The following is a 243793-nucleotide window of genomic DNA, read 5'->3' as shown; positions in this document are numbered from 1 at the left end:
CTCTTCTTTCCACCTTTGCAAATACATGGAATGCATCTGGACTGGGCTTCCAAATTGTATTTTTGAATAACGTCCATGCCTGATTTAGTGTCCTAACCTTTTCAGCCAATTCTTTTAGTTTCTTTTTAACCACTTTCCTCATTTTATTATAGTCACCCTTTCGAAAATTAAATGCAGTTACAGTAGATTTCCTTTGCGGGTTCATCCCATTTAGTAGCTGAAACTTGATCATGTTATGATCACTGTTTCCCAGGGGACCCAACACTGCCACCTCTCGCACTGTGTCCTGCACGCCACCAAGGCCCTCTTGTCAGTTCCTGGACCAGCTGCTCCAAGAAGCAGTCGTTTATTACATCTAGAAATTTTATCTCCCTTGCACTCTCTGAGGACTCGGTTAAGAATCTCTGTTATAGAAGAAAGATGAATAGTGGAGTGCCTCAAGGGTCAGTCCTAGAACCAATTCTGTTCAATGTCTTCAAGAGTGATATCACTGAAGGATTAGAAGGGAAATTTTGCCTTTTTGCAGATGACACAAAGATCTGAAACAGAATGGATACTCCAGAGGGATAGGCAAAAGGAGATGTGATCTATAAAAAAGACAACATGTTGAATTTTTGGCAGTGGAAAAATGCAGTGATACATTTGGGCCACAGAAACCCAAAGAAGCTGAAATCAATAGGAGGACAGAGGCTGATGCGTATTGGCCTTGGGGTGACAGTCTCTGAGGATTTCAATGTAGCAAACGAATCTGACAAGGCAGTAGCCAAAGCCAAAAGTATGCTAGGTTGCACAATATGTGGTATAAGCAGTAGAATGGAGGTGGTCATAAAATTCACATGTACAGGTTATTGTGAAGTTTCACTTGAATTATAGTATTCAGTTTTCAAGGCCAGATCTTACTAAGGACATAGAGAGGCTAGAGTTGAGCCATAGGAAAGTGACCAAAATAGTAACAGATCTCCACAAGATTACACTTAAATACATATATTCTATAAGAAAGGAGGAACACGGGAGATAAGGTATGATCATCATGAAACACGTGAAAGGTAGTACTGAATAATTTCGAAAAGGGGTGGGCATCCTTGGTCCTCAAGGGCCACAGGATTCCCCCAAAGAAGATACATGACATCTATTTGCATACAATGGAGGCTGTGCATGCAAACAGATCTCTTGCATATTCATTGGGGAAATGACTGTGTTGTAGCCCTCAAGAATCGAGGTTGCTCACATTGGCTCTAGAACTAGAAGACATGATATGAAGCTACGAGGAATAATCCAAAGGAATATCAAGGGGGAGGGGAAATATATATATATATATATTTTTTTTAAGAAAAAGGTGGTATATGCCTAGAATGCCCTCCTGAAAGAGGTGGTGGAAGTAAAACAATGCTAGAATTCAAATGAGTGGGATATACACACTGAATCCCTAAATGGTAAGCGGATGGAAACTAAGAATAAAATACTTTGGATCAAAACATATGAAATGATTTTTACATGTCTTCTAAGGTGGCATGGGGAACCCAACCTGCACTGTGCATCAAGTATAACCCTAACCACTTTACTGGGTAGACTGGATGGATTGTATCTACCATCATCTTCTGTGTTTCACTCATTTCATGGCCCACCTGGTTCATTTTAACTCTGTTTCACATACATGAATGGAACGATAGACTATGCAGTTTGCTATTATGTGTAACATCATGAGAAATTCAGAAGTCTGAATTCTCAGTGCTGCTTCCATCCTCAGTAGAGTGTTAATGTTCTTACTGCTGGCTTCTCCATGAACTCTGTGCTTCCTGACACCTGCCAGGAAGGAAGAAGAGCTTTCCAGAAGGAGGCAGAACTATGTAGAACAGAAGCTCCTGAAAAGTAGGAAGGGCGCTTATGATAATCAGCAGGAAGGTTCTGGTGGCAGCAGAGGCCCCTTCTCTGATTACATAATGCTATCCCTTTCATGTGAAAGTGTCTTAGGTTCCATCTTCCACACCTGACCCTCAGCTTCAAGAGAGACCCTTTATGCCAAGCCTGCAGCAGATACCCAGGGAACATTTTTGCCATGCTGTCCTCCAACGGGCTAGTATCTAAAGGCACTTGTGCTAGGAGCACGTTATTAAAAGGCCAGAAGGCAGACATCAAAACCTGCAGAAGGCTGCTGGCTTGTTTAGAGTGGAGAACAGGGAACCTCTATGCCTCTCTAATTAAGGGAAGGCGAAGGAGTCACCTGAAAGTATCTGTTACTGCAACCAGGCACTCGGCATCTAATCTCTAGGGGGCAGACAACATCCACAGCAGATGCCCTCTCTGGAATGAGAAGGAGTCACCTGAAAGTATCTGTTACTGTAATCAGGCACCCTGCACCTAATCTCTAAAGGGCAGGTATCATCCACAGCTGAAGGAGATTACCATCTTATCCAGGGTAAACATCCATCCTAAGTACCCTGAACAAATAGCAGGACTATTATTTTCAAGATAATACCTGTCAACAGAGCCATTGAGTCTACAACCAGCTGCCTGCAAATCTGTTAACATCTATGTGAATTGCTCTTGTAACTTTATCTACCTGCATACCGAATACAGCAGTGAAATAACTGTGTGTGACCCTTACCACTCCAGTGAGAAGATTAATGGAGAAGGGAGCAAAGAAATGTTTTTTTTTGTTTTTTAACAAATAGTGCTAGAGGAGAGAGGAGGATGACTGTGTCAATAGTTGGCCACCCTTTTATGAAGTGCAACTGTTACCTCATCAGTTGAAATAAATTCAGTAAAGAGTTTGGTTCAGACAAAGACTTTGGTGTGGACTGAGTCATTGGTGTGGCAGTGAAGTAAAGTCTGATGCCTATCTTGTTCAGCCTGCTGGTGTAAACCAGTCCTGGCCCGGACCCTCAATCAACAAATAAGAGCACGTGCCCCTTACCCCATCTGGGGCAGCACTGGCAACCCACCCCCACAAGGCCTGCCAAGGAGACGGCAGCACAAAACTAAGGAAAACTCATTCCACAGGACACTGAGACACAAAAAAGAAACAGCGAAGTGGACAATGGGTGGCAGAAGATCAGCCCTTTTGAATAAAGGATCTTCTGCTACCCATTGTCCACTTTGCCGTTTCTTGTTACTGCCATGGAAGCTACCACACAGATGTAGCAGCCCCCATATGTCATTCACAGCTTGGTGGTTGTGTGCAGGGGAACTATTGCACCATGGAAGGCATATCATAAGGAGGGGGGGGGGGGGGTTCAGCAAGCTTTCCATGAAAAGAAAAAAAATATATATATATATATCCATGTATCATATCAAACCAAGACTGCACTCTTCTCCCTTCCTGCAAGTCCCACTTAATTTGAATAACATTTGCAGAAATGAGGGTAGTTTTTCCTTCTTTAACACTTCATGTATCTACCTCATTTTCTACTACTTTACTCCTGCCCCAGTACAACAGTACTATTCGTGATTACACTTAGAATTGTTCCCTAACTGTAACACATGTTACAGAGCAGCTTGTTGGTATCGCTTATTAAAGAGTCAAATATTGGTAAGCTAACAAGGGACACATTTTGTAGAGGGAAGCTTTTGTCAGTCCTGGATTCTGAACATACATTACAGTGTACTGTGAGAGTTGTAGTATTTACAATTGAAATCATCCCCACAGTTACAAGTTTCTGAGGGGGGTGGGGAGGACAGTGGGGTGACAAAACATAAGAGTAACCAAAAGTGTTTTTCAAGAAACTGGATCAGTTGCCATCTCTGGGAATGATAAGGCATGGATGTAAGCTCTGTAAAATACAAAGAATATTTAGAATGAAGTCTGAGGAATCCCATCTCACCACGCTCAACCTGGAGGGAGTTGATCAAGTCCTAGGCTTTGTCCCACTGCATTTAGGAAGATGTAGTCCTGCTCCAAGAACTACCTGTCCATGCATGCAGTTGGGTAAAACCACGACTTTTATCAACCTCTTTGGGTTGTCCTGAATAATGTGGCAATCCTAGAACTTCTTTCCCCCTGCTGGGACCATGAGTATGCTTCAGATCATTTTGTTCAGAATACAGTATGAAAGTTACAGGAAAAACTTATTTCCCATTTGAGAAGGCAGCAAATACAGTAGCAACAGGTATCCCTGATAGGAATGGTCTTAAGCCCAGCCAGCTTATGCTTTATTGAGTATTCTGCTTCTCCTTTCATGAATGCAGCTGAAGAACATCTGATGGCTCCTACAGCCACCAAAGACCCAGTCTCCGGAAGGAGAATTTTGATCAATCCTGGTTTCACAACGTAAGTCCCACTGTACTGCAGGACTTTAGTTCTGACTCTTGGAAGATGTGTCAGAAAATCAGGATTTACTTGAAGTCTGCCCCCCCACCCTCCCCCCCCCCCAAAAAAAAAAAACTACAAAAACAGGCTTTCATGGCAGGTCTGGTTTGGTTTACTTCACCAGCAGAACCATTCCATCTACTAGACCTTGCAGGAAAGACTTGAAGAGAATCTTCTTCCTTAAACAGCAGAACAGACCAATAAAACAAATTCTCCAGCTGTAGGTGCTGCTGTGTGCAAAATAAGAGACTGCAAAGAAGATGCGTGTCAGTTAAAAACAAAATTGACTGGCTGACATGATGCTTGGAAAAAGGGAATCAGAGCCTTCTCAGGCAGTTAGGGTGAGAGGATCATTGGAGGGTGGTGCCATGACTGGCTTGCATAATCACAGCTGTCAAGTTTTTTTTTTTACATTTGTACCCCGCACTTTCCCACTAATAGCAGGTTCAATGCAGCTTACATATTATATACAGGTACTTATTTGTACCTGGGGCAATGGAGGGTTAAGTGACTTGCCCAGAGTCACGAGCTGTCTGTGCTTGCAGTGGGAATCGAACCCAGTTCCCCAGGACCAAAGTCCATTACTCTAACCACTAGGCCACTCCTCCACTCCTGTATTTGAAGCCAGATAGCACTCCTCAGCTTTGGTACAAATCTGCATGCTTATTTAAAGCTCATTAGAGGACAACTGCCTTTGGTTAGGGAATGAGTTCTGCTATGTGCAAATATGCCACCTAGCGCCGTTCTGCGCAACTGATACGTAAGCTGAAGGAACCGCTGGGGCAGTGCTATCTACGCTTTTTGTTCTGCCAAGGCACTGGCCAGCCCACCCTTGCTCCGGTTCCTAGGAAGCAGCTTCTTGTTGATGAAGCGGGTTAGTGTGGCTCCCTTTTGCCGTTGCTCCTCAGTTCCTGGTTGCTGCTGTAGGAAGATGAGGTCATTGTGGGACTGGCTCATGCCGGGTTCTTTCTGTTGGTGCCTCCGGCGGAAGAAGAGCTTTGCACTTTTCCTCAGAAATCCACCTGCAAGGGAGAAAAAATACAGTCAGATGGGGACCACACAATGGTGAAACCACTATTCCCTATTTTATTGTATGAGGGAGCGGGCGTGATGTTTTCACATCTTGAGACACAAGACAGAAGTGACCTCAAGGCAGAGGCAATGCTTATGGAGAAGGGTGGACACTTGCATTATTCAATACACCAAAGCACTCCTTTCTAGTGTACCAGCAATTAATTACATAGAATACAAAGAAGCAACCAATCATTGCAGAGATCTCTCCCACACCCTCAATTTAAATATAGGAAGGAGAACGTTTAATTCCTCTCTGCCAACAAATTCTCTGAAAATGCTACAGAATGATAAAAGGAATGAAGGGAAGAATCCAGAATGATCAGGATGGGGAAAAGGTGAGAGATCAGAAGGCAAAGTTGACTAGGCATGAAAGTGAAAGCAGATTTATATCTGAGCACAGGCTTTGAGTTATAAGCAAAGGATGTACCCTTGGTTGGGATTAAGAAGCTATACTTTATCCACTCCTATCCTAGCTGAAATAACATCTAATCATCTCTCTGACCTCATGTGCACCTTAATTAGTCACCTTATTTTCAAACTCCTCTCTCTCTTACCTATCTATAGGTTCTATCTTTGCTTATACCCTATGCTATTAAAATGTTCTATTACATATTGTGTTGACATTGTAAGTAGTATATTACGCCACACTTTGTATTGTTATTTGAATATTTTTACTGCTATAATTGTCTATTGCTTATGTTGATTTATTCTTCTGCACACTGCCTTGAGTGGATTCTTTCAAAAAGGCGGTAAATAAATCCTAAATAAATAAATAAAATACAATACAATATGGAAGAAGGCAGAATTAAATGTCCTACCACCCTCACAGTGTTCTTTAGGCCACTAAAGAAAGAAGGGTTAAACCTCTGCCCCCCCCCCCCCCCATCTCTCCCCAAAAGAAAATCCCTACTCTGAAGGGCTTAAAGCCAAAGAATTAAATGAACTAGTCAACAAGATCTGAATCTCAGGTCTTGAGCAAACCTTGGGTGTTAGTCAAAGTGTTTGGTTCGGTTTATAAAGTTACTAATCCTGAGGGAATTCTGCATTAAAAAAAAGTAAGAACTCTGCACATAATATTTTGAAATTCTGCATACTATTTATGAAAAAGTACAATAACTATTGTCTTTCAGTACTAATTAAACTTCAAAACAGAAAATTTCTCACTCAAAGATGCAAACTTTTAAAGATGTTGGTGCATTCCCCCAGGAGTACAGTAATGGTGCACCATAACTAAGGCTTCTGGGTTTTGGTAATTTTAGTTTAAAGGGTGGAGGTCTTTCTGCCTTTCTGTGGTACAACCAAAGTGGTTTACATGGGTCATATACAGGTACTTTCTCTGTCACCAGTGGGCTCACAATCTAAATTTTTGTACCTGGGGCAACGGAATCTAGAGATGTGCATTCTTGTAAAATGACATAAGAAATGTCAAACATTCCATGTCATTTCATACTGACAGGAAAAAACATGAAATGTCTTTGTGTGTGTGTATGTGGGGGGGGGGGGGGGCGGCATTAGTAGTGCGCATTCTTCCAAAGTTTGCACTCTGTTTGCAAAAAGGGCACACACATCATAAAGCACATACACTTCCAGAAGGGCATGTGCTCTTTCTGAAACAGTGCGCAATATTAACAACATTGCTCCAGTAATGAAAAAATGCTAAACCCTCCCAAAAAAAAAAAATCCTGAAAATTCCCATATATGACACAACATGAACATTTTGGGGCTTCTCCTCCACCAGCAGAATCCCAGGGGCTCTCTGCATTGCGAGCAGAGGACTTTATGCTGCTGCTAATACTTGTGGCTACAGATCTCAGTAGGTGAAAAAAGTCAGTGCTATTTGAACACCTCTTCGACTTTGTAGATTGCCAAATGAAAATCTCTAAAATCTAAATTCCTAAACATATGGCAATAGATTACTCTCTCCGTACACATGTTGAGGGGCATAATCGAACGGAAACGCCTATCTCCATGGGCGTTTATCTCTGATAACGAGTCCGTGAAGGGGCGGGCCAAACCGTATTTTCAAAAAAATGGACGTTTTTGAGCTGGGTGTTTGTTTTTTTTAGCGATAATGGAAACTAAAAACGCCCGGCTCAAAAACGTCCTAATCCGAGCCATTTGGTCGTGGGAGGGACCACGATTCGTAGTACACTCGCCCCCCTGATATGCCAGGACACCAACTGGGCACCCTAGGTCAGTGCGGTAGACTTCAGAAAAAGCTCCCACATGCATAGCTCCCTTACCATGGGTGCTGAACTCCCAACCCCCCTCCCCCAAAACCCACAAATGTACACTACTACCATAGCTCTTAGGGGTGAAGGGAGCACCTACATGTGGATACAGTGGATTTTGGAGGCCTCTCATTTACCAGCACAAGTGTTACAGGTAGGGGGGGGATGGGCCTGGGTCCACCTGGCTGAAGTGCACTGCGGTACCCACTAAAAGTGCTCCAGGGACCTGCATACATGCAGGCCTCTAGGACTTGTTACTGCTGTATAACATTGGCACACCAGTTTACACCTAAAGACTAATCTCTCTGAAAACGTCCTTTATTGGAATAAGCACGCTTACTCACAGTTAACTGCAGATCAGAGGTTGTGCCCCACCACTGGCAACGAGTCTCCCTGGTAGTGAGATTAGCAGGTCAGAGCTGGCAGAATGCTGTACAATGCCCTCTTTCAGCCACATTCAAGGTAAGAACTAAGTTCTCTAATGTGGCTAACACATGGAAGGGATCTAAAACTGGCTTACAAAAATGGCCACTACCACATGGACTACCGGAAACACAACAGGGCACACTCTGACCCAGTAGGCAGGGGGGAAAGCACTATGGGAGAAGAGCCTACCAACTACCAACATCATGAGACTGTAAAACAAGCTAATGAAATCACGGACCCCAATACCCTACACTCACCACAATGCAATGCTGATGTGACCCTGTAGTGCACCCAAGAGCCACATCTGACCCAGGGAAAGGCTGTGAGAGGATCGAACATATTCTGCTGTCATGGAGGTGGGTACTCCTCCTATACCTCCTCATTGATCAACCCAATGTTCTTCATTTTTTTTCTTTTTTTAAATCTTTTTTTGTTTTTTTTGTCTTATCTTTTAAATTCCATAAAATTCTCTCTTAACAGTTAAATAAGTATTGAATCATCTCACTTTTACTTATAAGTAATATAGTACTTAACTTCCTTTTAGCAGCAACAATTTTTGCAAACAAGCCAAACCTCCTTCTTACCTTCTGTCTCCTCCAGCTCATTTCTCTGAACACATGTCCCTTCACCCCCATCACCTCCTGCCACTATTCCTCCCCGCTCATTTCATAAATCCTGACCTCTACAGCCAGTCTCTTCCCCTGTCCCGCCTCTCCAGCTGCTCCCACAACTGTAAGCACTTCTGCCAGACAGATGACTCTTCTACCATATGACTCTCTGAAAGTGTGAGTCACTCAGGTACCTGTAATCCTGTGCTGTTCTCAAGGTCTCATAAGAACAACACAGGATTTCTGCACCATGTGGATGACATTCTGCTAGAGGCGCACATTGCAGGAAGACGATGGCACCTGCTGATTTACATTCATGGATCTACATCCTGTGGATTACTACACAGAAACAGATAAATTCTGCACCCATGGGGAATTTTAAGCTAATTCTGCCTTGCACAGTTATACAGAATTCCCCCAGGAGTAGAATAATGATTCTCTGTATTGTCTTATTGGGAAATGTTGTCTATTTGTATTAATTTTAATTATTTTTTTTGTTAATCACTTTGTAACTCCTAGGAATGACGGTATATAAATTTGACAGAGAAAAGTAAATATATAAAATGCCTCCCATGCAAGTAACTTTAAGACTGTGCTATGAAACAGGTCAAACTCTGCTCTTTGGCATTCTGCTTTCAGACATATCAAACATGTCAGGCTACTGAAACTTGATGAATACAGTAAGAAGTCCAGAGAAAGACCAAATGGTGGATCGGTAGTGCCCGAGAACACTCAGAACATGGCTTTACAGTCTGCAGGATGGGTCGAAACAGAAACAAAGCAGAATAATTTTAGCTGTGCTGTCCAGAGCTCAGCTCTTATTATTTATCTGGCAAATACAAATCTGTAAAGCCAAGCAGCAGCTTCCTTGTTGAGTTCTGTTAAAGTTATTAATCCATTTTTTCACTTCTTAGAGAGGAAACATCTCCCTTAGGGATGTGAACAGAATTTTGTTTTTTCTTAGACCGTTGTGAATTTTTTCAGCCAATTTCAAGATTTTTGGCTTTTTTCAGAAATTAATAAACAAAAAATTAAATTAAAGCACATAAAACAGTGTTCTTCATTAATTTTTAAGCCAGGTCTGCTTTGGGCCCAAAACCGATGAAAGAGAGTGGATGAGTATCTTACACATGATACCACAGCACCAGCTAATGTGTGCCAATGACATCAATCCCCATCAATCTTATCTGCGACCAGTCTCTCTCCCCTTTCCCCCCAAACAGGCCCAGCATATCTCCCTCCCCTAGCATCTCTCCTTCTCTCCACCCCCTCACAAGGTCTACATCTTTCCTTCTCCCTTCTCTCAACTCCCTCCCCCCACCAGGTCCAGCATATTTTGTTCTTCCTTCCCTCTCCTGCCCAGTCCAGCATCTCTCATTTTTCCTTTTCTCTGCCTCTCCTCTTCAGCCCACAATGTCCAGCACCTTTCCTTCTCCTTTCTCTCCCCTCCAATCAGGTTCACCAGCATCTCACCTTCTCCCTTCCTTTTCTGCCCCACTGGGTCCAGCATATCTCATTCTCTCTTCCCAGCTCCCCTATAGGACATCCCCCTGACACCGATTCAGACCTACTTCTAAAGGCAGGAGCAATGCCCAACTGAGTCCTGTCTCAGACCCTGCCATCTTTCAAAATGGCAGCATCTGACCCCTAGGAGTGTATCGGAACCAAGGAGGTTTGACAGAAGACGGTGGGAGCATGCTTGGCCCATTATCTGGCCTGAAGCCAGTAGGCAGAGCCTGCTGCCCTACTGAATCATCCAAAACAATAGCAAATGCTTATTAGAAATAAGAACTGCCTGTGTGTGACTTGGTGTGAACCAATAGTTTGTTTTGTCTTGAATGTATCAAGATGGCAGCTATGGCTTCAGCCTTGTCATGTGATGAGGCTCCTGTCAATTAAACCTCCTTGATTGGAGCACACTGTTAAGCATCAGGCAACACACCTACCTGTATTCCCACATTTTATTTCTGGCACTGTCCAGCCTGGGAATGGCTACCCTCCTTCCAGTCATCTAGAAGTTACACACATACTTCCCAGAAAGCTCTGGGGCATGGATAAAGTAATATACTGGATTACATGCAACCATATGTATAGACCCTATAAAGAGGGCGGCAACATCTAGGCATCAAGAACATGTATAATACTGGCATATATGTGTATATGTATGTTAAATGTCAAATTTCTAGCTATGCACTATTCTATAATATGGGGTCTAAAAGTGATGGTGTGTAGTTTGAAGGGAGGCAATACACATGGTCAGAGCACACAAGTTATGTGTTGAATTATAGATTATTATAATAATTTACTTTTTTTAAGGCAATCTAGGTGTGAGCATGTACACCAGCTTTATGGCTGATTCACTGTTATTGTATAAAAGGAATAAGGTGCCTGCTTTCCTTTATAGAATTGCCGTCTTTGAGATGTGATTAGTTCCAGAGTCTGTGGGACCTGCTTTTTGTCCATCATCACCTCTCAGTATTTTAGTTTCAACACTGGTGCAAGCAGAAGCAATGTTGACATTACTAACAATGTCTGACATTGCTGCCTGGATGTCTCAACGCCACCTGAAATTAAATATGACCAAAACCGAGCTTCTCATTTTCCCCCCCAAACCCACCTCCCCACTCCCCCCATTTTCTATTTCTGTTGATGGCTCTCTCATTCTCCCTGTCTCCTCAGCTCGAAACCTTGGGGTCATCTTTGACTCTTCTCTCTCCTTCTCTGCTCATATCCAGCAGACCGCCAAGACCTGTCGTTTCTTTCTTTACAACATCCGTAAAATCCGCCCCTTTCTTTTCGAGCACTCTACCAAAACCCTCATCCACACCCTTGTCACCTCTCGTTTAGACTACTGCAATCTGCTTCTTGCTGGCCTCCCACTTAGTCACCTCTCCCCTCTCCAGTCGGTTCAAAACTCTGCTGCCCGTCTCATCTTCCGCCAGGGTCGCTTTACTCATACTACCCCTCTCCTCAAGACCCTTCACTGGCTCCCTATCCGTTTTCGCATCCTGTTCAAACTTCTTCTACTAACCTATAAATGTATTCACTCTGCTGCTCCCCAGTATCTCTCCACACTCGTCCTTCCCTACACCCCTTCCCGTGCACTCCGCTCCATGGATAAATCCTTCTTATCTGTTCCCTTCTCCACTACTGCCAACTCCAGACTTCGTGCCTTCTGTCTCGCTGCACCCTACGCCTGGAATAAACTTCCTGAGCCCCTACGTCTTGCCCCATCCTTGGCCACCTTTAAATCTAGACTGAAAACCCACCTCTTTAACATTGCTTTTGACTCGTAACCACTTGCCTCCACCTACCCTCCTCTCTTCCTTGCCGTTCACATTAATTGATTTGATTTGCTTACTTTATTTATTTTTTATCTATTAGATTGTAAGCTCTTTGAGCAGGGACTGTCTTTCTTCTATGTTTGTGCAGCGCTGCGTATGCCTTGTAGCGCTATAGAAATGCTAAATAGTAGTAGTAGTTAAAAGGTAGAAATGGTGAGTACTTTCCACTTACACAGCCACCTGGATTACTAGCTAATATTCAAAAATATAATTAGTCTGTACAGTGTTGCATATGCCTAGTTAGACTATAGAAATACTAAGTTGTAGTCCTTGCTATTAGTTGTTTTATGTATGGTGTAATGGAAGATGTAAAGGATTGCTTTTCAACCCTGCTTTGATCGATAATGAACTCTGAAATCTTCTGTCTTTGACCGAAAGTAACTTTCCTTGTAAATACAAAAACAAGTTGGAATGTGTAAGATAAGACACAGCTCTAATTAATTTGGGAGGATGGTGCTTGTTTTCGGAAGTTCAGCCTGGCCACCTGGACTTGGAAAGCATGTGACCACGTCCCCACAGTATGGCTTGTTTACCTAAACAGAGAAGCATTCTGTAATTTTCCTTAGCTCTGAACATGACTTCTGGCCTAATAAAAAAGGGGAGTTTCTTTCAGTGAAATCGGGAGCTCATTTGTGAGTAACCTACGTTTTGCACAGAGGACTTGTCCTTGGTCTAAAAAGCTCCTGGCTTTTGCTGTAACGCCCCCCCCCCCCCAGCTGATGATAAGAGCCTGGATGATGTAAGGACCAGTGACGATTGTATGTATAGTGTATTATTGCTTCTTATCCTGGTCTTAGAACTCTTAGCATTGCTTAGATGTAGAGACCAGTGATGTAATGATTGATTATATAGCTAATCAGTGTGTGTACATAGCTAACCATTGTATATATCTTAATCATTGTAGATTTTAGCACTTCTAATAAAGGTTTCGTTTATCTAATACGAATCCAAAAGAATCCACGATAATTACTGAGTAGTCTGTGTCAGTGAGACAGGCTGTAAATCCATAGCAGTACATATGAACATAATTTGAACAGTTCAAATGTTCATAGAACAGTTCTATTTTCAGTAAAGAATGCCTCAGATTGTAAATTTGTATCCAGGAAAACATCTCAGAGCAGGTAAATCTTCATGGTAACTAGCATGAGTTATTTTGCTACTTGAACTAGCTACACTTTTTCAACTCAGGATGGTTGAAAAATGGCGGAACGCTTGCAAACAGGTGTAGGGAAATTAAAATGAGCACTCTGGTAAAGCGGGGTGAGAATCAAGAGCATTCAAATGTCTCAATGGTTTCAATAGAGTACCATCTGGCCGCATTTTTCATAGAAGCTCAAGGACACAGGGCCATAAGATGAATTGGGTAGGGATGGGGAGAAAGGCTCAGAGAAAATGTGAGGAAATACACTTTTACTAAGTCAGTGGTAAATGCCAGAAAATCACAGTAGCAGATGTGGTGGAAATTAATACTGTGAAAGTCTTCCGATCTGCTTGGGGAAAAGCGCAGAGACAGTGCTAGAGGAAACGGAGGGAAATAACCAGGACAGAGCAGAATGTTCAGCAACACAAGAACTGGACAAACCAAAAGGTTATTATGTGCCAACAAGAACTCTAATGACTAATGTTGCTATTAAGTGGAAGTAGTTTATTTGAAGTAGTGACTTTAATGCACTATACAACGAGGCAATTTTACATGCTGTAAAGGAAGAAGAAGATAAAATGATTACTTACTGTGCAGACAATTTATTCAGGACAGCAAAGCAATCCTCTTAAGGTTACAAAAGGAGAAGGGTAAGACACAAAACCAGAGAGGCAGCAAGAGGTAAAAGAGAGAGTAAAGGAGCAAAGGCAACATAAGATCCAATGGCAGGAATAACTCTGAGCAGATTACATTGGCTAAAGTTATTTACATTTTAATTTCAGAAATATTAACTTTACTATTAAGCAAAAAATAAATTTGTAATGCCTCCGTTTTTGCTGATTAAAAGTGGCCAGTGATAATGGGTGCATAGATAACAAAGTGTTAGCATAAGCTGTTAATATAAATCTTTACTCCCACCCTTGTTTTCCTTCATGTTTGTATATACAGAAACAGAATATCTGCTGGAAGGGAATGTGTGTGCTAGCTTCATCTTCATGGTACAACTCCAGCCGCCTTACTGGGCAAACTAGATGATGGACCATGCTGGTCTTTATCTGCTGTCTGTTACTATGTCACTTGCCTGCATCCCAGACATTAGGAATGAAACCCCACCCTCTCCTGTATGGTCACCACCACCACCAAAACCAACACTTTTTGGCAAGCCTCAGTTCTAGGACACTGCAGACAATGCAACTTACCCCAACCTCTCCCCCTCCCACCCCAAAAAAGAAGAACCAATTTTTCTCACAGGTGTGACCTTTACATTCAATATATGAAGGACTATTCTTCCACAAGGAAGGGCGGTGACATGAGACATTGAAGGATGAAGGGAAAGAGAAAAGGTACTGAAGCAATGGACGGACATGCGAATAATTAAGATACCTTTAGATTTCTTCATGGTTCCTACTTCAGAGACACTTTGGTTGCTTCCACACATCTCATCATAGGTTTGGTCCTGCTGACTGTGGTCCCACTCTTTAAAGAATTTGTGCTGGTCAGCCACCAGCCCCTCACCTGATGCGAGGACAGGCAATGTATTGGACGGTGCTAGTGGAAGCCTTACTTCTGTCGGGGCATTTACTGCAGGATCCTTGTGAGCATGCCATGTCTCATTTGAAGTCGTGCTGTCCATGGCTGCTGTATAATTCATCATAATAGAAGCCTCGTCTTGGTGACAGAGCACTGCCTGAGGTGAAACAAATGGACATATCAGCAAGGCCTTCATAAGATAGTGGTGATGGCTGTCACTGAATGCTCTTGAGGGATAGGGTAGGGCACAAGGTAACATTCACCTTCAGACCCCTAGGGGGACTCTGTTCTCTACAGCACCATGAAAAAAATGAGAGGAGCACCGATTTTTTTTTAATGACCAATGCTCAACACTAACAGTATGCAAATTATATGTAACCAAAGAGACTCATTAACTGGAAAACTTTAATGTCACTTAGTAAACATGCATTAACTGCAAAAGCTAACCTACGGGTAGCTGCAAAACTTCCACATTATCTGTTAGCAGTGTTCCCAGCACTTGGGTGAATAAACTACGCTCATTAAATATCATGGCAGCTAATGCAGAATGTAGTCAGCTACACCTCTAGAGGTGTAGTTAACCATTTAGCATTATCTGTCACCTTAGGAGATCTTAAAGTGTGTTAACTGCAAGGTGCACTCATTGCCTTTTAACCGTTTCCTAATATGAATTTCCACATTAGCTGTGGGGTTAAAAACTTGTTACGTGGCACAGCTTAGACTGATGTGTATCACTTTGTAACTCTTCAGATTGCTACATTTGTTGTACTGTGTTTGTCTAGGCTGCTGAGGAAGGCATGCCAGCCGAAATACGGCTGTGTTGAGCCGTTTAAAGAATATGCTTGTAGAACCTTGGAAGCAATAAAGACTTATTTATATCATCTAGCTTTGGCTTCCTCAACTTATGTTTCCTCGCTCCTCGTTGCTGGTTTTGTACTTATTCATGAGGATTACAGTTCTCCTTGATCTGTTTTTGTGACTTATTAACCACCTAAAGCAGTTTAATAAATAGGCCCCAAAGTTGTCCAGTTAACTTTTTGACTATGGACCTCTAAGAATGCCTCTTACCATACCTTTGAAACTCCAGATATTATAATGGTGCTCTTCTTTCTGGGTGACTTTGGTGTTTGTTTTGCAGATTCCCGTAATTGGCGAATAGCAGCTTCAGCAACGGGATCAGCACCATTCAGCATCAAAAGCTCTACAAAGAAAGGAGAGAATGACTGCTAAGACAAGTAGACAGAGCAGTCTATAGGAACAGATGAAGTAGGAGACTGCCATGGGGGTGAGGATGCGGGTGGCAATCCGCCTTATTAATGGGTAGAGTGCATGCACTCCATGCCACCGCTATTAACAGAAGAATTCCTGATCCTTCATACAGCTGCTAGCAGGTGACCACATCATAGGAGGCAGTCTCTGGCAGTCAGGTAGCACCCAACAGCCCATGGCATCAGCTGGACCAGCAACAGGAATGCAAGAAGATGACAACATTTCAGACTAACACGCAATCCCAAGCTCCTCTGTCTTGTATTGCTTAGAGTAGCCTTGTAGGAAATGTATCATGAATGAGATTAATCTGCTCTCCCTAGATTGGCTGTGCAATGCATGATGTCATTTGACATACCTTACCGTCATGGCTGTCCTCAGCTGAGATGGACACAGACATCACTATAGGGGTCTAAGGGGTGGAAAGTGCCATTCACAAAAATGTCTTGCCACCCTAGCTGAATTCTCCCTCTTTTTTGCAAGTCAAATGGGAGATACGGCTCACAACTTAAGCTTCCTATCTGCTTCCCTCTTTGCAGAAGCTGAAGTGTCTTCTTCCCATGCAGTTTAAATAATCAGATATTTGAATCACATACTCAGTACATCAACTGTGCACCACATGGTAGGAAGAGGCACCAGCGGCAGCAATGGAAGCAGCAAGTAGGTAGTATCAGTTTCCAGCTGTACTTTCTATTTGCAACACAGAGGAAGGAAATGCCCCAGGCTCTCTCCCAGAAAAAGGTTCTTTCCTCTGGGCTGCTCTATGGCACAAGCAAAGCCAGTCCCATAAAGCAGGACTGCAAGAAGGTGTCTGAAGATTTTGATGAGGATCCTGTCCTCAGATGCAAGCATGGACAACAAGACGAGCACCATGAGCTACTGTCAAACTTTTGATGTGGCTGCAGTGGAAAAGTCTAAACCAGAAATTGGGCAAACCCAGTAGGAGTTTGCCTGGAAAGACTGTGAAAAGGGTAGTGTGACAGGGAAGTTGCAGAACAAGAATTTTCTCCATTGTAGGGAAGGGAGCAATGGAAAGCAGCAGTGTGTGTATGTATTCTGAGTGGAATGAGAGATCCCTGGCACTTGGATGCAGGAAGAGTAACTTAAAATGTCTGGGAGGAGGTGGCAGAGACTCAGAGAATGTTAACTTGAGAACAGAAGGACCAATGGAGAAAACTGGGAGCAGAACTGAGCGGTTACCATGAGGTGCACGTGCAAGTTAATGGGTGCAGAACGCAGAAAGGGGTCTCAGTGCAGGAGTTAACTCACGAGATACACATGAGAGCATGATATATTAGCATGCATGGTAATGAGACAATTAGTCATTCCACTGCAATGCACAGAAGTAAATAGAGGATTTTAATGAATGCACATTGCAAGAATTTCATCGCCACGTCTGAGGCAGCGTAAAAGGGTTAGTCAAAAGAAATTAGTGCCAATTTTTGAAATTTACTGCCAGTTTTTTCTGCATACACCAAATTCCTGCAACTTTGAAAGACAGAAGTAACAGCGGCTTCATGTGCACATGTCCAAAGAAAACAAAAGTACTGGCACATATCTACGCATATTGCCTCTCGAACATTTTGTGTGCAAGAACGTTTTGTGAGGTTCCTATTTATGCATAAATATTATGGGCAGAAGTGTGTCAGCACTTTCATTTTCTTCAGACATGCGCACAATAAGGTTGCCCTTAACACAAAACCTTTGCGTGCATGTGTCTGGCAGGCTTCCCAATTAATGCACACATACTGTTCACTTTAAATTTATATCTCATTCGTTAATTGTGTTGCTATGGATTACATTCTCTTTAATCTCATGACAGAAGCTGTGCGCTCGGCTGTCGGCATGTGGTTCTACCATGTGACTTTTTGCATCGGCTCCAGAATGAGAATGAATTAGAGAACTGGAGCTTGGGGACTGGGCAGGAAAATGGGTAGTTAGAGATTGAAGGGGTCTTTCACTAAAACGCTAGAGATGCCCATCAGGCTTATTTTCGAATGAGAAGGGCGCCCATCTTTCGACATAAATCGGGAGATGGGCGTCCTTCTCCCAAGGTCATCCAAATTGGCATAATCGAAAGACGATTTTGGGCGTCCTCAACTGCTTTCCATCGCAGGGACAACCAATGTTCATGGGGGGGGTGTTGGAAGCGTAGCAAAGGCGGGACTGGGACATGCCTAACACATGGGCGTCCTCGACCGATAAGGAAAAAAAGAAGGGCGTCCCTGACGAGCACTTAGCCGACTTTACTTGGTCCATTTTTTCTTACGACCAAGCCTCAAAATGGTGCCCAAACTGACCAGATGACCACCGGAGGGAATCGGGGATGACCTCCCCTTATTCCCCCAGTGGTCACCAACCCCCTCCCACCCTAAAAAAAAAAAACTTCACAAATATTTTTTGCCAGCCTCTATGCCAGCCTCAAATGTCATACCCAGCTCCATCACAGCAGTATGCAGGTCCCTGGAGCAGTTTTAGTGGGTGCAGTGCACTTCAGGCAGGCAGACCCAGGCCCATCCTCCCCCTACCTGTTACACTTGTGGTGGTAAATGTGAGACCTTCAAAACCCACCAGAAACCCACTGTACCCACATGTAGGTGCCCCCTTCACCCCTTAGGGCTATGGTAGTGGTGTACAGTTGTGGGGAGTGAGTTTTTTATTTTTTTGGGGGGGGGGGCTCTGCACACAAGGGACGGGAGTTATGCACCTGGGAGCAATTTCTGAAGTCTACTGCAGTAACCCCTAGGGTGCCCAGTTGGTGTCCTGGCATGTCAGGGGGACCAGTGCACTACGAATGCTGGCTCCTCCCATGACCAAATGGCTTGAATTTGGTCATTTCTGAGATGGGCATCCTCGGTTTCCATTATTGCCGAAAATTGGGGAGGACAATCTCTAAGGACGACCTAAATTTCGCGATTTGGGCATCCCCGACCGTATTATCGAAACAAAAGATGGACGCCCATCTTGTTTCGATAATACGGGTTTCCCCGCCCCTTTGCCAGGACGTCCTGTGAGGACGTCCTCAGGAAAACTTGGGCACCCCTTTCGATTATGCCCCTCTATATATTCCTATGTGCGTCTCTAGCATTTAGCGTGTCCTAATCATTAGTGTACGCTAAAAACACTAGTGCGCCTTAGTAAAAGACTACCTCAGAGAACAGTGGGAATTTGTTTTGTGTGTGTTCAAATAATTTGCATTGATCAAAGTACATACGTACATCATTTAGTAGTACCTGCTGCACTGATCTTATTGGGCACAAATCAAAGCTGTTTACATCAAATACAAATTATCTGCAAGCACAGAAAACAACTCCAACATAAAAGGGGAAAGAAGAGCCATACATACATCATAACCTAAATATAAGGTAAAAGGGAAGCTTAGGAAGGGGTAATTGGGAAGCTAAGGGCGAGGGAGTTGATATCATGTTTCCATGATCAGCAGTGCACCTGCGCTGTAATCAAATTGCAGAAAAAGCAAGGTTAAACAAATTAGTTAAGCTCTGTAGGAAGTTTCTACTCGAAGAGTACGTGGAGAGAATTCCAAAGAGATGGAGACAGAACAAAATAAAAGCAAAACAGCAAAAGTAGAGGCTGACAAATGCGCAAACCAATAGGGAGATAATATCAAAAACCAGTTTATTCTGAATATTCATATCAAGGACCAGACACGGTCCGTGTTTCGGAACCAAAGCGCCTGCCTCAGGGGTCACAATCAACTTTCTCTGAGAAGAAGCTGATAGGCTTGAATAATTCCTTTATGTGTGCAAGTTAATCCACAGAGAGAACAAAAGAACAGCCAACCGATCAGCAAACATCATGTGACATGGTGCTTGCTGATCGGTTGGCTGTATGCCCACTTAAGTTGGCTGTATGCCCACTTAAGAATATAAGAACAGAAGCATAGCCATACTGGGTCAGATCAATGGTGCATCTAGCCAAGTATCCTGTTTCCAATCCAGGTCACAAATACCTGGCCGAAAACCAATTTGTAGCACCATTCCAAGGCAAGCAGTAGTTTCTCCTACGTCTGTCTCAATAGCAGACTATGGACTTTTCCTCCAGAAACTTATCCAAACCTTTTTTAAACTCAGATATGCTAACCAATGTTACCACATCCACTTGCAATGAGATCCAGGTGAAAAAATATTTCCTCCTCCATTTGTTTAAAAAAGTATTTCCATGTAACTTCACCTAGTCTTTGCATGTTTTCAAAAAGAGTAAAAAATTGATTCAGTTTTACCTGTTCTACACCATTCAGGATTTTGTAGACCTCAATCATATCTCCCCTACAGTCATCAAGTTTCCACCTCTTTAGCCTTTCCTCATATGAGAGGAGTTCCATCCCCTTTATCATTTTGGTAACTCTTCTTGGAACCTTTTCTAATTCCACTATCGGGCTCATTTTCGAAAGAGAAGGACGCCCATCTTTCGACATAAATCGGAAGATGGACGTCCTTCTCACTGGGTCGTCCAAATCAGTATAATCGAAAGCCGATTTTGGGCGTCCCTACCTGTTTTCCGTTGCAGGGACGGCCAAAGTTCAAGGGGGTGTGTCAGAGGCGTAGCGAAGGCGGGACATGGGCGTGCCTAACACTTGGACGTCCTCGACCCATAATCAAAAGAAACAAGGATGTCCCTGATGAACACTTGGACGACTTTACCTGGTCGTGTTTTTCTTACGACCAAGGCACAAAAAGGTGCCCAAAATGACCAGATGACCTCCCCTTACTCCCCCAGTGGTCACCAACCCCTCCCACCCTCAAAAAATATCTTAAAAAATATTTTGTGCCAGCCTCAGATGTCATACTCAGGTCCATGACAGCAGTTTGCAGGTCCCTGGAGCAGTTTTAGTGGGTACTGCAGTGGACTTCTGGCAGGCGGACCCAGGCCCATCTCCCCCCTACCTGTTGCATTTGTGGAGGAAACAGCGAGCCCTCCAAAGCCCACCACAAACCTACTGTACCCACATCTAGGTGCCCCCCCTTCACCCATAAGGGCTATGGTAGTGGTGTACAGTTGTGGGAAGTGGGTTTGGGGGGGGGGTTGGGGGGCTCAGCACACAAGGGAGCTATGTACCTGGGAGCATTTTATGAAGTCCACTGCAGTGCCCCCTAGGGTGCCCAAATGGTGTCCTGGCATGTCCGAGAGACCAGTGCACTACAAATGCTGGCTCCTCCCATGACCAAATGGCTTGCATTTGGCTGTTTCTGAGATGGACGTCCTTGGTTTTGATTATCACCGAAAATCAAACGACCAAGTCTAGGGACGACCAAATTTAAGGATTTGGACATTCTTGACGGTATTTTCGAAAATACAGGTTTCCCCGCCACTAGATCGGGACGTTTTGCGAGGACGTCCATATCAAAACATGGATGTCCCTTTCGAAAATGCCCCTCTATCTTTTTTGAGATACGGCAACCAGAATTGAATGCAGTACTCAAGGTGAGGTCACACCATCAATACACAGGCATTAAAGTATTCTTGGTCTTATTTACCATCCCTTTCCTAAGAATTCTTAGCATCCTGTTTGCTTTTTGGCTCAGTACGTCTTCCAGGTTCAGTGAGATTTCTTTTCGCTCCTCCGCATCGTCACCCTTGAAAACCATTTTTGGTACAGGTAGATCTCTTACATCTTCTTCTGTAAAGACTGAATCAAAGATTTCATTTAGTCTCTCTGTTATGGCCTTGTCCTCCCTGAGTGCCCTTTTTGCTCCTTCATGATCTAACAGTCCCACAGATTCCCTCCCAGGCTTTCTGCTTCTGATGTACCTGAAAAAGTTGTTACTGTGAGTTTTTGCCTCTGCAGCAAGTTTTTCTTCATGTTCTCTTTTAGCCTTCTTTATCAATGCTTTGCATCTAACGTGCCAGTGCTTATGTTGCCTCTTATTTTCTTCATTCAGGTCCTTTCTCCATTCTTTGAAGGATGTTCTTTTAGTTCTAATAGCTCTGTCACTTCACCTTTCAACCATGCTGGCTGTCGTTTGGGCTTCTTTCCACCTTTGTAAATATATGGAATTCATCTGGTTTGGGCTTCCAAGATGGTATTTTTAAACAACGCCCATGCATGATTTAAAGTCTTACCCTTTGCAGCCAATCCTTTTAGCTCATTTTATCATAGTCACCCTTTTGAAAATTAAATGCTACTACAATATATTTCCTTTGTGACTTTACTCTAGAAACTAGCTCAAATTTGATCTATGATCACTGTTTCCCAGTGGACCCAACACCATTACCTTTCGTACTATTCCCTGCATTTCACAAAGTACTAGATCTAAAATAGCTCCCCCTTAACCACTTAACTTATAGCCCACTTAACCATTCACATTGCTCAGGGTGGATAACAAGTCTAAAACAACAAAAATAATTACAAGTCTAGAACAATAAATTTAAAACTCAATAAAACACCACTACAGTTAAAAGCCATAGAGTAAATGTTTGGCAACAAGTTTACGTAATTTTGGCAATCCATAATATTTCTTAAACAATCTGATCAATATTCAAAGCAATTTAAGCAAACAGGAGAGGTTCTTGCCTGTTTAAATCATACTTTGTTAGCTGGCCGCCGATATTCAGTGGCACTTAACCGGGCAATGCTGATGAATATTGGCTCCGACCAAAAGCTGATGGAGACACTTATATGGGTCTCAGCCAGTATTCAGCTGAATATCATCCGGGACCTCCATAATTTGAGTGGCCAGGCTGGGACATTCAGTGTTAGTGCCCAGCATTGAATATTCAGGTCTAATTCGGCTGGCAATGGTCAGTTTTTTAAAAACTTTGAGTACTGCCAGCTGAATATTGACAGGTGTGGCCGGGGCGGCGTTTCCAGACTTTATCAAATATTATTGCTTCAAACTGCTCCCATACAATGCTACACAACTGTATGAGAGAATGATGTGGATAATACATATGGACTCGGTAGGTGGAAAGTATTTCAGCATCTCCTAAGTGTGTCTGTATCCAGTAACATGGTGGAGAATGGTTACAAAATTCTGAATAGATTTTCCAAGCTTAGTTGGGCATTACATGCATCAAACAGATGCCAGTGGTGAACCATCCTAAAGAGTGAGATTGAATGTCAAAAAGTGAGCTTTTTCTCAGGTGGTGTGTCTAGGGTATAAATCTAGAAATATTTAAGTGTCACATTGCTTTGCAAATGAAAAAAGCAGCATAAATGATACTTGCTTTTGTTTGGTGCCTCTGAAAGGATATAGACAGGAGGCAATGTGAGACAATTGTCAGGCAAATTTGCCCATGTAACCAACAGCCTTATTTTCGAAAGAAATCACCGGCAATCTTCCAACACAAATCGGGAGATCGCCAGCGATCTCCTGAAACCGGCCAAATCGGTATAATCAAAAGCCGATTTTGGCCGGCTTCAACTGCTTTCCGTCGCAGAGCTGGCAAAATTTAAAGGGGGCATGTCAGTAGGGTGGTGAAGGCAGGACGAGGGCGTGCTCACGAGATGGCCAGCTTCGCCCAATAATGGGAAAAAAAAGCCAGGCTTGACGAGCATTTCGCCGGCTTTACTTGGTCCCTTTTTTTCACGACCAAGCTTCAAAAAGGAGCCCCAACTGACCAAATGACCACTGGAGGGAATCGGGAATGACCTCCCCTTACTCCCCCAGTTGTCACCAATCCCCTCCCACCCCAAAAAAAAAATCGAAGTGCTCGTCAGGGACGTCCTAATCAAAATTATTTTTGCTTGGCTTTTTCAGTAGTACACAGCTAAATGCGCTGTGATTGGCTGAGAGAGACCTGAAGGGGCATAATCAAAAGGGAAGGACATCCAAGTGGAGCTGTGGCCAAGTGGTTAGTACACTTGTCTTGTAATCCAGAGGTGGCCGGTTCAAATCCCACTAGTACTACTGAAAAAGCCGTCCCTGATGAGCACTTCGATTTTTTCCCACTTTTTTTGAAGCCAGCCATCTGTAAACCCAATGATCTCAACATTTGACCTAAATGTTGAGATTTATCCGGCCCCAACCGTATTATTGAAAGAAAAGATGGCTGGCCATCTTTTTCGATAATACGGTTGGCACCGCCCCGAAGATGGCTGGTCATATAGATGGCCGGCACCGTTCGAATATGCCCCTCCAAGTAACCTCAGTCACCCTATGCCACCCCAACATCCCCCTCTATTATCCAACTTAGGTTCAATGGTTATGTTGAAATCTCCACTCACAATAAATGAACCTCACCCCCTCCTATTTACCTTCAACTTATTACCTAATTCATCAAAGAAAGGGTTTTTGCATGATATTTGGTGCAAGCAAATCAAATAAGGTTATTATCATCCCCTACATATTTACTTTCAAAATAATATAACGCCCCTTGACATCTCTTTCCACCTTCAATACCTCCACCTTCCTTTCTCTATATAGCAGAATTCCCACACCTCCTTTTCTGTATAATTAGCAACTTGATACCTGTAGGGAAAATTTTTTATTAATCAACAAATGCTCTTCAGCATTTTCTAAGTGTGTCTCTTGTGAGATCAGCATATCAGCCATCATTTAACTGCTTGTTTAGTTTGTCTGTTTATGTTTATTAGCATTTGCTATACTGCCTTTGCTAACTCGCAGATCAAAGTGGTTCACAATCCAGAACTAACAAGGAAATAGTAGGAAAAGGAACTACAAAATTGACAGGAAAGAATACTCAAGTACTCAAGACCAATACAAACAATAATGCCATTAGAACCAAGGGCAATGCTTTGCCTTTTACGTCTAGTTTTGAGACATTCATGGGCATAGCAACTATTGAGCAAGCCTGGCAAAATTAATAACCAGAGAATGTAGTAAAAGCAATTAGCTTAGCGGGGTTTAAAAAAGGTTTGGATGGCTTCTTAAAGGAAAAGTCCATAGACCATTATTAAAATGGACTTGGGGAAAATCCACTGCTTATTTCTAGGATAAGCAGCATAAAATGTGCTGTACTTTTTTGGGATCTTGCCAGGTACTTGTGACCTGGATTGGCCATTGTTAAAAACAGGATGCTGGGCTTGATGGACCTTCGGTCTGTCCCAGTATGGCAATATTTATGTAATTATGTAACCGAAGGTCCTTCTGCATACAGAGGGGGTACACTGTGAGAAAGGAATGAGAGCAGACCCTGAGCTCTTCTGTTGCCTATATAGGGGGGGGGGAGACAGCCCAACAAATAGGAGTCTATTCTCACAAATGAATTTGCAAAGTAATCTGGTGTAATAAGATCGTAGCCAGATAGTTTATCATGGAGAAAGGCGGAGGGATGACCCAGAGAGTGGTAGAGCTGAGGCCTAGCATAGAGAGGATTTCTTGCGATTTTACCAAAGCTGTAAGGAGAAGTCAGGAAGATGTATTCCATAACAGAACATTAGGAGCTGAATCAGTTTGGGCATACCTTTTCCTGCAGTCACAGAGGAAGAGGGAGTTGTGCCAGAATGTTTGAATGCCAGGAGGAGCAATTCCTATCAACTGGGATTACTGTGGGTGTGAGTACTAAAACACAGCAGCAGAACAGGAGATATTCACGGGGTATGTAATATTCTGCCAACATTCAGTAGGACTCTTAGCCCATTAAGCATTTTGTTATTCACAGATGTTTGCCTCCTAAGGCCTGTAAGAAGACGAGATCAATGTAAAGGTGCCTATTGGATGGTTGTACATAGCTTACTACTGATGACATTTTGAGCAAGTACACAAATCAGAATTGGAACCATAACCACTGTGTATCAAGAGCTTTTGGAATGAGTCAGAGCAGTCTGGTGTCACTGTGCAGCTAGACCAGAAGAAAAAGTAGGGACAGATGATGGTCTTCCAAAAACCCAACAGACTCTCGCCACATGAGATGTTTGCAGCACCCCTATCTACAATGAGGACATTGCTATCTGTGTAGGTTTGGATCCTGATTGATGTGGGTTTCTACAGTTTGGTGAAACATGTCTGCTATGACTGCTGCTTTCTTTTCTTGGTTGTCTGTAACATTTACTGACAGGATTTAATACGATTATATAACTCCTGATGCAGGGTTTCCAATGCCAAAACATGGCTCCATGAAGAGTCTATTACTCCAACGAATGTTGGGTCTTTTCACAGATTGTGCTTTGAATAAAAATTTTTGTTTACATCTGCAAGCCTCTTTTTGGGGTTTTGGAAGACCATTGTCCACCTTACCTTTTCTTCTGGTCACTATGAGGCACAACAGACTATTCTGTTCATTCAGGGAAAAACATGCATGAACTTGTGTTTTGTGTAGCCAGAAAATTATTCATGTTTACCTGTGTCCGAGGATGACAGTGTCTTGCTGACAGGAGCTCCATGAGGTAACATTGCTTGCATAGAAAAATTCCTCTCCATCGCCTTGACTTTGGTGGGAGTTGCCCTGGGAGAATCTGAGCAAAGTAGGACATCACAGTTATAAATCCGTGAGCCATGAACAGTGGTGAGTAAGTTCTAGTGCAAAATATCATGCTTTGAAACTGAAAAGATAAGCTCAAAAGTAACATCAAAAAAATATTTCTGCACAGAAAAGATAAGGTTATTTACTTTTAAAGAGGAATTCTTTGCAGACAAAAGGATAAATCACACACATACAAGGCATAGCTACAGGGGTCCCCGGTTTGGCTGGCAGGGGTCACCAACCCCCGCCAGCTGAAGCATTTGTCCTACACTGGTCTCGCCACATTGCCTACTCTGCTCTTCTCAGTCATGCCATGCACGCTCGTTTTAGTGAAACTGAGCACGTGATACTTCACACATGCTCAGTTTCATTAAAATGAGCATACATGGGGCGACAGAGAACAGAGCAGGGCAGGGCAGGCAATGTAAGACCAGCACAGGACAAACGCCAGCTGGCGGGGGTTGGGGACCCCTGCCAGCCAAGGTACCATAGTGCAACAGAAGCAGGGGGCGCCAGTGCCGGAAGGGGGCGGCGGCAGGGAGGCAGGCCAAAATGTGCCCCCCCCCACACTTTGGGCTCTAGCCCCCCCCCCCTCCAGTTGAGGTCTGGCTATGCCCCTGCTGAGAACACCCACCAAGGTGGAGTAGTTTCTTCGAGCTCAGAATGAACTAGAAAAGCTTTCTGAGCATGTGCAGGAGTTCTAGCATTTTTGTAATCTTGTTGTAGCACCTCAGTTAGTAAAAAGCTCAGCTTCAACTATAAGGGGTATAGAAAGAATTATGTTGCCAGTGTATCCTCTTGTCTAAAGAGGACCCCTGCTACAAGTAAACAACTTGGCTTTTTCCACTGACAAGATAATGAACTGACCACATAAATGGGGACTCCCAAGCTGAGAGTGGCTGGGAAACTGCATATAAAAAGAGGTCAGTGAGTAGCATTGCTTGTGAGATACAGAATTTAGGGCACAATTATCAGTGTGGGCTACCATTAAGATGTGTTATTTTACCACTAACGTGTGCTGTTTTAGCACAGGTTCCATTTTATGCAATAAAATCTAGTTACTAATAACTGACACCCCTGTTTACTAAGCTGTGCGGCAATGCAAACTGCCCAGAATGCTGCGGCTAGACTTGTCATGCATGTACCACGCTTTGAGAGGGCAACTCCTTTGCTGATACATTCGCATTGGCTTCCCATTAGGGCCAGGATTGTATTCAAATCCTGTGCTCTCATATTTCAGATTTTGTATAGTAAGAAAGAAGGGCATAATCGAAAGGGATGCCCAGGTTTTCCGCAGGACGTCCCGGTGAAGGGGCGGGGAAACCCATATTATTGAAACAAGATGGACATCCATCTTTCGTTTCGATAATACGGTCAGGGATGCCCAAATTGCGATGGTGGTCCTTAGAGATGGCCATCCCCTATTTTCGGCGATAATGGAAACAGAGGACGCCCGTCTCAGAAACGACCAAATCCAAGCCATTTGGTTGTGGGAGGAGCCAGCATTCATAGTGCACTGGTCCCCCTGACATGCCAGGACACCAACCGGGCACCCTAGGGGGCACTGCAGTGGACTTCACAAATTGCTCCCAGGTGCATAGCTCACTTACCTTGTGTGCTGAGCCCCACAAACCCCCCCCCCCCAGAAAACCCACTCCCCACAACTGTACACCACTACCATAGCCCTAAGGGGTGAAGTGGGGCAACTACGTATGGGTACAGTGGGTTTCTGGTGGGTTTTGAAGGGCTCACATTTACCACCACAAGTGTAACAGGTGGGGGGGGGGGGGGGGGGATGGGCCTGGGTCTGCTTGCCTGAAGTGCACTGCACTCACTAAAACTGTTCCAGGGACCTGCATACTGCTGTAATGGAACTGGGTATGATATGTCAGGCTGGCATAGATGCTGGCAAAAAATATATAAAAAGTTTTTTTTTAGGGTGGGAGGGGGTTGGTGACCACTGGGGGAGTAAGGGGAGGTCATCCCCGATTCCCTCCGGTGGTCATCTGGTCAGTTCGGGCACCTTTTTGAGGCTTGGTCATAAGAAAAAATGGACCAAGTAAAGTCGGCCAAGTACTCGTCAGGGACGGCCTTCTTTTTTCATTATCGATCGAGGACACCAATATGTTAGCCACGCCCCAGTCCCGCCTTCGCTACGCTTCCAACACGCCCCCTTGAACTTTGGTCGTCCCTGCGATGGAAAGCAGTTGACGCCCAAAATCGGCTTTTGATTATGCCGATTTGGGTGACCCTGGGAGAAGGACGCCCACCTTCCGATTTGTGTCGAAAGATGGGCGCCCTTCTCTTTCGAAAATAAGCCTGATAGTCTGCCTTTTCTAAAACAACTGGAGCAAAACAAACAAACAAATAAATATATTCCAAAAGCATGTAAAAATAAAATACATAAACATATCCATATGATACAATCAAACTCACATTCCAATACTGTCAAAATAAGGTATCAGCTTCTTGCATTTTGAAAGAAACCTCCTGGGACATTTTCTGAACCAGTTTTGGCTATGTTAGGTCTTCATTTAACGAGGTGTTTCTTGCCAAGAGGATAAGGGTCTGATGGAAGATCAGTGGAGCTTTCACTCTCCAAGACTGATAAATCACAAAAGTCTGGTTCACCCATGGATTCATTTTCTTGCAAAAACTGTGACTCAGACATCTGCTCAATTGATTGTAAACACTGGGTCCGATATTCAGATGTCGGCGATGAGTGTTTTGCTCACGCCGCTGGCTGAACTCTCAGATATTCGAAGCCAGGCCGTGGCCAGGCTTCAGCTTTGAATATCTAGTTATTTTTGAGCAGGTTAAAGCATAGCCATTTAAGTCAACATTCAGCACTTAAGCAGCCATGGGCTAGCGCATAAAAATAGGACAAACCTTTATGTGGTCCTATTTATGCATTAAACCTGGCCACTTACCCCTGGATTCTATATAGCGTGCCCAGAGATCCATGCTAATTCTACAACAACGCACGTAACTTAATTGGCTTAACAAGCTAATCAGTGTTGATAACAGCTCTGAACAAGCAATAATGAGCACCAATTGGCACAGATCAGAATTTACAACTCGCTAGGCATATTCTGCAATGAAGTGCGCTGAACTTCTAACGTGCACAGGAAAAAAGGGGTGTGGAAATAGGCATTTGGTGGGCATTCCGAAATATATGTGCATAGTTATAGAATATGGCCAAGTGCGCCTAATTTACGGCACGTTTTCGTTGGTGTAAATGGATGCGCGTAGTTTTAGGCACAGACATATATGACGTATACACTTAGTCGTGCAGATTTTTTAGGCGCCATATATAGCATCTTCTCCTTAAGGGCTGAATATCAACATTTAAGTGACCAAGTGCTGAATCTGCTCCTGGAACGCCCCCAACATACCTGGCTTTGAGTTTGGCACTAACTGCGAATTTAACCGGAAAACAGCCAGCTAAATTGCTTTAAATATTGGCCCCACTATTTTTCTGTGGATTCTGACAACGATAAAAGTGAAATCCTTGGGGTTTGCTGATGCTTTTCTCTTCTTTAAACTGGTTTCAACTGTGGCAAAGTACACTAACAATTATTTTAGTAGAGGCTTATTCTGATCCTGTGTAGAAGGCTCTGTCATCCTTCATGAAATCCTGACACACTCTCATTATAACAAGGGGGTTTTCTACTTATTTATTTATTTATTGCATTTGTATCCCACATTTTCCCACCTCTTTGCGGGCTCAGTGTGGCTTACAATAAGATATGAATAACGGAAATACATTTGTTACAACTTGGTTATGGGATACATTGTACAAGTTATGCGAGACCATCGAAGTGTCGGTAGGAGTATAACAATGGGACATCAACATTGAAACATTGGAAAGAGACAGTGGGGAGCTTAAAGGGCAGTGTTAAGACACTAAGACACATGGTGTACATATTTCTGTGAGTAAATGTATGATTGATGTGGTATTGCGAGGGATGAGGGTCAGAAGTTGATGTATGATGCATTGATGATCAGTGAGTGTAGACTCTATGTGTTTTGGCTCTTTCCATAAATTGTTTCAAACAGATGGGTCTTCAATAATTTGCGGAAGGAAGCTTGTTCGTAAATCGTTCTTATGTTGCGCGGCAGTGTATTCCAAAGCTGCGTGCTCATGTGAGAAAAGGTTGACGCGTGTAACGTCTTGTATTTCACGCCCTTGCAATTAGGGAAGTGGAGGTTGAGGTATGTTCGGGATGATCTTTTAGCATTTCTGGATGGTAGGTCTATCAACTCGGACATGTAGGCTGGGGCTTCACCGTGAATGATCTTGTGGACTATTGTGCATACCTTAAAAGTGACGCATACCTTAAGTGGAAGCCAGTGTAGATTCTTTAGTAGTGGTGTTGCCCTTTCATATTTTGGTTTTCCGAAGATGAGTCTGGCTGCTGTGTTCTGGGCTGTTTGAAGTTTCCTCAGTATTTGCTCTTTGGAGCCTGCGTATAGTGAGTTACAGTAATCCAGATGGCTGAGGACAAGGGATTGTACTAGGTTGCGAAAGACGAATCTTGGGAAGAATGGTCTTATCCTTCCTGTCCAAACTTGAGAAAGATGACAAGGAGTCTACCACCTTTGGTATAAGCATTGATTGGGGAAATGAAAACTGCTGATAATGCTTGCTTCAGAATTTTTTTTTAATTTAAGAGGAACTGATGTCTCTGCTTGACCACCTGAGGCAGGCCTGAGTAGCTGAAACACGATTTGTGTCAAGTCCAGTTTTTAGTAATAAACTTTTGATGTGAACTCTTGAGTCCATTAGACGTTTTTTTGTCATCATCCTTCTTGTCTCCTTCACTGTGTTTGTTTGCCTTGATTGACCTGTGCGGAGGCGCCTTGTTCTTCTGTACTTGTTGCGTCTGCTTGACCACCAACACCTAAATGTGTGTTCTCTTCTCTCATCAGTGCCAGCTGATCAACCACGTATTGTACATCTAGATCACACTGCTCTGCGCCAAGGTTTGTAAGCCAAGGTTTCTTTATTGGTCCTCTGTGAAATACTGTTGGGCATTAGTGCTCAGCACCGACACAATAGCTTGGAAGTTCCATGACAATATTGTGGCACACTTCTTTAGTGCCCATGTCTTTGTACCACTGAATCTGCACCAGCTCTGTGCTGATGCTCTGGTGCCTATGCCCCAAGCTCATTTAGAGCCAATGTATTTGTGCAAACCACAGGAGTGGAAGGAAAAAAACATCAAGATGATCCAAAGTAGTAATCAATCGTTTTATTGATGGATTGTAAATGCAAGTCTCAGACAAATGTACTCCACACAGGTTGTGTTTTGGCTTGATAGCCTTCATCAGGAGTAGACTGCTAAGATTTCTCAGAGAAAAACCTTCTTGTGAAAAAAATCTTTGCCCTGGTGGCACGGTGTCTATAGAAAATGCACAGTATATCAAAAGAGATATAAAATGTCTGTAATGTCCTCAAACCCCAAGGAGGTATAAAACATTCCACAGATATTTTTTCACAAGAAGGTTTTTCTCAGAGGTATCTCAGAAGTCTACTCCTGATGAAGGCTACCAAGCCGAAACATGGCCTGTGTTGAGTACGTTTGTCTGGGACTTGCATTTACAATCCATCAATAATACAACTGGTTACTACTTTGGATCATCCTGATGGTTTATTCCTTCCGCTCCTGTGGTTTGCCTGTGGTGTTTTGTGGAAGTGTTTGGTTTTCTCATTTTTCTTGGATGTCAATGTCTTTGTGCCAATGTGTTGTTGCATTTAACAAATGGTATACCTATTCTTTAATTAACTTGGAGTGCTGCTTTGGAGTATGTTCACTTGTAGATCTGTGCCTTGGAGGTTTACTTTAGGGCTGTTCATGAAGACCTCTTTGGATATCTCTTGCTCCTTATGCCTTTCTACAATCAATGTTGGACTTTGAATGCCACTATGCAATGGAATGAATTCTCCCTCACTAGAGGGAGGCTTCCTCCTTTCAGGCTGAGCCTCTTGATTTAGGCTGGCATCACTAGATAATCAGCTAGCCTGCTTCATTGGCTTCTAGCTGTAGGAGACATCTCACAACCATCATAGCAGTTGTCTTGATCACATGAAGGAACCAAGCAAATAAATACAATTAGCCACAAAGTCCATTTTTCTGTCACTAGACAGGCACTTTCTGAACCCAGATATTTCAACAGAATCTGTAAAAAGGAGGGAGGAAAAATTAAACTCAATGGTTAGGGACTTTTGTTTCTTTGCAGCAAAACTAAAAATACTAAAAATAGAAAACCCCCCACAATAAACCAAGGGGTAAAGAGAACTAGAACGTTCTATTGGTACATTGGAAATGAAAAAATAACTGGATACTAGCATAAGGGTACAAAAGTACAGGAACTTCTATGCACACTAAGAAAGCTTTTCTATTTATTTTTCCCAAGTTCAGAGAGAGCTATTCTGATTCAGCGTGATCAGGATGATATCACCTGCTTATGTAGCTAATTCATCCTGCTTGTCAACGAAGAATATAGAAGTACTGAAAAGCCTTCTGGAGAAGCAATGGTAAAAACTGTGACAACTCAACAAACCTGGGATCTGCACCCTCTATTCGCTGGAGATTATGCAGAGGCAACACTGACCACACGTAGGGAATGAGGGGCAGATGGGAAGACACTACTTCCTGCATTTATGGCCCATGATTGCTATATTTTGGAAGGAGCCCTGTATCATGGCCCCCAGCAGTGATGACACTAAATTGAGAGTGGGGTAGTGGGGAAGAAAGTGTTTGTAGAATCAAGAAATAAAAATCCATGAGTAATTGGCAAATGAAGGCTCATGGTGCCAGGATTCCAGTTCTGGTTTCAATTAAGCTGGAGGATCAGAGGACCAGGAAGAAACTGCAGGATCCACAAGAGGCAGCCTGAACACAGATGGCCCTCAGTGGTGGAAATTGGGCAGTGTTGCCCATAAAGCTGGCTGATTCATAGAGCTCAGTCTGCCCACAAATCGTGGTAACAACCAGCTAGTCAGATCGCTAAAGGCAACCTAGAACATTGTAAGTACCATCCACTGTAGTGCTGTTGTGAACACAGGTAAGGGTGATCTGTCCAGGCTGTGACCAGAATAAATCCTGCTGACCACCATGCAGCTCTACAAAAGGGGTGAGAATCAGCAGTGCAACAGGTTGATGTGAAAATGGAAACAAAGACAAATGACAGGGTTGTTAGAGAGGATAAACAGAGATAAATGTGAAAAACTAATGATTCAGGCAGGTGAGAAATAAGTAGACAGGAACCATACGAGGCTCCCCACAAACCAGCCCTGCATGATCTCTTCCCCTACCTCTTTGACCTCAATCTCTCCAATTTGAGTATTTATTTATTGCATTTGTATCCCACATTTTCCCACCTCTTTGCAGGCTCAATGTGGCTTACAATACATCATGAATAGTGGAAATATATGAGAAAATAGACATTTAGTATTGCAAAAAATCTTGGGTAAACATGATAATGATAAAGCATGATAGTAGTATAACAAGCAAGTATCGTAAGGCAGTACTGGATATATGTGTGGGAGTTCACATTTGTTGATCTTTGTGGTATGCCTTATTAAAGAGATGGGTCTTCAATAGTTTGCGGAAGTTAGTTAGTTCATAGATCATTTTTAAGTTGCGCGGCAGCGTGTTGCTGAATTGTGTGCTCAAGTAGGAAAAGGTTGATGCATGCGTTAGTTTATATTTTAGACCTTTGCAGTTGGGGAAGTGAAGATTAAGGAATGTGCGGGATGTTTTTTTAGCGTTCCTGGGTGGTAAGTCTATCAGGTCTGACATGTAGGCTGGGGCATCTCCATGAATGATTTTGTGAACTAGGGTACATATTTTGAACGTGATGCGTTCTTTGAGTGGGAGCCAGTGTAGCTTTTCTCGTAGGGGTTTAGCACTTTCATATTTTGTTTTGCCGAATATGAGTCTAGCTGCAGTGTTCTGGGCTGTCTGAAGTTTCTTGATTATTTGCTCTTTGCAGTCAGCATAGAGTGGGTTGCAATAGTCTAGATGGCTGAGTACCATTGATTGTACCAGGTTGCGGAAGACGGTCCTTGGGAAGAAAGGTCTTACTCTTTTTAATTTCCACATTGAGTGGAACATCATCTTGGTTGTGCTTTTCGCATGATTTTCAAGTGTTAAGTGACGATCAATGGTAACTCCAAGAATTTTTAGGGTGTCTGAAATTGGAAGATTCAGTTTTGGTGTGTGTTAATGGTGATGAATTTGTTTGTGTTATGCGACCTTTTCAATACTCCCATAAAACTTGTCCCTGACTTGACTCCAGCCCCATGTGCAGAATATCCCCAATGCTTTGGTGTTGCTTTGCCTGATCACAGTATCATATGTACTATCCCAGACTTCTGCCTCTAACCCTAAACTTGTATGTAGCATTCCCATGACCTCAACTACCTGAGTAGCATGTTTCTCACCTGAGCCCAGCGACACTTTCCCATTGGATCGAGGTTTTGATTTCACAGCTGTGACAGTGGTGACTACAGTCCCACATGGCATCACCGTCCGATCCATCTCCACTTTCCTGGCAGGCAACGGGGTGGAGATCTGTCGTAACCTCAAATCACTGGGTTCTACAAAAGAGAACTAAAGAGAGGACAAAGTCAAATCTGGGCTAAAACCCAACCCAACCTCCCACCCCAAGGCCCATCTGCAGCTCCTCAATTATGACCTACATAAATCTCTAAAGCAAATCAAAATCCAACCCCAGTCCAACAAACCCAACCCAGATGTAGCCCTAATTAAAGCTGAAATTAAAATCCAAACCCATACCCAGCTCCAATCCTTTTACTGCTGGCCTATGGAAATGCCAGAGGCAGCGTAACAATGTTTTGGCTGGAGGAACCAAACAAATTAAGCTTCGGTCCTGCCCCTAAACCCTTTAGTTGCTGCTATTGTTTGGGCAATATATTGTTGGGCCATGGCCTCTGTGGCCCACTCCATTCTAGTACCTATGCCAGGAACAAGCCTCAACTGTCAATCCCTAATACTGGGTAAATCAATAAAAGATTCCATACTCTCCAATGAAATGGTAATAATAACTTTGCACCACCGAAAATTCGATGTTTTAAATATTTTAAAGAAGGGAAAACAAGGAGAGTTCAGTATAGGCTGATCCTTCAGCCGAGCTGGTTTGTTAGTGAGACTAGCCATAAAAACGGCTCACTATCATGCTCTATACATCATTAATTCTCCTGGACCTTGAAACCCTTCAAATTTGTAGAGCTTATTATAATAACAAACAGCAGTTCTTTTTCAAATGTACTGGTGCCTGCCATTTTGAATTATATTTTGGCATGTCTTTTCTACAAACATTTTTGGACTGATTTGTTCTTAGAGTTCCCTTTGTTGTTTTTTGTAGTGACTTTCACTAAAATTTTCCACACTTTAATTTTTGATATATCACATATTTGTGTGTTATTATAATAAGCACTAAAAATTTGAAGGGTTTCAAAGTCCAGGAGAATTAATGATGTATAGAGCATGATAGGGAGCATGAAAGATCACCCTATACTGAACTCTCCTTGTGTTTCCCTTCTTTAAAATATTGAAAACATCACATTTTCGGTGGTACAAAGTCATTATTAGCATTTCATTGGAGAGTGTGGAATCTTTTATTGATATACCCAGTATTAGGGATTGACTGTTTATTCAGTTGTAGTTTCGGTTTGTCTCTCCCTTGAGGGATTTCTTTAGGATAGGGACAAGCCTCAGGCACAGGATACATCATCTCTGGGTTTTGATTTTTTTTTTTAACTTGCACATTATTGTTACCACTGATAAGCTCCTGTTCTCAGCTTTCTACAGTTTAATAAGACTAAGGCCACGTTTCCAAAGACTCTTAACCACATTCAGGGACCACCCAGAGGCTCAACAGAAAAGCATCAACAAATATCCACTAAGTTATCCTCACAGCATTCATTTTCTTTTCAGTTAGAACAGGATTGATACTACATACACCCCAAGGTCTAACCCTTTCCCTTGATATAGCACTCCAGTGTAGTATGCTACTATTGTCTCATGTTAGATATTTGCCAAGTTGCTTCCACTTCTGCTGGAGACTACAGTCCTGTCCTAGTTTTCCAGTCCTTATTTTCAACAAAGATTGTAGGGGCCAGAGTGGAAGTCAAGAAGCTCAGAGCTGGACTGTGGTCCCCAGCTGAAGGGGCACTGGGCTGAAGCACATTATTCTCACCACAGTACTCTACCTCTGCTGTGAGAGATCCAGGCGATGTGCCACTGTTGCTGCTGAGTGCAAAGCTCTGCTGCCCCGAAGGCTGCTTTCGAAATAAATCTATAGGCACAGTCGCACAAGCCAAAAACATATCTGCAGTAAAAAAAATTTTTTAAAGTCATGAAATCAGATACTAGGGTAACATTAAATAGTTTCACCTGAGCCAGCAATGGCAATGGGTCCCTTTTCTGCTGAAAGCTACCCTTTGGCTATGAGGGTTTTCTGAAGTGAGCTTTAACACAGTTGGACAGTCTATACGATGAAACAGAATTTGCCAGGTTTTAGAAATGTATCTAGGAAGATGATGAGTATTGTGGTGATGTGTGTGGAATCCATGTACTAGTTATCCTATATTATTGTATTTTAGCCCCATCTCAACGTCAGCTTTCCAGCTCCTGGAAACGTGCTTTACCCCAGAACTTCCACCACCAACATCCCTTCCCTGGAATATAACTTCTCTCTGCAAGTTCCCCTTCTTTCCTTAAGGGGCCCTTTTACGAAGTCGCGTAAGCGCCTACGTGTGCCCAACATGCGTCAATTCCGAGTTACCGCCCAGCTACTGCGTGGCCCAGGCAGTAATTTCATTTTTTACGCATGTCCACTACGCTTGTCAGAAAATATTTTTATTTTCTGGCGCGTGGGCGGTAACCGGCATTCGAACATGCGTTGACCATTACTGCCCGGTTAACATGTGAGACCTTACCGCTAAGTCAATGGCTGGCGGTAAGGTCTCAGACCCAAAATGGACGCGCGCCAATTTTCATTTTGCCGCACATCCATTTTTGGCCCCCCCCCCCAAAAGGCGTTTATTGCAGGTGAACTGAAAAATGATTCTGCATGCGGCCAAAACACGCGCCTACACTACCGCAGGCCATTTTTCAGCGCACCTTAGTAAAAGGACCCCTCAGTCTATCCTTAATGTACCCACATAGCTATACAGGCAGCAACTAAATCTTGTCAACTATCTAGATAATACTGGCACTCAATGCTGTAGATGTATATTTAGCACCTTTGCTTCTATGCACAGTGGCACTGAATACATGTTAAATACTGCAGCTGGAATTAAAAGAACACTGACCACAGTCTTTGTTTATTAACCTGTGAATGTCTATGAAAGATAGGAGAATGGCTGGGTCGCCAATGTTGTAACCCTGTCACAGTTGGCACCACTACTAATTCAGCCACTTTTTATACCTGCAGTGCCCATGAGGAAATGGGTTTATATTAAAGATGGAGAAATTACTGATGCTGGGATGGGAATGGATGTGTTGTAAATTCTAACAAGAGACTACAGCCAGTGAGTCTTCTGAATGCACAAGACTCATCAATTCCAGTTGTTCATGCTTACACTTACCCATGTAATTTTTACATGTAAGTTTTGAAATTAGTTAAAAACTGAATTATATATTCACACATTTACAAACATATTTGGTGAGGTTAGGGTGAGAAAACAATGATTAGAACTGCCCTGGCTAGCTACATAAGTACATACATGTTGCCATACTCCATCAAGCCCAGTATCATGTTTCCAACAGTGGTCTATCCAGGTTACAAGTACCTGGCAAGATCCAAAAACAGTACAATACATTTTATGCTGCTTATCCTAGAAATAAGCAGTGGATTTTCCCAAGTCCATTTTAATAATGGCTTACAGACTTTTCTTTTAGGAAGTCATCCTAAACTTTGTAAACCCCGCTAAGCTAACTGCTTTTACCACATTCTCTGGTAATGAATTCCAGAGTTTAATTACACATTGAGTGAAGAAATATTTTCTCTGATTTGTTTTAAATTTATTATTTTGTAGCTTCATTGCGTGCCCCCTAGTCCTAGTATTTTTGGAAAGAGTAAACAAGTGATTGACGTCTACCCGTTCCACTCCACTCAGTATTTTATATACCTCTATCATATCTACCCTCAGCCATCTTTTCTCCAAGCAGAAGAGACCAAGCCATTTCAGCCTTTCCTCATAGGGAAGTTGTCCCATCCCATTTATCATTTTCTTTGCCCTTCTCTGTTCTTTTTCTAATTCCACTATATCTTTTTTGAGATGCAGTGACCAGAATTGCACACAGTATTCAAGGTATGACAGATGCAGAGGGTTTTCTGTGCCTAATGTTTACATGAGAGACCCCTTGACCACATGGGTTGCACAGCGAACCAAATTGTTCCCTAGTAGGAAGTATCACCACCTCACTTCTATTATGTATACACAAGGTTTTATCCTGGGGCAGGAGTATCTGGCATTTGTTAGGTAGGCTTCTGCTTTGCTACCTAGAGGAAACAGATTTGGAGCAGGCACTGCGTACGGGAATGGGGAGAGGAGGGAAAAGTAGAATTTACACGGCCCTACTTGCCCAGCGAACACCAGTGAGTTTTTATATTGCTATATGGGAAATCAAGTTAGCAGAAACCTGGGAGTTTAAAGACTGGACTAACATGTTTACTTATTTGTTTAAAATTTTAGTGGCTAGAACCATGATTGAAAATGGATATACATTTTTTTTACCAATGGTACTACACTCTGGTTCGTCCCAAGTTCTATAAAAATAACATGGATAGATGTTGGCAAAATTGTGGGGAAAGGGGCACCTTATATCATATATGGAGGAATTGCCCCTTAGTGTAAAGATTTTGGTCAGCAGTACGTGGAATTTTGAACTCTATCTTGTGGGCATCATATCCCCTTAGCCCAGAGAGGTGTTTACGCCACCACAAAGTGGATGGAACGTCTAAGGAGGCTCATAAGCTGGCAAGTCATCTTTTCACAGTTGAAAGATTTTGGAAACAAATACAAACTCCACCATTGGAGATGGTTATCTTGAAATTGGACTATATCCCTGGGTTTCTATATAGTGCGACTTAAGTTGTGCGCACAAATCTAGTCATATTCTGTAAATTGAGCTGAAGAGTTGGGATGCATGGTGTTTATAATAGCAACGCACTGTAATTGGTTTCTTACTGAAAATTTCATAAATAAAGTTGGGGGAAAAAAAGAATGATTAGAACTTATAAGCAGCTCCACAGAAATAATTCTCTACATTCATATCTTCTTCAAGACCACTTCACCAGAGTAAATGAAAGGCTTATTTCTAGGGCTGCATTTCTATTAAAATTTTTAATCGCAATTGATCACGTGATTAAAAGCAGGGCATAGCCAGCAATCTATTGGGGGGGGGGGGGGGGTGAACTGGGGGGCACACATTTCCTCCCCCTCCTTTAGGTATCATACCTTTTCTGGTGGGGATGCTGAAGCCCCACCAGTTGAAGAAATCCACTGCCAAAGCGGCCCCCTTCCTCCTTGTACTACCTCAGGAATGAGGAAGTCAGTGATGTGCCTCCAGCAGCCACTCTCCGAGCATGCCTGGTTGATGCACGAACTTGGGAAGTGCAAGCATCGCGCATTCCCCTCCCACAGTACCTTTTTAAACAAAGTCTTCAGCCTCTCTCCTCTCCCTTTCACTCCCAGACCTGACTGCGGGTCTCCTTCCTTCCCCCCCACCACACCCGCACCCCCCTCAGTACCTTTTGAAACAGTAAGTCTTCGGCCCTGAAGGCCAGCAGCAGCCATACCGAAAGGCTGCCTACGGTCTACATCAAGCCTTTCCCTGTGACCTGGCCCACCCCTTCTGATGTAACTTCCTGTTTGCCGTTTTGGCGGTGGATGTCTTTAACTGATGGGGCTTTGGCATCCCCACCAGCAAAAGGTATGACACCTAATGGAGGGGGAGGAAATGTGTGCCCTCCTCAAGTCCACCCCTGTGCCCCCTCCCCCCCAGTGGCCTGCAGGGCCGAAAACATGATGTTGCAAAAGGTACTGCGGGGGGGGGGGGGGGGGCAGAGGGGAGCCGCAGTGTGAGGGAAAGCCGCAGCAAAGTTCAGGAGAGGAGGGAGGGAGTGATGCCAGACAGCACATGATTTAAAAAATGTAATCACGATTAATAATAATTACAATTCATAATTAATGTGTTAACCAAGATTAACGTGCATCTCTACTTATTTCCCAAACCCTTTAATATGGACATCAGGTTTTGGAACTAAGCCCTTCAACTGCTGGTCTTGTGATCTGCAAGCAGCCCTCTGGCCTCCCTTCAAGGTGACTCTCTTGATAATTTGCTTTCCATTAGCAGGTGGAGATAGAGAACTGAAAACAAGATGAGATATATCTCTTTGCATTCAGTCCAGCTCCTCAGTACTTATGTAAACAAGCAGTAAGAGGAAACTCAGAACAAACACAACAACCTTAAACAACTTGCTAACCTAACATTAGCCAGATGAGCAAGCATGTGTGGACCTCTCATATCTCTGGACAAAATGTAAAGAATAAGATATATATAGGAAGCACCATGCAAGGCGACAGTTGTTATTAGACACATTACTTCACACCGACAACATCTCAGAAACTTCGGGCGGGCCTCTGCAATAGTGGGAAGGACTAATGTAAAGAAAGTTATCAGGTAAGACCTAATTTCTCCTTCCATTATATAGCTTCCCACTATTCCAGAACCTGAAAGCAATCCCTAGAGTGGGTAGGATCCTCACGCTACTGCCCTGAGGACTGAAACCCCCAAATTGTCTTCCGAGTGTGCTGCAACATCCACCCTGAAGTGCTTGGGAAAGGTATGCAGCGTTGACCATGTTGCTGCCTTGCAAACATCCGCTAGAGATAGTAAGGTAGTCTCCACCCAGGATGTCTCTGTACGACTCATAGAATGAGCCAGCAAGGGCTGAGGAGCCTGCTTACCCACAAGCAAATAAGTTGACGCGATACTCTCCTTCAGCCATCTAGTAATTGTGGGCTTGGAAGCCATGAGACCAAGCCTTTGTTTACCAAAAAGCACAAACAGTTTGTCCGATTGCAAAATTCATTCACGATGTCCAGATATCTAATGAGGACACTATGCACATCAAGAAGATTCGAGGAAGAATACTGAGCCTCTTCGTCCTCTCTGCGCAAGGATGGAAGCATGCGCAGATTGGTTGAGATGACATGCTGATACCACTTTCAGAAGAAAGGAAAGAACCATGCACAGGGAGACTCCCGCCTCCAAAAAGCGGAGAGAGGGATCCCGACAAGAGAGAGCCTGAAGCTCTGAAACCCTATGTGCCAATGCAATAGCCACCAAGAATGTTGTCTTTAGTGTAAGATCTTTCAAGGAAACCTTCCGGAGTGGCTCAAAAGGCGACTTCTGAAGAACCCCAAGGGCTAAATTAAGGTTCCATATGAACAAGGCATATGAAAGGGAGGATGCAAGAATCGAATGATGTCCAGGTAAGCTGCAAGAGATGTCTTCTCTAGATGGCCCCTGAAACAATCTACTACTACTACTACTACTTATCATTTCTATAGCGCTACTAGACGTACGCAGCGCTGTACACTTGAACATGAAGAGACAGTCCCTGCTCGACAGAGCTTACAATCTAATTAGGACAGACAAACAAGAGATAAGGGAATATTAAAGTGAGGATGATAAAATAAGGGTTCTGAACAAGTGAATAAGGGTTAGGAGTTAAAAGCAGCATCAAAAAGGTGGGCTTTTACCTTAGATTTGAAGACGGCCATAGATGGAGCTTGACGTACCGGCTCAGGAAGTCTATTCCAGGCATATGGTGCAGCAAGATAAAAGGAACGGAGTCTGGAGTTAGAGGTGGAGGAGAAGGGTGCAGATAAGAGAGATTTACCTAGTGAACAGAGTTCCCGGGAAGGAATGTAGGGAGAGATGAGAGTGGAGAGGTATTGAGGAGCTGCAGAGTGAATTCACTTATAAGTCAATAAGAGGAGTTTGAACTGTATGCGGAAATGGATAGGAAGCCAGTGAAGTGACTTGAGGAGAGGGCTAATATGAGCATAACGACACTGGCGGAATATTAGTCGTGCAGCAGAATTTTGAACAGATTAAAGAGGAGAGAGATGGCTAAGTGGGAGACCTGTGAGAAGCAAGTTGCAATAGTTTAAGCGAGAGGTGATAAGGGTGTGGATGAGGGTACTGGTAGTGTGCTCAGAAAGGAAAGGGCGAATTTTGGTGATATTATAGAGAAAGAAATGACAGGTTTTTGCAGTCTGCTCAATATGTGCAGAGAAGGAGAGGGAGGAGTCGAAGATGACACCAAGGTTACGAGCTGATGAGACAGGAAGGATAAGAGTCATCCATAGAAACAGAGAATGGGGGAAGAGGAGAGGTTGGTTTAGGGGGAAAGATAAGAAGCTCAGTCATGGTCATGTTTAGTTTCAGATAGTGCTGAGACATCCAGGGAGCAATGTCAGACAGGCAAGCTGATACTTTGGTCTGGATTTCGGCGGAGATTTCTGGTGTGGAGAGGTAGATCTGGGAGTCATCAGCATAAAGATGATACTGAAAACCATGGGATGAGATCAGAGTACCAAGGGAAGAAGTAAAGATGGAGAAAAGAAGAGGTCCCAGGACAGATCCCTGAGGTACACCAACTGACAGTGGGATAGAAGTAGAGGAGGATCCAATAGATTATACACTAAAGGTACACTGGGAGAGATAAGAAGAAAACCAGGAAAGCAAAGAGCCCTGAAATCCAAGTGAGGACAACGTATTAAGGAGTAGGCTGTGATCAACAGTGTCAAAAGCAGCAGATAGATTGAGAAGGATAAGGATAGAATAGAGAGCTTTGGATCTGGCTAGGAACGATCATTGGAGACTTTAGCAAGCACTGTTTCAGTTGAATGAAGGAAGCAAAAGCCTGATTACAGTGGATCAAGAATAGCTTGAGATGAAAGAAAGTCGAGGCAACGGTGGTGAACAGCACGTTCAAGTATCTTGGACAGGAAAGGGAGGAGGGAGATGGGGCGATAGTTTGAAGGACAGGTAGGGTCCAATGAAGGTTTTTAAAGGAGTGGTGTGACTACGGCATGTTTGAAGGCATCAGGAACAGTCAAAGTGGAAAGTGAAAGATTGAGGATATGACAGATAAAAGGGATGATACTAGGAGAGATAGTGTTAAGTAGATGGGTGGGAAGAGGATCAGAGTAGCAGGTAGTTAGTTTCGAGGAGGAAAGAAGATGTGTAGTTTCCTCTTCAGTGATTTCAGAAAAGGAGGAAAGGAGGCAGGGGTTGGAGGGTTGAGAGAATGGACTAAGGGAAAGAGAGGTGGAGGTGACCTGGATGAGAATTCAAGTTTAATCTTGTGAACCTTATCATGAAAGTACTCAGCCAGAGTCTGGGGAGAAAGTGAAGGGGGAGTTGGAGGTGAAGGCACTTTGAGTAGAGAGTTCAGTGTGGCAAAGAGACGTTGAGGGTTTGAGCCAAGATAAATTGTCAACCGGATGTAATAGCCCTGTTTGGCAAGTAAAAGAGCAGACTGGAAGGAGGTCAGCAAGAATTTGAAATGTATGAAGTCAGCATGGGCACGGGATTTCAGCCAAAGGTGTTCGGCAGAGCAGGCACAGGAATGTACGTAGCGGATTCTAGACGTCAGGCAAGGCTGGGGTTTGGTACGTTTTACAGAACGGGGAATAGGAGGAGCGAGAGTATCCAGAGCAGAGGAGAGAATAGTATTATAGGAAGAGACAGCCTCATTGACAGACTTGGATAACATAGTGGTAGAGAAGAGATTTTAAACACTGGAGGACAGAGTAGAAGGGTCAATAGCCTGAAGATTCCTAAATGTATTGGTTAAGATTGGACGGGACTGGGGAGGAGGGTGTTTAAGTGTGAAAGTTATCAGATGATGGTCAGAGAGGGGAAGAGTTGAGGCACAGAAACTGGACAGTGAGTAGTTTGAGAAGAGGATAAGATCAAGACAGTTGCCATTCTGGTGAGTGAGGGCAGTGGAGCACAGTTGAAAACTGAAAAAGGATGTTAAAGCAAGAAACTGGGAAGCATAAGAGTCAGAGGGATCATTAGCATGAATGTTAAAGTCCCCAAGAATGAGTCCAAAGTCGCAACCTGAAACTTTAGAGAACCCAATGCCAATCCTTTCTGAAGACATGCCTGAGAAACACTAGGATGTGCATGATCTGAGCAAAGAAGGGAAAAAGTCCATGTTCAGAACACCTGCCCTCAAACGTTCTCCACATCCTTGCACGTGCCATGGATGTAGAATGTTTCTGAGCCTGAAGCAAAGTAACAATGACTGAATCGGAATAACCTTTTGTCTCAACTGAGCCCTTTCAATGGCCAAGCTGTAAAACCAAAGGGGCACTGATCCCCCATGAGCACCAAACCTTGCTTCATTAGGCCGTGTACCTGCAGAAGACAGGGTTAGGGTTAGGGCATCCGCAGCCAAACTAGGGCTACGAGAATTATTCGACCCTGGTTCAAAGGGATCCTTTTCAACATGAGGCCTACCAAGTGCAAAGGAAGGAAGACACAGTAGATGTGTATCCAGCCAGGGCTGCAGTAGGGCATCGATCCCCATTGAGCCAAGTTCTTTCCAATGGCTGAAGAACTTGGGCACTTTGGTATTTCTTTTCATCGCCATCAAGTCCAGAAGCGCAGAACCCTATCAGTTCAATATCAGCTGAAAACCCTGGATGGACAGTTCCCATTCTCCAGGTCCAAGGACTGCCTACTGAGAAAGTTCACCTCCAAATTCAAGGACCCAGCGATGTGAGCTGCCGACAAGCATAGGATCTTTCTTCACCCAACTCATGAGGGAGGTTGCCTCCACTGCCATCGGATGGCTGTGGTTCCTGTCCTGCTTGTTGATATAAGCCACTGCCATTGTATTGTCAGAGAGAACTCGGACCAGGGCCCCCGCCAGAAAGAGAGCAAAATCTCATAAGACATTCCTCACTGTCCTGATCTCCAAGCAAATTATCGAGCATAGACTTCTGTTCCGTTAAGGTGCTCTGTGCCAGATGGAAGCTGTAATGAGTTCCCCAACCCGATTTGCTGGTGTCCATTGTCACCATCTCCCACTGTGTTATCAGAAAGAGAGCTCTTGACGGTCAAATTTCTGGGTGAGGACCACCACTGCATACTTCGTCTGGCAACCAGTATCCAAGGAAGATGAAGGTCATATTTCTGTGACACTGGAGACCAGTGGCTGAGAAGACACTCCTGTAATGGTCGCATATAAGCTCTTACCCAAGGCACCACTTCCATCGCCGCTGTCACTGACCTGCAAAGCTGGAAGTAGTCCCAGACCCTAGGCCTGCCTTGACTGAGGAGAAGAGAATCTGTTGAACCAGCTTCAACCTCCTGCATTCCGTAAGGAAGATCCTCTCCCTTGCTGTGTCAAATAGAAAACCCAGATACTAAAGCATCCGTGATGGAGTTAGTCTGCTCTTCTTGAAACTGATCACTCAACCCAATGACTGCAGAAGATGGACAACTTTGTCGCGGCCACACTGTCTGAACAGGATGATGCATGAATGAACCAGACGTCGAGATACCGGTAAATTCTGATCCCCTGGTGCCGAAGGAAGGCCACTGCCACCACCATCATAACCTTAGTAAACGTTCTTGGTGCCATGATGAGACCAAAGGAAAAAGCCCTAAACTGGAAGTAATGGCCCAGCACTGCACATTGTAGAAACCTTTCCTGCTTGAACCGAGGCTATGACTGCTTTTAGTGTTTCCATGTGAACATGGGACACTTGGAGGCAGCGGTTTAGACCATTGAGCTCTTAGACCAAAAGACTTAGACCAAAAGACTTAGACCAAATGTGCCTTCCTTCTTTTGGACAATGAAGTAGATGGAGTATCTGCTTTGTGCCTGTTTGGCCTGGGGAACTGGAACAATGCCTGGAGAGCCAGCAATGAATCTACAGTGGCCTGACCCTCCACTGCCTTGGTTCCTTTTCAACAAGGAGACTTCAAGGAGCGACCAGGCAGGAGAACTCCAACTTGTAACCTTCTGTAAGAATATCCAGAACCCAATGATCTAAGTGATTTTGGCCCACACCTCCAAAAACTCCTGAAGACATCCTCCCACCAGAGGAAGAGTGGACCAGCATTACTGCAAAGCTCGGGAAGCATTGAGAGATCTGACTGAGAGGAAGACTTCCTATCTGTATGAAAGGAAGATTGGTCAGAAGTCCCATTTTCAGACAAGCCATATAGTTGATGACTAGGCCATTACTATCTGCTGTCTTGAAATTGAGATTGAGAGCCCCCTGAAGACAGAAGACCAGAGACTTTCCGCTTATCCTCCGGTAAAAGCTGTGGCTTAGTTTCTCTCAGTTCTTTCACCAAGTTACTGAGCTCCAAATAGCCATTTGCCCCAAAAGGGCAGTTTAACTAGATGATGACTTTGACGCTGCATCTGCTGCCCAATGCCAACGTGCCGTGACAGCCAAAGTCATAGTGTGGGCCGTAACCTGTCATAAATGGCATCCGCCAAGTAGGTCAACCCCGCTTGCAGATGAGCATTATGGTGCCCATCTTGTATTGCAGACTGCTGATGCCACTTCAGGCATGCTTTAGCTATGAATGAGCTGCATACTGTTGCTTGAAGGCCAAAAGAGGCCATTTAAAAGGCTTGTTTCAGCGAGCCTTCTAGCTTCCTATCCTGTAGGTCAATTAGGGCAATGCTCCCTTCAAACGGCAAGGTGGTCTTACATAAATACATAAGTGTTGCCATACTGGGACAGACCAAAGGTCCATCAAGCCCATAATCCTGTTTCCAACAGTGGCCAATCTAGGTCACAAATATCTGGCAAGATCCCAAAAAAGTACAAAACATTTTATACTGCTTATCCCAGAAATAGTGGATTTTCTCCAAGTCCATTTAATAATGGTTTATGGACTTTTCCTTTAGGAAGCTGGCCAAACCTTTTTAAAGCTCAGCTAATCTAACCGCCTTTACCACATTCTCTGGTAACGAATTCCAGAGTTTAATTACACGTTGAGTGAAGAAAGCTTTTCTCCGATTAATTTCAAATTTACTACACTGTAGCTTTATCGCATGCTCCCTAGTCCTAGTATTTTTGGAAAGTGTAAACAGACGCTTCACTTCTACCCATTCAACTCCACTCATTATTTTATAGACTTTTATCATATCTCCCCTCAGCCTCCTTTTCTCCAAGCTGAAGAACCCTAGCTGCTTTAGCCTTTCCTCATAGGAAAGCTGTCCCACCCCCCTTTATCATTTTCATCGCCCTTCTCTGCACGTTTTCTAATTCCACTACATAGTAACATAGTAGATGACGGCAGAAAAAAGACCTGCATGGTCCATCCAGTCTGCAGTATATCTTTTTTGAGATGTGGTGACCAGAACTGAACACAATATTCGAGGTGCGGTCGCAACATAGAGGTATACAAAGGCATTATAACATCTTCATTTTTGTTTTTCATTCCTTTCCTAATAATACCTAACATTCTATTTTCTTAGCCACAGCAGAACACTGGGCAGAAGGTTTCAACGTATCATCAATGACGACACCTAGATCCCTTTCTTGGTCTGTGACACCTAACTTGGAACCTTGCATGACGTAGCTATAATTCGGGCTCCTCTTTCCCACATGCATCACTTTGTACTTGCTCACATTAAACGTCATCTGCCATTTAGACACCCAGTCTCACAGTCTCGTAAGGTCCTCTTGTAATTTTTCACAATCCTCCCCCGATTTAACAACTCTGAATAAGCGATTTAACAACTCTGAATAACTTTGTGTCATCAGCAAATTTAATTACCTCACTAGATACTCCCATCTCTAGGTCATTTATAAATATGTTAAAAAGCAGCGGTCCCAGCACAGACCCCTGGGGAACCCCACTAATTACCCTTTTCCATTGAGAATACTGACTATTTAACCCTACTCTCTGTTTTCTATCTTTTAACCAGTTTTTAATCCACAATAGGACACTACCTGCTATCCCATGTCACTCCAATTTCCTCTGGAGTCTTTCATAAGGTACTTTGTCAAACGCCTTCTGAAAATCCAGATACACAATAACAACTGGTTCACCTTTATCCACGTTTGTTCACCCCTTCAAAGAAATGTAGTAGATTGGTGAGGCAAGATTTTTCTTCACTAAATCCATGTTGACTTTCTCTCATTAATCCATGCTTTTGAATATGCTCTGTAATTTTGTTCTTTATAATAGTCTCTACTATTTTACCCGTCACTGATGTCAGACTCACCGGTCTCTAATTTCCCACATTTCCTCTGGAACCTTTTTTAAAAATTGGTGTTACCTTGGCCACCCTCCAATCTTCCGGTACCATGCTTGATTTTAAGGATAAATTACATATTTTTTTTTTGTTACATTTGTACCCTGCACTTTCCCACTCATGGCAGGCTCTGTGCGGCAGGCAATGGAGGGTTAAGTGACTTGCCCAGAGTCACAAGGAGCTGCCTGTGCCAGGAATTGAACTCAGATCCTCAGTTCCCCAGGACCAAAGTCCACCACCCTAACCACTCCTCCACTATTACTAACAATAGCTCTGCAAGTTCATTTTTCAGTTCTTAGATACCGCTGTAACCAGGAAGTCCACCCAAGCTGCAGTTTCTCTTTCTTTTCCGGAATGAATGAGTAGAGGCAAGCCATGGCTCTTCCCACTCTTGGCCCCACGTCCGGTGAGACCCATTCTGCTGTAATCAGGTCTTGAATGTCTGGATGCATTGGGAAGGCCTTAGAAAGACTTGTAAGCCCACTCATGATTCATGAAGATGTAACTCTTGATGCCGAGAGCTCCACAGGAAATAGGGAAGAAGTGAAGGCAGGGAAGAAGTAAATTTGTAGGGCACCACAGACAGGGATTCTGAAAACCTCCAGATATGTCTGTGCAGACTCAAGCCACCCGCAAAGCTGAACTGAGGACCAATTGACCAAGAACAAATCATTTGAGCCAGAGGCTGAAAAGTGTGTCCAGTCACCTGATGGAGATAGAAATAAAGAGGAGCTGGACTGAATGCCAAGAGAGATACGTATCAGCTTAGTTTTCAGATATTTGAAAACTAAGCTGAGACATATCTCTGGTTGATGGACACAACTATCGCATAGGTTCTGGAATAGTGGGAAGCTACATAATGGAAAGGCAGTTACAAAAATCCCAATAAATGAAATAAAATATATAATTAGTGGCACTGCAGTCTATTAGCAGCTCCTAGACCAGTTCCCCTCTCCAGGAATCAGTGACCCTGTAGTCTATAAACTGCTGTCTATACTCTGACTCTGCAGTGTGAATACTTACTCTCAGAGATGTTTCCAGCTTCGACAATATGCAGTGTTAACTCCCTGGATTTGGCATTTAATTCACTGTGGAAGCAACAGATAGTCTTAGTATTGTCACATCTCTATCATAATCATCATCGTCTTAAGGGAGTAACCCCTCTGTGCAGTATTTCAAAACAGCCGCATTAATATGTCTTTTATATTCTTTCTAACCTAATGGAAGTTGGAATGAATTATGCAGAAGGGGTTCAAAATGTCTGTCTATTTGGGGACAAAATAACTCTGAAAATTTAACATAATGGGATGAAACTTGGCATGGGGTAAAAACAGTAAAAAGGCACATTACGTTTTAAAACAGGCAAGATCAGAGCAGGGGGCTTCCTGAGAATTAAGCCCTTCCAAAAATAGTCCAATGCATTTCTATGGGAGAAGTAGTTTCAGGTTCTGCAGCAGAGCAACTTACATGCAACTACAGCAAGCGTCAGCAGTAAATCCAAAAGACTGAGATCATACTCCATATACCTTGAGCTTAGGAGTGAGGTTCATTACTTTCATGAAACGTGTAAAAGATCTTTATTCTTCTCCATGTTATTTTAAATTTAAATTTTTATTTCTTATATTGTATGACTCCTTGTGTTCACTGCGGTGTGCAAAGATCACACACAATTATAAAATAAACATAATAAATACACGTTTGTTTAATACAGTGTTGGTGACTGACATACAGGAAGATAAGGAGATTGGCCCACAGTCACTTGGGATCCATGGCACAGCTGGGATTTACAGTGAATTGCAGGTAATAAACAGAAATATTAACAGAACAAAAAAAGACAATAAGATGGTACCTTTTTTACTGGACTAACTTAAAACATTTTTTGATTAGCTTTCAAGGGCAATACATTCTTCCTCAGGTCAGAAATGAGCAAATGACAAATATCATGAAACATAAAAGCATTCCAATTAGAGTCTCACAGGGAACGATGGGGGGGGGGGGGGGGGGAGGGTTTAGAAACAGGGAGTGATGGATGGGTGATTAGAGGTGACAAAGCAGTATAATGTTATGGTTTATAATGTGATTGGAAACTCAGATCTTTGTTAAGTCCTTTCAGATGGGCATAAAAATAGTTCAATTTAACTTCAAAGGCCTTACGCTCCTGGATTGTTTTAAAATTTCCTTTAGTATTCTCACCATAAAGTCATTGATGCAGTGCTCTGGTCTTGCAAAATGCTTCCCCACAGAAGTGTCACGCTGGTTAGTTTTGCAGTGTTTAATGTAGTGCTTGTGTAAGTTGATACTTGTCTTAAGCATCAGTCCCAACATAGCATTCTTGTTCACATTTTTTGTATTGAATGATACATACTGCATTTGAAAAATTCCAGGACCTTCTGACTAGCAGCTTACTTGTTATAACCATTAGACCTCCTGATGTGATAGCTCTGGGGACACTGGTAAAAAGCATTCTATGGCTTATCCCTCCTCACCACTATTGAACTGCCACGGAAATGCTGAAAACATTAGGAAATCACTTTAACTATGGACCATAGTTAAAGTGATTTCCTAATGTTTTCAGCATTTGGTCCACAATATCTTTATAGTGGGGGTAAGATCACAAATTAGAATGACCCAAAGTCATAAACAAGCACAAGAAATCCACAAAAGTGGAGGAACACCAGAATCTAACGAGAGAACACAGACAAACGGTAGGAGTGGGAGACTGATAATGGCTCTTCAAATTCAAAACAAGGGACATAAAGGGTTCGAAGAATCAATCTTTATTGATAATTGTGGAATATATCCAATGACTCAATGGATATATTCCTCACCTATCAATAAAGACTGTGATCCTTGATGTCCCTTATTTTGAATTTGAAGAGACATTATCTGTCTCCCACTCCTACCTTTCGTCCAACACCGTAATCAACTCATATAGCAACTGTTTGCAATACACAGACTGATGATAAATTAATTTTTAAGACTTCAGTAGTGACTTGTTTCACATAGGGTCAATTGCCCTATGATTCACCAACCTCGTCATCAGTCTGTAGTTTTTTTAGCATTTATATTTTAATTAACACTTGATAACTTGTCAATACTTTTTTTTTACAATTCTATTTTACAATTTGATTTTTTTTTAAATGTAGAATGGCAAAACTTCAAGTATCGAGATAAGTTTTGCCATTCTACATTTAAAAATATATAATTGCAAAACAGAATTGTAAAAAGAAATATTGGACAAGTTATCAAGAGTTAATTAAATATAAAATGCTTAAAAAACTACAGACTGATGACAAGGTTAGTGAATTATAGGGCAACTGACCCTATGTGAAACAAGTCACCACTGAGGTCTTAAAAATTAATTTATCAACAATATATATATATATTTTTTTTTTTGGGGGGGGGGGGTTGCTGGGTTCTTGAAGCCTGGATTGGCCGCTATCGGAGACAGGATGCTGGGCTTGATGGACCATTGGCCTTTTCCCAGTATGGCGGTGCTTATGTATTACATAAAAAACAGTTTCTTTTACAAAGCCATGCTAGTGATTCCTGTGCAGCAATTGCGAGGAAGCCTATAGGAACTGAATGGACTTCCTCTCATTTGTCACGCAGAAATCGCTGGCACAGCTTTGTGAAAGAAGCCCTTAGTTGCTAAATGAGTTGATTATGGTGTTGGGTCATTCTAACTTGAAAACATTACGAAAGGCAGTGCAGAAAACATCCAGAAATAATACTGACTACTTACAAGGAGAATTCCTCCTCCCAGGAGGGGGTCAGAGGGTTCTTCGCTGCTGTAGTGATGAATTTCTGGACAGGCTCATTAAGCTGGGCTACACACAGGGGACTAATGCTTCCTGGAAAGGAAAGGGAGGAGAGAAAACACAAAAGGAAAAGCTCATCTAACAGTCAAGCTCTGAAAGAGGGCTGGAGGAGGAAATCCACAGACCTTCATTTGCCTGAACCCCCTCCTCTCTGGACCAGCAGACTTCAAACCCTGGGTTTCAGCAAGTATCATCGAAGAACAGGGCTAACGGAAGTCCCAGGGACCACAAGCAGGCTGGATTTCAGGATAGCTTTACTGAGTATTCATGAGTCAGAAAACCAGATTTATTTACACCTGTTGGTTCATCTGAAAATCAAATTTGTTTGAGGGTATCTAAGAATGGATCTGAAAGTCACTGTTGTAGACTATTTGCTACTCCCTCCTAATCCAGAGGCTGAAAGTACTGACCCTGCAGCTCAGACCTCCGCAGCAGCAATTATTGCTCTGGATTCTTTATCCTTCATGGTTTTCTTGCCAAAATATCCCATGGACACAGATCTACAAAGCATGTAACATTGGTACATACAGACATTAAGAAAGAAAACCTGCCGTGTGCGCTTGTGCACGAGTTTGTGCTGTGGCAATTTTTTCAGAAATTGTAACATGGTTCTTTCACCTTTTGCAGAAGCAAAACACAGAATAGGGCGGTGGATGACAAACCCCAACCAGCCCTTCCTGCTATAATACTGCAGGACTTGTGTGTTTCTCTTGGGCTTTCTTGATTCATCTCCTGCATTACAGATTTCTCCATGCATCCACCAAACTTTCTTATGGTGAAATAACTTCCTTGTATCAGGCCTCATTTGCTTTGACTCTAGAAGCCAGCAGCTGAACGCCTTTGGCCTCCCCACAAACCCAGTTGTGCCCATCATAGTTTCAGAGAAGAGGCAAGGATGGAAGGGGAACTGTCTACTCTGAAGTCTGCCGCAGCTCCTTTACAACCTTTATGAATAAAACTGTTTTCCTGTTCTGTTTACAGGGAAGAAACAGTTTAGTAAATCAAGCTCTTGTACCACTGCAGTAGCACATGGTCAGTGCTATCTACCTTATATCCCCAGATCTCCTCACTCCGATTGGTGTGCCTGAGACAAATTACCTATTTTTATCTTCATATTTCATTGTAGTTGATGCTCGAAAAGAAAAGTTCTATGCTGGCTGGGTTCTGCACTGCATGGTTCTCAAGGAATATGAAACACATGGTACATGAAATTCCACACTGAACCTGTGCTTCAAAGCCCCACAATGGCACTGAATCCTCTTGCCTCTCTGGCAGTTGAAGAGGGAGAGTGGCAGTAACAGGAGGAATGGAAAAGGAGGAAGATGAGATGCTGCACTTCTGCTCTCTGTTACTGCCACTCCTAACTGATGCCACCCTAGGTGGATGACTGGTTGGCTAGGCCAGCCCAGCAGTCAGCCTTACCCTTCTCCCCAAGCCCCTACCTCTGCCGCAATAAGCCAGTCAGCATCACCATGCTGTCTGCAGAACTTCCTCCTTTCTACTGTGACTGCCATCAGAAGGGATGTAACAAGACATTGTTTCACTTGAGTGCAGGCCTGTGTTTCAAGCACTGTTTCCTCTAAGTTGAGCGGCAGTCCTCCAACTGCACTACTGCTGTGGGGGGCGGTGCTTCAATACTGTATTTTCAATCTCTAAAGACAGGAAGGTTCCCTGGATTCTTGAAGTGTTTGCCTGTCCCTCACTATTGAAAATGTAATGGGGTAAAACAGCACTACCCACTGGCAGAACTGTAGACGGAGGATTCCTGCTCAGCTTAGATGGAACACTAGTTTCAAGGCCCCATCCCAGTCTTTCGGCACCAAAGACGGAGGGCTGCAATGGCAGGTCTGGTAGGAGGAAGGGAAGGGGGGGAGGTGCTAGATGCTGTATATGGGGGTTGGAATGGGGGAAGGGGAAATGGGAGATGTTTGACTTTTGTGGGGTAGGGAAGAAGAGATTGGAAATGCTAGACTATGGAAAAGGGGAGAAGTGTGAGGCCCTGAGCTGCCCCTGGGATGGTGGTGGGGGAGACATGGCTAAAGGTTTGTCTAGGGCAGTGATGGCAAACCTTTCAGAGACCGAGTGCCCAAACAGCAACCCAAAATCTAATTATTTATCGCAAAGTGCCAACAGGGCAATTTAACCTGATCAAGAGAACTTTAAAAGCATTTGGCATGCTTTTGAATAATTAATGTGATTTTTGCTGTTGCATGCATGCTGATAACTCCCTTCCCCTCTATCCATGTGCATCTCCTTCCTGTCTTCCCTTCCCTTCCCTCCCCTCCATCTGTCCAACAATTGCCCTCCCCTCCATCCATCCATGTCCAGCAACCCTCCTCTCTCCTGCCCTCCCCTCCCATCCATGCCCTGCATGTAAATCTTTTTTATTACCTCAGTCGAAGCGGCTGCGTCTTTGAAAGCCCTGCCCGTCTCTAGCCTTCCCTTTGTGAGTTCGTTCCCTCAGAGTCAGTCCCGCCCTCGCAGAAATGATGTCAGAAGGTGGGACTGACTCTGAGGGAACGAACTCACAAAGGGAAGACTAGAGACGGGCAGGGCTTTCAAAGACGCGGTCGCTTCGACGGAGGTAATCAGCTCCGGCGGGGAGGACATGCGAGGGGATGTTGGTTGGGCGGGCCTGGAGGGAAAGTGGCTGGGTCTGGGCCTATCCAGGCCCGCCCCTGGCGACGGCACGCGTGCCAACAGAGAGGGCTCTGCGTGCCCTCTCTGGAACGCGTGCCATAGGTTCGCCATCACTGGCCTAGGGCTTTGGATACCCTTGGGCAGGCCCTGGCTGACTGGTTTGCAGGGGAGGTGGCTGACTGGCTTGCTGGGGCAGAGGGTAGCAGGTGGGGAGGTGGCTGACTAGCTTGCTGAATGGGTGGGGAGGGCTAGTTGATTTAAGAGAGGAAAGAGATGGTGGCATAGGGAAGGAAGACTGGATGGGGCAATGGGCTTAAAGAGAGACAGAGATTGGGTGAAGACAGGATGGGGGAGGGAGAGAGCACAAGACTGGGTAAGGACAGAGTGGTAGACAGAGAAAAAGCAAAATTTGGTGACCTCAGTGGAGGGGGAGAAAGCAAGACTGGATGACAAAAGGGTGGGGAGGGGGCTGCTGGCTGCCTATTTTTGCTGGCCTTCAGGGGTGCACTATGGGCCTGATTTACAAATCGTTCTTTTCCCATGGACAAAACAGCTTTAGTAAATCCGGCTCTAAAGGAGCTGTGGTAGGCCTCAGAAGAGATCTCCTTTACGCTTCCACTTCAGTGGAGAAAATAGGGAGGGGGGGGGGGGGGGAGAAAGTCTCGGCTTCTAAATACAAAGAAAATTTGTCAAGGCTTCTTCTAGAACATCCTTTCCACTAAAAGAGGCTTGTGTCTTGTGCATTATTTATCTTTCAGGTATTTAAATATTTTTATCCTATCTAGGAGTTGTTTACTAAAGCTTAGCTCAAGTTATCTCCAGCAGGGCCCATAAGAATAAAATGGGCCCTGGTGCAGATAACTCGAGCTAAGCTTTAGTAAACAATCCCCCTAGTGTTTAGGCAGAATATAAATTAATAAATAAAATAAATATCTCCCTTTTCCTCTCTTAGCTATACATATTTGAGTCTTTAAGATTTCTCATAAAGTTAACAGGGTAGATTTCTGTACCATCCTGCCCTTCTCTGGACTCTTACGTTATTTATTAATTCTCCGTCTTTTATGTTGTACACTGCCTTGAAGCCTTTTTGGGAAAGAGTTTATAACGTTGAGAAATAAATAAAGATGGAAGGCACAGTTTTCAGAATGAGACCAGTATTCTAGGGTGGTCATGATCAAAAGCCCCGTGCTGTTCCAAACAGCCCTCTAAAAGTAGCGCTGGAACAGCTTGGGGCTTTACTGCACTGGTGATCAGAGATAATGCATGCAAATTTAAGCAGCGCAATTATCTCTGATCATGGGGTAGAAGTGCGGGCAAATTGTGCACAGCGCCTCCCGCACTTATTTGACAGGTCGGGGCTGTCAAAAGCCCAAACTACTACTACTTAACATTTCTAGAGCGCTACTAGGGTTACGCAGCGCTGTACAATTTAACAAAGAGAGACAGTCCCTGCTCAAAGAGCTTACAATCTAATAGACAATTGAACGGTCGGTCCGATAGGGGCAGTCAAATTGGGGCAGTCTGGATTCACTGAACGGTAAGGGTTAGGTGCCGAACGCAGCATTGAAGAGGTGGGCTTTCATGATCAACAGGGCTGGAGGTCCATGGGACCACCAGGCCGTCTACCCCTGTCCCGAGCAACGGGGGCTGGAGGTCCAGTGGATCTCCGGTCCCCCCAATGATCCCACCCCCCCCAGGTTCAGGGAGGACTGGAGATCCGGTGCATCTCCAGCCCCCCCCAAACCCCCAGAAAATGTCAAGTGACTGCCGGCCAAACCCTCTCCCACCCAGCGAGCGACCCGGGGGGGGGGGGGGCTGGAGGTCCGGTGGACCTCCAGCCCACCCCAACTCCCCCCCCCAGCGTTGTCTGACCAATCCATGGTGGTCCAGCGTGAGGATAAGTAGTAGTAGCAGTAGTAGTAGTAGTGACAACCCCCCTCCCGGCCCCCCTACCTTTAGTTGGCGGAGGGACGCAGCCTCCCTCCCTCCTCTTCCTTCTGTTGACACCGCTGCAAAATGGCAGCGCCCAGCCCCACCCATTGCATCCTGGGATGCACTGGGCAGGGCTACAGACCATGTAATGGAGCGATTCCCTTACATGGTCTGTAGCCCCGCCCAGCGCATCCCAGGATGCAATGGGCGGGGCTGTGCGCCGCCATTTTGCAGCGTCGTCAACAGAAGGAAGAGGAGGGAGGCAGGCAGGCTGCATCCCTCCTTCAACCAAAGGTACGGGGGCCGGGAGGGGGGTTGTCCTTACTACTACTACCGCTACTACTACTTATCCTCACGCTGGACCACCAGGGATCGGTCGAACAACGCTGGGGGGGGGGGGAGTTGGGGTGGGCTGGAGGTCCACCGGACCTCCAGCCCCCCCCTGGGTCGCTCGCTGGGTGGGAGAGGGTTTGGCCGGCGGTCACTTGACATTTTCTGGGGGTTTGGGGGGGGGGGCTGGAGACCCACCAGATCTCCAGTCCTCCCTGAACCTGGGGGGGTGGGATCATTGGGGGGACCGGAGATCAGCTGGACCTCCAGCCCCCATTGCTCGGGGCAGGGGTAGACAGGGCCTGGTGGTCCCATGGACCTCCAGCCCTGTTGATCATGAGAGTTTGACAGGTTTGGGCTTTTGACAGCCCCGACCTGTCAAATAAATGCGGGAGGTGCTCTGCACAATTCGCCCGCACTTCTACCCCATGATCAGAGATAATTGCGCTGCTTAAATTTGAATGCATTATCTCTGATCACCAGTGCTCTATTCATGAAGCAGTAGCAAGCGCCGGCGTTTGCTTTTGATCATCTGGGCATAGATGAGATAAGATCTATACAGAGCTACAAAGTACGTGCAAATCAGAGGCATTCATCACCTTGCTTTTTCTACTGGTTCTCTATCCTCTTATGCATCCAAGCATCTCTTTGGCTTTCACTATTTTCTACTCCCCAAGTTTCTTTTCCATTTCATACAATGTATCTGAGGCACTGAGGCATAACATAGGATAAAGATATAGCTGCAGAAAGGTATCAAGTTAACTCTCATGTAACCTTAAGGCCAGTGCATTTTGTTCCTTCTTAACATGAGTTTGAGTTGAACAAATCTTTCTAATCAGGTTTCTAGCACTCAAGTCATGACTTCTATATGCATTTATACCTGGTGATGTAACTGTCACATATCCTTATCCTGAAACTTGATTTTAAACAGGTACATGAAAAATTACAGCGAATAAAATTTGTGGGTAAGGGGAAATATTGGAAGTAGAGTGGGATAGATTCCTACTGGATAACAGGAATTAAATGAACCTGGTTTATGACTAAGTGTTGTCTCCATGAAGTAATTTGTGACTGGAAGTTAAGAGTACTCATTTTTTCATGAACCTAGGAACCCTTTCGGTGCTAGTCTATCAATGGAAGAGAATTGATGTTTCTGTACCAGAAGTAAAATATGCCTATGTTTCTTCCTCCATCTATTATGCTTTATGCAATGGCGTACCAAGGGGGGGGCGGTGGGGGCGGTCCGCCCCGGGTGCACGCCACTGGGGGGGTGCCGCGGCACGTGCCTGCTGCGAGAGTTCGCTAACTTCTCTCGTTCGCTACAGCTCCCTCTGTCCCGGAACAGGTTACTTCCTGTTCCGGGGCAGAGGGAGCTGCAGCGAACGAGCAAAGTTAGTAAACTCGCAGCAGGCACGCGCTGCGGCATCCCCCCCCCCAGCGGCATGCACCCGGGGGGGGGGGCTCTTTCACGGGGGGGGGGGGGTCTTTTGCCGGGGGGGGGGGGGGGGCGCCGCCCTGGGTGTCCGCCCCCCTAGGAACGCCACTGGCTTTATGTACTACTGTTGTAATTTCTGATCCTATTTTAATTACTTTTATAACCCACCTAGAAGTATGACTCGTAAGTGTCATATCAGATTACTAAACAAGCATGCCTTATTTCCTATTTTTCTAAAAAGGTAGAAGGGTCATGACATTATCATCATGAAATTCTATGTTTAGCAATGTGACTGCTTAAAGTCCTGGCAGCCATTTTTAAGAAGCGGCGGCAGTTCTTTCCTGCCTTGAAGAGGCCAATAGACCAGCAGGGTGCGTTACAAAGGTTGAAGAACGCCAGCCCACCCGCCTGCCCAGAACTCCAGACAAACAGACAGGCTGGAAAAAAATTCCTGAACTCCTGACAGTCCCCTGAAAAGCAAGCAAAATTTCCCAAATCACCGGAAAATTCTGCATGGTGGGCACAGTGAATCCTAGACCCTCTTTGCTCCTTTCTATTAATCTGCCCCAGCCATACCAACCGCTCTGGTGCTGTTCCAAAAAATCATAAAAGCTGGCTTGCCCCAAAGTAAAGTCAAGGATATGGATTTTAACTTGCCAAGCCAATGTTTGATCCTGAATTACCTCCTTACTTGCAGAAAACTGCAATTTTTGTCAAGCCAAAGTTCTGTCAGTTTAAATAATGAATATTTCCGCAGATGTTGGAGGATGCAAAGAGCCACAAAGAGGTATCAGTGAGTTGAGGAGTTTGCCCAGCTCTGTTCCAGAAGAATCATACCTGAAGTGTCCTGGCTGGCTGGCAATTTGGTTGTGATGTTCTTCACCTGCAGCCTGAGTTCATGGATCCGCGGAGGCTTGGGCGGACTCATCCCTCGAGTAGTAGTACCTATGCTCTGCATGTTCTGGGGAAAAATGGAAAGAATGCTAGAGGCAGAAGAAGCCTGGAAGACACAGCAGATAGGTGCTAAAATATGGAATAACGGAGGAATCCGCAAATTCAAGCATTAGTATCATCAAAGCTTCCTGGGATTAAAAGAAAGTGGGGCGTTTATTTTAATTAATTAAAGAAAGGAAGACCTGTGGGGAAAATATATGCTGAAATTTAAAAGAAGCACCTAAAATAACTAAACAGAAGTCCTGCTTCTTGGCAACATGTGTTACCTGACCTTCGAAGTGGATTTTTAGTCAGCTCAAGACATCCGGAGAGCTTCAAGCCAGGAAAATCCTAGGAGTCCACAAGCTGAGCTTACCTGGACATTTTTTACACTGGTGGGTTTTGTGCTTAGTGCAACTGATGGGTGAACGGAGCTCAGAAGAGCCTGCACAGTATCTCTAAGTGTTGGCTCCACTTCACGTGTCCCAGCGATCTGATGGTAACCGAGAGAGAAAGAGAGGAGAAAAAATTGTGAAATTTCAGTCTGTGACCAAGAGATGGACTGCAAGGTGTGTGTCAGCTGTTGTCAAGCAGACAAGTTCACAGTTGCAGATAAAGAACTGTTAAGAGAATCTGAAACAGACATATCTTTAAAACAAATTTATATATAAAGTAAAAATCTGAATGCAAAAATGAGACCATTCATGTAGAAGCCTAGTGGGCAGCGCATAGACTGTGCTAGGATATTAGTTCAAAACTAAGATCTGCTTTTTGTTAAGTTAAATGCTTTGTGGCCTCTTTTCACAAATTATGCAAAGCTTGGAATTTTACAAGGGCTTTTTCATAAGTTATGATGTCTGGACAGCTATTTTGTTTTAACTTTTTAAGATGGTGTTTTATGCTTTTACTTTTTTATATCATGTTATTTCTCATTTTATGTTCTATCAAACACACACTGTAGCCTCTTTGGGAGGGGCAGTAAATAAATATTAGAAAGAAACAAAAATTAGAAAGAAAAATTAGAAAGAACCTCTACCACACAGGTTCTCTGTGTAACCCTTGGCAGCCCTTGTAATCTTCGTGGATCTAGAGGCTACTCCCAGCAATTGTAAGATACCAGAGTCCCCAAATGGATAAGATGGCATGCAGACGTACTAGGAAAGACAGCACCTTGTCTGTCTCTGTACAGGCCAACTGAATTTCAGTTTCAACACTGAAACCAAACCAAAATCCAGGTTTGCGTTTTGGCCAAAAATGGCTGTGAATTTTTGGCTGAAACCGAAACTCACTCTCCCCTTATCCCCCCCCCCCCCCCCGCCCCCGCCTAACTACCTGGGACTACTTTAGAAAGCCCTGGTAGTCATGTGGCCTCTTTGGGGGAAGGAACGAACCCCACTCGTTCCTGCCCTGTGCCACTGCTCCATTGCAATGGCTGCTCAGACTGCTGCGGGAGGTCCTGGCAGCCATTTTGCGATTAGAACCAGCACAGGCAAGAGACTCATTTGCTCAAGGTCACAAGGAGCATCAGTGGGATCTGAAGCTGGCTTCAATGATTCTGAACCATTGCTCTAAACAATAAGTTACTCCTTCACTTGGGAGATACTGATTTGTGTGCGAGAGTCTTGAAAGATACTGTTATGTGTGTGAGTCCCTGTGTGACATCCACATGGGGCTCTGATCAGGGCAGGCGTTAGGGGGTGACAAACACAGCAATTGCTCTGAGCCCCCATACCACGGGGACCCCAAACTTGCCTCAAGCTAAAGGAACCATAGGCTGAAGGCCAGCTTTTGGGCCCCCCACCCCGGTTTCTACCCTGGGCCCCTGACTGTCTAACACCAGCCCTGGCTCTGATGAAGATCTATTTTTCAGCTGTCTGTTTAATTTATACTTTAGGTGTATCAGTGTGGGGCCTGCATGGGACATCAATGAGTGTTAGCCCAACAGCCCTAAATTCACTTAGATAATAAAGCAGCCAAAATAACTAAATAGGAGGAACATTAAGAAAACAAAACCTTTACAGTATCTCTTCAGAAAGAAAAGGCAACATTTTAGGATATTTCTTATGACTGCCAAAGAGATGATCTCAAAAACATCTTTGCTGTTTCTGCTGCTTTTCATTTATTTATTTACTTACTTATAAAACGTATAGACTTTTGTTAAACGGTGGTAAAAATTGGCCTTAGTGTGCCTTTACCTCAGTCTTTCCCCTACACTAAGGCCATTTTTACCACAGCTGTAAAAATGCCTTTTTTCTATTTTCTCCATTAATAGCCATACACTAATGTTGCCATTGGCACACTGCCATTTTTTAAATTACCGCAGCAACACTTACAGCCACCTATTTTGAAGGTGGCATGAGCTCCTGCTTTATCTAACCAGTTAGCATGTGGAAATGTATACGCACTAACTGGTTAGTGCAGGAAAGCTCACTCTCTGTCCCTGACATGCCCCTCTCCAAAAAAGAATTTGGCATCCTGTAGTAGTCCATTTTTTGCTGTGTTAAGTGCTGGTTAGTAAAAGGACACAAATATATTTTAGTCAAAGTAATACAAAGCAGTTTACAAATTTGGGGTGTCTTTTACTAAGGCGAACTCTCGATTTTAATGCGCGCTAAAATTGTGGGTGCGCTAAACGTTATAAACGGCCATAGGAATGCATTGGTGTCTCTAATGTTTAGCGCACCCACAATTTTAGCGCGCACCAAAAACGTGAGCGTGTATTAGTAAAAGACCCTCTTAGGTCTCTGTTTACAAAGATGTTTTAGCGGCTGCTGCGCTAAATGAATGGACTGTGTAAGCATTACCTTACCAACAGTTGTTAACACTGCTTTGTAAACGGGGGGGGGGGGGGGGGGGGGGGGGGGGGATAAAATGAATACAATACAGGACAAATGTACCCACCTCCCCATTATATCCCTCCATGTACTTCAAGGGTGTAGCCACAGATGGGCATGGGCCAATCCACATTCGTCTCAGGCCCACCCAGCAGCCAGCACACCATTCTGTAGCTGGCAGTGATTGCCAAGCCCTACCAGCTGTAGAAATCCAGAGTTGGCCTCGAGCCCCTAAGTGCCACCACTAACACCGTGAGCATGCTCTATGCTTTAAGGGATTGGGCCTAGCTCCATATTTCTACAGGGGTTTGGCAATCTCCACCAACTTAGGTAATGTTATTTTTTTTTGGGTGGGGGGGGGGGGGGGGAAGAGGAATGGAGAGAGAAAAAAGCAGAGTGCTTAATGCTCACCCATGCCCACCGTAGGCCTCCCCAAAAATGGTATTCTGGCTATGTCGCCGATTTACTTATCCCTGAACTTAGCTTAGCATTCATGAGCCCAAATTACAATTTCAGTGAGTTATCAATAGAAATCAAACAAAATGAAACATGGAAAAGAAAATAAGATGATACCTTTTTTATTGGACATAACTTAACACATTAATTTATGTATTAAGTTATGTCCAATATAAAAGGTATCATCTTATTTTCTTTTCCATGTTTTATTTTGTTTGATTTCTATTGATAACCTTAAGAGTGGACTAACACGACTACCACACTCCTCTACATTTCAGTGAGCAAATCCTGATACTCCACATTACATTTTCAGGAAGAGAAAAGCTCTCAATTTTTTATCAATGCTAATAAATGCATTTCACCACTCAGCTCCAAAGGAAGTATATTCCACAGTACAGGTACAGGTACTGCTACTGCAAAAGCCTTGATTCTCCAGCACACTTTCCAAATCAAACATCCAAGTGGTATTAACATAACTTTCCCATGACTCAATCTTAATATAGTAGTTAGACAATACCACCAAATCTTGTTAAGAAGACAGTCTGGTTGATTTAAACGCAGAACCTTAAAATGCTAGGACTAACAGTTTGCATTAAACGCTGGCTCTGCAGTAATATAACACTCAACCCTTAATACAAAGATCTAAGGAAAGCAGGAGATTTAAACTTACTCACTGACCTCCTGCCCTGGCTTTGGTTGGATTTCAAGGTTCACATTTGGAATATTGATGAAGGACCACATGACCTGGATATCTTCTCCACCTTCCTTCACATGAAGCTCCAGCTGATGAAACAAAAGAATTTGCCTAAGCACAGACCTCAAGAGGAAAAGAACTTTTACTGATAGGGATACAAAAATATTACAGAGCCAATACAGCAGCATCACTGACCTGCAAGTTTCTCTAACCTTCCAGTAAGTGGGGAAAGGGGAAATGGGACTTGATATACCGCCTTACTGTGGTATTTTGCAACTACATTCAAAGCGGTTTATATATATACAGGTACTTATTTTGTACCTGGGGCAATGGAGGGTTAAGTGACTTGCCCACAGTCACAAAAAGCTATGAAGCCCCAAATATTTTGTTTTGTTTCATTTCCTATGTCCTTTGCAGCATCGTTCCTTTTGCTTTATTTTCGTTAGTCTTCTTTTTTTTTGTTTTTGTTTCGAGGCAATGTTATTGAGAGTGTGACCTATCTGCAAAGAGGCGCACTCTTTCCTGATAGTGTGTGCGCATGTGTGAGGGTTCACACTTGCACTATCAAGAAAGGGAGCACACTTTTCAATTTGAAAAAAAAAAGGCAGCAGCAGCATGCACACATGATAGTTTGCCCATGCGCTCACTATCAGGAGAGAGTGTGCCCTCTTTGTAAATACTGCACACTGGGGCCCTTTTAATAAGCTGCAGTAAGCACTAACACGTGCTTACCACACGTGAAAAAACACTATCATGGGGAGCGCTCAGGCACCTCACAGTAGTTTTGGGATCAGCGTGTGCTAATTATGCACTATAAAACAGAATTTATATTTTAGTGCTGGGGGCATGTCTGGTGGTAGAGAGTAGGTGTGATCTGTGCTAATCATTTAGGGGTCCTTTTAGAAAGGCGCGCAAGCGTTTTTAACATGTGCATTAAATAAGCATGCGCTAAACACTAGAGATGCCCATATATTCCTATGGGTGACTCTAGCGTTCAGCGAGCTAAAAACGCTAGCGTGCCTTTGTAAAAGACTCCCTTACTGCAGCTCCATTGACATGCACTAACTGATTAGCACGTGGTTACCACCCCAGCCCTTACTGTCTAGAAAACAGGTGTCAGTAAGTGCTAATGCGCTAATGGGGAAAATAGCATGAGACCATTAATGGGAATAATGGAAAATGGGGTTATTTTCCTGCCTCACTAAAAGTGGCTGCAGCGTGCGGGAAAGACCCACGCAGGGGATAGCGCTGGCCACTTTTTTTTTAATTTATAGAAGTCTTTATTGAATTTTGAGAGACAATACATAGGCACAGAAATCATATCCTTTAACATCAGCTAATACAATACACAAGCCAAGCCTCCTAGTGACTGATAAACAAACATCAAAAACAGAAAATCAGAGTAAACAACTCTCAAAAATAGTAAATTAGCTGACAAACTACTTCTACATTTTATAACTCGGTTTATCCATGCGCCCCCCCCAACCCATAACATAATAATTCAATAATTATATTATATACAACTCAGAATAATCTCTCTATATAAAACGCACCTCCAACGTTCTAATGAAGCCTCACTTTCCCAACGTTCTAAAAGTGAGGTGGCTGAGACCACTTTTTTGCTCCATGAGTGTCTGCCCCGCCCACGCATCAAACATGATGATGTCGGGGGAGGAGCAATGACACTCCAGTCGAGGGCGGAGCACTCGAAATGACGTCCCATTAGAAGGTTGGAGACGCACTATCTGCCCTTTGCAAAGCCCCCCCCCAAAGTCCCCACACTTCACACCTACACCCCCCCCAGGTTGCCACCGCTGCCACCCGGACCCCCCCCCCCCCCCAGCAAACACCGACACACCCAAGGGGAGGAGTACGGAAACACGAATAGCTCCACACTGCTGCCAACCTCTCCTGTACAGCTTTCTTTCGAACAGAAAGCCCACAAAAAAAAAACCTGCCCTGGCTGCCCTGAAGAAGGCTCTGGCGGCATCCGCTTACCACGTGCACAACAACAATACTCAATTGAAGCTGCCCGTCAACAGCCTGCTGAGTAGGACCAGCCGGAGACCAAGAACAAGACCGCTCCCAAATGAAAGAAACCAGCCGTTTTCTTTGCTTCATTCTCTGATCCCCTCCATGGCCACCATCTCCCTTCTTTCCTTTTCCATGGTTCACTAATCCTCCCCCCTCCCTCAGTCGCTCTCCACTCACTCTCACCACCGTCTACCTGCCTCTCTCGGCACTCCACAGTTCACTTTAACACTGCTGCTGCGCTGAAGGCATGCTGCTTTTCTCACTCACCCAAACACTCTCTCTCTCTCTCTAACATCGGACCCATGAACAGCACGTTATGTCAAAGGAGGAGAGAAACTAAACACAGATGCTTCACTACTCCTCCCCCTCCCTCAGTCGCTGTCCTCTCACTCTCAGCACCATCTACCTGCCTTTCTCAGCACTCCAAACTTCACTTTTTCACTTTAACACTGCTGCGCTGAAGGCATCCTGCTTTTCTCACTCACCCGATGCCTCTCTTTCTCTACCATCCAAATCATGAACAGGACCTTATGTCAAAGGAGGAGAGAAACTAAACACAGATGGTTCTGCCAGGTAAAGCAGAATTCCTTCATCACAGCATGCACAGTCACAGAATTTGGCCAGCATGTCGCCACAATTTTAACATATGTAACTAATTATGAAATAATATTTACTTCATTTAAATTTCTTATGTACTGCCTGCAAGCTCATGAAACACTATATGTCACTCTTTCGCTCTCATACACTCTCTCGGTCTCACAGAGAGTCTGTGTATCGCACACATACTCTCACACACTCTCTCACACACACTGTATCTGTGTAAAACACATTCTCTCTCTCACACTCACTGTGTCTCACATCCGCACTTGCACACATTCTCACACACACATTCTATCTTTCACAAACACACTCGCACCCACACTCACTCTCTCTGTCACACACGCACTCGCACATTCACTCTCTCTCTCTCTCACAGTCACTAGTCTCACACACACTCTCTCAAACATACACACTCCCAGGAAAACCTTGCTAGCGCCCATTTCATTTGTATCAGAAATGGGCCTTCTATACTAGTGTACAAATAAATTGCAAGAATAATTCCAAAAAGAATAAGATAAAAAAACACACAATAGTAACATGCCCACATCATGGAAAAGCTCATTAACAATCCAGCAAATGAAAAAGAAAAAAGTAAACAAATAAGAAAAAATTCAAAACAAGACAAAGAAAAGAGAGTGATTCATAGCCACAATCTAGATTTTCAGAAAGCTTTTGACAAAGTTCTTCATGAGAGATTCCTGAGAAAATTAAAACGTCATTGGATAGGAGGTAATGTCTTTCTGTAGATTAAGAATTGATTATTGGACACGAAACAGAGTATAGGGTTAAATGGCCATTTTTCTTAATGGAGAAAACACATGGCAGAGAGATTCTTTGATTGGAGAAACAGCTGAGAAGCGATCAGCGCCTTTATGGTAGAGCTCCCACAAATAACGACAAAACTCGGTTAATGGCTTCCCAGACAGCCCTGAATAAGCCCATCCACCAAGAGTTCATAGAAATAAGACGTACTATAAATTTCAACTATAAAAATTTAGTAGTAAAATGGGGAAAAATGTTAGCTCGACTGACCGGAAATTGAGGGGGGGGGGGTGGGGGGGTAGCAAAGTGCTCACCTTAAAGACCAGGGCTGGGGAGACAACCCATATTGACCAAGAAATTTGCAATGAGTTTAAAGAATATTTTTTTTGTTCACTATTTAAAAACAAGTTCTGATAAGTTGGACAGTGAGGTATTCCTGTCCAGCCTGGCTCTGCCCCATATATCAAGTGCAGACTGGGAGTTACTGAATGCCTCCATTACAGTGGATGACATTGATTGCGTAATCAAAAATAGCAACCTCACCTGGATCAGATGGGCTACGAGCCGAGTTCTATAAGATCTTGAGGGACAATATTGTGGGACCTCTGGCAGCCACGTTCAGTACCATAATAGCCTCCCAAGTGATGTTGGACACTTTAAAAGTGCTCAAATCATAGTCGCCCAAGCACAGCAAAGATTCAGGAGTTCTGGAATCTTAGCCCCCTATATACCTATTAAATTGTGAGGCCAATTTTATGGCAAAAATTGTACCAAATAAATTGGGTTAATTGCTCCCTTCCCTTGAAGCAAACCCACAAGAGGGCTTTTGTCTGTCAGTGATAGGCAATGAAAAATACTGGTGAAATGTTGGCATCCTTGGAGGTAGTAAAAAACCAGGAATATGACCTCCCTGCTTGTAATTTTTAATACTGAGGTAGCTTTTGATATGGAGAATTGGGATTTTTTTATATGGAGTACTGAACCACTATGGGATTCGTTTTTTTAGTTAGGACTAGATTCAATATATCATGCCAAAACAAATTGGCGCAGAAATGAAATACGCCTAGGCGTATTCTATAAAGTTTACTTAAATTTAGGCATACTTTACAGAACACAGCTATATTTCCACACGGTTTCTAGAATATGCTGAGCACCCATGCATGTGACTAAATTTAGTCACGGGCAGTTACGCCATGTTAACTAATTAAGTTGGGATTCTATATAGCACTTAAGTTGTGCTATATAGAATCCTAAGGATAGGGTCTTAAATCAAGATTCAAAAGTGGTGATATGGGATAATGGGGTGCTGTCTTCCAGTTTTAACATTCAACGGGGTACTCGTCAGGGATGCCCCTCCCTCCTCTTTTATTCATACTCACTTTGGACCCATTTATTAGGGAGGTTGCAGCTTTTGCAGAAGATTTACTTGTACAAATCATAGAGCCACATAGCTCTCTTCCGGTTCTGATGGAGAGTTTTAGAGAATAAGGAGAGTTTTCAGGATTTAAAATAAATTTACTTAAGTCTGATGCCATTGTTACTCTCAGAAGTGCTTTAGCTGGGTTGGAGGAGTCCCTTCTCTTTGAAATTTCAACTACAAAGTAACACTAGTTTGACTCCATATGTATAAGTACCAAGGCTTTCAGTGTCGTGGGCCCTAACTTATGGAATAGTCTGCCTCCCTAACTGTGCTTAGAAACATCTCACTCGATTTTTCGTTCCTACCTTAAAACTTTTCTCTTTCAAGATTCTTTTGGCTCTTAGACCTTTTTGAGCAATGGTTTTAAACCTCTGGCAGGGGACACGCTATACAACGCAGGAGACCACCGGCTTACTTTTTTTTTTGTCTTTCTGACTCTCCTATTCCTTCTTTTTTTTCTCCCTATACTTATTTCTATGGTTTTATATTTTCCTTCAATTATTTTAAGCTTGTAAACTGCACTGAGGGGGTCTTTTACTAAGGCACACTAGCGTTTTTAGCGTGCACTGATTAGGACATGCTAAACACTAGAGATGCCCATAGGAATACATGGGCATCTCTAGCGTTTAGCGTGTGCTAGTTATTAGCACGCGCTAAAAACACTAGCACGCTTTAGTAAAAGACCCCCTGAAAGAATTTTTCTCTAGTGCAATATAGAAAAGTTTTAATAAACCTGAAACCTCTAAGAAAAATGTTGAAAAACTCCATCACAGTTGGAAAAATAGAAGACTCTCCCATTATTTTTAAGTGGCTGAATATGCTTATTTAAAATGACGTTGTTCCCAAAATGGCTATATGCTCTACAACAACTTCCTATTCATCTGCTATTAAAGGATCTACTCATAGTAAATAGGGCAATTCCTAAGTTTTTCAGCGGTGGGGGTGGGGGTGGGGGAGTCAACATTAAAACTAGACTTTTTGCAGAGGGGCTGGAGGTTTGGAGGCTTAGGCCTCCCTGAATTACCTAAGTACAATTATGCATGATTATTGAGAAATGTCAGTGACTGGCTGTTTCGCCAAGAGGCTTTTATCCCCTTGCAAATGGAAAGAGAATTTTTCTACCCATGGCATTTTAATTATCCGTTCCACATCCCCAGTAATAGAATGCTTTCTCACTTGAGGAGTTTTGTCTTGCTCAAGCCACTGCGAGAGGCCTGGATGCTATTGGCTGGATTGTGGGCAAAAAAACCCCAATATGTAATGATATACTACCTCTTGAGTGCAATGGAGATTTTATGCTAGGGCTGGGAAATGCTGTTTTCTCAGGGTGGACGCCAACAGAATTCACGTTAACTGAACATTTTCTTAGGGATGATGGAACTCTAATATCATTTAATGAAACATAGCATCAGATTGCTGAAGGTCCAGGAGGCTCTTTTGTGCATATGCAACATAGTCATTACTTGCATTCCTTGGATAAGGGGTCTTACCAATCAGGTTAGAGCAAAACTTTCCAAATATATTTGAGGTAGAGGCCCCAAAGACTAGGTCAGTGCCTGTTCTTCTTTGTGAGTCGTGGGTATATGGCCCACCTAAAAATCATGGTACTCTTGTGGATAAATGGAATCAAGATTTGGGGAAGGGGGGGAGAATAACAAAACTTCTACTGCAACTTAAGGCTATTCTCTCCTTGATTCACAGTGCCAATTTGTGAGAATGTCAATTTAGAATACTGTATAAGGCGTTTTTCTCTCAAAATCAGGCATATAGATTTGGATGTACGGCTTCTCCTATTTGTGTTAAATGTGGGATAGTTTACTATCTGGAGCAACTGTCGAGTTACTCCATTAGGATTTTGCCAGTGAGCATTTTATTGGGGAATTTAGAATTAGGGGTCTTAAAGGATAAAGGAGCAAAAATTATTTTTGCTAAAGCACATTTGGAAGGAAAGAAAATGTATTTTGCAGACTTGGATAAGGGATGAAGCCCCCACACATTGGCTCTGGTTTAACAAACTTCATACCTTGCTACGTATGGAGGCTCAGGATGTTGGTCTTACTTTTAAATGCCAAAAGGCATTTTTGCTGATCTGAGATCCCTACCCTGCAGTCTCTGTCTCCAAGGACGCATAGTTTGATCCTGAACACAATAGAGGATGGGAAGTGATAGCTTAATAGATGGCAACCTAAATGAGAGGGTTATGGGGGAGTTAGGCGGGGGAGGAGATCATTTGATATCCTCTCCCTTTTATTTCTTTTGTATCGGTGTGGAGGGTCAAAACACATGCTTTCCATTTCCTTTGGTTAGGATGAATGTAGAGGGAGTTCGAAGTGGAGTAGAGAATACTAATACATAGGGAGAGAGGGGGAAAAGATGATCTACTGTTAGTTTAGATTTGCTATAAATTAGAAAATGTTGTTCTTCCATTTTTTATTCCTTATTTGACATGTTCATGCTTGTTTGTGTTTTTTGATGATCACCAATAAAAATGGTTTAACCCCCTATTACAAAAAAACTTCTAGTTTTGAGAATGTCATAAAAACCTCTAGAAGCATAAATGTACCAGTAAATGACAACACTGGATGGGCTCTGTGTCCTCACCATTGCAGTACAGCTAGTCTATCACATCTAGATCTTCTTCTCTTTCCTTCTTACCTGCAGGTGGAGTGGGGAGACGCATACATTGTATGTCTGCTGGCTTGCAGCAGGCGTAGCGCTGGCCACAGTGATGGAAAACCGCATGCACTGTCCCAAGACATTGCAGGACACAACCTGAACAAAGAGAAATGCAGGTACCCATGTCAGTCATTTCCTCTTCACCCCTTTGTGCAAAGGCTGGTTTGCTATTCTCAGAGGGTGCAATTTTCAAAACAAATTACCCTGGCAAGCAAGTGTTTAATTGGGTAACTTAAGCTTGTCCAGCCACTGCCCACCTGTTCCTGTCTAAAAGCATGAACAGGCTTCCATAGTGTATGTACTTGTAGCCAAGGTAAAAAGAGGCATTAAAGAGGGATATTTAGGTTAGGAGAGGAAAACAACACAAGAACATTCAGTTTTCAAATGCATTCATGCCATTTTGCCTCTGATCAGATATCCACACAAAGAGCAAATGTAAAGTACAGTGTCTTTTGTGCATACATATTTTGTATTAATTGAGTAGTTTCCCTTTGATAACTAGCTAAAAAAAGTATGTACAGATTTTGGCAAGTAAGTGGCTACTGAAAACTGTCCCTAGCATTGTCTGTTGACAATAAGCCACTGTTATCCAAACCTTAGCTTTATTATACTGCACAGCCCTGCCTTAGGCAAGAGTAGAAGAGCATAGGCCAGTGGTTCCCAAACCTGGCCAAGGAGGCACCCCAGCCAGTCAGGTTTTTAGTATATCCACAATGAATATTCATGAGATAGATCTGCAATGCAAATCTCTCTCATGAATATTCAGTGTGGATATCCTGAAAACCTGACTGGCTGGGGTGCCTCCAGGACCAGGTATGGGAACCACTTGCCTAGTCACTAAAAGGGGGGGCTATTGACAGGCACCTAAGTCCCAAGCTCTTAGAACAGTCTCCACACTACTGAGCAGTCCGGACCTCTCTCTCTCTCTCAGTGCAAAACTCCAGGTTTCCGAGCAGCTATTATGAGATAAATAATGCAGTTTTATTTATGTATTTTTAAAAATTTGCAAGCCACACCATCTACAATTCTCGATGGCATACATAAGAACATTCATACTAAAATTACAAACATATAATACATGTAAAAACAACAAAAGTATAATCCTTTATGATCTAGATTAGAGCCCAACCAGCTTATTTTCGAAGGAGATCGCCGGCCATCTTCCGACACAAATCGAGAGATGGCCAGCCATCTCCTGAAGCCAGCGAAATCGGTATAATGGAAAGCTGATTTTGGCCGGCTCCAACTGCTTTCTGTCGCAGAGCCGGCCAAAGTTAAAGGGGGCATTTCCGCAGGGTATGGAAGGCGGGATGGAGGTGGGACGGGGGCGTTGTTAAGACATGACCGGCTTCAGCTGATAATGGAAAAAAGAAGGCCGGCTCTGAGGAGCATTTCGCCGGCTTCACTTGGTCCATTTATTTGTAGGACCAAGTCTCCAAAAAGTGTCCCAATTGACCAGATGACCACCGGAGGGAATCGGGGATCACCTCCCCTTACTCCCCCAGTGGTCACCAACCCCCTCCCACCCAAAAAAAAACAAAAAACTTTTTTGCCAGCCTCTATGTCAGCCTGAAATGTCATACCCAGCTCCCTGACAGCAGTATGCAGGTCCCTGGAGCAGTTTTTAGTGGGTGCAGTGCACTTCAGGCAGGTGGGTCCAGGTCCATCCCCCCCTCTACCTGTTACACTTGTGGTGGTAAGTGTTGAGCCCTCCAACCCCCCCCCCCCCAAAACCCAATGTACCCACATGTAGGTGCCCCCCTTCACCCATAAGGGCTATGGTAGTGGTGTACAGTTGTGGGGAGTGGGTTTTGGGGGGCTCAGCACACAAGGGCAGGGAGGTATGCAACTGGGAGCAATTTTTGAAGTCCACTGCAGTGCCCCCTAGGGTGCCCGGTTGGTGTCCTGGCATGTCAGGGGGACCAGTGCACTACAAATGCTGGCCCCTCCCATGACCAAATGCCTTGGATTTGGCCGGGTTTGAGATCGCCGGCATCGATTTCCATTATCGGCGAAAACCGATGCCAACTATCTGAAACCAGGCCATCTCTGACATTGGGCCGGCCCCAACCGTATTATTGAAACAAAAGATTGCCGGCCATCTTTTTCGATAATACAGTTTGGGACTGCTCTTTGTGGCACCGGCCAAATAGATGGCCGGCGCCGTTCGATTATGCCCCTCCAAATCACTTAAAGGCCTGTTCAAAAAAGAAGGCTTTTAGCTGCTTTCCAAGAGGAGTACTGATTGAACTTGTCTCAGCTGTTGTGCTAGAGGGTTCCACAAATTTGGGGCTATCACCATAAATATAGTTTCTCTATATTCCTCTAGCCTTACCTGACTACAAGGCCTCCTACCACAAACATTAGTGATCTTGAAAAGCTTTACAGTCTGATCCATCGGGTACCTGGAGGAAATCTCTATTTTAACCTCCTGAAGCCAGCCCCACCCTTAGTACTGTGCTGTGGAGGCAAGTTGGGCATGATGTGAAGATACTCCATTCATGAGAACTTGTCATACTTCCCTTATGAGCTAGGTACATAATCCTGAAACTACCCTGGAACCCACACCTGGGGGCACCCTGTATTCTGCCTGAGCCAGGAACTGGACCTGGGCAGGTACAAGATAGCACTTTGCACAAACAATAAACCATAGCAATTACACAGGATTTTCACCCCTTAAAGCTTGGAAATAAAAGGATATCCTAGAACAAGACATTCAGTATTACCATCATGTACCCAAAACTCGCTGTAAAACCAAATGTACATTCTTTTCTATTTCCAGTATCCACGATGAATTGTAAGCCACATTGAGCCTGCAAAAAGGTGGGATAATGTGGGATACAAATGTAGTAATAATAATAATAATAGTAATAATTAGGGCTTCTGATGGACCAAGAAGGGGAAAACTGAATATGGACCTCCAGCAGCTCTCAAATGATTTTTCAGGTACCAGTTGATGGGGCTGCAACTTGCACAGAGACTGACGGAAGAATATAAAGGAGGCGCTGTGGCACATTTTCATAAGCACTTCAGCATTTTTAGTGGCAGACAAAGAATGCTGTATGAAAGCTTTGACAGAGACATTACTAGCGTAACAGGCTGCCAAATGCACTTTCTTCTGCAGTTCCAGGCAGAACCTTCTGGGCCTCTGCTCCAGAAAGATGCCAATCAAATCTGAATAGGAGGAGATCTATTTATTTATTTAAAATATTTATAGACCGCAACTATCCATAGTTCCAGGTGGTATACAGTGAAAACATACATAAAGCAAACATGCTAAGATATTTAAAACACACATAAGATAAAGCATATAGTTGCAGCAGTACAATATTCAAATTAAGCCTCATCAAGGTACAAGGAGGAAATGATCCAATAGAACTGAAGCTTAAGCTTTTGGAGAGAAGTATAAAACTCTGAGTTAAAGGAGGAGCCCTGACCCTTCCTCTCTGAAGATGGTCTAGTAAGGAGCATGTAGAAGTACAGCAGGTGAGTTACCCACTCCAGGGCCCACAGGAGTCTTGGCTCCCTACACTAGGGCAGTGGTTCCTAACCCAGTCCTCAGGGCACACTGGCCAGGCTGGGTTTTAGAACATCCACAAGGAATATGCATGAGATAGATATGCCTTGAGAAGAGACAGAGCATGCAATCTATCATGCATATTCCTTGTGGATATCCTGAAAACCTGACTGACTGGGATTGAGAACCACTGCTCTAGGAGCTGAGGAGGAGAAACAAGCACAGGGGTTGGCACTCTGGTCCACAGCTGTCCCGCTGGAGAAAAGAGGCCTGTTACAAAAGAGATTGAAAGGATCAAGGGTTGCTAGTCTGATTCACAGCTGTCCCCTGTGGCATAGAATGCCCTGAAGGAAAAGAGATTTAGTCATCAGGGAAACCTGTTCCTGATCCTCTGTCAGAGATAGCAAAGCTGCTGCCGTGGGATGGCTGAAAGCTGGATTAGTGGAGCTGGTGAGTTCCACTACCTTAAAGCATTAGGGGATAATCAATCCAGGGTCTTAGTCACTAATCTATTCAATATAGAGAGGCAGATACCGGGAACTGTAGAGTCACAAAAGAGTGACAGAGTGAACATCAAGGAACTTAGGCCCAGATGCACTAAACGTTTTTCATCATTAAATGAGCCCTTAAGGAAGAATTTCCTATCCTTTCCATTCACTAAAGCCTATTTTCCGACGACAGTAGCAGCTAACGAAAACTGAATGCAGATGAGCAATTCTTCTACAAATCCCATTGAAATGACATGCACTAACCTTTTCCGATTCGTTTAACGCAGGAAAACACCGTGAAATCTAACGAGAGTCTGTACCTCTCGTTAGGGCTGTTTGTCTGCTAGAAGTTTACAAAATCCATTAAAAACAAAATAACTGGGGGGGGGGGGGGGGGGGGGGCGAAAACGCGTCAGGGGCGTCCTTTATTGACACCCCAGGTCACCGCTACTCCCCTCTCCCTCAGCACCAAAAAAGAAAAAAAAAAAAAAGGATCGGGAGGGGGCAAGGTCGCTCGTCATGAGCGTCCTGTATGGACGCCTTGCCCCCCTCCCCTGCTCTCCACTTCCCCCCCCCCGCACGAAAAATCTCCAATTTTAGCAGCCCCGGGCCGGCCCTCCTCCCTTCCTGTGTATTCTCCCACACTAGCTCCGCCTCCTGCCATGCTCCGGTCCCGTGCCCCGCCCCCCCCTTTGGTCGTGGCTGCCACTCCCCCCTCCAACGACCCCCCCCCCCAGGAGGGTGATAGCAACACCTTCCATCCTCCTGCCTCATGGCCAGGCCTGCACAAAATGGCGGTGCCCAGCCCTGCCTGGTGCATCCTGGGATGCACTGGGTGGGGGTAAGCACCAAATAAGGAGTTTTTCTCCTTATATGGTGTTTAGCCATGCCCAGTGCATGCCCGAATGCACTGGGCAGGGGCTGAGCGCAACATTTAGGAAGAGGCGGCGCCGAAGCTGGAGGGAGGTGGTATTGCTCCTGCCCAACATTTTTTAAGGTACTGGAAAGGGGAGGGGAGGCTTATTAGACCACCAGGGTCAGTTGCTGGGGTGTGGGGGTGTGCGCGCGTGGTCCACTGAACCACCAGGGAATTTTGTCTGTGTGGGTGGGGAGGGGGATGCAGGTCCTGTGCATCGGAGCTGTCAATTGAAGGAGGGAATTATCACAAAAGGTTAGGCAGCCATTTGGACAGCAGAGCCAGCTTCAGCAAGATCAACTGGTGATCACTCCTACCCCGACTACACCCCTGGACCACCAGGGATTTAAGATGGAACTGAAGGAGGCATCTACAAGTAGGGTTATCATATGTCCGGTTTTACCTGGACATGTCCTCTTTTTGAGGTCACTGCTTGAAGTGGCGCTGGGAGCAAGAGGTCTGCGGCAGAACTGAAAAATGAGCTTGCGGAGCTATTGTTAGTAATATGTAATTTATCCTTAAAATCGAGCATGGTACCGGAAGATTGAAGGGTGGCCAATGTAACACCGATTTTTTAAGTATAAACGGTTTTTATTGATGGTCAAACTTCAATTCAAACATAGTAAATGCTTACAGTGTATAACTTATCAATATTTCTATAACAGCGACTTATCTGACAGCATGTCTATCCCATCACTTTTTTAACATTTACCCCTTCCCCTCCCCCCCCCCAAAAGAAAATGAAACATTACACTCTGGATTAAAGCTTCATACATCCTATTGACACTCTTGTACAACCTTGTCCAATCTTTATTCACTTACACGAGGGGCTCATAACTTCATTGTATCGGTCCTAATCTATTAAGTATAGCACTTCTGGCTCTGTGGGATATATTTTGCAAATAATGAGTCCAGACATTAAGAAATTTCTTTCTTTTCCTCAAATTATCATATGCATCCCTTGCCTCCCACAACATTAGCTCATGTAGCTTATTCCTCCACAGCCAAACAGAGGGTGGGTCTGCCTGCATCCAATGTCTCAGTATGCATTTTTTGCCCACTGCAAATGCTTTACATAAAAATCCCTCCAAGTTTTTATCCGATATCCCATATGCATTATTTTTGTTCAAGAGTACTCCTCTCCAAGAGGGGTGCACCCTTTGCCTCAATACTTGTTCTAGGTATTCCTGTATCGCTTTCCAAAATGTTTTAATTTTATCACACCTCCAAAATGCATGCAAAAATGTGCTCCTCTCTCTTTGACATTTAAGGCATTGGGGATCAGAGCTCCATCCCGCCCTTGCAGCCTGGGATTGTGTTATGTAGCCTCGATGAATAACCCTAAATTGACTCTCTTGTAATTCTGCTCCCCCCACCTGCCCCGGTATACCTTTGATTAGTTTTGCAAAATCTATTCCCTTCAACTCATATCCCAAGTCCTTGCTCCATGTGTCTTTAAGCTTCTCATATGTTCTGGGAGGACCTAGCGGGACCAGGGCCTTATGTAAGCTCGATATTGATACCTGTCCATGTGCATCCCCCTCCAGGAATTCACGTATCTTCTGACCCAATTTTGTGCCCAGGGCTGCCTGATCTAAACTATGCCAGTAATGATGCAATTGTCTGTATGTATAATAGTCCTTCTGGGCCAACACCTGTCTCTGCTGCAGGCTCTGAAAGCTATGCAGGTTTCCCTCTTCATTCATTAAGTGTTCAAATAAAGTGATGCCCATTTCCGACCATCTAGCCATTATCCCTTTCTCTAACCCGGGGGGGAAATCCCTATTCCCCTGTATTGGAAGTTGATCACTAACATTCGGGTCTTGTCTCCAGCTGTGCATTAGGAACTGCCAGACACGTCGCAGTGGTTGCAACAGTATACTTCTTCTACAAGTAGTTGGCAAATTCTTTGTTTTTGCCTGCAGAAGAAAGTTCAAATGCCAGGGGTCGAATAGCGCTCGCTCCCAGTTCGTCGGTGTGTGTTGATGTGTATTAAGTGTCCAATCCCTGATATGTCTCAAAAGGCACGCCTGATTATATCGCTTAATACAGGGGAAACCTAGCCCACCCTGAGCCCATCCATCATATAAATATTCAAATCGCATTTTAGACTTCTTCCCCCCCCACACAAATTGCCTAGACATCCTATTTAATTTCCGTAAATCTTTACCTAATATATGGATTGGCAACACCTGCATGATATAGAGCCATCTCGGAAATATGATCATTTTGTAGAGATTTATTCTGCCTATTAGTGATAAAGGCAAGTGGTTCCATCTCTCCAGAACCCTTTTGGTATCCTGTAACAGCTTGTCAACATTTATCCTATACAGAGTGGTAGTATCCATAGTTAATCGCACCCCTAAATATCGAAAGGATTCCTCTGCCCATCTCAATGGAAGCTGTCGGTGCCACTCTCCCACTTGGGCCTCCTTCCTGCATAAGGCTTCTGATTTTTCCAGGTTTAGCTTAAAGCCAGAGAAGTCCCCATACTCTGCCATACATTCTAATAGCGCCTTCAGTGATGTTTCAGGAGAAGTCACATGTGCCAACAAATCATCAGCGAAAGCCGCTATTTTAAAGTTTTTTGTACCCACCCTGATTCCCTGCACATCAGGGTTACATTGGATATCTCTAAGCAGTGGGTCTAGCGTTAACACAAACAATAAGGGTGACAGGGGGCAACCCTGCCTGGTCCCCCTATGGATAGGGAACGAAGGGGACAGAATTCCATTAACCCACACCTGAGCCTGTGGGAGGTAATATAATGCTCTAATTGCATCCTGGAATGGTCCTCTTATGCCATACGCGTCTAGCGTGCCAAATAAAAAATCCCAGACCACCCTGTCGAACGCCTTTTCGGCGTCAAAACTGACTAATATTGATGGTGTGGCCTTTGTAGATACCTCCTCCAATGTTACCAATATCTTCCTTACATTTTTAGTGATGGTTCTGCCCTGTACAAATCCTACCTGCGAGTCCTCTATAACATCTGGTAGTATTCGGGACAGGCGGTTTGCCAGGACTTTTGCAAACAATTTTGCTTCAAAATTTAATAACGAAATAGGTCTGTATGATTCAGGTTTTTGTACATCTCTCCCTGGCTTTGGAAGAACTATAATCTGCGCCGTTCGTAATGACATGGGCATTCGTTGTTCTTGCACTATCGTGTTAAACATTGCAGTAAGGGGTTCTACTACTTCCTCCTTCATCAATTTATATAATTCTCCCCTATATCCATCAGGGCCTGGGGCCTTTCCTAGGGGTGCTTGCTGTATTGCCCATAATACCTCCTCAACAGACATGGGAGCATTCAGCATGGTTAGGCTCTGTGCGTCTATCTGCGGAAGATCCTGCCCTGCTAGATATATCTCACTGTCCATTGGGGGCGGGTCAGGTGAAGCATAAAGCTTCTGATAATATTTTTGCATGATACGATTTATACAATCATCCTTATTTTCTAATACCCCTCTCGAAGAGTATAACGCGTTTATTTTGTAATTTCCTTGTCTTGGGTTTGCCATCCTGGCCATCATCCTACCACTTTTATTTGCAAATTTGTATAAGTGATACCTATAATACATATGATTCTTTTGTGTTTTATCATGTATTCTCTCATTTAGTGTTTGCTGCATTTCTAGAAGCTTAGCTTTCAGCAGAATATTATGGTGGTGTCCATACTCGCGTCTCAGTCGGGTAATATCTTTTTCCAACCTTTGTATGTCCCTCTCCCATATCTTTTTCTGGTGGCTTGTGTATGCAATAATCTCACCTCTTAATACCGCCTTTGCTGTGTCCCAGTATAATATGGGAGTTGTCCTATGCTCCTGATTAGTGTCTTGGAACTGTCTATATTTGGCTAGTATAAATTCCCGAAATTTCCTATCTTTATATAGCCTTGTAGGGAACTTCCATTGGTATGAACTAGATTTACTCTCTGTGGGCTCCCACATGGCCATTACCATTGCGTGGTCTGATATTTTTATGGGTCCTATTTCCGCCTTGCGGATTTTCGTAAATAGTGGACGGGAGATAAAAATGTAGTCAATCCTCGACATGGTGGCATGCGCCCGGGACAGGTGAGTGTAATCTCGCTCCAACGGATGTAGTGTTCTCCACACATCCACCAGGTCAAGAACCCCACTCAACAGTCCAATTCCTCTAGATTCTGCTCCCGCTCCCCTCCTTTTGTCCCCCTGTGACCTGTCTAGTTTGGGGTCTCCCACTTCGTTGAAATCTCCTCCTAACAACAATGGAACTCCTTCCAGACCTGTTAGGTGATGCAGAAGCTTTTTATAAAATGCTTTGTTGTAAGTGTTTGGAGCATATACATTGCACAAAACCATTGGTTGACGCTCTATTGTCAGGTGCGCCAACACATATCTTCCTTCCTTATCTGCTATGATCTTATGTGTAGTAATATGAATCCCTTTCTTGATTAGTATTATTACCCCTGCTTTTTTCCCCAGTGCTGGTGAATCATAATATGATCCTACCCACCATCGACATAATTTCTCGTGTTCTTTAGCTGTTAAGTGTGTTTCCTGAAGCATTGCTATTGATACCTGTTGCTTATGGAGTGCGTGAAGGATCTTCTGCCGTTTAATCGGCGATGAGATGCCTCCCACGTTCCATGTTACAACTTTAAGGACCATCACATATCCTCAAGCGTTTTTTAAATACCTGGTGAATATCTCTCTTTGTGCAGGGGGGACATCCCAGCCAGTGTCCCCCCCACCTCTGATACTGTGATTTTTCACTAGAGTGCTCTCCTCGTGAAGCTCTTTGTGTGTTTCTTATGTTACCCTTTTCCCTTGTTGCCCTGAAGCTCTTATTCTCCTCTATACCCTCCCTCCCCTCCTCCCCCCCTCCCCTCCCCCCTCCTCCCGTCTTCTCCCCTTCCCCCAAACTGAACAGCACCAAATGTGCTGTCTGCCTCCGTGCTCCGATCAGGGACCCCATTCTTACTGTTTGCATATGTTGCATATTGCCTCCCCCCCCCTTAATGTTCACAACCCCCCTTAGATAACATCAAATAACAGTATCAAGTCCAACATTGGCAACCACACAATTATAGTTACAGATCTTCTGTCTCTCGCTGCTCCCTGTCGTTCAGCAGTGTCTCTCCCACTGGTGAGCCTCGGATTCCTTACTCATGTGTCTCTTGATGCTTCCGAGCTGTCTCTCTCTAACCGGTCCACCAATGCTTGAGCGGCCTCTACCGTGTCACAGATTCTCACTGTCCCATTATGCTGAATCCTGAGTTTAGCCGGATACAATAAACTGAATTTTATCCGCATTTTGTGTAGCCGCCCACAAATGGGCGAAAATTGCTTACGTTGGAGGGACACTTTAGTTGAGTAGTCTTGAAAGCATAGTATCTTTTGTCCCTCCACCTCCAACGTTCCTCCTTTCCGGAGAGTTGCTAGGATCTCCATCTTGTGTTGATAATTAAGCAGTCTCAGTATGACTACACGTGGGCGGGTATTTGCCTCCTTCCTCGGCCCCAAACGATGCGCCCGTTCTATCTTCAGTTGCCCCACCGTGCTCTGATTTGGCAATAACTTAGTGAGCCTGGGTTCCAGAAAATCTCTCAGATCTGCATCTGGTACTGATTCAGGTATACCTATCAGTCTGAGGTTGTTTCTACGTGAGCGGTTCTCCAAATCATCCACTTTCTCTTCTAAGATTGTTACTGTTTTTTGGAGGTGTTCAATGGATTTAGAAGTTTCCTGTGAGGCATCTTCTACGTCTCCTAGTCGCTGTTGGACCTCCTGAAGTTCGTTAGCAAAAGTAGTAAACCTTTGGTCCATGCCATCAAGCTTATCAATTATTTGTTGTAACTTGTGGCTCATGGTTTCCTCCACCGCCATTCTTACCTCTGCTACTATTTCTGAGGCCCAAACCGAGCTCACTGGTGGCGATGGAGGCGGGTTTTTCTCCGTCATTTTTGGTCCTCCGCTCTTGGTTTTGTCCTTCTCCAGCTCTTTTTTTGTACTTCTGGTCGCCATACAAAATGCTTTTGGAGGGTAAGCACGACGTAATCTGTCTGCAGAGTGTAATGGCGTCTGTCCCTTTTCTTTGCCAGCTACTTTGGGGAGTCACGCGGCTTACTGCTGTAATAGTTTAAACATTGGCCCAAGCCCAGACTGCCAATTTTTTGTTTAGATTTACTGTTTTACTAGCTGAAACAGAGGCCCAAGTCCAGACTGCCGATTCTGCTGGCTATTGTGCCGGTTTGTAGAGCTGCCTGCGTCTCCTTTCATTTATATTTTTATATTCCCACCTACTTCGTGGCCGCCATTCGGGGGCTGCTCTCGATGTTTCCTCCGTGCCTTGCGGCTCGCCTTCCCTCTCCCCCTCCGTTCTGCCTTTGATATCGCCAAGCCCTTTTGCTTACTCTTATGCCTTGTAAGAAGAAGGCGGATTTCGGCGCTCTTTTCTCGGCGCGATTCCTCACGTGGGCGGGGATCCGCCGTCGATCTGTTCTCGCCGTTTTTCTCCCCCCCGAATCGGGGTTTACGGGTCTCAATCGCGCTGGTGTGCCTTCCGGAGGAGAGGGGAGGCTAAACCGCCGACTCTGGAAGCTATTTCATCGCGTTTTGGTGGGGTCCCCGATCGTTGCTAGCTGGAGCTCACTGTGCGGCGGCCATCTTGGCCGGCAGCTCCACCGGAAGTCGTAACACCGATTTTTTAAAAAGGTTCCAGAGGAAATGTGGGAAATTATAGACCGGTGAGTCTGACGTTGGTAGAGACTATTATTAAAAACAAAATTACAGAGCATATTCAAAAGCATGGATTAATGAGACTTAACATGGATTTAGTGAAGGGAAATCTTGCCTCACCAATCTACTACATTTCTTTGAAGGGGTGAACAAACATGTGGATAAAGGTGAGCCGGTTGATATTGTGTATCTGGATTTTCAGAAGGCGTTTGACAAAGTACCTCATGAAAGACTCCAGAGGAAATTGGAGAGTCATGGGATAGGAGGTAGTGTTTTATTGTTGATTAAAAACTGGTTAAAAGATAGAAAACAGAGAGTTAGTATTGGTTAGTATTCTCAATGGAGAAGGGTAGTTAGTGGGGTTCCCCAGGGGTCTGTGCTGGGGCCGCTGCTTTTTAACATATTTATAAATGGGGTGGAGTCCGTTGCGGTTGGACCTGGTGAAGCGGCTCCTCCACTGGAAGGTGAAACATCTGTTCCCCCCCCCCACCCCCGCCAATCTCCTCGATCCCTCAGTGTCCAGCGATCATAGCGAACTGAGAGGTTAACCCAACAGACTCCAGAAGTGTGTCTGTTGGTGGACCCAGCGGGGAGCCCGGCTTGATACAGGCGTCGCTGAGGCCCAAAGACCAAATGGCACCAGTGTCGGTGGGAAGAGAACCGGAGGTTAGTCTTGAAAAGATCTGGCTGAAATTACTCGATATGGATAAGACCTTGCAACAATCTTCAGGAGAGGGGCTTTGAACTCAAAATTTCAAGAATTGAAAGATTCAGTTGAATCGGTTAAACAAGACTTTTCCTTAAAGATTACGGATTTACAAAATGAAGTGGAACAAACACGCGAGTTTAAAGCAACTGTGGTGAAGGATACTATGGATATTTGAAGAAAAGTAGAACAAATAGAGAACTACAATAGGAGATTAACCTGCTTATAATCGAATGAGAAAAACGCCCAAGTTCCGACCTAAATCGGGAGATGGACGTTTATCTCACAAAAATGAATAAAGCGGTATAATCGAAAGCCGATTTTTGGACGTTTTCAACTGCAATCCGTCGCGGATGCGGACAAAGTTGATGGGGGCGTGTCAGAGGTGTGGCGAAGGCGGAACTGGGGCGTGGTTATCTGCCGAACAAAGATGGGCGCATTTCACCGATAATGGGAAAAAAGTATGCGTTTTTAGCTAGAATTTAGGACACTTTTCCTGGACCCTGTTTTTTCAAGAATAAGGCCCCAAAAAGTACCCTAAATGACCAGATGACCACTGGAGGGAATCGGGGATGACCTCCCCTGACTCCCCCAGTGGTCACTAACCCCCTCCCACTACAAAAAATGAAGTTTCTCAACTTTTTATTTTCACCCTCAAATGTCATACCCAGCTCCCTGACAGCAGTATGCAGGTCACTGGAGGAGTTGTTAGGGGGTGCAGTGGACTTCAGGCAGGTGGACCCAGGCCCATCCCCCCTACCTGTTACAATTGTGCTGCTTAATGCTTATTAGTCGTCCAACCCCCCCAAATCCACTGTACCCACATGTAGGTGCCCCCCTTCACCTCTTAGGGCTATAGTAATGGTGTAGACTTGTGGGCAGTGGGTTTTGAGGGGGAGTTGGGGGGCTCAACACACAAGGGAAGGGTGCTATGCACCTGGGAGCTCTTTTACCTTTTTGTTTGTTTTTGTAAAAGTGCCCCCTAGGGTGCCCGGTTGGTGTCCTGGCATGTGAGGGGGACCAGTGCACTACGAATCCTGGCCCCTCCCACGAACAAATGCCTTGGATTTATTCGTTTTTGAGCTGGGCGCTTTCATTTTCCGTTATCGCTGAAAAACAAAAACGCCCAGCTCACACATTGTTGAATAAAACATGGGCGTCTATTTTTTCCCAAAATACGGTTCGGTCCGCCCCTTCACGGACCCGTTCTTGGAGATAAACGCCCATGGAGATAGGCGTTTTCGTTCAATTATGCCCCTCTAAATCTCCATCTCCTAAATTTTCCTAGACTTTTGGGGGTGGCTCCATTAGAATTATTTACCAGGTTCTTAAAAGAAAATCTAAAGTATCCACAAGAAGCCATACCACCCCTAAATAAAATATACTATATTCCGAATAAAATTTAAAAAGTAGACGGAGAAAGAAAAGATAACGCAAATAAGGACATTGATTTGGCTAATATTACTGCAATCTTAGAACAGTCACTTGACAATGTCACTGAACGAGCTACAATGATTGTCTCCTTTGTTTTTGAGCAGGATTTGAACTCAATTATGAGACTTTACTCTAAATCCGCTAATCATAATTTTGGTGGGGAAAAAATCTGGCTCTATCCTGATGTGACAAAGACAACTCAGTTAAGGCGAAAATGTTTCTTTCTATGAGGTCAAGGACATTAGAGCTAGAAGGGTCTTTCTCTTATCTTATCCTTGTAAATGTATAATAAGGTTAAATCAGACAAAATATGTTTTCTATATACCTGAACAGCTTAAATCTTTTCTCGACTCGAAACAACATTAGAGAGATAGAAGTAATGATGAGAAGTACGGCGCCATAATTTTCTAAAACTGTGGATCAGTGTTTGTTATGTATGCTTTAAGATCTTCACTTTGTTCTTTTTTATTGTTGGGGTCTAAGAAAGCCGCATTTATTTACTTATAATTTGTACCTGTATTGAAAGAATTGTTTATTTTTTTCTAGGTTTCTTATGGCTGTGTTTCATGTAACCTGTTTAAGTTTTTGAAAATTAATAAAAATTATAAATAATAACATATTTATAAATGACCTAGAGATGGGAGTAACTAGTGAGGTAATTAAATTTGCTAATGACACAAAGTTATTCAAAGTCGTTAAATCGCGGGAGGATTGTGAAAAATTACAAGAGGACCTTAAGAGACTGGGAGACTGGGCGTCTAAATGGCAGATGACGTTTAATGTGAGCAAGTGCAAAGTGATGCATGTGGGAAAGAGGAACCCGAATTATAGCTACATCATGCAAGGTTCCATGTTAGGAGTAAAATCAAAAAAGGAGGTAAAAACCCTCACGAAACCGTGGGATATAAAACAAAAAGTGAGGAGAGTGGATGAGGATACCAACAATTATATATTTATTCACTTGAAAAAAGTTAAAAAATAACAATGTACATAAAAATGACCCGACACGGCCGTGTTTCAGCCCAATGGCCTGCCTCAAGGGTCTTTGTAACCTCGGAAGATGTAACACGGAATGTGTACTCCAAGGGAAATAACGAGACACAATCCTCTCAGGTCTCCTCTCTTCAAAAAGATATATATGAAATATATATTAAAAAGCAGAACGGACTTGTAATACTCCTCTCCGAAGAGATGTCTACAATTGTGAAATATATTGAAAAAAATATATTTCACAATTGTAGACATCTCTTCGGAGAGGAGTATTACAAGTCCGTTCTGCTTTTTAATATATATTTCATATATATCTTTTTGAAGAGAGGATTGTGTCTCGTTATTTCCCTTGGAGTACACATTCCATGTTACAACTCCATGTTAGGAGTCTCAGACCAAGAAAGGGATCTAGGTGTCGTCATTGATGATTCGTTGAAACCTTCTGCTCAGTGTGCTACTGCGGCTAAGAAAGCAAATAGAATGTTAGGTATTATTAGGAAAGGAATGGAAAACAAAAATGACGATGTTATAATGCCTTTGTATCGCTCCATGGTGCGACCGCACCTCGAATATTGTGTTCAATTCTGGTCGCCGCATCTCAAAAAAGATATAGTGAAATTAGAAAAGGTGCAGAGAAGGGCGACGAAAATGATAAAGGGGATGGGTTGACTTCTCTATGAGAAAAGGCTAAAGTGGCTAGGGCTCTTCAGCTTGGAGAAAAGGCGGCTGAGGGGAGATATGATAGAGGTCTATAAAATAATGAGTGGAGTGGAAGGGGTTGATGTGAAGCGTCTGTTTACACTTTCTAAAAATACTAGGACTAGGGGGCATGCGATGAAGCTACAATGTAGTAAATTTAAAACGAATCAGACCAAATATTTCTTCACTCAACGTGTAATTAAACTCTGGAATTCATTGCCAGAGAATGTGGTAAAGACGGTTAGCTTAGCAGAGTTTAAAAAGGTTTGGACGGCTTCCTAAAGAAAAAGTCCATAGACTATTATTAAATGGACTTGGGGAAAATCCACTATTTCTGGGATAAGCAGTATAAAATGTTTTGTACTTTTTTGGGATCTTGCCAGGTATTTGTGACCTGGATTGGCCACTGTTGGAAACAGGATGCTGGGCTTGATGGACCTTTGGTCTTTCCCAGTATGGCAATACTTATGTACTTATGAACTCTAGTCTGCTGCACTGGGCCAATAGGTGATCTAGGTAAAGAAAGAGATGTCCGTATCTGGACATTTACAATTTGAAGAGCATTTTAGAGAAGGCTCACTGAATGAGTCTTCTGTTTTTTTACATGGCCTTAGAGGTTATTTTTGCAGCATATCCAGCAGAACAGGCATTTTATAAAGCACAATATTTGTAAGCAGCGACTGCAACCTATGCATGCGAGTGCTTCCACTTTCTATGTATAAATGCCAAACTTAACAAAACTGGATCCCAAATGGCAGCCAATTAAGAGGCGATGCTACAAAACTACATTTTACATTTTTGAGCTGTTTTTTAATGCCAGAGAGGTAAACACAATTGTTCCCTTTTTTATTATTATTTATTGCATTTGTATCCCACATTTTCCCACCTCTTTGCGGGCTCAGTGTGGCTTACAATATATTGTGAATGATGGAAATACAATTTGTTACAATTTGTTACAGTACTGTTATGGTTACAATACATTGTGAATGATGGAAATACAATTTGTTACAGTACTGTTATGGTTACATAGTGAGGAGTTATGTGAAGGCAAAGTCAAAATCAAAATATCATTTGGGAAAATAGAACAGTGGAATGTATCACTTCGCGTCACTCCTCCATATCACACATCAATTCAAGAATGGGTTTGCCTGAACCCAAGTAAAAACATGCTTCTATGGGTCCCTAACACAAGTGGGCACATACCTGACATCAAAATCTCTTTTGGGAAATATGAACTCCCCTTCAAATCACAAGTCAGGAACCTTGGAATACAGTTCGATTCAACACTTACTCTGATTCCCCAAATTCAAGCAACTTTCAAGAGCAGCTTCTATCACTTGTGACAACCACACTGCCTGTCCCCTTACATTGAGAACTCAAGCCTTGTCTCAGTTTACATGCCATGATAACATCAAGACTGGATTATTGTAATGCACTCTACACCGATATGACTACAAAGGGTTTGCACCAACTCTAACTGATTCAGAATGCTGCAGCAAGACTAATAGAAGGTTGTAAGCGACATGACCATATCACACCAGCTACCAGTACAATACAAAGCCAAATTTAAAACTCTATGTTTGACTTTCAAGGCCCTTAAAGCAAATGGCCCACAGTACTTGAAGAACAGGATCTCCTTCTACATACCGTCAAGGTCACTAAGGTCCTTCCAAGGAGTATCCCTAACCACACCCTCTCCTATGGGCATCACATGATGTGATACCCACAAGCGAGCCTTCTCCAGAGTAGCCCCCACACTCTGGAATGCATTCCCTGAAAGACTTCGCTTAACAAAGACTATCAGGCTCATTTTCCGACATAAATCGGCACTTGGACGTCCATCTCTCAGAGACATCCAAATCGGTATAATCGAAACCCAATTTTGTACTTCTCTAGCGAAAGCCTGTCGCAAGGACGTCCAGATCTGAAGGGGGCCTATCGGGGGCGTGGTGAAGGTGAGACAGGCATTCCTAAGACTTGGACGTCTTTGAGCCATAATGGAAAAAAGCAGAGACGTCCAAGATTAAAACTTGGACGTTTTCACCTGGACCTGTTTTTATTGCTAATAAGGCACAAAAAGGTGCCCGAAATAACCAGATGACCACCGGAGGGAATTGGGGATGACCTCCCCTTACTCCCCCAGTGGTCACTAACCCCCTCTCATCCTCAAAAAACATCATTAAAAATACTGATTAACAGCTTCTATGCCAGCCTCAGATGTCATACTCAGGTCCATGACAGCACATGCAGGTCCTGGGAGCAGTTTTAGTGGGTGCAGTGTACTTCAGACAGGTGAACCCAGGCCCATACCCCCCTACTGTTACATTTGTGGAGGAAATAGCGAGCCCTCCAAAACCCACCAGAAACCCTCTATACCCACATATAAGTGCCCCCTTCACCCGTAAGGGCTATGGTAGTGGTGTACAGTTGGGGGTAGTGAGTTCTGGGAGGCTCAGCACACAAGGTAAGGGAGCTATATACCTGGGAGCATTTTATGAAGTCCACTGCAGTGCCCCCTAGGGTGCCCCATTGCCATCCTGGCATGTCAGGGGACCAGTGTACTACAAATGCTGGCTCCGCCCCACGTCTAAATGGCTTGCATTTGGACATTTTAGACTTGGACGTCTTTGGTTTCGAAAATCAAAGACGTCCAAATCTAAGGGCATCCAAATCTAAGGACGTCCTTGGTATTTTCGAAACGAAAGATGGAAGTCCATCTTTTTTCGAAAATGACCTTCTCCCTGTCTCCGAATTTGGACGTCTTTGTAAAACGTCCAAATTCTGACTTAGATGTTTCTTTCAAAAATGCCCCTTCATCTCTACTTCAGGAAGCAAGTGAAAGCTTGGCTCTTCCACCAGGCCTTTAACGGAAGAAGTAAGTAACACAGGCTGCACATAATATAGCAGGACATGTTTATCCACTCCTACCCTAGCTAAGAAAATGTTCACGCACCTTTTGGACCTCATTTGCAATTTTCTTTAAATTAGTCCCTTAGGGCCTATTTTACAAAGCCTTGCTATCGATTCTCAGTGCGGGAAATAAGAGGAAGCCCATTCCATTCCTATGGGCTTCCTTTCATTTGCCGTGAAGAAATCGCTAATGCAGCTTTGTAAAAGAAGCCCTTATTTTCTTATTCCTGTTACTCTTTCTTATCTATCTATACTAGCCGTTAAGCCCGTTAAAACGGGCGAGTATTAGTATGTTTTATTTTGATGTGTAACTCCCTCCCTCCCTCCCAGCTCCAAGGCCCCATTTGCTCCCCCCTCCCCTCCCAGCTGCAAGGCCCCCCGCCCTCCCTCCTTCCCTGCCAGCTCAAAGGCCCTCTGTCCCTCCCTCCCAGCTCCAAGGCCCCCGTCCCTCCCCCTCCCCTCCCAGCTCCCCCTGCCCTCCCTCCCAGTTTCAAGAGCCCCCTCTGTCCCTCCCTCCCAGCCAGCTCCAAGGCCCCCCTCTGTCCATCCCTCCCAGCTCCCTCCATCTGACCTCCCATGTCCAGCATCCTCCCTGCTTCCCTCCCAGCTCCAAGGCCCCCTCCCCTCCCCCTCTTCCCTCCCCCCCCCCCGAGGTCGCCGCTACCGCTACCCCCCTGGAGTTGCCGCCCCCCCCCCTCCACCCGGGCTGGGCCCTCTCTTCTCCATTGAACTTACAGCGCCGAAACCGCAGCAGGCAGATCGCCTCCCATCGGCCTTCCTTCCCTGCCTGTGTACCGCCCTCGTGTGACGTAACGTCGGCGAGGGCGGGACACAGGCAGGGAAGGAAGGCCGACGGGAGCTGATCTGTCTGCTTCGGTTTCAGCGCTGTAAGTTCAATGGAGAAGAGAGGGCTCGGCCCGGGTGGAGGGGGTCCGGCGGCGACCTCGAGGGGGGGGAGCAGTAGCGACCTCGGCGGTTCCCTCCTCAGTGCAGTTTCCCTCTCTGTTCCATCATCACGTCTTGACGCGGGGGCGGGACAGAGAGGGAAGTCTCTGCTGCGCATTTGCAAGTGAGTCGGTCACTTGCCATTTATAAGTTTGATGTTCCATCTTTGCTTACACCCTATTAAAATGTGTATTGTGTTAACATTGTAATATAGCATACTATGCCATACTTGTACTGTTATTTGAATATTTTTACTGCTGTTAATTGACTATTGCTTATGTTTGACTTATTCTTGCTGTACACCACCTTGAATGAATTCCTTCAAAAAGGTGGTAAATAAATCCAAACAGGTATTTAGCTGCTACTTGCCTTGGAGCAGAGGTAAATGCAAATTTCTAGTAGACATGTACTTCATTTGCTTAAAAGGAAATATGGGCCCACTCTTTAGGCCTGCCAAAACACGAACTTATCCCTTTGAAAACCATATATGCTGCAGACATACATATGTAAGCAGTGGCTTAAAAAAAAAACCATTACTTAGACGCATAGTGCCATTACACGTGTAAACTCATTCTTTATACATACAAATAATATCCAGTGCTCCACCTTACCTTCTCTTCAGATGACTTAACAACACTCATAATCTGTTGCACTGATAGTTCTAGTGGCTCTTTACTTCCATCATCTTCAAAAGACAGTCTTGGTGAATGCTGGAGAAAAAAAATGAAAAATAGCACAAAGCTTAGTAAACAACAAAAAAAGGATCCAGCCATGCCTTACAGCCAGAGATTACAGAGGATGCTCCAAAGAACAGAAGAGATGTTGAAGCAATTAATCAGAATGTCCCTTCCTACAGATGTTAGCAATACAAGTTCTATATCATTTATTATATTGCCATTTAAAAATAGACCACACAGTCCTACATAAGAATCGAGCATGTCCTAGTACAGCTGGTACCTGCAGTTGTGTGTCTACAATATCATTTGTTGGCCATGCTGCAAAAGTCCTTTATTTATAAGTAGGGCTTCTGTTTTTAGTTTTAACCAATGAAACACCCCCCAATGCAAAAAAATAATGTAATATAGTTGTTTATTAGTTAAAGATGGTAAAAACACCACTTCCCCTAGTACTCTCACCTGGCTTTCCTTATATCCCATATTCAGTTTGTGTGTCTTTTCTACGCTGACAATCCCTACGTGACACAAATGTACATATTGGATTCCACTGAAAAGGGTGTCCAGTAATAGTACCTGAAGCATGAGAACACTGATAAGCATTGCAGTGGCTTAGCCAGAAATTAAATTTTTTTTTTTTTGGGGGGGGGGGGGGGGGGGTGCGCAAACCAATCTTTAACCTATGTAGGCATGATGCACCCCATTTCCTCTTCCTTTTTTTGTCCTAAACCCTTCCCAAAATTAACATAATTCAGCTAATTGAAATCCTCAAGCCCATCCAGCTGAAGAAATGTAGTGCCGTCCCGTCAGACCAGTGCAGCAGTCGACAGCAGCGTTCTAAACCGCTGATGCCGGAATTGCGAGCATGCTAAAACTGATCATGCTCAAAGTGCTGCTGCTGACTGCTGCACTGTTCTTAGGGTGGGCTCCACATTTCTTCAGCTGGAGGGGCTTGGGGATCTATGCAAACCACAGGATGGCCTGGTTGCTGGGTGGGTCGGAGGCAGAACAGGAGGAGCCCCGGCTAGCCTGGGCCTACTCATGGCTGTGATGCTGAAATGCTGATTTTTTTGTATCCTCATAGATCTGTAATTAGCTGGAAAATGAACATCCCTATTTATAATTAAAACACCTAGGAATAGAAACCCTATTTATAAGCACTTATATTTAACCAACTGTAAAACAATCAAGCTGAAAAAAAATCTCAACTTTATCAATCAGGATCCTATTGCCAGTGGAAGAGGAAGGCTTTCAAATGCAATACAGCCATGTAATACTGGGTCACAACAAAGTTCCATCTATCCCAGTATCCAGTTTCCAACAGTGCAAAATCCAGGTAGGATCTCAAAAGTAGCAAGATTCCATGCTAATTAACAGTGGGATTAAGCAGCATCTTTTTCCAGGTCTATAACAACAACAGTTATGGCCATTTTTTCCAGGAATTTGTCCAAACCTTTTTTAAACCTAGCTATGCTAACTGCTTTTATGCCAAGTCACAATGCAAATTAGACATCTGCCCCAATAGCCTAATAAGATCCGCCCCCAAACAATTCAAAAAAGACCTCATGAATCATATAAACCACAGGCTTCAAAATGGTCTCTTTCCCACGGAAAAATGAAACATCTTACTTACTCCGCTGCCAAAAGATGCTAAGAAAAGCACAATGGACCTAACCAACTATCACCCAGTAGCATCTATTCTGCTCATAACCAAACTCATGGAGGGCATAGTGATGAATCAACTCTCTCTGATTACACTCAATTCTGCACGAGCCCCAATCAGGATTCCGGTCAAATCACAGCACCGAAACGGTACTAGTATCTGTAGTGAACTCATTCAAACAAGCAATTGCAACTGGTAACAACATACTCCTCCTACAATTCGACATGTCCAGCGCCTTTGACATGGTTAATCATGGAATACTACTACATATACTAGAATACTTCAGAGTAGGAGGTACATTCTCAAATGGGTCAAAGGATTCCTGACCACAAGACCATACCAAGTAACAACGAATGCGGACATATCACCCCCATGGATACCTGAATGTGGAGTTCCCCAAGGATCCCCACTATCACCAACTCTCTTCAACCTAATGATGATACCTTTAGCCAAACCTCTAGCCAATCAAAACCTTAATCCCTACATATATGCAGATGACATCATGATTTACATCCCATTCAAACAGGATCTAAACAAAATCACCAACGAGATCAACCAAAGCCTCCAAATCATGCACTCCTGGGTGGATGCATTTCAGCTGAAACTCAACGCAGAGAAAACACAATGTCTCGTACTCACCTCACAACACAACAAAAACAACTACTCCACAATAATCACACCATACTGTTCTCTCCCCATCGCACAAAATCTAAAAATTCTTGGAGTTACCATTGACCGAAACCTCACACTCGATACGTGAAGAACACAACGAAAAAGATGTTCCACGCCATGTGGAAACTCAAAAGAGTAAAACCTTTCTTCCCGAGATATATCTTCCATACCTTGGTACAATCAATGGTAATAAGTCATTTGGACTACTGTAATGCACTGTAAGCTGGCTGCAAAGAACAGACTATAAAAAAACTCCATATTTTGAAAAAACAAATATGAAAGTGCAAAACCCCTAAGAGAGAAACTTCACTGGCTCCCACTCAAGGAACGAGTTGCGTTCAAGATCTGCAAGATTGTACACAAAATCATTCACGCAGATGCCCCAATCTTCATGCTAAACCTTGTGGACTTGCCTCCCAGAAACGCCATAAGATCATCCCGCAGATTTCTCAATCTGCACTTCCCCAGCTGTAAAGGATTAAAATACAAGCTGATACACGCCACCATCTTCTCTTACATGAGCACGCAATTGTGGAATACAATACCTACAGCCCTGAAAGCTACTGATGAAATAACTAACTTCCGCAAATCTCGGAAGACAATCTCTGAAGACAAGGCCTACAAATAGAACCCATAGCCTTACAAAATTACCTCACCAACTCACCCAATTATTACAGTCTACTTTATATCTTGCCTAACACCTTTCTTTTCTCCTCCCTCACCTAATCTTTGTACATTACTAATTGTATCTGATATCATGGAATGATTATGTCATAACCAAACTCTGTAAGCCACATTGAGCCTGCAAATAGGTGGGAAAATGTGGGATACAAATGCAATAAATAAATTAAATAAATAAATTCCAGTAAGGAGTTTCAGAGCTTAACTATGCATTGAGTGAAAAGATATTGTCTCCAATTTGTTTTAAATGTACTAACTTCATGGTGTGTGCCCTAGTCTTTGTACTTTTTGAAAAAGTAAACAAATCAATTTGCTCTTACTTGGCCCACTTCAATAAGGATTTGTACAGAACTCTGTCATATTTCCCCTCAGCTGTCTCTTCCTCAAACTAAAGAGCCCCAAGCTCTCTAGCCTTTCCTCATGACAATAATTCCATCTCCTTAATCATATATTTTGTTATTGAGTTCTAGAATTATATAGAAGTATACACTTGATAAGAAAAACATATTTAGAAAATTTCTATACAACATAAGAAGAAAAAAATATAAACTATAAAACAAAATCAGTGCTATTCAGGCCACCACTGAGTGGGAATACCAAGAAAGTAAATCCCCAAATCTAGGGGATAAATTAACACAGTAAATAAAATGAAGGGAGAAAATATATATTTTTTATTTTTGTTACATTTGTACCCCGTGCTTTCCCACTCATGGCAGACTCAATGCGGCTTACATGGGGCAATGGAGGGTTAAGTGACTTGCCCAGAGTCACAAGGAGCTGCCTGTGCCTGAAGTGGGAATCAAACTCAGTTCCTCAGGACCAAAGTCCACCACCCTAACCACCAGGCCACTCCTCCACTCTCTATTCATTTACAAGCCCAAAGTCCTCAAAAGTTGCTTCAACCTGTACAGCCAGAGGAAGCTCCAATATCTCTGCATCCAACAGAAATGTTAACTGCTCTAGATCATAAAAACATGCTTTAAAAATAATCACCACACATTTACAAAGAAAACTCAGCAAGAATATGCCCCCAAGGGTTACAACCTGCTGTCTCATTTGAAGAAATCTTTTTCTATGATCTTGAGCGTCCTTTGATAAATCAGGAAACATCCAGACCTTATGGCCAAAAACAGTACAGCCCTGTGGTGAGCAAACAATTTCAAAACAATGAACCTGATCCTGTGGAAATATGAAAGTCAAACAACCAAGGAGTGGGGCTGACCAAAAATATGGAGGCCGGTACTGCGTGTGCCAAAAGAATCTTTATTAACTGATCCGACACGGCTGTGTTTCTGCATCAGGGATGAAAGCCTGTATTGAAAATGAGCTATCACAATGCATAGGTGTGGGATAGTATATCAATGATATCTCAAAATTGAAATTCTGTGAATGCGTTTTCATAATGTTGCAGGAATTGATGCATGAATTTATGATACTTCAGGAGTCAGACAGCACACACCAGAATGAGAGAGAAATCTTCTTTATTTGCCAGCAAACACAGTAGGACATCAGTTCTAGCTCTTTTCTTCTCTTTCTCAGCTCTCTGTGTCTTTGTGGCTTCTGTCTCAGCTGCTTCTCTTCTTATGCTGTCTTCTCCTTCTTCTGTCTGTTCCTTCTGTCCTTCTCTTTCTTCTGAGCTCCTTCTGACGTAAACTGCTTCTTCTCCCACTTAAATACAGTTCTATCTAGCCTAGCCTAGCCTCCTTACTCTCCAATTGGTTAAGGAATAGATTGATTACCTTGCCTCAACCAATCAGCTTTATACAAATATCAGTTACATAGGTTCCAGACATCCTAAACTGACCTATGACCTGGGGCCCCTCAAGCCAGACATTTGGGCTCCAGAACTCCTGCATGTTATTATGATTGATTTCTCATCTATAGCTTAACCTGGATTCACTTAGAGGATAATGGATATTCTTACATTTATTATTCTCATATTCCTAGTACTAACTGCTAACTAAACTCTGGTATTCATTAAAGGGGTCAAGGGCCAGTCTTACTTAATAGCATACATATCAGTTATTACTTTCAAGATCCATTCCTACATTTTACCTATAATTAATCAAGGAGAAGAGAGCTGACTAGTCCTGACCTCTTTCCCCTATCAGCTTCTTACACAGAACTTGCTAGGACCACAGAAAACTCAAAACACATGTTGGCCTCTTCACTGCAGTCTTTGCTTAGAAAGTCAGACAAAGAATTGAACAAATATTCTACATAGAAATTACAGAATAAAACATATTCTAAAATAAGCATCCTTATAAAACATATTCTAAATATCAAGAACTTCTAAATTCTAATCTATTGCCTCTCTCTAAACAGTATTTCTGCCTAATCTTTAAACTACAATATGTCATATGTCTGGCTCATGCCTGCTTGCAAAACTATTCAATATGCCTAATAGTATACAAATGTTGAGCTAGCCTTCATTATTCACAAGGGACAGAGTTTCATTTCTCACTGACCTTTCTAACCTTTGGCTTAGCCAAGCTAGACATTGAGTAATTAACTCCAGCTTGCATTCCTTCATTTGCAGGACTGAGAATTTAAAATAGTATTTGAGCACCTTTAAACAGAATTAACCCTTAATATGATTTCTTATATATATTATGCCCATGGCTGCCTCAATAAGACCATATGAATCTGGAAACATATAACCAGAGACAGCGACATGGCATGGTAAAAGCTCTTGTGGGGCAAACTGCACATGTCAAATAGCTGATCCTTCACATTTTTCAGCCTCTTGAAGAGTCCCAGGATATATACAAAATATGCAGAGGAAAGGAGAGCCTTGAAAAGAAGCTGACCTGGTATCTACAAAAAGCCAAGAAAGGCTGAAAAATGTGAAGTATCAGCTATCCTACTATCTGACACATGAAGTTTACTCCCCACAGGTTTTTATTATGCATATCTCTGTCACTTGTTATATGTTTTGAGAATCATGTGGCCATATGAAAACTTCTTCACAGAATTTCAATTTCGAGATAACATTGATGTGCTATCCTGCACATGTGCATTGTGATAGTTCATTTTTAATTCAGGCCATGACCCCTGAAGCAGCATTGTGCTGAAACATGATGGTGTCAGATCAGTTAATAAAGATTCTTTTGGCACTTGTGGTTCACACCCCCGTTTCTTTGGCCAGTTCCGCTCCTTGGTTGTCTGTGGATTTTCTGTGGTCTTTTCTTCTCTCTTGTTTTGCTGAAATATGAGTCACAATAAGAGTTGCATGGTTGATCACTTCTACATATGAATGTTCAGAATACCCTTTAATATCCAGGTTATGCTGAGGTAAATCAACCACCAGGGGAGTACCTCCTTCCTGAATTCCACTTTGAGCAGATTCTGTTACCAACTCTGAGGCAATATAATACGCTTTGGGGGATATCATCTGTAGACATTTGCAAAACTTCCTCCAAATATTTCTTTAAAAGATCTCCCAGAGATAGAAGAGGGTATTTAAGAAAATTTAAGAGACATTATTTCAAATAGTGAACCAAATTTTCCATATTCTCCAGTCCTATACCTTTTGCAGTGTTTAAAATCCCCAGCAGAAACTGCAGGGGTCATAGGTATTAACCATATTAGTCAATGCTGAAACTGTTTTATCATATATGGAGTTCAGTGTGATAGTTAAGAAGAGACCATTAAAAGGATGACCAGGCCAGATCCATTATCATGCAAGGGAGTCTAAGAAGGCTTAGAACTGCCCTCTACATTCCCTTCTTACAATAACCTGGGTGTACTCACAGATATTCCCGATACCAACGCAGGAAGGTCTAGGACCCTCTCTTATATAGCAGATATACCCAGCATCTTCAGTAAGCAGCTCTTCTCCACAACAGCACCACCAATGTGCGATGTTTCCTTGTTGTAGCTCTACCAAAGTTGAAGATACTGATAGGGGGAGGTGGAGCTTACCTCTGATCTGGGCACAGCACAGCATATGCATCCACCAGGGTCGCAGCTTCAACTGGCCCCACAGGAGAGATCAGCAGATTTTCCAAATAGGTGAGCAATTCCGGGATTATAGACTATTAGTAAGGAGAAGCAATCTGAGATTAGGAGGGAAAGTGCCAGGTCTTCCCCTTATATCTCTCCATGGATCCAATCCAGCATGGAGCACACCTTGCCCATGACTCCCTTCAAGATGCCATCTTGAATCTCCTCAATCAATTTGATCGATCTTCTCTATACCTTTTCTAATTATGCTATATTTTGTTGAGATGCAGCCACCAGAACTACACACAATACTTCAAATATAGTTGTACCATGCCACAAAACAGAGGAATTATGATATTTTTGTCATATTTTATCATCTCACTCATTGTTCCCATTTCCAAATCACTTACAAATATTTTTGAAAAGCATCAGTCCCAGTACATATCCCTGTGGTTCTCCACTATTCACCTTCTTCCTTTGAGAGATTTGGCCATTTATCAAACCAAAACAGGACACTGCCTTCTATCCCATGGCTTTTGACATTTCTTCAGGTGTCTCTCATGAGGGACTTTCAGAAAAGCTTTCTGAAAATCTACATAACTACATCAGCTGCTTCACCTTTATCCACATTTCATTCACACCTTAAAAAATATATCAAATTCATGATACAGGGCTTCTCTTGGTTGACTCCATGTTGACTCTGTCCCATTAAATCACATCTAATATAAATAGTCTTACGTTCCACAACAACTATCAAGTTCCATGCAGATCACAGTTTACAAGAGTTTCAGACAATCCCCAGAGAATGACAGAATAACTTTAAAATCAACCACATATATATAATCATAAAATTGAATCCTTAACATAACAAAAGATGCAATTAGTAGTGGTTCTTACATACACTGATAGAACAGTCCAAATCTGTGCTGCTAAAATTGAAAAATTAGATGAAAATATTGATTTGAAACAAATACCCTTTGTACTCAGATACTGAAATAACAAAGAATTTCTTGATATCTCTGCTCTTCGCAAATTAGGGAAATCTATTAAGTCCAGCATATAAGAAAGAGCATTCCCATAAAAAATATTAAATGTCATTACACATAAATTCCACTGAATACACACTTCTACTGGAAGCCAATGCAAATTCACTACCAATGGGGTAACCCTCTCCCTTTTATGCGCAGAGAATATCATTATTTTAGCAGCTGTATTTTGTATTAACTGTAATTTCCTTAACAGAAACTTTGTGCAGCCCAGATAAATTACATTATAGTAATCCAACTGTCCCAGTATCAAACTTTGTACTACCAATTTAAAAACTGAGGGTTCCAATAGCCCTCTAATTCTTAACTTCTTTAGCATTTAAAACACATTAAAGGTGTTAGACAAAATAACACCTAAAATCTTTAAACTAGTTTCAAAAGTAAAATTTGGCTTACTCAGTTTTAAGGTATTGTCATTCCAAATATCTGATGTTTGTTCAATCAACAAAAACTAGGTTTTATCTGTGTTTAACTTCAAATAATGTGAACCAATCAAGCAACTTAATACAGTCTGCAATCTCTAGATACCACATCCCTTGAGTGTAGAACTGGTAGCAGAACTTTGATGGCATCAGCATAGATAAAAGATTTATATCTAGCTTAGATTTACCCTACTGAACTTAAATAACACATTAAACGAAGAAGGGGATAGGGGAGACCCCTGGGGGACTCCACAATCAGCCTTCCAAGAATCAGAATGAGTTCCACCAAATCTTACTCACTATGAATGGTTTATCAGAAAACCCATGAACCAGTTCAAAACATTACCTGCAACCCCAAAAGAACAAAGGATTGACAGCAAGATATCATGATCCACAAGGTCGAAGGCACATGACAGATCAAATTGTAAAATGACTGCCCTTTGCTCTCTACTCAGTAAAGATCTACCCTCCACCCATAAGGTATCCACAACCGTTTCAGTACTAAATTTCCTATGAAAACCTGACTGAAAATAATGCAAGAGTTCAGATTTTTCCAAATATGATTATAACTGATCAGTGACAATAAACAGCGGTACAGATGCCACCAGCCTATAGTTTGTCACACCCTGTAATCCAATTAGAGCATTTATATTCCTCCCTTCAGGAGAAAGATCCCTTGATTGAGCATAAGTGAAATCCAATTAATTAAAAATGTTATATATAAAAAAAGGAGCTGCCCATTTTCATATAATGAGCAATGGTCCAGGGCACAAAATGCTGAGTTAAATATTTTAAGCAATAGATTTTCTTCTATAGATTGTAAATCAAAATTGTCCCATCAGAACATAAGGATAGCCACTTCCACTTGTTCTACACCACTCAGGATTTTGTAGACTTCAATCATATCTTCCCTCAACTATTTCTTTTCCAAGCTGAAGAGCCCTAACCTCTTTAGCTTTTCCTCATATGAAAGGAGTTCCACCCTCTTTATCATTTTGGTCTCTCTTCTTTGAACCTTTTCTAATTCCGCTATATCTTTTTTGAGATATGGTAATCAGAACTGTGGTCACACCATGGAACGATACAGAGGCATTATAGTATTCTTGGTCGTTTCCTAATAATTCCTAGCATCCTGTTTGTTTTCGCCGCCACCGCACACTGGGCAGGTTTCAGCGTATTGTTTACAACGACACCTAGATCTTTTTCTTGTGTGCTGATCCCCAAAGTGGACTCTAGCATCAGGTAACTATGATTTGGGTTGTTCTTCCCAATGTGCATCACTTTGCATTTGTCCACATTATATTTCATCTGCCATTTAGATGCCCAGTCTTCCAATTTCCTAAGGTCTTCCTGCAAGTTTTCACAGTCTGCATGTGTTTTAACAACCTTGAATAGTTTTGTCATCTGCAAGTTTACCCCCATTTACTAAGCCGCATTAACGGCTAATGTGCAGCGATGCCGACATAGCCTATTCAAAGTGAATGGGCTGTGTCAGCATTAATGAACAGCAGCCTCTAGCGCAGCTTAGTAAACAGGGTGGCTAATCACCTCACTTATTCCAATTTCCAGATCATTCATAAATATGTTAAATAGGACTGGTCCCAGTGCAGATCCCTGTAGGAATTTTTCCATTATTAATAAAATCCAACTTCTTAAGAGCTGGCATCTTAATCAAATTCTGATTAATTTTCTGAATGTTTCCCTGAAAATATGAAGGTAATTCAGTTGCGGTAGATAGAAACTGTTGCAATAAGTCTTTCAGATCTTTAAAAGTATTCACGATATTAAAAAAATTTTATGAATCCATCACTACAGTTTCTACTTCCTGGGAGAAATAGTTTTTCTTTTTCTCTTTCATGTTGAAATGTCTTCATTCAATTTTCAAAACAACCAACAGTTGCAGGCACACAATAAGGTTCAATTCCCAGCAACAAGAATCAAAGAATACCTTCCCAAATCCCCTCAAACACCCACCCATCGCAAATAAACATCATCCAGGAATTCCAAACAGTCAAATTTCAAAGGTTTCTTTTTCTCTTTTAGAAGTAATTTGTATTTTTTATTTAATTTCTCCACCCTGTTCTAACCTCAGTTGAACTGTCTTTCTTCCAGACTTTTTTTCCAATCATGGGCAGAGCTGTTTTTGCTGTGGATTAACCTTCCTTCTCATCCTAGTCTTTATTTTTTGAAGAGCTAGATCATCTAATATATTTGAACTAACTGCATCCCACTTTCTATCAAATTTAACAGTTCATTTTCCATCTCCCATTGCTCAACTTTATCCCAAAACGTTTCTGAAGACATCTCCTTCCTAGATATATAAGTTTTTAAAAATGGTATCTGTTTAGATCCCTTTTCCCACCATTGGATAATGAAATCCAATACATAATGATCTGACCAAATAACAGATTGCCATGTAATATTCTCTACCATGGGTTCAGTCATTTTGTTCTTTATAAATTCTACTATTTTGCTTGGAACTGACATATAGGACTCACTGATCTGAAATTACTGGATCACCCCAGAATATATTTTCAAAAATGGCTTTACATTTACTAAACTTCAATCTTCAGAAACTATAGATCATAGGTTTTCAACACATGATATGTACTCCAAGGGATATGCGAGATCTCAGCCTGGTGCCCAAACCACTACTTTCTCTTCCTTGGCACACATCAGTTTGCTCAACAACTACTCACCCACTGCCTCCCCAATTATGTGGCTGCAAAGAAACCAAAAGCAGGTGCCAGGCCACAACCTGGTGTGCGCTGCAGGTGGCTCTTGCTGGTCCTTCCACTATGGTGTAACTTCCTGTTTCAAATGAGAAAGACCAGCAAGAGCTACCAGTGGCATGCATAGGGTTATGGCCTAGTATCTGATTTTGGTTTCTTTGCAGCCACAGAATTGGGGAGGCTGCAGGTGAGTGAACTGGCAGACAGAGGTGCCAGCGAGGAAGTGACTTATCAGGGAGGGGGGGTGGGGAACTGAGAGATAGATGGGGAGATGCTGGATGGTGGTAGTAGATAGAGAAAGAGAGAGAGTGAGATGGGGCAATGCTGGATGGTAGGGTGAGAGGGAGAGGGAGAGGGAGAGAAAGAAGGGGAGATGCTGGAGTGAGGGGAAGAGAGATGAGGCAATTCTGGATAGTGAAGGATGGGAGGAAAGCGAGAAAAGACAATGGTGGGACAGGCGAGAGACAGAATGGTGATGCTGGATGTGGGCGAGAAGAGAGAGATGAGGAAATGCTGGAGAGCGAGAGAGATGAGATGTTGTATGTCTTGGGGTGTGGGGGGGGGGAGACACACACAGAGGAAATGCTGTGTGGTTGGCAGAGAGACACAGAGAGGGCAGATGCTGTGTGGTGGGCAGAGAGACACAGTGAGGGGAGATGCTGTGTGGCAGGGAGAAAGAGAGACACAGAGAGGGGGAGATACGATGTAGCAGGACCAAAGAGACACCCAGAGGAGAGATGCTGGGCATGAGGAAAGATAGGGACATGGATGATGGACATGGAGAGAGAAGAAATGTCAAATAGACAAGAGATCCTGGCAGGAGTGTTAAGAGAAGAGAGAGGAAAGTAGAAACTAGCAGGGCCACTGAGACACATAGCTGGGCATAGGGCAGGACTGCCCCCCCCAACCTAAGCCACCGCCGCACAATGCCCTCCGCCACACCCCCTCCCACACTCAGGCTGCCCCCCCACATGCAGGCCCCGCCCCCTTACCTTCCTGTGTCTGCTCCTCCCTCAGTCTGTTGTCTCCTGCTCCTATATGCCAGGACCCGGGTTATCATGTTAACACACTCATCTGGGTCCTGGCACGTAGGAGCAGGAGAAAGACATACCTGGAAGAAGGCAGGCAGGAAGAAGCTTCTGATCCCTCTAAAGTTTGACGGTTCCGGGTCCCCCCTTGGGGGCCATGCCTGGGGAATCTTGCCCCCCATCTCTGAGGCCCCGGAAACCAGACATGGAGACCAACATGTTTAGAAAAATAAAATGACCAGAGAACAAAGGTTAAATAAAGTAATTTTATTTTCTATTTCATGATTAGAATATGCCAGTTTTTGGAATTACATCTGCCAGAGCTGATTGGAGTTCAGGGGCACTTGAAATTTATTCAGCTTAGTAGGTTACTATGGAACTTTGTAAGTCTAAGTGCTTTGAAAATGAGCCCCCCTGTGTGTTATTGAGAGAAGTTTGAATGTAATGTGTAATGTTTTTGTTATTTTCTCAATAATGGAATGACGTGATCAAATTCCTTAGCTGCAAAAATCATTTTTACTGCCTGTTCTGTGTCAGATGTAGAAGACAGATGGATGACTGAAGACCTTAATATAAAACACTGCAATAGTCCAAGAGTTCTCAATCCAGTCCTCGGGACACACCCAGCCAGTCAGGTTTTCAAGATAGCCACAATAAATATGGACAGCATCATTGTGCATGCACTACCTGCACTGTATGCAAATTTCTCATGCGTATTCGTTGTGGGCATCCTGAAAACTTGATGGGCTGGGTGAGTTAAGACCCACTGCAATAGACTAATCTACTTATTACAAATACATTTCCAAGAACATGGAGAGCTTAAGGTCAAGGATTCTAAAAAAGTATTTTAACCTCAATGTATAAAACTATATCCTTACCACACAAGGTTTGCAAGTGAAAGTTTAGCTAACCATTAAGAATAACAGCTGAGATTTTGACTAAGGACCTCATGGGAACTAATAATACATCTATCTGCAGTTTTCCTGACCAAGGTATTGTGCTGTGTTTTCAAAAGTGCCTGTTTCTAATAAATTCAGTTTCAATCTGTTTCTAGTAACCCAATTTGTGATGGTGTCAAGTTTAAAAGTGATTTCATCTGCTGTGTTCAAATTGTGAGTCCACAGTTGCTAACTACTGGATGTCATCCACATACATTGCCTTATTTCAGCAGTTCCCAAACCTGGTACTGGAAGCACCCCAGCCAGTCAAGTTTTCTGGATAACCACAATGAATATTCATGAGACAGATCTGTAAGCACTGCCTTCGCTGCATGCAAATTTCTCTCATGAATATTCATTGTGAATGTCCTGAAAACCTGACTGGCTGGGGTGCTTCCAAGACCAGGTTTGGGAGCCACTGTCTTACTTTATTTTCATTTTCTACATCGCCCAACCTGAAAACAGAACAAGGCGGTGTATAATCGCTAATGCATGAAAACGAAAGGAAACACAAAAATGGAGAGGAAAGGAGGAGGAACACTCACACCTGCTCCAAAGAACAGGGAAGGCAGGGAAAATACAATAAAGAGAAAGGGGGAAAGTGAGGTAGGGAAAGAAGCAGCAGGACAAACTCTAGAGGGACTAAGCTGCAGAACTGAACTGTTGGAACAGCCAGGTTTTCAAGGCCTTCTTAAAATGTGATAGGGAAACTTCGCTCCTAATCTCTAGGGGAAGGTTATTTCAGTGGACAGGAGTGGCAAAGTAAAAGGCACAATGCTCAGTCCTTTCATATTGGGCTGATTTTGGGCCTGGGAAGACCAAGCGTCCAAGCAGGGGTTGTAAGAATGGTCAGGTTGCTGAAGTAAAAGGGAGATCCAAAACGGAAGGCCTTAAAAGTCAGGAATCATTTATAAATCAGACAATAAGGAATGGGGAGCTAGTAGTGCTCTTTCAGCAAAAGGGAAACATGATCTGTCCTTTTCACATGGCAGAGGAGACACATTGCAGTGTTTTATAAGGTTTTTAGTCTTTTCAGAGCAGACTTGGGACAACCCAAATACATTATATTACAGTAGTCCAATTTTGAGGTCAAGACAGAGAGAAGTAGAGCATGGAAAGAATCGTGGGCAAAGAAGGACCTAACCAATCTAAGTTGTCTTAATGTAAAGAAGCCTGATCTTGTGGAGATGAGGTGGGCACCTTTATACATATTTAATGGTCCTGTAAAAAACTACAAATATTTTAGAAAAATGTTATTGCAAAGATAGCATTCCATACAGGTAAACCATTTCCATGTGAACCACATTGGTGCCTGCTTGGATTGGGCAATAGACGAGGGGTTATGTGGCAGAGGCGCTTTAAGAGAATGAGTCTTGAAGCAGCAAAGAGTGTTATTGCGAGACATTGGAAACAGGAGGAGGGCACCATCTGAGACGGATTGGATTTTGAAGTTATCCCTGATTGGAGAAATGAAGAAACTTATGGACAAAAGAGTGGGTAGTGTTACGCTCTGCTACACTTCTCCAGGATGGGTTGGTTTCTGTTTCCTAACCTAGCAGCCATCATCCGGGTTGGATCATGGACAGCAGCCATCTTGGATAGCTCAGGCGGGGGCAGCCATCTTGGAGTAACGAGGTCAGGAAGGAAGCCCATATTTGGATGTAGGCACCTCTGCTGATGGGGGCAGCCATCTTGGAACAGCTGCTCATGGTTGAGCCTAATTCCTGCTCTATTTAAAGCCCTGGTTCCCGTCCTTCTATGCTTCGGCTTCTATTCGCTTAGAGGTTGTGGTCTTCTTCTGTTCCAGTGTTTTCCTGTGTTCCTGACCTTGGATTGTTTACTGACCACGTGTTGTGTTGCTGCCTGCCCAGACTTTCGGATTGCTCTCTATTTTGCTGCTTTACTGACTCTTTGCTCCTGGACTGTATCTGCCAGCCTGGTCAGCGGTTGTGCAACCCCGCCGGTTCCAGAAGTCCTGGTGGCCGCCTGCACCTGGGGGCTCAATTCCCAGGGAACGGTGGTCGCTCCCCAGGTGAAGCTAGGGGTTGTCTGGCTGCCTGATCGAGTGCAGTGCCACTTCATCTTCGCCGTGCTCAGTCGGGGCACAAGGGCTCACATTCACCAGGTCATAACAGGTAGATACAGCACAACCTCTGAACTCAGCTTCGAGACTTGACCCAATTTTGACCCAATTGACTTAGAAATGAAAACACAGACAGAGGGAGGGTGGGGGGAACGGAAAGGGATACATGATTTTGTATACGGTTATATGTGAAATAATATTGAGTTTGTCAATAAAAAATGTAAAGTTAAAAAAAAAAAAGAAGCCTGATCTTAGGACTGATGAGAGTTTTTTTTTTTTTTTTGGGGGGGGGGGGGGGGGGGAAACAAGAGACTGGCATCCAATGTGACTCCTAAATAGCAAAAGCAATCATCTGGGGTAATTGTAGATCCTAGCAGGTTAAGAGAAAATGTTTTCTTGATAGTTGGTCAGTAATCCAACAAGCAATGGTCTTAACAGGATTTAGAACAAGTCTGTTTGTGGGTATACAGCTGGCAAGAGAGTTGAGACATCTGCAGGGAAAAAAGGGAAGGGGAGTCGGAATCGGTGTAGTGCAGGAGAACAATATCATCAGTGTACAAATATATTGAAATGTTACAATTCTGGATTAAAAGTGGCAAGGGGGTTCAGGAAAAGGTTAAAAAGGAGAGGGGAGAAGATAGAGCCTTGAGGCACACCACTGTAAAGGTAATGAGGATGAAGAGGGGGTGACTACTGTGAAAGTACAGTCAGATAGTAATGAGAAAAACCATAGTAGAACAGTGCCTGAGAGACCCAGAGTAGCTAAGTGATTCAGAAGGAGAGTGATCAATCTGGTCAAAGGCAACTGTAAGGTCCAAGGAAATAGTAAGAGCTCAATGTCCTTTGTCTAGGTTAAAACAGATTTTGCTAAGGATGGCAGAACAGTTTCAGTACTGAAATGTGATTGAAATGTGATTCAAAGGCACATGTCGGGGATGTAGAACCAGGGTTTTATCTGCAAAAGAGGAGAACTGAGAGAAAACAACCTTTTCTAAAAGTTTAGAAAAAAAACAAAGATTGGAGATAGGTCAGTAGGGAGTTGGGACAGCAGGATCTAGGGAAGCTTTTTCTTAGAATTGGGTGCACTAATGCTTATTTTCCATAAAATGGGGACTTGGACTATGGACAGGCATAAATTTATCAAGGACAGAGCAGGGGCAAGTAATTTCAGGTGTGGTTCTTTGATCAAGCAGAGGGAATAGGACCTAGTGCACAGTAAGTGGGTCTTCTGTGACATAAGGTTTCTAATAGGTAGGATTGGGATTGTAATTGAAAAGAGGACCAGAGCAACATGGGGGAGAAATTAGAGAAATGAAGGTGAGTGATTAGGAGAATCAATATGGCGGGGGGAGGGAGGGGGGATTTTTGAAGGGTTGTAATTTTGGCAGTACAAAAGGTCACCGCATCTTCGGCAGGGTCAGGACCTGAAAGTAAGATATAGATCTCTAGCTGGGTTGTGGTATTTTAGGATATGTGATGAGAAGTAGGCTGCTTTACCCTTTCAAAGGTGATAATTACTCTCTCTATACCTAATGCAGCAGAGGTTTAGATCACTTGTAGATTTAGATTTCCTCCAACTCTTCCTGCCAGGTTTGTTAAGTAAATAAAGTCCACTGTGGTATCAGGGCTTGTGAGCAGGAGGAGGAGCAGGGTAGTATTTACCAGGGGCTATTGATCAAGAGCAATGGCTAATGTGGCATGCCAATAGCAGGCTTGGTCATCGAGAGATTGGGATGAGAAGTCCACAAGGAATGAGGACAATGGGTGGGGGGAGGGCATGGGAGTCAATAGAATGTACAGGATGGGACTATTGGCCTGGACCAGGACAATTAACTAATGAGAGAGAAAATAGGAAGTTGAAAAGTAAGAAAGAGGGGACAAATAGAAGACAGATGGAGTGACAAGGAGATCAAGTGTGTGCCAGTCTGGTGGGTTGAAATAGAGACTCACTGATGAAGATTTAGTTCTAATAATAATGAGAGAAAGTGGGCAGTGTGGAGATCTTGAGGGGCATCAACATATTGAAATCACCAGCTATGAGAAAATTCGGGAACTTCAAGGTCTTTGACTGCCTGAAGACAAGAATCCCATTAGGCAGAGGACAGTGTAGGCAGGCAGTAGGAGATTAGTATGTGGAGCAGAGTTGGAGCTGATAGTTTTACAGTTAGTACTTCAGGATAGCTTGAAATAGAGGAGAGTTCAGTAATGTATATGTCAGGAGAGGAAATAGCTGCAACATCACCACCTCTTCTGGAGGATCTCGAGAGTGAAGTATTTCATAGCCTGATGGGATGGCCTCGTAGAGATAGTGTTCTTTCCTTTTTCCTAAGCCAGGGCTCAGTCTATAAAAGTTGGATTTTTATCAGAAAGAACAAGTCTTGAATTTAAGAACATTTTGAGAAAATAGATCTACAATTTAGCATGCAGCTCTAATAAGAGAGTCCTACACAGGTGAGACTGTAGTGGGGTTAATGAACTGAAGAGTACGTACCTGAGGTAGTGGAAAGGTGGGTGGGAAATGAAATGGGCAGCAGCCTCAGATTACCAGAATCGTAAGCAGATACACCAGATCACAAATCGAAGGAGCAGTCAGGCCAGCAGAGGAGCAGAGATATATTCCGAACGACAGTAGTAAGGAAATGGCTGAGAGAATGCTATAAAAGGCTATGATGTGGGGTAGAAGGAGGCCTTAGGTTTGCTCCTTGCCATTCATCCCAAGAAGCTCACCCAAGCAGAACTACCTAATACTTGGGTGGGCTCCTTGGGCACGCACCCACGGTGCGAAATGCCACATGTAGATGTCTGAAATAATCTGGAGAGCCAATAGCATCTTACATAGTGGACATTTGATCAGAAGTCAGTGAGGTGGAATTACTGCGTTCAATGCTGGAGCAGAGTCTAGGCTCTGGGATGCCTGTAGAATATAGGGATACAAGTCACAATCATAAACCCCAATATCAGCAGAATACACAGCAAGTGAAATGCCACAGGTAGATGTCTAAAATAGTCTGGAGAGCCAATAGCATCTTACATAGTGGTCACAAGTCAGCAGCTCAGTGCTGGAACAGAATCTAGGTACTGGGACGCCTGCAAAGTATAGGGATACAAGTCACAACTGTAAACCACAATATCAGCAGAATACATAGCAAGGGATAAAGCCTAAGGATTGTGCTAAGATTTACTCTATATGAACGGTTTATCAGAAAACCCCTGAACCAGTTCAAAACATTACCTGCAAAAGAACTAAGGATTGACAGCAAGGTATCATATTCCACCAGGTCAGGGGTAGGCAACTCCGGTCCTTGAGAGCCGCAGGTCAGGTTTTCAGGATATCCACAATGAATATGCATGAGATAGATTTGCATACCATGGAGGCAGTGCTTGCAAATCTATCTCCTGCATATTCATTGTGGATATCCTGAAAGCCTGACCTGCCTGCGGCTCTCGAGGACCGGAGTTGCCTACCCCTGCACTAGGTCAAAGGCACATGACAGATCAAATTGCAAAATGACTGTCTCCCCCCCCCCCCTCCACCCACCCATAAAGTACCCACAACCGTTTCAGTGCTAAATTTCCTACAACAACCTGAGAAAAATGCAAGAGTTCAAATTTTTCCAAATATAATTGTAATTGATCAGTGACAATACCTTATATAATTTTAATAAACAGAGGTATAGATGCCACTGGCCTATAGTTCGTCACATCCTGTAATGAAGATGTTAAAGAGCACTGGTGATAGAACTGATCCTTAGGGCTACCCACAGGGCAATGAATGATAAATAGAAAAGGATCCCTACCAATTCACTTTAAAGGTTCTATTTTACAAGAACCACAACCAACCCTCCAATCCCTAAATCACTGAATCCTTGGAGTTAACATGGAGTGATCAATGAGATCAAATGCTGCTGAAAAAACTATTTAAATTAAGAATATCTTCTTCTCATTGCCCAAATGCATCTGGACAAAGTTTAGTAGATCCAAAAAAGTGGTCTCAGTGCTGTGGGGAGCATGAAAAACTGTCCGTCTTGCATGTAAAGCATTAATGCCTTTGAGGAACTGTCTTCTTGGTCACTTTAGATAGAACACGTAGTTTGGATATCGGCCCACAATTAGTGGAGTCTAAAGTCTTACAGCCCCCACCAATTGTACTATCCATACTATGCCCACTGTAACAGCAATCCTGAGTGAACTTCATAGTAGATTTGATGTGGGCATTTTGGCCCTGATAGTTTCTTTAGATCTCTTGGCAGACTTTGACCTAGTCAGTTACTCACTGCTTCTGAGCACACTTACTGGTATTAGTGTTATTGACACTTGGAGACGAAGCAAGCTGGAGCAAACGATAGTAGGTGATGCAGGCCGGAGCAGATGATGTAGGCTGAGACAGATGATGCAGGCTGGGATGAAGATGGGGCAGATGACGCAGGTCAGATCAGATAAAGTGAGCCGGAGCAGATGATGCAGGCTGGGGCAGATGACGCCGGCCAGGGCAGACGCCGCCGGTCGGAGCAAATTATGTAGGCTGGGGCAGATGATGGAGGTTAGGGCATACGACGCAGGTCAGAGCAGGTGATGCAGGCCAGAGCAGATGATGCAGACTGGGCAGATGATGGAGGATAGAGCAGATGATGCAGGCTATAACAGGCAACGCAGGCTGGGGTAGGCTGGGGCAGAAGAAGCAGTTTCTTCATGCAGATCTGGAGTAAGGGCTGTACAATCTGCAGGCACTGGGATCACAGGATTGGACTCCGTTCAAACATCGATATTACCCGTTGATGGGATCTCGCAAAATCCCCAGTGCAGGCAGCCGGCAGAAATTACATCAACCCAAGCCATGCCGCTCTCACCACATCAACCCGACAGTCCAGCCACGTGGCGCCAACAGCCAGGCCCCGAATCGCGATCCTCCACGCCCCACAAACCTTTCAGGAGTCTAGTCAGGCACAGGAACCGGGCGAAGAGATGGAGACAAGACACATGGATGGTGCCCGGCCAGCTCTCTGTGGCCGTCCTCGAGGGGGGGGGGGCCACGGCGTCTGCCGGGGTCTGAGTGAGCAGCACCGCTCACTGCCCCGTTCAATCCCTGACTCACTCTCCAATCTAGACGTCAGTGGGGCGTATCGGCACTGTTTCGAACGTTGACCATCTGGTTACTGGCCAGAGAAGAATCCGGTGGAGCAGGGCTGTGGTAACATATCTAGATGCTTTTAAAATTTCCTCCATTTATATATTAATTTCAGTCTATGCTCCAAAATTTTGAAGTAATATTTCAACAGAACTAACCAAAGTCACTAGAACTCCCACAGAACTATCAGTTAAGAATGAAATCTATTAGTCTTCTAAAGCTGGAAAGAGCCACATTCTTAGACATTGTGTCGAGTGAAATATGTTCTGCCTGGGTCATGTGCCCCCCCCCCCCACACAGAAATTTCAGGTACTTGAGGTTATCACCATCATGTGAGGGCAGGAGATGCAGCAGACTGTACTGCCAGATACAGCTATAGTTGTTCCACCAGTAAGGAGGATGAGGCCAGGCCCTCAGTGCCTTTGTCAGCTATAGGGAGGGATCAAGATGAGAGGGGAGGGGAAGCCAGACCATCTATACTATCAGCTGCCATCCATACATGAGTTTCTTTTCACAGACGCCATCTATCCAGAGCAGAATGTTTGGCACATATATGCAAAATGCCAGTATGAAAGTCTCTCCTTTCTGTACTACAGTTTTCCTGTGACTACTAATATAAACTTTGCTACTTGCAAACCCACTTCAGTTTCAGTAGGACACAATAACTTTGTATCACAGCTTTTTTTTCCTGCAGTTATGATCACTTAGCAATACCCATGCAGCCATAACTGAGATGGATAGTCTGCCAAAGTTGTTCTTGTCACCATCTTACTTTTCATATTGCACTGGTTTTGGTTTCTTCTGTGCCTGACTTAATTCCATTTATTGTTTCATTCCATTTTCAGTTTCTCTCTTTGCCATTGGTGCAGACCATAGGAACTAAGGCTTGTCCAATTCGGTCTTTCCCCTTTCAAAGTGGGAGACGTGCATTCTCAGGATCAGACTGTCCTAATGTACAGCTCTGTCTGGGAAGTATTTTTTCCTCTCCTGAGAATGTCATAAAAACAAAGAAATAAAGAAGGCATTATAAAATGCTATACAATTAATAAACCTGCTTAATAGCTGTTATAAAGTTTTGATTAGAAAAGCATCTTATTTTTATTTGTACAGAGGACAATAAAACAGCTTGGCTGATACAAATTAGCAGCCACACAAGCTCCTTCTACAAATATGTGGAGAGCTTTATAACAGCAGACTTTAGAACAGATAAGGGGGATCCTTCTGGAAGTTAACAATTGTTGCTGCTGGGGTATATCTTACAGATAAAGAATGTCACCAGCGCAGGGTCAGGCTATGATTATGAGGCAAACTGAGCAGCTCCACTCAAACCCATATAAGATGAATCTTAAACAGTTAGGAACACTGGCAGCAATACCTTTTATCTTGTCACCAAGCACCTCCAAATATTAGGCTTGTAGTAATTTAATATTTAAAACATGCTCTGAGGAACAATTTTCCCTGCAGCAAGTTAAGTACTTGCAACCCTCAACAAGCTAACACTGTACCACAAATATAGACAGAGACATGTCAGTGGTGTGGTACCAGCTTTCCTAGCAACCAGGCACAGATATGGCTCATGAACTTCTCCTGCTTTGGGAGAACACTGGTATGGGAAGAAGTGAATGCTGTGCACTGGACCTGGTCCCTCCTCCTACTGCCCCACATCACACTGTGGTGTAACCACTGTGGGGCCCTTTGACTCTCAGGGCCTGGTGATATTGCACCTTTCACAGCTGCATCTAGTCAGTGGCTTCAAAACGTGAGGAATAATTTTCTAGTAAATAAAACTATTGCCTCCCTGGCAGGAGATTTAAAATTCTTAAACAGGCAACAGATTTAGGTGTGATCATCTCATATGGCATAAAGATAGTCCCTCCTTGTAATAAAGATGATAGAGAAAACTAACAGTATGTTCGGAGACATAAGGAAAGGAATCACCAGTACACACACATAAAAAAATAAAGATATTGCCCTTGCATAGGTCACTAGAGAAGACTGTGCTCCAGAGGATATCAAGGGTGAACTGGTCAAAAGAATGAGAGTGAGACTGAAGGCCAAAAACTGAGATTTTTCATAAGTGTCCAGGGTATTAATTCAAACTCTACATTTATTGTTCAATTAATGATACTGACATGTTTAGATAGTTGTAACACGTTTTATCAAGGATTGCCGAAAAATGAGTTTAGGTTTATGTTTCCTTATTTATAGGCCGCCTTTATCCAAGGCGGGTGACAAGCCAACATACATAATTTAAAACACAAAGTACAAACTACTCACAGACGCAGTGGAACTGATACAGTGTAATAGAGAGCAGCGCAGATATCATGAAGCATTACAAATTAGTAAGGTGTTCCAACAAATGACACTTCAACATCAGGTTGAAAGATACAGAGGGGCATAATTGAACGGGGTCGACCATCTCTAAGGGCGCCCATCTCTAAGGACGTCCCAGAGAAGGGGCAGGGAAACCGCTATTATCGAAACAAGATGGACATCCTTCTTTTGTTTCGATAATACAGTCGAGGACGCCCAAATCTCAACATTTAGGTCGACCTTAGAGATGGTCATCCCCGGTTTTCGGCGATAATGGAAACCAAGGACGCCCATCTCAAAAACAACCAAATCCAAGCCATTTGGTCGTGGGAGGAGCCAGCATTCGTAGTGCACTGGTACCCCTCACATGCCAGGACACCAACTGGGCACCCTAGGGGGCACTGCAGTGGACTTCACAAATTGCTCCTAGGTGCATAGCTCCCTTACCTTCGGTGCTGAGCCCCTCAAACCCCCTCCAAACCCACTCCCCACAACAGTACAACTCTACCATAGCCCTAAGGGGTGAAGGGGGGCACCTACATGTGGGTACAGTGGGTTTCGGGTGTGTTTTGAAGGGCTCACATTTACCAGCACAAGTGTAACAGGTAGGGGGAGATGGGCCTGGGTCCACCTGCCTGAAGTGCACTGCACCCAGTAAAACTGCTCCAGGGACCTGCATACTGCTGTCATGGAGCTGGGTATGACATTTGAGGCTGGCATAGAGGCTGGAAAAAATGTTTTTATTTTTTGTTTTTTTTAGGGTGGGAGGGGGCTGGTGACCACTGGGTGAGTAAGGGGAGGCCATCTGGTCAGTTTGGGCACCTTTTTAAGGCTTGGTCGTGAAAAAAAAATGGACCAAGTAAAGTCGACCAAATGCTCGTCAGGGACGCCCTTCTTTTTTCCATTATCGGCTGAGGACACCCATCTCTTAAGCACGCCCCAGTCCTGGCTTCACTACACCTCCGACACGCCCCCGTGAACTTTGGTCTTCCCCGCGACGGACTGCAGTTGAGGACACCCAAAGTCAGCTTTCGATTATGCCGATTTGGGCGACCCTGAGACAGTGGTGTAGCTACTATGGGGCCACGGGGGCCTGGGCCCCCATAGATTTGGCCCTGGACCCCCCTGCCGACGACCCTTTCAACCCCCCCTCCCGCTGCCAACCCACTGTTGACGTCTGCTACCTTTCTGGCGGGGGACCCCAACCCCTGCCAGCCGAAGTCTTCTTCCTTCGTTCTGTTTCTGTGAGTCTGACGTCCTGGTGGTGCTGGCGGCGGGGGTTGGCGGCAATGGCGGCGGGGGGGGGGGGGGGCTCCTAAAATGTGCCCCCTCACCTCGGACTCTGGACCCCCCCCTCCCGCCGAAGTCTGGCTACACCCCTGCCCTGAGAGAAGGATGCCCATCTCCTGATATGCGTCGGAAGATGGGTGCCCTTCTCTTTCGAAAATGCCCCTGACAGTGTTCTGCTGAGACTTCAACACCAGTGGTAACTTCTTCCATGCCAAAGGTCCAGCCATAGAAAGGGTACCAGTTTTAGTAATTTGCAGATGCAAATGCCTCAAATCTTGCGCTAACAGTAAGCAGGCATTCACTTAGCGCAATACCTTAAATGGCAAGTTACATTGGAAAACAGTACGCAGATAGCAGGAAGAGTCATGGTATAATCCCTGATGAACCCAGTAACTGTAATTTAAATTTAATCCTCTGTGCTAAAGGCAACCAACGCAGCTGTCACAGCAAAGGAGAAACATGATAAAATCGCAAAAGACCAAACACCAATTGTGCAATTACTTCATAGCACAGCTGCAAAATTAGTAATGGGGGGAAAAAAAGTTCAACTATGTTTCTCTCCTGCTTAATGGATTACAGTGGCTCCCTGCTGAGTTTCATATACAATTCAGTTACTTATTTAGTATATAAATGTCATCAAAGATGTTAACCAAGTTACTTAGTATCTTTGATATGTCCTTACACAATGTCTCAGTTATTGCGGTCCTCCCAACAGACATATCTACTCCAGATCATGCAAAAATAAGGCTAGTAATCACTGAGTGTTCACAAAATAAAGTTTTGTGCTCTCACAATGAGATGTTTTACTATTAGCCCTAAGACTGGAACTGTTCCTTGGATTTTCGATCATGCTTTTAATTGATTATTTTACTGCAGCTAAGAAAGCAAATAGAATGTTAGGTATTATTAGGAAAGGAATGGAAAACAAAAATGAGGATGTTATAATGCCTTTGTATTGCTCCATGGTACGACCGCACCTCGAATATTGTGTTCAATTCTGGTCGCCACATCTCAAAAAAGATATAGTGGAATTAGAAAAGGTACAGAGAAGGGCGACGAAAATGATACAGGGGATGGAACGACCTCCCTATGAGGAAAGGCTAAAGCGGCTAGGGCTCTGCAGCTTGGAGAAAAGGCGGCTGAGGGGAGATATGATTGAGGTCTATAAAATAATGAGTGGAGTTGAACGGGTACATGTGAAGCATCTGTTCACGCTTTCCAAAAATACTAGGACTAGGGGGCATGCGATGAAGCTACAATGTAGTAAATTTAAAACGAATCGGAGAAAAGTTTCTTCACTCAACGTGTAATTAAACTCTGAATTCATTGCCAGAGAATGTGGTAAAGGCGGTTAGCTTAGCGGAGTTTTAAAACGGTTTGGGCGGCTTCCTAAGGAAAAGTCCATAGACCGTTATTAAATGGACTTGGGGAAAATCCACTATTTCTGGGATAAGCAGTATAAAATATTTTGTACATTTTTGGGATCTTGCCGGGTATTTGTGACCTGGATTGGCCACTGTTGGAAACAGGATGCTGTTCTCGATGGACCTTTGGTCTTTCCCAGTATGGCAATACTTATGTACTTCTGTTCGGATTTGAGATTATATGATACTTACCTGTGTTGCACTTTAATTACAATCCATTTAAGAACCTTATGGTCAGGACTGGATTATCAAGTTAGATGAATATATAAATAGAAAGGTGTCCATATTGCTTTGCAAGTGAATGAACCAATTTAGTTTTCTTTGGTGCCTATGAAAGGATATATACAGAGTGAGGGAAGTATGAAGACAGTTTTCAAAGGAATTTGCCCCAGTAACCAAGAGTTTACCCACATAAATTCATGCAGCTGAAAACCAGTAGCTAAGAGTATGACATTGATTTCACAGCATGTTTGCAGATGCAGGGGGAAATTCACAGGAGGGTGTGCGCTCAAAACCTAACGCTGGCGATAGAGGCAATTAGCACCAGACTACGGTGCACAGATGGGCAGACGATTGAAAGCCCCACACTGTTCAAACAACGCTCTAAAAACAGCACTGGAACAGCACGGGGCTTTACCGTCCCTATGATCAGAGATAATAGCATGCAAATTTATACTCGCTATTATCTCTGATCATAGGGTAAAGTGTGGGAGGATTGTGTATCCTCCCATACTTGTTTGACAGGTCTGGGCTATCAAAAACCCAGACCTGACAAACACAGGGACTGGAGGTCCATGAGACCACCAGACCCCAAACAGCATGGCCCTGGTGGTCTAGCGGCTCTCTTCCCCACCTCCTACCTTTGTAGGAGGAGGGAAGTTGAATCCCTCCTCTTCCATCAGCGCCGCCTCAAAAAATGTAGGTGCCCAGACCTGCCCAGTGCAGGTCTCATGCTATCCACACCCTCCGGAGTGTCCACCCTATTACAGAGTTTGGTATCAGCCACAAAGAGACAAACCTTACCAGATAGTCCTTCTGCAATATCACTTGAAAAAATGTTAAAAAGAGCCAGCCCATGGACCGATCCCTGCGGTACACCACTGATAACATCCTCTTCTTCAGAGCAAACTCCATTTACCACTACCCTCTGTCTCCTTCTGTTTAAGCAGTTTTTAACCCAGTCAGTCACTTTAGGGCCCATACCGAGGGCACTCAGTTTATTTATCAGTCGCCTGTGCCGAACCATATCAAAGGCTTTGCTAAAATCCCAGTCCACCACATCTAGCACCCCTCCCACGTCCAACTGTTTGGTCACCCAAAGAAATCAATCAGATTTGTCTGAAAAGACCTGCCTCTAGTGAAACCATGCTGCCTCAGGTCCTGCAGTCCATTTGATTCTAGAAACCTCACAATCCTCTGCTTTATAATTGTTTCCATTAGTTTACCCAGACTAACAGGTCTGTAATACCCAAACTCCTCCATACTTCCTCTCTTGTGCAGAAGGACCACAACCACCCTTCTCCAGTCCAGACTCTAAGGAAGCATTGAAGATGTCAGACAATGGAGCTGGCAGAACCGCTCCAAGTTCCTTGAGTACCCTCAGATGTATCCCATCAGGTCCCATTGATTTGTCTATTTTTAGTTTAGCCAGCTCTCCATGAACGCTCTTCTGAAATATATTCCTAGTCTTCAACACATTTATTCCCATTAGCATTTGTTTTCTAAGGCCCTACCCCTGGCCTTTCATCTGTGAAGCAGTTCAGCTTTATCCTTATCAGTTTCTACATATCCCTTCCCTTCACCCTAGAGCCTCACAATGCCATTTTGGCACTTCCTCCTATCACTTACATATCTAAGAAATGTCTTGTCCCTCAATTTTACCATATTGGCAATCTTTTCTTTCATTTGCATCTTTGCTTTCCTTATAGATTTTCCAGGTATTTTTGCCTGTTGTCCTCTTTCTGTGCCGTCTTGTAATTTATGAAGGCGTAATCTTTTCAGCTAGTACATTTGAGAACCAAAGCGGCCTTCTTTTTCTCTTACTTTTATGTACTTTTCTAAGGTTTGTTGACCTTAAAATAGCTCATTTCAGTTTTGCCCACAGATGTTCTACTTCCTTTAGCTGTTCCCATCCAGCTATTCCTTGAGATATCCCCCCATCTTGGAAAAGTTAGTTTTTTTTTAAATCTAGAACCTTCAATCTTAAATAAGCACTCTCCTCCAGTGCCGTCATATTGAATCACATCATTTGGTGATCACTAGCTGTCAAATGTTCACCCACCATAACATCAGAAACACTCTCCCTGTTTGTAAGCACCAGGTCCAGAATAGCACCATCCCGCATGGGTTCCATTACCAACTGCTGGAACAATTTCTCCTGTAGAGAATCCAAGATCCCCTTGCTTCTAGATGACCCTACGGCAGGGACGCCACAACCAACGTCTAGCATATTAATATCACCTATCAGTAGTACTTCCCCTTTCCTAGCTATCTTGTGCATGTCTTCAATTAAATCTCTGTCCATTTCTTCTGACTGTGGAGACCTGTATATCACACCAACATAAATACATTTTCTATTCCCTCTTTCCAGATTAACCCACAGTGCTTCTTCCTTACCCCATATGACCTGCCATTCTTTAATATTATTCTTAATGTTAATACAACTGGCAGGCAAAGGCCTCACTGAAGCGGTCATTAAGGGATCGATGCAGAAAGCCGTGCAGTAGAGCCACTTGTAGATGGCTAAGTGTATAGTTACTACCGCGAGCATAAAACTGCTCCATGCAGAAAGTTAATTTATGCAGGGACTTGTACACTAAGGAGAAATTACTACTACTACTTAACATTTCTAGAGCGCTACTAGGGTTACGCAGCGCTGTACAGTTAACAGAAAAGGACAGTCCCTGCTCAAGGAGCTTACAATCTAAAGGACAAATGTACAATCAGTCAAATAGGTAGGTCAAATTGGGCCAGTCTAGATTTCCTGAATAGAGGCATAAAGGTTAGACTTTACGTGCTAATTTGCTTCCCTTTAGTCACTCCGGACCGGCCCAGGATTGGACTGATGGTTGTGCACGCCTTCCAGCAGGTGGAGACTGAGAAACTTCTGACTCTAGAGAGCCAATAAGAGCCTTGGCCATGTGACCCTAGCCTCAGTATTTGACTAACAGAGCAGGAAAGAAGAGAAAGACCAACCTTCTGTGCCCTCTGGAATCTAAGCAGCCACAAAGAACTCATAAAATGTGTTTTGAAGGATGGCAAAGATGGAATACAATGCTCATGCACAACTCCAAAAGGAGATGAGGTATGGCATAACACTTTGAGTGATTTATTTATTGTATTTTATCTTGTAAAGAACTATAAACTAGCAGAGCAACTCCGTTGTAGGACTCTTAAAGAACTGTGCTCCGGAACTATGTACTGTAACCACTGTTCAAATAATACGGGAGGGACCTGGGCTGGGCCGGAGGGACTAAAGGAAAGCAAATTAGCAGGTAATGTCTAATTTCGCCTTCCTTAGCGTCCCTCTGGACCAGCCCAGGATTGGATTGATGGGAAGTAACAAAGCAGTAGTCTTAAGGGAGGGACCCCAGTAAACCCACTGTGAGTACTCGAGTCACAAAGATCGCCTCCTGACGACACTGGACATCCAGTCTATAGTGCTTAGAAAAGGAATGCAGAGAAGCACACGTTGCTGCCGTTCAAATGTCTGCTGGCGGGACCGAGAACCGCTCCGCCCATGAAGCTGTTTGTCCCGTTGTGGAGTGAGCCTTATCCCCTCAAAGCACCTCCATTCCTCTGCATCTGGCTCCACTCCCTTGAAATCTGGCCATTCCTGGGGGGGGGGGGGGGAGTATGCAGGTTCCTTTGGGGAGGGGAGGTATGTGTGTGTCAGCAGAGGCATAACGAGGGTGTGGACGTCCTTCTTTCAAACATTTTGGACGTCCTCAACTGCCCCCCCCCCCCCCACAGGGATGGCCAAATTTCAAGGGAGTGGAGGAGTGGCCTAGTGGTTGGAGCACTGGTCTTGCAATCCAGAGGTGGCCGGTTCAAATCCCACTGTTGCTACTTGTGATCCAAAATCCAAATAAATAAAGGGGATGTTTGAGGCGTAGCAGGCATGGACATCCTTCTCACAGAAACATCCAGGCATGGACATCCTTCTCACAAACATCCACATTTTGGACATCTTCAACTGCTGTTGCAGGGACGGAGGCATAGAAATATCCAGTGTACCTGAATGTAACTCACCTTGCGCTACTACTGAAAAAGGTGTAAGCAAAATCTAAATAAATAGATAAATAGCGAAGGACGTCCTCAACTGCCATCACGGAGGCATAGCGAAGGACATCCTTCACCCAAAGCTGTTTTTTTTTGGGGGGTGGGAGGTGGTTAGTGACCACTGCATGCCATTTTCCATTCAGTTAGTGCATCAGTTAGTCCACTGCAGTGCCCCCTAGGGTGCCCGGTTGGTGTCCTGGCATGTCAGGGGGACCAGTGCACTACGAATGCTGGCTCCTCCCATGACCAAATGACTTGGATTTGGTCGTTTTTGAGATGGGCGTCCTCAGTTTCCTTATCGCCGAAAACTAGGGATGACCATCTCTAAGGTCAACCTAAATGTTGAGATTTGGGCGTCCCCAACCGTATTATCAAAACGAAAGATGGACGCCCATCTTGTTTTGATAATAGCGGTTTCCCTGCCCCTTCACCGGGACGTCCTTAGAGATGGGCGCCCTTAGAGATGGTTGGCCCCGTTCGATTATGCCCCTCCACGGGACACTCAATGAAGCTACATGGAAATACTTTTTAAACAAATAGGAGGAAATATTTTTTCACTGAACAAACAGTTTAAGCTCTGGAACTCACTGCCGGAGTAACAGCGGTTAGCTTATCTGGGTTTTAAAAAGATTTGGACATGTTCCTGGAGGAAAAGCCCATAGTCTGCTATTGAGATAGACATAGGGAGGCCATTGCTTGCCCTAGGATTGGTAGCATAGAATGTTGCTACTATTTGGGTTTCTGCACGGCACTTCTGACCTAGATTGGCCACAGTTGGAAACAGGAAACTAGGCGAGATGGACCACTGGTCTGACCCAGTATGACTATTATATTCTTATGTTAAGCTGTCTCAGCAATATATATTACACTCTGGAACTCAGTCACAGAGCAACTGCACCTACCTCAAAGCTAGCACTCCTTCAAGAAACAGGTGAAAGCCTGGCTCTCTTGTTCCAAGCCTTTAATAGCTTGTGGCAACTGACCATTCACTCACTCCACATCTGAGCTAGTTAGCCAAATATGCTATAACTGAGACTAGTTCCACATACCTTATTCAACTAAACATATAAATGTACCCTCAGTCTAGCCACTCACTTATTTATCTCAATGCCTTTGTCTTATCCATCTTGTCTGTCTGCATTACTCCTGCCAGAATTCTGCGCCAGAAAAAATGTAAATTCTGCACACAAAATTTGCAAATTCTGCAAGTTTGTCATAACTTAACCAATATTACATCCCCTCATACACAGATACATCTATATTTTTCCCATTCCCCTCTCAGCACCCATATTTTTTCCAGCCCCTTCCTGCACCCACACATAGCATCCTTTACAGCCCCCTCCCTCAAACACATAGCATCCACCTTTTTTACAGTCTCCTCCCTCCACACACACCCACACATATAGCATCCACCTTTTCTTTTTACAGCCTGCCTCCCACCCACCCACCCAACCCACACCCATCTTTTTTTTTTTACAGCCCTCTCCCTCCACCCACAGCATCCACTTTTTTTTACAGCTCCCTCCCCCTGCCTGCACCCATAGGCCATCAATATTGTTTTTTTCAGCCCACCCCTGCACTCACTCGTGGGGTAGGAGGTGCATGGGAGTACCTCTTCAGGGCAGGAAAGAACCCCACTCTTTCCTACCTGCTGCCACCACTCTCTGGGTCATGCTGCCGTTTTTTCCAAATGGCCACCAAGACTTCCTGTGGCAGTCTCACGAGAATACCATTTGAAGTCCCAGCAGCCATTTTGAAAAAGCATTGGCACGAGCCAGAGAGCGGTGGCAGTGGGCAGGAAAAAGTAGGGCTCTTTCATGCCCCTGAAGAGGCTACTAGACCACCAGATAAGCTTGGGAGGGCAGTGGGGGGTCAGCCAGTCAGCCAGCTTGCCTTTGCTGCAGGCTGGGGAGGGCCCACCAAGCTTGGGGGAGGGTAGAGAGGTCAGCCATCCATCTCTAGTTTGAACATGTATGTTACCGGCATTGTAGCATACCACTATTACTAGGATTTACGTTGTCTATCTTCAAGCTTACCTCATTGTTTTAACTGTGTTTTATGCTGACATTTGGTTATTCTACTATTTTAAGCTGATAATACAACATAGGTTGTTACATCTTTTCTATGCTGCCCTAAATGAATCTCTTCATGCAAGTAATTAATAAAACAAAAATAAATAAATAATATTTTGTAGCAGGCTTCAAAAAATATAGTAACGTGCCCTTTTCCATAGCAAAAAACACTGACTAACAAGGGGTTATGACATAAAGTTGGAGACCAGATGACCCTACAGAGGAAATAGGAGGAAATACTTCTATTATCATGAGAGTGGCAGAGGTCTGGATTCATCTACTAGCAGAAGTGGTATAAACCATCAGTGTGACAGAATTAAGCTGCATGGGATAGATATGCGGGCAGTAGTAAGTGGAGGGTTTTACGACAGGGTAAAAGCTATAGAAGCCCTGCTTGTTGGTTTAAGTATGGAAATCTGTAAGCTCATGTGCCCAGAATGGTAGACTAGAGGATCAAAGAGAGAAAAAAAACAAACTTAAGTAATGTCCATTGGAACAGCCAAGCAAATCGTCAGCAAATTAGTCCTTATTTGCCATCACCTATTATACGTTGCTATGTTACTAATGGAAAGTGTATTTTAAAAGGCCATCACATGAAATATAATATTCTGAGCTACAGTGCACTTAATAATTGCATAGTTTAGCATCTCCTGAAATCTAGGCATACTGTAGAGAACATGGTGTACTGTAGAAAGCAGTTCCATTAATAAGCACTAATTCATTTACTTGGCTATAGCTAGAGATGCCTAAATCTAATTTTAAGATACTACAGCTTGGGTAGGCTTCAGTTACAGTTGGGAACAGGAAAAAAAGCAGAGAGACTAGGGGGAAACGGTGGGAGTACAAGGGAGAGGGAAAAGAAAGCAATCAAAGGTAAACAAAAAAAACTTTGATGACCAAGAAAGCAGGAATAAAGCTGAGGAAGAGACAAAATGAGCACTTAAAAAGAAGCAAAGCCTATCAGACAGTAACATAGTAACCAACAGTAGATAAAGACCTGAATGGTGCATCCAGTCTGCCCAACAGTCATACTCATTGTCCATTCATGATTAAACCAACTACGACTGTGAAGTCAAACACTTGATCGTGGTCTTTCTTGGCATTCCTGGGACATAGACTATAGAAGTCCACCCAGCACTGTCCTTACGTTCCAACTACTGGAATTGCCATTGAAACCCACTCCAGCCTATCTGAATCCATCTTGTCATTTGCGGGACACAGACCGTAAAAGTGCTCTGTTCTCACAGCTACTGAAGTTGCTGTTGAAGCCTTTCCAGTCCATCCTAAACCAGATTGATAAAAATGGGACCCAGATTATACACGTCTGCCTGGCACCAGCCTTAATTCTTCACAGCTAGAGTCGCCATCTAAGCACCACTCAACACATCCAGATACATGCAGCCACTTAAGTTTTGTGGGGGATTTTTTTTTACCATCCATTTCTAAATAGAGATCATCTGTATTCATCTTACGCCTTTTTGAATTCCATCACCGTTTTTGTCTCTACCACCTTCCTCAGGAGGAAATTCCAGGCATCGACCAACTTCTCCGTAAAAAAAGAATTTCCTGACATTAGTCCAAAGTCTACCACCCCGCAACCTCAATTTATGTGCTCTAGTTTTATTGTTTGCCGTTCTCTGGAAAAGATTTGTTTCTATATTAATACCTTTCAAAGTATTAAAATGTCTGTATCATATCTCCCCTGTCCCTTCTTTCCTCTAGAGTACACGTATTCAGGTCTTCCAGTCTCTAGTCCCATACTACTTTTGTCGCCTTCCTCTGGACCACTTCATGTTTCTTTACATCCTTAGCAAGATACGGCCTCAAACTGAACACAATAATCCAGGTAGGGCCTCACCAACAACTTGAACAGAGGCATCAACACCTTGTTCCTTCTGCTGATTACGCCTCTCTCTATGCAGCCTAGCCTAGCCTGTATAGAACTATAGATATCCTTGTCTAACGTGTTTGTGTGACTGTTGTGGGGCATAAAGAAGAGATTTCTGGTCCTCCTTAAGCCCAGCTCACCTTAACAAGGGTATAACTTAGGAACCTACAGCCAGGGCAGGGCCCAGACTGAAGCACGGAAGTCCTGGTCTCTCTGCATCATCTACATATAAACCAGCCAATACAGTGCTTATTTTAGAAAGCTTACACATAATATTGACGTGTCCATGAGCCATTTCTAATTCTGGAGTCCAAGAGGGTAAGAATGACAGCTTAGGATGAGAACCTGGAGAGGGCTAGATGCAGAAAGAAACTTCAACCTACCTTCCATTCCTGTAGTTCATAACTGATTCATGGGGTACAGTGACATATATGCAACTGATATTCAGCTTATTTTGTCCATTTCAGGAAATCAATGGTGGCAATTCAACTGTAATAAGTTTTCTGGCCCAGTTGGCTGACTGGTTAAACTAAAGCTTTCAAATTTAGAAATTAGAACTGAATGTTGGTAAGATAGTAGTGCTATGATTTAGTAGGTCTCGGCATCCCTTGTTAGTGTTATCCTATTAGAGGGAGTATGTCTGATGCCAAAGAATGTGGTGAGATCTTTGGGAGTTTATCTGAATGTCAGCTCACAATAGATAGTTAAATATCTGCAGTCATTCGATCATGTTTTTCTGCTCTCTGACGCTTCACCGATTATATTCTTATTTGGAAAAAAAGATCTAGTGGTAGTGCATGCCCTTATTCTAGGGCCCTTTTACTAAGCCACATAAGCATCTATGCGCGCCGAAAGAGCACCAAAATGGAGTTACCACCCAGCTACTGCGTGGTTCTTGTGGTAATTTCATTTTTAGCACAGGTCTGAAAAATAATTTTTATTTTCAGACGCGTGCCAAGTGGCATTTGACGCATATAGGTCATTATCGCCCAGTTACTTTGGAAGGCTAAGTGCTTTGAAAATATGCCTCATTATCTCCCATACTAATGTAATGGAAAGGATAGAATTCTGATCCTCTCCCTTCATCCTGTAGGGTTTGCTGTTGTCTCCACTCTTGTATACTAGTGCCAGTTATTCAGAGGTTTGGTATGTCCTGATATACTTTTAAAGATGGTGCAAAACGTATCAATGTACATTAAATTCTATTCCGTAGGTACTTTTTGCACACTGTGTGAACTTTACATACAAACCCTTTTGGCTTTGTTCATCCATTAGTAAGGTTTTTCTGCTTCAAACTGAATACGTTTACAGATGAGACTATTTACTTGCAGGCTGCCCTGAGGTGGTGGCAGAGTAGTAGGAAGAACATAGGTTGTGGCTGAACCCAAATACATGGATTGGTAGGGCAAAAAGGAGTTGAGTGACTGCCCTGAGATTAAAGGAGGTAGGTTGGTTGGAAGTCTTGGGGCATACTTGAATAATGACTTCTGTTCAGTTTTTGCATTGCTGTGCGGGATGCAATGCTTTGAGCAGCAACCAGATATGTTTTCCTTGATTCAAGCATTTATTAATAACAGGTTGGATTAGTGTAATAACTCATACTGCAGGTTGCCAAAAAGGCACTTACAGAAGCATATTTGTTTTTGCATAAAGAGAGATAAGATTATATGAAGCTTTTGTAAAATCTTTGTTCTGGTTGCCTATAAATGTCAGGATTCAATTTATGCTTCTCTGTTTGGTCTTTAGGGCCACTTTATATATTGACAGACCTCAAAGACATTATCATAGAGTTTGAAGAGCGTTCTCTCAATATACCTAAACTAATGGAATTTTGGCTAATATCTGCATCTCTCCGAAGTAGCTATAATGGTACTATGTCAGAAATTGTAAGGAGATGCCACAGTTCCATTATTCTCCATTACGAGTGGATAAGTATTCAGCCTTTTGATATATATTTGAACTGTTTGTTTTTCATTGTTTTTTTTTTTTACATGGATTTTTTTTTTTTGTATGAAATGACTAAACATTAAGGATCTTCTTCACTTGTTTTGAACCTTTAACATCCAGTTTATATGGACACACATTTTTCCTTGTTTAAAAAGATTTCCTATAAAGTCTACAGTAACTAACCGCCCCCCCTTTTTTTTACATAGCCTCTCTAGCAGCTGCCAGTGCGGTAATGCTGACACAGACCATTCAAAGTGAATGGGCTGTGTCAGCATTACCGTGCAGATTTGTAAAGGGGGGAGGGGGTAACTATGTTACGTCAGCATGTGCTAATGCCATTAACATGACTAGATTCCATTGCATAAAATGGGACCTGTGATAAAAAACCATGCTGCGCATTAGTAACTCTAGGGCATGGTTTGCTCTTTTGAGAAGATTTTTGATTTTGTGTAACATTTTTGTAAAATTAGACTTTTTTGGGGGGGGGGGGGGGTTCAGTGTAGTATTAAGCAAGTCTTATTTAGGGCTCCTTTTACTAAGGTGAACTAATGGATTTAATACAATGGGCTGCATGCTAAATCCATTAATGCATCTTAGTAAAAGAACCTCCTAATGTTTTGCACCTATATGCTGTAATTATAGTAGCTGCTCCTCATTTGTTTTTAGCAATTTTATATATTGTATCTCGCCTTGAATTTTTTTTTATTTTTTATTTTTAGAAAAGTGTTATCAAATGAATAAATGGCTACTCTTAATCATCATTTCTATAGCACTACTAGGAATATGCACCACTGGAGAGATACATAGAAAGGAAGTCTGGGCTCTATGGAACTTACAATCAAGATGAGACAGACATGATGAATTTGCAGCAGTCACCTCAATTATTAAACTAATCATGAGAGCTAATGCTTGAAAGATTAAACAATCTCATAGAGATAGGCTGTCTCTAGAATGTGAATATGGCCAATGAGGAAGCATGATGCACCAGCTCTGGAAGGCTACTCCAGCTATGTGGTATTACAAGATAGAAAGCACAAAATCAGGTATTAATAATGGAGAAGAAGTGCACAAATGATAGGATCTGGCTAGATCAGGGGTTTTGAACCCGGTCCTCAGGACACACCTAGCCAGTCAGGTTTTCAGGATACCCACAATGAATACACATGAGACAAATTTGCATGACCTACCTCCATTATATGCAAATCTCTCACACGCATATTCAGTGTGGGTCTACTAAAAAAACTGACCAGCTAACTGTGTCCCGAGAAATAGGTTGAGAACCCCTGGGCTATTTGAATGGCGGTCACATAGAGGGATATAGGCACTGTGGAGCTGCAAGGAAATTCACTTGCAGTCGGGAAGATGTTTAAACTGAATACAGAAGCAAATAACAAGCCAACATACTGTTGTGATGTGGCTCTTCTCCTTGATGTTCAGATACAGCTCCACGTTTAGGGCAAAAGCATCCCCTACGACCCCCTTTAAAAAGCTACTTGTGGCAAGTACGACGACAGCATTTTTACAAGTGCTACTATGCCAGTTTCTGGCAGCTTTAATGCAATCAGGGTCTTGCTCATGAAGCGTTTATCTTGTACCCGCGCATTTTCGGTGTCCATGTTACGTCTTGAAATTACCACCCCAGATATGGAGGGTATTATATTTGATACACTGGAATATCATCCAATCTGATAGACCCCTGATGCAGGCTTTATCGTCGAAACACGGACCATGTCGGGTCTGTTCAACAAAATTCTGAGTTGACACCCCCCACTCTTGAGCTTTTCTTTTCACCCCTGTGCGAGTGTACTTTGGTATTCCCTCTACTGTTTTTCAAGTACGAGGACAGCAATGTTTAGAGCACTGGCACATAGGAAGACGCCCTAAGCTCTATTCTAGAAGAGCATACGTATGTACTATAGCACGCAAATGCAAGGGGGTGGAACACAGGCGTGGCATGGATGGAGTTCCCAGTAACCCACTAACATAGAATACTATAAGCTGCACGCACCCTTGCCTCATTTAGATGTGCGCAGTTACACCAGCATTATGGCTCGTGTAACTGCATAAGGTGCACCAATACTGCCTTATGCTAGTATTCTATAAGGGAATCTGGGCAGCATGTAGCATCAGGGGATATAAAAGGAGGTGCCCACTTATAACTGCTACCATAATGGGGGTGTGAGCCCCATATGCCAATGCTCCAGTCCCTGCGCCTCTTCTCTTCAAGGCCCCTTTGCAGGTCTTCTCTCCAGTCTTCCAGCTTGGCCTCTATCATGACCTTCCCTCCCCCTACCATGTACTTTATTTTTATTTATTTATTTATTGAGATTTATTAACTGTCTTTATGAAGAGATTCATCCAAGGCGGTGTATAGAAGGTACAGTATAACATAAAAAACTTACAATTTTGTTAACAGCTTAACTACAGTAAAAATGACCTAATATAAATATTTTCCTCCTTCCTTCCTTCCTTCCCTCATAGCCACTAACCGGCCCTTTTAGAATGTAAGAAAAGCCATTCTGAGTTAGGCCAAGGTCCTTCAAGTACAGCATCTGGTCTCCAACAGTGGTCAGTTTGGGTTACAAGTATTCACTTGATCCCAAAAAGTATATCTACTCCTCATAGCTCATTCTAAGGAATAAGCAATGGCTCTCCTACGATTATCAGGCTAATAATTTCTTATGGATTTTCATCCAGAAACTTTCCCAAACCTCATTGCTGCTCCGATATATTAGTTTATCCTCTGGCATGAGAATCCACAGCTTAATTATCTACTGCATGAAAAATACTTTCTGATTGTTTTTTCAGTGTGCTGGGCATTCGTTTTCTGGAGTGTCCTCTTGTTTTACTGTTGTTTGAAAGGTTAAACAACTGTCCCTATTTAATCATTTCCCCCTATTCATAATTTTATCAACTTTTATCATATCACATCTCAGTCATCTTTTCTCCAACCTAAACAGCCCTAATTTGTTTACCCTTTCTTCATCAACCCCCTCTCCTCAAGTCGCTTCACTGGCTCCCTATCCGTTTTCGCATCCTGTTCAAACTTCTTCTACTAACCTATAAATGTACTCACTCTGCTGCTCCCCAGTATCTCTCCACACTCATCCTTCCCTACACCCCTTCCCGTGCACTCCGCTCCATGGATAAATCCTTCTTATCTGTTCCCTTCTCCACTACTGCCAACTCCAGACTTCGCGCCTTCTGTCTCGCTGCACCCTACGCCTGGAATAAACTTCCTGAGCCCCTACGTCTTGCCCCTTCCTTGGCCACCTTTAAATCTAGACTGAAAGCCCACCTCTTTAACATTACTTTTTGACTCGTAACCACTTGTAACCACCTGCCTCCACCTACCCTCCTCCTTCCTGTACACAATAATTGATTTGATTTGCTTACTTTATTTTTTGTCTATTAGATTGTAAGCTCTTTGAGCAGGGACTGTCTTTCCTCTGTGTTTGTGCAGCGCTGCGTATGCCTTGTAGCGCTATAGAAATGCTAAATAGTAGTAGTAGTAGTAGTAGTAAGGCGGTGTTCTAGCCCTTGAACCTATTCTACTTCCACTATTTCCTTTTTGAGATGGGTGACCAGAACTGCAAGGCGCAAGAGGAACAAAGATATTCACAGTTTTGTTCTGTATTCGTAAAAAAAAAAAAAAATCCCTAGTTTTCTATTTGTTTGTCAATGTGTTATCCACAGTGATTCCAAGATTTTTGTCTTGGCTGGTGACTCCTAACTTAGAACCCAGCATTTTGGATCACTTCACATAAAAACATTAGATTACAGATGGGTAGTTAGAGGGGGCGTGACCAAGATGGCACCGACATGCTGAGAGGAGTGAGGCTGTTTAAGATGGTTTGCTGAAGATTTTTGAATTGATTACCGCTGCCGCTATGCCCCATACCAAAACAAAGGGGATTGTAAGGTCCTTACCGCTACCAGCCCTTGCGTCTTCCCCAAAGCAGCAAACCCTCGACAGATTTGCACTCCGGTGCCCACGGACTACAACTGGGGGAAGTTCCGTTGTGTGTGCCGAGGGAGGAACCTCGACACCCCTAGATCATTAAACAACATTATCCCCCCCCCCCCCCCCCCCCCGGAAGCCAAGATACCACCATGTCCTGCTGAGTCGTGGGTGTGGATGACGGGTTCCAAGAATGCAGAAGGCGCTGGAATTGGGCCTGTGGTAATGGCTCCTCATCAGGGCAACTGGCAGTGGAAGCGGAGACCTTGGATAAGAAGGGTATAACGAACCCTCCCGTGGTAGTAATCCTTGACGCCCTTTGGCAGGCAATTGAGAAACTAAACTCTTCTGTTACAAAATCAACCCAGGAAACAACAACATTAAACGGTGGAGCAGCTTTCCAAATCGATGGATAAATTAAAGCAGAACTTTAATGACCAGGTACCATAGGCGGTCGGTGCCCCAACTGTTTGGGGAGGCTAAAGGGGGTGGGGTCAGGGGCGGTGTCGGGGGTGGGGCTTACATCCATAATTATCTGACAACGCAGAAAAAAATAAGTAAAAATAAAATAGTAACAAGTAATACCTTTTATTAAATTTAGATATTAGATATGATAGGCAAGTCACTTCACACTTCATTGCTTCAGATAAAATTATGTACAGTACCTATTACGAGTGAGCACCAATTTACTCCTTGAAATCAAAAGCTGCTGCCATACTCAGGCCAGTACCTGGATTGCTCTGGAGAGAGAAATTAGCAGGGTAGGTGAAAAAGAAATTGGCAGCCTGTGCAAGAGGAAAAAGCACAGGAAAACATGGATTCCGGGGGCCTGGGGAAGTACTGGAGCCACACAGGGAGGAAGAATGGAGTACAGCAGATCTACTACTAGGTAGGGGTACATAGCGTGAAAATTTTCATGTCATCTTTTTCCCCCCAACCTGGCATTGCAGCCAAGCAGCTCTGATCCTTTCCGCCCTCAGCTGAGCTTTCGGATGACAGCCCTCCTCTCTCCGTTTCCCCCCCCCCCCCAGGCGCGTGTTTACCTGTTTTACTTTCAGCGGCAGCGAGTGGCGACGACGGCAGAGATAAAGAAAGCACTACGGGATCCTGCAGCTCCTTCCTTCCCTTCCCTCACACGTAGCCCGCCCTCGCAGAAACAGGAAATACGTCATCGCAGAAGGCGGGACATGTGTGAGGGAAGGGAGGGAAGGAGCTGCAGGATCCCGTAGTGCTTTCTTTATCTCTGGCGGCGTCGCCACTCGCTGCCGCTGAAAGTAAAGCAGGTAAACACGCGCCGGGGGGGGGGGGAAACGGAGAGAAGAGGGCTGTCATCTGAAAGCTCAGCTGAGGGCGGGAAGGATCAGAGCTGCTTGGCTGCAGTGCCAGGCAGCCCTGCATTTTGGAGGCGGTGGGGTTGCAGCAAGGGGAGGAAGGTTACGGTTGGGCTGGGGAGGCTTAGCCTCCCCAAGCCTCTTATATGGGGCGCCTATGCCAGGTACTAAAATATCAAACTGATGTTGTGACTATTAAGGATAATGTTTCAGCTGTTATGAAAGATAGTTCGCTTATACATAAAAAAATAGAACAAATTGAAAGCTATAACTGACGTCTATATATGAGGATATTAAATTTCCCAAGCCCTGTTGGAATTCTTCCTTTAGAACTACTTAAAAAATACCTTATTGAAAATTTGAAAATTTCAGCTCAAAATATTTCTCTTATAAATAAGATATTGTTTCTTCTGGAAAAGAAGAAACAAGTAGGTTCTTATGAAGAAATGGAACAGATCCAGGACGAGGAGAAATTGGATGATTTAAGAAATATTTCCTTGATTTTGGAGGACTCATTATCAGAAGTAACAAAAAGGGCCACACTATTGGTATCATTCGTATTTGAACAAGATTTATGCCATTTTGAAGTTATACTTTAAGAATGTTAACCAAAAATTTTGTGGTCAAAAATTATGGATTTTCCCTGATGTTACTAGATCTACTCAAGACAAATGGAAAAGTTTCTTAGATAGGAGAGAAGAAACAAAGTCATTGGGGGCTACTTTCTTTTAGCTTACCCTTGTAAATGCACAGTTAAATATTTGGGAATCAAATATGTTTTTTTTGTACCAGATCAGCTTAGGGCTTTCATAGACCCGAAGAGGGTATCAGGGGAATTAACAACTGTTAAATAGGCTGCATGATTTAACGCTGGGCGGGCTGGGCCTTTCTTGTTTACTGTATTCCACTTTGATTTCCTGGAATGCTTTGGTCACTCCCCAAGTTAGTGGTCTAAGGAAGGGTTAAATATGAAACAAAAATGAAGTCAAAAAGTTTTTTTCTTTTTCCTTTGTATGTGAAGATATAGTGAATTTGTATTATTTCCCTGTGTTGCATGTAACAAGTTATTACTTGTGTAATATAAGTAAAATAATAAAAAAAAAAAGATTACAGATGATCTTCAGTGTTTCCCCTGTCTTCTGGACATTGTTCACCAAAGGGTCCTTTTACCAAGCCGCGCTAAAAAGTGACCGGCGCTGGTATTAGCACGTGAGTTTTCTGCAAGCTGCGGCCATTTTTAGAGTGGCGTTAAAATAGTCACCCTGCCATTTTTTTTTGCAATGTCCACTTGCTAACTTCTCCATTAATGAATGGCCATTACCACAGAAGCCCTTACAGTCACCTATCCAAGCTATTCCCAGGTTTTCATAGATGCGAGACGCTTATCAGAGAACTCCATTCTATACTGATTCGAGTTAATTTTAGCAGCACAAGACCTTAGAAGAGACAACCGGAGAGTTGTTCATACAGATGGTTTAAAAACAGTTCATTCATAACATTTACTACATGCCAATAGAAAAATCATCCGATGTATAAATAAAGAACGAGACTCTATATGGTAAGAAGATTCCTGACGCAAGCCTGTACGGCCAAAACACAGCTGTGTCGAGTCCTTTTCTACCTATTTTGGTATCATTTTTAATTGCCAATAAATATCTTGAAGTTTTTAATCAGAAGTGTTGTCTTTATTATATTAAAAAATTTTGTTTATTGTTTTATTATTTTTTATTTTTGTAATATTTTTACTTTTTCTTCTTTTTTTTCCTTCCTTTTTCTTTTTTTTGTATTTTTTTTGGTCATTTTCGCTGTTTTGCCCATTGTTGTTTTTTTGCGAAGACTGGTTTCTTCTGTTTCTTTGCATGCCTACTCTCAGCCCATGGGCATGCCTCCTATGCTGGAAAATAAAAAATATTTTCCAGCAAAGGATTAGTGCACACTGAGCGGGAAACTATCGTGAGATGCCTCAGTGTGTCCCGCTATATTTCCCTTTTAGCTCACGCTAGGCCTGTATTAGATCTACCGCGTCAAAGGACCCCACAAATGCCTTAGGAAAAAATGAGTTTTAATGAAACGTAATATAGTTAAATATCTATCATACCTCCTTTGCCTGCCTTGTTGTTTTCTGTTCCCTAGAGGAGGGACAACCTGCCAAATCTAACATGGAAAATAAAACAAAGAGGCAAATCTTGTAGCAAACACACAGTCTTTATTCAGTAAAAGCCTCCTGGGTTTTCAATCATCTGTGCCCAACATGGGCATATTTCGCCAAAGAAATTGGCTGCGTCAAGGGCGGAATGACCAGCAGGAACGGTCCGTTTTCCCTGTCTGGTTAGTACAGTGTAGCGCAAAGAATAAGGCTCACAAGCAGCTGCAACCTGATATACAGGCTGCTCATAAATGTTTCTGCGTTGTTCTGCCCCTGATGCAGCCAATTTCTTTGGCGAAACGTGGCCATGTCGGACACAGATGATTGAAAACCTGGGAGCTTTTTACAGAATAAACACTGCCTGTTTGTTACAAGATCTGCCTCTTTCTTTTATCCTCATCTAGGATATACATATTTAGGTCACAAAGAAGATGAGGAACAGGGGAGGTAAGAAAGACCATTTTACAAAGAAAGTGGAGATTGGAATTCAGACATCCTGGTTGGGACTTGCTCAATTTCAGTGGTATTTTACAAACAGCTCTGCTGAATATGGAACTTTTTGTGAAATGCCTATAAGGATATGCTGGAGTGCATGTGTATTTGCCAGGACATACAGGAGCAGCATCCATTTTACAAAAAAGTAAGTAGCATGAACCCGGCAACGTCCACATTTAAGTGGCGCCACTACAGAATACGGCTGTCCAGTTTTACAAACCCAATTAAATAGTGATACTATAAGTTTTATTTTTCTTCTTTTTGGAGCTGGAAATAAAGAATGGGGGATGAAGGAGAATTACTCCCTTAGAGGCCCTTTTATCAAGCTGTGACAAAAAATTTGCACAGGTCTTTACCATGCACTTTTGATTTAATGGCCATTGCCATAAAAAAAAAAATACTGTGTGAGCATTTATCACCACTCATTTAGAAAGCAGTTAAGGGCTCATGTGGTAATCCTGAACTAACTGATTAGCACAGTGACGCCTACTCTCTGCTCCCCTGACATGCCCCCTCCAAAAAAATAGAAAAATATTTCAGCTCGTGGATTAGTGCACACTAAAATGTATTTATTTATTCATTCATTCATTCATGTGTTTAGCCCGCTCTACTGATTACACCCAGAACGGGTTACAAATATACATAATATAACAAAATAACAATATAAACAAAAATATACATAAAATCATAAAATATCATCAATCCCGTCCCATGAAACAAACCAAAACAGTACTGAATTAGTTCAAAAATGAACAGTATATCTATAAGCTAAACAATAAAAAGATTGAATGCTTCTATGAAATTCTGAATCATCAATATTCCTAATATATGAGGGAATGCTGTTCCATAAAGAAGCCACAGAATATGTCTGCCTACAGGAACATTCAAGCCTAAAAAGATTAGCAGGGGAAAGAGAAAAATGTCTCTCATTTTATGAACTTAAAGAACGATTAGGTACACAGACTGGCAAGTTCTTCAAAAAATATTTTGGTGCTATCCGATGAAAAACTTTAAAAGCAAAAACCAACAATTTAAAAGAACAGCATTTCTCAACAGACAGCCAATGCAAAGACAAAAAAAATAGGAGTAATGTGACAGGACTTAGAACAATTAGATAGAAGATGAGAAGCCACATTTAGCTGGCAAGTCCACAAACAGTGCATTACAATAATCAATGTTTGACATTATAAAGGCTTAAATCAGCTGTGCAAAATCAGAAACAGAAAAGTAGAAATGACGAAGATAATAAAAGGAACAATAACTCAAGAAATACAGGATTCAAAAGAAAGCCCAGCGTCCAAATCAACTCCTAAACTACGCACCTGATCTTTAGCTAATATAGTGGATCCATCCCAAACTAATGCAGGATTAGGATAAGAACACCTCTAAGAACCCACAGAAATTCTGTTTTTGCTATATTTAGTAGATGTTTATTCAAAGTCATCCAGTTCTTTATAGTATTTAAGCAAGACAATAACTTGACCAACTGATCATCCTGAGTAGCAGCCAAAGGAATATAGAATTGGATATCATCTGCAAAAGTATGAATATGAACCCCATAGACCAAGGCAATATCAACAACAGGCCTAACATAAAGGTTAAATAGTAAAGGCGATAGAAGGGCACCTTGTGGTACTCCAAACAACAAAGGTTTAGGCTCAGAGAGATCAGATCCAACAAGAATCCACTAGTGTCTGTCTTCTAGAAAAGATTTAAACCAAAGTAAGGCAGCTTCAGAGGTACCAATATCGGATAATCTATGCAGCAAGATAGAATGGTCCGAAGTATCAAAGGCAGCACTTAAGAAAGACCAATAAGACTAAGAGAGCATCAGTCCCCTTATCACAGTATCTCCAACAATCATCAATATCTAACAAAACTGTCGCAGAGCTATGACATTTTCTAAAATCTGACTGAAAGTTTGACAATGTATCATGACCTTCTACAAAATCAAGCAATTGAGTTAATACAACATTCTCCAAGATCTTAGTCAGAAACAGTAAATTCGAAACAGGTCTATAATTTCCAGGCATACTTGGATCCAGCGTAGCTTTCTTGAGACTGGGGTGCACAACTGCAGTTTTCAAGTCTGTTGGAAAAAGACCAAGTTTCAGATGCCTGAGCACATCCCGTGGTATAGGGTGCCTGTTAACAGCTTGGTAAAAAGGCCCCTTAATCCCTGGTGTTAAGCCCTGGTGTAAACAAACGCTTTTTAAAACTCTATGGGTGCCTTTGAGCTGGTCTAAAACCCGACTGGGAAATGTTTTCACATAAATGTGTATTCCCTTTGTAAAATAGATATAACATATAGATAAGTAAGAGAGTAAAAGGAGTTAGAAGATAAGGTGACTAATTTAAAGAAAGGTGTACATAAGGTCAGAGATGGTTAAATATTATCTCAGCTACAGTAGGAGTGGATACAGTGGTTGATTGTAATCTAGGCTCCTATTGTATGCTGCCTGTTCTCGCATGATACTTAATTTTATTTTTTGTGAACCTCTTAGCTACTTTGTAATTTGTGGTATATTAAATAAAAATGAAATGTGAAATGTGGAATTTGTTGACTCTTATTTCTACATTGATGGACTATAAGTAAGATCCTTTGTTAGCAGGGCTGGCCCAAGGGTATCTGAACTTTTAGCCATTCACTACCATCTCTCCTGACTCCAGGGGCAGAGGCTCAAGACCCTACTGCCTGTAGTTCAAAGTTTCCTGTTTCCCTTCCTACCCCCTCCAAGTAACCACTATCTCCCCTCCCTAACCCCCCTCACGTTCAGAATGTCTCCTTCCCCCCCCCCCTCATGTTCAGAATGTCCCCTTCCCCTCCCTGCCTTCCTTGAGTCCAGCATCACCCCTTCTTTGCATCCACCTTCTTTGCATCCACTCTGGGTCCAGCACCTCATCTCTCCTTATCCCAGTCTCAACTGCTGCATGATCCTCATGGTGAAACCAACCCAACCATGCACCTCTTCCTGGGCTTCTTTGAAGATAATCTGGGATGGTATGAGGCCTTTCAAGTAGAGACCTGTCAGGAGCAGAATTGGAGGAATCAGAGCTCCAGTGCAGGCCTCTACTGCAAGGCCCTGCACCAGCACAGAGTATCTTCAAAGAGGCCCAAGAAGAGGTGCAATGGTAGGGGTGGCACGGGGAGCGTGCTGGACATGGCAACAGGGTAAGGAAGGGGAAAAGACGTTGCTCTCCTACCCCCAAAAGCCTAAGCGAATGACTAGTCTTCCTAGCGACAGGACTGGCCCTGTTTGCCTTTAACTGTTTATCTAGTCATGGGATTACTCTCTTCTCCAGGGCTAGCTCACTGCATGTGGGAAAGAGGAACCCGAACTACAGCTACGTGATGCAAGTTTCCAAATTAGGAGTCACCGGCCAGTAAAGGGATCTAGGTGTCATCGTTGATGATACGTTGAAACCCTCTGCTCAGTGTGTAGCGGCAGCTAAGAAAAGCAAATAGAACATTAGGTATTATTAGGAAAGGAGTGGAAAATAAAAACGAGGATGTTATAATGCCTTTGTATTGCTCTATGGTGCAACCGCAACTCGAATACTGTGTGCAATTCTGGTCACTGCATCTCAAAAAAGATATAGTGGAATTAGAAAAGGTACAGAGAAGGACGACGAAAATGATAAAGAGGATGGAATGATTTCCCTATGAGGAAAGACTAAAGCAGTTAGAGCTCTTCAGCTTGGAGAAAAGACGGCTGAAGGGAGATATGACAGAGGTCTGTAAAATAAAGTGTGGTGAGGAATGAGTAGATGTGAATTGCTTGTTTACTCTTTCCAAAACTCTAGGACTAGGGAGCACGCAATGAAGCTACAAAGCAGTAAATTTAAAATAAATCAGAATAAATATTTCTTCACTGAACGTGCAATTAAACTCTGGGATTCATTGCCAGAGAATGTGGTAAAAGCAGTTAGCTTAGGCGGAGTTTTAAAAAGGTTTGGATAGCTTCCTAAAAGAAAAGTCCATAAGCCATTATTAAAATGGACTTGGGGAAAGTCCACTGCTTATTTCTAGGATAAACATCATAAAATGTATTGTACTGTTTTGGGATCTTGCCCAGGTACTTGTAACCTGGATTGGCCATTGATGGAAACAGGATGCTGGGCTTGATAGACATTCAGTCTGTCCCAGTATGGAAATGCTTATGTTCTTATGTAAAGAATGTAGTCTTGCATGTCTACAGCTAGGGGCCATATCTGCTTATAAAGAGTGGGTGGCCTGGAACTCTGAGGGTGAGTGGGTGGGGCCTCAGCCAGGAAGGCCTGGTGATTGAACGGGAAACCTCTTCTCTGCCAGCCAAGGAGCATCAGGCTGTAGCTCTGCGGGCCAATGCTCCTGGGTGGTGAAATAACCCCACTAAAAAACTGGGGTTATTTTACCATGATTTTAGGGCCCTCATGCAACTTGCACATTAGGATATTTATGTTTTGCATCTCATTATATATACTGTGTAACCTGCAGTGACAAATATTGCCATATTTTTAGTCAAGCGGAGTTGGGGCTGTTTAAGTCACATTTTTAAAGGGTTAAATGATGAATTCCCCCTTTAGTGCTGTGTTTAAATACATCCCACAGACCCCACAAACAGTTGAGCTTTCATGGGGCATGGGAGAAAGCAAGAAAGGGGGAAGGGTGTCAGAAGTGAGCAGGTGTGAAGGGGAAAGAGGTGTGAAGGGGAAAGAGGGAGGGGTGAGAAGAGAGGAAGAATGTCTGGAGGGAGGGGTGGGAATATGGTATGAAGGATCTGGAGGGGCTAAAGGAATTGAGAGAGTAAAGGGACAAGGACTGTGGAAGTCGAGGTGAGAAACTGTGGAAATGGGATTGAAGAGGAGGTGGGGGGGGGGGGGGGAGGCGGCAGCAACAGATAGCTGGGTAGAGGTAAGAAGAAAAGTATTGGGTGCCAGGAGGGCTTCAATAACAGAAAGAGCTGGGTTGGTGAGGTAATGAGAGTGATAGAATATGAGTTACCCTACTGGGTCAGACCAAGGATCCATCTAGCCCAGTACCCTTTTTCCAACAGTGGCCAGTCCAGGTCACAAGCTTTTTGCAGAGTCCCAGAAAGTGGTAAGATTCCACGGTACTTAATCCCAAGATTAAGCAGTGCTTTCCCCAGGTCTACCTTAATAATGGTTTATGAACTTTTCCTCTAGGAATTTAAACAGCTCTTTAAATACAGATATACTAATTGCTTTTCCCACTTGCTCCGGCAAAGACTTCCAGCGCTTAACTGTATGCTGTGTGAAAAAAAAATAATCTATTTGTTTAAAATATACTACAGTACTATGTAATTTCATAGCGTATCTCCATCTGTTTATTCTTTCAAAAAGTACACAATTGATCTGTGTTGACCCATTCCACTTCATTAAGGATTTTTACAGACCTCAATCATATCTCCTCTCAGCAGTCTGTTCTCCAAGTTGAAGAACCCTAAGCTGTGGGTCCTTCCATTCCCTGTATCATTTGGTCATCCCTCTCTGTACCATTCCCAGTTCCATTATATCTTGTGCAACCAGAACTGCACACAATACTCAAGCTGCAGTTTCACCATAGAGCGACAGAGATGGTAGTTTGGGAGGGGGCGAGTATAGAGGACTGAAATCATAGACGAAGGAACAGGTAATGTGGCAGTAGGAATCTGCAAAAAGAGAAAGAGACAGGGGATAGTGGGGGACTGAGAACTGAAGAGGGGAATGAGGGATAAAACCCAACTGGATCCAAGGACTGATAGCAGTCCTGCTTGATCTGTTTTCCCAACTCATTGTTACTGGTGCTTTGGGCCTGGTGTAATATTTCCAGCGCTGTCTTTTAATACAGAGTTGATGGTGTTTTAGACCCAGAAGCTAGTGTTGTGGTAAGTTTGCTGGATGGGTTCTTTGTTTTAGGCTTTTGTGTTATTTTGCAAAGTATCTGGTGGCAAAAAGAGTTTTACTGTTTCTCAACTGACAACACAATTTGAATTTCCTTTTGTACAGCGAATTGTAAAGGGAAATATCCTAGCATTTTAGCTGGAGGAATGTGAAGTGTGTTGTTGAATCGGAGATGCAGGTTTTATATTGAGAATCTCTAATCCTGATTTACTCCTGCATAAACAATTGGTTGAATGATGGTATCAGTTATGATAGCTGATGCTGATTGGGAGATTTCTTTATGCATAGAAGATCCTTGGGACTTTTTTTTAATTGTCTTTTAGTTTTATAGCTAATTTAAAGGCAGGGGGAGAGGTTGTGTAGTGGCATACTGTGTGGAACTATCACTTTGGCTTACCCTCCTCCCATTGCCACCCCAAATTCTGTTCAGAGACACCACTGGTCTGCTGGCCTCCCCATCCCCACATTAACTGACAGATCATTTGACTTTTCGGCAGGTCATATGAATCGCAGCTCCATGTAAGGTTGCCCCTCACTCTCACGAGTCACAACTAAAGCATACTCAAAAAAAGGGGGGGAGGAGGATATTATTCTGAATATCTATTCCCTGCAGAAAAAGCTGGTCCTGGCTCTGATCTGACATGACCCCTCCTTGCACTGTAGTGCCTCAGCAAATGCACTGCTACACCCTTGAAGCAGCAGCACCTTGTGTGACTGCACTGATCACATACTTATAAAAGCTGGCCCTACTCATCCTCAAGCCCAGGATCTGGACATTGATTTGGTTAAAAGTGAGTCATATTCCTTACAGTGGATCATGCATTTCATTTCTGCGTGTTCCTATTGTAAATATGAAACATTAGTATATTGATTAGCACACCAGGCTACAAACCAAAGGAGCCAAAGTTCAAATTGCCCACTGATGCGCCTTGTGCAACTCACTTCACCCTCCACTGCCTCAGATACAACCTAGATTTTAAGCTCTATGGGACAGGGAAATAAACTTGTGTACCTGATCATAACTGCCTTGGGATCAGATTAAATCTAAAGACAATCACTTTTCAAGGCCACCAGTTCTGGTTTAAATAAATATTCCTCTGACGTCTATTTGTGCACATTTAATTTAATATCTATGGGCCTTAGGGTGGGTGGGGTAAGCGGAGAGTAGCTCCAGCACTGCATTTTTTTTTTTGGCACAGACTTCTGGTCTCTGGGGTGAGATCATGCGGAGCTGTTGCATTTCACACCGTGTTTTCCCAATACCACAGTACTTAGTTCCAGCGCTGTCTCTGCTGATTTTGGTCACCTTGCAAAACTCATGTATCTGCAGACCACACGGGGTTGAATGAAAACGAGTCAATGCAGATGAGGACATACAAGGCTCCACCGATCTACCCAGTCTGGCCAGTTGTTTTCCTCTCTGGGAGGACAAGTACTTACCCCACTCTTGTTAGCCTCGGTGTTCAAGGCAGATATCCAGGCTCGTATCCACTGACTCCTCCAGCTCTTCAAAGAAAGCACCCAAGCAAGCAGGGAGTCCGTATCCTGCAGATCTGACAAAGGAGGGGCCCCGAGATGCCTCTGGAGGGTACCCAGGACATACTGAAGCAGGTAAACCACAAGGGTAACCAGGGCAGCGATGAAAAGCGACACTAGGACAAACCATCCGATCTCACTCAGCCAGTAATGCAGCCACGCCATGACTTGGCATAATGGTCTGTCCTGCAGATTGTCACTTAGGTCTGTCCCTTGTCGTTTTGTTAAGAAAAACCAAGAGGCATCTGGATGGTTTTGTGCACACAGCCCCCGAAGGAGGAAGCTTCCAAGGTTTCAATGACAAGTCAGACACATACGCTTGAATACTGTTCACTTTTCCCAGCTGATGGTTATTGGGTGAAATGTGCACATGTCCAGAAGTAGGGGGGGGGAAAACCCAGTTCACCGCCCTTTCGCAAAGAAAGATTCAAAACAGAAAAGGAAAGTACATCCAGAGACTCCTTCAGTCCCGGAAGAGGCCGAGAATCTAGAAATACTAGGGATCTCACTATCCCACAAGCGCCGGTGTTAGTGCAAAAGTGCAATTCAGGAAGTGGGTCTGGGTCGCAGGATCCTGAGCTTGGTGATCTCTCTTCTGGGACGGTACTGAGAAGAAGGAAAACCCTGATGCTGTGCTGGAGAGGTCTCGCTTCCCTTCTATCCAAGGTTCTGCTTACAGTCTCTCGATACCTGAGGGAAGAATGAATGTCCTGACAGGCAGCGCCGAGCAGCTCCCAGCAAACCCTGCCTGCCGGGGAGGAGCCCCATCCGTTCGCACTGCCGCTTCCTGCTCATCGGCCGTCCCCAGAACCTGATCCTCCAGTGACCTAGTTCTCCCAGAGTTACTACTACACTAATCACTTATTTATTGTTCTGTATATTTGCACTTCAGGTTTACCTTTCGCTTTCGCGTCTTTTTATTTGTTTTATATATTAAATCGATGTGACTTTGTATCTCTAGTTCTTTTGCTGTTCCCTGGTCCTTTTCGGTTTTTTAAGCCTTTCTTTGCTTTCCTTTCTGAAATTAAAGGTAATCCATAGAAATAAAACAAAATAAAACATGATTACCTTTAAAAAGTGGACTAACACGCCTACCACACCTCTCTCTGAAATTAGAATCACTCTTGTTCCCCTTATGTTACAGTTCAGATTTCTTTTGGTATCTTCGTATACATCACCACATTAAGTTTAGTGATAAGTAAATAGGCCTTTGGTTTGCTTTTTAGATTACGTTTAACTTTTTTTTTATTCCCCTTTTTAAAAACTAAATCCCTCCAGAGGTTTTGATTTATCATACTGTATGTAACCTGCTTACACGTATTTACATTTTTTTTCCTGCCGTCCTCTCTTCCATTTCTCTGTTTCATAGTCACTGAGGGGCCCTTTTACTAAGGTGCGCTGAAAATGGGCTGCGCTAGTGTAGGCGCATGTTTTGGACGTGCGCACCTGTAAAAAAGGCCTTTTTTACATTTTTGCTGAATATTGGTGCGTATCCATTTTGGGTCGGAGACCTTACTGCCAGCCATTGACTTGGTAAGGTCTCATGCGGTAACTGTGCGGTAATCGTCTACACACATAGAATGATGATTACCACCCCGGTTTTTGCCACGTGCCAGAAAATAAAATTATTTTCTGGTACACATAGCGGACATGCGTCAAAAATGAAATTACCGCAAGGGCCATGCGGAAACTCAAAACTGATATGCGTTAGGCGCATGTAGGCACGCAGCTTAGTAAAAGGGCCCCTTAACCCTCCATTGCCCTAGATACAAAACTGATTGTGAGCCCACTAGGGACAGAGAAAGTACCTGCATATACTTCTTTAGTACAACAGAAAGTTTGTATATCAAATCCCATGACTCTTTACATTTATTTTTTCTTTCCTTCCCTGCCATCCTCTTTCCACTTTACAATCCTTCTTCTACGTTTTTTATTATTTACTTGACATTTCCCTAGAGTATCTGATGCTTTAGGCGAACATTCAGCCATCCACCTGCCCACCCCCAGTGGTAGCTCAAAACCATAGCACCTGTTTCCCAGCATCTCTTCTGCTCCCTACCTCCTACATGTAGCCAACATCACCCCTCCCTATCCCTTCTCTCATGTCCAACATAGTCTCCCTTTCCTTACCTCCGTCCAATGTCCAGCATATTCCCTGTGCCATCATTGCTCCCCAGTGTTGCACTTCTTTCCAGGCTGCTTTGAAGGTAGTCTGGGCTGGTGTGTGGCATTTCAAGTACAGGCCTGCATTCATGTGCTGCTGCAAAAGACTTCCTGTCGGGAGAAGATGGATAGGTGGCAACACCTGAGTGTGGGCCTGTACTGCAAAACCCTGAGCAGACACAAATACCTGCAAAGCAGTCTGGGAAGAGGTGCAACAGTGGGGGCACCTGCAGCATGGGGATCATTCTGGACATAGGAATAGGATAAGGCTGCTGCCATCCCCTAAATGTTGCGGCTCTAGATGGCTGCCTAGTCAGCATAGTGGCAGGACTGGCTTTGTTTGCTAGCTGCCTTTTTTTTAACCTATTTATATTTACCTATTTATAGGATCACTCCAGGGCTAGCAGGCAGCTCCCATCTTAGTGAAGTCTGGCACCAGCCCAACTGATGAGGGTATCATGATCACACCCATCCTAAAAAAAAATCACAAACCTCAATAGAGCGATGTTGAGTGACAGTAAGGATGAAACTCCTCCAGCTGTTGTCCCCAGGAAAGCTTACCTTGCTTTCAGAGCAAGGGTTCTCAACCCAGTCCTTGGAACACACCTAGGCAGTCAGGTTTTCAGGATATCCACAATGAATATGCCTCAATAATACAATAACTGTGGTAGATACCTAAACAATGATTATTCATACCATACATCTAAATAAAAATCATTGACCGTCATATAATATAATTAACACAATATAACTTTATTAATAGTATTAACACTCTCTATTACTACTTTATTTTAATTTCAGCTTTCGTCTGAAGACGCCAACAGAGGTGAAACATGATGTCGTGTCAAGACTAATAGCAGCAGTTTCAATGATCAGCGAGCAGTTGTGCACTGGACTTTGTGCAAATGACAGTCATTGGTTATTTAATTGGGCACCAGCCATGAGCAATTGACATTTTCATAGTTTGAACTGGATATCAGTCATATATGGAGGTATTTGGTAGCCATCTCTTCCCTTCATCAGTAGCACTAGAAGATTCCAGCAGTGTAGTCTAAGTCCACAGGGATTATTATCATAATTGAATGGGATTTGCATCAGACATTTCATTTAAGACTGTTTGTCTATATTATTCCTATATCAAGAGGATGATAAATTAGGCTGGAGTGATTGAATAGAGTTATAGCACTGGTCTCTGCCAATTAGCCTGTGGCTCAACAAGGTTTTAGTAATAGAGTGTGTTAATACTATTAGTAAAGTTATATTTTGTTAATGATATTATTTGAAGGTCAATGATTTTTTTCATAGATATCAATTAATATGCATGAGATAGATTTGCATACAAAGGAGTCAGTACATGGACAGTTATCTCATGCATATTCATTGGTGGGTATCGTGAAAACCTGACTGACTAGGTGTGTCCCGAGGTTGAGAACCCCTGCATTAGAGTGAAGGCAGCTGTTGTCCCTATAGAAAAATTTGCTTCCAAAAGAAATATCTGCAATTGACTCGGCTATGCAGATTATGTTTTTTCACTCATTAGCATATTCTAAGACACCCTCCTTAGACTTACTTTCAGCTGACATTGCCCGTTGCATTAGGAAACCCTGTTTGTGACCCTGTCCCCATCAGTTTTTATCTCTGATGGGGGAAGGGGTGAACACAACTGTATATATTTATTTATTTGAGCATTTGTTATGCCACCAAATGATCCAGAGATATCAAGGTGGTTTTCAAAAAGGTATAAAGCAGTGGAACAATATATGGATAATACAGCAATGCAGGAGGGAAGAGGTACAGCACAACATAGTTTACCTTTTATAACTGAATTAATAACCAGCACATAAACAACTTAAAACAATAGGATAGAAAGGAAACGAGACACAGCGAAAGAAAAAGTCTGTGACAAATAAAGGGGGTCATCTAATAAAGGACTCAAAAGTCCAGTGGCAGCCCTACCATTAGGCCAACTGAGGCAGGGGCCTCAGGCAGCACTCTTCTGGAGCAGCACCCCCCTTCCACACCGGCTGCGCTCTGGCATCACCCCCTGCCCTTCCTTCCCTGAATTTACATTCTTTTATTGCTTTCCAAAAGTTGGGGCGGCAGCACTTCCCATACACTGCCCTGCCAATGACCCTGGTCATGGTCCCTTCTCTCTTATGGTCTACCTCTCTAACATAATTTCCTGTTTCCTCGGAGGTGGGCCACAGTAGAGAGAAGGGGCCAGTGCTGGTGGCAGAGCAGTGAATGGAAACTGATGCCGCCCCGACTTTTGGAAAGCAAGAAAAGAAGATAAATTCGTGGAATGGGGCTGGGGAAGAAATGGGGGAGATGTCAGATGTGGCCAGGGGGTGGAGCCAGGATGGCAGCTCATCCCCTGACCTCAGGCAGCAGACTGTCTTGGGCCACCCCCTGCAAAAGCCTGCTTAAAAAGCCAAATATATAAGTATTGCCATACTGGGACAGACTGAAGATCCATCAAGACCAGCATCCTGTTTCTAGCAGTGACCAATCCAGGTTACAAATACCTGGCAAGATCCCAAAACAGTAAAATGCATTTTATGCTGTTTATCCTAGAAATAAGCAGTGGATTTCTCCCAAGTCTATTTTAATAATGGCTTATAGACTTTTCTTTTAGGAAGCTATCCAAACCTTTTTTTAAGCCTGCTAAGCTAACTGCTTTTACTACATTTTATGGCAACGAATTCCAGAGTTTAATTACATGTTGAGTGAAGAAATATTTATTCTGATTTATTTTAAATTTACTACTTTGTAACTTCATTGAGTGTCCTCTAGTCCTAGTATTTTGGAAAGAGTAAATAAGTGATTCACGTCTACCTGTTCCACTCCACTCATTATTTTATAGACCTCTATCTCCCCTCAGCCATCTTTTCTCCAAGCTGAACAATCCTAGCCACTTTAGCCTTTCCTCATAAGGAAGTCATCCCATCCCATTTATCATTTTCGTCACACTTCTCTGTACCTTTTCTGATTCCGCTATATCATTTTTCAGATGTGGTGACCAGAATTGCACACAATATTTGAGGTGCAGTCGCACCATGGAGTGATACAAAGGCATTATAATGTCTTCATTTTTTTTTTAAATTTTAAATTCTTTATTGGATTTCAAATATACATTTACATTAATAAATGCCAGGAAAATGAAATAGTAAAATATGCATCCTTAAGTAAGTAACAGAAGAAACAATGACTTTTAAATTAGTCCACAAGTATAGATTCAAGATATACCTAACATTCTATTTGCTTTCTTAACCACCACCGCACACTGAGCAGAGGGTTTCAACGTATCATCCACTATGATGATGCCTAGATCCCTTTTCTGGTTGGTGACTCCTAATGTGGAACCTTGCATTGTGGTAGCTATAGTTTGGGTTCCTCTTTCCCACATGCATCACTTTGCATTTGCTTACATTAAACGTCATCTGCCATTTAGATGCCTAGTCTCCCAGTCTCGTGTAATTTTTCACAATCCTCTTGCGATTTAACAACTTTGAATAACTTTGTCTTGTCAGCAAATTTAATTACCTCACTAGTTACTCCCACTCTCCCACTCTAGATCATTTATAAATATGTTAAAAAGCAGCGGTCCCAGCACAGACCCCTGGTGAACCCCACTATCTACCCTTCTCCATTGAGAATGCTGACCATTTAACCCTACTCTCTGTTTTCTATCTTTTAATCAGTTTTTAATCCACAATAGACCACTACCTTCTATCCCATGACTCTCCAATTTCCTCTGGAGTCTTTCATGAGGTACTTTGTCAAATACCTTATGAAAATCCAGATACACCTTTATCCACATGTTTGTTCACCCCTTCAAAGAAATGTAGTAGATTGGTGAGGCAATCATTAAATCCATGTTGGCTTTGTCTCAATAATCCATGATTTTGAATATGCTCTATAATTTTGATCTTTATAATAGTCTATCATTTTGACCAGCACCGACTTCAGGCTCACCGGTCTATAATTTCCTGTATCACCTCTGGAGCTTTTAAAAAAAAATTGGTGTTATATTGGCCACCCTCCAGTCTTCTGGTACCATGCTTGATTTTAAAGATAAATTACATATTACTAACAATAGTTCTGCAAGTTCATTTTTCAGTTCGATCAATACCATCCAGTCCAGGCGATTTGCTACTCTAGGTTTATAGAGATTTCATTCAGTTTCTCTGACTCGTCAGCTTTGAATACCATTTCTGGCACCAGTATCTTTCCAAATTCTTCCTCGGTGAAGACCGAAGCAAAGAATTCATTTAACCTCTCTGCTATGTTTTTGTCTTCAAGGCAGTCTTAAATTTAGGGCGAGAGGTAATGGATCTCAAATCTGGAGGGAGATTGTTCCAAAACAAGGAAGTGCAGCAACAAAAGGCTGTCTCACATGAGGTAAAGAGACGCACACGTGCGACAGTAGGCATAACTAAATGGTTAGTGCCGGAGGATCTGAATGAACAAATTAGAAGAGAAACTAGGCAGTGTAGCATCATAAAATAGTAAGCATTGTGGGTCAGCAATATTATCTTAGAAAAAATCCTGTAACTAACAGGGAGCCAGGGCTGCTCAAATAAAAGTGGAGAAATGCGGTCATATTTTTTAGTTTTGTATAAAATCTTCCCTACTGTGTTCTGAACAAGTTGTAAGCGGTGACTTTGGTAGGACAAGAGACCAACTAACAAAGAGTTACATTAGTCTAGTTTATTCAGAATCAATCATGAATAAGGGTAGTTAAGGCCTTATTATTGAGATGTGATTTTAAAAGTCCAGATTTTCCTAAGTTGAAAACATGCTAGTGATCGTGAATGAGATGTGTTTTGAGAAACTAAGCTTAAAGTCAAACGTCACACCCAGATAGTGAATTGAATCAGAGTGGCAGGTTAACTCTTTCAAAGAGAGAGTTGGTAAGATATAGGAAATAGCCTCACATTTGCAAGGATTCAGAGAGAGTTTGTTGTAAATGAACCAAGAGCATAATTGATTCAAACCGGTAGAAATAGTATGTTATTTATTTATTGGGATTTATCAACCACCTGTATGAAGAGATTCACCCAAGGCGGTGAACAGTAAGTGCAGTTTAACATCAAATTTACAATTCTGCTAACAGCATAACAATAGTAAAATGAACAAATATAGACATAAATAAAATGAAAGAGGAAAACTTGAAAACAGCAAATTGAAACCTAATAATAGGACTGCTATGAAACAGGATCAAAAATATACACATTTAATATCACTGAAATTCAAATAACAGAGATGTAATATGATGTAAGTATAATAGCAATGAAATATCTAATAAGCCCACAACTAGAACATTCAATTGCTATGATACTAATGCTTTTCTATAACACAGCTTACCATATAGCTGAGGGGCCAAATGCAGATATATAGATGGGGACAAGATGCGTAGTACAGAGTCAGTTGGGATAAATAAATGGGTGGGTAAACTAAAGGCAAGTTCTTTGTACAGTTAAGATATAAGGAACTGGTCTAAGTTACTGTGGGTGTAGCAAGCTTATTCCAAGTTTCATAAGCTATTAGGAGCTGAATGTTATCAGCACCAACATAAGGTGAATATCTTAATTGCTGAGCAACTGTGGCAAAGGGAGATAAACATTTATTAAAGAGACAAGAGGTAAAAGGGCTGATCCTTGTGAAACACCTCATGAAAGTGGAAATGAATGGGAAAGAGTATCATTACAGAATACCTGGAAAGTATGATTAGAGAAAAATTAGCAAAACCAGTTAAGCACTGACCTTCTCAATCAATAAGATGTAAACCACTTTGGAGAAAATGAGGGTAGTGAAGAAATATAAAAACCATCACAGGGAGGTGAAATCCATTTCATTTGGAGGAAAGTTCTGGTCCCTTGTGTGTCAGACAGTTTGTTATCATGCCAAGAGGGGGTGGGTCATTAACCCTGGAACAAGGATCACCTGAATTCTGATCCTCTGGAATGACGAAGATTCACAGGAGATTTCTTTCTTTGACTTCCTTTCTCCTCCTTGTCGCCTTGTTTAAATATGGGACAGAGGAACCCCACTAAGATTCAGCTGCGTTTGCACCCTCTTACCCTTCCCTACAACCACCTTAGGCTGGCATCCATGTAACTGAGCCTAGGGCACTTAAGGGGAGAACTCAGGTCTGATGCCTCATCAGGGTGGGGAATCTGGTGAGTCCCCAGTATAAGAATCCTTTGAGAAAGCAGAAAATACTTTATGAGGAAGAAGTAAGCATTGTCTGAGGTTCCAGGCCTGACCATGGAGGCCAACCATACTGAAAAATCCATCTCAGAAATACAGGGAGGGGAGAAAGATCTCAGCAGTCTCTTCAGAGATTGCTGTTCCTTCCCATAAAGAATCAAACACCCCTCCCCAGTAGACTGTAGGAGTATTTACCTGCAATCTCGCCTTTGCTGGTCTGGGGCCTGTACACGTCTGAACCATTCTGTTATAACAATATGGATTTTTCAGCATGTGGCCTGAATACATCTGTAAGCATCAGAAACCAGCTTTTCTACACAGGAAAATTTCTTCTGGGCATACTAAAGATGAATTCATCCAAGGATACATTATTTGTTGCAAACTAGCACAGTTATTTTCTGGGACTGCAGGGTGAGATAACGGGGTTTACTACCTATCAGTTAGGGGATAGTTAGTTCTTGGCTTTTTGTCTGAGACAGTTTGGTTTTATGTCAGGACTTATGGTCTGTGAATTTAGCTGCTGTGTATTTTGCATAAGACGTGTGGTATAAGATTTCATAATAATCATTAGGATATCAGTATTGTGATTAGCGTGTAATCACTCATTCAGTTAGTCTGTTTGGATAATCACATACCTTTGTATATATTTTGGTAAGTAATCTAGTTTTGTAATCTGCTTGCAATTTGACACACCTACATATAACTATTATTTCTATTTCTAATAAATCATAATATATTCCATCTGTGGCATTGTTCCTTTCATTGGTACAGCTAGCTAGCATAAGGGCCAATAAGAGGTCCAGAATCATTACTATTTAGTAGTGTTCTGTCAGCTAAGTACCTCTGGATACCGTTGCAAATTATTTCAGTCTTTATTAAATATTTTACTATAACATATTTTTAAACAATTGTTGTTAGAAATCCCCAATCACATTCAACCATCATCATTCATACCACTTCAAACCCACTCCACTAAAATCTCATAAATATATATATATCTCACTCTAGCACCCTGGATGTTTGTATCACACTTATTTCTCACAATGTACAATACAGCGTCTAATATCACTTCTACATCACACAGAAACACCATTGAATTTATGTCATCATTAAAAAAAAAAGTGTTCCTGTGGCTCATACACTTGCGTTACCAGTCTCATGTCATCTTCATATGTCCATGCTTATAAGTTCTTATTTTTCTCAGTTCTGCTTCATCCGGGACTAGTACATAAATTGGTCACTGTTGTATTCCACAGCAAACTCAAATCGAAACTTGCTTCTCAGTGCGACTGCAAACATCACAGCACCGCTGCTAAATCTCAATCATCAAATTTTTTCTTCCCATATAGCACTACAACATGTGCTCACTGAACATCGTTTTTATTTTCTCATTGAGGTATCCTCATACAGACCCTACACGATCGTGTTTCGCTTGCAAAGCATCTTCAGGGGTCATCAAATCTACAACAACAACAATATCTACTTTAAAACAAGAGCTCTGTAAAGTAATGCAAGAATTAGATGCAATTAAAGCAACTTATAGGACTGTGCAGAATCATAACTTCTCACCACTGCCTCAAAGAATAAAACCACATAAGAACAGATGGTTCACAGTAGGCTCGGGCAGACTTCATCATGTGACACAGAAGCATCTGCCCGCACAAGTGTTGCCACTACAAAATTCTTTTGCTCCACTACAGCACTCTGATGTTCCTGAAAATAAAACTGAAGTGGAAAAAGAAGAAAAAGCAAGGAAGGGGGAACAAAAATATGAGAAGGTACACAAAGAGAAAACACTCTCACAAATCACTAAAACCAAAACACATACTAGGAAATGTACATGGAAAGCGATGACCACAAATGCTCGCAGTCTAAGCAAGAAAATTCCTGACCTTCAAGCCCTGATTTTGGAGTCTAACTTGGACATAGTTGCAGTCACAGAGACATGGCTCAATGGTTCCCATGAATGGGATGTAAACATACCAGGCTATAATCTTTTTAGGAAGGATAGAGCGGGACGTATAGGTGGAGGAGTAGCTCTGTATGTCAGAAATGATATCCCAGCGACTGAAATGACAGGGAACTGGGGAAAGGAAGAAGCGATATGGATCACCTTAAAAAGAGAGGATAGAACATTGGTCCACGTGGGTGTTGTCTATAGACCCCCAACACAATTGGAAGAACTAGATAAAGATCTGATTGCTGATATTCAAAAGTTGGGGAAGAAAAGAGAGGTGCTGTTGTTGGGAGATTTTAATCTGCCGGATGTAGATTGGAAGGTTCCGTCTGCAAAATCGGAAAGAAGTAGAGAGATTGTGGATGCTTTCCAAAGTGCTCTGCTCAAACAAATGGTGAACGAACCCACGAGGGAGGGAGCCACGTTGGATCTGGTGCTCACAAATGGGGATAGTGTGTCAAATGTCCGAGTGGCTGCGCACCTGGGAAACAGTGACCATCAAATGGTTTGTTTTGATGTAACGGCTCATGTGGATGGCAGCCACTCTAAACTCAAAGTCCTCGATTTCAAGCGAGCTGACTTTAACAAAATGGGAGAATACCTGAGGAAGGAGCTGATGGGCTGGGAGGACATACGAGAAGTGGAAGGACAGTGGTCCAGGCTAAAAGAAGTAATAAACAGGGCCACAGACCTTTATGTAAGGAGAGTAAATAAAAGCAAGAGAAAAAGGAAACCGATATGGTTCTCAAAGCAAGTGGCTGAGAAAATAAAGATTAAAGAGTTAGCGTTCCAGAAATATAGAAAATCTCAAGAGGAGAAACACGGGGAGGAATACCGGATGAAACTGAAAGAAGCCAAGAGAGAGGTACGTCTGGCGAAGGCGCAAGCGGAAGAACAAATGGCTAGAAATGTAAGGAGGGGAGACAAAAACTTCTTCAGGTATATTAGTGAAAGGAGAAAGACTATAAAGGGAATTGTGAGACTAAAAGATACAACAAAACACTATGTAGAAAATGATGAAGAAAAAGCCAATTTGCTAAATAGATACTTTTGTTCTGTTTTCACTGACGAAAACCCTGGGGAAGGACCGAGAGGGACTGGCAAAAGTACACCTGAGAATGAGGTGGATAGAGCGCCGTTCACGGAAGAGAGTGTGTATCAACAACTTGGAAAGCTGAAGGTGGACAAAGCCATGGGGCCGGACGGGATCCACCCCAGAATACTGAGGGAGCTCAGAGAGGTTCTGGCGGGTCCTCTTAAAGACTTGTTTAATAAATCCTTGGAGACGGGAGAGGTTCCGAGGGATTGGAGAACGGCGGAGGTGGTCCCTCTTCACAAAAGTGGGGATAGGGAAGAAGCTGGAAACTACAGGCTGGTAAGCCTCACTTCGGTTATTGGAAAAGTAATGGAAGCCATGCTGAAGGAAAGGATAGTGAATTTCCTGGAAGCCAATAAGTTGCAAGATCCGAGACAACATGGTTTCACCAAAGGGAAATCGTGCCAAACGAATCTCATTGAATTCTTTGACTGGGTGATGGGAGAATTAAATCAAGGACGTGCTATGGACGTCATCTACTTAGATTTCAGCAAGGCTTTTGACACGGTTCCCCACAGGAGGCTCTTAAATAAACTAGACGGCCTGAAGATAGGACCCGAAGTGGTGAACTGGATTAGGAACTGGTTGACGGACAGACGCCAGAGGGTGGTGGTGAATGGAGTTCGCTCGGAGGAGGGAAAGGTGAATAGTGGAGTGCCTCAGGGATCAGTGCTGGGGCCGATTCTGTTCAATATATTTGTGAGTGACATTGCCGAGGGGTTACAAGGTAAGGTTTGCCTTTTTGCGGATGACACCAAGATTTCCAACAGAGTGGACACCCCGGAGGGTGTGGAAAACATGAAAAAAGATCTGAAGAAGCTAGAAGAATGGTCTAACGTTTGGCAATTAAAATTCAATGCGAAGAAATGCAAAGTGATGCACTTGGGGAGTAGAAATCCAAGGGAGACGTATGTGTTAGGCGGGGAGAGTCTGATAGGCACGGACGGGGAGAGGGATCTTGGGGTGATAGTATCTGAGGACCTGAAGGCGACAAAACAGTGCGACAAGGCGGTGGCAGTAGCTAGAAGATTGCTAGGCTGTATAGAGAGAGGAGTGACCAGCAGAAGAAAGGAGGTTTTAATGCCCCTGTATAAGACGTTGGTGAGGCCCCACCTGGAGTATTGTGTTCAGTTTTGGAGGCCGTATCTTGCGAAGGATGTTAAAAAAATGGAAGCGGTGCAAAGAAAAGCTACGAAGATGGTATGGGATTTACGTTCCAAGACGTATAAAGAAAGGCTTGCTGACCTGAACATGTACACCCTGGAGGAAAGGAGGAACAGGGGTGATATGATACAGACGTTCAAATATTTGAAAGGTATTAATCCGCAAACGCACCTTTTCCGGAGATGGGAAGGCGGTAGAACGAGAGGACATGAAATGAGATTGAAGGGGGGCAGACTCAGGAAAGATGTCAGGAAGTATTTTTTCACGGAGAGGGTGGTGGACGCTTGGAATGCCCTCCCGCGGGAGGTGGTGGAGATGAAAACAGTAACGGAGTTCAAACATGCGTGGGATATGCATAGAGGAATCCTGTGCAGAAGGAATGGATCCTCAGAAGCTTAGCTGAAATTGGGTGGCGGAGCAGTTGAGGGGAAGAGGGGGTGGTGGTTGGGAGGTGAGGATAGGGGAGGGCAGACTTATACGGTCGGTCTGTACCAGAGCCGGTGATGGGAGGCGGGACTGGTGGTTGGGAGGCGGGAAATACTGCTGGGCAGACTTATATGGTCTGTGCCCTGAAAAGGACAGGTACAAATTCAAGGTAAGGTATACACATATGAGTTTGTCATGGGCAGACTGGATGGACCATGCAGGTCTTTATCTGCCGTCATCTACTATGTTACTATGTTACTATGTAATATATCTTCATACACTTGTTCCACACTCTATCTCATCCCATAAAAACAAATAGTAAAAACTATTACCGGCTCTACCAGGTTGCCGAGCTCTCATCAGTCACCGATGTGCTGGTGGTAGCGTCTCAAAAGAACGCCCACACATGCGCATATCGGGGCTACAGCGTAACAAGATTTAAATACCCTCCTACATACTTACCATTCAACTTCCTTGTTTAAGCCATTAGGGCTCACAGTGTTCCAAAGAAAAATTAAACGTTGTTCTTTCTTTAATAACATCAAAGGTGTGATTGTCGCGATTTCCTAAGTGAAGCTTTATTAGCAGGAAATTAATACCCCTACTATGATTAAACTGGTGGTTCCTGATGAAGCCCTGAAGTGGGTGAAACGTTTTGGGCCCCGTTGAAAAAATGTGCAGTTGAATTGGGGTTGTCAAGCCATCTATACTATAAGCTAAGTTAATTTATGCTTTAGTTTTGGCTTGTTTAAAGTTTGTATACTCAGAAATGCTTCTTTGAAATATAAGGCTCTATTATGGGCATTTTTTGATTGCAAGAAGGTGGGAAAGAAAACCCTATGAAAGAGACTAGACCACGGACAAAAACATCTTATATAGATATCAATGTCCTGTTGGTCAGACCTTGGTAAACACCTTGGTTTTTGAAGGTTTTTTCCCGCTTCTCTATTGTTAGTTACTCACCTTACACAACCCTTTAGGATTGTGATTGGCTGTTGATCAGTCTTTCCTTTGTTCCCACGCAGTTTCATAATGCGTTTGACATTCGTGTCAATTTGTATAAATTTTTTAGGAAACTGCGGTTAAGATTATTTTTTGGGAATGATGATGCAGCTGAGTCTGATGCACCTATGGATCAGATTAAGTCATTTTTACAAGTACACCGTTTACCATCCACATGGCTACCTCATGGTCCCATAGACCCAGCCATTGTTACCTTTCAGCAATGGGTTTTACAAGATCTTGAGAATTTGGAAGCCAACTCAGTTAGGCAGTACAGCAATTTGTCAGTGATGCAACGGCAAGCGGTTGCAGAATTACAAAAGGACGATAGTATTATCATTTTGAGAGCGGACAAGGGGGGGGGGGGGGTGGAGTGGTGGTGCAAGATGCACAGAAATATGAGAATGAGGCATTCAAACAGTTAAGTGATCAAACATTTTATAGACAGTTAGGGAAGGACCCTACTGTTCAGTATCAAAATCAGTATATGATTTGTTGAAAGAGGCTTCTGAAAAAGGAGTCATATCCATCCAGACATTTCGGTATTTATTTAGACAATTTCCAAAACCCCCCATCATATACTTTACTCCTAAGATACATAAAAGTTTGAGTGACCCCCGGGTCGTCCTGTTGTTTCGGGTTGTGAGTCATTATTCGAACCGCTCTCTCAGTTTTTAGATTTTTATCGGCAACCTTGTTTGGGTTCTATAGCCTCATATGTAAGGAATTCAGATCACTTGCTTCAAATTTTACAAACAATACATGCGGATGCCAATCAGGGGATCTGCTTGGTGACGCTTGACGGCATTGTACACGAACATCCCCCAAGGGATGTTTTTATGGGATGAGATAGAGTGTGGAACAAGTGTATGAAGATATATTGTTGTTGTTGTAGATTTGATGACTCCTGAAGATGCTTTGCAAGCGAAACACGATCGTGTAGGGTCTGTATGAGGATACCTCAATAAGAAAATAAAACGATAAGTTCAATGAGCACATGTTGTAGTGCTATATGGGAAGAAAAACTTTGCTGATTGAGATTTAGCAGCGGTGCTGTGATGTTTGCAGTCGCACTGAGAAGCAAGTTTCGATTTGAGTTTGCTGTGGAATACAACAGTGACCAATTTATGTACTAGTCTTGGATAAAGCAGAACTGAGAAAAATAAGAACTTATAAGCATGGACATATGAAGATGACATGAGACTGGTAACGCAAGTGTATGATCCACAGGAAAAAATTTTTTTTAATGATGACAAATTCAATGGTGTTTCTGTATGATGTAGAAGTGATATTAGACACCGTATTGTACATTGTGAGAAATAAGTGTGATACAAACATCCAGGGTGCTAGAGTGAGATATATATATATATATATATATATATATATATATATATATATATATATATATATTTATGAGATTTTAGTGGAGTGGGTTTGAAGTGGTATGAATGATGATGGTTGAATGTGATTGGGGATTTCTAACAATTGTTTAAAAATATGTTATAGTAAAATATTTAATAAAGACTGAAATAATTTGCAACGGTTGTTGAAAAGATTATATATTGTATATGCAACCAGTTATTGAGTGTGAACTTAAGTAAAGAATTGTGGATATATATTAGGAGTTGTCCTCCTGAATATATTCCTACAAGACCTCTAGGAATACCTAACAGCTTCAACAGGCCAAATACTCAGATACTGCAATATGAATGCAAGCAGCTATAAATAGTATCCAACTTTTAATTTGTAAAAGCACGCTGAAGAACAGAACAAATGAGTGAAAATTCACATAGACATGTGGAGAAAGAAGAGAATTTGGAAGATGAGAAAAAAATGTAGTAGTAGTACCAGGAAACCAGTTAAAATACACAGCAAAAATACAAATAGAGTGGGAAATACAAAGAGTTACTTCAACCATAAAACATATCAAACCCTGGTCCTGAAGAAGTAAACTTAAAGCTAAGGATGAGAGATTGATAATTGCAGCACAGATTAATTGGCTTTGGACAAGATGGTTCACAGCAGTAATAGAACAAAACAATACAATAGACAAATTCAGATTCTCTCAGATTCTCGGTTATACATCTAGAATAGTGTTTCCCAAATCGGTTCTGGAGTACCTCCTTGCCAGTCAGGCTTTCATGATATCCACGATGAACATGCATTAGATTGATTTGCATACACTGCCTCCATTGTATGTAGATCTTTTTTCATGCATATTCATTGTGAATATTCTGAAAACCTGACTGGGAAGGGGGTACTACTCCAGGACCGACTTGGGGAACACTAAGCTAGAGGGGCATTTTTTATAAAACATTTAAGTCTGATTTTGGACATTTTGCTAGAAATGTCCAAAAATTGAGTGGTGAACATAGACATTTTGGAACCTGAAAAATATGTAAGCTATTGTTAAAATTGTCCATAGTACCTGAAGACTGGAGGGTGGCCAATGTGATGCTTATTTTCAAAAAGGGTTCCAAGGGTGATCCGGGAAATTACAGACTGGGCAAAATAGTGGAAACTATTATAAAGAATAAAATTACAGAACACATAGACAAACATGGTTTAATGGGACACTCAGCATGGGTTCAGCCAAGGAAGGCTTGCTCACCAATCTGCTTCATTTCTTTGAAGGCATGAATAAATATGTGGATAAAGGTGAGCTAGTTCATGTAGTGTATCTAGATTTTCAGAAAGCTTTTCATGAGAAAATTAAAGAGTCATGGGCTAGGAGGCAAGGTATGGATTAGGAATTGGTTATTGAACAGAAAACAGAGGGTAGAGTTAAATGGTCATTTCTCTCAACAGAAGAGGGTGGAGTGCCACAGGGATCAGTACTGTGACCGGTGCTATTTAACATATTTATAAATGATATGGAAATTGGAACAACAAGGGCGCACTAACTGTGTAGGTGCTCATAGGAATATTGTGGGCACCTATATAGCGCGCGCTAAAAGCACTAACACGCCTCTAGCGAGGCTTAGTAAACAGAGCCCCAAGTGAGGTGATTAAATTTGCAGATGGCTCAAAACTATTCAAGGTTGTTAAAGTACTTGCGGACTGTGAAATATTGCAGAAAGACCTTAGGAAGTTGGAAGGCTGGGCATCCAAATGGCATATGAAATTTAATGTGGACAAATGCAAGGTGATACACATTGGAAAGAATAAGCCGAATCATTGTTACCCAATGATAGAGTCCACCTTGGGGGTCAGCACTCATGAAAAAGATCTAGGTGTTGTAGCTAATATGCTGAAATCTTCTGCTCAGTGTGCGGCAGCGGCAGCGGCAGCCAAAAAAGCAAACAGGATGCTAGGTATTATTAGGAAAGGGATGGTGAATAAGACTGAAAATATTATAATGCCTCTGTATCGCACCTTGAGTTTGCATTCAGTTCTGGTCACCGTATATCAAAAAAGATATAGCGGAATTAGAAAAGGTCAAAGAAAAGTGACCAAAACGATAAAGGGGTTGGAACTCCTTTCGTACGAGGAAAGGCTAAAGAGGTTAGTTCTCTTCAGCTTGGAAAAGAGACAGGTGAGGGGAGATATGATTGAGGTCTACAAAATCCTGAGTGGTGTACAACGAGTAGAAGTAAATCAATTTTTTACTTGTTCCAAAAGTACAAAGACTAGGGGACACTCAAGGAAGTTACATGGAAATACTTTAGGAGGAAATATTTTTCACTCAATGAATAGTTAAGCTCTGGAACTCTTTGCTGGAGGAGGTGGTAACAGCAGTGTATCTGGGTTAAAAGTTTGGACAAGTTTTTGGAGGAAAAGTCCATAGTCTGCTATTAAGACAGACATGAGGAAGCAACTGCTTGCCCTGGAATTTGTAGCATGGAATGTTGCTACTATTTGGGTTTCTGCCAGGTACATGTGACCCGGATTGGCCACTGTTGGAAATAGGATACTGGGCTGGATGGACCACTGGTCTGACGCAGTATGGCCACTCTTATGTTCTAAATGTCTATCTTTTTGGTTTGAAAATTGCCTTTTTCCTGGATGTTTTGTGCTCAGTGCATTTTTCTTTTGGGACCATTTTCAGAAAATAAAACGTCCAAGAGAAAAACGCCCCAAACCAGCCATTGGGATGTCTAGGGGCCAGGGTTATTAGTAGACTGGCCACACAGAAATCTCAGCAGAGCAGTGGGGCAGTCTAGGAGGCACTGCAGTGAACTTCAGATAAAAGGTCCCAGGTACACATCTCACCATAACCCCCTTATATTGTATGGTGAGCCTGCCAGGAGCAGAAAAATATCTACTGTACATCATTACAATAGCTCTCAAGCTTGCAGGTGTCACCTATATGCAGATACAATAGGTAGTGTATTTTGGAGGGCTCATACATTCCACCAGAAGCGTACCAGTTAGAGTGAGATATGGGCCTGGGTCTCCTTCTCTACATTACATAAGTACATAAGTAGTGCCATACTGGGAAAGACCAAAGGTCCATCTAGCCCAGCATCCTGTCACCGACAGTGGCCAATCCAGGTCAAGGGCACCTGGCACGCTCCCCAAACGTAAAAACATTCCAGACAAGTTGTACCTAAAAATGAGGAATTTTTCCAGTCCATTTAATAGCGGTCTATGGACTTGTCCTTTAGGAATCTATCTAACCCCTTTTTAAACTCCGTCAAGCTAACCGCCCGTACCACGTTCTCCGGCAATGAATTCCAGAGTCTAATTACACGTTGGGTGAAGAAAAATTTTCTCCGATTCGTTTTAAATTTACCACACTGTAGCTTCAACTCATGCCCTCTAGTCCTAGTATTTTTGGATAGCGTGAACAGTCGCTTCACATCCACCCGATCCATTCCACTCATTATTTTATACACTTCTATCATATCTCCCCTCAGCCGTCTCTTCTCCAAGCTGAAAAGCCCTAGCCTTCTCAGCCTCTCTTCATAGGAAAGTCGTCCCATCCCCACTATCATTTTCGTCGCCCTTCGCTGTACCTTTTCCAATTCTACTATATCTTTTTTGAGATACGGAGACCAGTACTGAACACAATACTCCAGGTGCGGTCGCACCATGGAGCGATACAACGGCATTATAACATCCGCACACCTGGACTCCATACCCTTCTTAATAACACCCAACATTCTATTCGCTTTCCTAGCCGCAGCAGCACACTGAGCAGAAGGTTTCAGCGTATCATCGACGACGACACCCAGATCCCTTTCTTGATCCGTAACTCCTAACGCGGAACCTTGCAAGACGTAGCTATAATTCGGGTTCCTCTTACCCACATGCATCACTTTGCACTTGTCAACATTGAACTTCATCTGCCACTTGCACGCCCATTCTCCCAGTCTCGCAAGGTCCTCCTGTAATCGTTCACATTCCTCCTGCGACTTGACGACCCTGAATAATTTTGTGTCATCGGCGAATTTAATTACCTCACTAGTTATTCCCATCTCTAGGTCATTTATAAATACATTAAAAAGCAACGGACCCAGCACAGACCCCTGCGGGACCCCACTAACTACCCTCCTCCACTGAGAATACTGGCCACGCAATCCTACTCTCTGCTTCCTATCTTTCAACCAGTTCTTAATCCATAATAATACCCTACCTCCGATTCCATGACTCTGCAATTTCTTCAGGAGTCTTTCGTGCGGCACTTTGTCAAACGCCTTCTGAAAATCCAGATATACAATATCAACCGGCTCCCCATTGTCCACATGTTTGCTTACCCCCTCAAAAAAATGCATTAGATTGGTGAGGCAAGACTTCCCTTCACTAAATCCGTGCTGACTTTGTCTCATCAGTCCATGTTTTTGTATATGCTCTGCAATTTTATTCTTAATAATAGCCTCCACCATCTTGCCCGGCACCGACGTCAGACTCACCGGTCTATAATTTCCCGGATCTCCTCTGGAACCCTTCTTAAAAATCGGAGTAACATTGGCTACCCTCCAGTCTTCCGGTATTACACTCGATTTTAGGGACAGATTGCATATTTCTAACAGTAGCTCCGCAAGTTCATTTTTTAGTTCTATTAATACTCTGGGATGAATACCATCAGGTCCCGGTGATTTACTACTCTTCAGCTTGCTGAACTGACCCATTACATCCTCCAAGGTTACAGAGAATTTGTTTAGTTTCTCCGATTCCCCCGCTTCAAATATTCTTTCCGGCACCGGTGTCCCCCCCAAATCCTCCTCGGTGAAGACCGAAGCAAAGAATTCGTTTAATTTCTCCGCTACGGCTTTGTCCTCCTTGATCGCCCCTTTAACACCATTTTCGTCCAGCGGCCCAACCGACTCTTTGGCCGGTTTCCTGCTTTTAATGTATCTAAAAAAGTTTTTACTATGTATTTTTGCTTCCAACGCTAATTTCTTCTCAAAGTCCTTTTTTGCCCTCCTTATCTCCGCTTTGCATTTGGCTTGGCATTCCTTATGATCTATCCTGTTACTTTCAGTTGGTTCTCTTCTCCACTTTCTGAAGGATTGTTTTTTGGCTCTAATGATTTCCTTTATCTTACTGTTTAGCCACGCCGGCTGACGTTTAGTCTTTTTTCCCTTTTTTCTAATACGTGGAATATATTTGTCCTGAACCTCCAGGATGGCGTTTTTAAACAGCATCCACGCCTGATGCAAGTTTTTTACTCTGCGAGCTGCTCCTTTCAGTCTTTTTTTCACCATTTTTCTCATTTTGTCGTAATCATTTTGTCACATTCCACTGCACTGACCACTAAGCAACTCCTGGGACCTGCTTGCTGCTCTAATAGGAATGGTTGTCATTTGTGAAGCTGTCATAGAGCCTGGTATTTACTGTCACTGTCACATCTTAGAGGGCTGGGAGGGTTTAACAACCACTGTGGGAGTAAGGGAGGTTATACTTTAATCCCTCCAGAGGTCATTTGGTCATTTATCCAGCTCATTTTCGAAAGAGAAGGGTGCCCATCTTCCGACACAAATCAGGAGATGGGCATCCTTCTCTCAGGGTCGCCCAAATCAGCATATTCAAAAGCAGATTTTGGGTGCCCTCAACTACTTTCCATCGCGGGGACGACCAAAGTTCCCAGGAGCGTGTCAGCAGTGTACCAAAGGCGGGACGGGGGCGTGATTAAGAGATGGGCATCCTCGGCTGATAATGGAAAAAAGAAGGGCGTCCCTGACAAGCATTTGGCTGACTTTACTTGGACCCTTTTTTTTCACGACCAAGCCTCAAAAAGGTGTCCGAACTGACCAGATGACCACCAGAGGGAATCGGGGATGACCTCCCCTTACTCCCCCAGTGATCACCAACCCCCTCCCACCCAAAATAAAAATTAAAACATTTTTTTCCAGCCTCTATGCAAGCCTCAAATGTCTTACCCAGCTCCATGACAGCAGTATGCAGGTCCCCGGAGCAGTTTTTAGTGGGTGCAGTGCACTTCAGACAGGCGGATCCAGGCCCACCTCCCCTACCTGTTACACTTGTGGTGGTAAATGGGAGCCCTCCAAAACCCACCAGAAACCCACTGTACCCACATGTAGGTGCCCCCCTTCATCCCTAAGGGCTATGGTAGTGGTGTAGAGTTGTGGGTAGTGGGTTTTGGGGGGGCTTAGCACAGAAGGTAAGGGAGCTATGCAGCTGGGAGCAATTTGTGATGTCCACTGCAGTGCCCCCTAGAGTGCCCAGTTGGTGTCCTGGCATGTGAGGGGACCAGTGCACTACGAATGCTGGCTCCTCCCATGACCAAATGCCTTGGATTTGGTTGTTTTTGAGATGGGCGTCCTCGGTTTCCGTTATCGGCGAAAACCGAGGTTGCCCAGCTCTAAGGTCGACCTAAATTTGGGCATCCCCGACCGTATTATCGAAACAAAAGATGATAATACGTGATACCCCTCCCCTTTGCCGGGACGCCCTTAAAGATGGGCGCCCCGTTCGATTATGCCCCTCCATGGCACCTTTCGATCACTTAGTCATGATTGAAACAGTGCTAGCTAAAAACGTCTTAATTTTGGCCCTAGACATTTTCATTGGTTTCCATTATTGCAGAAAAACATCTATCGTTTGGAGCCGCCCATGTCCCATGCAAAACACCACACCCTTGAAATCTGACTGAACTGTGGAGCAAAATGTCTAAAATTAGGGTGTCAAAAATTGTCCTTCTGCATGTGTGCACACAGAATGAGAAAATCCAGGCGCTTCCAGCTCTCACACATTTGTAAAGTCCTTAAAAACCCTCAGTCCTTTCCTCCTGTCTAGGTCCAGCTCCAGCCTGCACTGTGCTATTGTAGCCCTCTTCCCCGCTCTGAAGGGGTTTCTTTAGTAGATAAGTGATGACAACCCTTCTTTGTCTGTAGTCATGCCAGGAGAGTGTTCATCAAGCTCCGGAGCAGGGGGAAGCAGGTCACAATAAACTAACCTCGTCCCGTCACTGAAACAGGGGCGGGAGGAAAAGAAACTAATTACAGGATTATGCTGATCAGGAAGAATCCAATCCAATCTTATAATACAAAGATTAGTTTATTTAAGAAATTAGAAATCAAGAAAAATATTATCATCAAGAATTTCAACAACATCTACTTTTACAGTTTGTAATGTCTGTTTTTTACCTTAAATGAACATTTAACTAAATTAACTCTAGTTCTATTGATTTTTTTAACAGGTCAGACTTGCTTCAGTCAACACAGAAAATTATCAGATAACTATTTCATGTGATACTTAAAGATCAGACGTAAGAACTTAAATACTTAATAATTGTCAAGTAAAAGAATTTGATGCTTGGTGTCTATTTCTTTCTCTTTCAGGTTACTGCTCCCTTCCCTCAAGATGTCAAGGTAAGTATATTGTTTTTCTCTTTTTTCTCTATTTCCCCAGAATTATTCCTTTAGGGATTTCTGTCACTTAGCTGTTGGTTTGATGTTGAAAAATTGCAACACTTTCTTGCGTTGGGGCCCAGATCTTTGAGGTATCTTCTCTTCTTCTTCCATTCTTCTTCCTACACCTCTCTCTTTGAAACGAAAATAATTGGAAGCAAGACCCTCTCTCCCTGAGAATTGCCAGCAACCTTCAAGGGATATTAAACAATGATGCAATACTGTGGCCAACTTCTCTAATCCAAATAAAATTAAGTAAATATTCCCTTCTAACACCTAAGCTGTACTGCAATTCCCTATTCTGGGTGCTGCGGTGCTTAGCTGTCACTCACTCTGCTCAAGATTCTCTCTCTCTCTTCAATCAGTGAACATTCTTTTCATCTCTCCCTTAATATTTAATATGGAGAAAACCTCCTTTTTCCCTCCTTTGCAACCTAAACTGTTTTTTTTCTTTCATTCACCCTTTATCTGTAGCGATCCTCCCCTCTCCACTAACAATCCCTTTTCTTTTACCTTTACCAATCATCCAACAGCCACTTTACACCAGGCAGCCTTTCTGTGCACACTTTCCCTATTACCCTCCTTCTCATTCCCACACTTTTACCTTAGCAATCCAACTTTCCCCTTACAAATGCCTTCAAATCCTCAACTCTCTCTCAGAACTTACTCACAACACACCCTTCTTCTTCAAAGCACAAGCACCACTCAACTGTCACAAGCTCCCGTTTCCTAGACAACCCCTCCTTAGCTTCCCATGCCAAGTTACCTTGCTGACCGGCGGAATGTTCGCCAGCACAAGTACAATCCCATTTTACTTTTGATTTTCCCATAGACTATAAAGTATTATTTTTTTTCCTCTTTTCCCTTCCCCTTCTTTTAACCCCTTGGCTACACTATCATCACTTTTGCCCTAGCCTAGTGGTTAATGCAATGGACTTTGATCCTGGGGAACTGAGCTCAATTCCCACTTAAGCTCCTTGTGACTCTGGGCAAGTCAGTTAACCCTCCATTGCCCCTGGAACAAATAAGTACCTGAATATACTATGTAAACCGCTTTGAATGTAATTGCAAAAACCACAGAAAGGCAGTATATCAAGTCCCATTTCCCCATTTTCCTTTCCCTTGTTCACATCTGCTGGACTGGGGAGAATCTGAAAAAAAAAAAGTACCCTAAGCCCCCATACTACCCTTGTTGAAAAAGAAAGAGGGGTGTTTTTCCCCCCAAAAGCTGGGAACAAGGCAATGGATGAATAAGCTTAATAAACTGCTTTTCTCACCTCTGCTGTGTGTCACTGCAGTCTCCTGCATTCCATGTCCTCATGTCTTACTGAAGTCTTATTCTCAAGGCCTGTCTTCTCGTATTTTTCTACAATTGCTTGTATTTTTCACCCATGCATTACACATACATTCATTTTCAGTCTCAAAATTTGTCTAGGGTTTTTATTATCTTTAGGTATTGTATTTAGCTGGAATTCTATCATTTTCTATACCAGTGTTTTATTTATTTGGATTTTGCTCATACCTTTTTCAGTAGTAGCTCAAGGTGAGTTTCATTCAGGTACACTGGATATTTTTCTGGCCCTAGAGGGCTCACAATCTAATTTTGAGGCAATGGAGGGTTAGATGACTTGCCCAAGATCACGAGAAGCAGCAGTGGGATTTGAATTGGCTACCTCTGGATGTCAAGACCTTTGTTCTAACCACTAGGCCACTCCTCCAATCCTGTTTAGTTGGCGCCTGTCATGTTTAGTCCTGTAATCTGAATTTGAGTGAATAATGGAATGCAGTTAGTTTCCCTACTTACTGTTTAAATCATTTTTCCAGAGCATATGGGATTTTCCATGCATGCATGCATTCTGCCAATTGATGGAATCCAGATGCTCAGTTTCCATCTGAATATAAACTTGAAGGATGAAAATACAATTTAATTTGTTCAATTTTGAAAGGTCAAGCAATAATGAAATCCAGTTTAAGGAAGAAAAAGTAAAAGAGGGAATTATGGGAAACCAAACTCTGAAGTGAGATTAGGTGAAGCAGTGCTGGAGTCTCTGTCCTAGACTAGTCTGTGATTTAGCATCCCCATTTTGCCTCGTCTCAGCACCTACTGTAAGAGGCCATCCAGATATAAGAATTTGAGATGTGCTACCAGGTACATATTTTTGCTATTAACTGAACAGGGAACTTCCGGGCTTGGGAGAAATCAGGGAAGTATTGGGTTAGAGAGAGAGGCACTACTCTTTTTTTCACAAGAGTGGAGGCTAGAATATAAAAAGGATTTTATGAGTACTTGGAGTGTTTACTCTTGAGGCAGTCAAAAGGCTTTGCACAAGTTTAGACTCACATCTAGACCAATGCAGGAAGCAACCAGAGGCATAGCCTCAGGGTTACAGACAGTTAAATGCTGGTTCCACACTGAGCAATGCAGAGAGGACTTGTTCACGGGCATTAACTTGGCAGAAAACACAGACACAAATTATGTTAAACTCTATGCTGATGAGCTTCTTTTTAGGTATTCATGCTTTGCAGAGAGTATGCCACCCACTTTTGATGCATGTGCAATTAGAGAAATTCAGCGTGAGGGTCCAAGATAGAGTAGAAGGTTTTGCAGAGAATATTTCTTGTCAGTCTTTCACATTTGCTGGCTTTGTCTTATTATGCAAGCCCATGCAAGATTTAAAAGGGAGATAGAAATAGGTGTACATGTTGTGAGCTGGTCACCCTTCCAGGCTCTAGCCAGGGCTGATCCTGCTTAGCTTCCTTCACACACAGTCACGGTTGGGCTCTACACTTCTCAGTAAATCACCAGGACTCTGCCTCAAACACAGGGAGTTCTCTGCCTCCTCTTCACCTTCCACAAATGTTCACCAACACCAGGCTTCTTATAGCTCAAGGTTTTATTAGTTGCCATTTAACATAATCCTCATGGCTTATTCCTTCTTTAACTTAAACATTTCTTCTTCAATTCAAATATTCAAAGCAGTTCCTCAAACTTTCACAGTTCAAACAGCCAAACAAAAGCATTTCCTTTTCCTTCTCAGAGAGTAGTGCAGCTGTCACCTTTTCAGCAGAGAGCTTCAAAAGTCCACAGAGTTCAGCCAGCACCTTCAAGGGGATCCTCCTCCTCCAGCTGCCAGGTTTCCAGCTCCTCCCTTCTCTTTCCCCACTCAGGCAGGTATAAGGTGGTTAATTAGCTTCTCCACTCCTTTAGGCTCTTCCCCCTAATTCCAGGCAGGACCCAGCTCATAACCACCTACACCTGTTTCCAGCCCAGGACTCTCCTTGGTCCTAGCAACCTCCAACTTGACATTCCCCTACTGGCTCCCTCTAGTGACTCATCCTGGACATTTTCCCCCATTTCTATGGGAACAGTGCCATCTAGTGGCCTACCCAGGATAGGATAGCCCCTTATTCTTCACAGTGTCCAAACAAAACTAAAAGTAAAAGCACACATTAGTGCCTGTTCTTCTGTGCCTAAATATGAGTCTCTCAAAACTTTCAAGTGCAGACCGTTTTTGAAAGGCTCATATTTAGGCGCTGAAGAACAGGCACTGATGTGTATTGACACTTTCAGTTTTGCACAAGAAGCCACACTTCCACAAAATCTTGTGCGCAAGCATCCAGCATACTCCCCTCATTTTTGCCACAGATTCACTGTACATAAAATTTGCATATGATTAACTTGCTGCATATCATGCTATTATGCTCGCAATAGACGCCACATGCTCAAAAATCCTTCGGCATCTCCTTCACTGTGCTGGTTATGAACCTTTTCTCCTCTAGAAGCAAGGCCTCTGAGAGGGAGGGGCAAGATTCCCTGGGTCCGACCTTCAAGGGGGGCCTGGCACCAGCAAGATTTTCAGAGTCAATCAGAAGGTTCTGCTCCCTCAGTCTGTCTCTCTCCTGCTCCTGATTGTTGGGGCCCATTAATGCAATAACCCTGGTCCCGGCACACAGGAACAGGAGAGTGACAGACCAAAGGAGGAGCAGATGCAGGAAAATAAGGGGGCGAGGTGGCCTGAGTGGGGGGCAGCGGCCTTGCCTCAGACAATGCTACCGCCCTGGAAGACACATGAAAAAGGTATGTTGTTGCAGGAGGCACAGTAGAGCAGTGACAATATTAAAGCGGAGGAGTAGCCTAGTGGTTAGTGCAGTGGACTTTGATCCTGGGGAACTGAGTTCAATTCCCACTGCAGCTCCTTGTGACTCTGGGCAAGTCACTTAACCCTCCATTGCCCCTGGTACAAAATAAGTACCTGAATATATGTAAACTGCTTTGAATGTAGTTGCAAAAACCTCAGAAAGGCGGTATATCAAGTCCCATTTCCCTTTCCCCCCAGAGAAAAGTTATCAAGGGTGACAAGAAACAGAGAGACCCAGGTACATAAGTACATAAGAATTGCCATACTGGGACAGACTGAAGATCCATCAAGCCCAGCATCCTGTTTCCAACAGTGGCCAGTCCAGGTCACAAGAACCTGGCAAGATCCTAAAAAAGTACAATACATTTTATGCAGCTTATCCTAGAAATAAGCAGTGGATTTTCCCCAAGTCCATTTTAATAATGGTCTATGAACTTTTCTTTTAGGAAGTCATCCAAACCTTTTTTTAAACCCCGCTAAGCTAACTGCTTTTACTACATCTCTGGCAATGAATTCCAGAGTTTAATTACATGTCGAGTGAAGAAACATTTTCTCCAATTCGTTTTAAATGTATTACTTTGTAGCTTCATTGCATGCCCCCTAGTCCTAGTATTTTTGGAAAGAGTAAACAAGCGAATCCCAGATTCCTAGCCCATTATAAACCATAAAGCTGTATGTCTCTGCTGATCACCCTCCCCTCACCTATCCACACCCATCCTGTTAGAATATCAATGATATGCTTTGATGTCCCCATGCATACTTCCTACCCACCCCCCTCCTCCCACCCTATCAGACTGTCATAGTAATGCTTGAATGTTTTCACTTATATACACCTTTCGGAGGTTTTTGCAACTACATTCAAAGCAGTTTACATATATTCAGGTACTTATTTTGTACCTGGGGCAATGGAGGGTTTAAGTGACTTGCCCAGAGTCACAAGGAGCTGCAGTGGGAATTGAACCCATTTCCCCAGGATCAAAGTCCACTGCACTAACCACTAGGCTACACCTCCACACAGCTTAAGTGTAAATTTTAAGGGGCTTCGACATTAGCTTCAGAACTTTTAGTACAAGAACAGTGCTGGGCAGACTTCTACAGTCTGTGCCCTGAGAATGGCAAGGACAAATCAAACTCGGGTATGCATATAAAGTATCACATACCATGTAAAATGAGTTTATCTTATTGGGCAGACTGGATGGACCGTACAAGTCTTTATCTGCCGTCATTTATTATGTTACTATACCTCATGAGGATATAGTTAAGAGTTCTTCTCAATAACGACATCACTTTTACAAGAAATTAGAGGGGTATTTGTCAAATTGTGTTACTGAAGTGCAATAACATATATTATTTGCCCCCTAACATGTGTTAAAGGGCACTAATTTATGTTAGTTTAAGTTACTGTGTTAACATAGTAATATTTATGTTTATGGTCGACATGTTTAGCCAAGTAGAGAAAATGGGCAGAAGAATTCTGTAATGTCTGGAGTCTCTTCAATTGGGCACAAGGAATACCTGCAAAGACAGAACTACAGTAATCCAGTCTAGAGATTATAAAGGCATGCACCAGTGTGTATAGGGAAGCAAAGTCAAAAAAAGATTGAATAGAGTGAAGTTTTACAGAGAGAGCAAAAACTGGATTTCACTGTAAACTTTATATTACCAGAGATTTCAATTCCGCTCACACCAAGAAGTAGTTTGGAGCAGATTACAGTATTAAGAAACCGGTACAATAACTGAGAATTTACAAATACTGAATAATCATGACATAATGAATAACCCTCATTGATCTAAAAGTACATATTTCCTAAAAAGGACTGCCTTAAGGGATTTATGAAAAATTATATATGAAGGAAGAGTAATAATAGAAGCTGGCAAAGCATTCCAAATTTTTGGAGCCTGGTAAGTAAAAGAATTTTAAAAACATTTTCTTAAAGAACAATCCATTAAAAGAGGGCAACGATAAATGCAAATAGTTTCTGATATTATAAGTCCATGTTAGTAATGTAAGCAAAGGATATAAGTATATTGGAACAAAACCTTGAATCAACTCAAAAACAAAACAACAAACTAAAACTTAGCGAAGCTTCCACTGGTAACCAGTGGAGCTGAGCATAATGAGGAGAAACGCTATCAAATTTCTTTAAATCTTAGATGAGTCTAAGGGCTGAATCCCGCATCATATGTAGATGTTTTTGTACATCCCAAATATATGATATTACAACAGTCAATTTTTGTCAAAATTAAAGCTTGGACTAATAGTCTAAATTTCTCTTGGAGAAAATATTTCCAAACACATCGTAAATTATTCACAAGCCAGAATTTTTTTTTTTTTTTTTACAAGAGTGTTCACTTGAATCTCCCAAGTCAAAGTTTGATCAATAATTATTCCTAAAATTTTTAATGATGAATCTAATTTATAGTTTATTCCATTTGGGACCAGATTCCAAAGCAGGCAAATACATGCAAAACATCTCATTACTATGTAAATTCCATAATGTGGGTTGTGGTGAACACCACAAGCTGTGTTATTTCTGAAATAATACAGCTAGCAAGAAGTTGGTACTATTTTTCTGTCCCAAGAACACTGGGCTGCAAAGCTGCAGCCTGGCACTCCTGGTCTGCTTCTGAAAGGGGCTGGTGCTCTGCAATGAGAAGTTGCTCCCATTCCTCCAAAATGACATCCCCCCACCAAAGACTTCCCTCCATGACACCTCCCATCCTCCATTAATCCTCCCAGGCCTTTCTTCTTAATCCCTGGTGTCTAGTGCTATTTCGGGTGCCAGGTTCAAAATAGCACGGGTGACCCCTAGCGATAGTGTCTGATTACTGCTAGTGGTTGAGTTACTGTATAAGGGACAGAAGAATAATGCTGCATGCACGGCTGATTGCAAGCTGTTTTATTCTTGTTCTACGGGAGTCTGTAACCTATATTACTAAGCTACCACCAATTGGTGATTAGCATGGTAAATTCATGTGCAATACAAGCCCAACTTTCACCTTACATTTATAACTACCCTCCTTATTGTGCACTACAGCTCATCTAATTTGCATGCACCTAATATGTGCAGTTAATGCACAATAGTGGTCCATACTAATCACAGTTTAGAACACCGGCTTTTGTGTATACAGTTCTTTTTAAAAGAAGTTTATAGCCAAGAGGTTTACATAGTAACATAGTAGATGACGGCAGAAAAAGACCTGCACGGTCCATCCAGTCTGCTCAACCGAAGATGGCAGTATCCATTCTCCCAAAATCAAACGCCACCAGGAGACGCCAATCTACTTTAAAAAATATACTTCTATAGCAGGTTGTTGCATAGTAATTTTTTAAAATTATATGAAGGCTGCTATTTTAAAAAAGAAGCTTACAAGACACAGATGGCTGCCAAGTATAAGCATGGTTAGCCGTTTCCAGCTTTTTCTTCCTATCTGTACTCTTTCAACACTGGAGAAAATGATATGTAGCTGATGCTGACAGCTGGGGCTCATCTTGAACTGAGGTTGAGAACCGTAAGTCTTACACGTACTGTAGGTATAGGATAGAGGTGAAAGGGGACAGAATCAGGAGTAACCGAAGGAAATATTTCTTCATGGAAAGGGTGGTAAATTTGAGGAATGGTCTCCCAGTGGAGGTGGTGGAGATGAAGATTGTAGCTGGATTCAAGCAAGCTTGGGACAAGTACATAGAAGCTCTAAGGGAGAGGAAGGGATAGTAGATGGCATGAATAGGCCGACTGGATAGGCCATATGGCTTTTAACTGCCTTCATTTTTCTATGTTTCTAGTACAGCTGTAATGAGACAGCATGTTAAAGCAGAGACAATCAGGAAATATAGGAATTATTGCAACATAGCATCTGGCTGAATAATAGTGCTTTTCTAAAAAGGCTATCAACTGCTATAACATTTTGAAACAGAACTGCAACAGCAAAGTGATCCTTTAACATGGGTTCAAAGAACACCAACTTCATACTTTCTTCCATTGCTTCAAAAAATTATAATAATTTGCTGGTTGATATAGGTTGCTAACTTGACAGCAAAGATATTCATCTGTAACAAGTGTTCTCCATAGAATAAATTAGGCATACAAATGAAACAGCACTGGAACAAACGGCTCTTTGTATGTGCGGCCCTTCCCATACACAGCAGTCCCATCAGCTAGTTTAAAGCTTGGAATCAACTCTTGGGTAGGTAGATGGAATTGTGCGCCTGATTAATCCTGCTGTTCATGGAGAACATGTATTACAAATAAGCTATTTATCTATTTATTTATTAGGATTTATTTATTGCCTTTTTGAAGAAATTCACCCAAGGCAATGTATAGCAAGAATAAGCCAAACATACACAATTCTCATTCTATAAACTTGTTTGCACAATTTTATGATTAGCGCACGTTTGCATAAGCAAGTTATAGAATAGTGTCAATTATGTGCATAACTTAATTTAATAACCTACTATTGACTATAATTGGTGTTAACTGGCACTATTTAGCAGTTATGCATGTAACTGCCCTTAGTCAGGATTCTACAAATTGTGCATGTAGAAATCCATAGTTCACAACTGCAAGAGGGTGTGGACCTGGGAGGGGCATAGGTGGGTCAGGGCTAAGAGGCGTGTCTAGTACTAGCATACGTGGGTTATACAATACTATCAGTTATGCAGTCAACTGACAGCAATTAGGCTTAAGCATTTACACCAGCCTTTGAGCTCATGTAATGGTTCATGCCTAAAGTTTGGGGCATAATTTAGGGCTTACACTAGTATTCTATAATGGCAATTACACACATAATTGTGCTGAAAACTACGTTCTGTGTGCAGGGCCGTGCCAACCCGGTAAGCGGGGTAAGCACGGCAGGGGGGCGCCTGCGTACAAGTGTGTCGTGCCCGGCGCTGCCGTCCAGTTCTTTTTCAAAATCTAAATAAAAAAAAAAATAAAACTTACCGCGTTGGCGCCTATGCGCATGCGCTGGTGCTGCCTTCCTGCGCGCAGCGCACAGCTCTGTGGCACTGCCACTGCCTAGCTGTTACCACACGCGATGGCGCAGATACAGAGTACGTACTGTATGGACATGTTGGTTATTTGGACCGCCAGCGCCGCCAGGTGTTGCCATCGTTGGAGTGCTGACTGCTGAGGCAGTGAGAGGCTGAGAGCCACTGCTGCCTTCGATCCTCTGGGGAGGTCAGCGAGCTAGCCTGCTGCTGGTGTAGCGACAGAGGGGTGAGGAAAACTTGCGTTTATCTCTGCCGAGGATTATATTTTATAGTTTTAAAGTAACTAGCAGGGACCTGCTGAAACTTGGTGGAGGGGCCTGTACAGGGTCATGACACTGAGATTGTCATAGCCTCTTTTCTGTCCCTATCACATTCTCTCCCATTGTCTCCTCCTTGTTCCCAGCAGTGTATGTATCCATTTCTCTCATAAAGTTCCATTAATCCCCTTCCCCCAACACTCATTCTGTCGACTCTTCTACCTCACACCCCATGCCAGCTAAACACAGAGAAATTCCATGGTGGTTCAAGTCCCAATCTTTTTTTTTCTCCCCAGACTAACTCAGTAGCAGTTTCTTCCCATGATCAGATTCAACCCCCAGCTTTCTCTTTCCTCCTCCAACTGAGCGCTTATGTCTAGAAGAGCAGCTGGGAGGTCTAGGGGTCATGTCACTCTCATAGCCACATGGCCTAATTCAGGGCAAAATGAGTAGACTTTCTTAAGGCTCCCTGCTACTTGTCACGCAGCCTGTCTCCACTATTTGGTTCTCTTCTACACATGTCCTAGAGACCTCATCCTCATTTGACCTGAAACTTCCAATAACATCATAGTAGCGATGGGAGCTTTCCCAAGGCTTCTACTGCTGGCTATAATCTCCCCAAACTATCTGCTTCTTCTTCTGACCATGACTGACAGCAGTACTCTGGGCCCCCAACTTCTGGGTTCAAATGCATGGTTGCTGAAAGCTCCAGTTATAGTAACAGTCTACCATACTGAGCCTTGTGCTGCCACTGTCCCCAGCATAACCCTTTACCCTACACCTAATCACTCGACTATGACTTAGACCACATCTTCCATCAACTCCCCCTTGGAAGGGGCAGAGAGGGCAGATGTAGATGGAAGGGGCAGGGCGAGAGGGCAGACATTGGATGGAGGGGACAGCAGAGAGGGCAGACACTGGATGGCAGAGAGAGAACAAAGAGATGCTGGATGGAAGGAAGACAGTGAAAAGAAGATGAGGAAAGCAGAAACCAGAGACAACAAACTGTAAATAAAATATATATTTTTATTTGTTTTGCTTTAGGATAAAGTAGTATTGTAGCTGTGTTAATAAATGTTTATAATAGAACATGTAAACAAGGTAATATTTTTTTGGACTAATTTTAATATATTTTGGTTAACTTTCGGAGAACAAAACCCCCTTCCTCAGGTCAGGATAGGATACTGTAACAGCACTATACTGTATTGACCTGAGGAAGGATGTTTTGGCCTCTGAAAGCTAAATGTATTAGTCTAATAAAATGGTATTATTTTATTTTCTATATTTGTTTTATTTCTATTTGTTAATTTGTAAAGTGGTGATTGGTACTTGTTAGTTTTTTCAAATTTACATCTGCTGTCTTTATATTTTGCACAGTATGGTATTTTGGTATTTATGGTATTTTATGCTAGACGGGGGGGGGGGGGGGGGGCGCCAACTGATAGTCTGCAGGGGGGCACCAGAGACCCTAGGCACGGCCCTGTCTGTGTGGAGCTTCGTCTGTCCAGCTCTCCTCTGCTGCCCTCTACTGGATCTACTGCTCTTCACAAGCAGGATATCTCCACCTTTGCTACCACCTACTGACTTTACTTCAGCTTGCCTGTCACTGGATTCTGTACTGTTTACTTGTGCAATTCCTGCCATACTCGCCTCAAAGTACCTCTTCATTCTGTATTTTATTATCCTCATCCGTGCCTCTCTCGCTTCCCTAGGCTCGGACTGCAGTGCCATTCCTGTACTTGTCACCACTCGGAAAGTTCCTCGGCTTGCTAACCATCACTCTGGTGCTTATCATCAGCAAACTTCTTTCTGCAGTTGCCCCCCCAAAAGGAATCATCTTCAGTATATCTCCAGCTCGGACAGTCGCCCGGACCCTTACCTTTTCGTCAAAGTTGGCTACATCAATGCTAGATCGGTAGTTAACAAGACGGAAACCATTGCAGACTGGCTCACCGCTGACAACCTCGACCTTCTCTTTGTCACAGAAACTTGGATACGTGACCCGAAGGACCCTATTCTCCTTGACCTCTGCCCTCCTGGCTTCAAAATCATGCACTGGACCAGGCCGGGGAAAAGAGGTGGTGGGGGCCTTGCCATGATCTACCACTCGGCCCTCCAGGTTGACTCCCTGACAGAATCCATCTCGCCTAGTCTCAAAATCCCTTCCATCAAGATCCGCAGCAGCTCTCTTCAAGACTGCCTCTTTGTATTCTGTTCTACCGGCCACCTATAAATTGGGTTGCTTGTCAGACAGATTTCATGGACTTTCTCTCCGCTTCCTGCACCAATTATTCCAACCTCCTTGAGCTGGGCGACTTGAACCTCCATTTCGAGGATCACCACTCTCCCAGTTCTTGCCATTGCCTGAGTTTCCTCACTCACCTGGATCTCCATTATCCTGATTTACAACCGACTCACCTTAAAGGCCATACCCTCGATCTCTTTGCCAACAAGCTCCTAAATGACTTGGTCCTCTGTGTAGGTTCAACCGCATAGTCAGCTGTCCCTTGGTCAGATCACTACCAGCTACGGTTTGCACTCCGCTGGCGGAAGAGTAGCCATCCATTACCTAAAGAAGCTTCTACCCACATAGGCAGTCGGTGGCCCAACTGTTTGAGGAGGCTAAAGGGGTGGGGCTAGGGGCGGGGTTTACACCCAGAATTGTCTGACAACACACGCGCTCCCCGGGGGGGGGGGGGGGGGGGGGGGGGGGGGGGGGGGGGGGGGGGGGGGGGGTGCTGCAACAACCTTCAAAGTCAGTCAGCACCTTTCTGCCTAAGCCTAATAGCTGAGATCACAGTCTAAGTCATCATCGACATCAACACAAACAATATAGGAAAAACCAAAAGCATTAGGGGCTTGGCTTATAGCCCATTTAGTTATGTTTTAAACAAAAGAGATCTACATGAAACAAAATATTTATTTTTATTTTGACTTTACTTGTTTACTTGTTGTTTTAAAAATTGCTTCAGAGTCAGTCAGCACCTACCTCAGTGTCTCCTGAACTCCAACGTATGTGCGCTGCCCCTACGTGCCAATTTCTGGAAGGAAATGGGAGGGAACATGAGACACTCTCTTTTCTTCTTCTTAACCAATAACCAGCCTTCCCTACATATGGTCCCACCCCGCCCCTCCCGCCTATGGAGAACAGGAGTACATGATGAATGACGGGACGGGAGCGAGCGCTCGTAGCGAAGGCTGACTGGCTGCCTGAGGGCGAGGGCGGCGAAGAAAGAAGAAGCACTGCAGAGAGGCATAACAGGACCGCGTGGCGTGCCAGTGTGAGAGCGGAGCCCGAGCGGTGAGCCCCCGGCGGCCAGAACTCAACTGGGCTGGCTGAATGGGATGGCGTGTCTGTCGGGCGTCATGGTCGCGTCGGTCCGAAACAGATTATCATGATCCAGGCCGAGCGGCGAACCCCAGGCGGGTGGAACTGGGCTGATGGCTGGCATCGGTGTCGGCGTCGTTGCGTGAAACTACAGCTGACCTGATCCTGCGGCTGGGGAGGCTTAGCCTCCCCAAGCCTCTTATACCGGGCGCCTATGTCTACCCACTATGCAAGAGGGGAAGTCAACCTAAAAACATTTTGGGAGCAAATTTATGGGTGTACGTGGCATGCAAATGCTGACTCATTGGATTACCTCTCTCGTTGGGAGAACCAGTGTCAATGCATCTTAGACGGACTTGCACCATTGCAACTTAAGTCCTCCTCCCACCGCAAATCTAAAGCTTGGTTTACTCATGACCTTAAAGCACTAAAACAGCAAACCAGGCGGCTGGAAAGAGATTGGTATAAGTCCAGAGGCGACCTCACCTTATCAGTTTGGAAGCTCTCCCTCCGCGCCTACAAATATGCTATCAAACATGCTGTCGCGTTCTCGAGGGCCTTGGCATACTGTCAGGTCCTCGAGGCAGGACTGGAGTTCGTGAGCCCTTGGGCCACTGCCGAGGAGCGGCAGCGGCAGGCAAGACCACCTCGGGACTGGAAACACAGAAGAGCAGTACTGGAACTCTGGACTGGAGTAGTACAAGGCAGGCAACTAGAACAGATGAGACAGGAACAGCTTCACCTGCACCTAGCCACCGTTCCTCCGGAGTTGAGCTCCGAAGTGCAGGCGGCCGGCAGGACTTGCAGGATAAGGCAGGAACTGAAGATCCAGAGGACCCACCCTGGGTCTGGGATACATGAGGGCGACAGGGCACGGAACTAGACTCAGACAGTGTGCTGCTGCACAGCCACTAGCAAGACCCAGAAGACAGACCAAGGAACACAAGGCGTACAGAAGCTAGCAGGACCAAGGACTAGGGCAGCAACACACTAGGCAGAACGGGGATCCGGGAATACCCACAGGGTACACCCTCTAGCTAGGTGGAGACAGGATACAGAAAATCACCCAAGAAAACACACTAGCCAGACAGATACAGGATTCAGGATATACCCTCAGGATATACAAGCAGGGAAGGCACACAGGCTAGGCAAGGCAGGGTTCAGGGTAAAGAGAGCAAACCAGGAATAACAGACCAAGGGTCTTGGGCAGGCAGCACAGCAAACAGAGTAACCAGGAAGAACAGGCCAAGGGTCTGAAGCCACAGCCGTTCCACACACTGACTGGGGAACCCACAAAGGCTGAGGCTTCGCATACAGACAGAGAACAAACCCGGACAAAGGCTTCACCCCAACCCAGGGCAAGCCTGGAGCAGAGGCTTCACCCCAAACACAGGGTAAGCCAGGAACAGAGGCTTCACCCCAAACACAGGGTAAGCCAGGAAGAACCCGCAGTCCACAGACAGACAGTGGCAGGGAAGACCCCCCACGAAAGGACAACAGAGACACAGACACAGAAAGAAACTGGGCTGGAACCCAGAGAGAGGCTAAGCAGTAGTGCAGCAGACACTTACTAACCTGACCTGGCCTAAGAGCATAACACTTATGCAAAGGCTCTCACTGATGAGTCACCAGCAGTAGGACAGGAGCAGGAAGTACACTGACCCCAAAGAGAGGCTTGACACACATAGGAAGTGAGCCCACAGGAAAGACAAGCAGGAGCCATCTTGGAAGCTGGCACAGAGCCGGTGGCAGCCATCTTAGATGCTGGCTCCCTAGAGAGGCATAGCCCACACAGGTGAGGTCTAGTGAAGCAATCAGCCCAGAGACTAGAGACAAGACAAACACAGGCAGAAGCCAGCAGAGCTGCTGACCCCCAGAAAGAAGGTAAGGCTGAGGGTGGTCACGGCCACAGACGTGACACATGCCAAGAGAACTTTCTTCCAGAAAATAATTCAAACGGTCATGTTGGATGCGCGGAAGCTTTATCGACAACTGAATTCCTTGCTCGATACCACCCGTTACTTCTCCAAACGCGGGCATGCCATCAGCGATCAAGTTGGCTGACCATTTCAGGGACAAAATCCTTCTTCTTCGGAACTCACTTCCTCAAAGCTACTCTAGTACTGCTGACTTCCTACAAGGCCTTGCATCCACACAAGGCCCTTGCCCAGCCGACCGCTATTGGTCCACTTTCGAGCCAGTCACCGCCAAGAAGGTCTCTCTGGCCATTCGTAAGTTTTCCCGAACGCACTGCAAGCTGGATACCTGCTGCAATCAGTGCCGGAACGTTTTGTTGCTGACTTTATATCATATCTTAACTTCATGCTCCAGCACGGACACTTCCCCGTTGAGCACGGCCATATACTCCTGACACCAATCCCGAAGGACCTGAAATGTGAACCTAGTGTTATTAGCAACTATCGCCCTGTTGCTACAATCCCCTTGCTTGTGAAAACTATGGAAAGCTTGGTGAATTTACAGCTATCTGATTACTTGGACAAATTCTCGATTCTTTATGCCTCCCAATCTGGATTACGGCCACAACATAGCACCGAGATAGTTCTGGTTACCCTCCTGTCCAACTTTAGAAAAGAACTGTCTTTCGGAAATAACATCTTGCTTCTTCAATTTGACATGTCAAGCACATTCGACATGGTTGACCACAGTCTCCTCCTTATGTTACTAGCAGAAAATGGTGTTGTATTGGATTGGTTTCGGGAATTTCTATCATGCCGATCCTATCGGGTCAAAGTCCAGTCCTCTATCTCGCCATCTTGGAAGTCTCGCTGTGGGGTCCCTCAAGGCTTTCCCCTTTCGCCTTCCTTGTTCAACATCATGATGTCCCCTCTCGCAACGGCCCTCCACAGCAACGGCCTGAATCCCTACATCTACGCTGATGATGTGACCATCTACATCCCCTTTCGTTCTTCCATAGCCGAAATCACAGCTAAGATTCAGACCAGCCTCGCCATCATGACTAACTGGGCTAACACATTTAAGTTTAAACTCAACCAGGAAAAAACGCAGTGCCTCATCCTCTCCTCCCAGTTTAACAAGCCTATACCGGGCTTGGTTACTGCGCAGAACATCACCATTCCTGTCGCTGCCAGTATGAGACTCCTTGGGGTCATTCTGGACCCCCACCTGACTCTTGAGCTCCAGGTTTTGTCCGTCACGAAACGCATGTTCCTTTCCATGAGGTCCCTTAAGCGTATCAAACAGTTCCTCCCTTTTGACCTGTTCAGGATGTTAATCCATTCCCTTGTCTTAAGCCACTTCGACTACTGCAATGGAATTTATACTGGTTGCAAAGAACACGACCTTAAAAAACTTCAGACTGCACAGAACACAGCGGCGCCATAGGCGCCCGGTATAAGAGGCTTGGAGAGGCTAAGCCTCCCCCCTGCTGCAGCAGAATGGATCAGCTGTGGAGTCCAGCTGCTCTGAGGGATTAAATTGTTGATTTACCTCCATCCTCACAGCAGGAGCTGCAGTGAAAGCCCTCTAGCAGTTGTAGAAATTGGTTTATGGTTTGTTTACCTTACTGCTGGGAAAGCAGGGGGGGTTGGCTGGAGGTGTCCTAGGTTGCCAGGGAGATATTTAACGAGGATGACTTCCTGACCTGCACTGAGGACAGATAGCAGCAGAACGGATACTGGGCTAGCATGATCAGAAAAAGTCATCAGACAACAAAGGTAGAAAAGATCATTTTATTTTCATTATAGTGGTTGGAATATGTCCACTTTGAGAATCAGGTGCTCAACATTAAAAGTTTATATTTATTTACTTATTTATGGTATTTTATCCCACATTAAACATGAATTAGGGTGTTTTATGGCTCTACATGAGAATTGTGATGATATGATCCTGTTTCATATTGTTAACGGTCTGCATTTTCCGTATGGGTGGTATATTGGTGTATTAGGTTCTGCCCAGTGTAATATTTATGGTACAGTAAGGTTCTGAGTGTGTTTTTGCACAAAGTTGTGCATAGTGTTTTGCAGTTGAGCGATTGTGGTTAGAATATGCTTTGAGCAACCACTTTATTCTTTGACATATGATACATATCTAATATCTAAATTTAATAAAAGGTATTAATTGTGACTTTTATTTTTATTTATTTTTTCTGTGTTATCAGACAATTATGGATTTAAGCTCCACCCCTGGCCCCACCCCTAACCCCACCCCCTTTAGCTTCCCCAAACAGTTGGGCCACCGACCGCCTATGGGCGGTGCAACTGCTATTTGGCAAATCGCGGTTTGAGGCAGCGAAGCCCCTCCGTGAAAAGCTCCACTGGCTCCCAATCAAAGAACGAATTGAATTCAAAGTCTGTGTTCTCGTTCACAAGATTATCTATGGGGAGGCCCCAGCCTATAAGTTTAGCTTTATCGACCTCCCGCCCAGGAATTTTGTGAAGTCCTCCCGCACCTATCTCATTCTCCACTTTCCTAACTGCAGGAACTTAAGATATAAGTTGCTCTTTGCCTTGTTATTCAGCTACACATGCCCCTGTTTCTGGAATGCTCTACCATCAACGTTAAAAGAGACAGCCGAACACAGTCTGTTCAAGAAATCTCTAAAGACTTATCTGTGTGATCGTTCTTACTCCACTCCTGCTTGATCCCCTGCATTCCCTCATTCCTCTCCCCTGTTGACCCCCTCTCTTCCCCTCCTCTACTCTGTCTTGCATACAAATTATTATATTGTACTTTTCCTACAACGTTGTAAGCCACTTAGAGCCTGCCTTGGTGGGATTATGTGGGATATAAATGTTCACAATAAATAAATAAATAATTGCTGATGGAGAATTTGCGCTTACTGCACATCATCCCACCTAACTTTACACAACTTTTTCAGAATTACCTCTATTATAAAATAGTTGGTTACTTACAATATCAACACATAAACATTAAAACATCTAAATAACACAGGGTGTAAGTGGAGGTGGAACACTTTGACTGAGTAACAGGAGTTAGAAATAAGGGTGACTAACTTAAGGAAAAATTGCACCCAAAGTCAGATAAAGAGTAGGAAAATGATTTCAGCTAGAGTAGGAGTGGATGAGAAGTATTTGCTTTCTCCATCCACAAGCAGGATTGAATCAGGCACACAACTGTGCAATTTACTGAGGAGAAACCCATTCACATATATGTGTGAGCTTTTAAAGTTCCTATGGATAAATTGTTTATTACTCCTTAACCAAAGGCTCTGTCACTTATTGTGGACCAGTAGTGTGAAGAAAACCAGGTAGTGAGGGCCAGGTAGCTGTTTTGCAAGAGATGCCGATTTCAAGAGAGCAATGTTGCAGTATAGGCTCTTATTTGGTGAAGTTCCTCATCTCTAATAGAAAAGTTTATAGATTTCCAGTCAGTCTATTAAGTTACACTTTCAGGGGCATTTTCGAAAGAGAAGGGTGCCCATCTTTTGACACAAATTGGGAGATGGGCGTCCTTCTCTCAGGGTCGCCCAAATCGTCATAATCGAAAGCCGATTTTGGGCGTCCTCAACTGCTTTCCATCGCAGGGACGACCAAAGTTCCCGGGGGCATGTCGGCAGCGTACTGAAGGCGGGACGGGGGCACGCTTAAGAGATGGGCGTCCTCGGTCAATAATGGAAAAAAGAAGGGCGTCCCTGACTAGCATTTGGCCGACTTTACTTGGTCCATTTTTTTTCATGACCAAGCCTCGAAAAGGTGCCCAAACTGACCAGATGACCACCAGAGGGAATCGGGGATGACCTCCCCTTACTCCCCCCAGTGGTCACCAACCCCCTCTCCCACCCCCTAACCCCCAAAAAAAAATTATAAAAAATTTTTTTTGCAGCCTCTAATGTCTTACCCAGCTCCATGACAGCAGTATGCAGGTCCCTGGAGCAGTTTTTAGTGGGTGCAGTGCACTTCAGGCAGGCGGACCCAGGCCCATCCCCCACTACGTTACACTTGTGGTGATAAATGTGAACCCTCCAAAACCCACCATAAATCCACTGTACCCACATCTAGGTGCCCCCCTTCATCCCTAAGGGCTATGGTAGTGGTGTACAGTTGTGGGGAGTGGGTTTTGGGGGGCTCAGCACACAAGGTAAGGGAGCTCTGCACCTGGGAGCAATTTCTGAAGTCCACTGCAGTGCCCCTAGGGAGCCCGGTTGGTGTCCTGGCATGTCAGGGGGACCAGTGCACTAGAAATGCTGGCTCCTCCCATGACCAAATGGCTTGGATTTGGTCATTTTTGAGATGGGCAAATTGCTATCATTGAGAAATAGAAAAACCAGAAGACCTTGTCTGTGCAGACGGCTGAATACTAAAATTAGACACCTGGGGAGATAAATTTCTAAAGTTTTTTTTTTTTTTGCAGGTAGTAAACTCTGATTTACAAGTGGAAAAGAGCTTTTATACAATTGCACTGCTACTACTAGATGGATGTTGCATTATACACATGCACTTAAGAAAGAGTCTCTGTTCTACAGAGCTTACAATTTATTCAAGACAGACAAGTAAGAGATTAGGTAGTTTGATTTATTATGAAAATGATTAAAATATCATGGTTATTAAACAAGTAAATAAGGGCATGTACATATGAAAGCTCTAATAACAAGGATGTTCGGAGATGTAACCTGGGCAGAACATAGGCCTACATCATGAATAGAGGGTCCAATTATTGACCACCTTCTAGCTGATGATCTACAATTGAAGTTCAATGCAAATAATATGAACTCAACGGGTTTTGGAAATAAGCCTGTCAATTGGATCCTCTGTTTATTTATTCATCTGTTAAGGACCCTAGCCTCTCATATTTGCTTGTCGCTACTTCATGCATGTACATTTACCCCTACTCTTGAGCAGGGTGAATATACTCAAGCTGAACTTTAGCCAAAATCTCTTAATTTGTAAGGCTATTTTACAAAAGCACCTACATAGGTGCCTATGTTGTAGGGTCTAAGAAACGACAGCATCTTAGAGCAAGCGGTCCAGGACCCAACAAGAGGGGGAGCTACTTTAAATCTAGTATTTAGTGGAATTCAAAACTCAGTACAAGAGGTAACAATGTTGGGTCTGCTGGGAAACAATGATCATAACATGATAAAATGTCCCTTAAATAACTGGAGTGAAGTCACTAAGGAAACCTTCTGTAGCAGCATTTAATTTTTGAAAGGGCAATTAAGATAAAATGAGGACAATGATTAAAAACAAGCCAAAAGGATCAGCCGCAAACGTTAGGCCTTTAAAGCAGGCATAGACATTGTTTAAAAATACCATCTTGGAAGCCCAGACCAGGTGTATTCCATGTATTAATAAAAGTGAAAAGAAAAGCAAACAGCAACCAGCATGGTTACAGGGTGAAAAAAAGAAGATTTCAGAGCCAAAATAACATCTTTCAAACAATGGAAAAGGATCCGAATGAAGAGAACAAGAAGCAACATAAGCTATGGCATATTAGATACAAATCATTGATAAAGAAGGCTAAAAGAGAATACGAAGAGAAACATGTCACAGAGGCAAAAACTTATAGTAATAACTTTTTCAGGTATATCAGAAGCAGAAAGCCTGTGAGGAAATGAGTGGGACCATTAGATCATCAATGAGTAAATGGGGCAGTTGGGAAGGACAAGGCCATAGCAGAGATACTGAATGAATTCTTTGCTTTGGTCTTTACTGAAGAGGATGTAAGAGATGTACCTGTCATCAAACAGTAGAGAAGAAAGAGGAACCTCTCGCAGATGGTTGTTTATTGAAGATTTTTGTTTAATAAAGATTCCTCCTGGACACCATCTGCGAGAGGGTTCCTCTTTCTCTACTGTTTGGTGCTTGATGCTTTCGCTCACTGGAGCTTTTCTTCTGTTTGTCTTTACTATCTGAAGAGATGTACCTGTACCAGAAATGGTTTTCAAGAGTGATGATGTGGAGGAATGTAAATCTCAGTGAACCTGGAAGACCCATTGAGTCAAATCAGAAAATTAGAGTAGTTAATCACCTGGACCAGATAGTATGCACCCCATGGTACTGAAAATCTTAAACATGAAATTGCTGATGTGCTATTAGTGATCTTCCTGTCATTAAAATCATCTGTAGTACCAGAAGATTGGAGGGTGGCCATTGTAATGCCGATTTTTAAAAAGGGTTCCAGGGGTGATCCAGGAAACTATAGACTGGCAAGCTAACTTCAGTGCCGGGCAAAATAGTGGAAACTATCATAAAGAATAAAATTACTGAACACATAGACAAACATCGTTTAATGGGACAGAGTCAACATGGATTCGACGAATGGAATTGCCTCACTAATTTGCTTCATTTCTTTGAAGGCATGAATAAATATATTGATAAAGGTGAGCCGATTTATGTCATGTATCTAGGTTTTCAGAAAGCTTTTGACAAAGTCCCTCATGAGAGATTTCTGTGAAAATTAAAAAGCAATGGGATTGAAGGCAATGTTAGGTTGAGGATTAGAAATTGGTTAATGGATAGAAAACATAGTAACATAGTAAGTAATGGCAGATAAAGACCTGAACGGTCCATCCAGTCTGCCCAACTGTCACACTCATGATCAACAATGAATGTGATGTAAAATACTTGATCATGGTCTTTCATTGGCATTTCTGGGACATAGACAATAGAAGTATGCTCAGCACTGTCCTGAGGTTTCAGCCACTGAATTTGCTGTCAAAGCCCTTTCCAGCCCATCCTAAGCCAGATTGCCATACAAGTCTGCCCAGACATGGGAGCCAACTTTTCAAAATTATTGGGGGTGCTAAGCCCAGTGGAAATAACCCCTCCCTGGACACATACAAGGAATTTTCTCAATATTGGAGGTGCTCAAGCACCCACAGAGCCAGCTCCTAGCAATGGCCCTAGTTCATCAGAGCTGGAGTCACCATCTAAGCAACACTCAACATATCCACCCCCAATGCAATCATTGAAGTTTAAGGGTTTTTTTTATACCATTCATTTGAATGTTTTTTGTCTCTACCACCTCCCTTGGGAGGGCACTCCAGGCTTCAACCACCCTCTCTGTGAAAAAGAATTTCCTGACATTGCTCCTAAGTCTACTGCTCCGCAACCTCAATTCATGTCCTCTAGTTTTACCATTTCTCCTTCTCTGGAAAAGATTTTTTCTATATTAATACCTTTCAAGTATTTAAACATCTGTATCATATCTCCTTTATCCCTTCTTTCCTCTAGGACAGTGGTTCCCAAACCAGGTCCTGGATGCATCCTAGCCCACTGCATGCAAATCTCTCTCAAGAATATTCATTGTGGATCTCTTGAAAACCTGACTGGCTGGAGTGTCTTCACGGCCAGGTTTGGGACCCACTGCTCTATGGTATACATATTCAGGTCTTCCAGTCTCTTCTCATACGTCTTTTGTCGCAAACTCCATATCATTTTTGTCGCCTTCCTCTGGACTACTTCTAGTCTTTTTACATCCTTCGCCAGATAGGACCTCCAAAACTGAACACAGCACTCAAGGTGGGGCCTCACCAACAACTTGTACAGGAGCATCAACATCTCCTTCCTGCTGCTTGTTATGCCTTTCTCAATGTAGCCTAGCATACTTCTGGGTATGGCTACCCCTTGTTACATTAAGATCCTCATACACCATCACCCCAAGGTCACTCTCCCTGTCTGTGCATATCAGGCTCTCATCTCATAGAACATGCGGCTCCCTTGGATTTCTACTCCCCAAATGCATCACTCTGCACTTCTTTGCATTAAAGTGTAACTGCCAAACATTGGACCATTCTTCTAACGTTTGCTGATCCTTTATCATGTTTTCCACTCCCTCTGGTGGGTCTACACTATTACAAATCTTGGTATCATCCAAAAAAAAAAAAGGCAAAACCTTACCTTTTAACCCTTCTGCAATATTGCTCACAAATATATTAAACAGAATCTGCCCCAGCACAAATCCTTGAGGCACTCTGGTACTCACCCTTCCTTCCACCAAGTGAATTCCATTGACCACCATCCTCTGGTGTCTGTCAACCCAGTTTCTAATCCAGTTCACCACTATGGGTCCTAACTTCAGGCTGTCAAGCCAGAAAGGCTTTGCTGAAATCCAAGTGGTTAGTGTATCTGGGTTTAAAAAAGGTTTGGACAAATTTCTGGAGGAAAATTCCATAATCTGCTGAGACAGACATGGGAAGCAACTGCTTGCCCTGGGATTTGTAGTATGGAGTGTTGCCACAACTTGGGTTTCTGCCAGGTACTTGTGAGCTGGCTTGGCCACTGTTAGGAAAACAGGATACCGGACTAGATGGACCATTGGTCTGACCCAGTATGGCTACTCTAATGTTCTTATGTTAAGTAGACTACATCTAGTGCATGTCCTCGATCCAATTCTCTGGTCACCCAGTCAAAGAATTCAATCAAATTCATTTGCCACCGTTTACCTCTGGTAAGACCATGTCGCCTCTGATCTTGTAACCCATTGGATTCCAGGAAGTTTACTATCTTTTCTTTCAGCAACGCTTCCATTACTTTTCCAATAACCGAAGTGAGGATTACCGGCCTGTAGTTTCCTGCTTCTTCTCTGTCACTACTTTTGTGAAGTGGAACCGCATCTGCTCTTTTCCAATCCTGCGGAACCTCTACCGTTTCCAAGGATTTAATAAACAAGTCTTTAAAAGGACCTGCCAGAACCTCTCTCAGCTCCCTCAATATCCTGAGATGGATTCCATCTGGTCCCATGGCTTTGTCCACCTTCAATTTTTCCAGTTGTTCATATATACTTTCTTCCATGAACGGTGCAATATCCACTCCATTCTCATATGTATCTTTGCCAGCCGATCACGGTCCTTCTCCAGGATTTTTTCCCGTGAACACAGAAGTATTTGTTTAGCACATTTGTTTTTTCTTCATCAATCTCCACATAGCAGTCCATAGCATCTTTCAGTCTCATAATTCCATTTTTAGCCTTCCTCCTTTCACTAATATACCTGAAAGGTTTCCCATTCATTCAGCCAAGTACGACAATTAAAAATGTTCGCTAGGAAGGGCAAGCAATGCGACAACTTGAAAGATAATCAAGTTTTGCTATAATCTAGATTTTCTCCTTTAAAACAAAATATTCCCCAAAATATTGCAGTTTCATTAATTTAATTTCTAACTGCAAATGTAACTAGCTGCAAGACTATAGCTACTCTTACCTAGGACTGACAATGGAAAATAAACCTTGCAGAGTTTGTCTACAGTTCAGAAGTCAAAAGTTAGGAAAACCCTGCACGAGTTAGTAATGTGAAAGACCAGAGCCAGAGAGGGAGAAAAAGTAGTTTTTTTTTTTTTAGTCTAGGTTAGTAGACAGAGCAGTGCACCACAATATAGATACACAGTCAAAATAATTTAACTAAGCAATTAAAGTTCAGAGAATAGATAGATATCTAAACCTATAGCCAGTCAATTTAAATATTAAAACCTATTGCCAGATAGTTGAGATATTAAGAGTAAAAAATCAGAAAGCACTTAGCAGTATTGCTGTTCAGGTCTTTGAAGGAGAGCACATGTTTGAAAGTAGCCATTACAGAATACTAGTAAAAGTCTGCACTTTTGCCATATCAAAGGCTGGAGTAGGTGCTGGTGCCTAATTGTTGGCAGCAAGGTGCATAACAGCTAATATTCTATAACTCGCATGCCTAGCTCATATGTATGCCTCTAACCTTCCTATGCCCCTCCCACAGCCATGCCCCCTGGACACTATGCACAAAAATAATTTAATGTAGAACTTCTAGAATAGCCACTAAAGGCAGTTGCATGCAACTGCCAACAGGTGTCAATTAACACTAATTTAAGCCAATAATTGTCTGTTAACTCCAATTAAAAGCCAATTATTGAATTAAATTGCATCTGCAACTGACCTACTTTTATAAATTGGGTGCCCAACTTTGGGGCCCTTTTACTAAAGGGTTGGAGTGTAGCAAAGGGCTTGCCATGCGCCAATCCAGAACTACCGCCAGACTACCACAAAAGCATGGCAGTAGTTCCCACCCACCCCCTGCGTGCCATTTCCGGTGCTACAAAAATATTTTCTATTTTTGTACCCACCGGGTTAGCGCAGGAGCCCTTACTGCTATCTTAATGGGTGGCAGTAAGTGCTCTCCCCCAAAATGGCCATCCTAAAAAGGGGCCTCAATGTGCATTAAAAACACATGCTGATGCTAGTGCACACCCCCTTTTACTGTAGCTTACTAAAAGTACCCAATTTTATAGAATGTGGTGGTTATTGGACCATATACGCTAGCAAGCTATTGTGATAGAAAGCTTCAAGTGACTGAGCTTCTGGTCTTTTAAAGGAGGGGCATTAGACTATAGACTGGAACAATCATCCCTAAGGCCTTTGATAAACTTGACCAATTCAAAAACATCAGAATGCAGCTCAGCTTCCTTTTGCAAAGGAAAAGGCACTTGCTTGACCATCCTTTGTACAATCTAGATTAGATGTCCTCAAATAGGGAAAAGTTTCTTGTAGGGGGCAGAGATGCATCAGATGGGATATCTTTTGATAGGTCATCCCTGTCAGGGCTGAAGTCAGATGTTGGTGATTGTGCTTTTCCCTAGTCCTCTACAACAGTTTGGGAGATGAAAGAGGCAAGAAATTGACTTCTGGGAACTTGGAGACCGATAAAGCTAAATCACTTGAGGGCCCTTTTACTAAAACATAGTACATACTACTGCCTATTAACATAAAGTAAGCGCCACATGGCCCACAGGCATAAAGTAGGACGTGTAGCTTTAAGCATGTGCACTAAGCTGCAGCAAAAAGGCCCCTTGATCTTGAGAGGATTGAGCTTCATATTGCACTAGTACAGTCTCAGTGGATTAAGAAGGTTATGGCACAGTTTCAGAAGAATGCTGATAAGAGATTCCTGTTAATTTCCTGAATTGCCACTTTCTGTAAAAAGGTATGTGGTTGGTCTGGAAGTGGCAAAGACACCAAAGGGGAGGACTCATTCACTAAATTCACTAAAACTGGAGCCAAATGGGAAAATTAGGTTCTTACCTTGATAATTTTCTTTCCTTTAGTCCCAGCAGATGAATCAATTAACTGATGGGTTTTATCCGCCTACCAGCAGGTGGAGATAGAGAACACTGAAAGCACATGGTGGTCCTGGACGCCCAGCCCCCTCTGCCTTCAGTATATGAAATTTCCAAAGCAGAGTGAATAAAAAAAGGCAATATAAAATAAACTTTCCTCACAGAGAACAAACGCCCCTGAACCAGGGCGATAACCAAACAAAGGAGGGACATTATCAACCTCCTGCAATAAAAACAGCATGTAGAAACTCTGATAGCTTGTCTTCAAGTACTCCTGATGAGGCACAATGTCTATATGCAACATCTGTACAAAAACTTAAGTCAGTCAGGGAGGGATCATGGATTCATCTCCTGTGACTAAAGGAAAGAAAATTATCAAGGTAAGAACCTAATTTTCCCTTCCTTGTCATCAACAGCATATGAATCCATTAACTGATGGAATGTACCAAAGCACTCCCTAAATAGGGTGGGAACAGGCAACTCCGCGAGCAAGTACTTGCGCTCCAAAATGTGCATCCTGCCGCGCTGCCACATCCAGCCTGTAATGCCGCACGACAACTGAGAAGCCCAGGTAGCCACATGATAGATCTCCTGAACAGAAAAAACACCCGTTTCAGCCCACGAAGAGGACATTGTCCTCGTAGAGTGCGCTTAAATGCTTCAGGCGGCGACTGCCCTGAAAGCAGATAAGCCAAAAAAATGAGTTCCTTAAGCCATCAGGCTATAGTGGCCTTAGACGCCGGAAACGTGGCCTGGAAGAGGAGGGAAAAGAAGGACTTTTGGAAGAAGGCCTCAGCCTATCCTCAGGCAACCGTTGGGACTTAGAGTCCCCTAGGTCCTTAACAATCTTCTCCAAATCCTCCCCAAATAAAAGAAGGCCCGAAAGGGTAACCTCACCAGCCTTTATTTAGAGGCCATGTCAGCCGCCCAATGCCAGAGCCAAAGAAGGTGGAGGGCAGCAACCGCCACAGACATCTGCTTAGCCGAAGCTCTGACCAGGTCATAAAGGGCATCAACCAAAAAAGACAGGGCAGACTCCATACGCGGGCCGACCTCAGTGAGGGAACCTGCTCCATCGGCGGGCTGCTCAACCGCCTGCTGCAACCAGGAAAGGCAGGCCCAGGCTGGATAGGAACTGCAAATAGCCGCCCGTAAGGAAAGGCCCGAGATATCAAAGGACCGCTTCAGCGCGGATTCCAGCCGCCGGTCCTGCATATCTTTCAAAGCGACCCCTCCCTCCACCGGGAGAGTAGTCTTTTTAGTCACAGCCGTGACTAAAGCATCCACTTTAGGCATCCCAAAGAGGGTCAACTAACTTTCCCTCAGGGGTAAAGGTGACACATAGCCCTGGCCATCTTCAAGGGACCCTCAGGATCAGACCATTGAGCTGAAATAAGCTCTTGGATGGAAGCATGCATGGGAAAAGCCCGAGAAGGCTTCTTTGTGTTAGCCATCCTAGGATTAATACAAGAGGCAGCGCCCTCGTCAGGATCTTCAATACAAAGTGCCAGTAAGGCATCAGTAATGAGAGCTGGCAGTTCGTCGCGGTGGAAAATCCGAACTGCTTTAGGGTCATCCAACTCCTGTGGCAAGCAGCCACCCTCATCTGGATCATCAGTCCATGAGGGCCTGCCAGACCCCTCAGACTCCCTGAAACTAGGCCATAGGGGAGAAAAGAGTGAAGAGTCCCCCTCAGATGGGGTATTCACTCATCTACGCTTAACGTCATCCAAAAGCTCGGGGGAAGAAATAAAGTCTCCAGCAGACGCTGGGCTATAAAGAACCGGAGGCAACCCAGACTGACAGGAATTGTCAGGAGCCTCAGGCAGTGCTCTTTTTAACATAAAAGCCATATGCATCAGCAGCACAAATTCAGGGGAGAAAAACTCACCCTGTACATCCGCCCCCACATTGGGGGACGCGGAGGCAAAAGCTCCTCTAGAAACCTTGAAATGAGGCGTCCCCCTGCACTAAGACCCCTCCGCAACTGTGAGGATCGAGTCACGCGGCGCCTCCAAGATGGCGGCCGCTGCCAACTCCGTTGGGCGGGAAGAATCACCACCTGCCATGCTCGTGCCAGCATTAGCATCTAGGCAGCATGTGCTGCAAAGCCCCGCTGCTGATCTGCGTTTCCCACAGTGGGAGCCGCGCTTAACCCCTTCAGCAGCCATCAAATACAGAAAACAAAATGGCGCCTTCGCGCCAAAACTTACCCCGCACAGAGCGCTGTCAGCGGGAACCTCCCCGGAGGAGCTGGGCACCACTCTCACCTCAGGAAACTGAGTCAAACGAGCTGCGGTCAAGCTGCACTGAACCAGGAGCTCAGGAGAAAGTCTCTCCCTGTTTTTTTTTTTTTTTACTGTGAGGAAAGTTAGAGGCAGGCAGCCACAGAGGAACTCCAGGAGGAGGGGGAATGGGGTAAGGCAGGGACAGGGAAAACCAAGTATGCCTTTAAAGTGGGCACCACCAGCCACAACACCCCCTGCTCTACTGGCAAAGCACAGGAGCCACCCCAGGCAGAAATCCAGGAGGTGAGAAGCGACGTCCACACCTGCTGGGAGATAAGAGTTATACTGAAGGCAGAGGGGGTTGGGCGTCCTAGAACACCATGTGCTTTCAGTGTTCTCTATCTCCACCTGCTGGTAGGTGGATACAACCCATCAGTTAATGGATTCATCTGCTGTTGATGACAAGGAATCATTGATAGGTGAGAACAATGGATTCTTCTGCACCAAGTTTCCATGATGAGAAGTGGGGCGGGTATATACTTGTGATCCTCTGCACTTAGAGGTATATTTAGAGGTGGACACATTGGGATATTGCCTCTGCTCAGACTAGTGGACCAATTCAGAGATATCTGAAGCTGAGATATCAGTCGAGACTTGTGCCTGTTCTGAAGAGATACGGCACTCTTCTTTCTTCATAACAAGATTCTTTATGCCACTTTGTGAAGGGACAAAGGCAATGCTCAGCAAAGACTCTGCTAAACTGTGCAAAGTCAGTTGACTTCTACACTAAGGATGACTTCTTTATCTTCCAAAATTATTCTTCAGCCTTAAAAACACTCTCTGAGCAAAAGAGGTTCTTAGAGGCATATACCCATACTGGTAACAATCTTCCTGACAGTGACAGTAAGCCACAGGCAGACGAAGCACCACTTGATGGTATCATGTTTTAGCCATTTTCCTGTCACAAGTGGGCAGTTTCTGAAGCTGGGCTTGGCCTGCACCATGACTACATAAGGGCAAAATACTATGAAGCCGATGCAACAAAAACAAACAATAAATAAAGGTAAAAAAACAAAACAAAACTGTGTTAGTCTATGGAAAGAAAAGATATTCAGTGTAAAAAGTTCAATTATCCAGCTTCCTGGCTGCCAATAAGAAGGATGGATCAGCCTAGTGCAGATCACCTTAAGAATCAGAATAATGCTTGGCATAGAATTTTAACTTGAAGAACTGTCTGCACTCATCTATCTAGCCTTTTCTTAAATTATCTACATATTATATTTCATTAGTTTAAGTGAAGGACCTTACTCTCCATATATAGTGGACTTTAGTGTTTAAGAGGCCCTTTTACTAAGCTGCATAAGCGTCTACATGTGTCCAAATGGGGTTACTGCTAGACTACCACGTGGCTCTTGCAGTAATTTTATTTTTGGAGCGCGTCTGATACACGCGTCTGAAAAATATTTTTTATTTTTGGGCGCGTAACGGACGTGCGCAAAGTAGCATTTGGCACACGTAGGTCATTACTGCCCAGTTACCATGTGAGTTTTTACCGCCAGGTCAATGGCTGGCGGTTAAGGTCTCAGACCCATTTATGGCAAAAAAATTGGCCTTTTTTACAGGCATGCTAAAAAATGGATCGGTGCGCACCCAAAACCTGCACCTACACTACCACAAGCCATTTTTTTGCGCACTTAGTAAAAGGACCCCTAAATCCTTGATTCCAGATTTCATGGCATTTTCTGATTTTCCTTTTTGATTTATGAAGTATGGATTTAATCACTTTACTATATAAGCAGTTTTATGCTTGGTTATTTATATTTGTATTCATAATTATATAGCAATAAAAACATATTTCCATTTCACTGAGGAAAGCAAGAAGAAAGCAAGCTAGTTTTATACCATATTAACAAAATAATAATAATAATAATAATAATAAAGTGCAGTAAAAAAATAGACAGAAATTAATTTTATTTTGGACCCTGGCTAGATACTTTGCCAAGTACCACCAGTTCTAGTTGGGTGATCTGAAAAACTGGCTGGTATCACATTTATATTATCTAGCCATTGTAACTACTATGATTTTAACCAGTTAAAATATAAAACACAGAACACAAAGTTTCACAAAAGCATAGAAAGTTGCAGAAAAGAAAATCCCACATTCATACATATTTTTTAAAAAGTTCAACAGTTGTAGTGTGGTATTTCTTAAACACCTTTCTGCTTAGAACTGGATATATACATTTTATTTTGAAATGTAAAAAATACACAGTTTATTCATTTGTATAGGTAGATATTCATATAATGATTATTTAGATTTAAACTTTGTTCAAAACTGCTATCTTTGGACTAGATGCACCAAGCATTTTCTCAGACAAAAAATAGAGAAAACCTTTTAGTTCATCTGGCCCTTTGTCATTAGTCAAACTGAGTGCAACAATGATGCTTTCTGTCCCAGATCTTAACGTGGTTAGCTCTGTATTTTAAATGATATTTTTCACACACACTTGCTCAGATATTAACTCCATACTTGGTACAAAACAGAGAAAACCTGAAATAGTAAACCCTTCAACATCCACTACAATGCTAGGCTGTACTTGAAATCACAGCTGTAATTTGCCATATTAATAAATGCTGCTTTATAATTACTATAAGTATTGAGGCACCAAAAGTACATTACTTCTCAGATACACTAATACAGCAGTACACTTTAATTTCCAGTCACCTCCTCAGAATTGTATCACCTGTTACCATGATACTTAATGGCTGCTGACCAGTTTGATGCTCAAATAGTTTCTAATATTGCTGATTTGATTTTTCTTTACTAATTCATTCAACCTCCAGGTAGTAAGAAGACAATTCCTCAAATTGCATTAAAAAAAAACCCAACTTCTGTTTCTATTACATGTCAGGTTAACTCAGTTGAGGTTTGTGGGTTATTATTATATTTTTTAATATTATTGCTAAAAATGACTAAGACCTAAATCAATACAACAAAACATTCCATTCAATTCTTCTTTGAGGTCAAATGTTGAAATTCAGAAAGCTAAATGCCTGTTCCCCTCAGATGATGGTGATTACAGTCCATGGTTCAAATCTAAACCATCTGCATGTCTTTTTTCTGTTTCTCCATTATGCCACTACCATGGAACAAGGGATTGTGCATACAAGATGTGATCATTCAGTTCAATATTAATGGAATTATCTTATTATCTGACTAGAAAGGTCTCAGCCCATCTGTTGTAATTCCCATTGTTCTAAGCTTCCTAGAATTCTGTATAATAATACTTCAGTTATTTACCTAACTCTTCACATTCAGCCAGCACTAGCAACTTACTGTCTTCTCTCTGATCAGACTTTTTTCCCCCCACTCCACATTTCTGGACTGCTGCAGGTATATTGTATGAAGGGTTTATGGTTATGGAACTTGCAGGGAAATGTCTCCCATTTACCAGTTTGGATTTTCCAATTTATATGTTCAAAGTATCTAAAGATGAGTCCGTTCATGGGTCCGATCATGGCTCCAAAGGCTAAATGCAGTTTTGAAAGTCCTGTGACACAGTTTGCACATATACTGCCTTTTAAAGGTGATAGCAGAAAGTGGTGGAGCATGATAAAGAGGTGTGTCTGATTTCTTGGGGAGCAAACAATTTCTCAGTAGTATTTGGACCCTCAGGGATATTTGGTGGGCCATCAGGTTCAATAGGCTGAATTTTGGGAAGAGGGGGAGGAGGGGGAGGTGGTGGCGATGGAGAGTTAGATGTTGGACAAGGCTCTACCTCTTTACATGATAGCTGTTCTCCAGTTTGTGTCATATGTGACTGGAAGTGACTCCACAAACGAAAGTTGGTTCTGAAAGCCTTTTTACACACGTGACAAATGAAAGGTTTAACAGAACATAAGAGTTCTTGGTGACGTTCCAGTTGTTTGTGCACTGTAAATATTTTTCCACACTTTTCGCATGGCCACAAGCCAGTTTCTTTATGACACACTACATCCTTGGGTTTTAAATTAGCATCAGAAATATCATCTTCATCATCTGCAGGCTCTTCTTTGATCTGAATGTTAAATTGTTTGGTAACACTTAGATCTTCAGGTAGGCAAGCAGAGTCCTCAGAATCAAAGTTCATTTGTTCTGAAGAATCACTGAACACACTATCCTCTTTTGAAGCAAAAATGTTATTTATTTTGCTAGAATCTGGGACAGACTGTTGTCTTGGAGCATTGCTCATTTCCCCATTGTGATCCAATACAGGAAGAGAGAAGTTTTCTGATGGGGCCATTGTGTTTTGATTATGAACTTCCACTTGATGACGCCAAATACTAAAGGATGACTTAAATGTGCGCATGCACTCAAGACATGTCAGCTTTTTATACTCGCACTTACTTTCATGTTCATGCTTCATATCTGAGGAAGTAAATCTTAAGCTGCAGTAGGGGCAGACAGTGGCATTTCTACATAGTCGCTCATGATTTTCTTGTTCTGATACAGAGGAGAGTTTGGTGTTACAAAGCCGACACTGATACACCACTTTGCTTTCCACTGGGCTCTTGATAACAAGCTCTTTTGGCTTGATAGCTTTGTTGCCAATTGGTTTTTCCCCAGGATGCATTCTTATGTGCTGTTTGAACTGTGACAGAAATCGATATGCTTTCCCACAATATGTACAAATATAGGCACCTTTGGTTCTTGGTCTTAAATTCCTTTTGATTGCTTGTGATTGGGAAGTTGACTGTGCCTGAAAACCCTGTTTGCCTCGTCGGAGCTTGACTATTAATGCTTTTTTAATCTCTCTTTCTCTTACTATGTCAATTAATTTTCTTTGGAACTTTTCATCTAGGACAACTTGTGAGCTTGAAGCCGGTGAGGGGTTCTTAACAATACCATGCTGTGTCTGGCAATGTGTCCACACTTTGAAATTTGTGTGAAATCTTTTATGACAAATATCACAAGCATACGGTTTCTCTGGATTATGGTACATGTTAACATGACGATGAAGACCTGCAGTAGATCTAAATATTTTAAGGCAATGTTTGCATTTAAATTTTTTACTGGGTCTCATTTCTTCCAACTCATTATATTCATCTTTACCATCATCAGAACCTGCAAAGTCAGCATCAAGGCGTGGACTTGAAATTTCTTCCAAGTTATCATCTGGCTCAGAATTACTCTCAGTTTCTTTCAGGTGTTTAGAAGGTAGTCTTCTATCTGTTTGGTATCTGCGCTTAGCAGGAAGTCTAATCAAATTTCTCTGGCTTTCTTCAGTTTTATATGGAAAGTCTCTGCTGGTGGATGGTGAAGCATCTCCTACTGTAAAACTTATTATTTCAGAAGGCTCTGAAAGGGGGCTGTTTGGCTCAGTCTTTATTCGTATCTCATTTACAGGTGAGTCTATTTCCCTATCAATTGATTGAGATGCACTAAAGGACCTAAGGCGATGTGAATGCATTATTTGTGCCTTGTCCCCTGTGATTGCTCTGTCTATTGAATCTGTTGTGGCCAACTTTTGAGATAAAGAACTAATTTTCTCTTCCACTGAGCCATCAGATGTTGCGAATGAACAACCTAAAGATTTTAAGTCAAAAGATGAATAGACAGGAACTTGACTATCCATAGAGAGAGATCTTCGCAAGAGACTTTTCACAAGTGGGCCACTCCTGTCAATACTCTGGTTTTCAGCTTCCGGTCCACTAGATGGGACGACCAATCCTAATTTTGAGTAGTATAGTAAATTCCTATCCTCACTTTGACTAGTACTATTTTCTTTTCCAATCTGACGTAATAAATATGGAGAGTCTGAGGAACCACGCATAGAAGGAACAAAATGTTGTGGTCTTTTTGATGACATACCTTTCTCTGTTAGAAGTTCAACACTCACGCATAGCTTATTGTCTGCAGTTTCCTTTACAACTGCAGGCTTTGGCAACAAAACTGGATACTTTTTTACCCAGCCACTTCGACTTTGGTCACTTTGTGGTCTTGATGGCTCAAGAAGTTTTGTGTAGCTGGTAGGATTGTCTTTTAACCATCTCTTTTCATTTTGTAATATACTATGCAGTGGTTCAGTTGATTTTGTTGTGCGAGATTGTTTGGTGTTTGTTTTGGGCGCAATGGAGGAGGATGGCTTAGAAAGTGGTTTTATGTCACTCCGTGTGTGATTGGAATTCTTCCCTTGTGCTTCATTTCGACCCTGGCAAACAATGACACTTCTTTGCTGAGCACTGCTTTCATCTTCATCTTGAAATGATGTCCTCTTCCTGGGACATGAACCGAAAGGTGCTTGAGGAGTCTTGGACAATATATTTGTGAGGAAGGAGATACCAAGGCTGTAGCCTAGTTCTTGTACGGCTGCAAGACTACTCTTCTCCACAAATAAGGATGAGGAATAAATATAATTTAACACATTATCAAATGCGTCCGCTTCACAGAAGTCAAGTTGGAATACAGACTGTGATTCATTCTGTTTATTTGTGAATAGGGAATGGAAGTATTCACTGCTTGCAGCCAAAACATTTTTATGAGCACGAAATTTTTGGTCTCCCACTATTAGAACAACATCACACAGTTGTCCTTTTAGACGTTCCTCATTCAGAGCACTTAAGAGAGAAATAGCATGTGCTGGGTTTATGTAATGCAAAATCCCTTCCATGATATGTGTGTATCTGAAAGATGAAAGGAAATACATTTAGTCAATAACTTTTAAAAAACTATTTATTGCCCCAAGAATAGACGTAAACTAGGTATATGTACAGCATACATCTTGCATGAGATACAACAGCAAAAAATATCATGTTATCTGGGTTGCACTACATTTGAATATCTTGGCCATATCGTATCTATCTGAAATGCCTTAGGAATTTTCTTCCCATAGGATGAACTGAATACAGGATGCTAGCAACTTCACTAAAGTGCAGGCACTGTTGTCTGAACTAAAATATTATTTATACCTCTATTATGTATATGGGAATGTATTAATTTTCATTCAATGAACACCTTAAAACCTATTGCAAAGTATATATATATACCGCCACAAAATTCTGTGATTTCCACTTTTGCATTTTAAACTAGCACCTGCATTTGTATGCCTAATTCCAGATGTCTGTATACATGTAATAATCAGGATAGCTTTTTTCTCATTATCTCAATAAAGTGAAGTTATTCACCTGTAACAGATGTTCTCTAAGGACAAAAGGCCCCACATTTCCACACATGGGTGACATCATCTGACGGATCCCAGCACGGACATGCTCCCCTGCTTCTAATCTCAGAAGCTTATGGGAGCTGCACCACTCATGTACGCACCTTCACGCCTGTATGTGCCACGCGGGAGCCAGGCAGTCTAGTATAATAGCTGATAGAATGCAACTCCTAGGGGAGAAGTATGTGTCCTGCTGTCCTCAGAAAATACCTGCTAGAGGTGAGTAACTTTCCTTTCTCCAAAGATAAGCAGGATACTATTTTTCTACATATGGGAATCCATAACTACCAGGCTGACTGAAACAAAAAGGTGGAAAACAGAAATAAGGCCTGCAATAAGCAAAGGCTAACAGGAACAACCAGAACATATTAATACAATTTTTTTTTTGTTTTGGTACAACCTGGAATAGAAACCAAATGGACCTAAGGGGATGGAGTTGGATTCTAGACCCCAAATAAATTCTAATGACTGACTAAACTGGCTGTCGCACATCAGGAGTTTTGTTCAATGCAGAGTGAGATGTGAATGTGTGGACAGAAAACCACCCTGAAGCCTTGCATATCTCCTCAATAAAGGCCGATCTCAGGTGGGCTACTGACACAGCCATGGCTCTCATGCTGTGAGCAGAGACATGGTCCCTCTAGTCAGCCCAGTATGGGCATAAGCATTGTTTTTTTTGTAGGAAAAAGGTACTGGTACTCATTATGGGTGGGGTCACCACCTATGGCTCTGCCCCTATGGTAGCCACACCCCTTATACCAGCCATGGCGCATATAAACAGGTATCATTGAAAATACTATACCAGTATAGAAGAAAAAAAATAACTTGTGATTTTTTTTTCCATTATAAATAATTTCTGTAAGCTGCTACAGCTCCAGTATACCCAGTACAAAATAAGACAGCAGATATAAATTCTCAAATTGGACATATTCCAAACACTAAAATGAAAACAAAAATGATTTTTCTACCTTTGTTGTCTGGTGACTTTGTTTTTCTGATCATGTTGGTTCCAGTCTCTGATTCTGCTGCTCTCTATCTGTTCTCTTAACTCCGTTTCCAGGGCTTCCTTTCCATTTATTTCTTTACTTTCCTCCTTTCTTCATTTCTTGCCCTACATCCATAGGTAAAAGCTGGGTACTATGCAGACTTGACTGGAGGAGGTAAAGAGTGGATTCAGCTTTTGCCTATTTTCTCCATCCACGTGCAGTTTTTCTCCTGTTTTCCCTTATCTCCGTCAGTATACACCTCCTTCCTATTCTTCCCTCCCCTCCAGCCACATGCATCTCCTTCCTCTCTCTCCTTCTCAATCCGTGTCCAGCATTTTTCCTCTCTCCTCCCCTCCATCCATGTTCATCTCACTTCCTCTCTCTTCGCTCCCCTCCATGTCCAGCATTTCAACTCTCTGCCCTCCATCCGTGTCCAGAATTTCTCGTCTCCCCTAAATCCATGTGTATCTCCTTCTCTGTCTTCCCTCCCCTCCATCCATGCCCAGCATTTCTCCTCTACCCCCTCAATTCAGGTCCAGTATTTCTCCTCTCCTCCCCTCCCCTCCATGCCATCCATGTGCATCTCCTTCCTCTGTCTTTCCTTCCCTCCAACATTTCTCTTCTCTTCCCTACCCTCCACTCCATCCATGTCCAGCATGTCTCCTCTCTCCCCTCCATGTGCATCTCCTTCCGTCTCCTCCATGTCCAGCATTTCTCTTGCCCTCCCCACCATGTCCAACGATTCTCCTCTGCCCTCCCATCCATGTCCAGCGATTCTCCTTTGCCCCTATCCTTCCCTTCCATCCATGTCCAGCAATTCTCCTCTCTCCCCTGGTCTCCCCTCCCATCCATCTCCAGCAATTCTCCTCTGCCCTCCTTTCCCATCCATGTCCAGCGATTCTCCTTTGCCCATATCCTTCCCTCTCATCCATGCCCAGCGATTCTCCTCTCTCCCCTGCCCTCACTCCCTCCCATCCATGTCCAGCGATTCTCCTCTGCCCTCCCCTCCATGTCCAGTGATTCTCCTTTATTTATTTACTTACTTGGATTTTGCTCACACCTTTTTCAGTAGTAGCTCAAGGTGACTTACATTCAGATACAAGCAACCAATTTAAGAACAAAAGCATTTATTTTCAAAGATGGCTGGTGAAGAAGACCAGAACAGGACTTAGTTGTGCAGAGAAACAAAAGAAATGACCAGAGGACACAAATCTTACAAGGAGAGATCTCCCTTTCTGGGTTGTGTTTCAGAAGATATTTGCCCCCTATCCTCCCCTCCCATCCATGTCCAGTGACTTGCCCCAGTCTCCACTTGCCCCTGAGTTCGTTCCAACCCCAGCCCCACCTGCCCACTCTCAGCTCCCCGACTTTCCGTTCCTGCCGCCCCTGTATTAAATCTTTTATTTTACTTCAAGTTGCCGCAGAAACAGCAGTGAAGGCAGCAGGCAGGCTCACCTCCTCGCTTCCCTTCCCTCAGCGTCCCGCCCTCGCGGAAAGGAAATTACATCACAGGAAGGCAGGATGCTAAGAGGGAAGGGAAGGCTGGAGGTCAGCCTGCCTGCTGCTTTCACTGCCGCTTCGCTGCTGCGACATGAGGTAAAATAAAAGATTTCAACGCAGGGCGGTACAAACGGAAAGTCGGGGAACTGAGGGTGGGCAGGTGAGCTGGCCCTGAGAAAAAGGTGTCGGTACACTGTACCGGTGCGTACCGGCACAAAAAAAAAAGGACTGGGCATAAATAAAGGAAATGCAATCTGCTAGTCAACTGGATAAAGTGTATTTCCCAATAGCTGCCCCCATCCTGTTTGGGTCAAAAGAAACAAAAAGGTTGGGTGGACTGTCTATGGGCTTTAGTCTACTCCAGGTAGAAGGCTAAGCTCTCTTGCAGTCCAAGGTATGCAGTGAGCATGAGGTTTGTGGAAGAATGTTAGCAGACCAATTGACTGGTTAAGATGGAATTCTGACACAACCTTAGGATGCATATGTAGAACTACTCTGTTGTGATGAAATCTTGTGTAAAGTGGATCAGCTACTAGAGCCTGTAGCTCACTGTCCCTGTGAGCTGAAGTTATCGCCATCAAAAATAAGACCTTCCCGGTCAGGTACGTCAGGTTGCAAGTATTAAACAGCTCAAAAGAAGCTTTCATCAGCTGAAAGAGAACAACACTGAAGTCCCATGCAACTGCAGGAGGTTTGATTGGGAGCTTTAAATACAGGAATACAGAAACCGAAGATACTTACCTGTAGCAGGTACTCTCCAAGGACAGCAGGCTTCATACTCTTACAAGTGGGTGACGCCGATCTGCGTTTCCCAGTCCAGCAATTTGGCAAAGTAAAAAACAGAGCTTTGTGGAGCGCGAGCTGCGCTCCACTGTGCATGTGTGAGTGCCTTCATGCCCGTCACGCAAATGCTGTGTCCTCAAGTTTAATAATAAAGCAAAAAATAAAATAAAATAACCAAGGAGACAACTCTAAGGGGAGGTGGGGGGGGGGGGGGATTGTGAGAATATTTAAAAGCATTTATATCCCACATTTTCCCACCCATGGGCAGGCCCAATGTGGCTAACAGTAACCTACAGAAATCATACAACAGTTCTACAACTAACAATCAACAACATGGAAGTGAAAGAGTCAAGGGAGTAATAGCAAAGGTGGGGAATATGAAGACTGCTGTCCTCGGACAATACCTGTTACAGGAAAGCATCTTCACTTTCTCAGGAGGATAAGCAGGCTCCAATATCCTCACAAGTGGGGAATCCCTAGCATCCAGGCTCACCCAAAACAGCAAACAGTGGTTAATTGGGCCTCACAACGGTGAAGACATAACACAGATTAACCTGAAACTATACACAAACTGAGTGAGCGTGCAGACTGGAACTAAATAAAATGGGCCTAAAAGGGTGGAGTTGGATTCTAGACCCCAAACACATTCTGATCAAGGCAGTAGTACGATGTGAATGTGTTGACTGAAGACCACATCACAGCCTTGCAAATTTCTTCAATGGAGGCTGACCTCAAGTGGGCTATCGACGCAGCCATGGCTCTGACATTATAAGCCATGATATGACCATCCAAGGCCAGCCCAGCCTGGGCATAAGTGAAGGAAACGCAATCTGCCAGCCAAACTGAAATGGTGCGTTTCCCGATGGTGACCCCCATCCTGTTGGGATAAAAAAAAACATAAAGCTGGGCAGACTGTCTGTGGGGCCTTGTCTGCTCCATGTAGTAGGCCAATGCTCTTTTGCAATTCAAGGTGTGCAAGCTGCTTTCTCCAGGATGGGCATGAGGTTGGGGAAAGAATGTTGGCAAGACAATCGACTGGTTCAGATGGAATTCTGAAACCACCTTCGGCAGGAACTTATGGTGCATGCAGAGGACTACACAGTTGTGATGAAACTTTGTATAAGGTGCATCCACCAATAAGGCCTGAAGCTCACTGACCCTACAAGCTGAAGTAACAGCCACCAAGAAAATGACCTTCCAGGTCAAGTACTTCAGATGGCAGGAATTCAGTGGCTCAAAAGGAGTTTTCATCAGCTGGGTGAGAACGGCGTTGAAATCCCATGACACTGGTGGAAGTTTGACAGGGGGCTTTGGGAAAGCAAACCTCTCATGAAGCGAACAACTAAAGGCTTACCTTCTACACGTTGATGATAAGCACTAATTGCGCTAAGGTGAAACCTTACAGAGTTGGTCTTGAGACCAGACTCTGATAAGTGTAGGAAGTATTCAAGCAGGTTCTCTGTAGGGCAAATAAGGGGATCTAAGGCCTTGCTCTCACACCAGATGGCAAACCTCCTCCATTTAAAAGAATAACACCTCTTAGTGGAATCATTCCTGGAAGCCAGAAAGATTTGGGAAAACAACCTCCGAAAGACAACCTTCGAAAGATTCAAGGAAGCAAATTCTAGGCTCTCAACATCCAAGCTGTGAGAGCTAGAGACTGGAGGTTGGGATGTAGATGCGACCTCTCGGTTTGTGAGATGAGGGTCAGAAAACACTCCAAAGGATAATTCCAGAAGAAGTGAGAACCATTTCTGTCGTGCCAGTATGGTGCGATCAGAATCGTAGTCCTGCTGTCTTGCCTGAATTTCTGCAAAGTCTTTCCCACTAGAGGTATTGGAGGATACGCATACAGAAGGCGTGTTCCCCAACTGAGGAGGAAGGCATCTGATGGTAGTCTGTCATGGGCCTGAAGTCTGGAACAGAACTGAGGGACCTTATGATTGAGTTGAGTTGCAAAACAATCCAACATGGGGGTGCCCCACGCTCAGATCTTGCGGACTACGCCCATGTGGACAGAGACCACTCGTGCGGTTGCATTATCCTGCTCAGCTTATCGGCCAGGGTGTTGTTTGCGCCTGCCAGATAAGTGGCTTGAAGGAACAAGCCGTGTTGGCGAGCCCAATGCCACATCCAGACAGACTCCTGATACAGAGGGCATGATCCGGTGCCCCCCTACTTGTCGCAATACATTGCAACCTAATTGAACTAGAAAAATTGATGAGACAGCAGATATCTGAAAGCCTTTGGAGCATTCCAGATCGCTCAAAGCTCCAGGAGTATGATCTGAAGATTTGTTTCCTGGGAGGATCAAGCACCTTGAGTGTAAAGACCATCTATATGAGCTCCCCAACCCAGAAGATATGCATCCATTGTCAGCACTTTTTAAGGCTGAGGAATTTTGAAAGAATGTCCCCGAGTCAAATTGAATCGAACTGTCCCAACACTGAAGACAGCATATGGAGAAAAAAGAGGAGGCGGAATAGCTTTAATATACAAACCTGAATTCACCATCACAATCACAGGCGAATCTACCTCACCACAACTTGAAATTGCATCGACAAGAATCAACCATTCAAGTCTAACAGGACACCTTAACACAATCCTATTCTACAGGCCACCAGGAAAATGGCAAGACGCCCAAACACAACTCATGGATTTCATCTCGAATACCTGCGTATCAACCTCAAACATCCTCATACTAGGAGACATCAACTTACACCTAGAAGATGACACCCTACCAAGTACACGAGAATTCAAAGAATTCCTACAACTCTGGGATCTGCAAACACCCAACTTACAACCAACACACGAAAAAGGACACACACTAGATATCGTAACAAATAGACTCGAACCGAACTCAACTATCACACTCACCAACACAAGATGGACACCCACACTATGGTCAGACCACCATAAAGCAAATGTCACACTTTACTGGCAAAAAACACAACCAAACACAATCAACAAACATGAGCGAACAACCTACACAACAAGAGGAAAAATAGACCCCACAACATTCTGGCAACAGATCTACCAGAGTGAATGGACTGCAAACGCTGGCACCATCCAATTCCTCCAAGAATGGGACGATATAAGCACAACAACATTAGACAAAATCGCCCCAGTCCAAACCAGAACATCACACAGGAAAAATGCAAATCCATGGTTCAACGAAGAGCTGAAAAAACTGAAAACACAAGTCAGGAGACTTGAACGAGCCTGGAATAAAAAGAGAGATGAACAAACACTAAACGACTGGAAACAACTTCGGAGAAAATACAAATACACCATCAAACAGACAAAAAGACTACACTATAAAACATTAATAGGACCAAACTACAAAGACACACATAAACTCTTCAACCTCGTGAACAAACTGTTAGACACCACACCTGTTACAACCAACGGCAAAGATACACCAAGTGTTGACAACCTTGCAAAATACTTCAAGGAGAAGATTGTACAATTACAACAAAAAATACCCGCCAGCACTATAGAATACACCACTCTCCTAGACTGTCTAGATCCAGAAGAAGGAACACACCCAGCAGACAGAACCTGGACTGAATTTGAACTATTACCAGAAGAACTCATCTCTAAAACTCTCAAAAAATATGCCAAATCCAACTGCAAACTAGACATATGTCCAAATAGCCTCATGCAAACTGCTCCTCAACAATTCATAACAAACCTAACAAATCACATAAACTACATGCTACAAAATGGACTCTTCCCAAAAGAAAAAGGAAAAATCCTACTCACACCAATTCCTAAAGACACAAAGAAAAACACGAGCGAAATAACCAACTACAGGCTAATTGCATCCATACCACTAATAACCAAGCTAACCGAAGGTATGGTAACCAAACAGCTCACAAACTATCTAGACAAACATTCAATACTGCATGATGCCCAATCAGGATTCCGTTCGAATCACAGCACAGAAACAGTATTAGTCACCCTAATGACCAGATTCAAACAAAGAATTGCAACCGGCAACAATATACTCCTCTTACAATTCGACATGTCCAGCGCCTTCGACATGGTTGATCATGAAATCCTAATACACATACTTGAATACTTTGGCATCGGAGGAAATGTCTTGAATTGGTTCAAGGGGTTCCTAACCCTGCGCTCGTATCAAGTCACATCAAATTCAACCACGTCGAAGGCATGGATACCTGAATGTGGAGTCCCACAGGGATCACCTCTCTCTCCAACTATATTCAACCTAATGATGATCCCTTTAGCAAAACTCCTATCAAACCATAACCTCAACCCGTACATATACGCCGATGATGTGACAATATACATCCCATTCAAACAAGACATCAAAGAAATCTCCAGCGAAATCAATAAAAGTCTACACATCATGAACACATGGGCAGATGCATTCCGCCTGAAACTGAACGCAGAAAAAACCCAATGCCTGATACTCATCTCCCAATACAACACAACAGAATTCAACGTGATAAACACACCAAACCTAAAACTTCCAATCTCAGAAACACTAAAAATCCTTGGAGTGACTATCGACCGCCACCTAACACTCGAAACTCACGCAAACAACATAACCAAGAAGATGTTCTTCAGCATGTGGAAATTGAAAAGAATTAGACCATTCTTCCCAAGATTCGTCTTCCGCAGCCTAGTGCAATCCCTCGTCCTTAGCCACTTGGATTACTGCAACTCATTATACGCTGGCTGCAAAGAGCAAATACTAAGGAAACTTCAAACAGCCCAGAACACAGCAGCCAGGCTCATCTTCGGAAAACCTAAATATGAAAGGGCAAAACCACTACGAGAGAAACTACATTGGCTTCCACTCAAGGACCGCGTTACTTTTAAAAACTTGCACACTAGTCCATAAGATCATTTACGGTGAAGCCCCAGCGTACATGTCTGATTTAATAAACCTACCACCTAGAAACGCCAAAGATCATCCCGAACTCACCTCAACCTTCATTACCCAACCTGCAGGGGCTTGAAGTACAAGACGATACACGCGTCAACCTTTTCCTACAAGAGCACGAAGTCTTGGAATACATTACCACGCAACCTAAGAATGATCAACGAACAAGCCTCCTTCCGTAAACTACTGAAGACACACCTGTTCGAACAAACTTATGGAAAGAGCCAATACACATAGAGACCACTCACTGTCCACAATGCAATACACATCCACATCTGATCCATCATCCCTTTATCCAGTCAACCATACATTCGTCCACGGAACTATGTACACTATATGTCTAGGCGCCTAATAATGCCCTTTTTTCCCATTGTCTCTTTCTAATGTCTCTATGTTTTGTCCCATTGTTATACTACCAACGATATTCGAATGCCTCGCACAACTCTGTTCAATGTAATCCATAACTTAGTTGTAACAAATGTATTTCTATTATTCAAGTCTTATTGTAAGCCACACTGAGCCCGCAAATAGGTGGGAAAATGTGGGATACAAATGCAACAAATAAATAAATACAAGCTCTGGGGACACTTGGATGACATCTTCTAGACTTCGCATGGCTTGAAACCACTGAGAAGCCAGGGTCCATTGAGCTAATCTCATGTGAAGACGTGTCATGGATGTAATGTACACTGTGGAAGTCATGTGGCCCAGAAATCTCAACATCTGCCGAGCTGTGAGCTGCTGAGAGGCACAAACCCTGGACTCTAGTGAGACAAGATTGTCTGCTTGCGTCTCTGAGAGGTAGGCTAGAACCTTCTGTGTGTCGAGCAGAGATCCTATAAACTCCAATCGCTGAACAGGGTGGAGACGGGGTAGTTTAAAACAAACCCTCGTAGCTCGAGCACCCAAACAGTGGGAAGGACTACCGAGCACTGTACTCTGAGGTGCTCTTCACCAGCCAATCGTCATAAGTACATAAGTATTGCCACACTGGGACAGACCAAAGGTTCATCGAGCCCAGCATCCTGTTTCCAGCTGTGGCCAATCCAGGTCACAAATACCAGGCAAGATCCCAAAAACGTTCAATACATTTTATGCTGCTTATTCCAGAAATAAGAAGTGGATTTTCCCTAAGTCATTTTAATAATAGTCTATGGACTTTTCCTTTAGGAAGCCATCCAAACCTTTAAACCCTGCTAACCTAACCACCTTTACCACATTCTCTGTCTTCTTCTGCTGCTGGATGGACATAACCCATTGGTCTGGACTGGTATTGATGACAGGAAATGAGCTGATTATAATACATTTGCATGGAGTTCTCAGTGGCTACTAACAGCACGTTACAGCCAGAGAAAACCCCTTTGTGCATTAGTAGATAAATAACTTTTGCTTTAGACCGGCTACAACCAATCCAGGGGCGTAGCCAGACCTCAAGGTGGGAAGGGGCCAGAGCCCAAGGTTGGGGGGAGGGCACATTTTGGTCACCGCCGCGCAACCGCCCCCTCTCTGCTGCTTCCTCGCCGCTGTACATCTTAGCTGGCTGTTGACCCAAATCCCCGCCAGCTGCAGACTTCGTCTAACGCTGGTCTCCAGCGCCGCCGCACTGTTGACAGAAAATGGTAGAATGGAGAAACTGGATTAGAGAGCAAAACAGCTTGTCTGTCTGTTTCAGCCTTAATCCTCCCATCGTGTTTCCTGCAAGTGACAGGAGGAAATGGGCTGGATTATGAAGTAGAAAATCTCTGCTTTGCATTTTATGCTGGCAAGCCTCATTCCTATCCTTTTTCAATGCACCTTGCTTGGGAGGGGAGGGGCTGGAGCAGGAACCAGAGAGCACTAGCCAATAGTGTACCATAACATGGGCAAACAAAACTAGTGCTCTAAGTGACCAGTGATATCTCACGCAAGCCGATTCTTCCTCTCATAGGTTGCCTTTTACCTGGGGACAGGAATGTACAGATGAACAGGCCCCACAGCTGTCTGCCAGTGCAGTGAGTGAGGAGGTAGTGCTGAAAACTGAAAGGAAGGCTGAGGTAAGAAGGGAATAAATGGTGGAGTGGTGGTCAGAGAAAGAAAAACAGGGCCGTCTTAACCTAGGCAGTTGACTAGAACATCAGCTTTTGGCAGAGGGCAAAAGCAGTAATTTAGAAAATAATAGGTCAAGATGGTCCATACTACCTCAAAAAATCATTGGTATCTAGTTTTATCTGCAGGGAGGGTTGTAGTTTTCAAATAGCATTTACCTAAGCAAACAGCTTTTGTGAATTGTTTTCATTATTTATTTATTTATTTGTTGCATTTGTATCCCACATTTTCCCACCTATTTGCAGGCTCAATGTGGCTTACATTATGCCGTAATGGCGATTGCCATTCTGGAATGAGAAATACAAAATAGTGTTACATTAAAGATCATAAATGTTGAAGTAAATATAAAGTAAGTTAGATAGACAGTTCATTTCAGGGATGAGAGAAAGCGAAGATACTTACCTGTAGGAGGTATTCTCTGAGGACAGCAGGCTGATTGTTCTCTCATGTGGGTGACGTCCACGGCAGCCCCAGGTCCGGAAAATCTTCCTAGCAACAAAGCTTGCTAGAGCCTTCGAGCGTGCGGGTGTGCGCACTGCGCATGCGTGGCCATCTTCCCACCCGTCGCGCGAGAGTCCCGCTTCAGTCAACTTAGAAAGCAAAACCAAAGAAAAGGAACAACTCTAAAGGGGAGGCGGGCGGGTTTGTGAGAACAATCAGCCTGCTGTCCTCACACGTGGGGTATCCCTAGGCCCCAGGCTTACTCAAAACAATAAACAGTGGTCAATTGGACCTCACAACGGTGAGGACATAACAGAGATTGACTTACAAAGAAACATCTAACTGAGAGTGCAGCCTGGAACAGAACAAAAATGGGCCTAGGGTGGGGGTGGGGGAGTTGGATTCTAAACCCCGAACAGAATCTGTAGCACCGACTGCCCAAACTGACTGTCGCGTCGGGTATCCTGCTGAAGGCAGTAATGAGATGTGAATGTGTGGACTGATGACCACGTCGCAGCCTTGCAAATCTCTTCAATAGTGGCTGACTTCAAGTGGGCCACTGACGCTGCCATGGCTCTTACACTATGAGCCGTGACATGACCCTCAAGAGTCAGTCCAGCTTGGGCGTAAGTGAAGGAAATGCAATCTGCTAGCCAATTGGAAATGGTGCGTTTCTCAACAGCAACTCCCCTTCTGTTGGTGTCGAAAGAAACAAACATTTGGGCGGACTGTCTGAAGTGGCTTGTCCGCTCCATATAGAAGGCCAATGCTCTCTTGCAATCCAATGTGTGCAACTGACGTTCAGCAGGGTGGGTATGAGGACGGGGAAAAAATGTTGGCAAGACAATTGACTGGTTCAGATGGAACTCCGACACCACCTTTGGCAAGAACTTAGGGTGACCGCAGAGGACTACTCTGTTATGATGAAATTTTGTATAAGGAATATGGGCTACCAAGGCTTGGAGCTCACTGACTCTACGAGCTGAAGTAACAGCCACCAAGAAATTGACCTTCCAGGTCAAATACTTCAGATGGCAGGAATTCAGTGGCTCAAAAGGAGGTTTCATCAGCTGGGTGAAAACGACGTTGAGATCCCATGACACCGTAGGAGGCTTGACAGGGGGCTTTGACAAAAGCAAACCTCTCATGAATCGAACAACTAAAGGCTGTCCTGAGATAGGCTTACCCTCCACACGATAATGATAAGCACTAATAGCACTAAGATGAACTCTTATGGAGTTGGTCTTAAGACCAGACTCTGACAAGTGCAGAAGGTATTCAAGCAGGGCCTGTGTAGGACAAGAACGAGGATCTTGGACCTTGCTATCACACCAAACCTCCTCCATTTAAAAGAGTAACACCTCTTTGTGGAATCTTTCCTGGAAGCAAGCAAGACTCGGGAGACACCCTCAGAAAGACCTAAGGAAGCGAAATCTACGCTCTCAACATCCAGGCCGTGAGAGCCAGAGACCGGAGGTTGGGATGCAGAAGCGCCCCCTCGTTCTGAGTGATGAGGGTTGGAAAACACTGCAATCTCCACGGTTCTTTGGAGGATAACTCCAGAAGAAGAGGGGACCAAATCTGACGCGGCCAGAAAGGAGCCATCAGAATCATGGTTCCGCGATCTTGCTTGAGTTTCAGCAAAGTCTTCCCCACCAGAGGTATGGGAGGATAAGCATACAGAAGGCCCCTCCCCCAATGAAGGAGAAAGGCATCTGACACTAGTCTGTCGTGGGCCTGAAGCCTGGAACAGAACTGCCTTGTGATTGAACTGAGTGGCAAAAAGATATACCGAGGGGGTGCCCCACTCCCGGAAGATCGTGCGAACCACGCCCGAGTTGAGCGACCACTCGTGAGGTTGCATTATCCTGCTCAACCTGTCGGCCAGACTGTTGTTTACGCCTGCCAGATAAGTAGCTTGGAGAAACATGCCGTGACGGCGAGCCCAAAGCCACACCTGGACGGCTTCCTGACACAGGGGGCGAGATCCGGTGCCCCCCTGCTTGTTGACATAGTACATGGCAACCTGATTGTCTGTCTGAATTTGAATAATTTGATAGGACAGCCGATCTCTGAAAGCCTTTAGAGAATTCCAGATCGCTCGCAACTCCAGGGGATTGATCTGAAGACCTGTTTCCTGGAGGGACCAAAGTCCTTGAGTGTGAAGCCCATCTACATGGGCTCCCCAGTCCAGGAGAGATGCATCCGTTGTCAGCACTTTTTGTAAAGGAAAGTTTTTTTTTTTTAAACAGAAGGAACAGCTCAAACGCGAGCTGACACGAAGAAACACAAAAAAACTCTTCGAAAAACCCCACTGAAGTGAAGGCTCTTCTTCTCTGGGGCAACAGAGCAACCGGAAAACAGCCACTCTGATCGCGGAAAAAAGACGACTGAAGTGGGACTCTCGCGCGATAGGCGGGAAGATGGCAACACCTGCGCGCTCGAAGGCTCTAGCAAGCTTTGTTGCTAGGAAGATTTTCCGGACCTGGGGCTGCCGTGGACATCACCCACATGTGAGAACAAGCAGCCTGCTTGTCCTCGGAGAAAGGAGGTGACTAACCCCCCCTGCCGAAACTCAGTACATGCTAACAGTTTCAATCCTGTATGCTTCAATTTCTGAATAGTGAAGAGTATCTTCTGACAGAAGCTTTTAGCATACTCAGCATATCTGAATGGTTTTATTTATTTGTTACATTTGTACCCCACATTTTCCCACCTATTTGCAGGCTCAATGTGGCTTACATAGTACCGTAGAGGCGTTTGCCAATTCGGTTGATAACAGATACAAAGTTATAGTGTGGTCAGATGAGGTAGGTGTGGATAAGGCATCAAGGGATCGAAGGAATGAAGATTATAAATTGTCCAGTACGATAATTAGTTATGCTGTTTTTACTCCTGTGTGTATTCTTTGGTGCTTTCTTAGCTGTGATTTATGAATAAAGCTTTTTCTACGTTCAGTGCATGTAAACTATTTCTTCACTGAAGGAATTATATGCTGCTTTGAAAATAATTTCTGGCAACTGAAACTTTTCTTACACTCCGTACTTGAAACTGGTCTCTCTCTTGGATGAAAGTTTGCATTTCTTGTGGAGCTTTCTTCCTAGTTGAAGCTACTCTTATAACCAGGACATGAAGATATTCTATTATCAGTGTTTTTCCGATATTCTGTAATGTTTGCTTTATTGATACAGCTTTCCCCATATTCTATACTTGTACATAATACAGTTTCTTTATTATTTTTCAGGTGCTGCATTAGCTCCTTTTTCATACTGAAATCTTTCTCATACTTAGAGCATATAAAATGTGTGTCTTTTATACGTTTCCTGTTTTTCTAGTTCTACCTTTTGACTGAAGGTTTTCCCACAGTCTGTATATTTAGATGGTCTCTCTTCGGTGTCAGATTGCTCTGGTAATGTCTCTGTTATGAGATCAGGTATGGGTTCACTATCCTGACACTCTTCTGGTAGGCTGCACACAGCTAGCACCATAGCTATACGATTTGCAAAGGCCTTTAACATATTTACATGAAAAGTATGCTGCTTTCTGTCTTGAGAGCCCATAGATATAACATAGTTTGTATCAAATCAGGCATCTTAGGACCATGTAAGGTCCCATCCAATTAGCTTGAAGTTTATTCTGACGAACTGGGACTAAAACAAGTACCTGCTGACCCTCATAAAACTTTCTGCTTTGGGCCTTACGATCATACCAGGTCTTTTGCTAGGTTTGGGATGCCTGCAAGTTATCTCTGACAAAGCACACAAGTTCTTCTAATCTCTGCTGTATATTTATTGTGAACATTTATATCCCACATATTCCCACCAAGGCAGGCTCTATGTGGTGTACAATGTTAGGAGAAAAGTACAACATAATAGCAGTAGGGCAAAGCAGAGGATAAAGTAGAGAAGGGGAAGGGAGGGAAAACTGCAGGGGAAAGGAAGGCGGAGATGCAAAAGATCAAGCAGCTGAGGAGAATGATCGATCACATAGGTAGGTCTTCAGGGATGTGTGCACGATGCAAAGAGCTCCTAGCTCTCAGAGAATGGGTCAGTTCCCTTGAGCCTAACGTAGAATTTCAGTTTTATGAACAATTAACTACATATTCAATTACAGGAATGTCAGATGTATCAACTTTCCCCTCCCAATGTTCTCTTATTAGGTCAAGGGGCCCTCTCACTCTCCAGCCATAAAGCAGCTCAAATGGGGAGAACCCTGTAGACGCCTGAGGTACTTCTCTTTATGCAAACAGTAGGTAGGGTAAGTATTTTTCCAGCATGGTCTCCTGTTTCTGTTAAAGTCTTTAACATGTGCTTTAATGTACCATTAAATCCCTCCACCAGCCCATTAGTTTCAGGTGATATAGAAGGGCATGTTTGAAAGAAACGTCTATGTTTGGATGTCATTGTAAAACGTCCAAATCCAGGGGCGGGGAAAACCGTATTTTTAAAAAAAGATGGACGTCCATCTTTCGTTTCGAAAATACCATAGACATGGACGTTTTTGACTTTCGGTGATTTTCGAAACCAAAGACGCCATGTGAAAAACATCCAAATGCAAGCCATTTGGTCGTGGGAGGAGTCAGCATTCGTAGCGCACTGGTCCCCCTCACATGCCAGGACACCAACTGGGCACCCTAGGGGGCACTGCAGTGGACTTCAGAAATTGCTCCCAGGTGCATAGCTCCGTTACCTTGGGTGCTTAGCCCCCCCCCAACCACCCCCAAAAGCCCACTCCCCATAACTGTACACCACTACCATAGCCCTAAGGGGTGAAGGGGGGCACCTACATGTGGGTACAGTGGGTTTGTGGTGGGTTTTGAAGAGCTCACATTTACCACCACAAGTGTAACAGGTGGCAGGGGTGGGCCTCGGTCCGCCTGCCTGAAGTACACTGCACCCACTAAAACGGCTCCAGGGACCTGGATATTGCTGTCATGGAGCTGGGTATGACATTTGAGGCTGGGAAAAAAAAATTTAAAGTTTTTTTTTAGTGTGGGAGAGGGTTAGTGACCACTGGGGGAGTAAGGGGAGGTTATCCCTGATTTCCTCCGGTGGTCATCTGGTCAGCTCGAGCACCTTTTTGAGGCTTGGTCGCAAGAAAAAATGGACCAAGTAAAGTTGACGAAGTGCTCATCAGGGACGCCCTTCTTTTTTCAGCTGAGGACGCCTATCTCTTAAGCACGCCCCAGTCCCGCCTTCGCTACGCTGCCGACACGCCACAACGGAAAGCAGTTGAGGGCGCCCAAAATCGGCTTCCGATTATGCCGATTTGGGTGACCCTGAGAGAAGGACGCCCATCTCCCGATTTGTGTCGGAAGAAGGGCGCCCTTAAGTACATAAATACATAAGCATCACCATGCTGGGACAGACCAAGGGTCCATTGAGCCCAGCACCCTGTCTCCAACTGCGGCCAAAAGAACAATTTGTCCCGCCCATCCCAGAAATAGCGGATTTTTCCCACTTCCATTCAATAACATTCTATGGCCTTGTCCTCCAGGAAGCCGTGCAACCCTTTTTTAAATTCTGCTAAGTTAACCGAAAATAAGCCTGATGGCCTCAACCATGCATGTCACTCTTATGGCACGGCTCCACGAGAGCGGCTCAGTTGGCCTTTGCTTCCCAGTGGTCTCAGGTGATAGACAGCCTAACGAATATCATTCACATACCACCAGAATTGGCCCACACTCTTCTCTGGTGGACAATTAAGTCCTATTTGATTCTGGGACTTCCATTCCAAATTCCACTGCCTCGGAAGGTGCTGACAATGGATGCATCCAACCTGGGTTGGGGAGCTCATGTAGATGGGCTTCACACTGAAGGCCGGTTGTCTGTTCAGGAGTTTCAGTTCCATATTAGTCTCCTTGAGCTCAGGGCTATTTGAAATACTCTAAAGACTTTCAGAGATCGGCTTCAGAACCAAATTATTCAAGCAACCAGGTTGAGATGTTCTATGTCACTGGTTCCCAAACCTGGTCCTGGAGGCACCCCAGCCAGTCAGGTTTTCAGAATATCCACAATGAATATTCATGAGAGAGATTTGCATGTACTACCTCCACTGCATGCAAATCTCTCTCATGAATATTCATTGTGAATATCCTGACTGGCTGGGATGCCTCCAGGACCAGGTTTGGGAACCACTGTTCTATGTCAACAAGCAAGGGGGTATGTGGCAGTGGGCCCTACTTCACGAGATGGAACACCATGCGACTTACCTACCCGGCAAGAACAACTGCTTGGCAGACAGATTGAGCAGGATACTGCAACTGAACAAGTGGCCTCTCTACATGAGCTCAGCCCAGAAGATGATCTGAGATCCTTGATGGATCTTTTTGCCATTCATCTCAACAGCAAAGTCCCTCAGTTCTGCTCCAGGCTCGGGTCACACGGCAGAATGTCAGATGCCTTTCTCCTACATTGGGGGTGGTCTTCTATATGCGTATCCTCCCATACCTCTCATAGAGAAGGTGTGAACAAACTGTGTTTTAAGCCTATAAAATGTATTGGATATTTTCCTGCATTATGTTCTGAAGTGTATTTCTCCTATTTGGCCAGTAGGTGGTGTTTCTTTGCTGTAAAGCTGTTACAGAGAACTGAGTGTTTTTTCTTTAGTTTGACATAAACAGGAAGCAAGAAGCAGTATATGTTTGAAATCTTGTTGACTGGGCTCTGAATGGCCCAGGAGCTCATCTCATTTAGACTTTAATGGTTTTGAGTTCAGTTTCATTCCAGGAGGAGAGAGATCTCTTTGCAGAAGCTAAATGAACAGCTATTTGTCCTGATCTTCCCAGGTACTGTTTAGACAGCATATAGATGTTTAGTTAATTTTCTAATTGATCCATTTTTCAGTGGTTACTATTTGCTATTTGCACATTTTTGTTCCACTGTTCAATATTTTTATGAGAATAAACACAATTGTTTGTTCGCCCTGTTTGTCTGAACTGATAAAGAATCTTGGTGGTTTGTGGGTTGGGTCTGAGAGTGCTTTCTGTGAACTGAGGGATCACTGGGATTGTGGTCTCCAGTAACCTAAAAATCACATAGATGCCGCAACACAAAAAGTTACAGGCCATTCATCAAGGAAGCAGGTGGATTTCCACAACACTACAGCACTCCAGTAACTGTGAACCAGACCCAGGTGGCTGGGCTTGTGGACACTGGCTCTAGCATGGCTGTTACGACCACAGCTAGTTCTGGAAGGTGCTATTCTACCAGGGCGCAGTGCAGAGGTAGTGCTAGCCAATGGATCCAGAGAGATTGTACCTATTGCTCGAGTATTCCTGAATTGGGGTACAGAGAAATAGGCATAATGAAAAACATGCCGGTACCAATGCTGTGTGGGACCGACATTGGTCCAATGAACATTACCCTTGATAGCGGAGTCAGCATTTCTGCTATGGTGACCTGTAGTCAGGCTAGTGCGGCCCAACAAACAGAAGCAGCAGAGATCACCTTGCCTGAGCCAGTCCAGGTGGGACCAGCTGACCAAGTGACAGGAGGAGGTTCTCCAGTTCTTCCAGCAGCACCAGTTCCTGAGGTGACTGGGGCCGTAAGGAACAGGCTGACTTAACTGACACTCCTATTGATCAGACTGATGACCCTGATTTGCCAGAGTCACTAGCAGAGACCCTTACAGATATGGATACTGCCTTCAAAATATGCACTATGATTCACAAAATTATCTATGGTGAAGAACCGGGATACATGACAGAACTAATTGACCTTCCATCCAGAAATACATCCGAATCAACACGTTCGTACTTAAATCTACACTAACCGCGATGCAACGGACTCAAATATAAATCAACCTATGCATCCAGTTTCTCTTATATCAGCGCACAACTATGGAACGCACTGCCAGAAGCCCTGAAAACTACTTACGACCACCTACAATTCAGAAAAACGCTAAAAAAAAAGCATATCCTACCAAGACTGATAAAGATCATATCTTATGGAAAGGAGAGACTGATCCTGTTGATCCTAATAGGCTCTGGACAGCAGACAAGCAGCTTATAGTGCTCAGGACATACAGAGAACAACTTCTACAGATTGCAGATGACATTCTAGCAGGAAATCAGGGGGTGCCATGCAAATGCACTAGATTGACACAGAACTGCTATTGGCCGGGAGTATCTCGAGTAGTAGTTGATTATTGTAGAACCTGTGATGCATGCCAAAGAGCAGTGGCGTAGCCAGAAGGCAATTTTTGGGTGGGCCAACAGGTTGGATGGGTGGGCACTACAACTTTTTTGAAAGAGAAAAAACAGAAACCTGATACACCCATGCTCTGTCCCTACCATGCTCCCCATAACTTCAATGAGGGTAGCAGTGCAAGCTTCAGTGGCTGCAGGTCAATTGAGAGCTAAGCCCCATTGAGCCATGGTCCTCCAACACACATATGGTATTAAAGCCAAACACATTCTGAATCCAGAGGACCTCCTGGCCCTCCACCAACAATGGATACAGAGCACAGCACAGCAAGGACATTTCCCCATAAAACTCATCATACTAAGAAATTTTGGTTTCTAGTGTAATCTCAATAACAGACATATTATAAATTAATTTTTAAAAAAATCTATAAAACAAAAGTCACTGAGAACCCACAACAAATCTACAATGCCAACACTAACTTCCAAAAACAAGTGCATTTGTAAATAGAGATTACAAACAGGGGGTCATGATAATAATACTTCTAATCTATGCTGGTCCTGTAACTCCATAATAGGTACTCTTGACCACATGCTCGCTCTCTGTTGAAATTTACAATTATTTTGGACTCTAGTTTGGGATAGAATTTCTACACAACTTCATTTACAGATCAAGTTAGACTTTCGTACAATTATTTTCAGATCACTTGTTTGTCAACATTATCTATCACCAACACAAAAGAAATTATTTTATATTCATATGGCTACAGCCCTTAAAACAATATTATTGGAATGGAAGCATCTGTTTACTCTTTCCAAAAATACTAGGACTAGGGGGCATGTGATGAAGCTACAATGTAGTACATTTAAAACGAATCAGAGAAAATGTTTCTTCACTCAACGTGTAATTAAACTCTGGAATTCATTGCCAGAGAATGTGGTAAAGGCGCTTAACTTAGCGGAGTTTTAAAAAGGTTTGGACGGCATAGACCATTATTAAATGGACTTGGGGAAAAGGAAAAATTAATTCTTACCTGATAATTTTCTTTCCACTAGTCCCAACAGATCAATCCAGAGACTTGTGGGTTGTGTCCCTCTACCAGCAGGTGGAGATAGAGAGAACCTCCGAGGTTTGCTATATGTGGACCTGTGCAGCCAAGTAAACCTCAGTATGAACAATACCAAAGCAGTGGAATGGAAACAATACAAAACTCTCCTGACATTGCCAGACCAAATGCCCAACATACTTCCACCACTTCTAACTTTATTTCTTTTTATTATTTAATCAAATGAAGGAACAATCAGAAAACAATCCGAAAAACTAACCAACCGAAACAAAACCGCAGACAGTAAATCCAGGGTGGGGCCTCTGGATTGATCTGTTGGGACTAATGGAAAGAAAATTATCAGGTAAGAATTAATTTTTCCTTCCATAGCGTCCCACAGATCAATCCAGAGACTTGTGGGATGTACCCAAGCAGTCCTCAAGTAGGGCGGAACACCCCCAAAAAGGCAGAAATCACCAACGAGCCAAACACTGCATCTTGCTGAGCTGCCACATCTACCCGATAATGACGAGTGAACGTATGGACCGAAGCCCATGTAGCGGCTCTGCAGATATCTTCCAGAGAAACCAAACGGGATTCTGCATAGGAGGAAGCCTGAGCTCGCGTAGAGTGAGCACGAATTTGCGCAGGGGCTTGCTTGCCCAAAGCCACGTAGGCCGAAGTGATGGCCCCCGCACCCCATGGGTTATGGTGCCCTTGGAAGCCATATGTCCCTTCTTACTGCCTCCAAAAAGGATGAAGAGATGCTTAGAAAGATGAAATTCATTTGTCACCTCCAAATACCTATGAAGAGCCTGTCTGATGTCGAGGCAGCGAAAAGCCCGGAATTGCTCAGGGTAATCTTCCCGACGAAAAGCCGGCAAATGCAGGGACTGGCCCAAGTGGAAACGAGAAACCACTTTGGGCAAAAACAAAGGGAACTGTCCTAATCAAAACCCCCGCCTCCGTAAAACGCAGGAAGGGGTCTATGCAAGAAAGAGCCTGCAACTCTGAAATTCTCCGAGCTGAAGTAATGGCTACTAGGAAAATCGCCTTCAAGGTGAGATCCTTAACCGTAATCCCCAATAAGAGTTCGAAAGGAGGACACTGAAGCACTTTGAGAACTAGATTAAGGTTCCAGGATGGCAGAACTGGAAGGTGCGGAGGACGCAACCAATTTACGCCTCTCAAAAAACGAACCAAATCCGGGTGGGAGGCGATGGACGCCCCCTAAAGCCAGCCTCTAAAGCATGCCAGAGCTGCCACCTGCACCTTAAGAGAACTCAACGAGATTGATTCCTGTACACCCTCCTGAAGAAGCGCGAATATAACCGATACCAAAGCCGAAGCCGCTGACAATCCTGAACTCACACACCACGAATTCAAAGTACACCATACCCTAGCATAAGCTATCAAGGTGGATCTTTTCCGAGCCTGCAGCATCGTAGCAATAACCGCGTCCAGATACTCTTTCCTTCTCAACTTCGCCCTTTCAAGGGCCAGGCCGTAAGACCAAAGGGGGAGGGATCTGCCATCATGACTGGTCCCTGCAGCAAGAGACCATCCTGCGCCTGGAGCTGGAGAGGACGATCGAACAGGAGCCTGACTATATCTGCGTACCAGGGATGTCTGGGCCAATCCGGTGCCACCAGGATCACTCAACTGGGATGACTGGCAATGCGAGTCAGTAACCTGCTCACCATTGGCCATGGGGGAAAGGCATAGAGCAGGCCCCTGAGCCAAGGTTGTAGAAGAGCATCGATGCCTTCTGAGCCCAGCTCTCTTCCCCTGCTGAAGAAACGGGGAACCTTCGCATTGAATGCGGTGGTCATTAAATCCATCACCGGTATCCCCCAATGGGCCGCTATCTGGTCGAAGGCCAGAGGGGAAAGTGTCCACTCCCCCGGCTCCAACTGGTGGCGACTGAGAAAGTCCGCTTGCACATTCTGTGACCCCCGCTATATGAGCCGCCATCAAGCGAGAGAGATAAGTTTCTGCCCAACGGCAGATCAGAACCGCCTCGCGCGCCAGTGGTGCACTCCTGGTACCCTCCTGACGGTTCACGTATATATGACTGCTGTCGCATTGTCCAAGAGAACCCAAACCTGGCAACCGTGGAGAAGAGACAGAAACTCCTGAAGGGCCAAACGAACTGCCCGCAAATCCAAGCGGTTGATGGACCAAGACGCCTCCGTCGAGGTCCAAATGCCCCTGGGCCGTCTGTTGGAGGCAATGAGCCCCCCAGCCGGACAGCGATGCATCCGTGGTCACAATCTTCCATTCTGGGGTTTGTCAGAGGAATGCCCGATACCAGATTCTTTTGAATGAACCACCAGTGCATGATAGTGTGCAGACACCATGGCACCCGAACCTCATAATCCTCCGAGAGCGGAGACCAACGGCTCAGAAGGTGCCACTGCAGGGGGCGCATGTGAGCTCTGGCCAACTTTATTACGTCCAAGGTGGAGGCCATGGAACCCAGAACTTGTACATAGTCCCAAGCCCGCGGGTTCGGAGTCTGGAACAGAGTTCGCAACTGACCCTGTAACCGCTGTGCTCGAGCTAAAGGAAGAGAAACTAACCCTGTTCGGGTATCGAAGCACACTCCCAAATATTCCAGCGTCTGGGAGGGCGTAAGGCTGCACTTTGGGAAGTTGATCACCCAAACAAGCAATTGAAGCAACCCGACCACTCTGTCGGTGGCTCGCCGACTCTCCCCGAAAGAATACACCCGCACCAGCCAGTCGTCTAGATAAGGATGGACCTGAATCCCTTCCTTCCTGAGATAGACCGCCATTATGACGAGAACCTTGGAAAAGGTCCGAGGCACTGTGGCTAGGCTGAAGGGCATCGCTTTGAATTGAAAATGATGACTGAGCACTGCAAAGTGAAGAAAACGCCTGTGGGGATGCCAAATTGGAATGTGTAAATAGGTCTCTTTGAGATCGAGAGACGTCAAAAATGCCCCTGGTGCATCGCTGCGATCACTGAGCGGAGGGTTTCCATGCAGAAATGCCGAACCCGTAAGAACTTGTTAACACCCTTGAGATCTAGGATGGGTCGCCAAGAACCGCCCTTTTTTGGCATCACAAAATAAATAGAGTATCAACCGCACCCTCTTTCTGATGGGGATGTAGGCTGAACGGAACCCAGTCGTTGTAAGTTGAGGAGGGTGTGACGAACCACCCATACCTTGGCGGGAGATTTGCAAGGATATTCCAGAAAAGAGTCTACTATCGGACGAGCCAATTCTAACTTGTAGCCGTCTCTGATAACCTCCAACACCCATTCGTCGGATGTTACCCTGGGCCACTCCACCAGGAATAGGGACAGTCTGCCCCAATAACTGGCTGGATATGGACCAGAGCGGACCTGGCTGCGAGCTGGTTTCTGTTACCGGAAAGGAAGGCCCGCCTCTCACCTCGAAAGGGCTGAGAAGACCTTGCTCTCTGAAAAGAGGCCCTGCGACCTGGATGGTAATGCCATATATTCCTAAACTTAGGTCTAGGTCCCGCCGGTTGCAGAAAGTTGAACCTGTCCTCCGGGAGGCGCTGGCCTTTAGAGTCACCTAGGTCCTTCACAATCTGTTCTAGGTCTGTCCCAAACAAAAGCTTTCCCCTAAAAGGAAGCCTTGCTAATCGTGACTTAGAGGCCACATCTGCACCCCAATGCCGCAACCACAGCCAGCGGTGCGCGGTGACCGCTAGGGAAACCTCCTTTGCCCAAGCCCTCAAAAGATCATAAAGAAGGTCCGCAAGGAAGGCTAACCGGACTCTAAGGCCGGCAAAACAGCCACGAGTTCTTCTGGAGAGGAGGCTTTCTGTACCCACGATAAGCATGCCCGCGCCGCATAGGAGACACAAACTGAGGCCTGCAGGGAAAGGGCCGCTACTTCAAAGGACAACTTCAAACAAGTCTCCAACTTACGATCCTGAGGGTCCTTGAGCGCCGTGCCACCCTCCACAGGTTTTCTTAGTGACCGCTGTGATTAAGGAATCCACCGTAGGGACCTTCAGCAAGTCTAAGTCAGCAGCAGGCAGCACGTAAAGGCGCGACATAGCTCTAGTAACCTTTAGCCTACTGTCTGATGTATCCAACTGCGCTGAAATAAGGATCTTCATGGCCTCATGCACATGAAAGGAACGAGGTGGGCATTTGGTGCCAGACATAATGGAGGGCACCGGACCGTTCCCCCTGACGATTCAGGGGGTCAAATGGCCAAAATCTCAAAAGCCCGAACAATCAGGGAGGGAAGCTCTTCCCTGCGAAAAAGGCGGGCAGTCGTCGGATCATCCCCCTCCTCAGAGGGCAGGATAACCTCATCTGCCAAATTCAATGATTCTGAGGGAGAGCCTGGAGACAAAACTGGGCCATCTGTCAGATAGCTCCTCGGGATCCAAAATCTCCACCCAGGGACGTTTTGGCAGGAAAGACTGAGAGGCTGCCACAACCGAAGTTTGCTGATGAAGAGATGGGGCTGCCTGAAGAGAAGCTCCTGACTTCTTCAAAAGAAAGGCATTGTGAATTAATAAAACAAAATCCGGGGAAAAAGGAACTGAAAGGGACTCCCCTGCTCCCTCTACATCGCTTCCCTACATCGGAGCCTATGCCACAAAAGCGCGCTGCGTCTCTTGCCTATCTACTGCCACGTGCGGAGCGGGTCACACCTGAGAGGAAAAAATGGTGCCTGCCGACGCGCGCTGCACTAACTGCCCTGAAACCGCTGAAACTATACCCTGAGCTTGCGACTTACCGGATGCCTGAGGGGAACCCCCGTCGCGCTGAACACCCGCTGTGGGCTGACGGTGGCAGGACTCACACTCCCCTGATGCTGTTCTTCGGCCCCCACACCGGGAGTAGCGCTTAGCCACCTCAGAAGGCACTGACATGCTCCACAAACGCCTGCCCCAAAACTGACTCGGCAGACCGTCTAGTTCCTCCGTATGATTAAACAAAAACAAAGTCTCTTAAAGAGACGCTTACCCTTTTTTTTCAGGAGAGAAAGGAAGCACCCGATCAGGCCAACAGTCCCAGGCGATGGAGGAAAGGTAGGAGGAGATCGGGAGGGACCTGGCACCACCAGGTGTACACCACAAGCTGCAAACAATCACTCAACCCCTGTCTGTGCTAAACTAGGCCCAAAGGACACCAGTAGCCAGATCAAACCAGAGTTGTCCCTCCACCTGCTAGATAGAGAGAATACTGAGGTTTACTTGGCTGAATAGGTCCACATATAGCAAACCTCGGAGGTTCTCTCTATCTCCACCTGCGGGTAGAGGGACACAACCCACAAGTCTCTGGATTGATCTGTGGGACGCTATGGAATCCACTATTTCTGGGATAAGCAGTATAAAATGTTTTGCACTTTTTTGGGATCTTGAAAGGTATTAATCCGCAAACGAACCTTTTCCATAGATGCGAAGGTGGTAGAATGAGAGGACATAAAATGAGATTGAAGGGGGGCAGATTCGAAAAATGTCAGGAAGTATTTTTTCACGGAGAGAGTAGTGGATGCTTGGAATGTCCTACTACAACTACTTAACATTTCTAGAGCACTACTAGGGTTACGCAGCGCTGTACAGTTTAACAAAGAAGGCCAGTCCCTGCTCAATGGAGGGGTGGAAATGAAAACAGTAATGGAATTCAAACATGCGTGGGATAAACATAAAGGAATTCTGTTCAGAAGGAAAGGATCCTCAGGAGCTTAGCCAAGATTCGGTGGCAGAGCCGGTGGTGGGAGGCGGGGCTGGTGGTTGGGAGGCGGGGATAGTAATGGGCAGACTTATACGGTCTGTGCCAGAGCCAGTGGTGGGAGGCGGGGATAGTGCTGGGCAGACTTATACGGTCTGTGCCAGAGGCGGGACTGGTGGTTGGGAAGCGGGGATAGTGCTGGGCAGACATATACGGTCTGTGCCAGAGCCGGTGGTAGGAGGCGGGGCTGGTGGTTGGGAGGCGGGGATAGTGCTGGGCAGACTTATACAGTCTGTGCCCTGAAGAGGACAGGTACAAATCAAGGTAGGGTATACACAAAAAGTAGCACATGAGTTTATCTTGTTGGGCAGACTGGATGGACCATGCAGGTCTTTTTCTGTCGTCATCTACTATGTTACTATCCTGCTCATTTTCGAAAGTGATCGCCGGCCATTTTCCGACATAAATCAGGAGATGGACGGCGATCTCGGAAAAGCGGCCAAATCGGTATAATCGAAAGCCGCTTTTTTGGCAACATCGCCGCTTTCCCGTCGCATCGCTGGCCAAAGTTCAAAGGGGCGTGTCGGCGGCAAAGCGAAGGCGGGACATGGGCATGGCTACCAGATGGCCAGCTTTTGGCGATAATGGAAAAAAAACTGGCTTTACTTGGTCCTTTTATTTTCACGACCAAGCCTCAAAAAGGTGCCCCAAATGACCACCGGAGGGAATGGGGGATGACCTCCCCATACTCCCCCAGTGGTCACCAACCCCCTCCCATACTAAAAAAATAAAACTAAAAACCTTTTTTGCCAGCCTGTATGCCATCCTCAAATGCCGTACCCACCTCCATGACAGCAGAATGTGTTGTATCCTCCGACAGCCTTTCCCTGTTTGCGATGTGGCTCTCGGGTGAGTGTGACACCTTTTCTGTTAGGTGCACTGCAGAGTCACATCAGCAATGCATTGTGGTGGGTGTAGGGTACTGGGCTCTATTCCCATGGTGCTTTTCCCCCCTGCTAACTGGGTCAGAGTGTGCCCTGTTTTGTTTCCGGTAGTCCATGAGTGGCCATTTTTGTAAGCCAGTTTTAGATCCCTTTCATGTGTTACCCACGTTAGAGAACGTTATTACCTTGATTGTGGCTGAAAGAGGGCATTGTACACCATTCTGCCAGCTCTGACCTACTGTTAATCTCAGTACCAGGGAGACTCTTTGCCAGTGGGGCACAACCTCTGATCTGCAGTTAACTGTGACTAAACGTGCTTATTCAAATAAAGGACTTTTTCAAAGAGATTAGTCTTCAGGTGTCAACTGCTGTGCCAAGGTTATACAGCAGCAACAAGTCCTAGAGGCCTGCGTGTATGCAGGTCCCTGGAGCACTTTTAGTGGGTACCGCAGTGCACTTAAGGCAGGCGGACCCAGGCCCATCCCCCCCTACCTGTAACACTTGTGCTGGTAATGGAAGCCCTCCAAAACCCACTGTACCCACATGTAGTTGCCCCCTTCACCCCTAAGAGATTTGGTAGTGTTGTACATTTGTGGGTAGTGGGTTTTGGGGGGGGGGGGTTGGGGGACTTAGCACCCAAAGTAAGGGAGCTATGCATGTGGGAGGTTTTTCTGAAGTCCACCGCACTGACCCCTAGGGTGCCCAGTTGGTGTCCTGGCATTTGAAGGGGACCAGTGCGCTACAAATGCTGGCTCCTCCCACAAATGCCTTGGATTTCGCCGGGTTGGAGATGGCCGGCATTTATTTCCATTATCGCTGACAAACAAACCCGGCGAACTCCAAGGCATTTGGCCGGGCTAAACCGTATTTTCGAAAAAAAAAAAAGATGGCCGGCCATCTTTTTCGATAATACGGTTCCAGCCAGCTGTAGCGCCGCCGCCAAAATAGATCGCCGGCGATCTGTTTGGCCGGCGACGTTCAATTATGCCCCTATATGTTACTATATGTGACCTGGATTAGCCACTGTTGGAAACAGGATGCTGGGCTTGATGGACCTTTGCTCTTTCCCAGTATGGCAATACTTGTGTACTTATGGAAAGATAATTCCAAAGTTTCTTTTGCTTTTTGGTGGATTACTGTTTGTATTATTTATAAATATGAAGCTAAAATTGCAAAGAAGTCGAATAACATTCCTCATTTCCTTAATTTTTGGAAACCTGTTGACTTGTATTGTAAACATAAGCTTTATTATTTTTAACTGTATGCCTTCTAGGTATAGCCAGTACACCTTTTTTTTTATGTACCAAATACTGTTGCCATTGTTTTGTTCTTTTGTATTGTTACTTATAAAACTTTAATAAAGAACATTTGAACTTAAAAAAAAAAAGAATCTTGGCTAAATTAATTTCCTCAATCTTGAACTGATAAAAAAAAGGGACAGTGTTCAAATTGAGAATGAGCAGCGACCTAAACACGTAGCCACACGCGAAAATAAAAGAAACTTTAAAATGGAAAAAAAGATCTTTTTAAACTAAAGAAAAAAGGAAAACAAAAAGATGAAAAAAATGAAAATACCCGCACGGGAAGGCACTGACAAGAAATGAGTACCAGAGCATGAGGGAAAGAACATGAAACGTGTCCTCTCAGCTCCATGGAAAAACTAGGATTCTAGGACCCGCGAATCTGTGTAGGGCGGGAAGGCACCAGCACAGGCACGGTGGGATTCTGCTAGAACTTTCTACTTTACCAACTAGTCTGCGTCCGCACCGAGCTCATTGGATGACATCATCACCCAGAGAATATGAAGGCCTGCTTGTCCTCAGAGAAAAAAGTGATTTCAGTTGGGTGATTAATTGGCTCCTCTTTATACATTTGTACACAGTGGCAAATCCATGTGTATGTTGTAAGATCAGCACTTACACATGGAAAGCCTCACGTGGTGTCACTCTTTTTTTTTTTTAGAACATGTATGTTTTGTGAAATCTGTGCTTCTGCTATATTTATGTGTGTTTTGTGAAATCTGTGCTTCTGCTATATTTGCTGGAATCCTTACACTAGTCTACAAAAAGGCTCCCTGTTCAACAGATCCCTAAATATTCATGGAACTGTAAATATCATCACCTGGACATCCTATGCAAAATGTAGCTTTATATGCCCCAATAATATCTGAGTCACCGAACCTCATAATGTATAAAATTACTACTACTACTTATCATTTCTATAGCGCTACTAGACGTACGCAACGCTGTACACTTGAACATGAAGAGACAGTCCCTGCTTGACAAAGCTTACAATCTAATTAGGACAGACAAACAGGACAAACAATAGATAAGGGAATATTAAAGTGAGGATGATAAAATAAGGGTTCTGAACAAGTGAATAAGGGTTAGGAGTTAAAAGCAGCATCAAAAGGGTGGGCTTTTAGCTTAGATTTGAAGACGGCCAGAGATGGAGCTTGACGTACCGGCTCAGGAAGTCTATTCCAGGCATATGATGCAGGAAGATAAAAGGAACGGAGTCTGGAGTTAGCAGTGGAGAAGGGTGGAGATAAGAGAGATTTACCCAGTGAACGGAGTTCCCAGGGAGGAATGTAGGGAGAGATGAGAGTGGAGAGGTACTGAGGAGCTGCAGAGTGAATGCACTTATAGGTCAATAAGAGGAGTTTGAACTGTATGTGGAAACGGATAGGAAGTCAGTGGAAAAGCAGGAAAGAACAGAGCCCTGAAATCCAAGTGAGGACAGTGTATCAAGGAGTAGGCTGTGATCAATAGTGTCAAAAGCAGCAGATAGATCGAGAAGGATGAGGATAGAATGGAGACCTTTGGATCTGGCCAGGAACAGATCATTGGAGACTTTAGCAAGTGCTGTTTCAGTTGAATGATGGGGGCGAAAGCCAGATTGAAGTGGATCAAGAATAGCTTGAGATGAAAGAAAGTCAAGGCAATGGCGGTGAACAGCACGTTCAAGTATATTGGATAGGAAAGGGAGGAGGGAGATGGGGCGATAGTTGGAAGGACAGGTAGGGTCCAATGAAGGTTTTTTAAGGAGTGGTGTGACTACGGCATGTTTGAAGGCATCAGGAACAGTCGCAGTGGAAAGTGAAAGATTGAGGATATGACAGATAAAAGGGATGAGAGTAGGAGAGATAGTGTTAAGTAGATGGGTGGGAATAGGATCAGAGGAACAGGTAGTTAGTTACGAGGAGAAAATAAAATGTGTAGTTTCCTCTTCAGTGATTTCAGAAAAGGAAGAAAAGGAGGCACGGGTTGGAGGGTTGAGAGAATGGACTAAGGGAAGGAGAAGTGGCGGTGACCTGGTTGAGAATTAAAGTCATGCCTTTTTGTTTGATTTTGGCAGGACTCTGAGAGACTGGGCCCCCCCGAGGTCATCGTCGTCACCGCCCCCCACCCCCTGAATTCAAATCATGGCACCTCACCTCGACTTCGCTCTGTGTGAAAGAAGCGCAGCAGTCTGCAGATCGCCTCCCTTTGGGCCTTCCCTCCCTGTGTCCCACCCTCACGCAAGTTACGTCAGACGAGGGTGGGACACAGGGAGGGAAGGTCCGAAGGGAGGCAAACTGCAGACTGCCACTGCTGCGCTTCTTTTACATGGAGCGAGGTCGAGGTGAGGCGCTATGATTTGAATTCAGGGGGGCCTGGCCCGGTGGTGGATGGAGGGGGGCGGATGGAGGGGACTGCAGCACTGGGCCCCCCTTGGAGGCCGGGGAATTTTGTCCCCCCTGCCCCCCTCTCACCGGCCCTGGATTTTGGCAGTGGTCGTTATTAAATTGTCTCCCCTATGTGAGGAATAATAGCCTCATAACGCATTTAACTTACATATTGTATAGGTTTTCAATTTTTTAATAGCAAAAGGGCCAAAAAGGAGTCATCCTCATTCTGAACATGCTGCAAGTAATTAGGTTTCATAACAAAATCACTCAAAATTTCTCACGACTGTTGAAATGAATTGAAAGGCACAATCTGTAACATCAGTGTCTTGTGTGGCCATTTTTTATAAATTTACAATACTCAACAAACACAAACTAAAAAACTTAAAAGATTAATGTAGCAACAAAAAAACGACGAGCCAGCAAATTATCTATACCCAATCTTGAAAAAGAGATTTGTTTATGCATTATTTGCATAAACTACTCAGCAACATCATTAACACTAATTTATCTTCGCATATACAGTACAAATGACAACTCCATTAGCTAGCTAGCATAATTAAGGATATGCGCAACGTTGTCGGGTCAGGAACGCCATTCACTAAGGCGCACGCGCAACTTTGCTCTGAGCTCCCTGGACTGCTGCGGCGCACGCGCAGCCCACAAAAAAACGAGTCGGATTGAACAGCGAGCACGCGCATTTCCTATGATAGAGCTCCAACCGCTGCAGACGGTGAGCATGCGTACGCGTACCGGGAGGTACACACGCCACCGTGGGCAGCAGGCATGCGCGACAGTGCAGACGCTTTCAGACAAGGACACAGAGCATGCGCGAGCTGCAGACAGGCTAGTGCGTTTCAAAATCTGCGCATGCGTTTTACAGTAAGCTATGGGACCGCAGCCCTGCTGGTGGAGGAAAAAAGAAGAGAAATCACCTCAGAGCTACGTCAAGAAAGGACGCCTTTGCCAGAGCGAAACAAGCGGAGTCCACCATCCCCCAGTTTTAAATAAGAGTGCCTGTTAAACTTTTACTCACTGTCGGATCGCCCCACAAATAGACGGGGGCCCTTTCCCCACCTTTTCTTTCAGAATACGTCGGCGCGCGCGGCTGCCGTGATTCCATCCATCTTGAATTTGACGTCATCCCACACCAGGGATGAGGTCATCGCATGGAGCGCTCGTCACGTGCGCAGCCTTCCAATTGGTCGGAGGGTTGGGCGGGTACATTCGCTCGCTTTCTCGCGCGCCTTAAATCGGGAAAGTCCCCATCCCCCAGCTCCTTGGACTAGGGCTAGGCTCTATTTTATGCCTGTTTGGGAAGCTTGTAGGTTTGGAAGTACTGCGCGTGCTTCTTAAATGCATGACAGTTCTGTAAGATTCAGCATTGCAGACATTGGGATACGGTCGTAAAGTTGGACGAGCCTTAACCACTGAGTTATGTCAATGCTTCTTCTTTTGAATAAATACATGTTTCCTTTACAGAGAAAGAGCAAGTTATATTTCTTTTGGAAACAAAGTCGGTCATGTGTCGCTCATACATTTTAAACCGGTATAAAGTGTCTAAATAGAAAGTTTTTGTTGGCAAAATTGTGTTTAAGGTTGCACCCCCATCTAGGATACTTCTCCAAAGCGGATGATGGCGGTTCGAGTCTGAGGAAGGAGGCGATGGGGAGTCATTCCCCACCCTAATCCCAGCTCTGGCATACGCATATGTAAGCAGACAGTCTATTGCAACTAAGGTATAAATATACATTGTGATTTTTGTTCCTATGGAAAATTAGGCGCCACTGCTGTCAGAATTAGTGTTGCAGGTGCTGTAATCAGTGTTGTTCAAAATACTTGAATAAAAGTAAGCGCTTAAGTAAAACTACAGTGAAGAACACACAAAAATGACAAGCAAAAGCTATTGCCCACTATAATACTTTGAGTTAAAGTACAACCACTACAATGAATGCCATATTAACTTTTATCCCAATGAACTTCATTGCTCTACAACTCAATCCACTTGTTTGCTTTTAATAAAACTAAATTCTGAAAATGGCTGTTACTGATGCATATGGAAGATCTTATTACAACAAGAGCAGAAGTGGATTTTTTGGCTTAATACCCTTGAGCCAAGGGGTTTGAGTACCAGGATTGAATAGTGTCACTTTTTTGACAATTCACTGATTTATGTTCTGCAGCATAGTCGTATGTTGCTTTTCATCCTGATAGGACAACTGACAGAATAGCGGCTTTACATCATCTTTATAAAGGGGGGGGGGGGGGGGTCATATTGATAGACTGTTTGCCTTCCAGTTCTCAGCCGCGTCATAACAGCGGTTCTAAGAAGTAAGCATTAAATGAATTGAATTTTCACAATTTGTTGGTGGCATTTTGTTCATCTTTTTCTTTTTTCTACAGTTTTTGATTCATAGACCTTCAAGTAGCAAAGCAAAACACTGGCCATTGTTGGTTGTGAGTCTGTTTTGAATTTAGAAGGTGGCTATTAAGTGATTATTTGTTGTTAGACAACAGAAAATACATTTATAGCCCTGTTTACTAAGCTGCACTAGCAGTTTTACTGTGCTCAATGCTAGAGTTGTCCATATGTTCTTATGAGTGACAGCATTTAGTGCACACTAAAAATGCTAAAGCGCCCTTAGTGCTGCTTAGTAAACAGGGCTTTCAATATTATTTTTTGATTATTGGAGTTTTTTTGCTGATGATGAAGAGATTCAGCTGAGAAGGCTTGTAAGCCTGGAGCTCTATGAGGCTTTTTCCTCCTATATTATATACTTTTGGACACTTTTGTATTAAATGAATTGAGAGCTAATTTTTGTGGATGCTAGAGTGCAGAGATGCCAAAGGTGGCTCATCCCAAAAAGCGATATTTATGAATGAGACTGAAGGCCAAATACTGCAGTTTTTCTTGCAGTATGTCAGAAATACATGGTTGCAGACTACTGCACCTTGGTCACATGCACAAAACAGACAGTCCCCCCTCAATAAATATGAAAAAAGGGACCACAGATCACTAATCAAGATATGAAGGCAAAAAACTGAACCTGAAACCTCAGGAAGTCACACTCTGCATGTACAGCAATACTAGAGAAATAGAAACTGAGGGGCCCTTTTACTAAGCCGCATAGATAGATGAATTGACAAGAACCTATCAAAATAAAGTGCAACTCAAGTAACATTTTTCTATTATTTGTCAGTAGTAATTTGATTGAAAACAAAAGAGAGTATCTACTGGGCTAGATGGACCATTGGTCTGACCCAGTATAGCTTATGTTATGTTATGTTCTTATTTGGGATTCTGAATGGAATCTTAGTACTCTGGGGTTCTACATGAAATGTTGCTACTATTTGGGATTCTGAATGAAATCTTGGTACTCTTTGGGGTTCTATATGGTTATCAATAGAAATCAAACAAAGTAAAACATGGAAAAGAAAATAAGATGATACCTTTTTTATTGGACATAACAATACATTTCTTGATTAGCTTTCGAAGGTTGCCCTTCTTCGTCAGATTGAAAATGATGGAATGTTGCTACTATTTGGGATTCTGAATGGAATCTTGCTGCTGTTTGGGGGTTCTACATGGAATATTTGGGTTTCTGCCAGGTACTTGTGACCTGGCTTGGCCGCTGTTTGGAAAACAGGACACTGGACTAGATGGACCATTGGTCTGACCCAGTATGGCAACTCTTATGTTCTTACTAGTAAAAAAGGCCCGTTTCTGACAGAAATGAAACGGGCGCTAGCAAGGTTTTCCTCGGCGTGTGTATGTTTGAGAGATGGAGTGTGTGTGTCAGAGAGAGAATGAGACAGAGATAGAGTGTGTGTGTGTGTTTGTGTGAGAGATAGAGTGTGATAGAGAGTGTATGAGAGACAGTGAGTGAGTGTGTGTCCCCCCTCTCGCAGGGCCCCCTCCCCACTCCCACCTCTCTGGTCTCAGGACCCCCTCCCCACCTCCCTCTCCCCTGCCCCCCCACCCCTGCAGCCATCCATGTCCAGCGACTCTCCTCTCCCCCTGCAGCTACCCATGTCCAGCTACCCTCCCCTCCCCCTCACCACCTGCAGCTGCCACTTGTAACGCTGTCCGGCCGCTGCTGCTTCTGTTGAGCAGCAGCGGCCGCTACAAAAAGAAAAAAAGCCATAAATGTTTTTAAACATCAAGCGCGGCACCGCAGACAGTCATCAGGCATTGGCTGTCGGCTCTGCAGCTGCTCCTCCTCTTGCCTCTCACGTCACTGCTCCTGGAGTAAGACCCCAGAGGAGCGCAGCGACGTGAGAGGCGAGAGGAGGAGCGGCTGCAGAGCCGACAGCCAATGCCTGATGGCTGTCTGCAGTGCCGCGCTTGATGTTTAAAAACATTTATGGCTTTTTTTCTTTTGGTAGCGGCTGCTGTTGCTCAACAGGAGAAGCAGCAGCGGCCGGAGAGCGTTACCAGTGGCAGCTGCGGGTGGCGAGGGGGTTGATGCACTGAGCGGCGCACTCACAGTTGATTCCCAGGCAGGGGGGAGTAGGGAAACATGCGAGCAAGTTGCTCCGCGTGTTTCCCTACTCCTCCCCCTGCCTGGGAATCAGCTGTGAGTGACGTCAGCCTGGCTACGGAGCCTAGCTCAGCAACTCCAGGAGCCACGGACATAGGCAGTCACTCATTAGAACGTTGGTGGTGAGAATTATCAGCTGTGAGTGACGTCAGCCTGGCTACGGAGCCTAGCTCAGCAACTCCAGGAGCCATGGACACAGGCAGTCACTCATTAGAACGTTGGTGGTGAGAATTATTATATAGGATGTTCTTATGATCTACTGGACAACATTTTTTCAGGAGGTTTTTGTGACTGATGATGGCTTATTTGACCAAACACACACAAAGATGGCTACAGCCCCACCACTGTGGATTTAGGTCTTAATGAGGTCTTTTCCTCATTTTTTTGATAATAGGGATTGTGTTTCCTGTATTTCCTACATGTTTACCATATTTTGAATTTAGAATTCGAAGTTATTTTGGTTTTATTTGAAAGATTACTAAAGATTACTTGCAAAGACAATCGTTTACTTGCAAGTATTCTTTAGTAATCTTTAAAATAACACCAAAATAACTTCTGTTAGTCAAAGGTGCCGACAGGGACCCATTTCGCAAAGGCTTCTTCTGGAGACCTTGCTAGTCTTGTAGACGACCTGTTGACAAAGCACAATCATTTAATATGAAAACTAAAAGAAAGAGAAAAAGAAACATATGCATGCAACTGCACCCGCCTATTGCTGCTGCGCTATCAAACATATAAACGGCGAGTGACCGAACTCACTCGCAAATGCGCAGTAAAGACCCTCTCTGTCCCGCCCCGCGTCAATACGTGATGACGGGGGCGGGACAGAGAGGGTCTCTACTGCGCAAGGGGAGGGACGAAACCGCCGTCGCTACCGCTTCTCCCCCCCCAAGGTCGCCGCCGCCGCCACCCACTCTCCACCCGGGCCGGGCCCTCGCTCCGCTATAGAAACAGCGCGGGAACGGAGCACACAGCTCAGCTGAGCTGCCATCTGCCTTCCTTCCCTGCCTGTGTCCCGCCCTCGCCCATGAGGGCTCATCTGAGCTGTGTGCTGCGTTCCCGCGCTGTTTCAATAGCGAAGCGAGGGCCTGGCCCGGGTGGAGGGGTGGCGGTGACTCCGGGGGGGGGGGGGCGTAGCAGTGACCTCGGAGGGGCAGCGGCGAGTTCGGCGGCGGGGGGGGGGGCTTTCAACCCCCCCGTCCTATACTAGCCCGTTTTTACGGGCTCAACGGCTAGTTAGGTCAATAAAACAGCAAGTGCGTTCAAAATGGCGCCTGCTATTTAAAAGGACGCCATCAAAACAAAAACCACGAGGCACTGATGTCATCTAAACAAGAACCCTAAATAATTCATAAAAATGCAGTTCTTGGATGACAGCTTCCATACTGTAAAAAAACTTTCTGTCTGTAGGCTTATGATAAACATTCATATGAAAACCATTATTGTGTAAGGTTCCCAAGACATCTAAAAAAATGAACATTGGATCCACAAGACTCAATAGCAAATTGAATGGCTTCCTCGCATATGTTTATCCATAACAAAAAAGCATGTTGATCAACATCCCCTGTCCATAATAGGAAAACATCATCAATGTAACGTTTCCATATAAGAATTTTATCTTTAAAGGGGGAATTACCTAGCTATTTATTCTCAAATTCTGACATATATAAATTAGCTATAGTGGGGGCAAATGTGGCACCCATCGCAACTCCGTTGACCTGTAAATAGATTTTGTCTTGAAACAAAAAATAATACTTGTTCAAAGCTATTTTTGTTAATTCAAACAGAAATTCAGATGGAATTTTCAAAGGTCTTGGATGATCCTCCAATGTTTTCTAGATCACTTCTAAAGCTTGAGATTGAGGAATTGATGTGTATAGTGATTTAATATCCGTGATAGTCACCATCACAATGCTGGCATCAGGATCTACAGTCATCTCCTGTAGAATTTGTAAGAAATAAAATGGAGCTTTGGAAACATAAGGTTTTATAAAGATATCTACAAAAGTCGATAAGGGTTCCAATAAAGAACCTCATGATAATATAGGCCATCCAGGTGGTTTTTCCATTTTTTATGAATTTTTGGTAGTAAATACGGAACCGGAGTGCATGGGTGTGGATGTTTAAAAACTGGACTTCTTTCTTAGTCAAAAATCCCAACTCCAAAGCTTCTTGTGTCAAATTCTTGATTTCATCTTATATCTCTAGAGTTAGATCTGTATCCAGTTTGACATATGAGTTTTTAACAAAAAGTGACTGCTTCTAAAGTTCATAGCATCAGGATCCACAGTGGAAAGAATGTAATGCTTTGATAGAGGAAAACGTATTTATCTTGTAGTGTTTTCCCTATGATAGTAATGATTGTGTATGTATTGGATGTTATCCGCCTAGAAGATATGATAGAGTGGAATATAAATATTATAAATAAAGAACTCATGTAATGCTATTCTGGAAGGACAGGCTGATAGTACAGACATTATGAGTAAGATGCATGGTAGCATGACATGTAATAAATGAGTGTGTGAAGACAAAAAGCCAAATAATTTCTGTTTTGCACACAGCAAGAGTACTCAAAGGCAGCACTATCTGTGAACACAATAGATAATGGCAGAAAAACACCAGCTGGCCCATCTTGTCTCTCCATTTATTCTGGTCCACACTGTTAGGGCTGTATGCCAGCTTCCAGCTACTTAGTTTGAGTCTAAAATATCTCTCCTTATCCAAAACAGTTTTTCTATCTTTATCATTTCTGCTTTACCATTTTGGCCAGATGAGCATACAAGATGCCCCAATTAAATTATACAAAATAAGAGTGGAGAGAATACAAAATATACTATTAAAAATTATTTCCATAAAATTGAAGAGCCAATATAGTAAATCACAATACACATAATAGTGGAGAAAAAGGACCTCAGGGGTCCTTTTACCAAGCTGCAAAGTGGTGGACGATTTTGCCGTGTGCTGAGGCCCTTTTTACTGCAGTAGGTAAAAAGGCCAAAAAAAAGAAATGGACATGCGGTAAGATTTCACTTACTGTGTGGCCATGCAGGGGGGGAGTACTTACCGCCACCCATTGAGGTGCTGGTGGTAAAGGCTCTCACGCTAACCTGGCGGTAAACAGGTAGCACACAGTGCTGCCTGATTAGCACTGGGTTGGCACCTGTGAAAATATTTTTCAAAATGCCGGAAATGCCATGCACTTGGGGTGGAACTACTGCTGGCGCCTGCGTTTGGCTGGTGGTAGTTCCAGATTGGTGCATGGTAAACCCGCGGTGGGCTTACCACCACTTTGTAAAAGGGCCCTTAACTGTCTAAGCACAACACACACATATGGGCTCCCCCTAAATTCGAGATATCCCTCATACCACATCACTGGTCCTAAAAACAAAATTCCATGTCTCCAAAGTGTAAAGTATTTGAATCAAGGCTTCATATCACTGAATTACATTAAAAATGTTATAACAGTCTCAAAATAACTAAATCCCAAAGAAAGTTCAAAAATTACACTTATCTGCAAAAAGTGACACTTCAATGCTGCCAAAAATCCACGTGAGCAGTGTTTTCTCACCATAAGCCACTAGAGGACTCTTGTGAAAAACACTGTTTGGATCTCTAAACTATTTCACCTTTGCTGTTTTATAATTCTGTTTTAGCAAGTTCTAAATCACAGCTTTCTTGTCCTCCTGATGCATGCACTAGAGCACTGTTCCCTCTTAAGTTGAAGGGAGAGTCCTCTACCTACAGTCCTACCAGTATATGTGAGTGTGGGGGGGGAGGGGGAGGGGGGAGGGGGGGAGGTATTGTTTCACTATCACATTTTCAATGGTGAGGGACAGGTAACCTCTGCCACACTTCAGGAAACTTGCCTGCCCCCAGCGATTGAAAACACAATATTGAAGCAACCCCCCTCACTGGCAGCAATGCAGTTGGAGGATCCCTGCTCAGCTTAGAGGGAACAGTGGTGTTGAGTCCACATCAGCTCATTTAAATAGGACTAACAGTAAAGAAGATTACTATATTGGCATCACCTGAACTTGTTTGTTTGGTCATTCCCACTGCTTTTCTGTTCTGGCTAGTGAAGTGGATTCCCATTATACACAGAACATAGAGGTCAGAATTGAGATATCTAAGTCAGGACATACTCACTTCTGATGGTATTTTAGAAAAGGATCTCTCAGGCCCCAGTGCTCAGAAGCAATAGGAACTAATAGGGAGACCAATTTTAATGCACAACTCTTCATTGCATGCACCAGACATAGTCCTCCCGTTGAACTCCCAAATGCTCAATGCTAATAAGGTGCCTAAATTTGTATGTCAGCACACAGTATTTGGGAGTGCCTTCACTGCACTGTTGTGGCAGTAATTTTCCAGCACTGTTTAGTACAGCACCAGAGTTTTGAGCATCTGCCCATCAATGCAGTGCCCCTGACCTGGGCAGCTTCCACATGGAGGTGTTCCAGTGGTGTACCAAGGGGGGGGGGGGGGGGCGGTGGGGGCGGTCCGCCCCGGGTGCATGCCGCTGGGGGGGTGCCGCAGCACGCGCCTGTTTGCTCCCAGTTCGCTGCGCTCACTAAATTCTCTCGTTTGCTGCAGCTCCCTCCTTCTGCCCCGGAACAGGTTACTTCCTGTTCCGGGGCAGAGGGAGGGAGCTGCAGCGAACAAGAGAATTCAGTGAGCATAGCGAACTGGGAGCAGACAGGTGCACGCTGCACACCCCCCCCCCCCCCAGTGGCATGTACCCGGGGGTGTCATTTCACGAGGGGGCGCGCTGCACCCAGGGGGGGGGGCGCATCGGCGATCCACCCCAGCTGCCGTCGAGGCTAGGAACGCCACTGAGGTGCTGCCATTTACACATGGAAATGGTGATTTTGCAACTTCCATGTGTTAATGTCAACACTTCCACATGTAGCTGCCTCATTTTACAAATCTACACATGCAAGTGTCCACCAGTTCAGTAGTGAGGCTAAACATTTAGCATGGTTTCATTTTGGAGGTACACATAAGCTACATGGGATTAAGGAGAAAGACTCCTTAATCCCTTGTGTAAAACCCTGGCCAAAATGCGCATATTTTAAAAACCTATACGTCCCCTCCGAAGGGACACCACCTTGTAGTGGTGGAGGGGCTTCTGTGTTTCAATGACTCAGAGGGTTATGCTGAAGGGTTACTCATATCCGACAGGCCTCTGAGGAGAAACCAGACAAAGAGTGTCCCAAACTGGGAGAGTGGTAAGATGGTGACCTGAAGTTCGTATGCCCAACGGCCCAGCTGCCCTCTGAAGTTTCGTCTTCTTTACGTAAATTTCCTCTCTGCAATTGCAGTTACCTTAACTGAGAGGAAGGGGACAACCGGCGGTCAGCCAGCGTTTTGTCCCCTGAGCAGCAAGTGCGGGACTGCTGCGCGACGAACTGCCCACAGATGAAAGGGTTGGCGAGTCCTTTGATTAGCGTCGATGCTGTTGGACCTGGAAAAAACAACTCCATCGTTCCCGAATTATTCAACCACCATGTCCAAAGGAGTGGAGGAGTGAGTTAGAGGCATATGCTGAAACGGAGGACGTTTACAGCAGAAACCAAATCAGCGGAACCACTCCTAAACACCTAAGAGAAATCAACTTGGAGTTTTTGGCTCCCGTGGAGGTTACATTGAATACCATCTGGAAGGCACTTCGGGACCTAACGGTGGCAGTAAATAATTTTGTTTCAGATATAATTTTATTAGAGAGTTACATGGACATTTTAACTGAACCCTTTGAGACTGAAAATTTGATATAACAAATGATTCTACATGAGCAAGAAGCGGTTATGATCTTGAAAATGATAATAGACCAGAAACTTTGAATAATAAAATGAACATTATTATAGATGATTAATATCGAGATTATTGTTTTTCCCAGAGTCCCGGGTATGACTCCTAAAGTTTTCCTCAGAAATATTTCCTTAATTATTACTTTAAAAGGAGTGAAGCCTGTGAAAACTGGGATTACTTTAATCAGTGGGATCTGAATTAGAGACTTAAGTATATGTATTGTTAAATAACTTCTGGTTTTTAAAAGAGAAAGAATGTAATCAGATCTATTATTCCTAACTAACATTGGACAATAAGTATGTTTTCATTGAAATGATTTGACTATACACCGTATTGGCCTTGAAGAAGCCAACCAGATGATCAATCTGGAATAATGAATTATACGAGTAATATCTGGGTAATAATATCTGAGTAATATCTGAGTAATAATCAGGTTAATACCACATTTTCTTTTTCTGTTTACTGTTTAACTGATCTCCTTGTCTTGTTTCACTCTCCCTATTAAGTGGTCTAAGGAAAAGAATAGAATTACCTGACTGAAATAATTCCTATATATTATTTTCTCTGTATTTCTGGCAAGTTGTTTTATCGCTTGTAAAAATGTAAATGGTTATAAATAAAATAAAAAAAAAACCTATACGTGCCTTTGAGCAGTTGTAAATCCTGACATGAGAATTTTTCTGCATACACGTGTAATCCATTTGTAAAAGTACATCAAATCTCTTCATCTCCAATATTTATCAGGCTTCCAATGTGGGGGCTTAAGAAAAGAAACATCAAATCTAGTTTATGTTTATTTAAAATTAATATAGTACTATTCAAAACATATCAAAAAATTAAATAAATACATAAATAAATAAAAAGAACTCCATAATGTGATAGGAAAGACCTATATACATTCACACACACAGAGATCATTCGCTCTAAGACCTCAAATATATGAAATTCATGTTCAACAAAGAAGTTAATATACTGGCTCATTAGTATCACAATCCATATCAAAAGCCTCTTTAAAAAAGAACTGCAATAAAATTTTTAATTTACTAAATTTTTCTGCTTGGCGAACAAAGTGGAAGCTGATTCCACAGTGAGGGGGGCTAAATAAAAAAAAGCTCTTTACCTAGTATACTCTAGCCTAGCTCTTTGTACAGATGGAACTATTAATCTATGATCTTGTAAAGATCTGAATGCTCTTGAAGGGATATATAAAATTGTTAATGAATGCAAATACCCAGCCTACAAGGTATAATGGGCCTGATTCTATATATGGTGCCTAAAATTAATGCGCATTAAGCAATTACATCTAAGCGTATTCTAAATATCGTAAATCTACATGTGGTTTTTAGAATATGCTTAGGTGTAGTTCATGCAACTAAATCTACGCACATCCATTTACACCAACGAAAAGCTGGTGTAAATCCCTATATGTAGATTTACACCCCTTTTTACCTGCACACATTAGAATTTAGGTACAGTATATTACAAAATATGCTTAGCAATATATGCATGTAAATTTTAATTTTTGCCAGTTAGTGCTCATTATTGCTTGTTAACGTCTGTTAACAAAGCCTATCTGCTTGTTAAAACAATTAGTCTGTGTGTAGTTATAGAATATGCCTAGATCTACGCATGTAACTCTAGGCACACTATATAGAATCCGGGGGAATATGCCTTATGAGTCAAGGCTAATATTTTAAACATTATTCTATATCTAGTCGGTAACCAGTGATATTTCAGAAAGAGAGGTGTTGCATGAGAAGTTATTCTACTATTGCCCAAAAGTCTAATCTCAGTATTCTGCAATGTCTGAAGACGTCTAATATTAGCACTAGAAATCCCTGCATATATTACATTGTCATAATCTAATTTTGAAACAAACAATGCATAAAGCAAAGTATGCAGTGTCTTCTTGGCCAACAAATGTTTTATGGATCTCAACAATCTCAATGTAAAAAAACTTTTTTAATATGTTCAGAAACTTGTTTGTCGAATAACAATTGTGAATCCATAAGGATCCCCAAATATCTAAATGAATCTACTGCTGGGAATGGTAATCCCCATATGATTTGGGTAACATTAGGTATCTCATTATTACTGGAGATCCAACTAGCATGAGTTTTATTAATATTTAGAACTAACCAATGTTCTTGTAGCCAGTTGGATACTGCTATTAAACAATTTGGATGTCTCTTAGATCAGGGTTCACAGGATTCAACTTTGCAACTGTTAATATACCATCCATGTAACAATAAACTTTAACACCAAATTCTTGCATAATGATGAGTAATGGGGCAAAACAAAAATATTAAGAAGTGTTGGTGATAATGAGGAGCCCTGTGGGACTCCACAATTTACTATGTTACTATGTAATATTAGGGCCCTGTTTACTAAGCAGCGCTAAGGGCACATGCTAAACGCTAAGTCGCCCATATTAGCGCATGCTAAAAACGGTAGCACAGCTTAGTAAACAGGGCCCTAAGTCAACCATAGGAACATATGGGCGACTCTAGCATTTTAACAATGCGTGGCTTAGTAAACAGGGCCCTTAGTTAATATTGTTAACGTACGTACTAACTTCCAAAGCAGCTTAGCTGTGGGCAAAATATTATCCACCCCAACCAAATAATTTGTGGACCGTTCCAACTTCTCTTAGTTGATTAAAATAATTATTTTTTGCTATCTTTGGCCCCTTTTATCAAGCTGTGCCAGCGGCTGCCGCATGGCAATGCTGATGGAGTCCATTCAAAGTGAATGGGCTTTGTTGGCATTACCGCACCGACAGCTGTTAGCATGGCTTGATAAAAGGAGGCCTTTATTTATGAATTATAATAATTCTTTAGATTAGTAATCTACCCATATAAATCTTTAGCTCTATGCCTACACCATAAGGTAGGAAAATGAAGATGCAGGTAGTCTGTCGCACTATAGGTATCATTGTGAGAAAGCAAAGTGACAAGGGGCAACATATAATCAAGGGCAGTACCATATAAAGTCTGAACTACGAGAACACAGAGCTTAAAAACAACCCTGGCCTTAATAGGAAGCCAATGCAATTGAATCAGCTGCGGAGTAGCCCTTCCAAAGCGTGACACTTGCAGGGCT

The 243793-nt window shown here is 43.6% G+C and overlaps 2 protein-coding genes across 2 annotated transcripts; both read right to left on the bottom strand.

Moving 5' to 3' along the window:
- Nucleotides 1-4855: 4855 nt before the first annotated feature.
- C2CD2 (C2 calcium dependent domain containing 2) lies at nucleotides 4856-142832 on the bottom strand. The gene is made up of 14 exons (XM_030203814.1): nucleotides 142043-142832; nucleotides 91174-91272; nucleotides 71212-71328; nucleotides 63725-63829; nucleotides 60133-60249; nucleotides 59661-59784; nucleotides 52411-52519; nucleotides 49689-49753; nucleotides 36553-36671; nucleotides 34762-34930; nucleotides 26188-26301; nucleotides 15734-15861; nucleotides 14514-14817; nucleotides 4856-5328 (listed from the first exon to the last, which is right to left on the bottom strand). Exons 1-14 carry the CDS (start codon nucleotides 142301-142303, stop codon nucleotides 5099-5101), a joined length of 2061 nt encoding a protein of 686 aa, XP_030059674.1. The 5' UTR covers nucleotides 142304-142832; the 3' UTR covers nucleotides 4856-5098.
- Nucleotides 142833-195889: 53057 nt separating this feature from the next.
- ZBTB21 (zinc finger and BTB domain containing 21) lies at nucleotides 195890-231481 on the bottom strand. The gene is given in 3 exon segments (XM_030203813.1): nucleotides 195890-196573; nucleotides 196575-199605; nucleotides 231379-231481. Coding segments are annotated over 2 exon segments (3162 nt in total). The 5' UTR covers nucleotides 199593-199605; nucleotides 231379-231481; the 3' UTR covers nucleotides 195890-196429.
- Between the last annotated feature and the right edge of the window lie 12312 nt (nucleotides 231482-243793).

This window comes from Microcaecilia unicolor, chromosome 5 (assembly GCF_901765095.1).
Source record: "Microcaecilia unicolor chromosome 5, aMicUni1.1, whole genome shotgun sequence".
NCBI classification, from domain to species: Eukaryota; Metazoa; Chordata; class Amphibia; order Gymnophiona; family Siphonopidae; genus Microcaecilia; species Microcaecilia unicolor.
The sequence above is the reverse complement of the archived record's forward strand: the minus strand, read 5'-3'. Positions and strand labels throughout refer to the sequence as shown.

Bases quoted from the DNA above. Each gene is read 5' to 3' on its own strand.
- C2CD2 (XM_030203814.1), bottom strand. From the start codon at position 142,303: ATGGCGTGGCTGCATTACTGGCTGAGTGAGATCGGATGGTTTGTCCTA. The intron at 71,329-91,173 runs GTAAGGTGGAGC...CTCTTTGTTCAG, and splicing joins TTAAGTCATCTGAAGAGAAG to GTTGTGTCCTGCAATGTCTT. The intron at 26,302-34,761 runs GTGAGAAACATG...TACTTTGCTCAG, and splicing joins GAAAGTGTCGCTGGGCTCAG to ATTCTCCCAGGGCAACTCCC.